The 234367-nt window shown below is 19.7% G+C and overlaps 19 protein-coding genes and 1 long non-coding RNA gene across 38 annotated transcripts; 12 read left to right on the top strand and 8 right to left on the bottom strand.

Annotated features, from left to right (window-relative positions):
• Positions 1–19539: 19539 nt before the first annotated feature.
• Positions 19540–27786, top strand: LOC108001243 (lactosylceramide 4-alpha-galactosyltransferase-like). Its single transcript, XM_017062164.3, has 4 exons — positions 19540–19912; positions 20433–20823; positions 23430–23640; positions 26670–27786. Exons 1-4 carry the CDS (start codon positions 19729–19731, stop codon positions 26937–26939), a joined length of 1056 nt encoding a protein of 351 aa, XP_016917653.1. The 5' UTR covers positions 19540–19728; the 3' UTR covers positions 26940–27786.
• Positions 27787–27922: 136 nt separating this feature from the next.
• Positions 27923–30543, top strand: LOC108001233 (probable splicing factor, arginine/serine-rich 7). The gene is made up of 2 exons (XM_017062153.3): positions 27923–29181; positions 29290–30543. Exons 1-2 carry the CDS (start codon positions 28860–28862, stop codon positions 30426–30428), a joined length of 1461 nt encoding a protein of 486 aa, XP_016917642.1. The 5' UTR covers positions 27923–28859; the 3' UTR covers positions 30429–30543.
• Positions 30544–31140: 597 nt separating this feature from the next.
• On the top strand, positions 31141–33983 carry LOC108001238 (tumor susceptibility gene 101 protein). Its single transcript, XM_017062160.3, has 8 exons — positions 31141–31543; positions 31633–31717; positions 31893–31958; positions 32039–32202; positions 32278–32398; positions 32467–32693; positions 32763–33118; positions 33190–33983. The coding sequence occupies exons 1-8, from the start codon at positions 31490–31492 to the stop codon at positions 33374–33376; spliced, it is 1260 nt and encodes a 419-aa protein (XP_016917649.1). The 5' UTR covers positions 31141–31489; the 3' UTR covers positions 33377–33983.
• On the bottom strand, positions 33710–34902 carry LOC108001245 (transmembrane protein 258). Of its 2 annotated transcripts, XM_017062166.3 has the most exons (3): positions 34745–34902; positions 34090–34329; positions 33710–34010 (listed from the first exon to the last, which is right to left on the bottom strand). In XM_017062166.3, exons 1-2 carry the CDS (start codon positions 34847–34849, stop codon positions 34090–34092), a joined length of 345 nt encoding a protein of 114 aa, XP_016917655.1. In that variant the 5' UTR covers positions 34850–34902; the 3' UTR covers positions 33710–34010. The 2 variants fall into 2 exon arrangements, with proteins under 2 accessions (XP_016917655.1, XP_061937445.1); XM_062081461.1 differs by having other exon boundaries at positions 33710–34329.
• Positions 34903–35353: 451 nt separating this feature from the next.
• LOC108001234 (protein abrupt-like) lies at positions 35354–38499 on the top strand. 3 transcript variants are annotated; one of them, XM_017062155.3, is made up of 4 exons: positions 35354–35510; positions 35689–35857; positions 36003–36585; positions 36701–38499. In XM_017062155.3, the coding sequence occupies exons 2-4, from the start codon at positions 35696–35698 to the stop codon at positions 36967–36969; spliced, it is 1014 nt and encodes a 337-aa protein (XP_016917644.1). In that variant the 5' UTR covers positions 35354–35510; positions 35689–35695; the 3' UTR covers positions 36970–38499. The 3 variants fall into 3 exon arrangements, with proteins under 3 accessions (XP_016917644.1, XP_016917643.1, XP_061937442.1); XM_017062154.3 differs by having other exon boundaries at positions 35689–35890; XM_062081458.1 differs by having other exon boundaries at positions 35426–35510; positions 35676–35890.
• LOC108001235 (transmembrane protein 208) lies at positions 36986–40370 on the bottom strand. 2 transcript variants are annotated; one of them, XM_062081459.1, is made up of 6 exons: positions 40236–40370; positions 39092–39286; positions 38750–38902; positions 38517–38653; positions 38324–38408; positions 36986–38152 (listed from the first exon to the last, which is right to left on the bottom strand). In XM_062081459.1, the coding sequence occupies exons 2-6, from the start codon at positions 39095–39097 to the stop codon at positions 38018–38020; spliced, it is 516 nt and encodes a 171-aa protein (XP_061937443.1). In that variant the 5' UTR covers positions 39098–39286; positions 40236–40370; the 3' UTR covers positions 36986–38017. The 2 variants fall into 2 exon arrangements, with proteins under 2 accessions (XP_061937443.1, XP_061937444.1); XM_062081460.1 differs by lacking the exon at positions 40236–40370 and adding an exon at positions 39926–40037.
• Positions 40371–40508: 138 nt separating this feature from the next.
• On the top strand, positions 40509–45033 carry LOC108001232 (alpha-1,3-mannosyl-glycoprotein 4-beta-N-acetylglucosaminyltransferase B). Of its 3 annotated transcripts, none has more exons than XM_062081453.1 (10): positions 40509–40649; positions 41076–41701; positions 42703–42749; positions 42827–43137; positions 43206–43336; positions 43449–43556; positions 43660–43853; positions 43927–44063; positions 44145–44260; positions 44386–45033. In XM_062081453.1, the coding sequence occupies exons 2-10, from the start codon at positions 41168–41170 to the stop codon at positions 44413–44415; spliced, it is 1608 nt and encodes a 535-aa protein (XP_061937437.1). In that variant the 5' UTR covers positions 40509–40649; positions 41076–41167; the 3' UTR covers positions 44416–45033. The 3 variants fall into 3 exon arrangements, with proteins under 3 accessions (XP_061937437.1, XP_061937438.1, XP_061937439.1); XM_062081454.1 differs by having other exon boundaries at positions 40538–40678; XM_062081455.1 differs by having other exon boundaries at positions 40546–40683.
• A 52-nt stretch (positions 45034–45085) lies between these two features.
• On the bottom strand, positions 45086–57760 carry LOC108001250 (methyl farnesoate epoxidase). The gene is made up of 9 exons (XM_062081452.1): positions 57613–57760; positions 52910–53161; positions 46986–47427; positions 46669–46849; positions 46498–46606; positions 46250–46430; positions 46059–46176; positions 45846–45984; positions 45086–45768 (listed from the first exon to the last, which is right to left on the bottom strand). The coding sequence occupies exons 1-9, from the start codon at positions 57695–57697 to the stop codon at positions 45587–45589; spliced, it is 1689 nt and encodes a 562-aa protein (XP_061937436.1). The 5' UTR covers positions 57698–57760; the 3' UTR covers positions 45086–45586.
• Positions 57761–66946: 9186 nt separating this feature from the next.
• On the bottom strand, positions 66947–72610 carry LOC108001251 (methyltransferase-like protein 17, mitochondrial). The gene is made up of 9 exons (XM_017062180.3): positions 72504–72610; positions 72224–72377; positions 71741–72131; positions 71494–71650; positions 71276–71419; positions 71129–71200; positions 67404–67542; positions 67165–67303; positions 66947–67085 (listed from the first exon to the last, which is right to left on the bottom strand). Exons 1-9 carry the CDS (start codon positions 72546–72548, stop codon positions 67016–67018), a joined length of 1311 nt encoding a protein of 436 aa, XP_016917669.1. The 5' UTR covers positions 72549–72610; the 3' UTR covers positions 66947–67015.
• Positions 72611–72828: 218 nt separating this feature from the next.
• On the top strand, positions 72829–80545 carry LOC108001248 (solute carrier family 53 member 1). 6 transcript variants are annotated; one of them, XM_062081450.1, is made up of 12 exons: positions 72829–72968; positions 73078–73231; positions 73343–73602; positions 73670–73931; positions 74015–74190; positions 74253–74354; positions 74416–74653; positions 74748–74942; positions 75011–75180; positions 75264–75397; positions 77707–77915; positions 80407–80542. In XM_062081450.1, the coding sequence occupies exons 1-12, from the start codon at positions 72900–72902 to the stop codon at positions 80490–80492; spliced, it is 2055 nt and encodes a 684-aa protein (XP_061937434.1). In that variant the 5' UTR covers positions 72829–72899; the 3' UTR covers positions 80493–80542. The 6 variants fall into 6 exon arrangements, with proteins under 6 accessions (XP_061937434.1, XP_061937435.1, XP_016917665.1 ...); XM_062081451.1 differs by lacking the exon at positions 80407–80542 and adding an exon at positions 78372–78409; XM_017062176.3 differs by lacking the exon at positions 77707–77915 and having other exon boundaries at positions 80407–80545.
• On the top strand, positions 80500–91633 carry LOC108002979 (uncharacterized). Of its 2 annotated transcripts, none has more exons than XM_062081457.1 (7): positions 80500–80634; positions 82433–83062; positions 83457–83687; positions 88420–88486; positions 88562–88723; positions 88920–89007; positions 89429–91633. In XM_062081457.1, exons 1-7 carry the CDS (start codon positions 80541–80543, stop codon positions 89516–89518), a joined length of 1362 nt encoding a protein of 453 aa, XP_061937441.1. In that variant the 5' UTR covers positions 80500–80540; the 3' UTR covers positions 89519–91633. The 2 variants fall into 2 exon arrangements, with proteins under 2 accessions (XP_061937441.1, XP_061937440.1); XM_062081456.1 differs by having other exon boundaries at positions 88902–89007.
• Positions 91634–92475: 842 nt separating this feature from the next.
• LOC108001231 (peptide transporter family 1) lies at positions 92476–117904 on the bottom strand. Of its 2 annotated transcripts, XM_062081448.1 has the most exons (10): positions 117777–117904; positions 116640–116674; positions 105611–105689; positions 105204–105432; positions 102275–102549; positions 102103–102185; positions 99393–99806; positions 98982–99228; positions 94860–95443; positions 92476–92732 (listed from the first exon to the last, which is right to left on the bottom strand). In XM_062081448.1, the coding sequence occupies exons 1-10, from the start codon at positions 117811–117813 to the stop codon at positions 92556–92558; spliced, it is 2160 nt and encodes a 719-aa protein (XP_061937432.1). In that variant the 5' UTR covers positions 117814–117904; the 3' UTR covers positions 92476–92555. The 2 variants fall into 2 exon arrangements, with proteins under 2 accessions (XP_061937432.1, XP_061937433.1); XM_062081449.1 differs by lacking the exons at positions 116640–116674; positions 117777–117904 and adding an exon at positions 110609–110797.
• Positions 117905–118803: 899 nt separating this feature from the next.
• On the top strand, positions 118804–122006 carry LOC108001236 (E3 ubiquitin-protein ligase NRDP1). 2 transcript variants are annotated; one of them, XM_017062159.3, is made up of 3 exons: positions 118804–119065; positions 119522–120109; positions 120175–122006. In XM_017062159.3, the coding sequence occupies exons 1-3, from the start codon at positions 118976–118978 to the stop codon at positions 120442–120444; spliced, it is 948 nt and encodes a 315-aa protein (XP_016917648.1). In that variant the 5' UTR covers positions 118804–118975; the 3' UTR covers positions 120445–122006. The 2 variants fall into 2 exon arrangements, with proteins under 2 accessions (XP_016917648.1, XP_016917647.1); XM_017062158.3 differs by having other exon boundaries at positions 119504–120109.
• A 256-nt stretch (positions 122007–122262) lies between these two features.
• Positions 122263–164974, bottom strand: LOC108001230 (laminin subunit alpha). Its single transcript, XM_062081447.1, has 21 exons — positions 164286–164974; positions 158403–158549; positions 151757–152164; positions 146930–147143; positions 145741–145950; positions 145387–145659; positions 144338–144475; positions 143976–144248; positions 143051–143350; positions 142820–142978; positions 139214–142293; positions 137102–137777; positions 132161–135162; positions 126626–127163; positions 125485–125580; positions 125199–125399; positions 124958–125124; positions 124553–124795; positions 124310–124469; positions 123989–124216; positions 122263–123128 (listed from the first exon to the last, which is right to left on the bottom strand). Exons 1-21 carry the CDS (start codon positions 164499–164501, stop codon positions 122860–122862), a joined length of 10998 nt encoding a protein of 3665 aa, XP_061937431.1. The 5' UTR covers positions 164502–164974; the 3' UTR covers positions 122263–122859.
• Positions 164975–165181: 207 nt separating this feature from the next.
• On the bottom strand, positions 165182–167378 carry LOC108001247 (solute carrier family 66 member 3). Its single transcript, XM_017062168.3, has 5 exons — positions 167046–167378; positions 166189–166363; positions 165852–166074; positions 165657–165777; positions 165182–165594 (listed from the first exon to the last, which is right to left on the bottom strand). The coding sequence occupies exons 2-5, from the start codon at positions 166332–166334 to the stop codon at positions 165467–165469; spliced, it is 618 nt and encodes a 205-aa protein (XP_016917657.1). The 5' UTR covers positions 166335–166363; positions 167046–167378; the 3' UTR covers positions 165182–165466.
• A 487-nt stretch (positions 167379–167865) lies between these two features.
• On the top strand, positions 167866–171752 carry LOC108001246 (putative uncharacterized protein DDB_G0277255). The gene is made up of 6 exons (XM_017062167.3): positions 167866–168005; positions 168623–168719; positions 168825–169014; positions 169149–170948; positions 171035–171203; positions 171278–171752. Exons 3-6 carry the CDS (start codon positions 168898–168900, stop codon positions 171670–171672), a joined length of 2481 nt encoding a protein of 826 aa, XP_016917656.1. The 5' UTR covers positions 167866–168005; positions 168623–168719; positions 168825–168897; the 3' UTR covers positions 171673–171752.
• A 4148-nt stretch (positions 171753–175900) lies between these two features.
• LOC108001256 (ubiquitin-conjugating enzyme E2 G2) lies at positions 175901–176946 on the bottom strand. The gene is made up of 4 exons (XM_017062196.3): positions 176804–176946; positions 176602–176683; positions 176332–176450; positions 175901–176249 (listed from the first exon to the last, which is right to left on the bottom strand). Exons 1-4 carry the CDS (start codon positions 176856–176858, stop codon positions 175990–175992), a joined length of 516 nt encoding a protein of 171 aa, XP_016917685.1. The 5' UTR covers positions 176859–176946; the 3' UTR covers positions 175901–175989.
• Positions 176947–177034: 88 nt separating this feature from the next.
• Positions 177035–178308, top strand: LOC114576748 (S-adenosylmethionine sensor upstream of mTORC1). The gene is made up of 2 exons (XM_017062193.3): positions 177035–177184; positions 177276–178308. Exons 1-2 carry the CDS (start codon positions 177035–177037, stop codon positions 178203–178205), a joined length of 1080 nt encoding a protein of 359 aa, XP_016917682.1. The 3' UTR covers positions 178206–178308.
• Positions 178309–178340: 32 nt separating this feature from the next.
• On the top strand, positions 178341–179408 carry LOC108001254 (large ribosomal subunit protein eL28). Its single transcript, XM_017062190.3, has 4 exons — positions 178341–178475; positions 178745–178841; positions 178962–179204; positions 179288–179408. Exons 2-4 carry the CDS (start codon positions 178755–178757, stop codon positions 179372–179374), a joined length of 417 nt encoding a protein of 138 aa, XP_016917679.1. The 5' UTR covers positions 178341–178475; positions 178745–178754; the 3' UTR covers positions 179375–179408.
• A 679-nt stretch (positions 179409–180087) lies between these two features.
• On the top strand, positions 180088–184142 carry LOC133666927 (uncharacterized). 5 transcript variants are annotated; one of them, XR_009831826.1, is made up of 15 exons: positions 180090–180299; positions 180494–180546; positions 180761–180803; positions 180996–181048; positions 181265–181307; positions 181495–181537; positions 181732–181784; positions 182001–182043; positions 182238–182290; positions 182504–182546; positions 182733–182775; positions 182964–183006; positions 183201–183253; positions 183470–183512; positions 183688–184142. It is a non-coding gene; the product is annotated as an uncharacterized LOC133666927 (long non-coding RNA). The 5 variants fall into 5 exon arrangements; XR_009831827.1 differs by lacking the exon at positions 181732–181784 and having other exon boundaries at positions 180088–180299; XR_009831828.1 differs by lacking the exon at positions 180494–180546 and having other exon boundaries at positions 180093–180299.
• The last annotated feature ends 50225 nt before the right edge of the window (positions 184143–234367 follow it).

Below are 234367 nucleotides of genomic sequence, written 5' to 3'. Positions count from 1 at the left end.
ATATATAATAATATATATAAATATAATAAATAATATGATATATGATATAAATAATATTGATTAAAAAAAATATTGTGCTGATATACTTAAACTATTAATATATTCGTGCTTTTGCTTTTTAAAATAAACGCTAGAATTGAAATATAAAAATGTGGATTAAGTCTTATTTATAAGACTGAATGAAATGAAATAACACTCTTAACATCATTGAACAATGAAACATTTGCTTTCCAAAAACGGTTAAAGCTATTTTTTAATTGAAACTATATAATATATTAGTTTTAACTTTATTTTTTAAAACTAGGATATATTTTTATTTATATTTTATTATTATAAAATAATTGATTAAGAATTTAGAATTTAGAATTAAGAATTTATTTTAAAATTAAGAATGAAAATGAAAAATATTTACTAATGTTTATTTCAAAAATATTTTTTAGAATAATTTTAAATTTTAAAATTATATTTTAAATAATACCAAAGAAAAATTTGATACAAAATAAATATATATATATATTAATTTGTTATTTATATATATATTTGTATATTTATATATATATATATATATATATATATATATATATATATATATATATATATATATATATATATATATATATATATATATAATACATTTAATCTCATTACAAATTAAGTTAAAAAAAAATAATAAAATTGTGAATAAAAAAAATTTTAATTTTCAATCAAAAAATTATATTTAAAAATAATATCACGTTATGACCCAAATATTCAATTAATTATAAATATATTTCAGAAGATTATAAATGTATTTTGACCGACGAGACTTAACTAATAATTTTTAAAGTGATTTCAAATAATTTTTTTCTTCACAAAAATTTTCATTATTAACGAAATATATTATCATTTATAGTGCGATAGATTTACACAAGATAAGATTGGCCAATTTTTTTCGTCGAAAATTAATAACTTATTAAAATGAAAATTTTTGCAAAAAAAAAAGTTACTTAAAATCATTTTAAGATCATTTAATCAATTAAGCTTTCTCTTCTAAAAATATTATATTATATTATAAATATTATAAATATTATATTATATAATATTATAAATATTATATTATATTATATTCTAAATATTATATACGATTTTTTTTATTTTTTTATATTTATAAATAATGATCATTTTGTTATATCTTTATATTGTTTTATCTAATTTTAATTTGTAAATTTAATAAATAAACAAACATTTTTATATCTCAAATTTTGTTTGATTTAATCGATTAAATTTTAATATTTGCGAGGATAATCAAGACTCGTAAGATATCAATGGAAATTTACCTATTTAACAGAATTCATCAATGAATATTAGATATCAGATATCAAAACATATTCATTCATAAATTATGATTATTTTTGGTAATGGTAATTAATTTACATGAAAAAACTACTATACTACTAATATTTACTTTTATACTTTTAAAATTAAAACTAATAATATAATGATGCCATTTATATATTCTCTTATATATTTATTAAAAATTATATATATTCAGATAGTAATTTGAATTTTCATACTTAATAATTTTTTTTAAAGGATCATAATTTCTTTTGTTTTATTTTTTTTCAAAGAAACTCGCATGAATATTTAGATCATCTTCTTTGTAACTTCGATTTTCTAGTATTTATGTCTACTACATTTCTAACTACTTTCAATATGAATTTTGATTTTAAAATTTACAATCTTTCTTTATTTATTATTTATTTTTAATGTAATATTACATTCTTCTTTAACAGCGATAAATATAATTATTATATATATAATATATTTCCATTCGTCTATCATTGTAGATACTGCGACAACTATATGTGATCAATATCATAATTGTGATCATTGTAATTTTTAATCCACAGCTTTTTTTGTATTTTATTTTTACATTTCGAAAGTCCAAAGAATAATGATATTAACTTATATGTTATATTTTTACCAATTGGCTATGATATATTTATATAAATATATTTTAATTGATAAACAACAGTTATTTGATGATGCAATAGACATATACATATAGACGAAATTTTATAATAATAACAATTTTTTTTTGCAAATACATCGCGAATTAAAACCAAACAGCAACAATATGCAAAGGAAAAAATTGTTCAGAACTATATTCAACGATATATCAATATATTAAGGAATTGATTTATTGCATATTATCGATAGCGCTTTGATTTTATTCCAAATTAATGATGAAGAAATGATTGTGATTTGTAGGATATTGCTACTGATAGCTGATTACTGATATTGCTTCAATGTTCGATATTGCTTCAACATTCGATATTGCTTCGTTTCTAGTTAATTTTTTTTGTCTTGCGATATTCGTTTGATTTATTTTATGTTTTTAAAATATTTTTAATTGGTCAATTATCATTTTTCAAGAATCAAAAAATGCATTGACAATTATATCCATCTTCTCTATATTTGCAGAACATCTTTATTGATAAAGCTGATACTTAAAGACTTGCGAAGTCTTAAAATATTTTTTTAGACAGAGATTTCGATTAAGATTTAAAGATCACAAATTGATCTTTAATATAAATTATTTTCAAAAAAAGTCAGTTTATAATTATTAAACACAAAATAAATAAATAAATAAATAAATTTTATGAACGTTTATAATAAATCTAACTCTAGTATCTCTAATAATCTAATAACTCTAATAACTCTAATAATCTAATAAATAAAATAATCTCCAAATAACTCTTAACTCAAAAATAAAAAATTTTATTACATTCATGTTATAAATTTATATGAACCTCACGAATTTCATTAAATGTTCTAGAATCATTCTAGAATAATTCTAGAATGATTTTTCTAGAACGAGCCGATATTATTGTTATTGTTTATCAAACACTATTACAAATAATAAATAAATATGACATTATTATATTACATTTTCAATTTAAAAAATATTTTTTATATAAATTAATCCCAAAGATAATTATAACTTATAATTATTTTTCTATAACTTATAAACAAGTAGATTCCTAATTTTGAATATTCAGTTTTTTTGACTTTTTTATTGATAAATTTTCCATTGATTAGTACTATTTAAATATTAAATTTGTTTTTAAAATCGATTCTCTAAAAATAAATCACGATAATATTAAAATTCTATATAATCGTAAACAGATTCCAAATTCCAATATAGATATATTGAAAATAAAGATTAATTTTTATACATTCACAACTTTTATAACTTTTTTATACATTAATTTCAAAAGTTTGTGTATATATGATTTATTTATGAATCTATAAAAGATATATCTTAAATCTATATTATTATTAAACTCAGATTAAATATAATGATTAAAAAATTAAATATAATAATTTATAATTTCAAAAAATAATAATTTAAAAAAAAAACTTTTTTTCACATTATATAATAAACTAATTTTTCTAACGTCTCAAAAAACTTCAAGTTATTTGTTCCAATTTTTTAAAAATTATTTTATTTTAAATAATATCAATTTTGTTCTTCATTGTATGTACGAAATAAGCTTTTAATAGCGAAAATTTATATTTTTAATCAAAAGTATTTTTATATTAAAATATATTTTTATATTTTTACTTTTATTTGTATTTTTATATTACAATATAAAACTATAATATAATATAAGATATAAAATAATTTCTATTATAATTAAGAATTAAAAATTTATTTATATTTTCTATTAAAAAATATATTATACATTTCATTACATAAATTATATATCTATAAACAAATATTTATAAAAATATTTTTAAATTTTAAGTAGTTATTAAAGTTATTTTTTTTATGTTGAATTTACTACATTAGAATTTTACTATATAAATACATTAAAATTCTTATTCCAATATTTCAATATTTCGAAATAAAATTCGAATTATAATTAATATTTATATTAATAATTTGAGTACATTACAAATATCTACAAGACTTTCAACAATTTACCTAATTCTCGATGATACCAACAGACTAAGATGATATTCTTCTCCTATTTATAAATAATAAAATCATGAAATCATGATATCTAAAAAACAAAAAGAAAATTAGACATTTTAAACAATATCTTAAAAATGTATTGATTATGTGCAGAAACATATAAATTCAATTTTATGAACATTTTTTGATTAGTTAACACGTTAACATATTTTGAATGAATTTATATAGCAATAATTTTAAATAAATTGACAAATATGTAATATACTAAAGTATTTTTCTAGAATGATGAATTAAAAATAAAACAATAAAAAATTTTTAGATTTAAGAAATATTATTGCTTCTATTGATTCTTACTGATATTATTATTATTATTAAAATATCACAAGGTATCTCATTTAATTTTGATTCTGTTTAAAAATGTTTTAGAATGTTGAATGATGTTGAGAGAAACATATTATGATATTATTAATTCATTGATGAATACATAAAAATCATACAAGAAAACCAATTTTGTTTTTTAAATGGAATTATACGTTACGTTTTTTAATATATTGATTAATACATTCTTTATAAAAAATTCTATAAAATATTTTGCAAAAATATAATACATATATGTTCAAAATTATTGCGTTAACAAATATTTTAATATGAATTTTGTAAAATTTAATGTATAGAAATCAAAGAACAGCAAAAACAATATGTTGTTTATTTATGTTTGTTTTTATATTCAAACCATTTCTTCTACATATAATAATAGCTTTGCTTTAATTTAATTGAAATTTAAAATTTACGAATTATTCAAATTTTCAATATTATACTATTATATTTTACTTATATCTTTAATTACTATTAGATTTTATTTATACTTATATTTATATCTGTAACAGTATATGTATCAATACACGACTATTTATTAATTATATATAGGATATTCATTCTTATTCTTCTATATTCATTCTTTTAAAGGATTTTAATCGAAACAAACATAAAAATTAATACATAAAAATATTAATTAAAATCTATTTATTAAGTTACGAACAATTTATCATATGAATTATATTTACTAATTTTATTCATAATCAAAGAAATATAAGTTATATTATATCTTTTGATTCTTTTCAATAGCTTTTGTATTATATGTATACATATACGGATATATAGTTTTCATAAAACTTTGTTTTTTAATAGATTCGTTTTCCCTTATTATTACAATCTTATTATTACAATATTACAATCTTGTTTATCTTTATTTGTATTAGTTAAAAACTATTGCATTTTTTTAAAAATCGTAATATATAATGTTTTTAAAAAGATGAAAAGATATTAAACATACATATTATCTATTACATTATCATTAATATTTATAAAAACATTTTAAAATTATCATCAATGAATAAAAAGAAGCAAATAGAAACAAAAACAAAAAAATCTGAAAAATAAAATTCTTATTTCAACTATCTATATATATATATTTTATATTATATTTATCTATATATATTTTATAATTGAAAAAAATAAAAAAAATAGAATTTATGAAATAAACTTTAAAATATTAAAAAATTAAAATATTTTGAATTGAGAAAAAATTTTGAATTGAGAAAAAGAAACACAGACAGCTTAATTTGTAGACTTTGTATAGTTTGTTTGAAAAACAATCAAAAAGCATTTAGTTCAAAAATTGCCAAAAATGAATTCATATTGATATTCCAATGATTATATTATTAAATAATATTATTTATATTATTATTAATTTTTAATACGTATATATATAATATATATATATATATCCATGATCTTTCAATATTAAAATTTTACATATTAAAATTTGATATTAATTTAAGTTATTCTGTAGTATTTAAGTATTCCGATAATGTTTATGATTTTATTTATTTTATTTTATTTATTATAATTTATTTTGATATTTTCACTTTATTTTTAATAATTCAGGAAATAAAAAATAAAATATTATATTTTTCTTTATTTAGAAAAAGCTTGAGTGTCCGGTATTTAATTTTCCAAATATTTGTAAAAAAAGAAATTGTTACTTTTATATAAAATTATCACTATTATAAAAATTTTATCTATGATACAGCTTGTAATCATCATTATCATACTTTATTAATGTAAATACATAATAACAGCAAATAATAAATGTAACACATGATTTAATCAAAAAATTATTTTTTTATGAATTGTGATAGATTTGATATCTTACTCTCATATCGAGCTTACCGAGAAATCATCAAATTGTTATTAATAAATTTTTATAGAGAATTGAAGCTTCCATGGATCCTTCGAGTTCTCAAAATACAAAGATAAAATGTAAAATAATCTTCGAAGTTACAATGATAGCTTACTGTTAATAATGAATATATTTTATAAATAAATGATATTTATTTACTGTTTATTTATTGTTATGATAACTAATGATTGTTTTACATTTACTTTAAAATTGAAAAAGAACAAAACAAACAAGTGAAAAATTAAAATTTCAAATATTGCATTTTTTTCTCTTTCATCGCAAAAACATATTCAATAGAAAAAGTGTATAAGACAATTATATCAGTTATTTGCTTCTATCGTTCTATTTATAAAAATTGGATAAATATATTTTTTTTCTATATACATTAATATAAATATTATATATATATTATTTATATATATATATAATAGTATAAATATTTTAAATTTTGTTTCTTAAATAACTTATTACAACAGTGTATTTTTATATATGTAAATAATTTGAGATGCTTAAAGATTTCAAAATCAAAATCAATATTTGAGTTTAATAAACTGAAATTATAAATTTCTATATTTTTTTGTAATCTAAATTTTATATCTATGTTTTTGTATGTTGTTTTTATAAAATTTAAATTGTTCTTTTGTTGTTAATAAAACAATTTTTATTATATATAATATTTTGTATAAATATAATATTTTTTTATTATTTATTTATTATATATATTTTTAATATTATAATATATTTTGTATAAATATATTATAATCTTTAATAAATTAAAAAATCTTGAATTATTATTGAAATGTGAAAGAGAGATAATTAATATTCAATATATAATAACAAAACTTTCATGATATTAATTATTTTATTGCTTATTTTAGTATCTGATATTTATTATTTATTTTGATATCTGATATTATAAATAAAACAAAGAGAAAATAACATATTTATCTTTATTTAAAAAAAACTTAAATATTAGCAGAACATAATCTTTACAAATAATCATAGTCAAATTTAACTTTTTGAAATATTTGAAAAAAAATTGTTATTGTTACATAAAATTATAAAAAAAATTATTAATATTTATTAATAATTGTTATTATATAAAATTTCGTCTATACGTATAGCATACGTATCATTTATTCTTTATTAATATAAATACATGATAGCAACAGATAATACGTATAATAAATGAATGAATTACTCATGAATTATATCTTAACTCTAATCCAATCTTACCAAGCATTTATCATATTGTTGTTAATAAGTTTTTATAGAGAACTTAAGCATTCCATGGATACTTCAAGCTCGCAAAACACAAAGATAGAAACATCTTTAAACAACCGAAATTAATAATAATTTACTATTAATATAAATGAATCATATTTTATTTATTACGACAAGGATTATTTTATATTTATTTTTTGATTCTACAAATCTGTGAATCTGTGGAATGGTCAAACTCCTTAAATATCAAATCTAATGATATTAACTGATTGGTTAATTGTCATAATATATTTTATAAAAATAATTGATAAATAGCAATCGTATGTTACTTTATATTTTACTATGGACGTATATTATATACATATATAAATAAAATTTCATGTTATAGTAACAACCTTTTATTTAAAAATTTTCAAAAACGAAAATCGATCATTAATTATATATCAAGAAAAAATGTTGTTCAAAATCTCTTTTTCTATAATATATTTAAAAATAATCTAAAAAAGCAAGAAATAAATTTTCTCAATTTTATATCTGCATGCATGTGATATATTATATAAAAAATTTGGAATTTTTAAATATAATGAATAACTTAAATTTGTTTTAAAAAATACAAATATTGTTTCTAAAAGATTTGGTCACAGAATAAAAAAAATAATAAAAGGTATCTTCTAATAAGATTGTGATTGATTATTTGACATTTATCTTAGATCAAAGAATGAAACAGATATAAAATAAGAATTAAAATTTTTATCAAAATTTAAAATTTTAAATATTGGACTTATGTGTACTATATCATAAAAACATATATAATAAAGAGATAAAAAATCAATAAAACTTCTATTATACTAGTTATTTACGTCTGATTCACTGGTTAGCATTTACAAAAATTAGACATACATAAATAAATTCTTTTTTAAAGATTTAATATTTTAAAAATATATATGGATGTTTTTTATATATATTAGTATTATATATATAATATATATATATTATATATGTATATATTATATATATATATTATATATATAAATATTTTAAATTTTATTCATTAAATTTACTTCTATTTATTGATTTATTGTAGTAATTTAAATAATTTAAAGATATTGAAATCACAATGATTTCAATGTTATGTATAATGTTTGATTTATAAGTTTATAAATTTATTGATTTATAAGTTTTTATTATGTTTTCATTGTTTAAATTTTATATCTAAGTTTTTATTATGTCTATAAAAATTTAAATTAAATTATTTTTAAATTATATTTAAATTAAATTATTTGTCAAAAAAATAATTTTTGTATTTTACGTTAACATATAAATATATTATAATTAATCTTTAATAAATTAAAAAATCTTGAATTATTATTGAAATGTGAAAAAAAGATAATTAATATTCGATATGTAATAACTTCATGATATTGTATTATTTTATTATTATTAAGATAAATTACTAATAATATTTTTTGAATTGATTATACTATGATCAATTTATCCCAAACAAATTATAGATGAAGACATACATGTTAAAAAAACATTAAAATAAAATTTCAATTATTATTACATTAGATCATCTTTATTTGTTAAATCAGTTGAATATATATATATATTTTATTAGGTATATAATCTTTACAATTTTATTTTACTTATATAATTTATTAAAAAAAATAAAATATTGAAAAATTGGATTACTAGCTTTAATTTTTTCCTAGTCAAAGAAATTATGTAATATATTTTGAAAAATAATTTAAAAATAATTTTAAAAATATAATAAAAATAATTTTACTATTTAAAATTTTATTATCATTTTTTATCTTATTATTATTTAGCACATTTTGATTATAGTTAATACATTTAATATGATTTTCATTTTAATTTCTTTATTGTTTTTAAATTTCTTGAATAGTGTATCTTTTTAAATATATTGATATATAAAATATATACACAAATAAATATTCAAAAATTATCGACAAAATTGTTATTAGAGATTATTATTGAATTATTAGTAAAAGAATTTGTAATAAAAATTATATTATATTTGATTTTATTTTTTCTTTCTCTTCTGTGTCAAATTAATTTTATTTAAAAGTTCGATTTTAAGATAATGATTACATACTTTTCATACTAATTTAAATACTTCGAAATATTTAAAAAAATAAAAAATAAATATCAATTATAAAAATTATTAAAATTTTTTTTATTATAAAAAATTTTTTTAAAACATGAAATAAATATCTCTATTATAATTATATTATTTTATTAAGACATTTAAGTTTTTTATTAAGTTTTTTGCTTAAAATAATCGTAAAAAAACAATTATAAATAAATAAATTCTTTATATCATTGACAGTAGATGAACCAAATGTAGACAAGAATATTTTCTTTCATGAGACATCTTATTTTAAAAATGGTTTGATACTAAATGCTTGTCAAGCATGCGCCATTGAATTCGCAGCTAAAATGAATCGTATCAAATATGAACGTGTATCTGCTATTCCTTTCTAAAATTTCGAAACAATCAAGAAAAATGTTTGAACAACTACAAACTTATTCGAATATTCGTATCAGACGTGTTAAATTTCAAAATTATGTAAAAAACACACCTCTGGATGTGTGGTACAAAATCGATATACTAAAGAAAAGTAAATGACCAAGAATTCAAATGGCTGATATTCTAAGATTTCTAACACTTTGGAAATACGGAGGAATATATTTGGATCTGAATGTTGTTGTTATCAAGTAAGAATATTTTTACATATTTTGCAATTTATTATTGCAGATATATACAGATATATTCTTGTCCGATTTTCAAATTTGAGACGAATCGAAAAAATTCGAATGGAATCAGGCGAATTTGCAATTATTCTGTTGAAAATTTTAAGATTTCGAAATCATATTTCAAAAAGAATTGAAATAAATAATTTATAAAAAAAATTATGATATATGAATTTTATATAAAAAAATATCTATTTTAATGAAACTATTATGAAAAAAAGCGTTATAATTGTAAATATTTTCAAAAAGTATTCTTTTGAAGTAGATATTTTAGAAATTATATTATTAAAATAGCAATAAATTATTCTAGAAAATTTAAAAATGATTTTATAAAATAAATAAAATTAAATTATTAAAATATTAAATAATTTTATTTAATGATGTATTATTATATAATAGAATATATAACAATATAATATAATATTATATAATATGTTTATGTAGAATAAAATATATGAAAGATATTATTTAATATTGCTGGTAATACTATTCAATGAATTGTATTCAATATTTTTTATAATGATGAAATTTTTTTTTAATATTAATGAACAAAATATCAGTTCTTCCTAATAAGAAAAATTTTTTATTTGCATTCTACTCTTCTAAAATAAAAGTTTTATTTTTATTTTTATTTCTTTTTATCTATTTTCATATGAACTTATAATATAAGAATATTCTTATATAAACAAGAAAGTTTTATATAATATAAAATAAAATAAATATGTATATATTATAATAATATGTATTATAATAAAATATTTAATATATTAATAATGCGTGTTACTGCAATTTTTATTAACAAGTTTAAAAATTTTAAATAATTATTTAGTATAATGAAGACAATATAAGATTTTGATATATGTTCTCTCTTAAGTAATCTTCAATAAATAATTAATAAATTTTATTATTTATATTTTACTATATTTATGAATTTACTACAGGATTAATATTTTTCAATTCTTTAATTGATACAAATTATTTTCTATTTATTTCATATCTTGAGAATTAATATTAAAGACTTTTAATTTTTAATTAAAAATAATTTAATTAATCTATAAAATAGATGGGCTATTACATTAATTGAATATTTTTATTTCAAATCATTTTTTCATTAATTTTAAAATATTAATAAAATTATACTGCTGCATAATATGCATGCTTATATATAATCTGTTTATAAATAAAACCAGAAATTTTGCATATTTCTTTACTATTTTAATCATTTAAATAAGAAAATATATTGATTTAGTTATCTTGATAATAAATGATATTATATTATAATCAAAATTTTATGATCAATATTTTATAATCAAAATTTGTTTATTTTTTATGAATTATTCAATATTACATAAATGTGACATATTACATCAACAAAGAATGGTATTGGTAATTGTAGAAATTTATCTCATGGTAATTTGAAAATAAATATTTGTTCATATATTCGAAACATAATAATAAAATCTGAAAAAGTTAATAAGAAAATAATAAATTATTTTATTCTGTTATTATAATAATTATTTTATTATATTAATAAATTGTTTCATAATTATTTTTACATATAACACAACTTGTATCATATATTTTATACATACACATAAACATGATCCGCGTATAGGGATCCACGAATCAAATTGAAGCAAAAATAATAAAGAAAATATGATGTCATAAGCAAAAGATATTTTAAAATTGATACAAGTGAAATTATATATTTATTATATTATTTATATATTATATTTATTTTATCATTATTATGTTATTAATCGCCTACAAAAATATTATTGCTCTAAATTTAATATTTAATTGAGATATATATATTTTTATTTATATATTATATATATTATTTAATTATATAATATTATATATTATATAATTTTGAATAAAATTTTAATAGGTATTATGAAAAAAATATTTTTTTAATTTTTGTTACCATACAATGAAATAGAAATCTTTTTTTCATTTCACAAATAAATACAAAATTGATACATTACACAAATAACAGTTAGTATTCAATAAATAAAAATAAATAAATTGATTTCGTTATAAATATTATTCTTATTAATTTTTTATAAATAAAGATATAAATTATTAGAATTACTTTCTATGTTCACCATTGATCAAATAAAATATAATTGCTATTAAAATATCGCACAATTTATATATGAATTCAATTAATTATTATATTTGGACTATATACAAAAATAATTTATTCTATACACGAATTACAGAGATCACACATAAAATTAATATGATTATATGATTGAATTCTATTAAATCATAAAAAATGATATATCTATTAATCAAAATTTTACGTATAATAAATGTTTATATAATAAATGTTATATTAAAGATTATTAAGTGATTTAATTAAAATTAAAGAATATATATTAAGAAAGAATGTACTTAATAAAGAAAATAGGAATAAATTATATATATAGATATATATATATATATATAGATTTTATATATTGTATATATTATATATATATAAGTTGTGCCGATCTTTATTTTACTATATTGAGCTCATTATATTGCGGCGGTTCAAAAAAGGAAAAGGAACAAAACAGAATTAAAACAGCAGTCGCAGCAATGACGCTTAATTTAAATACATAAAATTCAAATATAATACATAAGATATGAATCGCATTCTTATAGATATAAATTCAATAATTTAAATACAGAGATATCTATTATCTTCACCAGGGCACTATTTATCTATAAATAATTTTTTAATAATTATTAATAAATATATTATATTAATTTTTCATTATTATAAAAGCAATAATTTATTAATAAATCATAAAATAAGTAATACAACATAAAATGTTCTTATGAAAATTATTTTATTTTTTAATCAATAATTATGAACAAATACTCTTTTTTTAAACTTTTCTTATCTCTATATATTTTTTAAACTTAATATAGTAAATTTTATCTTACTATTTTTTCAAACTTAAATAAGTCATAAAAAAATAATTACAGATTGAAAAATATTATCAATATTTCAATTAAAATTTAATTTTTTTGAAAATTTCCAAGATATATATCAATATTATTTAAAATTATAAGACTAAAATAAAAATTATTAAAAAAATGAAATATATATGAATAAGCAATTATCTGAAAACTATATATATATAAGTATACAACAGTGACAACTATACACACATAATAAAATTCAGAAATATAGATTTTTATATTTTGTTTATGATAAGTTATTTCGATTTATAATTTTATTTAAAATTTCAAAATAAAATTTATTCTAAATTAATTTCAATCACTTCGTTTTGTATACTTAATCAATAACTTGTATAGTTAATCTATAATTTACACTTCTATAATTTTATATGATTATTTATTTATATGATTTAAAAATAATAAAGAAATTGATTTTTAAATTCTTCTAAGAAAAATGTCCTGGTATGTCTAATATATATATTGTTTATAAAGTTAATAAAAATAAGCAGATTTTCTATTTCTCTATTTCTTTTCAAATATATATATATAAATTTATAATATATAATATATAAATATCTGTATTTATAATATATTAGATTATATTTGAAATTTTTCTATAGTAGTTAAAAAATGTGCTAATAAGATGAATTATTTATCAATTATTATAAGAATTATGTTCATATTTTCTATTAGAATATAAAAATATCAATTTTTAAAATTTTACTCAAAAAATGTTTCAATCTTTTATATATTTTTGTTGAATTTATATTATATTTTCAAATTATATCTTAGTTTAAAAGGATTTAAAACTTTTTTAAAATGATTTGAACGAATGATACAAATATTTCATAAAGTACTTTATATGAAATGTAAATAATATAAATAAATCTATTTGTAATTAAAGATTTATTTAATATGTCATTTGATTATTTAATTTATTATTTTCACTTAAATTTGTTTAATTGATCAAATATAATTGATAGAATATAATCTTAATTATATAATCTTAATGAAATATATTATTTATCAAATAATAAATATAGTTATTTTCTATTATTTTTATTTATATTATTTATTATTTTTCCAAATATTTATTTTTTATCTTATTCCTTCAATTAACCAAATAAAGAATAAATTTGAAAAATTGAAATATATTACTTATGAAATAATAAATATTGTTATTAATATTGTTAATAATATTGTTAATTTTTAAATTTTAATAATATTGTTTAAAATAATTATTTTTAAATTATTATTCAAAATATGTTTTTCCAAGTTCTTGTAATAGTTTTAATTGTATAATTTAATCAATTACAATAATTTATTGGAAGAAAAAAAAATAAAATAGAAAAAATGCAATACTAGCATTGGCTGTGTCACTAGCATCGTGCTGCTAACCGAATATGAACAAATTCAAGTCCATATTTTGAAAAAAATATGTTCAATATTATATTTATTTATTTATCATATTTCATAATAATATCATAATTTGATATTATTTTTTATCGATAATAAATTTTTTTTTAAATTTAATTTTTTAATGATATTTGAAGATTTTTAAATGATTTTTATAATATAACTTTGAAATGATCTTGAACTCTAAAATTTGTTTTTAGAATTTATTTATAAAAATTGTTTCGTCGAAACATACTTTCGACGAAATATTAGATTTTAATGATAAGATAGATCATTAATTTAAAATAAATTTGTTTTTGTATTAATTAAATAAATATTAATATGAACATATTTAATAAATAATTTAATAAATATATATATGAACATATTTATTATTGCTTGATTAAATATTCAATAATTATTATATTCGTTATAACATTTCTTAGTATATATAGAAAAACGATTCGTAAAGCATTATTTAATATAGAAGAAAATTGAAATGACATTTATAAAATTCAACAAAAAAACATCTGAAACGATAAATATTGTATATAAAATATTAATATATTTGTAGAATACATTTAAAGAATCAATTTTAGAAATTAAAACAATCGCAAAAGTTGATACAAAATGATAATAAATAAATGATGATAAAAAAATATCGATTAAGACTTATTTAATTTTTTAAATAAATTAATGTTAAATATGAAAAACAAAAAAGTAATAGATAAAATAAAAATTTTATTCTATATTTGTTTTGCTTCCTCTAACACAAACTTTAATTGTTAATAATTTAATAAATAGACGATATTCTTATATATCGATCTTAATATTTGTCTCTAGAATCCACCTTTCAAAAATATTCAATAAATATATTAACATTCTGTATACAATACAAAAATTTTCATACATGAGAATTTTAATAATAAATAATATTATTAAACAAACAATAATTCTGTTTAAATAAAACATTATGAGTAAATTATAATTAATTATATATGAAACAAATTTCTTATTAATGGAATATCACTCAAGAAAATGAAATCAATCTTTGATGTTTGTATAATTTTCGTTTTTTTCTTTTAAATATAACTTTATAGACATTTATAATTTATTATGTATTATTTTCAATTTACATATTATCTTAATAATTATCAATTAAAATAGTTCTTATTTATCATGTTTATATATTTCCTCAAGTCACTGTATTTATACTATATTTCCTAATTTTACTAAAATAAACTTAAAGCTAAAGTCAGATTGTCAAATTTTGATTCGTAATTTTTTAAATGAAATGATATTTCAGACACTACAAATTTGTTGATAATCTGAAAAATATCTATCTATCAATGATATCAAACAATTCAAATTTAATAAAATTGTTTTCAAAAATCCAAAAATAATTATTTCACGATATGCCTTTTAATATCTAAGATATTTTTCAATATCTTATCTTTGAAAAAAATGATTATCAAACAGAAGATACGTATGCATAATATCAACTGACTGATAATCTGATATCTGTGATGATCGATTTTATTTCATCTTTAAATAAATTATTATTCAATAAATTTTTTTGTAATATTGTTATAATTTTAACAATATAAATAGGATTTACTCACTGCAAATATTGTATAAAAATTTCGATATAATCATAAAATTCTACATCATAAAAAAACAAAAGTTTGGTTATTATTCGGTAATCACATAAAAAGATTGAAATTAAATAACATAAAATTTTTTATGAAAGTAATATATGAGATATAAATAAGATATATTACAAATTGAAAAGTTATCGCGAATAATTGAATTGTATTCAAGACCACAAACTTATGATTAAGATTAAATTAGAAAATTCTTCTTCGTCAATCAAAGTATTTGAAAAAAAAATTAATTTTAAATTAACATTGAAGAAGCATTGAGCTCTTACGTATTTCAGATTCACATATACATATATACATATATAAAAAATAAAAGTTTTTATACATTATAAAAAAAAATTCATCTAATTCAAAAATTTTAATAAAAATTTGTATATATATTGTATAGCATAATGAAGTATATTAAAAAATTCTTTTGTTATTTTCTATAAAAAAAAAATTAAGCAAATCATTTAATCATGATATATACACAATGAAACAAAAACGTATTTAATTACAGTATTGATGAAAAAGTAATTTAAATAAATAATTTTAAACAGAAAATATCACTTAATTTTAATCTTTTTGAAAAAAAAATAAAGATTAACTTTAATTACGATATTAGAGATTAAAAACTAAAAAATTATATAATTATATAATTATAAAAATTATATAAATTATTATATAAATATATTAATTAGTTATGATGTTAAATATTTAAATTATTTATGTGTTAATATTAAATATTTTAATGTTTGAATACTTTTAAATTATGATTACATTATTGTGTTTTTGATTTTCAAATATAAAAGTTATTTTCTTTTTCAACACAAAAAATCGATAAAAAAATATGTCGATCATTTTTTCTAAAAACTATTTTATATATTTCATTAAAATCGATAAATGTGCGTTATATATTTCATGTTATAAGATTTATACGTTTCATACATAGAGTAAAATATATTTATAAATGTAATATATTAATATATAATAATATATATAATTAAATTTAAAATAGATTATAAAAATTATAAATATATTCATAGAAATTTAAGATAAATAGTTTATATTATGATCAATAAATATATTTATTAATCATAAATTTTTTTAAACATTATATCATTTAAGATACGATTCATTTTACAACAATAACTTCAAGAAATTATATTTTTTTCAGATACGTTTCAAATGAAAAAAAAAAAAAAAAATAAAGAAGAATAAAATAAGAAATAAAATAAAAATTACAATTAATTGATGTTATTTGTAAAAAATTATCGAATCAAACGAAAATTTTTAGAAAACAAAATGAAATAAATTTATTTACACTTTCCAATTAATCTAAATTACTTAAACATAAGTTTTTCAATTTTTATTTTTTTTCTTTATTTTTTCATATCTGTTCATATATTGAATATTGTGATATTTATGAGTAATTCATTGTTAATAATTTGTACAGAAAATCTGATTAAAAAAATTTACAACACATTTCAAAAGTAGTAAATTTATCAATATCACTTTCAAACTTTTGTTAAGAAAAACAAAGAAATTACATGCACAAAAGGAAGCATAAATAAGAATAAGTTAATGTAATTATCAATTATAAATAATAGAAAATTCTTACATTGTTTAAGCTGTCCAATACTACTTCAACTGTAATAAAATTAAAAATTTTTATATTTTTGGATATCTGTAAATAATTTCGATAAAATTTTATGCATATATTATATAATTTATTTAAATCCTTAAAAGATATGTTTTAAATTTAAATTGTAGCTGAAATGAAAATTAAATATCAATTTTTACTTCTTCATTTACAATTCCAATAATTATTTTAAGGAATTTAAAAAAAAACTATTTTTACATATTATATAATAAATTAAATCTTCTAACATTATTTCAAAAATTCAAATTATTTGGTCTAATTTTTTCAAAAAAATATTTAGTTTTAAATAATATATGAATACTTTTGTCTGTCATTATATATGAAATAAGTTTTAAATAGAATTTATATTTTCAATTAGAATTGTTTTTATATTTTATATTTAAATATAAATATAAAAAGCGTAGATATGAAATGTACCTTCTACTAGATTTTAGGATTTTTTTTAAGGAATTTTTTTTCATATTCTAAATTTAATACAAATACATGTCCTCTCTCTCTCTCTCTCTCTCTCTCTCTCTCTCTCTCTCTCTCTCTCTTCACTTATTTAAATAATAGAATCTTGAAAATGCTCTGAAAAAAATTGAAAATTGAATATTGATGAGAGAAAAGAAAGCACTGATCATAAGTGGCAGCATTTATATTTCTAATTAGAACTGTTTTTATATTTTGTATTAATAATTATTAAATATTTTCAGTATCATGAAACATCTTCAAAATCAATTCATTTTATGAGATCAAATAATAAATATTTAATAAATTTAATTTTTTATAGAATTTTTTTAAAAAGCATCTTTTGTATCATAATAAAAATAATGATTAATAATTGAATTTATATATGTAATATATATTAGATAAAAGTTACAATTAATTTTATAATTCAATTCTATATAAAATTATTCCAAGAATTTAAGTCACAAAAGTTATTTGATTATTTCAATTAAAAATATTATTTATAATTAAAAATAAAAATAAAAAAACAGACAAATTTAAATTGTTGGCTTTTAATTAAAAAGAAATTTTTTTTTATTATTAAATAAAATTCTAAATTATAAAAATAGCATACAAATGTATAAAGTTGAACAAACTTCTCAAAAAAATATATATATTTATTTCATAAATCAATATATATACAATTTTTATAATATATAATATCATATATAATTCTTACATAAAAAAAGAATCAATATTATTTAACAATAAAAAAATCAATCAAAAGAAGGATTTTCATTTTTTATTTCACACATACGTACGCTTATATATATATTTAATATATCTTTTATATCTTTGAAAAATATATAATATGATATGATATGATATATATATATATAATATGAGTGAGATTTCAGATAGATAATAGTTTAGAAACTAGATAGTAATATCACTAACCAATATTGATAAAGTTTGATGTGATAAAGTTTTATAATTCATATTTTTACACAAGAAATCATATTAAACACAAGAAATTTTGTGTTTAAATAATTATCATTTTTAAATTAATAAATTAAATTAAATATAAGTGTTTTAAATATAAGTGCAATTCATTCATCGATAATGTTGTACAAGATTTTTAAAAAAATATAATAATTATTATATATAATAATTTAAATAATTATCATTTTTAAATTAATAAATTAAATTAAATATAAATGTTTTAAATATAAGTGAAATTCATTCATCGATAATGTTGTACAAGATTTTTAAAAAAATTTTCAAAAAATTCAATCATTAAAATACAAACATTAATTAGAATACGAATGAGATTAAAATTTATACAATTGTATATAATGTATATATGTTGATTAAGTTTAAAATATAACTAAATATAAAATAATTTTTAAAGGAATTTAGAGATTATCAGTAATCTTGAAGGAAAATGAAAAAAAAATTATTCCTATATTTTTTCTACATCATCATATTTTTTCTCATAGTGAAGGGTATAATAATATTTATTGATAAAAACTTTATTTCGACGATGAAAATCATAAATTTGAATGATATTTCTTGTTATGATGAAGCAAGTACGCAAAACAGCCTTCCAGACTTTGATTCAAAATTAGGTATTTATTTATTAATATTTATATGATTATTACAAAATTATTAATATTTATATCATTCGATATTCTTTAGTCACAATCATTTTTTAAGTTAATAAAATTTTCTATATTTATTAAACAACTGAATAATAATTCATATTCAGAATTGAATTGAAAAAATGGATACAAAAATTTATACTATAAATTTATTAAATGATTTTACAAAATAAAATTTAGTTTTCTGTTTCTTTTTTTCTTAAATTATTTCAAATTATTAACATTAATCTTTGCATATGCATATATAGTAAAACAAGTTTATTTTTCAATTGCGATTGTATTCATGATAGATCATAAATAAATTTTGAAGGTAAAATAGAAAATGCCTTTTCATTGACGCACATATTATTATAAGAAATAATATTGAATCTACATTTCAAAGCAAATTTTAAATAGAAATTCTTAAATAGTATATAAAAGTATAGAAATATTTAAAACAATTAAAAACAATTATAAATAAATAAATTCTTTATATCATTGACAATAGATGAACCAAATGTGGACAAGAATATTTTCTTTCATGAGACATCTTGTTTTGATAAAAATAATTTGATATTAAATGCTCGTCAAGCATGCGCCATTGAATCTGCAGCTAAAATGAATCCAAATATGAACGTGTATCTGCTATTCCTTTCTCCTTCTAAAATTTCGAAACAATCAAGAAAAATGTTTGAACAACTACAAACTTATTCGAATATTCGTATCAGACGTGTTAAATTTCAAAATTATGTAAAAAACACACCTCTGGATATGTGGTACAAAATCGATATATTAAAGAAAAGTAAATGGCCAAGAATTCAAATGGCTGATATTCTAAGATTTCTAACACTTTGGAAATACGGAGGAATATATTTGGATCTGGATGTTGTTGTTATCAAGTAAGAATATTTTTATATATTTTGCAATTTATTATTGCAGATATATATTTTTGTCCGATTTTCAAATTTGAGACGAATCGAAAAAATTTGAATGGAATCAGGCGAAATATAATATATATATATATTATACATATATATATTATTTATAATATTGTATAATACAATATATTACATAACAATATATAATAATATAATATTATATAATATTGTATAATATATTATTTAATAATAACATATATTGTATAATATATTTACATAAAATAAAATATATAGATTTTATTTGATATTGTTATAATATTATTCGATGAATAATATTCAATGTTTATTACAATGTTCAAGAACTTTTTTAATATTGATGACATATTATCCGTTTTATTCATTTAAACTAAAAATTTTATTTTCAAGAACTTATTTTTATTTATTTCGAACTTATAATATAAAAACTTTTTTAAGGAAATTTTATATTTTATTTTTATATATAATACTTATAAAATAGAATTTATAAGGAAATTTCATTATTTTGAATTCTGATTTTGAAATGCAATTCTATAAAAACGAACATATCGGCATGTAATCGGCTATTAGTTTAAATAATAATATTATTTAAACTATTTAAAATTTAGCTATTAATAAAAGATAAAAGAAAAGTGAAAATAATATTTGAATATGTTAATTTATTTTGTATAATATTAGTATTTTGTATAATTTTCTTGATTGATTTGTATGAAATTATTAACATTTCTAAATATTTCTATTTCTTATGGATTTTATACTTGACTGATTCATATACGGAATAAAATTAAAATTATTGTTATATAGAATTAATTAAGTTAAAAAAAATAACTAAAAATTATATACTATTAACTTCAAGTAATACAAAAATATTAAGATTTCGTATCATGTCCGAATTTTATCAACTCATCTCGAAGCTATAATGTTATATATCTATGGTTAGACTAAAGTATATAAAATGATCAGTTATGTTCAAAAATTTAAGTGATCGATTTTATTAAAATAAAGCTAAAATTGAGATAAAAATAAAAAAAATTTCAATTTTATTATTATTTTTATTTTTTCTTCGTTTATAATTAAAAGTTTGTATACAAATTAAAACATCATAAATGTGTAGAAAAGAATTTCAAATTTCAAATTGATTTTCAGATAATTATAGTATTTTTTTATAGATTTTATTTATAACATAAATTATGAAATTTTTTTAAAAATTCTTATATAAATTATAAATATATAAATTATAAATTATAATTATATATAATTATAAATAAATTAAATATTTCAATAAAAAAAGATAAAAAGAAATTTTAAAAATAATAGTTTTAATTTATAAATAATAAAAAATAAATATAAATATATTTATTTTTAATATAAAATATAAAAATAAAAATTTTTTTGTTTATAAGAATACATAGAAATATAAGAACAGATTTTTTATTCACTAATATTAAAAGAAATTTTTATAATTATAATAAATAATAATATTGAATTATTCAGAAAATGACAATATGATAAACAATATGATGACAATAAAGATATATACTAAAATTATTTTTATTATATAAATTATATTTTTTGTTTTATATAAATATAATAATATATATTTTATTGTCGAATGAAATTAAAAATTTTGCTAATTATATTTATCATATAGAACGTTTCTTATATCTAAATATTAATATAAAAATTGAATTCCAAACAAATTTAATTCCATTTATACAAAATTTATAATATTTATTTCATAAAAATATTTTTTAAAAAATCTTTCTAATAATAATGCAAATATTATATAGTCTTTAAAATTAAAAGTATTAATAGTAATTTCAAAAAAATTGCTATTATTTTAGAAATATTTTAGAAAATATTTATTTCAATCTCTATTTTTTATTTTATATAAAATAGAATAATAAATGTCCTTTATATGTTATTTAATTTTAAAATCTCTAACTATTTGAACCAAGCTATATTTGTTTACATAAAAAAGTTTGTTGAAACTCAGAAATATTTTTTTCAATTTTGTCAATAAAACGAAACCAAAATTACAATATTTTTATTTTTGATTGTTGTCTTAATTTAAAGAATCATTTCTTCAATTCTCAGATATTTTTAGTCTAACAATCAATAGATATTAATTTTAGAACATTATGAATTCATAACAAATTCTAATAACAAAAGTTTATTCATTGATATTTTTATTTTATTCTTACAATATTAATAATAATAATTAGAATAACATGATACAAACAATGTTTTAAATTATTTTTTAAAAGTGACAATATTTTTACTAATTCATTAAAATAATAATAAATTTATTATTTGCAAATATAATATATAATATCAATATTATAAAAAATATTTTTAAGGATATCATGATATATCTTTTTATTATATTATTATTTATTTTATATTATTATATTTTTTATTAAATTGAATGGATCAGAATTTTATATATATAAATTAGAATAAAGAAAATTGTAATTTCTGATAAATTATAAATTTTATATTTACAAAATGATTTTTAAATTATTTGTTATATAAAATATATTTATTTTGATTTATATGATTTATATTTATATTTATATTTATTTTGACAGATCCATTGAACATTTAACAAATTTTGCTAGTGCTGAGGATTGGTATCAAGTGGCTGCTGGTATTTTGGGATTTGATACTTCAAAATTGGGTCGTCACATTGCCAACGAGTCCATTTACGAAATACGAAATAATTTTCGAGGTGATATCTGGGGTTACAATGCTCCCGGTGTAATTACCAGAGTGTTAAAACGAATTTGTTTAACGGAAAATGTAATGTATATAATATATATTTTATATTATAAATTATTTTTGTTTAATGATATTCGATACAAATTTTAATTTATACAGTAATACAATAACAATAAAAAATCTATTTCTTGAAAATGCCGTAATAGAACAAAGATAATTATTTACAAAAGAATACATCTCACCAATTTCAATGGCTTCTAAATATATTGCAAGAATGAACTTCTGTAAAATTTTTTTCTATATAACTACTTAAATCATAATTTTTCAAATATTTGCAAGAAAAAGATTGCTACTACTAAAATTGCTATTATTAAAAAAAATTTCATTTATGTCTATGCATCTATATATAAATACATGTAATTATTTATCAAAAAGCTATTTCTTTATAAGTTATGATAATTGAAACATTTCAATTCATACATTCCATGGAAATTATTATATTTAATATATCTATTTTATAAAGAATATTATAAAGAAACTTGAACACTTTATTTAAAATTATTTTATATTTTTTTTCGAAATCTTTTAGCAAAGCTGGAGAAAAATAGATATTAGAAATAGATAAATACTTATTTTTTTTATTTCAAATGATACAAGATTTGACAAATAAACTTATTTTGAAATAATTATATAAAAAATAGTATTTTAAATATTTATTAATATATTAATACATAAATATATTTTAATATTAACTCATGAAATTAAATATTTTGTTGAAATATTTAATATATGATGAAATAAAGATAAGATAAAATAAAAATAATTTAAATAACAATATTTTCATCAATTTCTATTCTAATAATAGAATTTTAAATAATAATATTTCAAATAATAATTAAATAAAATAAACTTTTTGACATTAACATATATTTTTATTAATAACATGATATTTTATTTTATTTATTAAATGACTAAAAATATTGTAAAATAATTTATATATCTATATTATTGATTTATTTTATTTGTTTTTATCCACAGATATAGAAAATAATATTTTGAAATTATACTGTATATTATTCCATATATTACTATCTAAAAATAAAATATAAAACACTCCAATTGAAATTACGATACAACAATAAATACTAAACAAATATAAGATTATAATTACAGTTATTATAATTTCAATCATATATTATAATTTTAGTTAACCAAATACTATTTTATATGTATATATAAATATAATTATATATATATATATATATGTATACATAAATATAATTATACGTATATATGTATATATAAATATAGTTTATTTTTATTTTATTTTCATATTTCAAAGGATATACAGAATATTAATATATTCAGGAAACATTTTTGAAAATTTAATTTTTGAAATAATAAACATAAAAATTATTATTTACTATTATATACTATATATATATCTATATATATTTATAAATTTATGAATAATTTATATTCATATTAGATAAAAATGGTAATAAATATAGTCATAACAATTTTATTTATATTATTTTTACTATTTTTATTATATATTATATTTTTATTATTTCCTTGCTTTATTTAACGCAAATTTCAATTACTTATAATATAAACATTTGAAAATACAAGAAACAAAAATAATTAAGCATAAAAAATAAGATAGAGAAAATATCTATGAAATTAATTTTTTCTATTTACATAGAATTAGAATTTTTCTCAATGTGCTAGACGTCTTACAATAACGTAATAAATAACTCTTAATTTTTATATACCAATTTTTGTATTTGATCTCTAAAATCAATTCTCGAAAGATGAAATAGATAAAATCAATTCTACCATGAATATATTAACATTTTGTATCATATGGATAAAAGAAAAAATAATGCTTTTTACAATATTTTCAAAATTATTAAAATTGGTTAGAAAAAAAATAATTGGCAAATTCATACAAACAATAAAAATACTAAAAAAAAATCCAAATAATAAAATAATAATAAATTAAGTTAGATAAATTTAACATGAATGATAATAAATGAAATGATAATAAGATAAGGCAAAATATATATTGACATAAAATACTAGCCTTATGAAAAAAATATAAGAAATAAAATTATCAATTTTTCAATCGATTCATTAGATTCAAATAATTACAAATATAATATTGAAGAATATAAAATTAAATAAGATGTATTTTTATTTTATTTATCATCAATATAGAATATAATAGAATAGAAACTTGAAGCAAATTATAATTTCGCTTTAATATTTCTTTTTAAATTAGTTTTAAATAAAGTTTTAAATTAACATTCATACTACATTTCATTCATATTTTATCTTTTTGTATCTCCTTCTATAGATTGCGTAATATACTATTTGTTAAATTATATCTCAAATATTATTTTTTTTTATGTCCTCGTTTTACACCTCGTAACTATAATATTATAAATTATATTATTTTTTCAATTTATTTTTAATAATTTCCTATAAATGTTTTATTAGTTTTAAATCTTGATTATATATCGATATTTTATTACAGGAAATTTTGAATTTTAAAAATAGTTATACAGTAATAGAATTTCGCAAATATAAAAAAATATTTCAATTTATCTTTAATATTCATTTAATTTATAGGTAATAAAAATCATTCATCAAGTCAATTATCATTCAATAAATATATAAATACGATTTAAATTATATTATTATCATAAAAACAAAAAATTAAAATACATTTATTAAATTTATTAAAAAAAATATAAAAAATATTACTAATTAATATTAATAATTGCATTATTATTATTATTTTCCGATATCTTCCTTTTTCTTTCTTTTTCCTTTTTTAAACATAAGAACAAATTCCGAATTTCGATTTATATTTATAGATATCAAATTATATATCATATCAAAATAAATAATCAATGTCTATATTACAATTGTATTTATGATAATAATAAAGCATCAATTTTGAATTTTTTGAAATTAATTATATGAAAAATATTTATTATAGTTTGAATTATTTATCGATTTGATATTAAAATTAAAAAAAATAAAGACAAATATATAAATAAATATATAAAATAAATATATAAAAATATTTGTATTTTATCCAGGTTCAGGACATGTCTAGGAATCGATGCCAAGGCTTTCGTGTTTTTCCTCCTTCAATGTTTTACCCGATTCATTACAATAATTGGTCGTTATATTTCAAGACAACAAACAATACTGAAATGATGAAAATAATCGAACAAGCGATGACAATTCATGTATGGAACAAATTAAGCAATGCTGAAAAAGTGGATGTAAATAATGATGTACTTTATGTGAATATTGCGAAAAAATATTGTCCAAAGATTTTGAACAATTGCGGAAAATTATTTTAATATTACATATTGAAAACTACATATATAAGATATTGGATTAATGGATCATTTCTAAACTGGAAATTTTTAAATTTCAAACAACATTTTTCTTTCGGCTTTATCAACGAGTTATTAACAAAAAAACATTAACCATGGAGCATATACTTCAATCCAGCCACGACAATAATAGAAGCTACGTACCCATGATAAGCACAATATTGAATTTTTTATAATTTTTTTCATAATATAATTCGATATAATTTTTTATCGATAAAATATTCATATATTATATTTCATATTTAACATAAATATCACATAATGAAATGTAACATATCTACATTATACGTATGAATAATAATCTAAATATTATTAAAACTATTAAACTTAATGAATTAAATGACATTTTGCGCACTTAATTAGAATTCAGCATTTCTGTAAATAATAATTTAAATAATGAAACTGACAATTTTACATATAAGCAATATTAATTGATATGATAAATCTCACTGTACCATAATCATTTAATATAAATTCTATTTAAGATTTCATGTGAATGAAATATATAACACTATGTTTATTAAAAGCTTCAATGACATCGCTATTCGTTCAGCCATGTGCTGTATTCTTATTTCTGATTGGTTATTATATTTATATTTATTTAAATTAACGTAAGAGAAAACAAAAAATAGCACATCTTCAATCAACGAAATTTTGCAAACTATTCGATAGTTGCTAATTTTTTAATACAGTACCATGATATTATACAAATAATTTAACAACAAAATAGGTATCATCTACTTCAATCTGCGTATTGTACATGTATAAAATATTAATTTATTTGTAGAATATATTTGAAGAATTCAATTAATTCTAAAGTTTTCTTTTTTCGCATTCCATTCTCATCTCATTTCATTTAACACAAACTTATAATTTAATAAATTGCTTATAATTTAATAAATGAATCCTAATTGACATTTTTTTATACCAATCTTTTGTGTTTTTGACTTTTAAAATCTATTCTTTACAAATATATTAATATTTTATATATTTATTCGAAATGAATTATCAGATATAAATAAAATTACATGACCAAAATATATAAAAAACAAAATTTTTTTCATAATTTTGAAATACATATTAAATACATATTAAATACATATTAAATATATTATGAAGAAATATTATTAGAATTAATACGAGATATATTATGTCTAAATAAAAATGAAGAAAGATGAACTTAAAATTCAAAAAATTTCCAAGATAAAAATTAATAATTATATCTCATTTTCATAAAAATAGCAATTACTATAAAAATAATTGACATCATAAGCGGTAATGCATTTTACGCTACAATAATATGAATGAAACCTAATATCATCAAAATTTGTCAGCAACATTTATTATATAATTTTGTTTGTTTATATATAATATTCATAATGTATATATAATGCTAAATAGATAATATATAGGTAGATAAAGATTCTAAATTATATATAACCTAATATATAAATACTATTTCATTTTAATTAAAATTATTTTCTAAGTAATTACAGTAATTCTCTGAGAATTGTAACTAAATTTTAACAAAAATAATTTAATTAAAGAAAAATATAAGTTTTAAAAATAAATTTATTAGAATATTTACATTTTTACAAAACAATAAAATATTACATTATGAATTAATAATAAATCTTCATAAAAGTGAACTATACTTGCATCATCTAGAGATTTATAGTTCATGCCTTATACGTTGCTACGAAATTGTTGAGAAAACACAAAGAATGTACGAATTATATATAATCATGTTCATCTATCTTTCGCCGTAATGCGTCAACTAAATTAATTCTTTTGTGTAACGTGTACGATTCGTCTGCACACAATTTCTATAACTTAACCTCTTTAAAATACATTGTGAAGATTTTGTACAGAATCGTGAAAAGAATGGCGGTTGGATCAACAAAAGTGGTACAAGTAACAAATATTGCACCTCAAGCAACGAAAGATCAAATGCAAACTTTGTTCGGGTACCTCGGAAAAATAGAAGATATCAGATTGTATCCTACTATACGGGATGTCGCAGTACCTGTTCAATCTCGTATTTGTTACATAAAATTTCATGATCAGGGATGTGTTGCTGTTGCTCAACATATGACAAATACTGTTTTTATCGATCGCGCATTAATTGTAATCCCTTATCAAAATGGTGACATTCCAGATGAACAGAGAGCTCTTGAATTAACAAATAATGGTACAGTTGTTCCAGGTAAATAATAATGATAACTAAATTTTTATTTTATTGTTCTTCTAAATTAAATATTATTTTTAATTTTATGTATGTATATAAAAATAAATTAAATTATTTTTTTTATAGGTCTTTATCCTTCTGAGCCAAAACTACCACCAAATGTTGTAAATACAATAGAAGGAATTCCTCCAAATCATGTTATTACTACTATAGATCCAAAATTAGAGGCAAATGGATTGCCACCTTATCCACATTTACCTGGCCATTTAGATAGCAGAAGAATTGAAGAAATAAGAAGAACGCTTGTTCTTGCTAATTTAGATCCATCTGTCACAACTGATCATTTATTAGATTTCTTCAGTAATAATAATGTTGAAGTAAAATATTTACGCATGTGTACCAGAGATTCAGATACAGAACATTATGCATTAGTAGAACTTTCTGAACAAGCAGCTGTAGTTTCTGCATTATTATTAAATGGAAAGTTGCTTTTGGATAGAGCAATTAAAATTTATCATTCAACACAAGCAATAGCGAAACCTGAAGCAAAAAGTAATGAAGCAGCACAAAAAGAGATAGAAGAAGCTATGTCTCGAGTAAAGGAAGCTCACAATTTAATTTCAGCTGCGATAGATCCAATGATTGGGATGTTATCAAAGGATAAACGAAGTCGTAGTGGTTCTCGTAGTCGAAAATCTCGATCTAGATCGAGAGGACGTAGTAGACGATCTAGATCACGTAAAAGATCACGTTCCCGTCACAGACGTTCACGTTCACGTCATCGACGAAGATCAAGATCTCGATCAAAACGTTCTCGCTCTAAAGATCGTAGACGAAAGTCTCCATCTCGTAGGAGAAGTAGTTCTCGTGGTCGACATCGTTCTCGTTCTCGATCTCGACGTTCTCGATCTCGCAGGTCCAGATCTAAATCCAAAGATCGCAAGAAACGATCTCCTCGTCGAAGAAGTCGATCACGATCTCGAAGTAAACGTTCGAAATCAAAATCTAGACGATCTAGATCTAAATCCAAATCTAGATCTTCAAAATCAAAATATTCTGAAAAATCAAGAGATAAAGATAAAGAAAGGAGAAGTAAAGATAAATCAGATAATTGTAAAAAAAATGATGACAAGGTTGATAAAGAAAAAAGCGAAAAGAAGTCTAATAAAGAAAAGAAATCTGAAAAAGAATCGAAATCTGAAGAAAAAAATAAAAATACTTCCGAAAATAGCGATACAAAGGAGAAAACAGAGTCTGAAACTTAAATCTTTATAACTTATGATCTATAAAAATTTATTTACATCTCTCAGACATTTTGTTATTTTGATGTTACGATATATCGTAATGTATTGATCAATAAAGAAATACAAGAATGACAAATTTTTGAAGATTGTTTTGATTTTTATGTATTTTTATGTATAAAAATTGCATATATTAGATACTAACATAAATGATACATTATTACATTTATTTTAATTTTTTGCTTTTAACAAATTTAAATAAAACAAATAAAAAATAAATAAAAAATAAATATGCATACTTTATAGCTCTAATTTTTTTAATTAAATTAGAATATATTTAAATATTTATTATACAAGATTCAATTATTCTAAATATTTGATATATTTTACATGTTACTTAACTTTCTGATAATATATTAAATATTATAATAAATATATATGAATGATATAATATATAAAATATTATAATATAATACTTGCATAAAAAATTCAAATTATCAAAAATAGTAATTATATTATTAAATTTGTATCAATTTAAGGATATTTTTTATTTAAAAATTTATTTATAATTAATAATTTTTGTCATAGATGTATATAGTAATAAATAATAATTTAATAATTAATTATTTTAATTTTCTTTTTATATTATAATTTTGAAATATGCGCCATTTATTCGAGGGCAGCACTATAAGTAGTAAACGAGGAACCAATGATTATTGTAAGCTCTTTTCAATAACTCTTTGTATATTCCGTGATTAAAAGCGAAAACTAATCATACTATTACAATCTTCAAGATATCTTAAATGATAGATAGTGACAGACGAATTAATCTTTAATGTAGTTTATTGCAAATTAAAAAAAATTTTAGCAATAAAATATTTTGATATTTCATTAAGATATTATATAAGATATTTATAAAATTGATAATAATATAAATTTAAAATTTTTACATATGAAAAATAACACAACGATATAATTCATGAAATGATCAAAAAGTTTTAATAAATTTTTATATATAACATTTATAAAACAATTTCATTTTAAACGTTTTTTTTATATCCAGTAATTCTACAATACGAAGTTAAATGGTGAAGATGACATCTATAGATGAAGGAAAATTAAAACAAAGTTTATCAAAAGTATGTATATTGTCATTTATTAGTATATATACTATAATTAATTAATGTATTTTTTAATAATACTTATAAAGTGCATTTTATTTTTTTAGTACCAAAATTCTGATATTACAAAAAAACATGTCATGAAAGTTCTAAATCTTTATAAGGGTTTAAAATATAATGTAGAACCATTTGGTAAGTATTATAAATATATATTCTTTAAGATTTATTTATTTATTTATTATTAGTTCTTATAACATATAAAAATATATGTTTGTAACAATTATTATTATATGTTTATAACATATAATAATATAAGAAATATATATTTATTTATAGTTTATTTATTTTTATTACATTCTTATTTTAGTATTTAATGACGGATCACGTAAAGAATTGTTTAATTTACAAGGAACAATACCTGTATCTTATAAAGGTAATATATTTTAAAATTTTTTTAAAAATATTTATATAAAGTCAATATTATTAATATGAATATTATTAAAATATTTTTAGGTAATTATTATAACATTCCTATATGTATATGGCTTATGGATACACATCCTAATAATGCACCTATGTGCTATGTCAAGCCTACTGCAGATATGAGCATTAAAGTTAGTATGTTTGTTGATCATAATGGAAAAATTTATTTACCATATCTTCATGATTGGTTACCAGTGAGTAATTTATATATAATTATATCTTATTATCTATTATTTTCTTTATAATAATTCTATTTTTATTATGTTTAGCATTCATCTGATTTACTTAGTTTAATTCAAATAATGATTGTAACATTTGGAGAACAACCACCTGTTTATGCTAAACCACGACAAGGTATACAAACAAGTTCTACACCTTATCCCATACAATGTGAGTATTTATTATTTATAAACATTTTTATAAAAAATTTGGATCTTAAAAATTATAAATTTATGTAGCTTTCATGCCTGTACCTGGAAGTGGAACACATATACCTGGTTCTAGTTTTCCATCATATCCTCAAAATTCACAATATACAGGTGGAAATAATATTTATCCTCCGTACATGTCTACAACATCTTCTGGATTTCCATATCAAGGTTATGGTTCATATGGAGGAACTGCATCAAATTATCCATCACAAAGTTGTACTGGCTCTTTTCAATATCCTCCATCAACACAACCAGTAAGTTATAATTTTTAATAAATAAATGTATATTTTATATAAATATTTATCTTTTTTTATAATTTCAAGTCTCCGACAGTACCTGCTACTGTTGGTGCATCAGGTACAATTACAGAAGAACATATTAGAGCTTCATTATTATCAGCAGTAGAAGACAAATTAAGACGAAGACTTAAAGAACAATTTTCACAATTGTCAGCTGAATTAGAAACATTACGTAGAACACAACAAGAACTTACAAGTGGATCAGCTCATCTAACAGATTTATTTGATAAATTAAAAAAAGAGAAAACTGAACTCGAAAAAAATATTACTATACTTCAAGATAAAGAAGCTGAATTGGAAAAAGAAATTGCAAAACTTTCTGACAATCAGTCAATAGATGTTGATGAAGCTGTTACAACAATCGCACCACTTTACAAACAGTATGTATTTAATTATTAGTTTAATTATATAGTTTAATATCATAATTATTTTTTAAATATTATAATTATAGAATGTTAAATGCATTTGCGGAAGAAGCAGCCACAGAAGATGCTATCTATTATTTAGGCGAAGCTTTACGTTGTGGTATTATAGATTTAGATGCATTCTTAAAACAAGTACGACAACTTTCACGCAGACAATTTATGTTAAGAGCTCTTATGCAACGCTGTCGTCAAAAAGCAGGATTGGCTGGTTAAACATTTTACTCAATTCTTATCAAGTTGTGCTATTCAATATTTTATTTTATTACAAATAATATATGCAATATGAACTAATAAATCCTATAAAGATACGTTATAGAAAGAAATATCTTTGTTATGGAAATATTGATTGCTACATATACAATATAAATTTTGTTTCATGTTATATCATTTTGTTTATAACAAAAGATTCAAACATAAAGTTTTTATATACAAAAATTAACAAAAAATATACACATACACACACATATATATATATATATATATATATATAAAATAAGGTTTGAAGGTTATAAAGGCTTTAAACAATTACATTAAAAAATAAATATCTTTGTTTTACAGAATTATATTTTTAAATGTATTTATATTCTTATTTAAAAAATATGTAAAAAATGCGTACTTTTTAATTAATTTTTTATATTATAAAAAAAATTGTGTATTTAAAAGTGATTTTAAATGTTAAAAAATACAAATGCTTATTACTGTGTGATAAATATATAGCTTAATCATTATAATTGTATGATTTAGTAAAAATACATTATTTTTATTCTTATAATATCTACATAATCATATTAATTAAATGCTATTTCATATAATTTTAAAATTAATTTTTTTCATTTATAAAATGGATCTGAAACAAAAAAATGAGATTTATATATATCAATGTATTGTTTAATTTTATTGATTTAAATTTCTATAAAATAATATACCTATACATAAATTCCAACCCAAAGAAGTAAAAATAATATACCAAAACCGGAAAATAATGCTGCCACTAAAGAAATTAATAATTCTTTGAACATATCCCTTGTAAATTTTGTACTAGTAACTTCATATACAAAAAACCATGCTGTAAAGAATATTCCAATTCCTAGTAATACCACTGCCAATAATGGAAAAATTGCAGGATTAATGGGAGAGACATATCTTGTCATAGATTCGACTTCCACCTGAATTAAAACAAGAAAAATTAATTAAAAAAAAAGAATTAGCACATAAAATATATATACTAATGTGTATTATTTTCGTAAAACATATATAAAAATCAGTTTTTAAATTTCAAGATAAAAATATATAATTATAATCTTCTTAAGTAGAATAAACTTTTTACATAAAAATAGAAGATACATATAACTATTATATCAATTAAAAAACACGTTAATAAAGTTTTGAAAACTTATTCCAGTCAAAAAATGCCAGAATGAAATTTCCAGATTATATTAAAATAAAATTATAATTATACCAAAGTAGAATATTATATTAAATATAATAATTAGTTAAATATAATAATAATATTAGTAAAGAAATAATAATTAGTCATACAATCAATACAAATCTTTAAGATAAAACAAATAATATATTTACCATTGTATCAATAAATATTTTGACGTGGCTTAATGGACACGTAAAACTTACACGATTAGCAACAAATACGCAATCATATGCTGCAAACTTCAATATAATATACATTCATGAAATAAACACGAATAATTACCAACCAGTAAAAAATTGAAGTTACTTAAATTTTTGAATATGAAGAATAAATTACAAATATTTTTATATGAATTATATAATAATAATTATATAAATAAAAAAATATTAATATTAATAATATATCGAATTATAATCTATTAATATAATAAAAAAATAAATTTTATGTAATATTTAATCTTATGATTAAGAAAAATAAAATTTTTTATATGAATATTTTAAATAATTAAAAATTTATAATAATTAACATATTTTTTAATATAATTATATAAGAAATATAAAATGTAGTATAATTATATAAGAAATATAATATGAATTTAAATAATTTTAAAATATTTTTTTAATAAAATATTATTTTATAACAAATATATTTATTGAACTAATATAATAAATTTATTTTCAGCAAATATTATATTTTTTTTAATACATATTTAATATAATAAAATTTTTTTTTCTGACAATGCTTAATCAATATTTAATTAAAAATATTTGATACAAATATTATACGAAATATTTTAATATCAATTTTAACTACGATTGTTTTAAAATCGAAGTATGTTTGTCACCATGATATGATTCAGAAGACATAATATAGTACATTTTCAATCTTTATATTCTTTGATATCTACAATCAATTTTTGTACGTACGATGACAAGTTTTGTATATTTTAAATGTGTAAACAATAATATTTTTTGATATAAGAGAAAATTAAATATTTTTATAATTACATAAATAATTTTTTAATAATAGATAATTATTAATCTATTTTATTTTCCAGTATTAATAAAATGTATTTTTATAAAGTTATTATTTGTAGATAAAACATGGCAAAAAATTCTTTATCGGAACAATTTTCCTTAAAATGGAACAATTTTTCTAATAATTTAACATCCGGTTTTCTAAATCATTTTACTGAAAATGATCTAGTTGATGTTACACTTGCAGTTGAGGGTCAGTTGTTACAAGCCCACAAATTGATTCTTTCAGTATGTAGTCCATATTTTAAAAATATATTTAAGGTACATAAATATTATTTTTCATATTTAAAATGTTATAATACATATATAAAATGTAATACATATCTATAAGTAGTAATTGCTTAGAAAAGAACTTCTTAGAATTACTTTGTAGGAAAATCCTTGTCAACATCCAGTCATTATCCTCAAAGATATGAAATATGCTGAAATTGAATCATTGTTAAAATTTATGTACCAAGGTGAAATCAATATTAATCAAGAAGATTTATCTACATTTTTAAAAGTAGCACAAACATTACAAATAAGAGGATTGACAACAGAAGATACAAGTAGCACATCATTTGATAATTATGACCAATTAGATGCTGATTCTTCTTTTACTCAAAATATTGTTCAATCAAATTTGGCTTCAATAAATGAGATTTCCAAAGATGTAAATATGATAGATAGAAGAAAAAGATCCCATGATATAACAAAAAAAAGTTGCAAAAAGAAAAAACAAGATGCATTATTAACATCAGAGAATATTCACAATGCATCTAATAAAAAAGTAAATAATGATAATCAAGAAGTTTTATTTTTAATGAATAATGAAAACAATGATACAAATGATACCATAGATGAAGAAAATATTTCTACTTTAAAAAGCAATAATGATAAAAATGAAGATACTACTTTAGTATATTATCCTTTTCCTTTGGATATTGAAAATTCACAAGAAAATTCAAGTGAACAAGGTAAAAAGAGTAATTTAAAATTAAAATAATTTGTTTTAATTATTTAATTATAGATAATAAATTAAATAATTAATTAATAATATTATGATATTATGATATTATTGTAACATTTCAGATGTTGAACCCGTAATTTATAGACTTTCTGCACGAGGTCGACCACAATTAGTGCATGAAGGTTATGTTTATAACTTAACATCTCGCTCCGAGGGTTTAAATAGATCTCATTATAGATGTGCTGAACAACATCGTGGATGTAAAGGTAAATGTGCAGTTATTGCTGAAAGATTTATGCCTACAGGTGTACATGATCATAATCACCCACCTGGATATCAATCAGAACATGATTATAGAAAAAAAAAAGGTTTAGATGTAGATACTTCTTAAATCATAAATATTTCAATTTATAAATATAGAAAAAAACATTTTATTATTTTGTTATTATAATTTCAATAAAAATGAAAAATACTATTCAAATAATATTGACACAAAATAATATATAACAATAGTTTTTCATAATAAATATAATATTTTTAAATTAGAAAATATTGTTTTCTAATTTTGCAATAAAAATTAGTTAAAATATTACAATAGTTGATAAAAATATGTGATTTCTATTGCAAAAGTTATAATCATAACTATATATAAAAATAATTTATGTAAATCATTATATTTTAATTAACTGTGATGCACTTTTTTAAGATATATAAAGGAAAATATTTTAAAAAATGTGATGTGAACACATTCCATTTAGTATTATATTTGCATTAAAGTATTTAATTTATACTAAAAGTATATCCTACTAAAAGTATAAATTAAATAAAAGTACCAAATAAAAGTATTTAATTTATACTATATGTTTACATATAGAATATTATTTTTCATGTAATAAATATAATTGTTATATAATAAATATAAATATAATTGTTTTTTATAACATATACATAAATGTAAACATGTATGTATATATGTACATATGAATTGAATGTTTTACTTATTTACATTTAGGTTATATAAAAATAATTTTTATATAACTTATCAAAGAATAATAAATTTTTTAATATATAAAATAGAAATTAAACAAATAACATCATTAATAGTATAAAAAATATTAAAAATTGTAAAAAAATTTATTTTTATACTATTTCATAAATTTTCTTTTTTGAATTGAAAAATAATTATTAGAATTAATGTGATGATTATAAATCATTCAATTTATAAGAAATTGATTTTATAATTTTATCTGTAAAAATTTATAAATATATAAAAAATATAGAAATAATGCATTTTTCATAAGCTTAGAAAAATTGTATGAACAATATTGGTTAAAACAAAAATTAAATAATAAGAAATTTGTTTCACAATTTTGCTCAAATCTATCTCACATCCATGAAATTCATTTATTCGAACTGCATGTTTATTTTTAATTAAAACATTAATGTCGTCTAGCCATCTTCTTTTCCAACTTCCGTTGTTTCTTCTCACTAACCTCAGGTTGTTCTGGAGCTGGAGCAAAAAACCATGGAGCTAATATTTGTTTCCATAGCATCCAACCTCCTCTTAATGGTACCTATTATAATAATTCAATGTAAATATTTTATTATCTATTTAAACATATTATATAAGTAAAAAATTGAGAGAAATATAAGAAATGAACAAATTATTTTAAATTGTTTTATAATTTATAAAAGTATATTATTTTATAATCATATTATTTATTTATTTCATTAAGTATACTTACAAGAAGCCATAGCAACCAAAAATAATTTGATATGAGAGAAAGTACTTGTACTCCAGAAGTTAATATAATTAAATCTTTTATATGTCTAAAATATGAAATGAAAAAAAAAATGTTATTATATTTAACAAATTTGTTAATATATAATAAAGTATTATATTATTTAGAAATTATTAAAATATTTTGTGATATTTACTCTGCTATACCTCCTTCCATATTAAGATCAATTCCAGAATCTAAAAGCTGACCAGATTCTGAATATGTTGCATGTGCTATATATTTCATAAATTGATAACTTCCTATATATATAATTCCAGAAAATATGGTTAATGTCTGTAATTATAATATAATATATTATAATATAGTATAAGATGTTGAAAAACATGCATATTATAAAGATAAAAATAATATTTCAAATATGAAACTTACTGTTGCTAATGTTGTAAAATTAAAAAATAACATTGTAACCATAAAGTATATTCCTATTGCCCCAATAATCATATTCTGATAAAAATTCAATGTTGTTTTATTCTCTTCGACTATTTGTTTTGCTCCTTTAGTTGCTACTTTAGTTTTTTTAGTCTAAAAATATAATAAATGTCATTATTTATTATTTATTTTATTAAAATTAAAAAATTAAATTTAATAGTATTAAATTTATTATTTAATAATATATTATAAATTATTATATGAAAATAATTATAAATTCAGAATGGTTAAGTGATAATAAAAAAAAAGAATAATATTTTGAGTAATAATTAAATAACTTACCGTCATTTTATTTATAAATTATAGTATATAAAATATTTAATATTCTAATAGTTTAATTAAATAATATTTATTATTATTATTAATATTTAGTATATGACACAAATTTAATCTTATTAAATATATATTCAAAAACACTTAAGGTTTGTTGAAGCCACGTGAAAGATGTCATATAATAAAAGTCTCTAGGTTAACATTCTGTAATTCATAATTTAGTATAAATTCTTAAATTTTGATAGTCATCATTTATTGTATTTTTAATTGTTTAAAATTTCAAATTTTAATTCTTTTTATTAAATTTGTATAAATAATGCGTGAAAAAATGCAATAAATTTCTTAAAATTAAAATTATATTGTGTTGATTAAAATTTACAAAATTCATATTGACATAAAAATAAAAAAAATTATCAATTTATAATTTTTATTGAAATATTTCTTAAAATTTTATCAAATTTATGTAAATATAAAATACAAATTTTTAATTATATATTAAAAATTATTAATATTTCTATTTTGATGTTATTTTTTCGAAATGCAATTTTATTTTGATATATTCTAATTAAATAAAGAAATTTTATTTCTGCAAAATAAAAATATTAATATATAAAAAACAGCTATTATATTTAATATTATGTTTATATATTTAATTATTATATTTAATAATTTTCTTATTTATTTTTCATTAATTAAGTAAAAAAAATAAAAAACATTATGTCACGTTATTTTTTATTTTATTATTATATATTTGAAAAATATAAAATTAAATTAAATTTAAATATTATATTATTTAATAAAGTTTTATTGAAAAGAAATATATATTAAATATTAGATATTTACAATATATATATATTGAATTTATTTATTTATTATTATTTCAATTTGAATTTAAGTTTCATTTAAATATATTATATTGTTATATATATATTTATAATTTTCAATTAAGTTTATTTTATTTTTATTAAATACTTAAAAACATGTTATATAAAGATATTTTTTTAATCTATTCATTTTATAGTTTTATTAAAAATTTTTAAATATTATTATTAGTACTATTATCCTTTAATTTATTAGTAAAATAGGTTATACTATAATATAATATGTGGAATTAATATAATAATATATAATAATAATTTATATAATAATTTACACGATCTTAATATAAAAACACGTGATATATCTATGTCAGAAAGAGAATGAAAAAATCGAATGACGCGTTAGTAGTAAAATGTATCAGAACGAATCAAATTGAAACGATCAACTAAAATTTTAATCTCTAATAATTTTGAGCAAAAAAATTTTAGTAAAATTATTGGACATTAATTAAAAAATAAAATAATTATATCTTTAATATATAAAATAAAACAATTGGAAAAAGTTAATCCCATAGATTGAAATGCTATTATCGATCAAAAAAAAATAATTCTAATTTTCATCAAAAGAAATCACCGGTTTAAAATGTACATTTTATAATCAATAATGATATTCTTTGAATTTAGAAAATCTTATAAGTTTTGTTTTATTATTTTCCGAAGGAGAATTCAAGACTATATAATATTTCACGGTAATCTTCAAAGAACAAAACACTAAAAGGCATAGTAAATATATTCCTGTCATGACTTCTTTTCCTTCCTACTATTTTAATACAATATAAAATAATATAGATTTTTTAATTTATATTTCTAAAATAATTTTTTAAAATATTGCTATCATGTTTTTAAATAAAAATTTTTATTTTTTTTATATATAATTTAATTATTTAATTATTTAATTATTTTTTATACATAATTTCTGAAGATAATAAAATTGCAATTATCATATTATTTTTAATTTTTAATTTTTAATTTTTCATATGTATAAATATTTTTACATTGTATGAAACTTCGTATTACTTTAATTTGTAATGTTATTTAATTTTTTATAATCTTATTAATATTTTGTTTTAATTTTTATTTAATTATAATACATTATAGATATCAATGTATTTTAGGTTTCCTATGCTGTGAATTTATAATGTGATCAGAATTTATTTTTATTCCACAAGATTATGACTATAATCATGTAGAATTTAGTATAAAGAAGATGATGCCTCATTTTGTAGCTCTGACACCCATAAGAAGAAGATGTTTAATCATACTTTCAATAGTATTAGTACCATGCGCCATTCTAAATCTTTTATCACCATCAGAGTTGCATGAAGAAACAGTTTTGCAAAATAGTATTGCAGAATTACAAGCTAAATTGGAACATTTACATGCTAAATATGTTACAAGTCAAGAAGAAATAAATTTATTGTCACATCAATTATTGCAACTAATAGAAAACAATCACATTTTGCCAGATCTTCAATTTCTACTTAACAATGTTACATCAAATGTGACCAATATAAAATTACCATCAATATATAATTTTCTTCCTCATTTTTTAAATGATCCTAATAGTCTACGACCAGCATTTGTACAGACTAAAGGCCGTAGTGGAGTTAGTATGGTCCTAGGTGTTCCAACAGTTAAAAGAGAAATACAGACTTATTTAATGGCTACACTTAAGAATTTATTGGATCGTATGAATCCTATGGAAACAGCAGATACTTTAATTATTGTGTTAATTGCTGAAGTAAGTACCTATAGGTTGCTTTGTTTAACACCACATTATAATATACTATAACATTGAGATTGAAGATAAATAAAAAATATTTTTATAAAAGTTATTTGATAAGTTATATTACATATTTTTATAATGCTGCTATATATATTATTCAATTTTTGACTAAATTTTTCTAATATAGAAATAATATTAATATTATAGCAAAGATACATTTATAAATTAAATTTACAATGTTGAAATATTAATTAAAATATTATTATGTTGAATATTATTATTGTCATAATACTAAATAAAATATATAATGATATTATTTTCAAAATATAAAATATATACTTTTATTATAAATTTAAATATTTGTTTTTTGTATCAAGATATTATACAGATTTTTTGATGTTTTAAAAGCACTTGAAACACTTGAATGATTAGAAATAATAGAAATTTGAATTATAAAGAAAGATAAGGGAAAAAAGAATATTTGTTTATTGCTTAATGCCCAAACAATATCATTAGTTAATCAATATCGCTAATTAATGAAGTTATATAGGATTTAATAAATAATAAACTTAACTTTTGGATTCTAATTAATTTATGATTTTTTATTATATTTAATAAATTTATGTGATAAATTTTTAAGTTGATCTCAACATACGTTTTTATATCATAAATTAAAAATTTTATTTAAAAAAATAATTTCATCTTGAAATTTTTTCTATTTTTAAATACAAAATAAATATTTATACAAATATCATATAATATGCTATATAATATCTTTATATTAAAATTGTAGAAATTACAATTATTATAAAAATATCTTTTTATTTTTTATTAAATTGTTTTTATTAAATTTCATACTTGAAATATCTTATTCTTTTCAATTGAATAAAAAAATTTGTATAAATATGAATATTTATATTCATATATTCATATAAGTATGAATATTTGATAATATATATATTAAATATTAACGCAATTTTAATATTTTTATATATTATTTTTATATATTTTTACAGACAGATTTGGAATATGTAACATATATTGCAAAACAAATTGAAGTTCAGTAAGTTATATTTAAAAAATTAATTGTATTCTTCATGTTATTTCTTAATATATTTAATTAATTTATTTTTCATTTAGATTTCCAGTTGAATTTGAGGCTGGTGTAATTGATGTGATATCCCCATCTATATCTTATTATCCAGATTTATCTAAATTACGTGATACTTTAGGTGATGATCATCAAAGAGTAATTTGGAGATCAAAGCAAAATTTAGATTTTGCATTTCTTATGTCATATGCTCAGACAAAAGGAACATTTTATGTACAATTAGAAGATGACATATTAGCCAAAAAAAATTTTATAACAACAATGAAATCTTTTGCATTACAAAAAATTGCAACTAAAGAAAATTGGTTTGTTTTGGATTTTTGTCAATTGGGATTTATTGGTATGTTGTTAATAAATTAATTATTAAAAATATTTCTGAATTTTATATTTATGATTTTTTTTTTTTAGGAAAATTATTTAAATGTGCAGAATTGCCATGGGTGATTCAATTTTTTTTAATGTTTCATAATGATAAACCAGTTGATTGGTTATTAGATCATTTAGTATCAACTAAAGTTTGTAGTCTTGATAAAGATAGTGTAAGTTATTACACTTAATAATGAATAATAAAAATAAAATGTAATAATAAAAATAAATTAAATAGAAATGCATTTTATATATTTATGTCTATAAATGTCATATATATTTCAGAAACATTGTAAAATGGCTAAAGCAGAATTATGGGTTCACTATAAACCTTCTCTTTTTCAACATATAGGAACACATTCTTCATTAAAAGGAAAAGTACAAAAATTAAAGGTACATCAAAAAAAAAAATAATTATTTTTGTATTTTTATATATTTTATATATTTTATAACTATAATATATAAAACTATATTATATAATATATGTTATGTTTAGGATAAACAATTTGGAAAAATAACATTATATTATGCACATGAAAATCCAGAAGCAATAGTAGAAACACAAATCAAACCATACAAACAATATACATTACAAAAGGCCTATAAAGGTGAATCATTTTTTTGGGGTCTTTTGCCACAACCTGGAGATCATTTAAAATTTAAATTTTCTCATCCTATTTTTATAAAAAGGTATTTTAAACATATATGATATTTTAAGTAACAAATAATTATAATGTCATTATATACAATTTTTATAATATAGGTACTTATTTAGAAGTGGCAATCCTGAACATCCATCTGATAGATTTTATAATACTACAGTAGAAATATTTACAAAAATATCTGCATTTATGAATAGAAATAATAATGATATTACAGAGGATGGTTATATTATTATAGGTATATAATTATATTATTATATATACTTATATTATTATAGGTATATAATTATATGATGAATATGAATTATTATGAAATTAGGGAAATTTGATGCACTTGGGATTGCTCAAGGAACAGTAGATCCAAAGTTAGGAAAAATATCAATACTTCGTTTAACTGTACACAGTGAAAGTGAAAATTGGGCCATTTTATCGGAGGTAATGTTTATTAATAAAAAATATTTTTAAAAGATATAATAAATAAAATTTAAATAGATTTTTATATTTATTTATTTATTTATTTACTTATTTTTTTATTTTTTTATTTTTTTTTTGTTTAACAGATTCACATAGTTGAAGATCATCCTAGTTGACCTTCAGAAAAAATATTTCGAAAATTTTTTCGACATTATTCACAGGGATAAAAAAGATAAGTTAATTATTAAATTATTTTTAGTTTTATTTTTATGTCATTGTGTTTTGATAGATTATAAATTAAAAATTATTTTTCACCGTCCATCATAAAATATCACTTAAACATTTTTATCAAATATAATTTTGATCTAATCATAAACTAAATATAAAAAAAATTTTATCTTTAAAAGAATCTCATTATTGTATAATATAATAATATAAATTAGGTTTTTTATTAGTAAAATATAAATATTATTTTTTTTCTAAAATCAGTTTTAGAGCAATTTATGAAATATTTGACCAATTTTACCAATTTCTAATCGAAACCGTACCTGCATAGTCAATATATGTTAATTCATTTATTAAAAGACCACTTATAATTTTATGTATTTTTATAAGTCTAAGAATCTTTTTTATAGTAATCTTTTGCACAAGGTAATTATGAATAAGAATTTCAATTATTTAACATGGCGATAGATATAAGTGCCAGACTTTTTTAAGAAACATCAACAAATAAGTGATTTATCTTTTTGTAAAGGAAAAAAATTGTTGAAAAATATATACATTTGTAATATATACATATGTGTAATTATGTTCAATTTATATATCTTCTGTAATATATTGTTGAAGATATAATTTTAAAATCTATAGATTCAGATATAGAATTTATACTGTTCTCATATATGTATTATTTATTTCATATAGTTTCACACACACACACACACACACACACACACACACACACACACACACACACACACACACACACACACACACACACACACACACACACACACACACACACACACACACACACACACACACACACACACACACACACACACACACACACACACACACACACACACACACACACACACACACACACACACACACACACACACACACACACACACACACACACACACACACACACACGTATATGTATTTTCATAAAAAATAAAATATATTTTTTTGAACATTAAGATATAATTTTAAATAGAACTGTAAGTACTGTACATTATTAAAAAATTATAATTTTTTAATAATAATTATTATATAATATAATAAAATTAAATCAATTAAAAATTAATTATCTTTTTATAAAAATTATTCTATTTCTGGAGATAATTATATTCTTAATGAAACATGAACTCTATATGGCTTAGGACTAATAGTAGTTCCATCAATAAAATGTTCTATTGTTGGTTTTTCCCCGGGTATTTCGGAAAATGTAAATGCTTGCAACAATGTAGTAGCTATAATAAATATGTTGGTTTTTGCTAAATTTTCCCCCATACAGCGATGTTTTCCTATGATAGTAAAACATCAATATTAAAACATTAATCAATTATATAAAATTAATTTTATTTTATATTAGTATATATACCTGCACTAAATGGAAGAAATCTAGATGGTGTAACAATGTTACCACTTCCGTCTATGAATCTTTCTGGTCGAAAGTTTTCGGGATCACCCCATGATTCATCCATTAATATTCCATTGAAATTTGTTATAATTATTGTATTCTAGAATAATGTCAATTATATTATTAGTTTAGTTTAATTATTTTATATCCAATATTTCATTATTAAATATTTACTTTTGGTATTTTGTAACCTGATATTTTAGTATCTTTTTGTACTCTATGGGGTAGATTCAAGGATCGGCCTACAAACATCCTTAAAGATTCTAAGACAATAGCATTCATATATGTCATTCTAAAATAAAATAAATATTATATGCAGAGGATATTAATTAACTATTAATCTGTTTACAAATTTTTTGACTTACTTTGCTTTGTCTTCCGCAGTTGGAAGTTTATTGCGTCCAATTACTCTGTCTATTTCTTCGTGTGCTTTCTTCTGGACATGTGGAAACAGAACTAAATACAAGAAACAAAAGCCAAGAACTTTAGATGTAGTTTCTGAACCTGCCATGAATAAGTCCTCGCAAATGGCTATCAATTGAGGCTCTGAAACATCTCAGTATAGGTACAATTGATATAACTTAAATTTTAAAATACTGTAATGTTTAGATACCTGAAAATGTTTTGCCATAATTTTCAGAATTCAAAATAGTTAGATATATATCTATTAAATTTCCAGGTGAGTCCAAATTAAAAGTATTTTTATGATTATTCACTTCATCCTATAATTACATTACTTAATTTCTTTTATTCAATTGATTTAACATAGATAATAATAGCTTACTTTGAAAAATTTCCAAAGTTCTTCATGAATTTTTACAAATGATTTGTACCCAGATATTTCTGGTGCGATGAATCTTAATAAAGGAAAATGACTAAATGGTGCGCCTAACATGTCAATTTCATTAAGAATTACTGACAGAATCCGTTGAAAATAAATTAACTGCTTGTCATCAATATTGTACCTGAATTTGATATATCGAGTATCAATTTGTTATTTTATCGTTATAGAAAATTATTTGATTCTTTAATGAATTTAGATTGAAATAAATAGTAATATATAAAATATAAAATATATAAAAATAATAGAAAATGAACAACCTTTTACCAGTTAGCATTTTCCACAATGAATTAAGCACCGTAATTCCAAAAATATTATGCATTGAAATTATCGTCCCAGATTGAGATTGAGTCATATTATTTTCTGTATATTCATTAGCATTCATGTATAAATCTGAAGCTTTTAATTCTTTTTCATTGATTATGTAATTGTTTATTAACTTTGTTTCATCTTTTTTGTTCTTTTTAACTAATTTATATATTTGTCCATCATTAAATTCATTATTATTACAATATATTTTAGATTTGTTAATTTGAATATTATGTTCATCATTGATTAATTTTTTTATGTATTCAACGAGTGATTGACTCTCCTCTATTATTATTGACATCATACTTTGTCGACCAAAACCGAAATCACGGAGATGCTTCAATACGAATTTTCTTTGTTCATTCCATAAATTTCCATCAACGAGGAGTAATCCTTAAATCGAAGAAATACAAATATAATTGATTAAATAAAATTAAACATTTGGATGAAATTTAAGAAGAATTACCTCTTTTCTAATTTCAATGATTTCTTGAAATCTCAATATGTTAGGAAATGTTTATAAAATTTTAAACTTTTTTCTATATAAAACTCGGCAATTGATTTTAGTTTTCGAAATATTTATAAAAAAATAATGCTATTATTACATTAAATTTTATCTATAAATATATATTTGTGATTATTTATATATACATGTATGTAAATGTATACATAAGCATAAGATTACTATTTATCTTTTGTTATTTATTCTATCTTATATAAATATATATTACATGAATATTGCAACATTTTATTAGAAACATTAACTCTGTTATTAAAATATATAAAGTATTTTATTAAAAAAATTCTTCAAGGATGGACCCAATTTTTTGATTTTTTTAATATGAAAAATTGCAAAATTTACACTAAGAATTATAATCAGAATTATACTTTCATTAATTGTTATTATTGTTACAACTGATATATTTAAAAAACATCTTACAACAATGTATAATTTATCTTATCAATAATTATTCGGAATAAGGGAATCCTCATTGATTTTGATAATTTTTGATATATTATAGAGAATAAAATTTTGAATTTTTTCCTTTACACATTACTATTGCCTAGTTTTGGATTTTGAAATATTTGCAAAAAAAAAAAATTGTTGCTATTTTATAGAATTTTTCTTATACATACATCTATGTGCATAAATCAATGGTTTCCACTTATCTATTATTTCTATAAATATATTGTAATAAATTGTACTACGTCTTTATAATCTATGGTGGGCTAAAATTAACAATAAAATTAAAATTATAATGATAAGATAACAAAAATGATGCTAATATTTATTGTAACTTCAATCATTTCGGTCGCCTAAGAATTATTTTATATTTTATTTTTATTCTGCAAATCTAAACAAATGTCTAAATTTGGCATTACATTTAAGATATTTTGAACTCATAATCCATGAGTAAGTAAATTAGTTCATTTGTTATATGCCTTAATTTACTATCATCATATGTTTATGTTAATAAAAAATAAGTGACGATCTCATGCTTATGCATACGCAGTCACATATATGTGTACAAAAAATTCTATGCAATAGTAGCAATTTTTTTTGTAAATATTTTGAAAACTAAGGCCGAACGGTAGGAAAATGCAAAGGAAAAAATTATTCAAAATATTGATTTTTGCAACATAAAATTAAAAAATCATTAAAATCAGCAATAATCTTTCTATTCCAACTATTATTATTTTATTCTTTAATAAAATTGATTTTTTCATTAATGGTTTTCGACGGCTTGAGTTTTCAAAAATAATAATCTTGTTAATGATGTTTTTTTTCTACAACTTATTACTAATATTATTTGGAGATTGAATGATCGTAAAATATTTAATAATATTAAAACATGAAAAATCTCCTATTAATTAAAGTATCTTTAGGATCTCGATTAAGTTAGTTTATTTTTTTTTTTTGCTGGAAAGTGATTATAAGATTATACCTATCTAAGCTGAATCAACTTTATACATATTAAATCAAAGAAAATCAATCTTATATATATTATAAGCTCATCAATCTCTTTGCAATTATTGGTAAACTGTATGAAAATTAATTTACCATTTTAAAATGTCTTGTGAATAACAATTTGCTCATTAAATAGCAATTTGATTTTACTATATATCAACTAATAAAAATTAATCATTTGTCAGATAATTGATAATAAGATTTTTTTCGACTTATTTAAAATCTTTGACATCACTTGACAAAAAATTTTGCTTTTTAAAATAAAGAGATTTAATTTTATTTATCTTCATTAATTTTCTATTCAATTCTTTATTAATTGACAATCATAAGTCTATTTCTATTATTTATATTTCTCAAGCAAGTTTTCCAAAGTTGTATCTTGGAAAATCGAGTAAGAAATCTTTTTTTATATTACTTATTTACTGTACATTACAAGAATAAATTTCTAAACTCTGTACAATATTAAATATGATGATATAATGATACTAATATAATTCATTATATATGTTGAATGCCAGTTGATGTACTTATATATTTCTATATGCTATAAGTTAATAAATAGCAATTGTATTTTTATACTATTAACTTAAATGAACGTATACATGCATGCATAAATGAAATTCTATGCAATAGAAACAATTTTTGTTTATAAATATTTCGAAAACTAAAGTTATTGGCTATAAAAAAAATTATATTGTTCAAAATGATTTATATATGTTTCGGCTGTACTTTAGAAAAATATATGATATATATGATATAATGTTATAATTGACATGAAATTTGGAAAAATTTAGAGAAAGAATATATTCTAAATCTGAAATTTTAATTTCGATTATTTATTAATTTCCAACATTAATAAAAAACTTTCGTTACATTGAATTCTATATAGATAAATCTATATAGATAATTAATGCATTATATTACATAGACATTATTAACCAATTGTTTTCACACAGGATATTGTCATGTCATTATAATATAAAGTATATATCAATCAAAGTATATATAATATAAAGTATATGTCAATCAATATAAAGTATTTAATCACAATATATTCTAGAATATATAGCATAAAATCGATTATTTTAACTTTGATTGTACAAAAAATATTTTAATTCAGTATCAATTTAATATAAGAATATTTATTATTCCTTATTAATAATTATTATAATTATATATTTATTAATATATATATTTGTTATAACAAATTAGTAAAAATAATAACTAAATTTAAACTATTAAATAATATCTTCAGAATTATATCTTTTTCTATTGCCGTTGTAGATGAAATATTGACAATGATTAATGATTATTATTTATATCATTATCTTTTTCATTTTAATTTTACTGATCGAAAAATATTGAATTTCAGAATCCTATATTTGCTTCTTATGCATTATGAATATAGAAAAGATTAGGGCTATTAGATAAATTTTTCAATTTTTGATTTTTAATAAATTATGTGAGCAAAATATAATAGTTGTTATATTTAATAAGTTATATATTAGATTATATATATGATTAAATGATTAAAAATGACAATTGAACAATAATATTGATTTTTAATATTTTCCATGTTAATTAGGTTATATGATATACATTTCATAGCTAAAGAAACTAAAATTTTGAAGAGGGAAAAAGTCTAAATATAAAATTTTAGTTTTGAGTCTTTATTATTTATTAAGTATTTTCGAGATATCAATAAAAAATTTGACATAATATTGAATTAATAATTGAATAATATGAATGAATTATCCACAGTGCGATCTATTATTTCTTAATATATATGTGTATATATTCTTTAACATTATTTTTAAACATATCGTATTCAAAATATAACGATAAATGTAACGAATAGATCAATCGAAAATCTTTCTTATGGATTTTGATGAAAATTCCTTATTATAATTAAAATAATAAATTTAAAGGATTCGTAAAACGCGAAAGATATTTTGAGATATTTTAAACGTATCATAATCTATAAGATTTAAATATTAATATTTTTGATCGATCTACTTAATCGTTATACACGTTTTGAACATCAAGAAAACAATAAACAGGAAATATGCTTTATAGAAACAAATAATTGTAATATTGATACATATATTGCCAAAAGTATATAGTTAGTCTAAGTATAATTAGAATTTAATTATATTAAATGATATTAAAATTTTTTATTAATTTTAAAAACTAATAAAGATTCCAAATTTTATATTTAAAATTATATTTAAAAATACTTCCTTCTCTTACTCTTTAAAATTTCAGTTTATTATATCTTATTATATCTGAAGTTAAAATTTTTAATTTGGTCAGAATATATATTACACTTTATCCTAATTTTTGATTAAAAAGAAATAATTGGCTAAGTTACTTTTTTCTATTATGTTTATATTATTATATATATAATATATATTTATATTATATTATATTTCTACATAAATATAATATTATTAACAATTTGTTATTAATAATTAACCTATTCAATTAAATTCAATATTCTTTATTTATATTAAAGAAAAGTATTAATTTTGAACTATATATTTTTCCTGTCATAACAAATGACATATTGCATTAGGACAATCATCACATCGCGGATATTTTATATAAGAAACCATACATATATTAAAACCATTATTGTTATTATATTATCTACTATTTGACACTTGACAATTATGACTAATATTAAAAATAATTGTTTTTAGATAGAATTCAATGTATTTTTAGAAAGTTTTTTATTAATATTTTAGAAATTAATATCTAAAGCTAAAATTTTAGATTTGCAGTTCACTTCTCTCTTTTCTCTCCACTAAATTTTATATCAATCGCAAGCAAAAGAATATTTAAAAATTATTAAAATCGAAAAGGAGATAATTTTTTTATAACTTCATTAACATATAAGTTAAAAATGAAAGAATAAAAAGTAATATATTAATTGTCGTAAGTAGAGACTGAATAGTAGAGAGTGAATAGTGGAGAAGTGAATGATTGAATGAGTAAATAACTTACATAATTCAATGCAAAAAAAATTAGGATAATTATCTAAAAATTGGACTGCTTTACTGATTTTGATAATTTTTGAGTATGTTGTAGATAATAAGATTTTGAACAATTTTTTCTTAGCATCCGATTTCAATTTTTGAGATATTATTTGATAATATCTATTATTATTTGAGATATTATTTAATAATATCTAATATTATATATATATATATATATATATATATATATATGACCAAAAATATATAAATTTATTGTTTCTACAAATAAATTATAGCGATTATTCATTCAAAATATATAACAGATGGATTAATTAGAAAGTTATATATACTTCCTTATAGATTATGATGGATTAAAATATTTTATCTAAATTATATTTAAGTCAATCAAGTTTGGATGACTGAAATTATCGCTTTAAAATGATCAAAATTATAATAAACTCTCAAATAAATAGTAATAATGATATTACTTGGAATTTCAATGATTATAATTTTAATCATTCAAAAATTGTTTTATTTTCATAATTTGCAAATTCGCAAAATATTTGGATTGAGGTATTTTTATGATCTATGAAGAAATTTTTTGATCAATTAATTTAATCAATTCATTATATATTTTGAATGCCAGCTGCATATATAGAAATAGTAGATAAGCATATGTTTATATACATATTATTATATAGACGAAATTTTATATAATAGTAATTTTTTGCAAATATCTCAAAGAATAAAAATGGCCAATAATTATATATATAAGAAAAAATTATTCAAATTTTTGTCCTCTAGAAAATCATTAAAATTAGTGAAAAAATTTTCAAGAATTTTTTAAACAATTATCAAAATTAGTCATTTCTAATTTCTTAAACAAATTTTTTAAAAAGAAAATTTAGAAATTAAAATTGAATATTACCTCTATTAATGCCGCCTGTTCTTTTGTCATATAATATACCAATTGGTCTTCCATCACAATCTTCATTAGAGAGCATCGATTTTATGCTTTCATAATCATTTAATACCACAACATGATTTATTCCAATTTTCATTCCGATTATTGGTCCATATTTCTTGCTCAAAACAGAAAAAGTTTTGAACAAATAATGATTTTTTTTGCGTAAACTAGAGAATTCTAAGGCGCAGCCCAAAATTGGCCACCATTTTGGACCTAAAATTTTTAGAAATAATGTAATTATTTTTTATTTGTTTTATACTTCTTAAAAATTTTTTAATATAAATTTTAATTAATTATTTTTAATTAATTATTTTTAATTAATTATTTTTATTTATTAATTTTTTAATATAAATCTTAATTAATTATTTAATTATTATTATTAATTAAATAGTTAAACTTATCATCTAATTAGTTACAATTAATTTAACATCTAATAAAAATCTTTGCTTTTTCTCAGAATTAATATTGATTTTTGAAAAAAATTAATTTTAAAAAAGTTATAATTAAATTTTTCAATTTTGTTTTGTGTTTTGTGTTTTAGCAATAATAATAGTTCAATTCTTGATACAAAGTGATTCTCCTGGATTTATTTTTCTTTCTTATTTCCAATAAAGATGACATAAATTAATTATTAATTAAATTAATAACTTAAGTTATAGTTATTAGATTATAAATATTTAAATATGTTTAAATAATGATCAAAGTTAAAAAATATCAAAAATTATAAAATCATTTTTATTTTCAATATAAAAGTGAAATAGTTTGACAGTCATGACCAAAAGTAGAACAGTAATCATGCTAATAACAAAAATTTTATATTTAAGATTATTAAGTTATATTTAACATTATATATCAAGTCATAATAATTTTGCTTATCCAAGTTAAAAACGCTGATGACCATTCCAAGTATCGAAATTATAGCTAAGCTATCCTCAGTTATTGAGTATTATGTCGTTTATTAATTTATTTCGTTTCTATATTAAAAAAAAAAAAAAATAAAGAAAAAAAAGAATTTGTATTTAAATGGTTTTCTAAAAAAAGTTTGCTCGATCATGATTAAATTTTTTCTTAAAATTTTAATTTTTGAAATTAATTGAAAAATAATATATTTTTAGTATTCTTTTATTTTTAATCATTATTTAAATTATAAATCTAATCTTTAAAATAAATCTATCTAATCTTTATAACTATTTATGTCATTTTTATTCGGAATAATTCTTTGGATTATTTCGTGTCAAGAAAAAATTGAACTATTATTGTAAAAGCACAAAATACTTCCAAAATTGAATATAATTTTTTTAAAATTGATTTTTAAAAAAAAATAGATTCTTGAGAAAAAATAATTTGCAAAGATTTACATTTATTATATTACAATCTATAAAAAATGTTTATTGAAAGTTATAAAATCAAAAAAAAAAATTTTAAGATTTATAGAATAATATATATTAAATATAGAGTATTAATTTATTTACGGAACATTTTTGAATTTGATTTGATTTTAAAATAAACAAAGAATTCTAAAAATAAAAATATCAAGTGAAATATTGTTAATTTAAGTTTCTAGTTATAATAAATTAATATATAATAATTTTTATGTACAAAATTTTATTTTATTTATTTTACAATAATTTAAGAAATGACGTATATTGTCATAATTTTATATTATTTTAGATTATTTCATATTATTTTGTCAATTTTTTGTTTCCATAAATTTCAAATTTAATAATTAATTTAATTAATAATTTAACTTACCGATTAACTTTTTTTTCATCAATTTGAATATATTGGAATATTTTGACTTTATATATAATTGACCGTCGGCTTTTCGAATTATTTGTAAAATATTTTTGATATACATTGAATTCCGTCCATATAGGATCGTAAATGTATATGCATCAATATAGAATCATAAAAAATTGTTCAAAATGATATTTTTTACATCATATTTTATTATATTTATTATTATATTTCATTAAATATTATATTATATTTTATTAATATATATTAAATTATTAAATACATATTGAATATATATTATATTATTTATTTATTCATATATTCATATTAATCATTAAAATTAATGATCATAATCATTAATATTCATTATTCGTATTTGTTTAATGAAAAATTATTCATATTCAATAATGAAAAATTTAATTGATCATTGAATGTAAAGTTCAATATTTTTAATCAATGTATAAAAAATTGTTTTTTTTTAATTTTTTTAAAATTCAAATTAATAAATTAATATTAAAATTATATATACGAAAGTTATTCTGCAGATTGGAAAATCTTATAATATCTTATTGAATTAAATAAATATTAATTTATTATAATATTATTAAACCAAATTAATCAAATAAACATTTAATAAAAAATTTTACAAAAGTGCATAATTTCCAATTTTATAAAAGTGCAATAAATTCCAAATATTATTTTTAATAACAAATTAAAAAATTTAATAAAAATTTAAAAATATAATTATATAAAAATTTAAACATATTATGATATGGTAACTGTGAAAATTTTACGTACTTACTTTGTTTAGTGAGGATAATGTAATGTCATATATTCTTGTTATATGGAAATTTATTGGATGAAATTGAGTCAATTTTAATAGTAGAGAGAATATTGTTTCTATCCAGCAATCTTCATTTTTCAAAATATGATTAAAATAAAAATTGCATTTCTCTATATTTACAATTTAAAAATAAAATAAAAATTAAATTTATTCAATTAAGAAATTTAAAAGTATAATCAAAAAGTATAATTTATAATTAAATATATATATTAATTATTTAATTTTCATCATTTAATTTTAAGAAACAAAGAAATTCGTTTAAAAATATAACTTAGAAAATATATGCTTTGTACTTAAAATTCATCTTTTTGCAGATTATATTCATTTTTTTTCAATCAAATTTATTCTTTTACTTTTGATTTGAAAAAATAATTGAATATAATTATTTTTTCTTATCAAAGATTTACGATCCGAAATGAACGTAGAGAGGAAAGAGCACAAACGTTTTTACAATTTTAAGAAAAATCAAAATTTTATTAAATTCCGAATCGTTAAAAATTTTTTTGAACCTGCAATTAATCACACAAATTTTTTTATAATTAAAAGAAATTTTTTAATCTTTGAAAATAAAAATAATAAGAACTAATTAAATTAGCTAATAACAACTAATAAAGAACTTTTTTGAATCTTCAGTTAAAAAAATAATTCTCAAATGTAAATAAAATTTAATAGAGACAAAATAGAATTTTAAATTCTATTAAACAAAATCTGTTAATTTCAAACAAATTTTTTTAAACTTAGAATATTTCAAATTTGATTAGGAATCTACTCTTACTAGTAAATGGTCAATAAAATATATTTAAAACTAAATAATAATCATATATATATATATATATATATATATATTCCTATACATATTTTCTTCTACAATTTTAATCTAGATTAGCATTATTTAGTATTATAATTGTTTATTTAATATGAAATATTTAATATTTTATTATATTTATTATATTTATTATAATTTTATATTATATTTTATTATATTATATTTATTAACATCATGAAAAAGTTCAGTTAAATTATATAAAAACAATGATCATCAGTAAGCAACAATATTGTGTTAAAAAAATTTTTAAATATTTCAAAACTAAAATCAAATGATAACAATAACATATATAAAAAAATTATTCAAAATAATGACATATTTTAAAATTATTAAAATTGGATAATTTTTTTTTTGTACAATTATCTTTCCATAAAAGCTTTTCAAATAATAAAAAATTGATATTATTTTTCATTTAAAAAATTCAAAAAGGACTTCTATTAGTCGTTTAAAAAAAAATTCTTGTACATCAGAAGATTAATTCTCTATTTAAAAAGAGAATAAAGTGAATATTTTGTTTTATTAATTTCTGAAGTTTGTGAGCTTTTGTAAATTAGAAATAAAAATAAACTAAGATACGATGAATTTTATGATGAATTTTAACTTGTTAATTTTATTTGATGAATATATTCATATTATCTTTCATTATTTTTTATTATATTAAAATTTTTCAATTGATAAACTAAAAAATTAAACTAAAAAAATTATTATCTCAAAAATTTTAATAAAAGTATTAAAATTTAAAAATATTTTTATTATAATTTTTGAAATAACAAGAAAATAAAACAAAGAATAATCAAATCAAAAACAAATTTTATATGAAGATATTTATTTCAAAAATATCATTTAAGAAAGAATAATATTTCTAATTTATGTTATTTTTTTCTTTTTTAATAAGAAAATTATGAATGTTTAATCTTGTTAAAAATATCATTAAATTTACATATTAAAATGATTGATTTTTTTAAGAAAATAATTAAAATTTTGTTTTAATTTATTTTGCAGCAAATGTTTTTGTTTTTGCATATATATATACAGTACATTAGTACATTAATATTATATATTTCTAAATTAAAATTATACAATTAATAAATTGAAATATATCGTTATTTAAAAAGATGGGGAATCAGTCATATAATATCATATAATTATATATATTAAGAAATATAAATAATATACATAATAAATATAAAATAATAAAAAATATAAATAAATATAATATACATAATAAATATATTATGTTATTAAAAAATATAGTACCTGGAGGATATCCTTTCGGTTTCTGCAAGCCAAGATATAGCAGCAATAATAGTAGTATTATACATAATATCATCATGGAAAACATTCTGCAAATACAAACAATCTATTAATTTTACAATTCCTTAAAAATTATTTCTTTATATATAAGTTTTAATTCAAATATTCAGATATTTAAAACTTAATATTAATATTAATATTTAAAACTTAAATATTTATTAATAAATAATGAATGAATAATGAATATAATGAATATCATATCGTCTACATTTTTTATTGTTTGACATCAAAATTAAAATTAGAAAAATATGAATTTTTTAAAATATATTTGCATAATTATATAAAATTATAATATAATGTTATATAATTAAGAGTAGCATTGAAAATCAAAAAAAACAAAACAAAAACTATGAAATAAAAATTAAATTAAATTAAGAAATGTAGTTCAATTAAATTATATTACAAAAATTAATAGTTTATAAATACTTACAATTTTTGTAATATCTTGAAAACATATTGAAAACATATTGATTTTAATATTTGATATCAACAGTATCAAATCTGCGTAATTATTATTATTAATTTGATTCCATCTTGTTAATAAAAAAACAATTTCATTTGAATCCATGTTTTAATTTATTAATTATATTTTAATATTTAATTATATTTAATTTATTATTACATTAATTTTTATTACATTTTTTCACTATATATTGCTCGCTAATTTTAGAATAATATATTAGAATAGAATATAATATAATACAATAATATAGAATAATTACAATAATAAAATAATATTGTAATTTTAAATTAATTTAATATATATATGGATGTTTATAAACACATTTAAAATTTTGTGTATTTTGAATATCAAAGTCAATTTAAATATTATCATCATCATATTATAAATTGCTGAATAATCATTTATCCATTATCCATTAAAAATATTTATTAAAAAAAAATATATTATATATATTGACAATATATTGACTTTAAAAAACATTAGATCATTTTGATATCACAAAAAAATTAAGATATTAAAAAATTTAAATTGCATTTATCTGCTGTATTTCTTAAAATGTTATATAATCCATTTAAAATATTTTTTGATACAATCAATTAATAAATCGATATTTTATGTTAATTAATAGTTCTTATTGATTTACTTTTTATATTGTATATTTTTATGTATATTTTTAAATAATCTTATAAAATAAAAATAATCCTATTGAAATTAATTAGAATTTTATGACTGAATTTAATGACTTTTTTTTATTTTATAAAATTCGAAAATAATTTTGATCTATTGATTATATCGAATTTATATTTTTTTTATTTTTGCATATGTATTGTATTTTTTATATAATTTTTTTTAAATTAGTTTACATATAAATGATATGTATAAAAATATATTTTATCTGGTATAATCAATTTCAAAAATCGTTGTAAAATTATCTTATAAAGAAATTCGAAAATTTTGTTTTTAAATGAAAGTAAGTACATTTAAAATATAATTAATTATACATGGAACAATTTCTTTTACAACAGAAAATCTTTTTGTCATGAATTTAAAATTTCAGTATTTTTTTATTTTGAATATAATTTCACTTGGAAATATTTTTTATAATAAGATAAAATATATATATATCGATTTTCTATTTTCAATACTTCTCTTTGCCAATTGAAAATATTATTTTGTAAATAGTTCTAATAATTTTAATGCAATTTAAATTCTTATTCACATATTCTGACATTAATTACATTATATGAGCTATATCTCAATATATTAATGAACATCAAAGCGAAAAAATTACGAAGGTATTGCGAAAATATTATGAAAATACTACATTCAAATAATAATAAATTTGTGAAACTGTCTTCTAAACTTCAATTGGTTAATTGGAAAATAAATTGACGTGAATAAATTTTTATCTTATAAATAAAAATTCACAATTAAATATATATATTTTACGATTATTTTATAATTTATCTATTCCTTTAGGATAATAAGATATTTTCTAATTATTGTTAATGGTTATTTATTTGTAGCATGTAGAAAGATTATTAATTCAGAGAAAAAATAAAAAAAACTTTATAATAAATTATAAAGTTTAAAATATTATTTAAAAAAAACAGAACATTTATAAGAAGATTCAAAATACTGGAAAAATTTGAAAATTGATATTCGGGCAGAAAAAAAAATGTTATATTAGAATCGAAATAATGTTATTTAAGAAAAAAAGAAATCATTTATCAATAAATAGATAAAATTAAAAAATTAAAATTATTAATAAAGATCATTCAAATGAAATTACCTTTATATGAAACTAAATTACGTAATAGAATATTTAAAAAGAAAGTGCATATTTAAAAAAAAAATGCTCAAAAATATTAAAATTTTAATAAAAAATAATTATAATAATATGATTTTGAATATCTATAATTTGGAGTGACAAATCCAAATTTGAATTACAATTGAACAAACAGAGATAATATATATGAAAAAAAAGAGATATTTAAATAAAATGTTATCATTCTAACTATAAAACATAGTGGAGATTCTAGTATAATATGAGATTGTTTCAAAATATAAAAGTTCAAAAATTAACAGTTATTGACAATATATTAATGACAACAAAATACATAAAAATATTTTTATAATATTTTTATAATACATAAAAATAAAAAAATTTATTTTTATTTCAATTAAGAAATTCAAATAAGAGAATTATGAGTTGAAAAAAACTTACTGTTGAAAAAAAGAGATTCTTCGTTTTGACTGCCTATCCTCATTTTATTGACACTCTTGACATTATACTTGACATTATATAGTAATAGAAGAATTACAACAATTAATTTGAATATCCGAAATATTATATCATAAATATTATATTCATTTAAATGAAAATTATATTAGGATAATTAACAATCTAAAATTGAAAGTTGAAATATTTTCGAAACTATTATTTATTTTGATATTATATATATTAGTATATTGATTATATATATTAATATATTTATATTTATGTCTAGCTTATTCATATATTTATTATTATTTTAACTACTTTAGTAACGAAATTATATTTATAAATTAAACTATTGTCACAAATCATAATTATCCTACACATATTATGAAAAATAAAAAAAAGTTTTTACATTATATTGATATGTTCATAGAATATTCTGGATTCTGTGCCTATATTAATGTATTGAAATTTAAATTTAAAAACAGATTGTTGTTTTGATAGAAACATTTTTTATTATATCCCTCTCTGTTACGCAATTGAATTAATATATATGCTAATTTTGACAAATATCTTACTAGAAAATAATATATATAAAAATAGACGTTTATATATATATATATATATATAAAAATATATAAAAATAGCGTTTCTTTTTATGTTAACCAAATTATGTTAATCAAATTCGTATTTATTTCGTAAGGTTTATTTGTAGCAATGAATTATTTCAAAATTTATCATATTTCAAAAATCAATAATATAAATAATGATAACAATTCGAAACATTGCAAAAGTCATTAAAAAATTTATCGAGAAAAATAACATATTGCTTATTTCTTCATTATCACAGAGTTTCGAATCTTTTAATCACTTGTAAAATAAAGTGATAGGAAAATATCAAAAAGGAAAATATGCAAAAGTGAAATTGATAAGCTTAAAAAAAAATATGAAATGAATTTTTTAATTCTTTGAACTTAAATATTGACTATAGTACTAAAACTTGAATGTTTTGAAATTTTAATTTAATTTTAATTTATTTCGCATTATTGTAAAGTTAGATATCATTTATCTTTAACAAAATTAAAAGATCATAAATTTTTATCATAAATTTTAATCATTGATTTTTAAAATGCTATGACTTTGCGAAAAGTAATCATACAATAAATTTATCAAAGTCTTTTTAATTTTTTATTTCTGAATTTTCATAATAATTTTCTTATATTTAAAAACAGAGTAATAACAGAGTGATAAGTGATAAGCTGTTATAGAATGAAAAATTAAAAAATCAAAGTTTTTTTTAATTTTTATAAATTTAAATTATTCAAATCATTCTATGAAATTTAAAAAATTTTTCTCAGTATTGGATTGAGATCATTTTTTAGAGAAAATTAACTCTTTAACAACTCTTAAACATATAATCAAATTTATATTTAGCATATTTAGCATATTTAGTATACCTAAAAATGAGTATTATTTCGAATATGAATAAAAATGTGTAATATCTTTAAAAAGATTCTAGACAAAATGATAAAAAAGTTCATATATATATATATATATATATATATAATTCGATTTAATTATTCGATTTAATTATTCGAATTAATTTAATGAATTATAAATATTTTAAATTTGTATTAGATAGAATGATTCGGCAGAGAACGTTCAATTGAGTACGCGGCAGTATCATATTATAATGTTACTTGCATAATGGAGTTTTTTAATGAACTTTTTAAAGTAAATACATTGTTATTCTTTTATTATATTCTTTTATTACACTATTTCTGTGTAATTTCATATATAAATTTTATTGTATGAATTTCAATGTAATATATAATATACATAAATATCATGTAATGTAACTATGCAATAATGGTATATTTAAAAAAAATATCATGTTAGCAATGCTATTTCATAAATATATATATTAATAATTCATAATAATTCAATAATTCATAAATAATATATATATTAATAAATAATAATTCATAAATATATTTCATAATAATACATTGTCTTGTATTGTAGAGTCAAGTTTAAAATCTGATAAAATAATATATATTTGAATACATATTTAAAGTAATGTTATATAAGTAAATAATCTGTATATAAAATTAAGTTATATGATAATAAATAATAATTAATTATTGTGTATATTTTATTATCAAAATAATTTTATTTAAAAAAATTAATGTGAATAATCAATAAATATATCACTAGTAATTAATACTAATGTGAAAAGAAATACAAATATTATATTAAATATTAAATAGTTATAATTCTTTTTATTATACGATATAAAATTTGATATTAATATGATATAATTAAAATATAAATATTGAATTTCAATTTATTATTATTATTATTTTTTTCTATTCACTAATCTCATATCGGAATAAAAAATATTGAATTCAAACAAAATACAGACAAAGATTTTTTGACCAATACATTAATTATCTATAAAATTCAAATTAATTCAAATGACTTATTATTAGTGACTTTCTTGTATATTTCTGCGAGGATAAATAAATTTGTATATAGAAGAACACATTCAATCTTTTTAATCTGACATCTTATGTATTTTAATTTAGTTCTATGGATATCAATAAATAAGCAAATTGTTATGCAACTTTTTCATAAATTTTTCAACTATGGATTTAAATAAAGTAGTATATAATGTCGATATTTTAGAATTTACTGAAACATTTTTAGATAAGTTTTTGTAAACAGTTATATAATGCGTACATTTTATATTACTAAAAATCAGAAATAGTCATCTGTATATAAAAGAATATTTACTTTTATTGAAAGAGTTATGCTATTGCCGCGCATCTAACTCTTCGTTCTTTCGCTGCTTCACTATATCTAATATAAATTTAAAATTCTTAAAGCTTATTATAACTCATTATAACTTATTAATTAAGTTATCATAATTAAATCATATATATATATATATATGAATTTTTTTATTATTTTGATGTTTAGTATCCATATCTTCAAAAATATTCCATGAATATATATATATATATATATATATATATATATATATATATACAAAATGTTGTGATAATATACAAAAATGTTGAAATTTGTAAAGAGATTCCTGAGATAATTGTAAACAACATTTTTCTTTATAAAAATTTTCGTTGACTTATTAATGAATTATTAAAAATATTAGCTAATTGTAGAGCACGTAACCATGAGAATAACATTAACTATGTGTTTACCAAATATGAACAAATTCAAGCAAGATGTCTTAAAGAAAGTATGTTAGTATACGAAAATATTGTATTTATTTTAATAATTTTTCAAAGATCCCTATATCTTGCATATATATATATTAGGAATTTTCGATGGTATTTCTTGTAATTATTTATTATATAATATTATATTATATAATAAAATATTTAAAAAAGAGCAAGTAAATAAAGTAAAATTCAAGTATAAAATTATAAAATAAAAGAATAGATATATATATATTTATAAATATATACATATATATTAATTTATATCTTCAATCTGTTTTTTTTACTTCAATATTCAAATTTATATCTCTTTTTCTTGTTATTCTTTTTTATATTCGATTTCATTCAAATATAGAGAAATGCTATTAAAAAATCAAATCTTCCAAAACTATTAAAGAATAGAGAATATTACTAAAAAATATTTTTAAATTTTATAAAACTTATCAAGAATTTTAAAAATCCTAAATTTCGAATTATATTCGAATTAATTCGAATCTTCATTTTAATGATTTCAAAATTGAAAATTTTTTTTTTAAATTTTTATTTATTTTGAGAATTTCATTTGTTATTAATCGAGATCAAGTGTACAAAAACTTTTAAGACTATGTTTCAAAGAATAACTTTAAAAAATTAATGGCAATTTCTGTAATTGAAAAAATTCATGACTTCAATACTATCTGGTTTTGAATATTTTAAACCAAAATGCACGAGTTTCTGTTGAAATTCTTAAAAAAGAAAGTGAGACAACTTATGAGAGAAAGTCACATACGGAAGGACCGATACATGCTCTCACTTTCATTCTTTCATAACTTCTTGCGTAATCGATTTATGTATATTTTAAAAATTTGTTCTTTTTTTTTTAAACATAACATCTTTTTATATTTTTCAAATTTCGATGCGAGTCATAGATCTAATATTTAAGAAAGAATATTATAGTTATTATAGTTAGAATATTATAATTATTGTTTGTTTATTCTTTTTTTATCATTTGATTAAACGAATAATCCTTGTAAATCTTTTTAAATTAAATCTTTATCTTTATCAATAAATATATTTTTTATAAACAATAAATAATAATGAATAAATAATTAATTTCTAATTAGTAAAAATAATGAAAATAAAAAATTGATTCCTCTTTAGAATAACTTTATCAATAATTAATCTGCTAATTGCATCTGTTTATTAATAAATTTACATTCAGTCACATTCAGTCCAATGATAATGTTTGAAATTCATCGAACTAAGATTTTTATGATATATAATCATATTATATGAATACATAATTCATATTATATCATATTATAATCATATTATGTATTATATGAACCACATTTTTTAGGATAAGTTGTTTTAAAAGATTGAAAAACAAGAAAAAGTTCTTAATAAATTTTTATCAATCAATTGTTTTTTGATAAAATGAATTGAAATTACTTATGTTTTATGAGTATATAGTAATATATATATATATATGCATAAGTAATATATATATGCATAATTCATACATATTTGAAAAATTAAAAAGATATAATAAATAAAGGAAATAATATAATAAAAAAGACAAATAATAAATGAAGATAATAAAAATGGCAAATTATGAAATATAATTTAATACTACCAAATATCAAATGAATGAAATATTTATAAAAAAAAAAACAAAAGTTCATTTTATTTTTTAGCATTAAAAATTTTAAAATCATTTTTTGTCCATTGAAGTAAATAATATATTTTTCTAGCATTTTTAGTATTTTTTTGACAATATTTAGATAGCTTTAAAATAATCAAGATTGGACATTTTTTATTTGGAAAAATAAAAAATAATTCGAATAAAACAAAAAATAAATTTATTTTAAATAAAAATGTTTGTAATTCTAAAATTTTATTTGAAAAATAAATAGTTTTTAAATAAATTATTTAAAAACTTTATTTTTAAAATATTTGATTATTTCAAATAATAATATTTATATAATAGAAGATAACAAATAAAAGTTTTTTTATATGTAAATCATATCAAGTAATGCAAGTCAATACAAATCAAAAAGTACGAAAAAGAAAGTATTGTTCACTACGAGAAAAATTCCACGAAAGGAATGCGATTAGAGTGGGAAATGCCTATTTTTATACATTGTTCTATTATGCATTGTTTCTATTAATATTTTATCAATATATATTTGTTACACATATATTAATTTGATTGTGTAACAGAAAAATAATAGAAATTACTATTAATTAAGCGATAAGATATAATTTTTCACATGACTCCATAATTGAAAATAATATCTTATTAAAATTATCTTATTGATATAAAACCCTCTATTCATTTTGAATTCAAAAAATCAAATCTCATGCAAGATGTAATATCAAAATGGTAAACGCATGGTCTTCAAGAGAACGCATGGTCAAAGATGGGGATAAGCGAAGGATTCTTCTTGTGCTGTCCCGTGAACTTCTTTTCAGCAGTGAACAATACTTAAATCTAGATAAAAAAAAAAGGAAATAGAAATTTTATATAGAAAAACTAGTAACTTTTGGAAATAGTATTAATAACTAAATAATAACTATTTCATTATAAAATAATATCTTTATTATTTTTATAAATTACATAAAAAAATATCTAAATATTAAATAAGAGAAGATAAATTAATTTATATTTTATAATATTATATTTTAAATAATATTATTTAAAATAAGATAATAAATAAAAAAATAATAATTTTGTTTGAATAATTATTATATATTATACAATTATAATGATATCATATATTATATAATTTATTTGAATAAAAATTTATTTCAATAACATTTAGTTCTCAAAAACAATTATGTATTTTTGATTTTATATTAAAAAAATTAATATATATTGTCAAAAAGATATAATGAATGAAATATAAAATGTAGAAAAAAATTTATTTTAAAACTAAATAAAATGTTTAAATTCGAATAATTCTTTCAATATATGACATAAGATGTATAAAATAATTTTATAATTTTTAATTTTACATAGAATTTTTTTTAATAAAAAAATTAGTGGTAGTTTTAAATTAGCCTTTTCATTAAAATGCTTAAATTGATCACTTACTTTGTATTTGACAAATTCACTCTTCCGTTGTGTAAGCAAAACTGACCGTGGACCAGCTTGGAAACGGCTTTTAAATCTCCCCTCTACGCTTTCGTTCATTTTTTATTTTCATGAAAAAGTTGAATAACAGTCTCTTAAGAATTCTATTTTTTATAATACTATAAAATTTAAATATTATTATGTTATCAAATATAATAAATTAATTATTATTAGAAATAAATTTATTTATAATATGTGAAAAAATATCAAATAAGATAAAAATAAAAAGAGTTGAGTAAAAAAACTAAATATTTTTTATTGTGTAATATTTAAATTACAAATATTATTTTTTAACATTTTTCTTTCTAACATTTTTCTTTTTCAAAAGGTAGACGATCACCCCATTCACTACATCTAGCACAACGATATGTATTTCTAAAAATATATAATGTTGCATTAATGCGATTTCAATTCTTTTATATAATATATTCTTTTTTATTTAAAAAATACAAACTTTCCGTTTTTCCATGTTGTGAAAATTTGTTCTTCTAATTCTCCGGAAGCTGTACATATACGGCATATAACATGTTTAGATCGTTTTAATACTGGTCTGACAATTCGTGGCCATTTACAATCATCTTCGGAACGTTTATCTAAAATTATAGATGATTTTTAAATAAATTAGAATTAACAATTTATTTTGCATTATATATTATATTTGTATATATATATTATATTTTACTGAAAATAAACCTTTTTTAAGTATTACATATGAATAACGTTCATGTTTATACTCAGATTTTTCACCAATAGGTAATGTTAAATATGAAACTTCAAAATTGCAAGGAGTATTATCTGTCACATATCTAGGGCATTGAGCATCGTGAGGACACTGAAATAATTGTATAAAAAATTAATATAAATTATAATATAATAAATTATAATTATAATAAATTATAATATAATATAATATAAAAATTGATAAATTATAATATATTGTAAGATAATATTGTTCAACATAAATATTATTTTTAAATCGATTAAAATATAAGAAAATGATAAATAATAAAATAAATAAATAAAATAAATTTAAAGTTCTAAATTTTTTTGATTAAATTCGGAAACAGAATTTATCAGTTTTATTTTTTTTAAAAAATAGTCTTATAAAAAATATTATATTAAATTTTATATTAAATCTACGTAAAAATATGTTAGAACATTTAATTTAATTTTAAAAGACAAAGAATAAAAAAAATAATATGAAATAATATTTTATATAATTTTTCTGATTGTAAAAAATTTTTAAATTTAAAAAATCGATAATAATTTTTAAATTTAAATTAAATTTAAAAATATCGATAAACGATTTTTCAGATATTTTTGTATTTTTACGAAACATTATCTATTTAGTAAGAATTTATTATTTTATAGACATTTCTAAGGAAAAAATTATTAAAATGATTTTAAATTTAATAAATAAAGAGATCAAAAAAAAAATCTAATAAAAGAATATATAGTTAGTTAGAAGTTATAATTTTCATGTTTTAATATTATTATCAGCCTATAGTATTTAAGTATTTACTTTATATATAAATGATTGTAATTAAAATAATGTTATGAAAATAAGTAGCTACATATAAATTTTGATCTCAATAAATTATAATATTAATTTCGTAAAAATATTTTCATATTTTCCATATAATTAAAAAAAAATATGAAATCTATTATTTTAAGATAGTATAAAATAACAGAATAAGTAGTTTTTGTTTTTACTAAAGCTTTGTTGTTGTTTTAATAAACTTGACTTTTATTGTAAATTTTCAAAAATAGGAAAATTTATATTAAATATTTCTGTCTTTTATTAAATTTTATTTATTGGATCAACCAAATGAAAATAGAGAAGAAAAAAAATTATGTAAATTAAAATTTTATAAGATTTTTTATTTTTAACATAGTTGTTAATTTTTTAATTTTTTTTATCAATAATTTTATATAAAAAAAAATATATCAAATAATATATAGATTCAATAAAGCAAAAATAAATAACACATACAAAAACAACACAAATAACATACAACAACATAAATAACATTATGAATTTACTTTTCATGATAATGAGTTTTTTAAAAAAAATATTGTAAATATAGAAACTTGTTACATTATATATATCGTATAATAATATGATTATTATGTATAAAATGAGATGATTATACGAAATTTTTTGCAAAAAAAAAAAATGATTTTTATTGGACTTTCAAAATTATTTGGTTTTATTTATTAATATGTTCTTATACCATGCATAAGCAAATACATCGTAATATCTTAGTGACAAAAATTAATTATAAATGAGAAATTGTAATTTAATTATATTATTTCGCGCATGTAGATTAATATTATAATTATATAATATAAGATCGGAAAATTTCTATATAAATTTCTCAAAAATATGGCAAAACTATATATCAAAGATATCATATATAAAATAATATAAATATAATTGTAAATATTTTTATTACACTGATTAGACTGATTTTATAATATAAACAATGACCAATTTAACAGTCTATTAACAATCTATTATATTAAAACATTTTGCCTATGATAAACATTTATTAATCACTCATTAAATAATTCTTTAGTTAGTTTTGCAGATATGGAGAAATATTACATTACATAAATATGGTTGAAATAAAGATTCTTCTACGCGTAAACAAAAGTCAGCACTTTGTTTAAAATAATAAAAGTAAAAAATAAATTTACAGAAAGTTAATATTATTGGAAGTATAATAAAATTGTGTGTAGTACCGGCTATAGATTATATTATTATCATTTTTTATGCTTTTGATAATATATAATGCATAAAAAATAAAGAAGTTTAACAATTACATTAAAAGTAAAAAGATTTTATAAAATAATTTTTTTTCTCTCTATTTTCATCTGATTGATTTAATATTTAATAAAAGACAGAAATATATAATATAAATTTTCTTATTTCTAAAAATTCAGCAACAAAAGTTAATAATAAAAATGTATTTATTAAAAACAAAAAATATTTATTTTGTTTTTTTATACTATCACATAGTTATTTAAGTTGTTAATTAAAATTTGATGTTTGAAAATTTAAAAAAAATTAATTTTTTTGTTTATAACTTTTTTTAATTGTATAAATTAATTATTATTAATAATAATTAACAAATATTTATAATAATATTAGTTCTTATGAAAAAAAAAACTTTTATCTGAAATTTTTTTTTTATTTCTTATAATTTGCGAATTATAACATAAAATTAAAAAATAATCAAATTTTCAAGAATCGACTTCTTTTGATTATTCGACCAGTAAAAAATATTGCATAATAACATACCTACAAGTATTATATATTCTTAAAATTTCATAATTTTTTGAATTTCTGGATTGGGAATTTTTCCTTATAAAATATATTAATGATAGCTCACATATTACATTGCGCAAATGTCTTGGGACAAATCGTAGAAAGTCACAATAATTTTAACCTCCGCGTTGTGATACAATTTTGAAGGAAACCGCTCTTGTGACTATTGATTCTTTTTAACTTCTTATTAGTTTGCATTTTCGCGGAAAATAATGAAAAAGAATCAAAATTCGCAACAGTTTTTTAAAATCAGTTAAAATTCAGTAGATAGTTAAATTCAGAAATACAATTCATTTATCAATCAATTGCAAACAATTAGAGATAATCATTATTAGTTCATTCAAAGTTTACAATACAAACAATTATATAATCCTATAATTTTTCGAGCGATAACATTCAGTTCAGACATTCCATTTTGCGCAATATTCAAAATCACATTAAGTTGCACTTTAAAAAGTATTATAGTATAATTTCATCTAATATAAAATCATATTGCTTATAAGTTAATTAATAAGTTTCAATCAATATTATTACATATCAATAATCAATTTTTGCATTTGTTTTAATCTGTAAAATCGATGTTTCAAAATTATTCTAGAAATATATATAACATCCTATATATTGAAATGATATTGATATAATCATTGATTCTATTAAATTCTATTAAAAAAAACAAATTACAACAGTTTGACATGTATTCACATTAAATATTTTTTTAATTTAATTTTTAATCGAATTTAAAGCCATTTTAGCACTAATTTTAATATACAGAATTTGATATTATATATAGTATTGTAAATTTTTATTAAATAAACAATTTAATAAAAATATAAAATATTATTATGAATATTATTTTTTAATTTCAATGCTTTTTTGTCTGCTTAAAATTAAATTGAATAATTACTTATATTTTTAGTTTTCATATAATATCTTATTTTTGAATAAAATTATCCATTCTTACAAAATCTTAAGTTTTTCAAAATTAGTAATGAAATATTTAAAGTAGAAAACAATTTACTATCATTTAATCAATATTGCAAAATAAAATTTTTTGTTAAATAATAATAATTATTATATTAATACTTACAGGTGAAAATACATGTACATTACAAGCATTCTTTTTATAATTAAGTATGAAATCTCGAGCTTCATTAACTATCTATTTAAAATAAAATTATTAGTTATAAAATAATGATTAAAATGAATAAATAAATTTTAATAATATATGACTTACTTTAAATCCTACATTTGTTCCTTGTTCTACAATAATTAAATATCGTTCTGTTTTATTCCATAATTTTAAAATTGTTTCAAGACGAGATATTTGGTTTGGTAATTCTAATAAAGAATATGCACTTACTACAATATCATAAGTTGGCTATAATATAATATAAATAACATATTTAAAATCTATTTTAGATATTTCAATGCAATATAAAGTTATATTCTTACAATTGGAGATGCAGGAAAAAATTGTCGATAGAAAACATAATTTCTATTAATTTTTGTAGCATTTTTTATGAGATATTCAGACAATTCATTCATATCTCGAGAAACATCAACACAATAATATTCCTTGATAGATTTATACCAAAATTGTGAGGCTGCCCTAATAAAATTAAATTTATATTTTTTTAATATTTTTATTGTAATATTTTTAAATAAAAATTAATTTTATTTAATTTTATATATATATTACCACATAACTGTGCCAGTTCCTGAACCATAATCAAATAATGTTTTTGGTATAAACTTTTTATCACTATTAACAATTTCATTAAAAATTTTATATAAAACAGAATATTCAGGTACACTTCTACTAATTAAATATGCTAAACTAATGTATTTATTATATGAGATTGGTGACCAGTTATATATAAGACTTTTAAAAAGCTTAAGAGCTTTTGGATTATTAAGTAAATCATGTTTATTTAAATTTTGTGTTTCATGAATATGTGGATATATTCTTGTTTGCACTTCTTGTAATTTTAAATTAATATCTTCTTTTTCTGGGGGAGGATGTCTATTATTCAAATGCATTGCTAATTTTTTACTACTTTCATTAATCATTTTTGATGAAATTGTTACATCTATATAAATAAAAATATTTTTTTTAATATTTATCTATAATAATTATAAATATTATATTCTAATAAAAAATATATTTTTTATAATTTATTACCATGTAAAATATTTTTAATTGTTTTTATAAGCCAACTAGGTTGTTCTACTCTCTTAAGCTTTACTATACCTGGATGTTGTCTATGTTTAAATTCATTGTTTGAAATTAATTCATTTACAGAATTTATAATTTTCATTTTTTGTTTTGTTGAGTACTAATAAAATAAAATAAAATCAATATTTAAATTTAAAATCGTATATTAAAATAGCTATTAATAATTCATAAGAAATAATAAACTATAATTATTATTAAAAAAGTAATAGAAAATATTTTTACTTACCCAACGCATTTGTTTATATCTCAAAAATATTTGTTTTATTGACATTATAAATAACCTTATTCAATATTAATTCTCTCGTGATGAAAAAATTGAATATAAAATAACAGCTATAATAGAACATAAAATTTTGTTGATGTTGATTAAAATTATAATACAAACGTTTAAAATCTGTCGAATTATACTAAATATAATAATGATATTGCAATATGATATAGTATATATACTATAACCTCAAATCAATTCTATACTAAAATATCTATCGTATGTACAATATGTTTTCCCAAAATAACTTACGGTTCTTTTTAATAAAGTATTAAAAACATAATTATTATATATGTTAGTGCAGTTAATAAAATTGAAATATTACAATTATCAAGTTAATTAATTTAAAAAAAAATGAAATTTGCAGAGCACTTAAATGCTCATATTACACCAGAATGGAGAAAACAATATATAAATTATGAGGTAAGATAAAAACTTTCATCTTCAATCTTATATCAATTTTATAAATTGTGTAGCAATAACTATATTAAATTTAATAAAAACTTATATTATAAAAAAAAATATTTTATAGGAAATGAAAGCGTTGCTCTATGCAGCAGTAGAACAAGCACCAGCTGCAGATATAACAGAATCACATATATTAGAACGTTATTTTAATAAATTTGATGAACAATTTTTTCATTATTGTGATAAAGAGTTAGCAAAAATAAATACATTTTATTCAGGTAAATTTTATATTATATAATTATTATAGTATTATTTTTTTAATTTTTTATAATTTATATTAAAAAATGTTTTTTATCTATTTTATTTATTTATTTTTATCTATTTTATAGAAAAATTAGCAGAAGCAACGCGTAGATTTGCAACTCTCAATAATGAATTAAGTGAAATTCTATCTGCTTCTGAAAATGGACAAGGAAATCATAAAATCCGTTATCGTAATAATATTTTGCATAAAAAGCCAGTTTCAGCACGAAAACTTCAAGAATTAAAATTAGCTTTTTCTGAATTTTACCTTTTTCTTATTTTACTTCAAAATTATCAGAATCTTAATTTTACTGGATTTAGAAAAATATTAAAAAAACATGATAAAGTATGTAAAGACAATTAATGTATATAAAAATTGATATTATATTAATTAATAGAAACTGTTATCCTAGCTTTTAAATATAGATCTTGGAGCAAAATGGAGAGCAGAACATGTAGATACAGCATTATTTCATACTCATAAAGATATAGATAGACTCATTGCAGAAACAGAAGCATTGGTTACCAGAGATTTAGAACATGGAGATAGACAACGTGCTATGAAACGTTTAAGAGTTCCTCCTCTTGGAGAACAACTTTCTCCATGGATTACATTTAAAGTGGGACTTTTTTCAGGGGCTTTTATTGTTCTTCTTATAGCAGTAATACTTTCAGGTAAAATTTTTATTATATAAAATTTAGACATATAAAAATAAAAGATCAATATTTTATTTTATTTTATTTTATCTATTTTATAGGTGCACGTTACAGGAATAATAATAATTGGCGAGTTTTATGTAGATTATATCGTGGACCACTTCTTATGATTCAATTTCTTTTTCTTATGGGAATTAATGTATATGGATGGAGATCTTCTGGTGTAAATCATGTTTTAATATTTGAACTTGATCCTCGAAATCATTTATCAGAACAGGTTGTATTCTTTATATTATTTATATATAAATTATTAATATATAATATATAATATATTTTCAGCACATTATTGAAATGGCTAGTGTGTTTGGATTAGTTTGGTCTTTATCAATTTTAGGTTTTTTATATAGTGAAACATTGGGAATACCACCATTTGTTCAACCTGTAAGTTTTTGTAATATATAAAATTGTTAAAAATACATGTATATAAATAATATTTTTTCAGATGTTATTATATATATTACTAGCTTTATTTTTGTTTAATCCAACAAAAACATTACGTTATGAAGCTAGATTTTGGGCACTCCGTGTATTGGGTAGGATATTTTGTGCGCCGTTTTTTTATGTTGGATTTGCTGATTTCTGGCTAGCTGATCAACTTAATTCTCTACATACTGTTTTCTTAGACTTTCAATATTTTGTTTGCTTTTATGTACAAAATTCTTCGTGGACCACTGTCACTGGTTTGTAATTAAATATTATAATTGCAAATTTTATTATTTATTTTAAAACTTAATTTATTTTAGGAAAGTAATTATCTAATGCATTTTTTGATAGATGCTGAAACTTGTATTATGCGCGAACTTTCAATGAGACCATTTGTGGCTTGTTTGCCAGCATGGTTCCGATTTGCACAATGTTTACGGCGATATAGAGATACAAAAGAAGCTTTTCCTCATCTTATGAATGCAGCAAAATATGCTACTAGTTTTTTCGTTGTAATATTTTCTTACTTACATTTAACTAATGCTAGTAAGTATTTTTTATATATAATTAACATAATGTAAGAATTATATAGAAGAATATATATTTCTTTATAGAGTATTATGTATTATCTACTGAAAATCCTTATTTTTATTTGTGGATAACTGCAAGTATTATGAGTTCTTGTTTTACATATACATGGGATATAAAATTAGATTGGGGATTATTTGATAGTAATGCAGGAGAAAACAAATTTCTTAGGGAAGAAATTGTTTATTCTTCTCCAGTAAGTTTGATTGCTTATATATTAATTAAAATTTATAAATAATAATTTTATATTTGTATAATAATATTTGTATTATATTTTAGTATTATTATTATTTTGCAATAATCGAAGATTTTATACTTCGTTTTGGTTGGGCATTTTCATTGTCTCTTACTGAAATGGGATACGTACATGCAGATTTAATGGTTTCTATAATCGCACCATTAGAAGTATTCAGGTAAGTTAAAAATAAATTACTAACAATAAAAATACATTTTTAGAAATCATAATTTTGCTGTACATATACATTTAATGTGTACAAAATACGTTATATTGCACATCATTATAAAGGGTGTTCCAAAATTCACGCAAGATTTGAATTTTGCGCCATTTGTGCGGTAAAGTATTGCCAATGAAAAAAAAAGACAGCATGATAGCTGATAGTTCAGGATTATTAAAAATGGAGCGCTATACGAAAGAACAACGTGTTTTCATTGTTAAGCAATATTTTAAAAATAAGGTTTGCTAGCTACAGTTCGCAATTTTCATACAAAATATCGAAATAATCAGAATAGATTTTTTCATCAACTGTGAAGAGATTATTTAAAAAATTTAGAGAAATTGGATCAATTAGTGATCTTAAACATTCTGGCCATCTTTCAACAAATCATTCAATATAAAACATCGAAGCAGTTTGTGAGAATATTGCTGAGAATTCAGGGACATCAATTCGACATTATGGTCAAGAATTGAATATTTCGAGAAGTTCTCTATAGTTCTCTATATATAATATTCTTACGAAAGATTTACATCTTCATACTTACAAAGTTTAATTGACTCAAGAACTAAAGTCTACTGACCATGCAATAAAACTTATTGACAACGAATAGAGTTCATTGAATAGATTATAGAACAACAAGTGGATGCTGATTTTTTAAACAAAATCATCTTCAGCAATGAAGCTCATCTTTTCATCTTGATGGATTAGTTAATCAACAAAATTGTCTTATTTGGGGTTCAAAAAAACTCACAAGTGATTGTTGAGAAACAAATACATCCATAACATGTTACTATTTGGTGCAGATTTTGGGCTGAAGGCATCATCGGATCATTTTTTTTCGAAAATGCGGCTGGTCAGGTAATAATGATTCTCGTTCACATCGCAACATGATCCAATTTTTTGTGCTTAAATTGTAAGATATGAATGAACGACATATAATTTCAATATGATTTCATAATGCCATATGCTATACAGCCCGAGAAACAATTTAATTATTGTATGAGTTATTTCCTTCATGTAATTTCCCATTTTGGTGATTAAAATTGGCCGTCCAGATCGTGCGATTTAACGCCATTGGATTTTTTTCTTTGGGATTCCTTCAAATCTAAGATTTATGCTGATAAGTTCACGATCATTCACACCTTAAAGAAGGAAATTGAACGCTGTATCAACGAAATTCAGCCACATTTATGCAAAAAGCAAGAGTGCGTATGTGTTGGAGGCCATTTATCCGATATGCTGTTCCATACATAACCCTATATTATATATTTTATAAATCAATAAAAAATTTACAATTTTTAATTATAAATCTGTGTTTTCTATCAAAATTATTTCTTGCGTGAATTTTGAGATATCCTTTATAATATATATTTTTAGTGAAGCTTGATGACATTTTTTGCTTGCATGAAATTTAAAATCATTATACATTTCAGTCAGACAAACAAGATTTATTGAGTGAAACTAATAAATTATAATAAATATAAATAAAATTTTTGTTTTAGATTTTTATCTTTGTTTTATTCATTTTCTTTATCACTTTTTTTTTTTTATTTTAAATTTTAAATAATTTTTATTTTAAATAATTTTAAATTCAATTTATTTTGGCTTACAATAGAGGATATTTTTAATTATTATTAGTTTAATAATAATGTAATAGTAAATATTTTAATTTATTATAAGCAATATTTTGTATCAATTTGCCTTACTAATCAGTTGATAGAAGGTACATGTGGAATTATTTTCGTCTGGAAAACGAACACCTATACAATGTAGGCAAATTTCGAGCAGTTCGAGACATCTCCATAGGGCCTTACAGACGCAATGAAAATGATGAACCGAAGGCGGCTATACGTCTTATGGATTGTACAAACAATGACGGTGATGAATCGACGGCATTTGAAAAATTTGTCAAATGATCATTGAAATTGTCATCTTGTAATTGCATCTTTTATTCGTATATTATACTTTAATTTATAAACATGAATTTTATATTTATAAACAACAATCTCTATTTATAAACATAATCATTTACATATAGATAAAAAAACATAACTTTCATTTATCAATGAATTGAATTTCCTCTTTCTTATTTGTACATTGCATATTATTTTGCATGCCCAGCATGTTGAGTCAACTAATAGTTTAATTTATGCCTTTAAGCTAATTATGCTAGTATTTATATATTATTTTGTTATATTTGGAATTATATATAATAAATGATAATAATCAATTTCGATTTCAAAATAATATTTGCTCCTTCCTAATAGGAGATTCATATGGAATTTTTTTCGCTTGGAAAATGAACATTTGAATAATTGCGGCAAGTTTAGAGCGGTCAGAGATATATCTGTTGCCCCAGTTGATTGCTCTGACCAATCTCAAATTTTAAGAATGATGGATACAGCAGATGGAGTAATCAATCGAAAAAGAAAACAAAAGATAGTGGATAAAAAACCCTCACGCGCATTTTCTAAAGGTGAATCTCTGATTTGTGATCTTGATACATAACTAAAAAAATTAATAGATTCACAAAAATTAAGTGTTAATTTCTTTCTTTCTATAAATGTAAAGAAAATAATGATTTTATTAGTCATACAGTACAAAAATACATATTATCAGAATGATTCTATTATTTAAGTAAATGTGGAAAATATATAAATGTCGTCAGTCATTACAGTACAAATACATATACATATATATATATATATATATATATAATATTATATAATATATAAAATATAATATAATATATATATATATTATATAATATATAAAATATAATATAATATATATATATATTATATAATATATAATATATAATATAAGATATAAGATATAAGATATATATGAATGATTTTATATACATGATTTAAATAATTATAAGAAATATATAAATGTTCTCATGTATTATAAAATTCTACAATATTTACAGCTATGTTTGTATTCTTGTCATAATTCATGTTCAAATATTCCACGCAGTAAATCATTTGCCGAGAATCAATGTTTCGAGAGATGGTTGAGTATATAATGATAAATTTAAATTTAAAAAATTTAAAGGCGATAAAAACATATACAAATAAATGAGTTTCTTTCTACAATACAAAATATTGATTATAAATTTTAAATAAAATAAAATATTTTAATGAATTATCTTTTCTCCATATTAACAAATAAATTTGCAATATTTTATGCGTTTAATATATAATAAAATTAATATATTACTTTTTTTATAATAATCTTTTATAATAAAATTCTTACATTTTTTATCTTTTATTTTATTATTATCTTATTATTTATCTTATTATTATTTTTCATCGCTTTATCTTACAAATAATATCTTTTTTGTAATAAAGCTACTTATACTATCTAACCTAAATTTAATTTAGTGCGCTTTGAATATTTCGCTTTGAATATATACAACTGAAAAAAATAAAGCGCTAATAGCAAGTGTATCGCGTGTAATCTGCGTCAAATATAGTCATACTTTTTATACTCTTTGAACAGTGTTAAAAGTATAATAGTATAATAAAGCATAATAATAAAATAAAAGTATAATAGTAAATAATAGTAATAAGAAAGTATAATAGTAATTATCTTGTATTTTAGAAATTCGTTATTGTCAAATTATTTGTTTATAGTGCAAAAGATTAATTGCATTCATTATGAATTTTATTTGAAGATAATTTCGTAGATTTCATAAATTTAACTCAAAATTTTTAAAAATTATTTATTTCTGATACAAAACTTCTTGTAAGTATTTTTATATTTTTATATTTTTATATTTTATATTTTAAACTTATTTATTTATTTTTATTCAATTTGTTCATTTTCGGTAGATTTTATGAGTCAATACTTTTTTTCAAATTTTTCGCTTATATTCAAATATAAGCGAATAGAATATTAAATAATCTTATTTCTTATCATAAAAGAACGTTTCAAATATTAAAAATAACTTATCTTAAAACTAATTGAAATTTATTTTAAATATAAAACAAATATTAATTTTTTGAAATTAGTCAAATATTACATAATTTCTATATATATATATATACTTTCTTTTCCTAAGATATATTATTTATTACAAAAAAAACCATAAAAAATTTGTAAATTTTAATTAATTTTTTAAAACAATATTTTCTAATATCATAATATATTAATATATCATATCATAATATCATAATATATTAATGTTTTATATCTCAAATATATTGTGAAAATATTATAAATATTATATTATATTATAAATATTTTTATTTAATAATATTTAAAAATTTTTTTTTCAAATAATAAATAGTTATCAAAGTATGTTGTAATTTCAAGTAAATAAAATTAAATTATAATGTATTATGAAAACTTAACTAATTTTCAATCTATCATTGATCCAAGAAGATTGAGAAACACTGTTTCAGAATATTTTGTATTAATGGTTCCCAACTTGTAAGTCATAATTTACAAAGGGGTTGCAAAATATTTTACAGGGGTCGCTATTATTATTTTTAGAAAGTTAATGACTTTTAAAACTTATTTATTTTAATATTTTACAAGAATATCATATTCTTTTGTAATTCAAAAAAAAAAATCACTAATTATTATGTGGTGATAAAATCATATTAATATTTTTTATTTCTTAACCTCATATAAGAGAATAAATTACATTATAATATTAAGAAAAGAGACAATAATTGAAAAAAGTTAGAAAAAACTACTTTTATATTCATTTATAAGGACTCCTCTAAATCCAATATTATTATCATCATTAATAATCTTCATTTACTTGAAGTAACTCAATTTTATGGTAAACATTTCCCAACGCAAATTCAGATAATATATATAAAATGAGAAAAGAAAAAAATAATAAACACAGGACATCGAACACGGAAATATAGAATACGCAGAAGGGCAAGTGTTGTCAAGTTTCATCGACAACGATATCGTAGTGGAAAGGGTAATGATAGTATTGATTGCAGCGGAACTTGACCGCGCAAACTCTCTGTTTGCCCTCAATGAAATGACGTGCTTACATATGGAACCACGACGGACGGAACGACGATAAAAACCTGTGGATACCACACCTGGCCGACACCTGCCAGTTGAAACGGTGATGATGACATCGACCCTCTGTACCTGCACATGGCTACTGCTACCCTGCTGTGTTCTCATCACTCTCTCTACCGGTGAACATGATTTTTATCAAGGTGAGAATACATATCGTCTATTCGCCTGAAAACACTTATCATTTCGAGGATAATGACACTATATAGATGTATCATCATTCTCCATCCAACGTACTATAATCTTTTATTTCTTTTGTTTTTATTATTATTCTTATGTTTTTTGAATAAAATTCGCAAATATATTTTAAAAAATCTCGAAAAATCAAACCACATTGCACGATACCATGAATATCATCGTCACGATGATCAATCATTTCATTCTTCTTTTTTTCTAATTTTATGAAAAATTAGCCTTATTCTTGATTAATTTTTTATTTTTTAGCTGTGATTGAAAGTATTAAATTTCAAATTTTATGAAAAATGTTTAAGATTGATTCGAAGTTTACATATGCTTGCGTGTATACAACGTTACTGAAATTAAAGAAATATTCTCTATTTCTTTTTAATTTATTCGAAATATAATTTGATTGAGTAATTTAGAGATTCATTTTCAAATGTATAATTTATTTAAAAAAAAGGAATTTAATTAAATAGTAAATGCGCATGTATTTATTAGAGCATAAGTATATTATGTCTATTTTAAATTGAAGTTAAATTGAAATTAAATAGAAATGAGATACATATGTGTTTATCAAAGCTAGTAATGCACATGTATACATGTTAAGTAGTTTGTCTGTTAACCACAGGAAATTCCTATTCTGATATCACCATGAAACGAATAATGAGAGGATATTGTACAATTTGCCAATATTGTTTTGTTATTGTAAAATTAATATATTGTATTATTTTAGTGATAAAAAAATAATGTTGATTTCGTGAATATAAAAATATTTAAATCAATTTATTATAATATATTATAATAATAATAATCCCATATAGTTTTTGAATCATTTAATATATATGTAAACATTATAAAACTATTGTATATCTATCAATATTAGTAAATTTTTTGTATATTTTTCTATTTTTTTATTTTATAATTCATTATAAAATATTGTTATGTAAATTATTGTTATGTATATTTATTCATAATATTTATTTCATAAATATATTTTAGAAATAGTAATTATATATATCTTCTTAATAATTGTAATTATATATATCTTCTTTATATTCATATGTGTAATATGAGCGATTGAAAACATAGATCTATTTTCTAATATTTTTTATTATTATTATAAGTATATATTATTATTATAAATATTATTATAAGTATATAAGTATTATAAGCTTGATCTACGTTGATTTTTAAATTTAAACAAGAATAGAATATTTTAAACAAGAATAGAAATGGAAATATTATCTTATAAGATAAATTTATCGTAAACAATAATGTAGAAGCTATTTAAATTTATTTATTTTATCAACCCAAGAAAACCCAAGAAAACTTTCTTATCGATTTAAAACTTTAGTAGTACTTACGACTCAAAACGATCGTATTATGAAAGAATGCAGAAATAAACAGAAAAATAATTAAATGAAAAAATCATAAAAAACAATAATTAGCTAAGTGTAATCTGAGAAATAAAGCATAGAAGATAGACAAATAATAAAAAGTAATAGAAGATAAAAAATTGAAAGAGAAAGTTTAAAAAAGAATTTATGAAAAGATCTAAATATTTAATATAAATATAAAATAGAATCGATACTAGAAATCGAAAATGAAAAAATTAATCGTCAATCGATATTTTAATTTTCTTTAATAAATGCGAGAAATTAAAAATTAGATATCATTTCCAAAAATGCAACAAGTTTTTCAAAGAAAAATTAATTTTTAAACCGTTAAATACACAAGAATAATAATATAAATATTTTTCAGATGATATTCCTGAATCTTCGAACATTCCGCTTAAGCAATTTTTGATTAAATATTTCGAGGGACAAAGAATGCATTATCCTTCATTGTTTGCGAGCCAAGTTTACAAGAAACATCATTTGGATTTGTATCGCCAAAAAAAGGAACTTTTGAAAGCTTTGATCAATAAAAGAAATTTGGCCGAAATTTTAAGAAAAGAGAAACCAAAAGAATGGAATTATCGGCAAATAAAATACAACGAGCCGATCAACGAATTAGCGCAAGAGAGGGAACATTATTTTCCACTTTATGAAATGTTGAATCCATTTCAAAGTTCTTTGAAATATGTGAACTTTAAGATGCCTTATTTTCCCCATGAAACGAATGATGATGAGGATATAAATTTTCAAGATGATGATGAAGATGGATATGATCAAAACTTCGACAGAGGAATGAAGGAAGAACCATTGTTTGGACTCCACAGAAGTTACAGTAGTTCAATTAACGAGGACGGCAAAACTGATGTACAAAAACCGCAAGCGACCATACCGGAATTCACTTTTAAATTCGAGGATTCGATTTTACGTGAAAGATATCCGTTTGCGGTAAAACCCAACGATCCTAGATATTATAACAATGCTCCTTTTTCGTTAGGTATGTCAAACTTCAATATATTTCATTTATTATGCTTTTTTTAATAAAATATCCTACTTTATATTTCGAAATAAATTATGAAAAATGAAAACTCTTATCATTTTTTCTTCTTAGAAAAAATAAATTAGATCTAATTCTAAATCTTTAAAAATATATACGATTTTTTAATTTTATTTAAAAGTTAAAAGACACAGAATTTAAAATAATTTATTATGATATATTATAATAATATATAATTATTATAATATATTTTGAAAAGTAAAAAATAATAATATGTTAGCTAAATAGCATATTTTTAACTAAGAAGGGCAGAATTTATATTGATAATATTTTTATAATTTTATATAAATTTATAATATGATTATATAATATTGTGTTATTATACCTATAATAGATGATAAAAACAATTCGGATTTCGAAAAATCAATAAAAAATAATACAAAGTGGGAACAAGAGAATATAATAACAGTAAATGGACCCATCGTACGTGAGGAAAATCCAAGAAATATTGAATCCAAATTTAAGGATACGGATCCAGTAATACCTGAATTGGAACGACGAAAGGAATACAATCCATTGTTTGTACCTGTAAATCAGGATTTGAATAATGATATATATTTTATTGGTAAGCTAATATATGGTTATCATTATATATTATTAACTATATTAATTATATATTAACTATATATTATTATATATAGTTATATATCTCTTTTTATTGTGGCAAATTATACATAAATTAATATATAATATTCTTTTTGGAAAATCGAGTCTAAATCAACAAAATGAAGCATAATGTATAAAAAATATCGATTTATTTATTAAATTATAATTAATATTTAATTTTCCATTAGATTAGGGATACTGATTGTATCATTTTCTTTCTTTTATTTGATTAGTATAGGAGAAAAATTCTATATCTACTTTTTTTCTTCAGTTGCTGCATGAATCTCATTATAAATAAATTGTATAGACATATATATATAGAAATCTTTTGTTTGTAATAAATATTAATTAGGATTGTAGCTTATTTAATTTTACTGGAAGGATCAATTGATTAAAAAAGAATCATGCAGTTTTTGGAATTAATGTAGGAATAGTGGAACATCAGCTAATAAAAATTAACTGTCGATGAGGGAAAAGCTTGATCTTTGTATTGTATGTATGATAATTAAGATGCAGATAAAGTTCAGTTGGTTGTACTACTATTATAATAAAATTTTCCAAATTGAATTTTTCAAATCGAAAATTTAAGAACATCTTCATTTTAAATGATATAATTGATAATTCCAATTTTATTATTTTATTAATTTTATTATTTAATTGGTAATTATTTAAAATAGGGAAATCTTTGCTAATTTCGATGATTTTTAAATATGTTGTAGAAATTATTGAACAATTGAATAATTTTTTTTTATATGTTATTGCCATTCAGCTTAATTTTCGAGATATTTATAAAAAAGATTATTATTGGTACAGAATTATTATTATTAAAATTTATTATATGTATGCAGCTCGCAGCTGTATAAGTATGTAATCGTTATTCTCAATTAATATAAACATGGCAGTTAAGATGTATAGGATGAATTAGTAAAAAATTTATTTATTTATTATATTCTGAATGATGAATGATATGATGAATTATGAATAATGATAGTAAGCTTAAAATATTTCAAATCTATCAACTTGAGCATTCTATGGATCTTTCGGAAGATTGAGATATTTTAAATTTAATATTTTAAAGTAATTCATAAGAAATTAGCTTTTTGAATAAATTATATATCGTTGCTGCAATATACTTATAAAAATAGCAGATAAATGATAGTTAAATGTTTACATATATATAGCTATGGAAGTTTTTATGTACATATAAAAGAAATTCTATATATAGTAGTGATTTTTTTTTCAAATAATATTTTATATTATTAATATTATATTATAAATATTTTTTTCAAAAAATATGGCCAAACGGTAATAACATGTAAAAAAAAAAGTTGTTCAAAATATCGATTTCAACAACATATTCAAAAATCATAAAAATCGGTGAGAATCTCGTTATTCTGAATAATAAAATCAAAATTTTCAGTAACTATCTTCATTATAATAGTTATCATCACTGATTATTGAATAGATGTAGTGATTGGTTATATTATAGAACTATATAAAATACCATATAAAATTTCAATAATAAACATTATAAATTGTAACAATTATAAAATTGTTATATACATAATACATCAATTTTTCGTAAATCTTTAAGAGTTTCGATTTGTAACTCAAAAATACATTTGATAATCAGATCTATATGAATTTTATTTTTAATCCTATTTCTATTTTAATAATTTTTATTCTGTTGTTATTGCAGTTATGTTTTACATTTTAGTTTCGATAGCTAAAAAATCTAATTATTCATTATCAAAGAATTAAATGTATTTGATTTATCAAATATTATCATTCATTATTCGTAGATTAGAATTGAGTTAGATTATATTATTTTTTGATGATGAAGAAATGACTATCAGAATAATTCTCATGTTAAAATTTTACATAGAAGCCAATATCATTATAGTATCATATATTGATTACTCGATAATCATCAACAATAATTATTACAACAAAGATAGTTGTATTACATTTAGACAGATAACAGAATATATAAGGTTTGTATATGCAATTTGTTAATATATAGTATAAAATTTTTTTTATTGATATCTTAACAACTATATATAGAAATAAATATTCGAAATTAAAATTAATATTATTAATAATATTATTAGTAATAATTAATAACATTCGAAGTTAAAATTTTCAATTGAAAATCCATTTTTTTTCCTTCGCCACTTCATTTTATGTTATTAACAATTGGTGTCTTCTGATATTTATAATATATAATTATAATCTTTTTTTTGTTAGATAATAATTGTACATTTAAAATAATATGAATATAAGTTTTTAAATTTTTATTTATTCTTGCAGCATTGACTTGGCAAAAGATACTGTAATGTGATACTGTAAATAATGCATGGTTTACTTATCTAGCATTTTTAATTAAAATTAAATTAAATTATTTATAATTATTTATAATTATTTATAATTATTTATAATTATTATTATAAATAAATTTTTAATTGATATTTTTTTATAACAGTTCTTATATTTGGTATTTCTCTATCAAAAAATCGAATATATCATCATATATATATATATATATATATATGTATTTAAAGGAAATCTTTAAAAAAAATTCCATTCAAATTTTTAAGAAAATAAATTTTTAAGTTTTAATGTATGGACGTTAGTATGTACAGAGGAAATGAAAGTGGATTCTAAATATCAAATATCATGATGAAAGAAGCTGATATATACAAGGCTTAATTAACAAATTACAAGAATTTTAAGTACATTAGATAAAGTGAAACAACAAAAGAAAATTCTTATTATTTGTGTAATATATTTCTTTAATGAAAAGAAGAGAAATTCATATTTTTTAAATATTTTTTTAAATACATAATTAATTATTTCAACATTTTAGTATAATATAATGCAATCTCCTATATATTGCATAACTTATTTCGAAAGTTACCTCAAGTCAATTTCAGTATATTCATTCTATATTTTATTTAAATCTATAGATGAATTATATTATCCTCAATCGGCCTACTTATTAAAATTTAATAAGTATTAATAGATAGATATATAGATATATACGATATATATAATAGATGAATTGTTATATTATATTCAACTAGTCTTCAATCAAGTGACAATTAATTAACTCTGTTTCATTTGCAATCAATATTTCTTATTTTGATGTAAGATTACTTATTTAGAAAAGAATAATAATCAAAATATCTGTAACTTCATCTTAATATAATAATGTTCATTGAAAATCCGTATAATCATGTATTTTTCATGTTACTAATGTGTATTAATTTCTTCAAATAAAATTATTTTAATGATATCATTTAATGATTGTCATTTACCTTTGTATGAAAGTTATCAAGTTAAAACTTTATTTTAAACATATATTTGAACATATTATTTCATCAAACTCGATTTCGAAAAAATATATTTCCTAATACATTGAAATATATAATGAGTTCATCGATTCTAATGACTCGAATGTGACTCGAAAATGATAAAATGATATTTCAACTTTGTGTAAGGCATTGATTTAAATTCATTATAAGTCGATACATATATTGCAATATATTTCAATTTCAGTAAAATAATGATGTAAAATAAAGAAATATATACCAATATATATATAATATAAATATATATTTTATATATATATATATTATATATATAAATAGATAGATAGATATATAGATATATACGATATAATAGACTAGAAAATATGAGAGGATTTTACAATTTACAATTACAATTTTGTTTTTTTAAAATGAATTTTTTTGATCATAGATGTAGCTTGATATTTCTTATATAAAATAATTATAAATAATTATAAATTCTTAAATCTTAATATTATTCTTAAATCTTTTTTTACATATATTATATAATATTATATAATAAGCTTTTACATATGTTTATAATATATAATATAATATAGAGAAAAGTTTAAAGATATTAAATCAAATGAAAATTCAATACAACTAATTATTTTTCAATGTCTTTGTGGAATGCTAGAATACAAGTTTAATATTTTATATTTACATATTTTCGAAAAAAGATAAGAATATGGTCATTCACTTCTTGAATATATATAATTTGGCATTGTAAATGTATTTATCTAATGCATATATATATAGACAAAATTTTATATCGTAAACATATAGCAATTTTTTTAAATATCTTGAAAATTAAAAATATAAAAAAATGTTGATTTTTATAACATATTTCATCGAAAAGAAATACCTTTTGTACTTTATCATTATTTATATATATTATATATATTTTATAAATAATTATATTTTTTCAACTTTCTCTATGAAGACAATTTTAAACGTCAATTAAGAAACCAAACTTCAAATTATTTAAAATATAGAATAATTTATTATTAAATAAATTATTATTATAAAATAGAATAATTTATTATTAATATATCTAATCATTTTTTAACTAAATATTTTTTCGTAATAAAATAAAAAATTTATTTTTGCATTAATATCATCAATATGTTTTTTTGAATTTCGAAAATCTCTAGTTCTTTCTTTCTTATTCTGTGTTCTTTTCTATGTTTGACAAAAAATTAATATATAAATTTTAAACTCTTATCGAGCTATATTAAAAATAAGAATCAATATTTTTTTTGGATAATTGCAAAGTTTTATTTATCTAATATCCAATATTCATTTATATTTATGAAAAATCACATTTTTCCGTTTGTCTTTCAGCTATTGTTGCGGGTTGTAGCGCAGCGGCAATATTTATCTTCGTTTTAATCGCTTTAACATGGTGCAGGTATTACAACAAATAATATTTTTTTAACTTTAATAAATAAATGATAAATTAATTAATTTCATTAAATTTTTGCAGATTAAAGCGAGGCGCTAAAGCGGCGGCTGACATAGAATATCCAGCTTATGGTGTAACTGGCCCGAATAAAGAAATATCACCTTCGGGAGACCAAAGACTCGCTCAGTCTGCACAAATGTATCATTTCCAACACCAAAAGCAACAAATTATCGCTATGGAAAAGTAAGTCATATAAATAATATTTTGATGTAGTAATTTTTATTTTATTTTTTCGGTTTTTAAAACTTTTTAAAGTAAATAGGAATTCCACAGAGATAATTATTAAATTTCGGAAAGTGTCGAAACGGTTTTAAGAAATTTTATTTTAATTAGAGTATATTTTGGATAATGATTTGTGTAGTCGTGTTTCTGCAACCAGAGATCCAGGTTCAGTATCTGAAGCAGAAAGCGAGGAAGAAAATGAAGAAGGGGACTATACCGTTTACGAATGTCCAGGGCTAGCTTCTGTAAGTTATGTGTTTATATTTCATAAATCTTGATCAATGCAATTAAAAACAGCAAGCGAAAATTTAATAAATCAGGTAGATTTAAAATTTAAATTAATATTACATCTTATATTATATATTATTATAATTTATTAGGTTTTTTATAACTTTGATGCATTAAAACAATTTTAGTTATTAAATCACATGAAAAATAGAATTCTTATGAATTCTTATTTTCTTTCTATTTTTTTCGACTTATTAAATTTTTTTCTTATTTGTATGAAAAAAGAATATATTTCTGAAATTTTTCTCTTTTTATATCATATCATATTTATGAAATTTTTGTCTCATTTTTTTCATTTTTCAATTATAAAGATATATATATGTTTTGTATTTCGAATATATATATATATATATATATATATTTTTTTTTTTTACAAAGACTGGTGAAATGGAAGTTAAGAATCCATTATTCCATGATGATCCAACACCAGCAACACCAGCACAAAATAAAGAAGAGGACCACATATAGTTTGAATAAAATATATTAAATATATTTAATCTGAATATTTTTTCTGGTGCTTAGCTCACTGTTAATGTACCATATCGGAAACATTTATCTATATATCGGATGTAAACAACTTTAATATTTATATGACGCGGGAAGTCAAAATAGAAAATTAACTAAAGGTCTGAATATAAGACCATTTTTGCGTTTCGTGCAAGAGATATACAATATGAAACGATGAATATTCTACATCGTTACAAACTATCGTGTTTGTTTGAAAACACATATTTTTTAACTCCATGATGTACTATAGTTTGTACTTTCATAGCAAGTACGGTTAGCTATATTGATTGACATTATTTTTCTACTCACCGTTACACTTGCAAAATAGAGTACAGATTGGAGATCATATTATACATACTATAATATCTAATATCACTTTATATACCTGATTCTAATTTTTAAATCTAGAGATTAATATTTGTTATGCATGTTTTCAATATTTTTTCTTACTATATATCAATAACTGACATTTACAATGGAAAATAAAATTTGCTGATAATGCTGATAAATATCAAAAATAAATTTACATTTTAAATTAAAATTTCAATTCAAATTTATGAACTTATTATTATATATTATTAATAATTTGTTTGAGATTGAATTATATATAATTTATGCTGGAATATTATGAATCTATGTTATAAAGTTAGATATTATATTAAATTTAATATTTTCTTAAAAAAAAAAAGTATAAAATTTAAATAATAGAATTAATTTGATACAAAGCGAATTGAGAATCATAATGATATAAATCCAATTATTAGAAAATAAAATGTTGCTATAATTTCACATTATTTTAAATCATTTTAATATACAAACAATAGATATAACTTCATAAAATCAATAAAAATAAAAAAATAATATCGGAGAATAATAATACAAGTTTCTTTTTTTAATCTTATTAGGATTAAATTTTTTAGAAGCAAGAAAGATATTTTTTTTTAATTATTAACAACAAAAAAATATCTTCTTTCAATGTTTTTGTAAAGAATATACTAAAATTTGAGATTTATTTTATCGAATATTTTTATTATGTAATTATTCAATAATAATAACTTAATGAAATTCATAATAAATACCATATCGCATATATATATATAAATATAAATTTCTTAAAATATTTGTATATTATTTATATCATTATGATTTGCAATTTGCTATATTATAATAGAAAAATTCATTTTATGTAATCTATTATTGATGTACTTATACAAGTAAAATTTTACGTTAAAAAATCAGCATGCACATATACACAAGCAAAATTAATATATAAAAATGATAAAGGAACTTCCATTTTGCATATGCTGTTGTTTTTAGTATTACTACTGTGATTTGTATTATCTAAATGAAAATTCTGTACATATATTATATATTTGTTACAAAAATACTGTTCCTTTAATATTAGCTAATTATACATGTCATATAATTTATTGGCTTGATGCAAGAATATGTATTTTATTTTTCTATGATATCTATAACTATTAATCTTGAAACATTTTCAAGATAAAAGAGCCTATATCATACCCAATATGAGATATAGAAATGATTATTTATTTTGACAAATTTAAGCACTATATGTAATTAGCGCCGACTGTGTAATTTACTCAGAGTTACTATTTACATTGTCAAATATCTGTGGAAAATATTATATTATATGATATATAACAAGACGAAACAGTAATCTCCTAAAGATTTGTCTATTTAATAATAATCGATCGTAGATCGAGAATTAAAACACAACAGCATGAATTTATTGTTAGCCTTTCAATGCCTTTACAGCACTGCATCGTCGATTATATAAATTCGTCAAATTTTATAGAAAAGGATATTATATGAAAGGACAATCTGTGTACAAATAGACTATTGTATAGTGATTTGTAGCATGATTGTATGTGTTGTGAACTGTAGCATAGATGCAATGGGAACGTTGCAATTCATGTTTGCGATATGTTTCGTATAGATATATATCGTTATCATTATTATTTTCGTTCTTCCATTAATTAAAAAAAATGGTGTAAAATACAAATAAATGATGTATTATTATTTTACTAAATAAATTGTTTATTTTATAAAGAATTTGTATTTTTTAATCTGTACGACAAATTTTATAATAACTTTATAATGTTTTAAAATAAAATACATTGATTTAATTTAAAATGAAAGATTAAAAAATTAAAATATTACATATATGTAATATTAAAAATAATATATATATATATATATATATATGTAATAAAATGATTAAGTCAAAACAATTACTTTAAAATAACATAAAAAATAAAGTAACAGATATTTATTATCGAATAATGATTAAATTTTTACAAAAATATGTATATTTTTTATTCATAGTAATATATCTATTTACAAGTTTCATATATTACATTCATAAAATATGATATGAATATTTATACATTAAACATTATTATATTATTTTAAGATTTAATATTCTATAAATAAATATTATAGAGAATATAAAAACGTGATTATGAAACACTTGATAGATTAAAATATTATTTTATAAATTATATAAATTTTTATCATGTTTTTATATATTATAATTTTCTATTTTTTTTTCTATCTTTACTTATGTAAATTTTTTGAATTAATTTAATAATTGTATTTTAAGCAAAATTTGTATAAAAATATCTTTTATAAATGCTTTTTCTATTTTGAAAGAAGTAATTTAAACTTATATACTTATAAATTACATACTTATAAATTTTTAAATAGAAATTTTTTCTGTTTAAAAATTTCGAAAGAATCAATCAAAAAGAATATTGCTTATAATGATACATTAATATAGTGATATTAATATAATGATACATTAATATAATCCTGCATTATTTTCAATTATTAAATTTCAATCGATGTATATAAAAAAATAAACTAATATTTACAATACTAAATTTGTATTCTAATTTTTCTGTTTTAAAACAGTGTGGACATATTTATATAAAAATAAAGTAATGGATTGGTACAATCATAATAATTGTATTGTTTATTGATCGTTCTTAAAGGCTTTATTAACTATTCCGTCTTTTTCATCCATTTGAATATTTTCAGTTATTTCTTCATTTTCCGGAGTAGTATTTACATATTTATACAATTTCGCCATCACAGAAAAAATTATCACATCGACAAACATTAATCCAGCAAACAGCAAGAATTCATGGGCCTAAACAACAAAAATGAAAAAAAATATATTAGTCTTAATCTTAGAAAGAATTTTATAAAATAAAAAAGTTAAATAATATAATTTTTAAACAAGTTTAATGTTATGGATGGATTAATAATATATGGCCATGATGTAAAAATGATTGAGGTAATCGGTTTTAATTTTGAATTATTACAAAAATATATATGATAATCTGATTTTTAAATTCAAGAAATAAAACAATTTTATATGGCATTAAAATTCCCTTTTTTCCCCCCTTTTTTTTTAAGAGTACTTATTTTGTTAAGAATTAAAAGCTAGCAAATTTTATTGATAATTTTTTAAAACTTAAATTTAAAATTGTTTTAAAGTTTCAAAAAATTTTTGAAATCCAGAATTTTTCTTTTTTTTTTTATTTTATTTTTCTTATTTTTTTTTATTTCTTATTAATATCTAAAATTTTAATAGCTTTGAAAATCTGATTTTTAAATTCGCTTAAATTTAAATTCAAAATTATATGATATCTTGAAATTCTAGAAATCCAAAGAAAAATTTTTTTAATCAATCTATCGATTAATTCTCTTTTTTACTGATCTTATAATGAACTTGAAATATATACTTATTGACAAGAATTAAGAAACAAACTCTAATAATTAATTATATGTTTTTTTTACTCTAAGATGAATTAATTGGAATTAAAAATAAGAGGTAATAATCCATTAATTAATAGGTAATAAGTTTTTTTTGAATACTTTTGCATAAAGATCAAATAAAGATGAAAAATATAAAAAAAATTTCGAACGATTAATTTGTTTAACTTTTATTACTAATATATGTATATTCTTTACATATATAATAGGGAATCGATTTTTCGAATTATTTTGATACTATATTATTGAATTCTCTCTGCATCTATAATAATATATATGACTACCACAATTATACCATATATAAACGAAAACTTATAAAAAAAGATTTTCAATCCGCAAATTCAAAAAATTTTGAAATTTTAGAGATATATATGTATGTATAAATATATAAGTATATATTAAGCAATTTTTTTGCTGTTTAAATTCATTCTAAAAATTGATTCATGAGAATTCGGCTATTTTTTGAATTGTAATTTTGTATTACAATTCGCAAAAAATAAGAGATATTATAAGAAAAAAAATTTTTTTTTAAAAAATTATTTAAAAGAAAACTATCGTTCACATAAATATATTATATCTAATTGGTATTGATATATTTGAAATTGTAAATAACAATATAATTAATAATAATACATAATGATAAATAAGACATTAATTAATGCAAAAGAAATGAAATTATATAAATAAAATGATTATTAAATTGCAAAAGGTCATTTTGTTTTTAATGGAAATTGATGTTACATGGATGTTTTTAATGGAAATGTTTTAATGAAAATTTTAATGGAAAGTTTTTGTTTAAAGTTTATTGTTTAAACTATTTCTTAGAATATAGATAATGCATATCCACTTATACGTGAAGAATTTTTTAAAATAATAGAGAAAAAAGGGAAATATATATATATATCAAAAATAAAAGAGTTGTTTTTTCGATTTTGTTATTTACTTATTAATAATTTATTTAAAAATCAACGGGTAATAGGATCAATTCATTCATTTTGTCTTTTCTGTTTCTCTTTTCTATAATTTATGTAAAATAAAGAATTATATAAAATATTGAGTTTAAGAATTATTGTGCTCTTTATAATATCCCATATTATTTCCATCAATTTTCAATTGTTAATAATTAAAAAACAAAGCCGAATGACTTTATTCTTGATTTTTATCTTATTTTAATCTTTAATTTTTGAATTAATCGAAATGTTAAAAATGTAATCGAATATCTTGTATGTTTTTATTAAAAGTTTGTACATTTATTTATGTAGAGATTGTTATCGGTGTTGGATTCACATTATTATTCATGAATTCATAAATAATATGAATAGCGAGCATCAAATAATAAAATAAAATGTAAACTACGAATACTAAATAAGATATCTTTTGAATAAAATTTTGATAAAATTTGTAAATTGTTTGCAAACTGTTCGCGAACATTAATATAGATTCAATTTTAATTGTTTAAAAATAAAATTAATCCACTTTTTTTTACTTTTATACTTACTTGTCGATTAAAGATGGAAACTTCAGCAACAATGACTACAATGAGATTACCAAAAGCTACTGTTAATAGCCAGCAAGCTTGTAGAAGAGATTTCATACTGCTAGGTGCTTGTGTGAATGCAAATTCTAATCCAGTCACAGAGAACATGACTTCACTCATCGTAATAATAACATACTGAGGAATCAACCATAATATATGTACTGAATTTGGATCAGTTACCGTTACGACTGCAGCATTCGTTTCATTTTCAATAACAGATCCTACTATTGTATAAACTCCGCCAAGTTTGAAAGGAATATTACTTTGTACTTTTTTACCATCTAAATGAATATCATATGTGTTAGGCTTGATGGAATTTAATTCCTCATTTTTGTCAAATGTGTTATTCATCATTAATTTAAGAAAAGATGTTCCATCCTTCATCAATTCTAAGGAAACAGATTTCAATGTGTTTACAAAGATGAGACCACGCACTAAAGGATCACCTGTTCTTGATTTGTCAATCGAATCTTTATAATGATTAGAAAATCCTTCTGGCGTGATAATCCAAGAATTTGCTTCGGCTTCAAATACAAAGATGTTCCCTAAAAATACATAAAATTTTATTAAAACTTATAGATGTGAATGAAATTTGGAGCTCTCATTTAGAACTCTGTTATTAGATATATATAAATAGAAATAAATAATTTTTTTATCAAAATTATATGTTATCAACAGATTTTTAATAAAAGTAATATTAGAATGATTGAAAAAATTAAAAAAAAAATATTAAAAATTTTAAAAAATAATTAGAAATATAATATAGGTAAAATCGGATATTATATTTTTCTTGTTAACAAAAAAGAAATTTGAATCTAACTTAATCTAATTTAAATTTACCAATTTTTATTTCCATTGATCATTCAGAAATACAAACAGATCTAAATGTCAAATTTTAGTTTCATATATTTATTCCAAGATTTTATTAATAAAAAGCTTATCATTTTTTTATTTTGCTTTTGTATATTATATTGCTGTATTATATATATATATTGTATCACGTTCTCTATTTGGCAATTTTTATAGTTTTAGTTTTTTATTCATCCATCTATTTATTCATTAATCAAAAAAGTAACTATTAATTTTCAAAATAAATAAGGATTAGATTAAGTTGATGTAGATGTTTTTTAGAATATAGATGCAGAGAAAGAAATTGACTCCTGCTTCATAAGTTTTTTCATTTGTCAAAAATCGCACATTTTTTATTTATAATACGTACCAAAAGTTCTTTATTAATATTTGAGAAATTAATGAATATCTAATATACAATAAATATAAACTTTATGTTAAATAAAAACTTTATATTTCATATTCATTTTATGCTTCTATTATCCTCTTTGAATTTTGCTTTGATCAGTCATAGAAATCATTCGAAATTTTATTCATAAAAAATCAGATGATAAAAAAAATTTTGAAAAATTTTACGAAATTAAAAAATTAGAAAATATATTTTTTCTTTCTTGAAAAAATTTTAATTCAGAAATAAACATTTTTGATTTTTCGAAAATATTAAAATAGGATATCTATTATAAAAGATATAATCTATTATATCTATTATAAATGTAATATCGATAATTATTTAAAAAAATGGACGTCATCGTAATCGATAATTTTTTAAAATTATAATATAAATAATATACAAATCAATATTTTAAAATAATAAAAAATAATTTTTTCCTGTATTTATGCAAAAAATGATTATTATTATTACAATGAATTTTATATATGCATATATATATATCCATATATATGGATATATATATATATATCCATCAATATGAAAGCATTAATTATCAATTGTTTAAATAAACATATATTTGATAGATATTTTCATTTTGTTATATAAACGCTTTTTGACTTAGTAAAACTTAATTACATAAATGACTTTCAAAAATAGTTAAAAATGAATGATAATGAAATAACTTGAAATCGGATCAAAAATTTGAATTTTTGATAACTATGTGAAATAAGAGGATTCTTACCATTTTTAATAATTTTTGGATATCTTATAGAGGATAAAATTTTGAATTACTTTTCCTTTATATATTATTCCTGTCCGATATATTTGCAAAAAAAGATTGCTATTATTATATAAAATTTCTCTTATACATTCACAATTGTATGTACGTAAATATGTAATCATTATCTATTATTTTTTTAAATATCTATTAATCATCTATTAATCTATTAATCATTATCTATTATTTTTATAAATGCATCGTAAAAAACGACAAAATATATAACGAATAGAAAAACTATTTATGATAAACTTAAAATGTCTTAAATTTAATAAAATAAAATATAAAATCTTTGATTGAAATTACAATGGTCATAATTATTATCATCTTGATTTTTATTATAATTTCGGCTCAAAAGTTGTATTATATTTTATTTTTACATAGATTTCAGATTCATGGAAGCATTGAGATTTTAAAGCATTTTAATCTATAAGGAAGATTTTTTTAGTAGTATCCATTATACAATTAATTGCTTACCATCATTTAAATAACAGAGAATAGTTGTCGTATGCATATGTAGCTGCGGATTTATACGTATAAAAAAAAATTCTATAAAATAAATAAACGATAATAAACAATTTTTTTTAACAAATACTTAAAAAATTATGATCGAATGATAACATGCCAAGAAAAAATTGTTTTTTATGTTGATTTTTACAACATATCTAAATACCATTAAAAATCGGTATTCTCTATTTTGAATAATTACTAAAAAAAAATCGTTTGATCCATTTTTAAAAAAGTTATTCAATTTTAAAAAATATTAAAATTTTCAGAAATTGGTGTAAAAATAGAACAACAGTATCGATTTGCCAGAGAATCAAGTGAGAATTCAATCAGCAGTTAATAGTTATAGCCATGTAACAATCGTGCATGATTTATGTCTATTACCTCGTTTTCTTAGATAGATATAACTATTTATTTATAACTTGAACATTCCGTGGATCTGAAGGAAAATAAATTATAAAACAATCCTTGAACAAGCAAAATTGCAATGATAGCAATATTGCAGCAATTAATATGAATTTTACACTTAATATTAATACTTATTTTTGTAATTTCTGTTATTATAATTTTGATATAATTTAACCTTTCTTTTCGCTCTCCGGTTATTTTATATATTATTTTTCCACAAATCCAATAAAATATTCAGCTTGTTATTGGTTAAAATATTTCAAATCGATCAGAATTCATGAGAAAATTGCTTTTTGAATGATTCAGTCTTTATACATTTTGAATATCGGTCGCTGCGATATGTTTATAGAAACTGTAGATAAGCAATTGCATACTGATGTGAGTACTTACATGTTATTACAAATTATATGTATGTGTGAAATTTAATATAATAGTAGCAACATTTTTTTTGCAAATACTTCAAAAAAATCTTAGACTAAGATTATATAAATAGAAAAGAGTTGAGCAAAATCTTGATTTCTATAACATATTCAAAAACATTTTCGAAATCGAAGATAATCTATTTTTTAAATGTCTAAATAATGTAATTATTTTCTAAATATAATTATTCTTATATTTATTATTAAATTATATTTATTATTATATTTATTAAAAAATATTTTTTAAATTTATTTTATCTTATTTTTATCTTATGTAAATGTAATTTATTTAATAAATAAAAATTAGAAACAAGCATTTTGCTATGATCTCGACATTTACAAATACAAAAATTATAAGTTAAAATTATAAGTGATAAAATGCAAACCGATTATTTGGTTTTATCCTATTTACATTTCAATATTCGATAAAAAACTTGAAAATATGGTAAAATGTTAAAATATTATATAAAGATGGTAAAATATAATTTTAACACTTATTATAATAAATTTTTTAAATTGATAAATTATAAAAATTCGATTAACTTATAACAGTTATATTGTGAAGTTAAATCAAATATAAACACTATATAATAATTACGTATATATATCCGTTTAACAAATACATTCAATTTTAAGAATTTTAGAATTTGTTGTTGAAGATTAAATAAAGATTATTTTAAATAATTTTGGAATTCTTAAATAATTTTTTGTGAAATTATTGACAGACATACTTTTTATTTCACTTGAAGATATGTTCATAATTCCGGCTTCATTGCATGTGAAATTTGCTACATAATTAACATATTTTTGGCCATTTGTTTTAATATATTTATTCTCCCACATATCCATACTTTTGACGATAAAGGACAATTCTTGCGATTCGTTCTCGTTTCGTAATTTCCCCTCTACGGTACAATTTAAAGTATTGAAAATGCGTAATTGTGCAAAATCTTTCGAAGGTAAAACTGGATACGTTGACTGAAAAATAAAAAGAATTTATTTAATATGAAAATATTGAAAATATTTTTTATGAAATTATCTTGATACAATTAAAAAAAATTTCTTTTTGTATTTAATGATTTATATATTGCATATATTTTATTATTATACATATACGTTTTATTTTCAATTTAATCACGTACCTCAAGTTGAAATTCAACAATAGCTGCGACAACGAAAGATAAAGCAGCTAAAAAGCCACCGATTACCATTATTCTTAACGGAGTTCGAAAGCCAAATTTCATCATGATTGGATAAAGACAAGTCTCAAACAAAGGTATGAATGCAAGAACCAAAAAAGGATTGAACACTTGCATTTGATCTGGTTGAAGTAGAAAGTTTCCAATTTCACCGTTCATTCTGGTCGCTTGAAATGTCCATCGAGATCCTTGCTGATCGAAAAGTGCCCAAAAAATGGGTATCGGAATAAATAATATCATCACCTGTAGAGCTGCCTTTATATCATTTATCAATAATTTGTCATACTTGTCATCTGCATAGTCGAGCCAATAATCTCTTTTAACATTTTTTAACGTTACCTTTTTATAAATAGCATGCTAAAATTTCAAATACGATTTATAAATAATTTTTACTATTGTCATACTAAAATCTAATTTAATTTAAAAAAAACTAGATAAATAAAAAAACTAGATACGTTTCTATTGACAAAAATACATTTGTTTAACTATACAAATACATGAAAATAAATGACAGTAACATATTCGAATATTTTTTGATCATTTATAAATATGACAAAATAGTAAGTACAATTATTAATCTTTCCAAATAAATAAATATTATAATAATTTGATTTTTAATTTTTTTTATACGATTTCAATCTTATTAATGTATTACATAATCTTATTTATAAATAATCATTCTAAATTTTTAAATCATTTAAATTTTTTGTTAATATTTTATTTCCAAAGATATTATATATTGTTATAAATATTTGTATTGTTATTTAAATTGTTATAAAAAAAGACTATACATATTATACATTGTATATGGTTATATAATTATATGAATTTTCAATTTTTTACAATTATTATAGTCGAAAAGTCAAAAAATAAATTTTTAACAAAATATAATATGATAATTTATTTTTTATTTAAAATTTTATATTATTTTAAAAAATATAATTTCACCTTGTTATATATGTATATATAACGTGTGTTATACATTATTATGTTTCCTATATAAACAAAACAATATTTACAAGAAGTAAAATGAATACTTAATATGATTTCAAGAAAAAAAAAGTTAAATAAAAAATACTTTTTTAAAAGAAATGAAAAGTAATTAATAAAATGTTATCTGAAGATTTCATTTATATGATGAGTAATAAAAAAAAAGATTGATGTTAAAATTAAGAAATAAATTAAATTACATATTTAAAAAGGATTGAAAATATATTTTCCGATAGAATATACTTAATATTAGTTAATTGAATACAAAACTTCTAAGCCGTTTTATACAACAAATAATATTATATATAATTATAATTATAATTAATGAAACATAATCAGACATAAAATGATTGTTTACATTTTATATGCGAATATGTATTATGATATAATTGCATTAAAAAGAAAAAAAAAGAGCGCAAGAAGACGAACAAATTATATTGTGCAAGCCAACTAACTATATTATTTAATTTAACATTATAAACGGTAACATTATAAATGATAGAACTGATTGATCAATGCTCTAATCAATTTAGAAATAAATCATAATTTTTATATTTCTATAAAAAAACGTCAATTTGCAAAGCTTTTTAGCAAGTATATCATCATGTTATAATATAATATTATAATATTATATATAATATAATTTTTATTATATTTTATTTTTTTAAAAATAATATATTTTATATTTTTATTTTTATATTTTTTCAAAAATATAACAAAAATTTAGAATCATTTATCAATTTATTATGTTAATTTTATTATTTCGTGTCAATTTTACTATGATTTCAAGATTACAATATGTAAATAAAATTTTAATATACATTATTAATTTGTGAATATTAAAGATGAATAATTTGGAATATTTTATAAATTTCTAAAATTTATTATGAAAGAAAATTGCTTGCAATATCAATTAACATTTATTATATTTATTATATTTAAAATTTATTATAATTAATATAGTAAAAATAAAAGAAGAAAAAATGCACCTAATGTGTAAAATGTAATTACAATATAAATGTATAAATTATTGTGAAATTATTGTAAATTTTAACATTTAAATATATTTTTTACTAGTTTAATTTAATTTAACTTAGAATAATTATTTTTATGGTGTGATTTTTATATCTAATTAGATTAAAAGAAAATTTTGCTTTTGTATTTGTTTTTTTAATTTTAATTTAATTTAAAAATAAAATAAATTGAAATATTATTAAGAATTTAAAATATAAAGGCTTATTAGTTTCTCTATAATTATATATTTTTATTATATATTATATATATATTATATATATATATATATCATTATATTATATATTATGAACTTTTATTTTTATTTGCTATTCTTTGTTATAATTTTTTATTCGAAATAATTTTTTTTATTTGAAATAAACTAGATTTGTTTTAAATAATGCATTTTTATATTATTTATTATTTATTATATATAAATATTTTTTATTTGATTATATACTATTTTACAATACTATTTTCAAATAATTATTTCAAAAAATCATTTATCTAAAAGATATTTATCTTCCAATTAGTTTGGATAATCAATATTTCACAGTACTGAAAAATGTTTTATTGATTTATTTTTAAAGATAAATCTCGTTATCTAGTTTTTCTTAATCAATTGTATGATTTTATATATTATTGAACTTACCGATATACATTTGGAAACATTTAACACAACATTGCCTGTAGGTTTTACTATTTTGTACAAAGGTTTACCAAAGATGAATAATACTAAAGAAAAAAAATCACGATAATTAATTATATTATAAATTAGTTCGTTATTTTAGAAAAATTTTTGAACTTTTTTTATAGAAACTTACTAATTGATAAAATCATAAGTACGGCTGGCACAAAAAATGCTAAAGAATAACAAGTTTTATCACCAAAACATGCGATATCATTACGTATTATGGGCATCAAGAAGCTCGATATCAACGATCCAGAATTGATGGAAAAGTAAAACAAGGAGAAAAATGTGGACAAATATCGTTCCTGTTGTGGTAATACGAATTGGTCACCACCAAATGCAGCCACACAAGGTTTTATACCACCTGTGCCAATGGCTATAAGGAGTAGACTAAGTAATGAACATTCTCTGCAAAGTTACACGTTTAATAAATATAATTAAAAATCAGTTCAAATTTGAAAATGATCATCATATATTTTTTATTCTTATTTACACATTATATTCTATAATATAAATTGAATTGAACAATATTAACGTATTAATTAATGAATTTATATACGATGAAATTTTGTTTATGCGAAAGAAGTTTTAATAATACTTGATTAACTGAACAATAGTTAGAGTATAATATATATTTTTTTAATATAATTTTTTTTAATATAATATTTTATATTTTTATTACACAAGAAATATATATATATATATATATATATATATATATATATATATATATATATTGTTACATAAAAATATAATAAACGAATTAATTATTAGATAATTAAATAAAATTTATATTATTAAATGAACGAAAAATTATTATATATATATATATATATATTGATATTATATATCAAAATTTTTGTCTTATATATATATATATATATATATATATAGAAAAAAAAAATATATAAAATCTTTAAATGATTAAAATTTAAATTTAGAAAATAAAAATTTCAATGATCTTCTATAATTTTTATTATTAATGTTTTGTATAATTTAATTACTACTACTTTTACTACTACTACTACTACTTAACTACTTTTTTGTTTCTATTACAACAGAAAATTTCAAAGAAAATTTTTAAAAATTTATTTTATTTTATTTTGTGATTATATGATGTATATGATATTTTAAAATTTATATTTAATACTTAAAGCAATTTTATATTTATTTTTTTCAAAAATTGTATCGTATTATTATATCGTATTATATTATCCGAATTTCTTATTCAACTTCGTTTATAATAAAAAAAAATAAAAAATTTATTAGTTCGTATTTATTTTCAATATTTACATTTATATAGTTCATACACATTTCATATATAATTTTTTAAAATTATTCATTTGATTTTTCATTAATAATTCATTTATAATTATTCTAATGTAGATTAAAAATATCCTTTTCCTTCATAATGAACAATTGATGGAATTTTGTAATGATTTTCAATTGTTTTGTTATGCTGAATAATGATAATTATTTAAATCTTAACTTTAAAATTCAAATTTTTCATGACTATGAAGAATTGAATTATTCTAAATATAATTAGAATTCTTAAAATCTTAATAAGTTTTGAAGTTCAGAATTTGTATCAGAAATCTAAATAGAAGTTTTGATTAAAATCTTTATTTTATAAAAAATTTTAAAAATTCTAAAGTTTCAAATTCTATTTCAAATTCTATTTGAAATTCTATTTGAATTTTTTATTATATGTTAATATATATGTTAATATCCATATTATGTAGATTAATATTCATATTATACTTACTTTTGAAGAATTGATTTTAGAGGCATAAAACAAATACATTTAATATATAAAAATATTGGTTATAAGAAATTGATACTTAAATGAAGTAAAATGAACGTAGTATGGGACATCTTTGTCACTGCTGCAAATAAACTATATAAAAAATTATATAATAAATAAATGTTAATATATTAATAAATTTTGTGTTTTCATCCACTTTCCAAATATTTTCTTATATATTCATTATAAACAAATACATTAACATTTAATATTAAGTGAAGTTTTTCAAATTTCATTATGGATAAAATTCATATCTAAGATTTTTTTATATAAATTAAAAAAAAATAATAAGTAATTGTTGTTATAATAAATATTTTTAAGTATTATTTTCTATAAACTTATTATTATATACTTAATATATACTTAATATTATTTTTTATAAAATAACTATAATTTATAAAAAAATTTCTTAAAATAGATTTTTCAAAAAAATATTGAAAAATATTTTTACATTAAATATTATTTAATACATTATTAAGTATTATAAGTATTATTACTAAGTATTATTTAATATACTAATATAAGTAATATTTAATAATATAATATTATAATATAATATATTAGCTATATTAGCTAATAAAAATAGTTATTTTATTTTTTCTCTTATAACAAAAAAAAAAGAAAATATTTTTCTATTATTTTATAAAATAATTAAAATAGCTAAATAAAAACAATTAAAAATAGCTAAAAAAATATACTTCTTTTGTGAAATCGGTGAAACAAATATAATATAGGAATTTTTTGATATTCTATAGAATCTTAACAATTAATTTGTTTGTTCTAAGATGAAAAAATTTGAATATCTTCTTATATAGCTTTTTACGAATACATTATCCTCTACAATATCCAACATGGATATAAACTATTTATTACATTTAAAATTATAATAATGTTGATAAAATTTTGATGAATAAAAATAATAATCAAAACTTTTTTTGATAATCATTAAACTTTTAGACAAATTAATTAAATCAAATTAATTTTATATACATCAAGGATAAGAATAAATCTAAATAAAATTACTTATTTTTTAAAATATTTTTTTATAACAATAAAAATTAAAAAATATTTCTTTTTCACGATAATTGTTTAAAACTATATATACACATTATATAGATATAAAATTAATAAAACAATGATATTGTTTTTACATTATTTATGAATTAATGAATATTTTAGATACGATTTTGATAAGAAAATTTATTAAATTAAAAATAATAATTAAGAATGAAAATTAAAAATAAAAAATTAATCTTACCTGCTTGGTAATCCCAAGGGAGGTGCCGCACTTAAAGATAATAGAATTTGTCCTATGGCGTAGACAATACTTAAATAGAATATCGTGCGAAATTTTCCCAATAAGGAATCTGCCAGCATCGCACCAAATAGAGGGAAAAAGTACACCATCATCGAGAAGACATGATATATTACGGTAGATGTATTAGAACTGTACATTAGTTGATTCTTTAGATAAAGCGTCAATATGGCTAAATAAACAAATTATTTAATATTAAATGGCATTTGGGAATGAATATTACAAATTGTTATTAAATTAAATATATAAATTAAAGAATGTGAATATCAAGGATTTCATTATTCTGGAATTTTCATAAAAATAAAAAAAAATAATAATGAAAAAAATGAATATTGAGTTCTTTTACGTACTACGCATTCCATAATAAGAGAATCTCTCACAGAATTCATTGCTAACGATGAAAAATATTGATTTGGGATACTTCATTTTCTGAAAAATGATAGAAATAAAATGATAGTAATACTGTATAATCTGTTCTATAAAGTTTCGAGTTTGTTTGTGTGAGTTTGTAAAGTCGAAAAAAATGTTAGTATATTTTACGTAACTCGATTAACTTTGTTGTTATTGATTAAGAAGAATTCGTTTTCTTTTATTGTAAAATAGATTGCACATAATTTTTAATTATTTACACTATTTGAAATACAAATAAAATTAAAATAAATTAAAAAATCATTCTTGTTCGAAATAGCAATTAATTAATTAATCTGTTTTAATAATAAATACAATAAAAAATTAGTTTGTTATTATTAAATATTTGTTTATCATTTTGTTACAAATTATATTACAAAACAAGAATTTTTCATATAATTATAATATATAATTGAATAAAACTGAGGAAAAAAAACTAAAATATAATATTACATTTATAAGGAAATATTTATAATATTTGAAAATATTTAAATTTTATAATTAGAATTAATAAAATATCTCTTTTAATTGAAACGCAAAAAATATCGGAGATAAATATGTTCTATTTTTTATTTTTTATTTCTTAATCAATAAAGTTATTATTTTTTATATATTCTTTATCTAAAAAAAAGAATAAAATCAAAATTTTCATTCTAAAACTATTCAATCCTATTTAACAAATGTTTTAATATTGATAACACAAAATGAGATGATAATATTTGATGATATTATCTGAACTATTCTTTATAAGAAAGAAATGACATACTTAAATAGCACACTTTTATCTAGAATAAAATAACAAGAAAGCTAAATAATTATTGTAGTTTTAATTTCTATCATTAGAAAAATTAATTATTTCACTATAATAATGATGTGAATAATTGATTAATAGTTAAATAATTAATAGTTTTATCTTATATTTATTTACTTTAATCTTTAATTTTTAAAAAGCTACATTTTCTCTCATTCATAAATTGATTATATTGAATGGGATATGAGTATATAAAACAAGTTTATATTATATACAATAAATTAGTATATAAAACAAGATAATGATATTAATTTTTTAATTATTATTTTTTTTAGATATTACAATTATAATATTTTTTGAATATTTTTATTTTTTTTTTAAATTACATAAATATCTTATTTTGCATTAAATCTTATATTTTATATAAAAAATATTAGTAATATTCAATTTCTAGGATTATTCAATAATAATGAAAAAAAGAAAAAGTCTGCTATATCACGTAATCATGTGATCGTCCGATAGATGGAATATTTCATTCATTTTTTTATTTTTCTTTTATAAATGTGACAAATATAACGTTAAAAATTTAAATCGTTCAGTTACTATTTAAAGATATTATACTTAATATTTTATATTACTATTTTGATTAATTAAAAAATAAATAAGATAACAATATTTATAATATTTATAATATAATATATTTATATAAAAGAAACTCTTTTCAAAAAATAAGAAGAATTTTATTTAGATATATAAAAAATAATTAATTATTTGTTATCATTATAGAATAATAATATATTTATGAAATCTTCTTTAAATGATCGAATCTAAAAACTAAAATAAATATTATATAAAAATTGATATATAAAAAATATCGATTAAGATTTATTTATTAAATTATTAAGCAATTGAAGTTTGTTCTATATATTTTATATATAAACATAATGAGATTGAAACCAAAATAATTATCTTTATCATAATTTTTCACTTCATCTAATACAAATAATTTACTTAATAAATTACTTATAAAATAATAAATAAATTTCAATCAATATTTTTAATACGCTGCATATGAATTAATAATAATTTTTAAAAATATAATTGAAGATATAAAAATATATAATAATTCATCAGATTCAAGATGATTACAATATTTCGTTTAATAAAATAAAAATTTATCCCATTCATATTATTTCTAGTACATAATGCAATAACACTGTAATAATGTTAAAAATTGTTTATTTAAAATATATTTCTTTATATTTCTTTGAATACTTATTTATTCATAATATTATTTGTATAAAATGAAATTGGAATATACATTTGAAATATTATTTTTTTATATCATTTTTATTTCTAAAAAAGTCATTCAAAAATCCTAAATCATTCGAAAAATATTTATTTTCTATTTATATATTTCAAAAATCTATTTTTACTCTACATTTAATAATACAGTTTTAGTAATTAATACAATAACTTATAATTATTTATTTATTATTATTTTGTTACATAAAATTTTTCATGTAAAATTGAGAACGCTGTACGGATATATTTTTTTATCTATTTCTTTTTTACTTATTCAAACTTATCTTACTCAAATAATTAGGAATGAGATAAGTTAACAATATTCTTTAAATAAACCATGAATTGAAATTAGCCGTGTAATAATTCATTTATAAGTTTTTAACTTTTTTGCTATTTCTGTAGAAATTATGATGACATAAAAACATGACAAAAATGATAAAAATTAAAATTGAAGAAATCCTTATAAATATCAATAATAATGATTCAGTGAGTTTAATTTTTATTATCTACAAAAATATAAGATAAAAGAAAAATTTTACAGATTTAAATGATTATTTATTAAATAAAATATTGACAAAACTGAAAAATTATTTATTAAATAAAATATTGAAAAAATCTGAAAATATCAATAATATAATAAAATAAAATTACTTAAAAAAAATTTTTTAATATTATCTTTGATATTTCTGTATCAAGATCATGTCATATTATAATCAATGAATTATGATACATTTTGTAAACTTTCAAGAAATATATTATATATATATATATATAAAAGAGAGAGAGAAAGAGAGAGAGAGAGAAAGAATGTTAATAGGATTTTTAAATTAATTAAAATAAATATAAAAAATTAATATATAGAACATTTGATTGAGTTAGTTATTAAATTACAAGCAATTTAAGTTTGCATTATATAAAGCGAAACGGAGACAGTACCAAACGGCGTAACGAAATAGAACTGTCACACTTTATTTTTGTCACGTTTATCTAATATAAATTTTATTTATTACAATTATTAATTATTATAATATATAATTTAATAAATAAGTTTCAACTGCGACTTTTATATCAACTTTTTCCTTATTTTGATTTAAAAATTAACCCATCAAAAATGTTTTCGAAAATCAAGCTTAAATTTTTTTTATTGCATTATATTCTATTCATCATAAAGATAAAAAATTTCAAAGAAATTATGGATCGCAACTCAACTTTTTTTGCTAAAAAAGAATATTAAAATTCTATTTAATTTTCGAATTTATTTTATTTATAATTTATTTATATTCTTTTGTTAGAAAAATATTTTATATTTATTGTGGATATTGTCATCCCAGATCTATCATTATATATCCCATTTCGTTATATCTTTCTTTTTCTTCTTTTTTTTTTTTCATTATTTAAACAACATCGAACTTGCATTTCTAAAACATTGAAATATATTGTAATATATGTATCAATTCAACTGATGAATTTAAGTCAATAGTTGACAAAATTAAAAATGATAGAATAATGTTTTAGCTTTTAGTGATTATTAACTTAAATTTATTGCTTGATTTCATGCTTACATGTGTTTCAATGTATATAAAGATTTTTAGAAATAGAGTTCAATATTGTTTAAATATCGAACAGAAAAAAGAAAAAAAAAATATTGTAAAAAAATTTGTCGAAAATAAAAGATGATCAAGCGCAGAAGTAAAATAGCAAAAATGTTTATGAAATGAATTTATTCCATTCATGGAAATATTCTATTCCACGATTAGTGATCTCAGATCTTTTTTCAAATTTGTCTAATTTTCACTCCATTATTGTGAATGAGAAGAGAGAAAAAAGAGAATATTATTACTATGGTCTACTGGTTCTATCATCATGTAAAACAAATTTTTTCTAATGTTAGTTGACGCTTTACAATATAGGATAAATATTTATAATGATAAATCTGAAATATATTTTTCTATTTTTCTTTTCATTGACTGAAAAATATAAACAAATTATAAATAAAACAAATTTGAACAACTAAAAAAATTATATAATTAAATAAAATAAATTATTATATATATAATATATATTATTATATATAATATATATTATATAATATATATTATTATATATATATAATAAATTATTATAATTAACTAAAAAACTAATGGAAATTTAATATTCTTTTTCAAATCAATTTATGATAATTAAATTGCAATTTATGATTTGACTTAAGATTTTTTATCTTTCTAATGAATAGAATATTATAAAATAAAAAAAAAATTTAACCTTGAATTTTGAGGTCATTTTTATACGCACATATTTACAAATCTTCAGATCCAGAAGTATAGAATTACGCTATAATTTATAATTACTTATAATTTTTTATAATTACTTTTTATATACTTTGTATGTATGTATATTTGATAATTATTTATGATAATAATTAATAAAAAAACAAAAATAGAATATTAATTTAAAATTTATTTGGTAAAATTTAAGTTGAAATAGTTGAAATGAATATTTTCTATGAAAAAGAAAAAGAGAAAATGTATATTGTTTTAATTTTTTAATTTTTTATAAAAAAATGTTGAATATAATATTAATAATAATGAAATATTGTTTTCAATTAAAAAATATACATTTTTTTTTGTTTTTACGAAAAATCAATGTATATTTTTTAGGAATATGATATTAAAAAGAAGAAAAATAAAATAAACATAATTAGAATGAAGATAATAAGAAAAGAAAACTGATTGAATATGATTGATCGAAAATATAAATTTTTTCATTCACAAATTTAGAGAAGAATCGAATTATTATTAATTAATATCAACTTATCATTATTTATTGCATGTTATATCAATATATTATCGAGATAAAATAAGGAGAAATCGAAAAATATTTCTACCTTCATATCTGTCGCACTTTCCATAACCATTGTGATCGTTGATTTGACACAAATATTATCACAATATTAATTATTTTTAAATTTATTATTAAGTATTTAAAAAAGTTTCACATATGAAAAATATATATTATTGAAAAATATATTAGATTAATTGTATTAAAAATAAAAATATTTACATTCCAGGTAAAATATATTTCATAAAAAGAAAAGAGAAATTAGAAACATACATCACAACATTTAAATTATATTTTGTAATATTTAATTTTATATTAATATTTTAATTATATTATAATATATATTATAATATTGTAATATTTTAATATATTAATTAATATTTTATAATTATAATTTAAAATATATTTATATTTTAATTGTAAAATTTAGATCGTACTATTTAAATCTATTCGAAGAAGAATAATGTTCGTCACCGTTGGTAGTTGAAACTGTACTGTTGATTTTGTTGCGTACTTACAATACGTAAGTATCACGATTAAGTCTGACGATGGCATTGACGAACATTGCTAGGTAGTTGTACGACTCGCGTAATAGTTGGTACAATGTGAAAGTCCTCCTCCCCCCCCTTTTAATACTAGCTTACCATTTTAGCTATATGTAAACTGAATTGTATTGTATATCTTATTTATAAAGAAATAATACAAACGAAAAATTTTTATAAAAGAAATAATTTGAAAGAGATATTAAAACATTGAAATAGATAAGTATTATTAAAAAATAATTAAATAATAATTAAAATAATTAAAATATTTGAAATAAGAAATAAAAATATTTGTATTGGAAATATTCTTTTAATTATGTTAGATATTAATCTTTATTTAAGTAAAATTTATTAAATTTATTTCAAATATTAATTAAAACTAAATAAAAACTAAATAAAAATTAAATATTTAATTGATTTTACAAATATATGTATAATAATTATTTCAATTATATATTTTTAATATGAATTTGAAATAATTAAATGAAATAAATGTTTTTTTTTATCTTTTACATGCAATATAATAATGAATAATTATGTAAATATTACATTATATAAATATTAATGTAATTTCATGAAATTCTATTTATTCTACAATTACGATTATATCCTAAAATTCATTGTAGTAACAGATTAATATTTATTTAATATTTATTCATCAAAATTTAAATCAATCAAAAAATATAAAAAGTTTATTTTTCGAATAAATATATATTTTTTTTCATTTTTGATTTAATATTCTTTGTTAAGTAATAGTCACAAAAATAATATTTGAAATTTAATAATTTATTTCAATAATTATAATAATATATAACTATAATAATTATATAAATAACAATATAATAATTATATAAATAACAATATAATAATTATATAAACAATAATAATAATTATATTTCAATATATTTTTATTTAAAATCCAACATTGTTTCTGATGAGATAACATAAAAAAAATTTATTTCCTTAAAATTATGTAAATTTTAATGTTTATTAACAGTACATGGACAAAAATTTAAATAGAGATTCATTCAGTTATCATAATAACTATTGTATTTTAAATATTTTGTGTTTTTTTCCATAATATGTGTTTTTTATAATATAATAATGTAAATTTTTTCATTAAATTAAAATTAAAATTTTTTAGAAATACGTAAGTATTTGTAATCTAAATAGTATTGAATCTATTTAGTATTATTTGTATATATTATTTTATTTTATAACTTATTTTGTAATTTCTTATTAATAATATTTTTACATTTTTTAATAATATCTATTATTTTATATCTTATTACATTTTAAATCACAGACATACAATAGTGCTTCCATAAGTGTTAGGAATTCTGGCTTCTGTCAATTATAGAAACATAATTTTTAATCAATGAAGCGAATGATTTTGCTTGGATTTTGTAGAATTTTTGTATAATTTCGAGAAAATTTAAATATATTCGTTTTCAAGAAAAAATATTCAATCGAACAAGAAAAAGTGATAAAAAAAATAAGAATCACAGAAAAAAAAGAATATAAATATACGGAATATAAATTTACAATATTATAAATTTAAAATCATTTTGAGTATCGTGTTTGGTTTTATTTTCCAGCAAATTATGAATATTATTAATACATTTCTAAAAAAAAAAAATAAAAATAAAAATTATTTTTATTATATTTTATTTTAAGAATTTAATTTTTTTCTAAATTATGTTTAAATTATGTTAACAAAAAAGAATCGAATTATATGATTGATATTCGTTATTAAGTAAAGATAATGAATCGCTAATTATAGGAATCATAATACATAATCCACTTATAGAGGCATTATTGTATTCTATTTATTTTTTATTTTGGTTGTTAAATTAAATATTATCTTTTCATTTGATTGAATTTTATTATATTATATATAATAATATAACTTTAAAATTGTATTGTCTAAAACATTATACTGTTATAATATTAAAATATAAAATCATAAATAGCTTATTTGAAATATTATTATTTGTTTTTTTATATTTCAAATATTTTTATATTTTTTTTTCTGTGATTTATTTATATAGCTGATCTTAAAATATATATTTGAAATATTCTTACTAAATTTCTAATTTTGAAGAAAAGTTTATTTTCAATATTTTTTATAAATTAAAAAAATAAAAATAATTATAATTTTCTATTTCAAAAATCTATTTTCCTCGATGAATTCATTAAATCTTCTTGCATAATTTACAATTAATAATATCAGTAATTCAATAAATTACAAATTATAAATTGCAAAATTCCTTCTTATAATTTAATTGATTTTTTATTGATTATTAGATTAGAATAATTGATTATTATAATTGATTGATTAGAATAATTAGATTACTTATAATTTTTAAAAAAACTTTTGAAATTAAATTTATAAATATAATCAAAATTATCTTGTCGTTTAAGTTAAATAAAATTTCATTAATAATAATTTAATTATGAAAAAAGATCTATTATTAAATCTATTATTATTAAAATAACTTTTTTTATAAAAAATTATTTAATTATACAAATTTAATTGATTTTATTATATTATATTCCTTATTTTTTTTAATATAAACATTTTTATTTTATTATTTAAAATTTATTATTTAAAATTATTTTTCTTTAGAATACTTAAAAAAAATTTCAATATTGTATGTTTTAGGTTTTACTTTCATAAATTTACAATGCATTTACTGTTAAAGTTGATTTTTTAAAAGATTAATATTCATTGATCAACGAAAAATTTCTTTTGACATCTACATTTGTTTCAGAAAGATTCATTGTATTTTTTAAACGAATTAATTGACGTTCTTACTAAATTATTTTTTTAACCAATTGGTTATTTTTAAACATGAAAAAGGGAAGTGCATATTAAAATATTTATTGTGTTTGAACTAAATATTAAATAATTACTTTAATATTTTTACAGTTCAATCATTAAAAAAATTATATAAAGTATACAATAAAATACAAGTTTGAAATGCACTATAATATCGATACAAAAATTTAATATTGAAAAAATTACTGAAAAAAGTATAATATATAATATATATAATATATAATATATATATATAATATATATATAATATCGTAAAATAAGTATGATAGAGAATATTTTTAATGTGTGGATTTTTTGAAATATTTTGCATAAATAAATATTATAAACATCAAATGAATAAAATAGAAACAAAAAAAATTTTTATAATTTAATAATATTTATTTTTATCATAATATTAATTAATCATAATATTAATTAATTTTATCATAGTAAATAATTAATATTTGTAACATTATTCATCTTAGCTGAAAAATAAAAATAAAAGAAATTATTATAAATATTAATCAATTTTTTGAAATTCTCTTTCATAATTTCTATTTTTGAAAAATATATAAAATAAAATAATAATGGATATTAAAATATTTATTATATGCTATATTTTGATAAGATACTATTAATTGATGAATTATATTATTATATTATTTCCTTTATGCTAAAGGCATAAATTGCAATTTGATAACTTAGAGAAGTTTATATCTTATCAAATATAATAAGATATTAATTGAATGCAATATTTTGAAATATATTTTTTGAAATGTTATTTTACTTACTTATTTTAATTTAAACTTTAATTTCATTACGAAATATCGTTATAATCTAGCATTTTATCGTTATAATCTAAGATAATACCTTATGAAATCTTCTTACTTAAAGTAAGAATTTATAAATTCATATTTCCAACATAAATACGATATTGTAATGTCCCATTTTATATATATGACTGGAGATTTCTTATGGAAAAATAAAATGAAAAGAAAAAATAAAATTTTTTTATTTAAGAAAATTTCGTTTTCGAATAAATCAACTTTGAAAAATTTTCAAATATAAGTAAAATTAATTAATTCTTAATTAAATATGAATGAATTATACGTAGAAGATTAAAATTTGTGAAATTTCATATATATATTTCTTAAATGATTGTATTTTATTAAAATTTTGAAAACTATATATTTTTAAAGATTAAAAATTCGAATTAAATATTTATTTTATATATCGAGTATATTCATATTTATATTCATATTATCTAAAATTTTTTTAGAATGTTGATTCTAGATCAAAATAAATAAGAAAATTAGTATACAAAAATTTTACTTGAATTTTATTTAATAAGTTATGAGCAATTTTACGCTAAAAACGCTTGTATATTGATAAACCGTGCTGCGTTAAAAATATGATATTGCAGTGACATTAGTAGCTTTTTGAAGAAAAATTTTCAGATGGCAATATATGTGCTATATTTGAAACATTTCAAATATATATATATATATATGAATTATAGAATACAGTGAATATATTGTAACACGCGAAGGATTGTATACGAAAGAGAAAACTTATGTAATAATTTTTCTTAAAATAATGTTGTAGTCAATATTTGTATTTATAATTGCAAATATATTTGCATAATTCACATTTGTGTAATTACAGTTGTATTTTGACAATTGTGTAAATATCAAATGTTTATTAAGATAAAAAACAGATTAATCTTATTTAATTTGCGTTATTTAATCGTTAAGATTACTTCAAATCCGTTGATATTTTCAATATACAATTATTTTTTTTATTTCAAATGATAACAAATATCATAAATTTTTAAGAAAATAAGATATAATAGATAAACAAAAAACGTTTAAAAGTAAAAAAAAAAAGTAAAATTTGATATCAATTTCCATTTAAAATGACGTGACATTATTTTACTAAACTGTTTAATATTGTAGAGAAGTAATTTATAATATTCAACAAATTTTTTTCTCAATACATTTATTGAAGAATTATAAATATTTCTTCTTGAATAATATATAATCTTCCACTTTAAAAGAATTTTATCATTTTCATATTCCTCTTATGTACAAAGTTCAATTAACTCAGTGAAAGTATTTGTTGTTGGTATACGTATACATAATTTAAGCGAAAATTATTCTTAGTTTCTCTTTTTATTGGCTATGTGATTTTTTTTAGTGGATTGAAAAAAACGAATTACGAAGATATTTTCATATAATTTTCGAAAAACAGATTTATTGCTTAATCAAATTTGTATTTCTATTCCTCAATTTTAGCAAAGATATTGCCTTGTTATGAAAATGAAATGATAGCGACCGATATGAACATATGAATGTGTAATTTAAATGTAACTCATTAAAATATTCAGTTCCTTATTATTAAGTTTAAAATTAAATTAATTTATAAAAAAAAATTATAGTATCGATTCATTACAAAAATTTGATTTTATTACGTGATGGAGAACAAAAAATAATAAAATATTATTTAATTTTAAATTATATATAAATAATTAGTATTCAGCAAATTTATAATTTTACAATTTTCATAATAAATTATTTTAAAATAATGTTAATTATTTTAATGTTAATCACTTATATTATGGTATATTACGCATAGATAGATAGAAAAATTATATTTTTATCATTAATGAATCGTTTTGATATCAATATCGATAATAATATATCCAGTATATTTACCTTTTGATTTTCCTCCGCGTCATTGTCCGGATGATCTGAAAAACATTTAATAGTAGAAACAGTGGTAACGTTCGTATGACACAATAATACATTCATGCTATTATTTTAAATCTTAGTCTTTAACAGCAAATCTTTATTGATGGTATTTTAATTAAATTCATGTAACTTAAATCATGAGAAAGATTAAATTTCACGTGTACAATAATAAGTTTTAAAAATGCATATTTTTTTAATATAATGATATTTATTTTATAATATTCTGATATATATATATTCTAATATACTTATGTTCTGATATATATCAGAGATAATTAAATGAAAAGAAGGATTTTTTTTTAAGAAAATAAATTGTGAAATTAAAATATTGTTTATTATTATCATACTACAAGAAATAATAAAAAGAAAAATAAAATATTATTTTAGTTAGATTATTAATTAATATTTAATAATTAATATTGAGAAATCGTTGTAGTAATTTATTTTTCTTAAATTAGACCACTTAAATTAGATTCAATCAAACATTTAATTAAATTGAAAATAAAATTTGACCCAAATTATCCTGCCAAATATCGCATTAAAACTTATCAAAGAACATAGTTCAATATCAATATCAATGAAATCAATGAAATTCAATTTTAAATAAGATTTTTTAATATAACAACTTTTTATTCAAAATTTAGCGTTCAATTTAAAAAAAAATTTTAACTTTTAATAAATTTTGTTGTTTATCAAAATTTTATCATTATGTCATATATGTTATATAAAATATATGTTAAATATAAATTATATGTTATATAAAATATAATCAAAAATATTCATCATTTTCAATGAGGTATCACATTATTGAAGTTTAAATTCTTATGATATATTTTTTAAATAATATTTGATATTTATTTACAAAAATATTTAAATAATATTTTATTTAATATTATTTTTATAATTAATAATAATAAAATTAAATTACTCAAAATTTGTATTTAAATATAATAAAAATGTTATGTTAGAAATTATTCTATAATAGATTTAAAATACTTTAGGAAATTATAATATTTTTTCTGATTTTGAATTTTTAAAATAATATAATATATAAAAATAGAATATGGAGAATAAAACGATTCTTAAAATATAAATATATACCTTGTATTTCGTTGATAGAAATTTTTCTTTCGCTCATATTCACTTTGTAATTTATTAAAGTTGTTTCTATAATGTTAAGTCTAATACTGATTTACTTTTTCAATTGTATTATCTTTTTACGACTCTCTGGTCTTATCAAAACATAATAACATAACATAAGCTTATCATAACATAAGCTAACAATTAATTCTGAGGATGTTTATCATGTTCGATAGAGTCGAAAATTAGGATAGTAGATTTCATAGATAGGATAGTATTTGATAGATAGATTTGTCTAACTACATAAATTTTTCGTGAATGATCAAACGAAGAGTAAGATATTATTAAAAGATAATGAAAATGAAACAAGTTATAGATGATTCATTTTCTCTATATTGTATTATATATTCAAAATATTTATCAATTATTTATATCAATTAAATCGTTATTAATTTATTTAAATAATTTTAAAAAAACTTATTAAAAATGAGAATTATTATATATTATATATAATATTATAAATGAATAATAAAAAAATATATTTAAAAATAAATAATTGTTAATGTTTTCAATTCTTATTTTAAATATTAATAAATATTATCAAAAATATCTTATCACTAAATATGAATTATTTAGAGATGAACATATATTAAAATGAAAGTGTATTAAATTTACCAGATGCAGTATAATGCAACTAAATAAAATGCAACTAAATTTGAAAGTGAATTACAATTTTTTAATTGTTTTTATTATATTTTTATTATACATTAAAAAAGTATAATAGTAAAAATATAAAATTCATTATAATATAAACAATTATTAAAATATAATTATATATATTTTAAAATTTATTAATATTATATACGATTCTCTAAAATTTAATGTATCGATAATCATACAATATTCTTTTTCTTTCTTCAAAAAATTTAAAAGATGAATTTTAAAAAATTCAAACAAAAAATTTGATTCAACTTTATGATGATTTATAATAATTGTATATAATAAAAATCATCAAATTTCGAACAAATAGAATTGCGATATGCGTTGATACATATGCGTTAAGTGACTATTGTCACGTTGCGTGCTGCTCAAGGAAAGTAACGGTATACTTCTGGAGCTTTCACGTCGTACGCCATCGAATTTGTGATTCTGGATCTACAGTTTTATAGAAGAGGCTCGTCGCTACATACGAAGACGAGTTATTGTACTCAGTTCACATTATGGGGTTCGATGTGAACCGCTTTCAAGGAGAAGTTGATGAAGAATTAGTTTGTCCAATATGCTCTGGAGTCCTTGAGGATCCTGTACAGGTATTATTTCTGTTTCGTCCATTTATGATTAAATACTTTTAATAAACTAGTTTTATACATTTACACAAATCTAACCTAACTTTTTATCGATTTATTTTTATGATTATTATATTTTCCATTGATTATTAAATATTATCAAATGTATACTGATAATTGTTTTTATACATTGTATTCAAGAATTTAATTTATAAAAGATATTGGTTAAAATATTTAGTATTGATTTTAATGTCAATCGCTTAAATTTTTACGACTTCCGTTCTGTCAAAATACCTATAAATATTACTATTTTGATTTTATTTATTATAAATAAGATTGATATAGATTTTTTAATAATTTTACTTTAGTTTTTAACAAATTATGTAGAATAATATTTTATATTTATTATATATTTTAAAATTTAATATCAAATTCTATATAGCTTAGCTTAAAAACTGGTAGGTGAACAATATGTTGCAGGCACCTGTATGTGAACATGCCTTTTGTCGTACATGTATTAATGAATGGATAAATAGACAACCTACCTGTCCACTGGATCGTACACCAATTACATCTGCTCAGCTTAGAGCAGTTCCAAGAATACTTCGAAATCTATTGGCCCGTCTTTGTATTAGTTGTGATAACATTATGTATGGATGTCAAGTCATAGTTAAGCTTGACAGTTTAGTGTCACATTTGGAGCAATGTGAATATAATCCTAAGAGACCAATGCTTTGTGAACAAGGATGTAGTCTTATTATTCCCAAAAATGAGTTAAAAGATCATAATTGTGTGAGAGAACTTAGAAACATTATACATTCCCAACAACAAAAACTTGCTGATATGAAACGTGAATTAGGTGAACAACAACTTCAAATAAATGAACATAAGAGAGAAATACATCTTTTAAAAGATTTTATGAGAGCATTGAGAGTTTCAAACCCTGCAATGCGTGCAATTGCTGATCAGATGGAAAGAGACGAAGTTGTAAGATGGTCTGCTACTCTTCCTAGAGCAAGAGTAACAAGATGGGGAGGAATGATTTCCACTCCTGATGAGTTATTACAGGTACTGTAATTTATAAATTTATATTATTACGTAATTCTATAAACTAATTAAACATAATATTACAGACTATGATAAAAAGAACTTTATCAGAATATAATTGTCCACCTCATGTGATTGATGAATTAATGGAAAATTGTCATGAAAGAAAATGGCCTCCAGGATTAAATTCCCTTGAAACCAGACAGAATTCTAGAAGACAATATGATAATTATGTTTGTAAAAGAGTCCCTGGTAAACAAGCAGTTTTAGTTCTTTATTGTGATAATACACATATGCCAGAAGATATGATGGTTGAACCTGGATTAGTGATGATTTTTGCACATGGCATAGAATAAAATTTTCTACCAATGTACCATGCATGCCAAGATATTTTGTCCATCTTTTTTGTTATTTGTTATATTCATTGTGATTAACCTTGAAAATGCATGGAATATCTTAGTACTTATGCAGATATTGGAATATTTGCATAATTTATCTTGCAATTACTGCAAGATATCTTTCTAAAAGTATTGAAAGAAACAAATGACATGCCTCTTGTGATAAACAATTGTACAGACGCAATTGCCACACACAAAAAACTAATTGTCTGAATCATTATACTGTGATATACTATTTCATTGAGAAATTCCTGAAATTGCGTGATAAATAGTAAACTATTTTTTTTACGTAATTCCATGTACATTTTTATAAATCGAATTTTTTGTTTATCATCTGATAAACTAACTATTTGTCAACTATTTCAGGAAATTTTTTACATAGAAGTCTGTAAGTGTTTTATTATAATGCTTTAGAAAAGTAAGAAAGAAAAAAATATAGAAATTATCAATATGGTAATTGCTACTATTAAGATTTGAATGTGTTCTAAAAAATAAGTATCAAATATCAGAATGGAGAAAAATTTCTTCTTTTCCCAACATTATTTATATGATTTTAATAAAACACCTCAAAGTGCGTATGAAATAAACATCCTATACAACGATTGTTTGAATAAATTAATATACTGAGCGAACATATATATCGTTTACAATTTATACAAGATAAGAATGCTATTTTCACAAAATAATATAAATATTACTTTAAACTAATAGCATATGATAAATGAAATTAATGAATTTTTTTAATATCATTTCCTTTAAAATTGATTGTATAAAAAATATATATCAAGAATTAGTGTAGAACATTCGATCCTTTAGCTATTTTTAAATAAATATATAATAAAGTTCTGCTTTTTTGTCTTTGCACAAATGCATTAAAAATAAGTTAGTTTTTTGAATCTTTACTTGTTTTTACAAAATAAGTTAGTTTTTTTTTAAAATTGCATTATCTTTGAATGTAAGATTTTTGTATAACGCAGCTTCTTATCTTAATATATACTAATACATGAGGCAATATTACATATTTTATTTTGGACATTAATGTTAATTATGAGTTATGTTTGCATATAATTCTTTTTATCTTTATTTATATAACATTTTTCAATAGCTTTGAAAATATAGAATTTTAATACATTGAGTACTAAGTAGTTTCTATATTTTGTAATCGTATACATTTTATAATAAAAATTATAATTTTTTATATTGGATTATACACATATATGTATATACATGCATTATTTCTATATACATAATATATTATATGTTTATATGTATATGTTTAACTATTAAATATTATTGACTTTCTTGATAATATTGAAAAATAAAAATGATAAAAAATGTTTTTAATACAAATAAGAAATTAAAAAATTTTTACAATATATTATTATTAGCACTCAATGCATTAAATATTGAAAATTATTTTTCCTCAAAACTTTTTTAACGCAAAAAATTGTACACAATTTTATATACAAATTGATAGTTGTTATATCTATAATAAATTTGATTTTATGTATTGTAAATCATTTGATATAATAGTTTATTTTACATATATTCGCGTATGCTATAAAATTTTCAGGATCTAGCGTCGGTGTTACTAAGAAGAATGCAATAAAATATAATAAAATGACAAAATAAATGAAAAATATTACATTCCCACCATATATGAATAACGTAAAATTTAAAAATATATATTGTAAATACTTTTATTTAATTTGTGTTTTAATTTTTCTAAATATTTTTATGTTTACAAAAAAGATAGAAAATCTTCTAACAATACTATAAATTTTAAGATTTTTATTATGAAATATAATTATATAAGATAATTTTCTTTGGTTATGTATTACAGTGCATTTTGAATAACTATCGATTCGTATTGTCTTTTCAAAAACTTTTAATTCCCTTAATATGAATTACAACTTAACTTATTCGAGTGTTATATAAATAGCCATTGATGAATGCACAGTAGGGAATACGTTCTATTTTCCACAACAAGAAGTGGAAAAACCGTTCAGTCTTTTGTGCATTGGAATAAAATTCTACTTATTGAAAATTTCATTTTTTTGCATATTTCTCGAAAAATTGTATTAAAAAATATATAGTTTTCTCAAAATTTTAATACAGATGGCTGGACCCTGAGATATGGCACTTAATATCCGATAATTTTAATTTATTTTCAATTATTTTTGAACAACTATCTTAGATACTTAAAATACTAACATAACATTTTCATAAAAATGAGCGAAAATTATATAACATTGTATTTATAATTTTTTTTTTTGATGATACTTAAAAATGAATTGGAAGACTATTATTAAAAAAGAAAATTACAACGTTAATTAATTTTAAGTGCATTTTTATCACTGATATTGCTAAAAATTATATCGTTGAGCATATGCCTGTTATAACATGTCCATGAGCATGCTCAGGATCTAGATTTATAGATTTCATGTTGATTTGAATCTTAGTAATGCATCCAACATATTGTGTTTGCGAAATACTTCCCCGTAATCTCTTTCCAAGCAATGGATGTCCACCGATAAAGATTTGATGGCTCATAAGACTTCCCGCTACATTTTTACCGCCAATTCCTGGCGCGGCTGCTTTATAATCTACTGATAAGAGTACGACATTCTTCTGTTTAACAGCTGTACAAAAAATATATTAACTTTATTTTCATTATCATTTTTTATAAAAAGAAAACAAGTTTATAATAGTAATATTCGGTTAAATTTTAATTTCTTATCTTTATTTTTCATCAATTATTCAATATTTTAATTTTTAATAATTATAATAAATAACAAAAGAAAATAAAAATAATTAAAAATAGCAGGATAAAAGCAATATATTACAGTAGTTATAAAAATAGTTATAAAAATAATATGAAAATAATTATAGAATAAAAATGCAATAAAAAAATTTATTTTTTATACTTTTCATCTCATATTATTAGTTACAAGCAATATTAATAGATTATAAAAATTCTTTTCATTTTATATTCAAATAAATGTAAATCGGATTTATGATAACAATCTAATTTATATATTATATAATTTTACTAATATATATATTATCAATAGTTATCTAATATGATTTACCAAATGATTAATAAAATTTTTAAGATTATTAATAAGGTTCAATTTATATCATATTTGAATTCATTAAATGGATTAATCTCAATCTATTAACATTGATATCTATCCATTGAAATCTTCATAAAGATAAGATGAAAATCATTAAAGATAAAATTTTTTTCCACATAATTATTTTTTTTTATCCTTTTGAAAATTGTATTATTAACTAAACATATTGTTTATTTCATTTGCCCTAATTATATTTTTTCACTTCATAGAATTAATTCTTGGAAGAAAAATTCTATTCTATAGTTATAATTTTTATGTTTATTATTGAATCCTAATTTTATTAAAATTTAATCGTATATTATTAATAATATTATTATAATATAATTGTATATATTATAATATTGTAAACTAAATTTAAATATTACCTCGAATATTGTGCCATTTCCCATCGCACAAAGAATTTGAATATGTTGGTTCAAAAGAAGTTTTTATTAAACCTTTATGTGTTTTAACAAGAAATGTCACAGTTCCATTAATCATTTCCAAGATCAAATAATCTCGTTTCCCACCAATATATAATAAGAGACCGGAAGTTGAACGAGGTTTAATCTCCATTTGAATGTCGACTGTTCTACCGATACCGAAATTATCCACTAAAATAATGTTTTATAATTAAAATTCATCATATCAAATTTTAATAATACTTAATCAATTATTATCAATATATATCATTATGTAATACGCACTTGGTTTATATAGATTACTACCGTTACCCGGGAAGAAGAATAATCCTTCTTCAACTTGTTTTGAACATGGAATTACACCAACTTTATTTGTAGGCTCACCAACTGGTTGTCCATTCACCATAAAGTTTCCTAAACATCCTTTAAATGTATCATTCATACCCTGAGAACAATTTTTAAAAAATTGTTAAAAGTTGTTACAAGTATATATTTTTAAATGTATAATTTATATACTAATTTACTCACAATCATATCAAGAACTTTACTAGACATGTTTTGAAGTATTCCTCCTACATAGAACGGAGGACTAACATTTATAACTTCTATTGTTCCTTGAGAATGTCCTGTAACTGCTTCATCTTCATCAACAATTAATTGTCCATAGTTTCCTTTCCTTTTAAATATCACGATATGCCATTTGTTATCATTTATTTTCGTCTCACTAATTAAGAGAGCTGGTCCACTTCCACAATCAAATTTATAATGCAGCTTAATAAAAATTTAAAATATATAAAAATAACGTATACAGTTTTTTAAATTCTTTATGCATGAATTAATAATTGTGTTAAAAATTTGTAGAGATCAATTTAAATTATATGAAAATTTGATTTTGATGCTCTTTTGAAATTTTATGTCAAATTAATATTTTACCTTTCCATTGTTGATATACAAAGCTATTAAATTGTGGTTAGTATGATCCGCCGTATAGAAAATGATTCCATTATCGGCCATTGTTTTGATATCGATTTGGAAATCGTAATCATTCTTGTATCTGCCATTTAATGATCTGTATTCCAATCTACTGTTTTTTGCAGTGCCTATAAGTCAAGTATTTTTTAAATTAAAATTTATTATTTTCCATTTAATCTAAAATATCATCACGGTATCATACCGAATCGCCAAGCATTTTCCATATCAGGATCTACAGTGGGATAATATGGCAATTGACATTGATCAACGTATAACGGAGTTGTTCTCTGAGTTGTAGTAGTAACTTCAGTAGTTGTAGTTAATTCATCGTGATAATTAGGACGACCTTCAATCGTAGGTTCCTCTTCATCAGTTCCCTTATCTAAATCGACATCGATAATGTCTAACGAAATTTAATAGATTACAGATTAGATTATTTTATCGCATTCATTATTTTATTGCTGTAATATATGCTGTATTATACTTACTAATCTGAGTAGATATTTCGATATTATCGTCTGGATTTTCTGTAGGCAATAGAGGTGGAGGTACATCTGGTTCTAGCTCAGGTATATATGGTGCAGCTATAAGTACATGCGTATATTAAAATGATGAATATAATTTTTTGATTATTATAATTATATATTAATTATATTAATTATTTATACATTATATACTCGAGCACTTTTTACGAAACAATACTCAAGAATAGTCTCTATTAAGGAAATTTTTTTATTTAAACAAATAATATTATATCAAAACAATACAATATATTTCTTGGATTATTTCTTTTTGTTTTTTAATAGCTGCTCAGATCGATACCAATTCTATTAATGATATTTAAATAATTTGATACTTCTTAAAATATTTCTTAAAATTATTCTAAAGGAATATTATAATAAATCAAAAATCGTTCGATATTTTATACGGATAAAATATACTTATTTGATATTTTAAATAAATAAAATAAATAATAAATTAAATAAATAATATTATAAATAAAACATATTTCTTAACAATTTATAATAATGTTTAATTATCTAATTTTACGAATAATGTCTATTAAAAAACATTAAAATTATAATGAATTGCGAATTAAATTTTATAAATTTGATTTATATACATTTATTTATTTTATATACATTTAAATGTATATAACTTTATTTATATGTCTTTATTTTATTATACAAGATTCTGCAAAAAAATTTAATATTGCTTTTAAAAATGAAAATTATTAAATAGATTATTAGACATCGAAATCTTTGTAAAATAGTATTAAAAGCATTTTGCTAGAGCAAATGGATAATAATATTTTTGAAAATATATATTTTTATATATAGATATTAAAAAGATATCAATCTTTTTTTATGTCTTTAGCATATACTGATAATATCAGATCAAAATTCATTCAAACTAATATCAAAAAATATCGAAGAATAGATGCATATTATAATAAAGACATCACTTAGCAACTGCCATGTCTACATTCATCATTGATAACAAAAATAAAATAAAATTAGAATTTTGTGTTTCTATAATAATTATGTATATCCTCGCGATTAATTTCGAGTTTATAATGGACAAATATGTTGTAATTTAATTGTTAAAATGTTAATATTAATTATTTACTTGATGGATCTCCTAATTTGCACTTTCCAAGAAGAGCATGAGGTCTTTCTGTCGTATTCGCGAAATTGACAATAACACCGTTCAATGTTGCATCTCCGATACAACCGACAAATGGGGTCATAGCTCCAGTTTCAGGAATACCGAAGACAGCCGGTAAACCACCGATATACAAACTACCGTAAGGTATTTGCAATACAGGCGGTTCTATGTCAGAACTGAAATTCTTAGTGTCATCGATATCAAGTTTCAAAGAGTCGTGTGAATGCGTAGCCGTGATTACATGCCACTCATTGTCATTGAATTTAATGCTCGCAAAACTCGTTCGCAATTCCTCACCCTGACTGTTGAAGACAAGTACACCATCAATTAGAGATAAATAGCTAACTACACCTTTCTCATGATCAGTTACGTAAAAGATTAAACCATCATTCGCTAAAGTCTTAAATTTCAAATTCACTTGAAGAACATTTGGCACGGAGATATTGTGCCATCTTACGTAGCCGGGTGCATTTTCTTCGAAAGACACCAAACTTGCAAACTAGATTAAACAAAAAATAATAATAAAATTAAATTATTAAAATTTTTATTTACATTATTATATATAATTTTATTTATATTAATTAATATTTTATCTATTGCTTATGATTGATATGTCTCAATCGAAAAAACGGCAATTAAACATCGAAAAGCTTATTGATATAATCTTTATGTAAGATTCTGATAGATAAAATATTAACATTACTTATTTAATATAATTTTCAATTTATATTATTTACAACAGAACTCGATTTATTAAAACGAAATTTTCGTCAATAATCGATTAAGTAAATTCTACCTAAACTCTTCCTAGTGCCAAGCATTGTTTTAATTATATGCATGATTGCTACGAATGAAAATAAATACGTTTTGCACATAATAGACTAACATACTATATAATTCAAAAAATAAGTTAAATCTATGATTGAATCCAGTTATCTAAATTTCACTTATTTAAAAAGTTAAAAATAGTGGAAATAATTAGTAAATTTATTAAATGAACTTATTGCATATAATTAATGAAATTTTATTGTAGTTTTTAAATTAAAAATAAAAAAAATTGAATCTCTTTATATTTAAATAATGATTCTAATTTAATTATGATAATTGACATCATAATTATTGAAACAATGAGTTAGAAAGCATAAGTTGATTGAAAACTTATGTTTCAAAGATTATAATTATTATGATTCGGACCGTAGAACTATACTTTTCGAATATATTAATAAAAATTATGCCTATTACTATTCTATCTACATATATACGTCCATGATAGTATATGCTTCACTATCACCATCGCATATTTTATAAATACATCATAGTAATAGGCATCTAAAATAATGATGAAATCAAATCGAATCATCAAATTTATAATATTTTTCTATACAGATTCCATGGATGTGTCGGATTTATGGAATGTAAAAATAAAATAAAATTTTGAGTGACGAAATTACAGTAACAATATTGCATAATATCGCTAATATCGCTATCATTAGACATTATAATTTGAATTATCCATTGTTTTATATTTTATTTTAGCATTTCGCGCATTTGCAGAATGTTTAAGTTCTCTATGTATATATATTAAGTGTAACATTAAATCATTATTCAATGTAATATTAGTTCATCAATACTTATACTTATTTTAAGTGTCATTATAATATGTTTATAATAGCTGATATTAATAAATTAATAAATGATAGCTTTATATTATAATATTAATTATAAGTTCTTGATTAATTATAATATTAATATAATATTAAGCTATTATTTATTAATTTTAATATCAGCTATTATAAACATATTATATTATATATTATAATATTATATAACTACTATATTATAACTAATATATCTATCTTGAGAATTTAGAAATAATTATATAAAATATAAAACAATTTTAACGGAAATTATAATTATATCAGTTTCATATTTTTATACTTGTTGTTTTTCTATTGTTGTAACTTCAATTACCCGGTTTTATATAGAATAACTGATGATAGAATGAAAAATTCTTCGAAAAAGAAATGATTTTATATAAAAAAATAATATATCGAAAATAAAATCTTTTTGTACGAAGCTTTGCTTTCAAGAGAATCGACTTTAAGTATTCGTCAAATACACGTAATTATTTCTTGATTTAATATATCTCGATGTGGCTTATTCTCCTTAGATTCAGATTTGTATTTACTGTACTGGATAATTAAATATATATAATAAAATAGAATATTAACTATTATGATAAATTTTACATTTAAATGATATAACTTGTTTAAAAGAAATTGAATTGGTCGAATTGGTTATGATTGATGAGCCATCATATTCTCTTGACCTCATATGAATTAACTTTTATTTATGAATCAAATTTAAATAGATTCATATTAAATCAGTTATTTATTACAAATTTTAATTAATTAAAGAAAAGAATCATATTCAATCATTTAAAACAGCAAAATAGCTAGGAAATATCTATAGAAATTTAGTTAAATCACAATTGTATATTCGATGAATGGCCAATATTTTCAACAATTTCTGTAATAATAAAATTTATGTATATTAATATTTTGTTTTATTATGTATTTTTAATTATCTAGTATAACAAATCTGAATCAAGAAAATAAATTATAATCAGATGTATTAGATTATAGTTAAGTACACATGTATTTGACAAATTTAAAGTCAATTTAAAATCGATAAATTTAGATCAAAAACAAAGGATCATATGAAAAAATTTTATTATATATTTTCAACTTTTTTTATATAGAATCACGCTCGTTTTGATTATTTCACCATTTACCGATCATCATTTATATTATTTTTTCATGAAATAGTGATAAGTATGGTATCAATTTACTTATTATACATTTTAAGTGTTATTTATGTGGTATGTTTATAGAAATAATAAATAAATGATGGTCATCTTAAATGTATACTATCATACTATCATAGACACATCTATGTATATAAATAAGATTCAATATAGTATCTCAAAAACCATGAATTTATATACAATTCGAATTATAATTTTTAAGGCATAAGTTCTTGATTAAACTATTCACTCTTTAATTCGTTGTATTAATAATTAAAATAGAATCAATTATTTAGAATAGAGATCGCTTCTCCGATTTCAATCCTCTTGAAATATATTATCAAGCTTATTATTATTTTGAACAACTTTTTCTTATATATTTTAATCACTCACTTTTATGATTTTATTTTGATCACTCAGTTTTAATTTTGATATATAATACGCAAAAATGTTTTCTAACTCACATATCATATATAAATATCTGAATAAAATTTAAAATAATTTAAATTAAATTTAAATTAAATTTTGATTAGATATTATATATATATATATATTATTTCTTTTTATCCATCCATTTCGCGAAAGTCAAATAATAATTAAATGGATTTGATTAATTGGCCAAGAAGTTAATTAAAATTAAATATTAAATAATCCAATATTGTTGTAGATCTATTCCTTAAAAGTTTCGTACTCAAGTGATACGATATATAAAATTAAATTATCTTTCTCTTTTAAATTTGACAATTTTAACTTTAATAACTCAAATTTAATTTAAACTTAATTGAAAATCAAATTTTTTAAAAAATACATAATGTAATGGTTAACATATTAATAAAATAAATGTTTTTTTATTGTAAAATAAAATAAATTTATAAGATGCAGAAAATGTCAAAATTATTTTAAAAAAAAAAAATTTTTAAAATTAAACATATGTAATGCACATTTTTATGCAAATATTTCTTGTCTATAATCTTAGTAGCTAATTACTTGTGTCGTGTTATTAATAATAAGTTTTTCAAAGAATTCTCTTTGCAAAAAATGCAAACTTAGATAGTAAATACACTAGAAATCTTTAAGTTTGGGAAAAATCCATTGTATTGTTAAATATCTCTTAATAAATATTTTCGTATCAATTGTATCCTTAAAAAAAAGTACGCTAAGAGTGCAATTTTAAGGGTATGGAAGATATAAAGTGTGAATTTAAACAAAAATTTTCTAATTTATTAATTATTCTTAGTTACTTATTTAATTAATTTTTATGTAATTAAAAAAATAAATTATAAAAACAAAAGAAAATTATGTTTCAAATTATATATCTGTCTTCTATAATAATAATATATATATTTAATATATTACGATTTGACTACTATTTTTGAATTGATATTTGATTTAAATTTAAAAAAATAAATAATAAATTGCGATTCATATTAAACTTAATATCATTTATGTTTATATTATATCATTATTATGTTTGAAAATATTAAACATAATATTAAAAAATAGAATTATTTAAGTTTTAGACGAGTTATATTTATAAAACTTAAGATAATCTTATAATGCAAAATATTTAAGAAGTAAATCTAAATCGATATTGAATTTTCATTTTAATTAGATTTCAATTTAAATAGATTTAAATTAAAACCAATTAAAAAAAAAATAATTATTCAATTATTAGAATAGATTAAACAAAATAACATATTTTTAATTAAAATCTAATATCACATCTAATATAAACTTATTCCGAAATCTAATAAAATAATTCAAATACAATCCAAATTTAAATTTATCTAATTTAAATCTAAATTCTAAATTTAATCTAAATCTATTCCAAATTTTAGAAATATGACATATAATATTAAAAATGTTTTTGCGTATATCTGAAAATCGAGTAGTTATACAAAATGAATCATTTGAAAGTTGAAATAACTTCGAAACTGTTAATTATATTGAAAAAATTTTTAAACAAATTAAATAGTTTGTAGAAAAATTCAAAATAATTCGTTTTTTTGTAAGTAGACAAGATTAAGTTTACTTTTTTAAATGAAATTATACATCTTTTATATTATTTAATAGATCAATTGTAACTCGTTATTCTTTATTAGTCCTATACATGTCGAAAAATTATTAGTTTAAAAAAAGATATTTAAACTTAAATTTCATAAAATTTTATACAAAATTTCTCTGACAAAGGCAAAAAAAGTATAAATCGAATCGATCCTTGTCTTTCATATACATATACTATATTTTCATATAAAATTTTATAAAATTAAAATTAAAATATTTTTCAAAGAAATTAAAATATCTTTCAAAATGACTTTTCAGTATAAAATATAATCGAATCATTCATTAAAAATAGTGCAATTTCATTTAAAAAATAAACTTTATAATTTTTTACACATCCATTTAAAAAAAACAAATTATATTAATACCTTTGAAATCATTTGATTTTTGTCTAAATTTTTTTTCGATATAATTAATAGTTTCAAAAATATTTTATCTTTCAGTTTTAGTTCTTTGATTCATTCTTTATAAACAAAATTACTTAGGACACTGTTCTTGATAAGATATTTAAAATTTAAAAACAGTAATTTTCATTTCAATAATTACTACTATTATTTTTGTAAGTTTTCAAAAGATTGATAAATCAGTATACAACGAGCATATTTATTTTATAAAAAGTATTATATTACCCGTATTGGACAGCCAGGAATTACGCCAAATGCTTGAATGTTGCGAGTCAAATCAATTATGGTATCGAAAATAAATACTTCATCAATACAGCCTTCGAAACCTTCATTGGTAACAGGTTTGTAAGGGTGTTTAGCATTTGGTGGATATCCTCCGAAATAAATGTTATCCGAGGATATCAAATTTCTTCCATTTCCTTTTGCCTTACTCTTAACTACATTTGCACCATCCACTTTCAAAACACCTGACTTCTCATATCTTAAAGCTTGCAAATTGTGCCAATTTCCATCATTATATTTGTTCATCGACTGCAAACTTGTTTCTCCTTCACCAAGATCGTATTGATAAAGGACGTGACCATCCCTCATTTCCAAGGATAAGAACTGTTTGCCTTTACCCATCAAATAAATCAAACCATCTTCCGTAAACGTTTTAAAGTTCAATCTAATGCTAAATTTCTTAGTGTCCGGCGAGATCTGAAAATCTTTTTTTCTCAAAATGGCGTATCCATGCTTGTCGAATCTGTAACCAGTACTCGGTTGGAAGTTGATTAATTTATCTCTTTCTATCGCTGGTTTATCGTTATTCTCTCCATCGATGAAATTCCAGAAGGATACGGGCGTATCTTCTCCTATCACGAGTTCTTCCATTTCACCCTCGAACGAGGTCGCAGTCACAGCGTTCTGCATATTGAAAGACGATGGATAACCACCTATGAATAGCTTCGAGTATTCTTGATCGACATTAAATATCGAGTATGAACCATGTAACACGTGTGTCTTTTCGTGTAGTTGTTCTTTGCCTTCTCCAATATCCTCGCGAATAATTAACTTTATATTTTTACCGGTTCTCTCGACGATTATCTGACGCCATATATTGTCTGATACGAATTTATTATTAATGATTTTCTCAGGTCCGGATCCTAAATCAATTATAAGTACTGGATAACCACTTTCGATCAACAATGCCATAAAATCATGGGTTTTCGAGCGAGATAGTTTAACATTTTCCTCGTTTCCTAGATAAAGAAGAAAACCGTTTGTCGTATTCGTTCTGAAATACAAAGATATTTTCGTAGAAGTAGCCAATAGAGGTAAATTTTCTGGATTCTTCAATTCTAAAGTGGTATTTCTATAAAAGGTGAGACCAAGTTTATAACGATCCGCAAGCTCTCTCGCATTCGCAATTTTGTTTTTTAATGCCTCGATCTTGCTCTGTAAATCAGTTCCATTAGTCTCTATCATTTTCTGATTATTGTCCAAATTATTTAATAATTTTGCAATATCTGGAAGATACTTGTCAACAATGTCTAGTTGTTTTTTTGCCTGAGATACATCACGAATGGATTCCGAGATGTTTTTCGACAACTGTTTCGTTTTCTTTAAATCTTCTGGAATTTGATCAACGATACTCTTTGTGTCCCCTTCGGAAAGCTTGATATTCTTCTCTACCTCTATGATTTGATTCATAGCGTCTTGAGCCACTGTCGAAGAAGAAGTTTGTATATTACTAAGGATCTTTTCGATGTTGTCCAACATTTCTCTGTTGCGTTTATTTTGTTCCGAGATCAAAGCTGCGTCTATTTTGGCATTATTTAAATCGTTCTCAGGTTTCATCATTGTTTTCGACAAAGTATTATTGGCCGATTTCAGCAGATTTAGAACTGCGTCTCGCGAATCCGACATCATTTGCTCAATACCATTTGATAATTCTGTAGCATTTATTGCTGCGTCATGAGCATCTATTGCAGCTTTACGAGCAGCTTCAATAGCCGTTCCGATATTTCTGTAAGCCGAAACAGCTTTCACGGCATTCGTATTCCTTGTGTCGGTCAGAAGATTATCCAAATCTAAAGATCGATTATAAAGATGTTCAGCATGGTCCTGTGCGTCTCGAACTGGAATTACCAATCCTATTAATAATTGATCGTTTTCTGCAATTGTTTTATTTAATATATCTGTAGAATCATCTATTATGTTATTTTTCAATATATCTACGTTGTAATTCGCTTCATTAAGATATTGGCTCGCATTTCTATTTAATTCTTCTCCAGCCATTAAATCTTCTGCAGCCTCCGCAGTAGAATTTTTCACAACATCAAAATTTCCAGTCTCAGCTGCGATTCTGTTCTCTTGATTCAATCTGTCGACTGTGCTAGCCAATTCTTGAGCTTTCCAAATAATTTCGAGAAGATCATCTAATTTGTCAGTTACGTTCCTGATCTTGTTACTGAGATTATCAGCGATAGATGATAAATTATTGACCGGTATATTGTAATCGAACATTTCTGACAGAAGAATATTAGACTCCTGAGCTTGATCTGTTGCGCGATCTCGAAAACTGACAAACGATACTTCTTTGATTCTTTTCAGAATATCTGTTGCTTCTTTTAAAGCGCTGTCTACCTTAGCACCAGTACCCAATTCAATGTTCAAAGCTAAGGATTCAACTTCAAAAACGGTCGATTTAACTAAATTTATCTCTCTGACTACATCTTCTTCCAGCAAATTCATATTCTCCAAAGTATTTTCTGCGGCGAGTTTCCATCTTATACTGTCTTCTGCAGTATAATCAATCTCGCGTTTCTGATTCGAAACTTCCAACTCTAACCTACTAACCTCTTGTTGCAGAGGCAAAAAGTTTACTCTATTAGGATCTAAAAGTTTCACCTTAGGATATAGATCATTCACCGAATCATTAATAAATTTCAATCTCTGATTAGTGAAATAACTCTCGGCCACATTGTTAAATTCTTTAAAAATAGGATTTAACATATTTGATAGTTCATCCGTGACGTCTAGTAAATTTCCAGTGCAAGAGTCACAAGCAAAACAACCTTGACCTGGAATTAACACATTTCTGTACGGACAGTGATCACATTTTTCTCCAATAACTCCTGGCAAGCAGCTACATTGACCAGTAGTAGTATTACATGATACCCCAACGGAATATCCAATGTTACATTCACAAGAAGTACACCCATCTGGTCCGTAATTCCAATATCCTGAAATTAAAGATCATATTTTTAAATATAATATTAAAGGTACGCGTATATTCGTAAGTCGGTCTATAATAGATCGTAATCATAAATCTGAAATCCTAAGTTGTAAACAAATTCTGCATTTACAATTAATCATAAACAAAATTTTGAAATTTAATAAAAAAGAAGAATCAGTTTTTCAAATTTGGTAAAAGTGTAGTTCTTAGTTCATTTATTTTATATTATTTTTATTAATTTAAAATCATCAAGATCATTCGTGTTCATATTTTGAAATTCTTTTTGAACTTTTGTTTTGAAGTAATTTCAAAACAAGAGTTGATCAATAAAACAATTGCAATCATAGAGGCTCATAACAATTTTTCATAGCTAATGTCCTAACCAAATCTTAAATCTTTAATTTGAAAAGATGATATTTAAACAAATTCTGGTTTGATCTAATCTCTGTTCAATCGAAGATTTAAGATTTAGAATTTAAGATTTCCTTATAAGACCGATTTTTAAGATTATCATAAATAATATATTTATGTTTTAATCTGTGTATATAATTTTTAGTATAAAATAACATAATAAATATCGAAATATATATCGAATATTCGTGAATTTTGAATATATATTTATATTTTATTTCGTATTATATATGTAAAATATTAATGTATTTATGTTAAATCTTTGCAAAATTTCTAAAAATCAAAAAATAAATATAAAAATTTATATGAAAATATCGATTGAAGTTTATCATTAAGTTATATATTTAAATTTGCATTTTTTAGATAAAAGAAAACAAAAAAGATGAATTTATCTCTTTTACTCTGTTGTATCATTCTGTATCTTCATCTCGCTTTATCGAAGTCAAACATAAATTATATAACTTAATAACTAAATTTTAAGTAACTTTTATATTTATTTTGACTTCTAAAGATCTTATGATTATACATTCTTATATACGTTCTGCAAATTTACACAGATATATACATTCTTATATACGTTCTGCAAATTTTAATACGAGAAAAAAATATAATTATATATACAAATATAAATGAATGTTATTCGTTATAATAAAAGCTCATTTAAATTTTATTTTTAATACAAAAATTATTGTTTTTTTAATTAATTAATTTATCTTCTGATAATATTTAACAAGTAAAATTTAAAAATTTTTAATTCTAACAGTCAGAAAATCTTTATGTATATCATATAAAGTTATGGATATATTCAAACGTGCATATTTTATCATTTATTTTAATGTCATACTGACATTTGGCATATATAATATATGTATATATATATATATATATATATATATATATATATATATATATACTCGCTTTTTTTTTCTTTTTTTTTGAATTTAGAAAAATTATCTATTAATAAGCGTTTAGATTTAATCTCATGAACTTTTTAATAAAAAATGATATTATTGTTTATAAATTGTAATGATGACAAGAAATAAATTATCTACGTTTACGTAATAGAATTACATAATTTTTTAGTTTCTATTTGAAATCTCTAGATTTATTACCAATTAAATTTTTATTTTTTCAATTATCTTGGATATGGAATATCTTTCTAGTTTTATCAATTCTATTCCTTGTACAAAAAAGTTATAAGTACAGATCAATATTGGGTTACAGATCTTATAATCTGGCTCAAAATAAGCAACTCGCTATCCCTTCTTTTTTATTTAAAGTTGTTCATAAAGTCAAAGATCCGAAAACGAATGATAAGTCCGTAAAGACAAAAAATCATAAATCAGTTTGGAATCATTTGATTGAATGAATCAAAGATATTATCCTATTCTTTTTTAAAGATATATAATGATTTTCTGATATTAAAATTTTTGGATTTTACTTATGAAATACAATCAAAAGTACACAAAAATAAATATAAAATTTTGCTTTCTCTAGAATGAAATTTAATCTATACGTAAAATAAAGATTTCTACCTGAAATACATTGATCACATCTGCGTCCGGTGACACCAGGTTTGCACAAGCACTGGCCAGTTATGTCATCGCACTGACTACTTTCAGAAGCGATTCCACAGTCACACGCTTTACAACCGTCACATGTATCATAACCATAATAATTGTTCGCGCAATGGTCGCATTGTTCTCCGATCACGTTCTCGCGACAGAAGCATTGGCCTGTGTAACTGTCACAATGTTCCATTCCACACTCTTTGCATAGACAGTTGCGACAATCCTTCCTTTCGATAGCATCACCGAAAAATCCTGGTGCGCAAAGATTACAAGCTTCGCCATAAGTATTGTTCAAGCAATGTAAACATTCTCCTGTTCTGGAATCACAGGAGCCAATTTGATTGGTATCGATATTGCCGGAACATTCGCAAGGTTTACAATATTCGCCATAAGTTTCAGGATTTCCATAATAACCGGAAGCGCAGGATTCGCAGCGAGCACCATAATAGCCAGGAAGACAGTCGCAACTTATTTTGTTTCCTTCTTCATTTACTTGACAGCCAGTGGCAAAATTATTGGATGGAACCGGCAAAGGACAAGCGCAAATGAGGCAATCAGTAGGAGTTCCTCCGGTAGCATTTCCGTAATAACCTTGTTCGCAGAATTCACAATGGTCACCCGTTGTACCGTCTTTGCAATCCTATAATAAAAAAGTTAATATATATTTCTAATGTGAACTTTATCTATTAGAGTGTCTCATAAGTTTCTTTTACATGCTAGGAATAATTTTAACTGATTATTTTTATATGAACATGCAGGTTTATCTATTAACCATTTATAGCGTTGGTTTCAGGGTCATCCCAGAATTCTTTTAAAATATGTTTCATTGATGACACAGTTTTTTTTAAAACTTTTTTCTTCATCGTTCAATATGAATAGTCAAAGGAAGCATTTGCGGCATGTTATGCTTTATTGCTTTAAAAAAAATGATAGTGCAAATGATACTGCAGACAAAATTTGTATTGTTTATAGTATAAGTGGTGCTACAACTATTACATCCGTAATTAAGAATTTTAAATTTAGAGCTAACAATTTTGACTTGAAAGATGAAGGCCGCAGCGGCCATTTAGCAATGATGAATCTTTATCCAAGGCCATGCTCGTTAAAAAATATAATATGCGCGAGATAGTGAATGCCATTAATATTTCCAAGACAACATAATCACCTGATTAGGATGGGATATGTCAATCGATGTAAAATTTTGTTCTACAGCTATTGATGGAGACCGGCCTTATAAACTATGTCTCTATCTGTGCGATTTCTTTCTCCAGTGATATGAAAAAAGTCCTTTTTTAAAAGGGTTTATTATTGGAGACGAGATTTGGATTTTGTATCAAAATGTGTATTGAAAATGCATTTGATTTAATAATAATAAAGCTTCAACTGTTGCGAAACTTAAACTTCACCCGAAGAAAGTTCTTTTGTCTATTTAGTAGGATTGGAAAGATGTAGTCTACTAAGCTCCTTTTTAAAGATAAAACCATCAATTTTGCAAAATATTGCAATTAGCTTAATAAATTGAAAGATGCCATAGCAAAAAAACGATCAAAATTGGCGAACGGATGAGGCTATTGCAAAACCGCATATTGCATTGACTATAAGAGAAAAACTGTTACAATTTGATTGGGACATTCTACAGCATCTTCTATACTTTCCAAATCTTGTTCCGATTATTAGTTCTTCTTGTTAATAAAAAATTCTTTCTATAATAAACGGTTCAAATCCGTAAGCGAAATAAAAACACATCTCAAGGAATATTTTGCAAATAAACCCTAACAATTTTAGAAAAAGAGAATAATGAAGCTTCTTGAAAAATGGAAGAAGGTGATGGAGCAGAATGATTCATATATAATGCAATAAATTAACCTTAAACAACAAATATCATTTCAAAAAAAAAAAAGAAAGAAACTTATAGGACACCCTAATATAATATACACACGCACGCACACGCACACGCACACACACAATACATAAGTACCGAAAGTTTTTTGCAAATAATGGAAAGAAAAAAGTTGTTCATAATGATATTCAAATAATAAGTTGAAATCAAATCATAAGTTCATTGAATTAACTTACCAAACATATGCCAGTATTCACGTCACACGTATCCGCGTGCCCGTTACACTCACAACGAACACAATATCCTCCATGAGGTCCAGATTGTACCCTATAATATCCTGGAGCACATTCCTCACATGAAAGTCCTTGATAATTAGGTGGGCATTGACACTGTTCAACACTACTTGCTGGAAGGTATTGAGGCGAATAAATTTCTGTAGTTACATCTAAAGTCATGTACGACAAAGAGGCTCTTATACTAGGATTCCAATATGTAGCTCGGATAAATATTCCTTGAAGATCTTCGAGAACCACCATCAATTGTTCCCTTGTGGCGCTAAGGCGATTATGGGTCACAAAGTTCACCTCGATTAATTCCAAAGACGCTTGAAAGTTCGTGAATGATGGTGGTTGTTCTTCAGCGTAGTAAAGTAAAATTGTGTCGGCACCTTGAAGAATTATATCAGCAGCACTAATAGCATTACCGAATGGTCCAGTACTATAATAAACAGTATAATTCAAAAACCCTCCATACGAAGTTAACTTCTTCCCTAAATAGATTTCTGGTACTGAGAAGTAAATAATGTTTCCGTAAGTATCATTAGTGGCGAGATCAATTGCGATACTCGTCGAATTGAATTCATGCGGAATCGTTAGCAAATATGTCATATTTCCACCTTTCTCATTAAATAGAGCTAATTCCCAATTAACCATATCAGATATTTGGGTTCTATATAAATTCGCCGACACGCATCTAGTAGTTTTCCCAAAACAGAAACATTTGGTACAACCTTCTTCATTATTTTCTTGAATATTGAACGTACCCTCTTTGCACACATCACAGGCTAATCCCTGAACATTTCCCTTACAATAGCATTCCGCAGTATATTGATCGCATATCTCTTCAGTAGTTCCTCTAATATCACAATCGCATTTTTCGCAATGCGGGAATTGAGAATATCCAGGGTGACATTTGTCACACTGTCTACCAACCACGTTCTCTTTGCATTTGCAGCTACCATTAAAGAAATCACATTGCAGATCACCGTCGATTACTCCCAGAGGAGAACAGTTGCATTCTTCGCAGCCAAGAATTGGATGAAATCCGTAAGTACCAATTTCACATTGATCGCAACGTTTACCGGTGACTCTTGGTGGACAGATGCAAGCACCTGTTTTTGGTTCACATAAAGCTGTGCTAGGACAATTGCATGGTTCACAATTGGGGAAACCATAGAATCCCATTTTACAGATTTCACATCGTCTTCCAATGATGTTTGGTTTGCAAAGACATTGTCCCCCGAATTTTTCACACTCGAAGCTTATAGCTCCATTGATATCACAATTACACGGCAAAGCACGGTTATTGTAATTTGCTGTTAAAGAGAAAATGGAATCACGACAGAAACCTTCTTCAGTGATATTTATATGGAAATGATTGTAGCCGCATTTTTTAATAAATTCTTTTGTCTGGTCGAATTGAATTTTTTTTAATATTTTTTCGTTGTACTGTTCAGCTGGAATAACCAAAATATAATCTAACCATATTCCATTGCCGTCACTTTCCTTGAAGGTTATCATAAAGTTCTCGATCAATTGGAATCTAATATTGTTGTCCATTTGTCTCACTATGCTACGACATCCGCTGTTACTGGGACAATGGGGAACAGACATCTTTGCTTCGTAAAATTTACCATTTTGTACTAATACATCGAGCTCATATTCTGGATAATCTGGTTGATAATATTGCACAATGAATATGTAATCTCCAGGCTGTAAGACTTTTCCATGAATATCTACAGTTGTATTTTTACCATCCAAGTAAATTAATTTGGTGGTGTTATCGTAAATACCAAAAGGCCTTTTTTCAGATTCGGAAATTGTGCTGCTAGTTTCGAATTCGATTTTCTTAGCATCTGCTGCTCCTGGAAATTGGCCTTTTATACATTTTCCATTTTTTCTAACACATATTGATTTTGGTTTAACATAATCCAAAGACCATTTATTGTAAGGAATAGCAATAATAGAATCAATGGCAACATTTGAAGTAGGTTCTCCAGTTAAAATCAAGCTGACATAGTTCGAGGGGAAATTCATTGTAGCTACCCTGCCATATGTGTCAGTCACTACTTGTCTACAGATACTAGTGTACTTACAAGGATACAGAGTCACCTTTCCTTTACCAAGAGTATTTGCCTCTATAAGAAGCGTTGATGTAGTATTCTCATATTTAGGAGTCACATAGGTAACCAGCAAAACATGTGGACCTGGTTTTGAGATTCTTAGATCAAAATGTATTTCTTCCTGTTTTTCATTAATTAATGGAACTTCATCTTTATCAATTTCATACAGAATGTCTCTATCTGTAAAATATTCACTTAAAGGGATTCTGACATTATTTTCGTTCAAGAATCCGCCAGCTCCATGAACAGAATCAAACATCATCAGATTAGGATAGCCATAATGTCTACAGAGTCCTTTATAACCAATCTCGCAAGGAATATTTACATTTTGAGTCAGAATAGTTGCTTCATAGTATTCAGACGGAAGTAATACGAAGTAATCGAGAAAAAGACTCTTCTTAGTAGCGATACTAATGGACCAATATCCTGGATTCATAACCATAGCTGAAGGAAGATTACCTTGAGGTCCCGCAACAGTTACAAAAGATGGCTTTATGGTTGGCTTAAAATTAACTTTAAATTGTTGTTCTACTTCTGATGGATTTTCTGGAGTTATAGTAATTGTACCAAGGATTGGTTCGTTATTTGGATTCACGTATTTTAGGACCATTCTATAGAGAGAAGATTTTTGAATATATACGTTTAGGATAATCTGGTTCTGTAGATCAGAGAATACCGCGTATCCCTTCCAACTAAATCCTGGAAAGAGATCTTCGGTGAAACCATAACGAACGGGGCTATTGCTGGGCATTCTTCCATCTTCTGCTTCATATTGAAACTGGTGAAGTGTAGGAAAATAATGAGCTTTCAAAGGTTCTTTGCAGGTAAGACCCGTAACGCGTGGTTGACATTGGCATTGACCAGTTTGTTTATCACATATTGGATTAACAGAACCACCGATATCACAAGCACAATCTAAGAATAAAAATTTATATGATTTGTATTTATCGAAATAATGGATATTTTTCTGAAAGACATTGGTGGCCGATTAACATGAAATTTAGAATGGACAATTCATGAAATATATAATTTTTTTCGTACTATTTTATTAGAAGATTGTGATTATATTTTATTTTAAGTATAACATAAATAATATTTTATATTTTACATTTATATATTATATATATATTATATATAATTATATATAATTATATATATTATATATATTATATATTATTATTAAGTTAAAATAATTTTGAGGAAACAAAATTTATTTTATTTTTATGCCTTTTGATAGTATTTAACGAATTCAAAAATATAAATTCCAATCAAGTCAAATCACATTGTTATAAATATTTAAACATAATCTAATATTAATTTTTATATATTTTTTTCTCCTTATTATCTTCTCTAAATTTCATATCAATCAATCATTGATGCCATTCAAAATATACATAAAATAATTTTCATCAATATAAAAATACATATAAAAATTACATACCTGTACAACCGAAGAAATTGCTTTCTTGAAGATTGTACGTACCATCCACGCACTGATTACAACTTCTATCAGTTACTCCTGGTTTACAGATACATTGACCGGATTTTGTATCGCACTCACCAATATTTCCAATCACACCAGGTATATTACATTGACATTCTTAAAACGAAATAAAAAAAAAAATAGGATATTTTTTGCATTATTTATTCTGTAAGACTTAATTTTATCTACCTTCACAGCCCTGAGGATTGTAAGGTTGCAAATTCCAATAAAGCGGCTTACACTCGTTACAAATTCTGCCTTCGACGCGATCTTTACATTGACAAAGTTCACCAGCAGGTAAAGAGCCACATCCTTGGAAAGTTTCTACAATACCTGCCGGGTCACAATTGCAACCCTCGCAAGTGGGGAAATTATAAAAGCCTTCTTTACATTGGTTGCATCTGATACCATCGAAATTTTCTCGACATTGGCATTTAGCCTCTGTATCACAAGATGCACCAATCGAACCATGGCTGTCACAATTGCAGGCTAAATAATTAGAATGGAATTATCAGTTTTATAAATTTTTTTATAAAATTATTTAATTATTTGAAATTGTTTAATTAATATTTTTTATCGTAAAAATTAATATTCTATGAAGAATAAAAATATTTAAATACAAGTATTTTAAAGCTAAACTAATCGATGTCATTTAAAATATTTTAAATTAAACAATAGATTCATATTAAAAAAATAATTTCAAACAATTTAACTTAAGAATGACACTTTATATGTATTATTAAAAAAAAAATAATGTGATATGAATCATATTAATTAAAATCAACATCTTTAAACAGTTAAAACTTTTGATTTTATTATTATTGTAAAAGAACAAATTTTCAAATAAAAGATTAATCTATAATTAAATATATGGAATAAATATATGGAGATTAAAATATATGAGAAATTAAAAAAATAATACAACAGTAATTTTGAATAGCAATTAATTTAAAATATAGAAATCCAGTCTTAATTTTAATTATTTTAAATTAAATATTTTTTGTAGATAAGTTGGAATTATTTTCTTAGCACATTGAAATAAATTAATGAAAACATTATAACATTTTAAATTTAAATTAAATACAAATAGATAATAAATATAAATTTTATGTACCTATACATTCAGGATACATGTAATATCCTGGACTGCATTGATCGCATGTTCTTCCAGCGAAATTAGCCAAACAAGAACATTTTCCTATGGCATCACAACTTATAGAAGATGATCCTATTGAACTGCAGTTACACGGTCTACAATTCGGATATCCATAATAGCCACTGATGCATTGGTCACATCTAGGGCCGCCATATCCCTTTTTGCATAAACAGGTTCCATTTGATTTATCACAAATTTCTGCCTCGGTTCCACGTGGATCACAATTACAGACTATTAAATTGTTATAATTAATTCGTTTTAAAATAAAAATATTAAATTTAAAATAAAAACATTAATATAACAATTCATTAAATACTTACATGTACAGAGAGGATAATTATAATAGCCATCTTCACAAATATCGCATGTTCTTCCACCATAGTTATTCTTGCAAGTGCAATTACCGGAAATTACATCACATTCGGCATTATGGGAGCCCAAAGGATTACATTCACAGGCTGCATGTTACAAAAACAAATTATTATAAAATTGTTAAATTATAAAATTGACTAAAGGCTGAAATATTTTTGAAACTGTCGATTACATTGAAAAATGTTTTAGACAAAAATTAAATAATTTCAAAATTTAATTATTTGATATGTTTAAAATTTTTTTAATATATAAGAAAAATCAATATTTAAAGATCAACTTTGTTTTCTTAAATAGAATTATATTTTTGAATATATTATATTTCTAAAAAAATATCTAAATTATGACAAAAAATTATTAATTTGAAAAATATTTTAATTTGAATTTTATAAAATTTATTATATGAAAGAAAAAAACGGAAAACAATTTTCTTTTCATATTTTTCTTATCTTTCATATAGACATGTAGACAGAAATAATAATTTTTTTTTCATGTTTTCTTATCTTTCATATAGACATGTAGACAGAAATAATAATTTTTTTTTCATGTTTTCTTATCTTTCATATAAGTTTTATAATATTAAATTTTATAAAATATCTGTTAAACTAATGATTTTTTAATAATATATGATGTAATAGTTTTTTATAGAAAAAAACAATTTATATTTTTTGATTTTGAATTTTATGATTTTTTAATAATATATGATGTAATAGTTTTTTATAGAAAAAAACAATTTATATTTTTTGATATATTAAAAAATATATAATTTTATTTAAAAAAAACAAACTTGATTTTTAAATTTGATTTTTATCCTTTATGCATATATTTGTAAAAATTTTAAATACATTGAATAAAAATCAAAATTACCAAATTTAATCTAAAATATTATATATAATATTATATTATATAATATTATATATATATATAAAACAGGTCCATATAACATAATAAGTTCCAAAAATACTATAATTTTAACTCAATTTAATTTTTCTTTACTAACGTAAACATTCAGGGAACTTGTAATAGCCTTGCGCGCAGAGATTGCAAAAATGACCGGCATAATTCAATTTACATGGACAAGATCCATCTATTGCTTCACAATGATCTCCATCGGTTCCATTACTAAAACATTGGCATGGAACGCAGTTTGGATAACCATAATGTCCAAAGCTGCAACTATCGCAATTAGGTGAAGTATATTCTTTTCGACACTCGCATTTGCCGGTGATATCCGCGCAATTTCCAGTTAAATTGGGTGCATTACATTGACATGCTATTAAAAATTAATAATATAAAAAATATATGATTTATTAAAATTGTGTAAATCTATTGTCTTAACGAAGCAATGACTTACGTTGACAAACATCAGTTGCATTCAAAGGTTTATCACCCGGTCTATAAAACGTTGATTTGCAACGATTACAATTGATTCCTTCAGTGTTGTCCCGACAATTCTTACATATACCGCCACCCTCATAGTTATCGTGAATATCTAAAGACAAGTGTTTCTCATCCACTTCCGGATCATACTCACATTCATCGGAATGACCAAAACAATTGCAAGCTAAAAAATGAATTTTAGACTATATTAGATTAAAACTCGTCAAAATTTGTAAAGATTTATTTTTCAGATTTATTTAAAAAAAAAAGGAGACTTGAATAAAAAAATAATAAATATTGATATAAATTTTTTATTTTTCTCTTTTCTATTTTTATTAAACTTAATATTAATATGATCTATTTTGGGAATTTTTGTATTCAGTTTCAAAAATAATTATCATATTTTATTTTACTTTATTTATTTTTTTTTAAGATAATTTATAACAAACACATAGTTTGATTTATTTTTTATTGATATTAAAACATTTTTTATCTATATTTTTTATCTATTATTATTTTATCTATTATTTTTTATCTATTATTAATAAAATTATTGAATTAATAATTTGATTTATAAATATACATTTTTAATAATGTTATTGTAAGAATTATTTTTCATTATAAAATATGCATTTTATATTTATTCTTTTATCATATTTTATTAAATTTTATTAAAGAAAGAAATATTCAGTTTTATAAACACAACATCAATAACTATATGATAAATGTCATTTCTAGAACTAGATAGGATCAAAATTCTTTATAAAAGATAAAATTTACTAATTAATCATGTGATATAATTAATCATTTTACAATTATATATGAAATAAAATAATTAAATAACTTAATTCTTCATAAAGAAATCATTTTTTTAAATAATATTTGAAACTTATTTTAAGTATTTTATAAATAAATCAAAATTATTTTAGAAATATAAAATAGAAAATTCCAAGAAAATAAAACTTTGATATTAGGATCCTCCATATATAAAATATATAAAATTTTATAAATGATAAAATATTATTAAAATATGATCTACTATTCTGGAAAAATAAAATTATGAAAGTTTTAGAAAAATATAAAATAAGAGATTTGTACAATAAAAAAACAAAAAAAATTTTAGAACAAATTATATAAAAAAGATTAAAGAAAATTATTCTTACGTTCGCATGTGAATTTTTTAAATGCTGTGGACTGTCGCCATTTCTTTTGTTCAAATCCTTTGCAACAAGTCGCACATTGGGGTCCACAAGTATTATGTTGGCATCTGCAAAACAGTTTCTTCGGCATCTTTGGATCCAATATGTCGCAAGTATCTGCATGGCCATTGCACATACACCGACCACCAATACTGATATCTTTGATGGAATAAAAATACTAAAATACAATAATATAAATTCAATTGTTATCTTTCATTTATAATTTTGATTTGCGTTAAGAAAAAGAGCATATTTCATTTTTTTTACAAAAAGTAGTATATTATTATTTCAATTATTAAAAAAAAAAAGAATATATTTCATCTTTTAAGTTAATTATAGTAATGTTCAGTTATATCGCATTTTTTGTTTATTTAACTATTGCAAATTATTCCCAATAATTCTTGAAATTGGAATTCTAGTTTTTAAGGCATCCGCATATTTTTGAAACTTAAAACACATATCATGAAATAAAACACAAACAACTTCTATATAACAATTGACATATCGAGTTTCGATCTTGATCGTGTGATAGTTAAGCACTATTAAATAGATTTCTATTCTGGTATAAGCAGTTATATTATTTTAATATATTATGATGCATTTTATTGTATAATTAAAAATTCATGAAAAAATAAAATACAAAATTTCATCTTAAATTTTAGTTTATTTTTTATTGAATTGTTGGTTAAATTAGATTAAAATATAAGTGCCTAGAAGAGAAAAGTTTATTCACCTAAGTATTTATCATATAAGTATAGAAATCAAGAACTCCATTTTTTATTTGTTTTTCGTATATATAAAAAAATTTTCGTATAACATAAAAGAATCTGTATATTTTTTATTTTATATTTTATTTATACAACATAAAAAATATATATAGTATGTAAATGAGTAAGATTAAATGCATTCAATGCATTTTTCTTTTTTAAATAACTTTATAATTCCGAGAACAAAATTTTAAATTATAAAATATTTTAATTTTAATATTCTATCTTGTTGAAAAATTTTTTAATGAAATTATATTAAAAATTGAAAAAATATTAAAAATTTTGGAAGTCGAATTAATTTCCTTAAAAAAACTTTCCATAAATAAAAATTTCTCTATATATAATTTATTACTTAACTTTATATATAATTTTTAATCAAATCAGAATTTCTGAATCAAATAATTATCAATAAAACAGTCTCTAAATACTTTTGTGAACCAATAGAAAAATTGTTCGAAATGTTTTCTTGTTTCAAAATCAAATTAGTGAGAACTAAATAATTACGAATACAAAAAATTTCTATTTTATAAAAATAGAATATAAAAAGTAATTGATTTCATCATAGAAGAAATCATACTTGAATGTTCATAATGAAAATTAACACATTATAGTAAACAATTTATAATTGAGAAACTAATCTATAATGTAACTGCAAAAGATTCATCTTTACCGAGAGGGGATCCCATTAACACGTCGTGAAATTTGACACGAGTAACGTAATCTCGATCTGAGATTGAATTTCCGTGAGACAAATTAAAGCAATGGTAAAATTCTTTCATTTTTTTGCTTTCTTTTCAATAAAACTTTTATCGATATATTTGTAAAATTTTTCTGATTAAAATAAGATCAAAAATGATATATTCTTTTATATTTATTTATTTTTATTTATTTAATAAATTAAAACAAGAATTATTATCAATAATACATAAATAAATAAATGACTTAAATTAATCGAAATTTTATTTTTATTCTTATTAATCATTGTTATCTACTTTTTGTAATTATGCGAGCTAATTCATGAGCGAAACTTTAATATATGCTAATATAATATAAATAAACGTAATTTAAAAGATTATTTTTTATTTCATTATTTAAAAGATATATTTTATTCTATTATTTCAAATTTGGACATTCAGGATTTTGTAGTAAAAGAGATATATATCGTTTTTGACAGGTTTTTACACAAAATAATAATAAGAATAAATATTTCTTTATGAAGCAACTACGAGAAAACTTTTTGATATTTCATGTTTCTTAAAAAAGTCGCCGAATGTTTTTCCAGATTTTTTTCTTTTACTAGTAATAAATATCGCTATTTGTTATCAATTTAAAAAGATTAAAGAAAAATAGAAAACAAAAGAAAAAAATTATCCTTCAGTACATATATATTTTTTATGATTGACATCAATGCAATTTTTTTAAAATGTCTGTTAAAGAAATATTAATTATAAAAGAATTTAATATGATGTATGTAACAAATCGCATAATAGATATAACTTCTTAATAGTATTCGTAACGTAAAAGATGAAAGATGATATCGAAGTAATTAATAATCGCAGATCAATTCCTAAAAGAGATAAGACAATATCATCGAGAAAAAAGAATTAACAAACAAATTAATTATAAAATTATGATCTCGAATTATATGAGATGTCGAAGAAATGTTGGAGAATTTTTTATTTTTATTTAAGACAAAAAGAGAATGAAAAATATAATGAATAAAAGAATCTTCTGTATGCGTTTGTTATAATAATATATATATATATTATTAATATATAATATATATAACTTAATAATATTATAACTTAGTAGACAACAAAAAGTTTTTCAATGTTGTCTTAGTAATAATTAGTTTTCTGTAATTATACATAGTTTAATATATATAAAAAAAATTTGTATTGTTTGATATAAGCTTAATATAAGATAAAAAATTATTGCAAATTATGAATCTATTCTTATTATTATTTTATATAAATTTATAATATTAATTGAAATAAAATCATATCAATTCAATAATATAAAAATTTATATTTTTTTTAATTAATTTTCTTTTTAAAAAAATTATATAAGAAGTTTTTTAATTTCTCTAATGTATATGTTATAAAATTGGATTTGGAACTTCTTGTTGAAAAATTTTTAATTCCTAGTATTTAGAAATAATAGAATAAAATTCTTTATAAGTTAATAATATCTTTTTATAAGTCCTTTAATAAATAACCCATTTCAATCTCATGATTAGGATGAAAGATATGTGTTTGGTCTTATTTTAATAAAAAAATTTTTTAAAAATTATATTTATCATCAATATTTTTTCTACTATCTCAACTTTCTATCTTTTTTTCTTTCATTTGCAAAAAATGTTTCAAAACAAGTTTCAATCGAAAAATAAAAAATATTAAAATAATTAAAAATAAGAATGAATATTTCTGTAAAATATATATGTATAAAATATATAGAAAATACATAAAAAATTTAAAACATAACTCTAGAGATTAAAATCAACTTCAGTTGGTATGCAAAAATATCTATTATAGTTTATTAAATTACGAATGATTTAACTAAAATGAAACGAGATAGAGATGTAACGAAAAATCAACACATTTTACTTCTATGTCGATTTATTTCATTTAGTAAAATTATATTACTTATAAATTCAAAAATAGATTTTAATAAATATTTTTACATAATTTTTATATTTGTTAAAATCTAGAATTTCTTTTAAATTTTGTATCTATTTCGTATTATAACATTTATTATCAGATTTCATCATTAAATTGATTTCAATATAATTCTTTGATAATTAAAAAATTTAAAATAGAAAGAGATCGTTATCGATTTCAATAATTTTTAAATATATTCTTGAAATTGATATTTTCAATAACTTTTTTTTTTTGCATTGTTGTTACACGTTATCGTCATTGGCTCTAGTTTTCGAGATATTTGCAAAAAAAAACTATTACTATTCCATTACTATTAATATTCCATAGAATTTTTGTTTACATATATATCTTTTCTTTTCTCTATATATATATCTGCGGCTACATATGTAAATAAATACATATAACGCGGCTATATATGTAAACATCTTTTCTATTAATGTAAAAAACATAATATAAAAAACACGCAATTAAGAATGTAATAAATAAAAATGGGTAAACTAGTCAAAAATCTCTCAAATCTAATACTAGGATGTTTAGAAAATTACAATAAATATCAGAATATAATATTATTTTTTATATCTATCGTTGCAATTTAGGTCATTATAATTTTGATTATTAAAAAGTTGTCTTATATTTTATTTTTGTTTTTGATTTATAGAATAAGCAAGTTCAACAAATTTGAAACAATTTAAGCCTATCATAATAATAAGAAAGTAGTTTTTTGATATATTTTGAACACTGCTTGCTGTGATATTTAAAAACAATGAATAAATAATAATCGCAACATGGAATTATGGATGTATATATATATATATATATAAGAAAATTTCTATGAAATTTTTTTTTACACATATCTATGAAACAAAAGTTAAACAGTGCATGCGAAGGAAAAAAATTGTCAAAAATCTTATCTTCTACAACATATCTAAAAATCATCAGAATCGACGAAGATTTCTCTATTTTAAATAATTACAGATTTTTTTTGTTTTTATAAATAAAATATAATATTAGGATATAAAATATGATAATGGTACATGATAAATTATTCAAATGTATAGGTTTTCATAGCAAATGATCGAAGTATGATTTTTTTCTGCTTATCAATATATATTGTTTTTTATTTCTATAAGTTATTTTTTATTAGAAATTATTGTAAAATATTGGTGGCGAAAGACAAAAAAATAATTCATTTAAATCTACTTTTCTTCATAAAATAATGAAACACGATATTTTAAATTATATCGAAAACAAATGTGTTTTTCCTCTTTTTTAAAACAAAAAAAAAATATTGGTTCAAAATGTAATGTCGATTTAATATAATCGATTTATCATAGTAAAACTCATCAAATTTCAAAGATACTTACTCTTCTGGTTACAGTAGGATCTTCTCGCACTAACGACATTAAATGTCCCAATAAATTTTTCGTCCTCAAGAAACGAAAACGGACGTTCGTAGCCCGCGTCCATTCTTGTAGTAGAGTCGAATTGAAGTAATGTTGCGCGGATGGACGATTATTCAAAATTGAAATCGGTATTTCACCACCTTCCAGTGGCACAATTTGAGAATATTCTGTCGTGCAGATGACGCTATCATCTCTGGTAATGGTTTTATGACTATCTACACCGAAGTAGACTAAACAATCATTAGCTGTGTCGGAAAAATATTGCCAAGCTGACCAGGTTTTTCCATAATCTGTCGATTTTTCAAGAGCCCAGACACCAGGTCTTGGTGAATTTGCCATTTTTATGTAGACATATGCCACATGGAATTCCTATGAAAGAAAATTTTTTTTATTAAAATCTAGATCAACAAAGAATTGATAAATTTCTTAATTGTCCCAAAAGTTCTATTAATTTTTTTTTACTATTTATTACATTTTTCTAACTTTAATGATTTCCAAAATAATTGAGATGAATTATACTATTTCCATTATTTATTTTTTCAAAATAACTTCAAATTATTTAAAATATTTGAATTGAATTTTAATATCATTTAAAGAATATATATTTTTTATTTTATTATTTTACTAATTATTAAATCATTTGATTATTTTATTTTATATATAATTGTAGCTATAGTTACAAATATATATATATATAATTAGTTAAATAGTAATTATCTATATATCTAATCAATTTATAATTTTTTAAATCTATTTTGTAAAAATATTTTGCAAAAATATTATATAACATACGTACTTTTGGAAAGCTAGAAGAAAACGAAATATTCTAATATTAATGAAAAATAAACTATTGTATATTTTTGAAATTATGATTTTTAAAATCAAACGTATTTCAAAAAAAATTTTGAAATAAATTAATATATATAATATTTTATTTTCGAAAAATAATAATACAAGGATAACAACAAATTAAATTAATGTAATGTGTTATATATTGAAAAAATTTAAATTCATTCCATAGAAAACACAGTATTTCTCATTAGAAAGATTCAATGCGAGAACTTTAGACAAGAAACAAAAACTGAGAAACATATGTTTAAAATTCTGTGGAATTTTTAAACGTTACGTGTGAATCTTCTTCCGAAACCTCTGAACACGTGATTGAGAATGCATAAGATCATAGCAGGATGTAAATGAATTCTCTTTCTGAGAAGTTGTTTAGCGAAAAGCTCAATAACCTTAGAACCGTAACAAGAATATTTAAAAGTCAACTGAGAAAAATAAATTTTTAGAAAATAGATAAATAGAAATAATAATAGAAAAATAATACAAATAGATACTATTTTTTAAAGAAAAAACCTATAAAATTTTAATATATAGAATAAATAAACAATAAATTTTTCTTTGAAAAAATAATTAAAAAATAGTTCAAATATTTTAATATCAATTCTCATTAATGCTATTTTGAAATAAGTATTTTAAAATATAAAAAAATAATAAATTCAAATAAAAACATTTTAAATAAGCAATTTTATTATTTTAACATTATATAATATATAATTATATAATATTGATATATTAAAATAATGTGATTATAATAGTAATGTGTCATGTGATATATTAAAATAATGATTGTAATAGTTTTAATCAATAAAATATATAAAAAATTAAATCTATTTTCGGTATTTAAGAAAATAAAAAAATGAATCTTATGTTTTGTGTTTTATTATACAAAAATAAATATTTTATTGAATTTGAAAATAAATAAATAAATAAATATAAATAAATAAATAATTTGCTTATGAAAAAATTGAATGAAAAAATATTTGCTTAAGAAAATATTTCAATTTCCTGATATTTTTTTAAGTATTATTTCTCTAAATTTTTTCTGCTTTTTGTAATGCATTCATAGAAAAATTAAAATTCTTTTCTTAAAATCATTTCTTCATAGTAAACTTCATTAATTTATAACTCGAACATTGACTTTTTAATTATTTTCTTAATTTCAAAAATTAGATGAAAATTACAATGTGTCAAATATGGATTATATAATGAATACAATCAGAGAAAATGATAATGACTTTTCATGTATAATTACATATAGCATTGGCAAAAATATATTGCAATAAAATAGTAATTATAATGAAAAATAATGTAACTTTTAAAAATAAAGAATAAATTTCTTTTCATTGTTTTTTCGTAAAGATATATCTTCTCATTTATTTTTTTATTTAAATGAAAACAAAATATTATCCATTTTTTTAAATTTCATTAATTAGAATCATTGTATAAATATAGATAGAAATATAACATTTTAATTTATAATAGAAAGATTTTTAGTAACAATTGAAATTTAATGAAGATTGCAATAATTTTTCATAATTATTGAAATTTATTATTTTTTTTTTTTGTTTATTTCTGTCATATATTGTAATAAAAAATTTTTGTATATGCATGTTTTAGTGAAATTTATTCTATGATTTTTAATCAAAAAGAAAAATCAGAAAAAAAAAATCATTATATAATACTTGTATTTTTTAGAATATTAGTAAGAATTTAAAATATATATATCATGTTTTTGATTGTATTTTAATGACAAGAAATTAAATGAAATTATAAAATTGATGAAATATTATAAAATTTATTAATAAATTTATTAATAATGTTAAAATATATTTCAATTATTTATAGATATCAAAAAGAACAGCATTGGTAAAATTACAAAAAAAAAAAGCTTAAAAAATTGAAATTTTAGAGATTTTCTTTAATCTTGCTATACTTATTATAAATTTATTATGATTATGTAAAATAAAATTTATATATATAATTTCTGAAAAAATAAAATAAATTATGATTGTATTGTTGTATTTGATATTATTAAAATTTATTTATTAACATATTAATATTATTAAAATTTATTTGTTAATATTTCTCATTATAATTATACTTATTTTTTTTAAAACTGATTATCGTACTGTTATTAGTGATCGAATCGATACCAATAGTATTGATAATATTTAAATGATTCGATATTAACTTACATACATACTCAAAAATAGATATGCATCATCAAAATATTGAATAAATACTTGGTATTATTTTTCGATATTGATATTTCTTAAAACGATACTTAATATTATATTTTTGTGAGATATCAGACAATATTTGATATCATTCGATATTGGAAAATGATACCAAGAATTTCAAATGTTCTAATATTAATTATATGAATTTCTACTTGATCAATTTTATCTTAATTTAGAAAATATACAAGATTTACAAATTTTTAAATTTGTAAAATATTTTAAATTTTTAAGACAACATATTTATATTTATGCAACATATTTCTTATATAATTTTTTAAATTAAACTTTTCTTATTACTTATAGATAAAAAATTCGTACAATATTTTTTCAAAAACACTATGATAATTTTTTTTATTGGAATTTGTTAATAAAAACTAATATTCTCTATTAATAATTCAAATTACTTTTAATTATTACTACTTACAAAATACAAATAATACAAATCATCATATTACTCGTGACTTATATAAAGCGGTAGTTTTAATGGAAATTTATTTCTAGTTAAATAATAAAAAAAAATAAAAAAAGTATACGATTCAAATTTTTATATTTTAAAATACTATCAAAAGAATATAAATTTTAATACTGCCATTAAATTCATTAAAAAATGATTTTAAATTATTTTAGAAATTTATTACAATTTTCGATGCATTTCATTAAATATGTTTGATGAATATTTATGCATTTTATTTGATTTTTAGAAGTTATATTTAGTTACAATATCTTTCTAAATGATAAATAATTTTTTTACAATATTAATAATTTATTTTAATTTTTTATTCTAATATTATTCTAATGTTAATTTTGAATTGAATTTTTAAAAAAATCTCTTAGATTTTATATATTTAATTTAGGATGTATTAAACTTTATAATAACGTTTTTTAAAATAATGAATTTAAGTGCACAAATCGAAAAAATTAGTTAAAATCGTCTAGCATCCAGATTCTAAGTGTAGTCTTTTAAATTCCCATTTATATTCTTGTGAAGTAATAAAATACTTACATATTTAATAAAACATTACTTTAAACATTTTTTTATTTTCAATTTATATTCTACATCCCAAAATTTGTCCATTTCTTCAAAATTAAAAGCATATTTAAATTAATTTTTGTTGAATTTATTTCTTAGAATATTTTGAGAAAAAATTAATAATTTTTAAACTAATTCATTTTCGATCTAAGATTCTTAATATTTTTTTTATATAAATAAAATAAAAAGTTTTATGCTAATTTTTTTTATTGTTCTATATATATATATGTATATATATGTTCTATATATATGTTGTAATTCACAGTTTTTTCAATTATCTCAAGAATATTTCATAATAATATTTATATTTGTGAATTAATGATTCGTTTTTTTTCTCATTACACATATTATCAAAAATTAAAAATTAAGAAATAATATTATGTAAAAAACATATAAAATTATATAATATATAATTACATAATATAATAACAAAAAATATTTTGAAAATACTATACAATATATATATATATATAGAAAATATAGCTGCAATTATTAATATGAATATTGGGAAACAAGAAATATTTCATATTCGAATTTTTTATCCACAAAAGTATATATAATTATTGTAAAAATTAAGAAATAATATTATGTAAAAAACATATAAAATTAAATATTATATATAATTACATAATATAATAACAAAAAATATTTTGAAAATACTATACAATATATATATATATATATATATATATATATATACATATATATATATAGAAAATATAGCTGCAATTATTAATATGAATATTGGGAAACAAGAAATATTTCATATTCGAATTTTTTATCCACAAAAGTATATATAATTATTGTAAAACTCTTATAAATCGAAAAAAATAATATCTCCTAATATTAAATATTCCTTTTTTCTATTGAAATAAAAATATATCTAAGTCGTTGTAACATTTACCCCGCTCCCTAAAATCCATCTTTTCTAATGTCCTCCGGAAATGATGCGAAGATAATTCTTTCCCGCTTTACAGGAAAACGCCTACGAAATGATAAAATAATTTACAGATAAAATATTCATTCCACAAGCCCATTATTTCCTGCTGTCAATCCTTTCACTTATTTTCTATTTACACTTAGTTTTATTTCTCAATATATAACTAGTTGGTCAAATAAAAATAAAAAATAAGATAACCGATAAGATATTATTAAATGAATTTGTGTCTAAATCAAAAATATTTTATTATTTGTTTAACATTATGAGAAAAGAATGTTTTATTATAAATATTTATAACTTAATAATAAACTTAATATTTAAAACTATAGATTTATATATTTTGTTACAGTCCTTATAAAATTTGTAATATTTTAAATTTTCTAAGTTTTTGATAACTTTTTCTATTTTAAAATTTTTTAATTTTTGCATATTTTTATTCTCCTTGTTGTTTAACATATAAAAAGATTTGATATTTGATATTTGATATAATGATAATGAATCGATAATGATTCTTTTATATTTATTTTGTATTTAGAAGATACTTAATGACATACATTTAAATCAAGTATGACACAGAGTTTATAATAGGTTTATCATGGCAATAATTATTACAAATATAATATTTTATTATTGGAATATATCCATTATGTACAGCCATTGTTCCATTTAATTATTTTGTATTGAAAAATTGGATAATAGAAAATTGTGGAAAAGTAAACACATGTTTGAATTTTTTAATATAAATATGAGGAATTTTATAATAAAAGAATATTTAAATTGTATGAACGATAATAAAAGAACAATGAAATAATATTTACATTTCTTTATATTCATAAGTTATATTTTATAATACAGATAATGATTATGATTTTAATATAATATTAATATTAATTATTGATATAAATAAAATCATTTATTTTTTAAGAAGATAATATTTTAATTTTATTATAAATCTACTTAATTAATCATTAAATACTAATAATAATATTAATTGAATAATAACAATAATGTGCAACATTATTGAAAAATATAAGTAAAGTTAAAAATATAAGTAAAAAAAAAAATTATACCAAAGTAAAAAAAATATATTAGATTAATATAGACAAGTGTAATATTAAATTTTAAGAAAAAGCCTTAATTTAAAAAAAAATAATCATAAATAATTTAATTTTTTCAAAATTTATAATTAAATGAAAAAAAAGATTTATAATTAAATGAAGAAAGAAAGAAAAGAATTGTAAAAAAAAATATTAAATATTGATAATTTAAAAAATTTATTATATTAAAAAAACAAATTCACAAATATTAGCATTAATAAATTTTAATAAATTTATGTTTAAAATTATGTTAGTAAATATTTAATATCTAATTGTCAGTATTCAATATTTTTATAAAGAAATATAATTTAATATTATCTATTATCATTAAAATCTATTGTCTCTATTTTCTTTATCATAATTATAATAATTTTATTTATCTTTTCAAAATATTATAAATTTGTATGTATTACATTAATTATATAATATAATTGATAAATTTTATTTAACTTACTTGTCCAAGATTGATTGTCAGATTTACTTCTTTGTATTTCATCCCTCTAGAAAGAGGTGGTGATTGCCACCAAGTTTCCATTCCATCAACTGCATATTCCGGTGGATGTCTTTTTTCTGGATTGTCAGCATCACAATAATCACATACCTATAATCAAAAATATATTATTTCCTTATAATATAATTAAATTAATTTTTAAAATTATTTAAAAATTTATTTTGCAATTAAATGTTTTATTTATCACTTCAGGAAATAAATTATTATTTGTTATTATTTTTTTTATTATTTTAATAAAAATAAATGAATTTTTAATGCAGTGTAACATTTATATTATTGTTTATTATTAACATTATTACATATATGCTATTTATTGTGCTACTTATTATTATATTTATATACTATTTAATATTAATCATTTATAATTTAATATTTTATAGAGAAATAAATTAGAAAAAGAAATAGAGAAAGAAATCTTCATAGAAAAACATAATTAATTAAGAAATAAATGTTAATTCCTCAAATAATCAATTCTTCAATTTATTATTTACTTGATCAAGAATATTAATTGAAATAAATTTATTAAATATTAATTAATGTTTGAAATAAATTTTTGTAGATCTTTGCAAAACATAAATATAATATTGAGACAAAGTATATATAATACATATATATACATATATATAATATTGAGGAAAGTTATAACTTAACTAGTCATCGATGATTGGATGGTTTTAAAATAAAATGGTTTCAAATAAAAAATAACAAATAAAAGTAATTATTTTAAATAAACTAAAATAATTGATAAACTTTGAAAATAAAGGTATTTGTAAATAAATTTTAAAACTTTATTCAAGAAATAAATTATTTTTGAATGATTTATTTATTAAATGTTTGATGATTTTAAATAATAATAAGATCATCCTTAAAAAAACAAATTTCATTTCAGATTAAGGATTTAAATTACATAACTCAAATAAATTAATAAACTTGTATTAAATATAATAAATTAAATAAAAATAATTAATTAATAAATATAATTAAATGTAAACAAAAATTTAAAATATAAAAATTACATTTTGTACAAATATTTTATTTAATAAAAAAAAATAAAAAAAAGTTAATATATTGTGAAAAATGGGAAAAAATGATATTTTTTGAAAATTAAAATATGTTTATAGAAGTAAATAAAAAATTATTTAATTATAATATTATATAATTACAATAAATATATTAAAAAATCATGTAATTATAAATATAACATATACATTAATTAATGAAAATTCAACGTACGATTTAGTAAAAGATATATAAAAATGTTTAATTGTTATTATAGAATTTTTGAAAAGACTATTACAAACACTTTGTAATTTTTAATTAACATATGGAGCTTTCTCATTAATTAAGATTAATAATTGTAACATAAATAGAATAAGATCATTATTTTTTATTTAGATAGATAAAAATTCTACTAACAGTGATTTAATAATTGCAAAATTTAATAATTGAAGAATAAAGTTACTTCAATAAATTATTTCAATAATTTATTGTTCAAAACATAATAATAATCGCAAATAATTGTAATACCAAAGATCAAGATTATATGACAAGTGGATTAACTATAATAGCTACAAGTAAATATTATTTAAATATTTTAATAAGTAATTACTTAAAAACTTTATTCGAAATTTTTAACTATATATATTTTTAACTATATTTTTTGGAATTAATGTCCAAGTCTATTAATGAATGTATTAATGAATATTATTATATTCTGATTTCATTATAACTTTGACATTTTTCAAATTGAAAATTAAAAAATGATATTTTTATTGATTTTTATTTTTTATCTGATCTGATTAATTACCTAATAAAATTAGCTAATATGTTTAATAAAATAGGAAATATGTTTAAAATGAAAATTTTGATTAACTATAAAATATGATGAAAATTCAAATTTTAGATTTTTTTGTGTAAAAATTAAAAAATGATATAAATTGTGATATAAGTTAAAAAGTGATATAAGTTTTTCCAATTGTGATTTACAATTATAAAAATAATTTATAATTCAAAAAATATTTACAAAACAAAAAAAAACTTAAAAAAATTCCTTACATCATTTTCTTGAAAAAAAAATTAAAATATTAATATATTAACATATTAATTCTGATGTAAAGTTTAACTTTAATTTGTATTCGATTGATAAAACTTTTAAAAGATCATATATGCAAATCTTAATATATTTTAAGATAAGATATTAAAGCTAGAATTATTTTCTTATTTATTATTTAATAAATCGAAAATATATATAGTAGAAAAAGCAGATTGTGATTTTTTTTTATTTTGTTTCATTTTTCTAACAATAAAAGATAAAACAATAAAACAAAACAATTAAATAAAACAATAAAAATTAATTACTTATAGACTTCGGTTCCACAATTTTATTTTAAAAATTATATACTACTATTCTATAAAATTCATATATTTAAAAAATAGAATTCTTTATGTACTTATAAAATGAAATCTATCGAAATAAAATAATAAATTATATTTAAAACTAAAAATTAATTTTGAATTGATAGTGATCATATGTAATATTATTTGTATCATTTGTAATATTATTTATTTCAAATATTAGTGATAAAATTAGAAAAAAATTTAATATAAAAAACTGAAAATATGATTTTAAATTTTCAAAAATATATTGAATAAATAAAAAAATGATTATTAATATATAATAGTATTACAATATTAATTTTAAATTAATAATAAAATTTTTAAAAATTTTAATATGAAAAGAAAAAGAATAATTCTAAATTTTGATTGTTATGTATGTATACAAATTTTCATCGAACAATTTCATCAATATTCAAATCCGAATAGTTTTAGAAATATTTCAAATATATTTCAAAAATAAAAAATTTATTTACTGCTTCTTTTTTTCGAATCAAAATAATATTTTTATTTAACTAGAACTTTTTTCTATTTTTATTTTTTCGAGAAAATAAAAATTATCTATTTGTACAGAAATATATATAGAATAATATAAAAATAAATATATATATATATATAGAATAAAAGTTTCTGTACTTATGTTTCATTCTCTAATTGTTTTTTTGAAATAAGAAAAAATAATCGAATTACTATTATTAAAAAAATTACTATTATTAAATGAAAACAATTCAAATCTTAACAACACATAATATCAAATTATAGCTACAGCATATGACTTCTAGCTACAATTTCATCATTGACTTGTGACATAAATTGGATTATTCTATTACAAAAATTATTAACATTATTATGCTTTTATTAAAATTATTATTTCGTTTTTTTTTATTTATTTTGAATGTTTCGGGAACGAATTTTTAATCAAGAAATAAATGTTATTTCTTCAAATAATTCATTCTTAAATTATTTTCCCAAATATTTTATTTTCAATAAAACAAAGACAAAATAAAGAATATAAACTTAATTAAAATACATTATTCATCAAATAATAGATAGCGTTATTTGAAATGATTTTTAATAAATTATCATTTGAAATAAATTTTGTTCAACTTAAAATATTCTGATTTGTAGAAATTTTTATAGCAGAGTGGAGGAGAAACGAAATTATAATCTTATTATAGTTTATAGTTTAAATTATAAATGAAATATATATATAATAATAATCAACATTTCGAGTTACATATTCCATTTATCAATATAAAGTTGAATGACCTAATATCTTTTAATTCTCATATATATATATAACATAAAATTAAATGCAATTTAATTTAAAATTATTTAATTAAACTTTTCTATTATCTAACTAAATGTATAATAGGTTAGATTAGGAAAAAATCAAATAATTTTTAAAAAAAGTTTCTACAAATGGTAAAGATTTTTTTTTAAGAATCATTGTAGGATATTCGTGTCAGTACAATCGTTCGAAATTTGAGAAGACAAGATGATCAAGTGTTATCGAGAGGTCATTCTTATCACAAGCTTTTTATCAGACCTCTCACTTCTAGTCTACATAGCATTTTCTCTCATCCGCATAAATAGATATATACGTAACATTCATAGAATCGAATGGCCATTGACCATTCAGGAAATTCTAAATTTATGAATCGTTCAATAATATCAATTATTTCATAATCAGAATGAGAAATAATCTAATGAAAAAAATATAATATAAAAATAAATGATTATAACTAATAATATTACAGTCAATTGTTTTAAATGTTATGCGAGAAATAAATCGGTCATCTAATTTATTATTTCCTGTTTGATTGAGGGAACCCGCTTCTATGATATGTTGTCAAGAAATGTAAAAGGATTAATAGTAATTAAGATAAAATAATGTTTTAAAATTAAGATAAAAATATATATAATTTTTTTGTATTAATTCTAAATTTACATAAATTTTTAGTATTTAAAAAATAATCCAATTTTTAAATAAATAATAAATATATTATTTATCCTGATATATTTAAATATATATTTTTTCGTGTGTTTTTTAGGTATAATTTTCAAGATTATAATTATTCTTTTGGATTAACAGTAGAATTTATATTAAATTAATTCTAAAAAAATATAAGATTAATAAAAAATAACATTAATCACAAGATTCATTGAAAAAAATTACTATGATACTTCGTAAGATTTACTAAATCAAGAATTAATATTTATAAATTTTGATATTTTAATAATTAATGATGTAATTATATAAGAAATTTTATTAGATTATTAGATTAAGATAATTATACACACATTATATATTATATAATTATTTGAGGAAATCACTTGAAATGATTCTTAATATATACATTATATTAATTGTTACTAGCAATACAAGATTTATGAAAGACACTTTTTAGCGTATAGTTTCATTCACGCTTTGTATAAAAAATGAATACGATCTTCTCTTATCGAGTTTGAAGAACGATAACATGCTTATTACTAATACCACATATGTGTCACAGAGGAAGAACTTTGTTGAATACGAATAAATTATAATATTAAAAACTATAAAATCTATAAAAATAAATTACAAAGTTTTTTTTATTATTTATTATTTTTATAGTTGATTTTGCAATTCAGAAATTTGTAAATTTTTATATATTTAAAAAATAAATTATATTATATTTTCATCATAAAGAAAGATATAAATAAAATCTAATACATATGTAAATCATAAATAGATAATTGTTAATTTATTTTATTTATTCAAAAATTATCTGTTATGTATAAAATTCTAAATCTTGCGATATATCACATATTAATTTATATTCACGATTTGAATTTAGAATTTGCTATAATGTTTTCTTTTATCTAATTTTTATATATTTTTTATATATAAAAACAAAAGAAAAAATAAAAAATAGTTAAGTAAAGTTGATTAAAACTTGATAAACTCTTGGACTTAAAGGATTAAATATAGATAAAAATTTAAACCCCAACTCCATTCTGACTACATGACTAATAATAAGCAATGCACGTTCTAAATAAATATTAAATAACTGTTTCGATAAAAATTGAATAAAAGTAAAAAGAAATTTATGAAATATTTAAATAGTTATAAATTAATCAAAATTAATATAATATTATATAATATTATATAAAGTATTTTTTCAAAATAAATAAAACTTATCCTTAATTTAGTTTGTCTATTTTATTTATATAACTTTGCATTATTCTACAATGATTTTCTGTAATCACTTTGCGTAATCATTTTATGTAATCACTCAATAATTACTCTATATCTAATATCAAATTTATTAACCGAAAAATAAAAAAAAGAACAGAATTTGTTTAGATAAACTATTTATATATGGATATAAATGATCATTCTTCAATTAAAAATGATAAAGCAAAGAACATAAATATATATATACCAACCTGTCCCTGTATCAGATTTATATCTTCATGTTGATCGGCATTTGCACCGACGAGCTTACAATAAAGTTCTGGTCCAGGGGTGTCGACACCACACGTGGCTGACGCGATGATTTCTTTTCCCTCGGCTAAATTAAAATACGGTGGCGTCAGGATTTCGTTTCTTGTTTGGTGGACCAGCACGCTAGCCAACGAAGCGACCAGCAACCACCTCGCCATCCTGACAGTGGACAGATCGAGCCCGCCACCGTCGGCTCCACTGGTATCTCGTCCTTTAGCGCGGCGTGTTCTCTTTCGAAACTATTGTCGAACCCGTCTTTTCCCTATATTCTCTTTCTCTGTCTCTTTCTCGTTCTCTTTTCGGGAGAATACACGAGAGACGCGTAGAGATGCTGATGAAGCCCGAATGGCTTCTCGGTATAGACTGAATATATACGTGAATACTGACAGGCCGGAGGTCATCGAGGACTGACGGTCTATAGTAGGGGAGAGGGGAGGTGAGGGTGGCAACTCTAAGAAGGATGGTCCACACACTTCGAAACCATATGCCATTCCGTACCCTTACACACGTGCAAGCTTCTGGCCCAAGAGACTAGACTATTGTCCAAGTACTTCTTTCGATCCTCGAACTAGTTTAGTTACCAGTTACTCTATATTTTATTTGCAAATGAGATTTTATAATAACAATAGTAATTTTCGGATAAGAAGTATTTTAAACGATTGAATTATATAATTTGGTTTTCTTAATGTTGAATTACTTAGATTTATGTTTAAGCTTCTAAAAATAAGTATAAGCGATTAATAATTCCCCTTTCAGAAAATATTTGTACAATCTTTCTCGGAATAATCGGAAAGACATATGATTGAGAGGAAAGTTGTAAATAGAATCTTAGATTGCATTTAATCTATCGATAAAATTTTTTATTCATTTTGAATATATATTCATAAATATGTACAATATATTAGTATTTTGAAATAACATTTTTAAAATTTATGTAAAATTATGTATTTCATTTAATTAATGAAAAAATTAAATAATATATTTCATTGTATTATTATATATTTAAAATATTATTTTTCGTTGATAAAATTGTTTTTTGTTGATAATTATTAAGAAAAAAAAACTGAATGGAAAATATATTTGATTAGATTAATTTTTTTTAATATTAATTAAGAAAACCTTTTTAATCTTGTTTTATTCGCTTATAATAAATAGTGAAACACATAATACTTGAACTTAAAATCACAGAAATAACAAAATTCCCCAGTAGTAAAATATCTGCTGAATCCATCCATATGGTAAATACTCTTGCTGTAAATCAAGATCAATATGTAATATAAACTTTTATAGAGAAATCAATATTGATAACTTACTTAAATTAGTAAACGCAGAGATAAACCATGTAATTGGCGATACTGTATCTGCATTTTTCGCTCGAATAATTGCCAATAATTGAATAATCTTACTTGAGACAGAAATTGGGGTACATAGTGGCTAATAATTACAAAATAAATTAAAAAATAACTATAAAATTGTAAATTAATTTTGAATTAATTAAATTAACTAACCGCTAAAATCGTAAGTACGAATTTTGGTATGAGTTGCATTGCAAGAGAAATACTTGTAACAATATATAATATTGAGACTAGAATTGAAAATATATTTATTTTATTTAAGTATTTTAGGACTAGAAAGATTAGAATGTATTCCTGGAATAGAATAATAGGATATTCCAAATAAGATAATACTGAATAACCATTTGTAAAATTATAACTAGTCATCACTGTATAGCTGTAAGAAATATAAATTAAGCCAATATTATAAGAAATATTGAAATTCATTTAAACATTTTTTTAATTAAATTGAAATATAAAAATTTATATATTTATAATAGATAAAACTTACCTAGTTAATTCTAATAAAAGACTTACAATTGAAATTTGATTTGCTGATTTAGCAGTCAATAAATTCAAAATTTGGGGAATCTTTAATATGAAACACATACCTATTGTTATAAGGCTCAAAAAATCTGCAAGTTGTTGGAGTAACATATTTTTAATTTTTTATCTAATTTTTATACCTGCAATTATTAAATTTCTTGATCTATTATGTAATAAAATTTTATGTAAAATAAATAAAAACTACTTTTTAATTATATATTGATTATATTATAATTCTATTATGTATCAATTATATATTTACTTACAACAAAAAAAAAAAATTGAAATAAATTTTATGATAGATAAAAAATACATTAATGTATTAACTGAACAATTGATTTTTAATTATATAATTTTTATTTATTTATAATTTTATCTAATTAATTAATTATTTAATTATATACATATAATTATACTTATTATATAATTTTATAATTTGATTAAATAAAGTTCTTTTACATAATATATATATATTTATATATATTTTTTACATATATTTTATATATTAATTCAAAATAAATTTTGTTTAAAATTTATTGAATAAAAATTAAAATTTTACAATTTAAAATTTTGATTTTGTGAAAAAAGACAAAAATTGTCAGATTACTTTTATTATGAGCTTTTCAATTCTACTCAATTTATATTAAATATAAGATTACAAAACATTAATAAAATAAATTTTAATATTTTTAAGAATGATTTTGAGTAATTTAATTATTTCATAATTCTCAATTTATTAAAAAAAAATATATAATACATAAAATGCTATTATATAAAATTATAATTTATTAATGTAAATTTTAAAAATATTAATTGTTTAACCTGTTTTAATAAATTATCTTCATTTATATGTCGTTGTATAAGAAATATTTCTTTCACTAATATTGAAGATTGTATATCTGTCAAGTATACATATATTTTGTAACTATAATTACATTGATAACTGTTTACACACATTTGTAACATTCTTGAAAACGTTTTATACTTGCATAATTATAGTATTGTATAATATAGAATGTATACACCTCAATTATGAATTAAAATGCATAATTAGATCGAAGATATGTGTACTTATTTGATATACGATAGTGTTATCGATAACATGTGTATTTAGTAAATTTTCATCTAGGAACTTTTTAAAATTCATGTATAACAACTTCAAGAAAAGCTAAGTTAATAAAAAGATAGAAATAAAGTAAAATAACTTAAAAATTAAACTGAATATTAATAATAAAAACAATTAACATAATGTTTAAGAAATAGAACATGTTAAATATTTGATACATTTTTATTAGTTTTAAATTGTAACATTTTCAAAATTATTAGTTTAAAAAAATTTTAATATTAAATTTTTATCAATTTGTAAAAAGTTAATAATTTGCTATATTTATTTTTCTTAATTTGTATAAATCAATGTCAATTTACATTTAAAAAATTATAATATTTTATTTGTAAATGTTGGTCATTTGAAAATGAATAACTAACTATGTACATAAAACTATTTTGAATTGTGCAATCACATTGGCTATACTTCCTTCTTTTATGAAATACATCGTCGATCCCGGAAAGTACTCGAATAGAATTCTTCTTCAGCATGACAGACGGAATGTGGGAACGGAACTGACATGGAGTAAACTAACGTGAAGGACTCGCGTTTGTCTTTTAAATATTGATTTGTCTGTAGAACGGACGTTATGTGACAACGATGAACGTTTTTCTGATACTCTATTTCATTGACAAATATTACGTGAATGCGATCGAGTTACAAGTAACCTAACATAAGTACGTAAAATTTACTTTTAACTTTCGAAACGTCAAACGTAGTCAACTACTATCTACGACACAAACATCAACCTTACCGGGATATTAAAGTAGTCATTGTATGGCATGTATCTTGATCGAGATATTTCGAATATTTCGCACAATAGACAATTAAAAGATGAATCATATAGAGGAATATCCTCAATTTTTGTCCATACTATATCTACATGAATTTAAATTTCTTTATAAAGTGATATTAAGACATATTGTTTTTTTATATCATATATTTTTTGACAATATTAATATTTTTCATAAGAATATCTTTCTCAATTCTTTTTATTTTGTATGCAATTCAGTTTTTAAAACAAAAGTTTACATAGTATTATTGAAGGTTAAATATTACAAATTTGTATTAATGTAATATGTACAAATATTACAAAACATATTCTTATCAAAAAAATATTCTTAACAAATTTAAAAAATTTTTTTTTTAAATAATTTAATAATATATGAACATGTAAAATAGATATAATAATTATATTTAAGTCATAGAAAAAAGATTAATGTCAGATATTGTTATATACTTATAAATGTAAATTTAGATTAGTTTTATAAATTTTTGTTAAATATTTTTTTAGTTTTTTATTCATAATGGACCATATGAAAAGTACAAGTATTTATGTAAACATGAAGATCATGAAACATTCGCATATTGTTTATAATTGCTATTTTCAGGTAAGAATTCTTGAAATATAATTGAAAATCAATTTTAATTTTATCAAAAGATTAGTAAAATTAATCAATAATATTTAGCAATTAAATACCATTATAATATTATAGGGGACAATGTGGAACTTCCAAAAATTTTGGTTATTATAAATCTTTTAATAAATAAATAAATTAAAAATTTGAGATGGACTCTCCACCGTCTTGTTCACTAAGTGCTACTGGACCTCTTAGTGATCTTGGTAGCAGTGGAATTGGAGGGTCCATTTCTAGTGATTCAGTTAGAGCTCATCTTGCAATCGAGGTATATTTTATTATTATAATTTATAATTTATAATTTATAATAATTGATATTTCTACAAGTAAATATGTTTAAATATTTAAAAAAAGTAAAGAAATTTTTAAATTGAATGATTAATTAATTAATTTTTATTTTAGATGCAAGAAAGCGATATAGAAAGTAAATCTTTATCGCAAGATTCGTTTGATTATTCAGATGGTATGTGTGGTGAAAATTTTAATACATTGAAAAAAGGACCAGGATGGACTGATGCTGATGGAAAACTGGAAGTTGAAGTGGTTGATGTAGCTATTAAACCTCCACCAGAATTTCAAGATAGCCCTTCTCCTCCTAATTCTGAATCTTCATCTGCACCGATTCTTAGCTATGCACAATTAATGAGACAAAAAGTTCCACAATTAATAAATGATTATGCTGAAAATTTAATACAGTCAATGATTGAAGAAGCACTAATAATATCTTGTAGAATATCATGGCCAGAAGGAAGAATAGCACCTGCAACAAATCATGTACCAGTGGTAACTCGTAGTATATACAATCCAAAACGTCTTTGGGCAACAGATTTGTTGACACCTTCATCATGCCAAGGAGCTACTACGTTAATTACTCCATACAATACTTTAAATCGTCCAAATTCACGATGTTCATTAGCCTCTTCTCGTTTATCCAGTTCTCATAATTCAATAAATACCTCAGGACTGAGTCATAAAGCAGATGACAGCAGTTTTATCACCTCTGCTATGTCACATGATGTTTTAACGACCAGTGAAATTAGTGATATGTACAATGTGCCCTTTGATTCTGACATTTATACTGTACCAATAGATGTAGTTAGACCTTTGCATGATCTTAGAACACCGCAAAGGCCTAAACGTCATAGACATCATCGTAAAAGAAGAAGAAATGTATCTGCTAGTTCACAGAGTGAATTAGAAGCCCATATTCAACAAGCAAGGCATTATTGTGGAAAACCTCGTGCTATTACCCATGTTATTAAATCACAGAGATTTTTATCTGATGTATGCTGTAATGAAACTGGAAATGGGAAGCGTCATAGCGTTCCAGGTACATCTGGTCGACATATGTCTCGAACATCTAATGGTCACATGCATAATATTGGTGAACCAATTCATATGACTTTACATGAAGTGCGTCAATATTTGCAAACACTATATTCAAGCTCCAGTGATTCTAGTGAAAATAAAATTAAACGCGATAATAAAGCTCCAATAAGTCATACACCTGTACACCTTGCAATGCCAAAAGGTATTAGTGTAAATAATAACAATAGATATAGTAATCCACATACAGATTCAGCAATGGATACCCCTATTTCAAACAAAAATAGTAATGGACTGATTCACAATAATAATAATAATAATAACAATAACAATAATAATAATAGTAATGTTAAGAAGCATAAAAAAAATTCATTTGTTAGTATTAAACACAAAAAAGTAAAAGAGGAATCACATAAAGAAAAAGTTGATTCTGAAAGAGAGAAGATTAAAAAGAGTCAGCGAAATTTTTCATTAAATTTGAAACAAACACTTTGCAATATCTTTAGATTCAGGCGTTTGGGTTCTCCGGACCATTTTGTAGAAAAGAGAAATAGCATTGTACAGGGTGAAATTGTAGAAGAAGAAGAAAGCATTGATTCTGACCAACATGCTAATAATAATAATACTACCTCAGAGGTAGATTCCTCTGTACAAAAGCTACCTTTTTTTAAACGTGCATTACCACCATTGCCTAAAAGCAATGGACATGTAGGAAGTGTGGAACAAGCAGAAGATGCACTTACAACAATGGTGTCTAAATGTGAAAGTCCAACTTCTATACCATCACAAATACCTTTACCTGTACCAAAAGTTGAGGATGAACCAGCAGAAGATACCAGTATGGATTTTGCTGCTAGTATTGAGAAAGTAAAAGATGTACGTATTTATATTTTGTTTCTGAAAATAATGAAAATATATAACATTATAAAAATATTGTATTTATTAAGTTTTATTTAAAATAGTATGGATGGTATTGGGGCCCAATATCTGGTGAAGCTGCAGAAAAAATATTGTCCAATGAACCAGATGGGTCATTCATTGTACGAGATAGTAGTGATGATCATTATATTTTTTCCTTATCATTTAGACTTAACAGTTGTGTACGACATGTAAGAATAGAGCACGATCAGGGTAAGTTTTATTTTTTATAAAATTCTTATTTTTTTAAACAATTTAATATATATTTATATATGTCATATATATAGGTAATTTTAGCTTTGGAAGTTGCACAAAATTTAAGTCTCATACAATTGTCGATTTTATTGAAAATGCGGTAGAACATTCGCGTAGTGGACGATATTTGTTTTTTCTTCATCGACGGCCAGTATTAGGTCCAATGCGTGTGCAACTTCTTCATCCAGTGTCAAGATTTAAGCAGGTTCAAAGTTTACAGCATACGTGCAGATTTGTAATTTTGAAGATGGTACGCAGGGATCTTATTCCCACTCTACCTCTGCCTCGGCGGCTCATTGATTATCTGAGCACGCCTCATTACTACAGTGAGCAATTAGCTGAACAAGATGATAGAGCTGAATCTCCTGTTAGTTCTTCAACTGGTGAATTAGAGAAGATTTGTTTCACACCACAAGGCCTATCGTGAGGTACAAATATATAATTTTTGTCCTTCATTTTTGTGAAATACTTGCCAAATATTTATAATATATAATTTAAAATTTAAAATTTTACACAATTTTATTTCATATGATTTTATTATATTAAATATTATAATTAAATAATGAGAATAACTAATTTTTATTATTATATGATTTAAATTTAAAATTTAAAATATTAATATCTATTTGAAAAGAAAAATAATCCGTTCCATGCAGTTTTTATATAGAACAATATAGTTAATTGCATAAAAGTACTAAATAAATTATAAAACAAAAAATAAAATTTGTTCAAAAATAATTTTCAATCAGAATTCTTATTTATGTAATTAAAAATGTACAGATAAATTGATATTGATTTTTCAAATTTATAGTTTTTATCATGAAATGATTTCAAGAGCACTTATATGTCAAAAAATTCTATATTACTAATTATAGTTTTTATTTATAAGTTCCTGTTATTAATTTTAATACATCTTTATGAATTCATATGATGCAATGAATGTATAATATTCACATATAATGATGCAAAACGATGATTAAATAATCCTTCTTGCGTGCCATATATCTTATATTACTTTTTTTATTTAGTCATTGAAATCATAATTTTTTTACTGATTTTTTGGTTTATTAGTTTTCATTTAATAAATTATGTTTTTGCCAGAGATTATTCAATTATTTTATTATTTTTTATAAAATTTTGTTTTAATATAAATGAAAAAAATATAAATATAATCTACATCCTATATTTGACGTTCCACTTTATTAGATGATTAATATAGAGTCAATAAATAATTTTAAATATGATGCACATATGCAGACAATTATGAAAAAATGTTAGGCAATTATGAAAAAAATGCTAATATATTAAAATATAATCTGGCATATATAAAAATCAGTTATTATGTCTGTCATTTGTAGAAAATTTCTATACTAATTAGTTTAATATTATTATATCATGTTTTAAGTTTAGAAGTAGCTGCCACAGACTGATTAACTTAGATAAAATATTCAACGAATTAATGGAATCATAATGTAGTATAAATATTTTCATTCAAGCATCAATCGTATTTTTCTGCAAATTATTATAATCATTTTTAAAAATAATCTTTGGATGGAACATTGTTTCATTGTTTCAAATTGTTTTATAATGTAAATATTTTATGTATATTACTTAATTTTATAGAATAATTAAATTGCCAGGAATTTATTAATATCTGGCAAATTAGATATATATATTTTGTGATTTAAGTAATAATCTATAATGGATAATTAATATATGATGTGCAATTTTTTAAATGTATTATACTTATTTTCATTCTTTATAGCCAATTTTAAACTAAGATCTAATAATATTTACTCTTTGAAAGAGTAAAAGATTCTTTGTTATAACTGATTAGCGACTGGTGCTATATAAAATTATAAATTATAGAATTCTGATTCCTTAAATTATACAGTTGAATGAAGGTAATCAAAGTCACTGTTTATTCTTGTGCTCAGATAAACTTAACAAGATTACATCGTGCAAGGCACTTATTCGAATTTATATTATGTATTTAATTTTTTGTAATTTTATCTATCTATGAAAATATGTTTTTTTTTAATTCGGATAAAATTTCCGAAACTTATATTCTTAAATTATATATATATATATATATTATTTGTATCATTATATAAATTTTAGATTATAACTTAATATTAAGAATTAATATAAATCAAGTGAAAAATTTTCAATTTACAATTTTGACTAACTAAATTGAAAAGTAGAAAGGAGCTTCAGATAATATTTAGTAAATTATAATAATATATATTTTTATTTTTGTCTCTTTCCTGAAGACATGAATCTCATCTTCAGAAACAGAGACATTACTTTGATAAATTTTGTATTCTGTAATGCTATACAGAGCTCACTATGAAGCATTGATATAAAAATAGATTTTTCAAGGATGAAGAAAGTTTTTATACAAAATATGTACTGACTGTTATTAGATAAATTAATTAACAATTTTTTGTTTTATTTTGCATTTAAATTGCTTTTCCTGTGCAGCTTCATAAATCATGGAATAGTAAAGGCCACATGTACATTATATATTGCTCAGAAATTTTTGTTTGCACTTTCATGAACTTTGCAGTACTAAATAAACAAATTTTATACTCAATATTCACATGGTAGATTTTGCAATACAATTACTATTAACAGAGTGTCTAAGAAAAAGACTATGTCTAAGGATAAATCTAAACGTATGTGAAGCATGTGCGTATAATTAATGGTTAAAGGCACCATAATACCTCAGCCACAAAGGGAGGTATATAGAGCAGAATTAGTACCATTTTATAACAAATGTATTTTACATTAATATAAGTTGCACATATGTATTCTTGTGAAGAAATTAGCATTACTGAAAAATATGCTTTATTTAATTATGTTTCATTATTATTAACATCAATATTAAGAAAGAAATACAAAAATTCTATGCCAAGTGTTATTAAATGATAAATATGTTCATGAAATCTTTTTTTATGTGATAAATGTGTGACATTGATTAATAGCTTTATATTTGTATAATGTGTTCTTAATAGTAACATATAAAATATAAAATTTTAATTTTTGCTAATGAAATGTGATATTATCATTACTATTAAAATTTATAATTAACTATACATTTTCAAAGTAATAATATCAAAATATACTCTTAAATAAAATGTTTTTAAATCTTATAAAAATGTATAATTTAATATAATATTTAATTAAAAAATTATTACATATTATAGATAGTTTTATATATATATATATATATATATATATATATATATATATATATATATATATATATATATATATATATATAAATTATACATTTATAGAAAAATAAAAAAATGCACTTGGCATAGAGCAGTAATTTATTTCTTAAATGCCAAAGTTTATAATTATATCAAAGTATAACATTGACTTATCAATTAAAAAATTCTTCAAATTAATTGCATAAATTGAAACTGTTTCAAATATTTTATATATACAAAAATTTTATTATATATTATTTAAAAATTCAATATTTATAAAATTTACTTTTTATATAAATATTTTCAATTTTATAGAAATGTATAAAAATATAAAAAAATAAAAAAACTTCTATATAAATTATTTTTTAAAAATGCAATGTTGTACTTTGATTTTAATATATTAATAATTTTTTATTATTGTTTATTATAAATAATTGACAAATGCTAGTCATAAATATTGCGTTTTAAGTTGGAGTTCAGTATTGTTTATTAATAAATATCAATTTACTTCCAAATATTTGCATTTATTTTTTTATCTTTTTCAAAGATATAATCCAAACATAAATTTATACAAGGAACTTTTAAAAATATGTAAGCTCTTTGTTATTTTAATAAAAGTTACAATTATATTTAAATTACAATTTTATATTTTTTAACTTATTTTTTTTCTAGTCTAATATAATTTATCAAATATATGTGTGCAATAGAAATTCATTAGAAAACATGCTCTGCATGATAATCAGAAATCTATTATAAATTTTTTAATTTTGTAAATATTTAAGATAATATAAAATATGTTTTTCAATATGCATAACAAAAAAATGAACAATTCATTGAAATAAATGTATTATAAAAAATGAAATCTGAATAATAGATATGTTTATTTAATTTTATATTTTTAAATTTAAATTTTAGAAAAATATGCTAATTTTATAAATTGCTATAAATAAGTTTTATAATTTGTAAAATTAATATTATAATATTAATTTTACTACAAGTTTTAAATATACAAATTTTATATTATTATATTCTAAAACTATTATTTATTTAAAATATTATCATTTTTTTGATAATATAATAAAATAATTAAATAGAAAATTATTTTTTACGAAATATTTAATACTATTTTCATAATTGTAATTTAAATAAAATGACTTTGTAACTTAAATAAAATGTCTTTGCAATTTAAATTTTTTATACTTATGAGCACAAGAAAAAAATTTTTTTTTGTTACTTTTATTATAGTTAAGGGTATTCTAAATATAAACAAATATATATGTATTTGATTACCCATGTTTGTACTGTAATGTTGAAAATAAAATACATTTTTTAAGATTAATAAATTGAATTATTAATTTTTTTTAATTAAATACACTTTATCACTGTTACACATGATTGTAAAACATTTTTTTAAGTATATATCACATTTCGATAAAATTTTAATTTAAAGACAATATATTTGCACTGAATCATATGACATTTTAATTACACAATTTTGTTTTCAATTAAACACTAAACATTTTAATTTAAGGTGGAATACCAAGTGTTTTCCTAACTAATTTTTGAGCGATTCTTTCAAATTCTGAGCGATCTTCCCTCCACATTTTAGCAGCATCAACATTTGCACCACTTTCATCATTTGGCTCTGCTAACATACTTACCACACTTAACAATATTTTTTCTACACTTTGAACTGGACTCCATCTTTCTGCACTACTTTCATAGCCCATGGGATCATCACCAGGTGCATGTAATATACTTATACATACTCTGCCATCTGCATAGACTAAAGAAATATAAATTCAAAATTTTTAAAAGTCAATAAAAAATAAACATAAAATTAATATTTTAATAAAAAAAAGTCCTACTATTTGGATGAAACATCTCACAAGTAAATTGCATCTTTGGTGGACTTAATGGGTAATCTGGTGGAAATATTAATTTTGCTGGAAAAACTCCTCCTTCAAAACATGTTCCTTCTGGTCCACTATAAACAGATATTAAATTTTTAATTAAAATTAAGAAAAAATAAAAATATATATCAGATAGATATTTTATTATATATTATATATACAAAAACAAATTATCATAAATTAAAAATTAATAATTAAAATTATATATTTTGTTAAAATACCTACGTGATTAAGGCTTCCCATTCGAAAAAATTTTCTTCATTTATTGGACCAGCAATAATACCTTCAGGTGGATTTAAGGTTAACTCTATAAATTATATAGTATTTATTATTATTTAAAATTAAACAAAAAAAATAATAAAAGAAGCAATTTTACATAATATCTATAATAAAGTGTGAATTGCAATAAATTAAACTTAATTCTCACGTTTATATTCTGCCATTAATCGTCTTAATGCAGAACCCGCCATTGTTTTGATCATGGGGTTAACGACAAGAATTAAATGAAATGTCAAAAATGAACATTAGGTTAAAGTAACAAAACGAATCTTTATCGTATATACACACACACACATATATATATATATATCTATTTATTTTACGAATTTAAAGAAATTATTTATTTTTGCAAAATATTATATTGTATTATGCTCAAATAATGAATGTAAAAATTCAAATGGCAACGGAAGAACAAAAATATTTATCAGATATTATTAAAAATACACATGCCACGTTGCGACAAGAAGCTCAAAATTGCGGTCCTGAGATTGCGTGGGAACGACATATTCGTCGTAAAGATATTTTACAGGTTTTTAAATATTATTTATTAATTAGTAATATAAAATAAAAATAATATTGTAAGTAAAAAGACTGTAAAATTTCATGAATAAATATTTTAGAAATATGCTTCTTCTATGCAAAAATTGGCAACTATATATTGGATAGAAAATAACTTGAATACTAAAAATTCAACATATTCAAGAATAGAATGGATTAAAACTCAATGTGAAGAATATTTTTTAAATGGTGGAAGACAGAAATATGATTTGAGAGAAGAAAATATAAAACAGAAAATAGATAAATATTATATAAAACCTGAAATCGCTATAAATTATAATGTAAGTGATAAAAATAAGAAAATTCAAATGTCTAAATATGTTGATAAAAATAATGAAAAATTAGTCGATAAAATATCATTATTAGATGTAGGCAGTTGTTATAATCCATTTGGAATTTTAGATATGTTTGATGTATTTGCAATAGATTTGAATGATATACCAGAAAAAGTTTTACGTTGTGATTTTTTAAATGTTCAAATTGGACAAGAAACATTAATTTCTAATGATAACTATCAAGTTTTACAATTGCCTGAAAACACTTTTCAAGTAGTTGTATTTTCCTTATTTTTGGAATATTTACCCTGTCCAAAACAAAGATATATATGTTGTAAAAAAGCTTATGATTTATTGCAAACTAGTGGTATTCTTTTTATTATAAGTCCTGATTCAAAACATGTTGGTGCAAATGCTAAGATAATAAAATCATGGAGATATGTCTTAAGTAAGTTAGGATTTATGAGAATAAAATATGAAAAACTGCGACATATACATTGCTTAATATTTAGAAAATGTATGTTTAAAGATGTCGCAACAAGGTGGGCAACTTTGCAAAAGTTACCCCAAAATGATTTTTTGTATTTAAATGACATCTCAATTTATATTCCTCAAGATTTACGAATATTTGATGAAAATAAAGAACAAGAAAAGGAAGAATATGATATGAATGAAATAATGAATATGTTCAATGAATTACCATTTCAACAAATGTAATAAGAATAAAAAATTAATTATATTGTAATTACAATTTTTGTAATACAGAACATAGAATTTTAAAACTACCACAATATAAAATAAATAATTATTTTTAAATGAATCAATTATTTTTTTAATTGTATTCTTTCAAATCATATTTTAAAAGAAATTTTGTCATGTTTTAATCTATACGTTATATAGGGATATTTATAAATTTTCTGAACTATCATTTATTTTACGCCATCTTAAATATGCCTTTCTGATTTCTTTTCATTAGCTATACACGTGGTAAGTCTATATTTCTCGTTTATAATATTGAATATTAGATTTTTTATTTATCGTATAGTTTAATAAGTATATAATTTAATAATTATGAACTATTTCTCTAAAAGTAATTTAAAGATTTAATAATTTAAAATAAATAATTCTTATTTTGTTTAATGATTTTATAGGTTAATATATAGTTATCAATTTTCAAATTTATATATTTATATAATAGAATAATTCTATTTATATAAATAAAATTATTATAAAAATTTTATATGTTATTGTTTCAGATAATTCATCATGTCATCTCATTTAAATTGGATGATTATCCGTAACAATAATGCGTTCCTCTTAAAAAAACGCAATATTAATAAACCATTTTCAACGGTTTGTACAACATGTTTTATTAAAATTATTTAAAATTTTGATTCTTTATATATTTATAGTTTATTTTTTTTGAATCTTTTTTCATAAGTTTATAAATCGATATATAATATAAAATTTTAGGAATCTAACAATTTGACCAATTTGAGTAGCTACCGTTATTCTGGTTTGATTCATAGAAAAAGTGTTGGTATTGTTGATACATCTGATAAGAAAGGATTTACAGTAGTTTATAAAAAAGCTAAAGCTATGAACAAGCCTGCAAAAGCTACAGTTCGATGCACAATGAAAGCTGGAGCTCGTCGTTCCTTATATAAATTAAAAAGATTGCTTACAAAAAATAAATATCGTATAGATCTTACTAAGGTAGATTTATTTGAAATATAAGATGAAATTTGTGATAAAGATTTAAAAAATTTATCAATATGATAAAAATAAATTATTTTTAGGCTGCATTACGTCGAGCTAGTGCTGTGTTGCGCTCCCAAAAGCCTTTACCTGCTAAGAAGACTCGAACAACAAAAAAAGCTGATTAATTTGTATATTAATAAATATACATTTTAATGTAAATTTATAGATGTGATATATATTGCAAAAAAGATTTATTAATTGTTTTATCAATTTTGAAATTTTTTCTTATATATAAATTAATTTATTTAATTGAATTGCTATTTTTAAAAGCTTTAATATTAATTAATATTTCTTCTTTGCAATTATATCTAATATATTTATTTTAAAAGTCCTAAAAAAAAAGATTAGAGTAATTACATATATATAAGTATATATATTTGAAAGGTAAGTTATTTAATTTAATTATTTTAAAGATGCATATAAATAATAATTATATTTTTAATTTCAGCATCCATAAATAGATGTTGGATAAAAATCATTATTTTTTTGTAAGTATATTTGTTAATTTGTTAATATTTGTTAATTTTCTTATAATAAATTATAATTATTTATTACTTTATCGTTTTAATGAATTATTTTGTATATAATTATTATAATTATTTTTATCCATTAAGACTTATGAATGCTATGATTATTTATCATATTTATTATGTAGATTATAACAGTATTTATTAACTGAAATCTAAATAAAAATATTTTTATTCAAATTGAAATATAATTATTAAAAAAAAAATTTCAGGTTCATGTACCAATTATATGAATGTAATGTAAAGAAGAATATTACAATAAAATGTAAATATATTAAGTATTATTTTATTTATTTATTTAAATAAAATAATATATATATTTAGTATATATCTATTAATGATGAAATTATAAATCGCCAAGATCAATGAATGCTATGATTAATATAGTATTTGCTAACTGAATTTGTTAAATGAATATATATATATATTGTTTTATACATATTAGAATATAATTGTTATTAAAAAAAGATAAAATTTCAGGTTCATATGACAATTATTTTTGAGAAGAATCTTACAATAAAGTGTAAGTATTCTATATTAATATTTATTTTATTTATTATTAATATATTAATGATGAAATTATAAACCACCAAGATCTATGAATGCTATGATTAATTAATAGTATTTGCTAACTGAACAATAAAAATAAAAATATCATTTTACTAATTTTATTTCATATTTAATATTGAAATATAATTGTTAATAAAAAAATTTCAGGTTTATGTACCAATTATTTGAATGTAATGTAAAAAAGAATATTACAATAAAATGTAAGTATATTAAGTATTATTATTTTATTTATTTATATAAATAAAGTAATATATATATTTATTATATATCTATTAATGATGAAATTATAAACCACCAAGATCAATGAATGCTATGATTAGTGTAGTATTTGCTAACTGAATTTGTTAAATGAATATATATATTGTTTTATACATATTAGAATATAATTGTTACTAAAAAAAGATAAAATTTCAGGTTCATATGACAATTATTTTTGAGAAGAATCTTACAATAAAGTGTAAGTATTCTATATTAATATTTATTTTATTTATTATTAATATATTAATGATGAAATTATAAACCACCAAGATCTATGAATGCTATGATTAATTAATAGTATTTGCTAACTGAACAATAAAAATAAAAATATCATTTTACTAATTTTATTTCATATTTAATATTGAAATATAATTGTTAATAAAAATTTCAGGTTTATGTACCAATTATTTGAATGTTATGTAAAAAAGAATATTACAATAAAATGTAAGTATATTAAGTATTATTATTTTATTTATTTATATAAATAAAGTAATATATATATTTATTATATATCTATTAATGATGAAATTATACACCACCAAGATCAATGAATGCTATGATTAGTGTAGTATTTGCTAACTGAATTTGTTAAATGAATATATATATATTGTTTTATACATATTAGAATATAATTGTTACTAAAAAAAGATAAAATTTCAGGTTCATATGACAATTATTTTTGAGAAGAATCTTACAATAAAGTGTAAGTATTCTATATTAATATTTATTTTATTTATTATTAATATATTAATGATGAAATTATAAACCACCAAGATCTATGAATGCTATGATTAGTGTAGTATTTGCTAACTGAATTTGTTAAATGAATATATATATATTGTTTTATACATATTAGAATATAATTGTTACTAAAAAAGATAAAATTTCAGGTTCATATGACAATTATTTTTGAGAAGAATCTTACAATAAAGTGTAAGTATTCTATATTAATATTTATTTTATTTATTATTAATATATTAATGATGAAATTATAAACCACTAAGATCTATGAATGCTATGATTAATTAATAGTATTTGCTAACTGAACAATAAAAATAAAAATATTATTTTACTAATTTTATTTCATATTTAATATTGAAATATAATTGTTAATAAAAAAATTTCAGGTTTATATACCAATTATTTGAATGTTATGTAAAAAAGAATATTACAATAAAATGTAAGTATATTAAGTATTATTATTTTATTTATTTATATAAATAAAGTAATATATATATTTATTATATATCTATTAATGATGAAATTATACACCACCAAGATCAATGAATGCTATGATTAGTGTAGTATTTGCTAACTGAATTTGTTAAATGAATATATATATATTGTTTTATACATATTAGAATATAATTGTTACTAAAAAAAGATAAAATTTCAGGTTCATATGACAATTATTTTTGAGAAGAATCTTACAATAAAGTGTAAGTATTCTATATTAATATTTATTTTATTTATTATTAATATATTAATGATGAAATTATAAACCACCAAGATCTATGAATGCTATGATTAATTAATAGTATTTGCTAACTGAACAATAAAAATAAAAATATCATTTTACTAATTTTATTTCATATTTAATATTGAAATATAATTGTTAATGAAAAAATTTCAGGTTTATGTACCAATTATTTGAATGTAATGTAAAAAAGAATATTACAATAAAATGTAAGTATATTAAGTATTATTTTATTTATTTATATAAATAAAGTAATATATATATTTATTATATATCTATTAATGATGAAATTATAAACCACCAAGATCAATGAATGCTATGATTAGTATAGTATTTGCTAACTGAATTTGTTAAATGAATATATATATATTGTTTTATACATATTAGAATATAATTGTTACTAAAAAAAGATAAAATTTCAGGTTCATATGACAATTATTTTTGAGAAGAATCTTACAATAAAGTGTAAGTATTCTATATTAATATTTATTTTATTTATTATTAATATATTAATGGTGAAATTATAAACCACCAAGATCAATGAATGCTATGATTAGTGTAGTATTTGCTAACTGAATTTGTTAAATGAATATATATATATTGTTTTATACATATTAGAATATAATTGTTACTAAAAAGATAAAATTTCAGGTTCATATGACAATTATTTTTGAGAAGAATCTTACAATAAAGTGTAAGTATTCTATATTAATATTTATTTTATTTATTATTAATATATTAATGATGAAATTATAAACCACCAAGATCAATGAATGCTATGATTAGTGTAGTATTTGCTAACTGAATTTGTTAAATGAATATATATATATTGTTTTATACATATTAGAATATAATTGTTACTAAAAAAAGATAAAATTTCAGGTTCATATGACAATTATTTTTGAGAAGAATCTTACAATAAAGTGTAAGTATTCTATATTAATATTTATTTTATTTATTATTAATATATTAATGATGAAATTATAAACCACTAAGATCTATGAATGCTATGATTAATTAATAGTATTTGCTAACTAAACAATAAAAATAAAAATATTATTTTACTAATTTTATTTCATATTTAATATTGAAATATAATTATTAAAAAAAAAATTTCAGGTTTATATACCAATTATTTGAATGTTATGTAAAAAAGAATATTACAATAAAATGTAAGTATATTAAGTATTATTATTTTATTTATTTATATAAATAAAGTAATATACATATTTATTATATATCTATTAATGATGAAATTATACACCACCAAGATCAATGAATGCTATGATTAGTGTAGTATTTGCTAACTGAATTTGTTAAATGAATATATATATATTGTTTTATACATATTAGAATATAATTGTTACTAAAAAAAGATAAAATTTCAGGTTCATATGACAATTATTTTTGAGAAGAATCTTACAATAAAGTGTAAGTATTCTAATATTAATATTTATTTTATTTATTATTAATATATTAATGATGAAATTATAAACCATCAAGATCTGTGAGTGCTATGATTAGTTATAGTGTTTGCTAATTGATTTTTTTTAAATTCGTTGCTAAAAAAATAAAAAATACAATTAATATAATTTGTATTTTGTAGGTACTTAAATCTGAAGAATAAAATTAATATTTTTTAAGAAAGGTAATAAATTTATTAATTTTTTATGAAAAAATTAAATAATTTTTATTTCAATTATTATGATGATTTATTCACCAAGATCTATGAATGCCTATGATTTTGAATTTGCTACTTCTGAGAATAGTGTATATATATATTTAATTGTATGAACGCATTTAAAAATACGGGAACTAATTCATATTTTCTTGTACAGGTAATTACTGGTAATACCGAAATTAATATTTTTGAATTGAAATTGAAGATAAAAAACAATATTATAAATAATAAATATATGTTATAATATAAGTATATTATATTTGTAATAATTTCTACATATATATATTGTATATTTTCTTTGCTAGAATTACTTATATATTTATTAGTATTATATAGTATGTTTTATATTTTATGATTAAATAAAATTATTAAAAAATTTTTATATTTATTAAATTTATTTATTTTCTACATATAATTTTTAAAAAATTCAAAAATTATGCTTGCATATAATATAATAAAGAATTTAAAAAAATTTTTTTTCATAAAAAATAAAATCCAATGTTTAGATATTGATAATATTATCATATTTACTTGGAAAGAAAGGAAGAGACAAGAAACAATTTATCAATCTTAAACGAATTGTTTCTTTTGAAAAGAAGTACAGTCTGTGTTTATATTTTTCTTTTCGTTTTTTTTTTCTAATTTTCTATGATATGGTTGTATCAAATATATTTTTTGTATTCGTTATTTTAAATCATAATATACTTGACGCAAATCTTTAAAGCAATTAGTATTTTAAAATATGAAATAAAAATTCCGATTATATAAATAAGATTTTAAATTTATTCTCTATATTTTGTTTGTGATACATTTTTTGCTGCGCCCATTCAATTTTTCTTATAAAAGTTAATATAGAATTAGAATTTAGATATAGAATTTCAAAATCATTGATACAGAAAAAAGATGAAAATTTTTGACTAAATAAAATCTATCAGCATCAAACTAATAAATAGTATTTGGAAACAATTTTAATAGTAATATAGATTTTCCATATGCTTATTGACATTGCATTATTCATTTTTTTTTTCATGGTCGAAATGACAAAGATCTTTCAGTTCCCGCATGTTGTTATTCTATGATATCATTAACAACTATTTTCACTAGCAAGCTATTTTAATTCTTAATAACTAACAAATATTTGTAATTTATTTTTCTAAAAATTTAGTTCTGTTATTATGATAAATTATGTGATATATGAGAGATTATGATTTTTCTAATGTCGAATAATATTTATAAAAATTTTAATGGATTATTCTTTACAATCTTTTAAAATGTGAATTATCCAAAGTTTTGTATTTAATATTTTATATTTTATAATTTATTAATGTTTTATATTAATTTCCATTTATATTCATATATAAAATTAGTTAATATAACTTTAATATTTTAATAAAATATATTGATAATTATAATATATTGATAATTATTTGGAATAGAATAGTATAAAATTTTGAATAATTTTTTTTCTTTATATATTACTGCCATTCAAACTTAATTTTTGAAATATTTGCGAAAAAAAGTTAGAATTTTTATTCGTATATATTTGTAGTTATATAGATATAAGCCTGTTTTTCACAATCTATTATTTTTATTATTTCTATAAAATATTATAGCGTTTAAAATATATAATAAATAGACCGATTAAAAAATTATTTCTTTATGATGGATTATGATGGACTTAAAATATTTCAAATTCAATGCTAAGCTTAAATATTTTATAGATTCTTTAGATGTATAAAATCTATGGAATGCAAAAATAAAATATAAAACAAATCTTGAAAGATCGAAATTATAACGATAGATATCAAAAATGATATTTGTTATTGTTTATTAATTTTAATCATTGTAATTTTGATCGTTCAAAAATTATTTTATATTTTATTTTTTTATTTTGTGAATCCGGGGAAGGAATACCCAAATTCAGCATTGGATTTTAAGCTCATTATAATTCTTGAATAAGTAAATTTTTGAATTTTAGTTATATTTGTCCCACATTTTAGTTGTTTGTTGTTACCATTACATTGTTTATATTAACAATATACGATATACAATATAATTACATTAACAGAATAAGTGATGATTGAGCCGTAGATATGTATGTATAAGAGAAATTGTATGCAATAATAGCAATCTTTTTTACAAATCTTGAAAAATTAAGACCGAATAGAGAATAGAGGTAACATATAAAGAAAAAAATTGTTCAAAATATTATTTTTATAATAAAATCATCCAAATCATAAAAATCAGGGAAAATTTTTCTATTCCGAATTATTCCGAAATATTATAAATTAATATTTTTGTTTAATCATTCTAAGATTACATAATTAATTGCTATTGCATAAATCTAAACTCTTAATAGATATTATTAATATATGCTCTTAAAATATGTTATAATGGATAATATTAATTATGAAAGTTATATATACATATATATATAGGAAGTTGTTTCTGATCGTTATACAATTGGTATGGAACTTCTTTCTATCATGGTAAAGGACTTTCTTCTTAATAATAATTTATGCTTTTAATTCTATTAATTCTTAATAATAATTTATGTTTTTGTCGAGGTGATTTTTTTGAAAATTAATAAAGATTATCATTGAAACAAATATATTATATTAATGATATAGCATAACCGTTTTGCGCTTAACTACAAGAATAAATAAGTAAAAATCGAAGCATAGAGTGAGATAAAAAAAAAATCAAAAAAGATTAGGAATAATTATGAATAGAAACAAAGTTTAAGAAAAAAAATTGCATATATTATGATGTCCAATCATACATGAATCATAAAAGAATATCGAGTCTTCTTTAGAATTGTTTATTGATAATTAAATTCAAGAACATGATAATCTAAAAAAAAGAATCTGAATATATATTTTTCTAAGAAAACATCAGCGCCATTAAAATTTTGTAATTTAGCTAATAAGACTCCATTTAATTTCATATTCTAGATCTATTTATTTATTTCTGATCTCCATCTCGTATCTAAATAAATTAATGTAATATACAATTAATTTCATTTATCAATTACAATTCGATTGTAATCTATGTTTTTATTAATATATTTTTTTGTACAATTTTATTTTTATTTTTATACAATTATTACAAATAAGATCTCACCTATACAATTAATCTTATCACAAAATTTGTTTGTGATTTTTACATATCTTTTAAAACATTATACGATTTTCGTTATTGATTGTGATATGAGTTTTTATAATATGTTATCAAGATAATTATTTTATGATTTTCAATAATTATCATATATTGATTTGTTTATTATCGACTCTTAAACTTTTTATTGAACAGAAGTATTATAAATGAAAGCAAGAGGGCGCCACAATAAATTATTTTTTCTTTAAGACATATATTTGTTAATTCTATTTGTATTGGCAAACGATACAAAAAATAAATACAAAAATTGTTGATTCTTTAAAATAAAGTTTAACCATTATAATATATTTTTTTTAACGGTTGAAATAAAATACATCGCTTTATAAGAATTATGGAAAGTAATAAATTATCATCATAATCTGTCTGTGATTATAGATAATAGATTACAGACCATAAATAACTTTGATAAATATCACAAAAACAATTCTAATTTTTTTTTAATTATTAGATTAATAATAATTTTTTCTTAAAATATGTTTTTTCTTGAATAATGTATTTTTACTTACATAAAAATTATTTCTTTTATATTTCTATATAAAGTATTTGATTATAATCTTTTTGAAAATATATATAAGATTTCGAAAGTTTCAGGAAGGACACTTTAAGCTTTTCTAAGATTTGTATAATTTTCACAAAAAGCCGGAATATTTCCACAAAGAATTTCAATTTTGTCATCCAACAGTGGCAGCATGTTTAATACTTATTCAATATCGGCTTAATATTACATCGTGATATTAGCATTTTATTAATGTTGGTCAGGAGCAAAAGAAATTCTTTGTTCGAGATCTCTTAAAAGAAAATAATTTCTTAAGTTTGTACGTATTAGCGTTCATGTTTTATTAAAAATCCTTTTTTATATTTTCGCCGGTAATCCAATTCGATTCTTTTAACCATGTTCGAGGAAAGTTTGTCTTTGTTAAGATCTTGACGGAATGTCTTTATGATCGTCGAAGTAAATATTGATATGATAGTATCAAGAGTAATTCTGGATATTCATTCAAAAATCAATAGATATGAAATATAGAAAAGTAAAGAAAGAGAATATATTCAAAATATTAAATCTTAACTTTACGATTCATTCCTTTAAGAAAATATAGATCAATGGTAATACACATATATTAGAATAATATAATTGTTACATTAAATGATATTTAAAAAAAACAACGAATAATTGTAATTTTTAATCATAACTTAATCTAATCTTTAAAAATAAAATTATATTTTTGTAGTAAAACTAAAAAACTATTTTTTTAAGTAAAACTATCTTAATTTAATTTTATAATATTTAATTAGAAATTTTATGAATATTATAATGATAAAATATGAACTCAAATTATCTTAAATCTTAGTTTCATTCACGATTTTTTTTTGAAATTTGTAATTTAACTTATTTTATCTAATCTATTTTATAATATTAATTTTGATACAACCTATTTATCAACTTGATTATTTTCGATAATAAAAGAATATCGAATCTTCTTTAGAATTGTTTATTGATAATTAAATTGTGTCAATGTTAAATCCTTATTAGATTAATAATAATTTATAATTTTATAATTATATAATTTATAAAAACTAACTAATTAGATATATTAATATATAAAAATATATTAATAATATAATAAAAATATAAAATATATAAAAATTATAAATTATAAAATTATAAAAATATATTAATAGATATATTAATATATTATATATATATATATAATTAATATATATATATAATTATAATGTTATTTGTATAATTAATATATAATATATAATATATATTATATAATTAATTAATTTCAGTTGAGATGCATACTAGTTTTGTTATATTTATAAAATATAAACTATAATATAAATATAAATATAAATATAATATATATAAACTTTTATATTGATGCTTTGATTGATTAATATACTCCAGACTTTTTTTTCGCATGATAAATTAATTCTAATAATTAATTTTTATAAAAAAAATAATATCCAATTTCTAAATTTTAATTAGATATTATTTATTTATTTCTATTATAAATTTAAAACTTTTCTTTTTTAATTTTTGAGAATAATGTTTCAAATTTTTGATTCTGAAATTTTGTATGATATTATTTGAAAATTTTATCATAAAATTTAAAAAATTTTCGGCAAATATTTCAGAAATAACAAATAACAATTTGTTATTTGTTATTAATTAAATGAAGAATATAAATTATAAGAAATATTTATTGGAAGTTATAATTAATTTAAAAATAAATTCGATACTTTTATTTCTTCAAACAATTCAATAATTAGAACCAATTTTAAATTTGTTTCTATTATTATATATAAGAAATAAATAAATTTTTTGATACATTTATTATCTATGAAAAACTTTTTGATAAATTATAATCATAATATTTTGTAATGAACAATATAAATTATATTACAACATTTAATATGAATGTATAATAATTAAAGTAATTAATTTTTCGCTTTTTTTAAATAAAACTATCTTAATTAATTATAATTATAATTGTTAATAATATAACTTTTTTTATTTTCATTATTACTTTTAAATGTTTCATTTGTGAAAGAAATTTAAATTAAAGAGAAAAAATAAATTATGTTTATATAATAAACATTATGATATGCATTATATTATAGTTTGAATATATTAGAAAGTAAAAACAAAATAAATAAAAATATTAATTTTAACAAAAACTCTGAATATTATATTAAATTATATCATAATATCCTATAAAAATTTATCTTTTCATTTATGAATTTCCATAATTAAGATTTTATATTTTAAGTCCATTCTTTTTTTTTATTATTTTATATCATTATTATTATCATCCGAAAATAATTTTTATTGGTAACAGAGTATCGATGAGATTGATATAATTTTGTATATCATAGAGATTGATATAATTTTAAGATTAATCAGTGACAGTTGAACTTAATTAATTTCTTTAAAGATATATATAAATATACATATATACAAATTTTCAATTGACATATCTCTTATTTTTCAGATGATTTTTATTATCTTTTAATTCCATAATAGACAGATTCAATTGCGGAATCACGTAGCTCAAAAGTTGAAAGGAAAGCGTACTTTTTTTTTTGCCCCTAAGGAGAGTTTAACGCGATATCACTTTTCATAATTCGAGGAAGAAACTTTATTGTTTTTCTAATGAGAAGAGCGCACAAACATCAATTGATTTTCTTACTGTTTTTTCTCCGTGCCTTGAAGCTGTTCTCGGTCGCAAAAGAACGAAAATAAGAATAGGGGTACAATGACAGAAGGTTTCACGGTGGGGCAAACATAGCTGCTTGCCTGCCACGAGCATTTCTAACCTTCTATCTATAGCAAAGAATATCTAAACTATGAGAAAGATGAAAATGGATAGATTTGAGAGAGAGAGAGAGAGAGAGAGAGAGAGAGAGAGAGAGAGAGAGAGAGAGAGAGAGAGAGAGAGAGAGAGAGAGAGAGAGAGAGAGAGAGAGAGAGAGAGAGAGAGAGAGAGAGAGAGAGAGAGAGAGAGAGAGAGAGAGAGAGAGAGAGAGAGAGAGAGAGAGAGAGAGAGAGAGAGAGAGAGAGAGAGAGAGAGAGAGAGAGAGAGAGAGAGAGAGAGAGAGAGAGAGAGAGAGAGAGAGAGAGAGAGAGAGAGAGAGAGAGAGAGAGAGAGAGAGAGAGAGAGAGAGAGAGAGAGAGAGAGAGAGAGAGAGAGAGAGAGAGAGAGAGAGAGAGAGAGAGAGAGAGAGAGAGAGAGAGAGAGAGAGAGAGAGAGAGAGAGAGAGAGAGAGAGAGAGAGAGAGAGAGAGAGAGAGAGAGAGAGAAGGAGAAACGAACAAAGATGGGTAAGTAGATAAATGGAAAAAATGCAGAGAATTGGGAAAAAATAAGAAACAGAGGGAGCAAAAAAGAATAAAGGAAGAAAAGTTACGTGGTTCTTCTCTCATAGACGAGGAAAAAAGAAAAGATTTCATGAATAATGTAAGAATGAAAGTCGGTTGAAACAATTGCTAGGCATCGCTCTACTCTTGAAATTACATCTTCGGATTTTCTACGAAATTAAAACATTATATATTCCATGCTAAGATCTCTTGTTATGCCCACTCATCTTCTTCCTTTGGATATTATATTTCTGAAGTCTTTTCCTATAGTGAAGAAAAATCATTGATTATATATTTAACTGATGAGACTGCAGTATTATTTTTATGAGTCATTTTAAATGTTCGTTAAAAGAATTTAAAATTTCAAACTATTTATATTTAGGAATGACGATGATAGATGGTATTACTCCAATCTGTTCTGTGGAATGATGATATGTAATAATTGATTTGTTATTGAAATTGATTTATTATAAAATTTTGTTGTTAACAAAACTTTTATTTTAAACGATTAAAAGCAAAGTTTACATATCGATGAAGTTGGTATGATTTATGTTTGTCATTGAATATGTGAATTCACAAAATTCTAAGAGTTCACTTAAATCAAGGTTAGAAAAGTTCAAGAGTTTAAAAAACATTTTAATAATTGAAAAGTTAGAATTGTTTTCTTAATCCGGATTATTTAATTTGAATTATTTAAAAGTTCATAATGTTTTAATAGTTTAATAGTTTAATATTATAATTTTTTCCCAATTTTATAAAGCTTGAGTCCTATATGTTTATTTCAGAGAATTCTTGATAGGACATATAAGCGGGCAATGATCCCTCCATATGACATTTCCAAGAAAAATTTCTAGAATTAAGCTATGTAAGCGTTTTCAGAAAATTGATCCGTGAATATTTTTAATAAATTTTTTCGAGTTTAGAATGATTGCCATTGAGATTGATATGGCTGAAAAATGTTGTCTCAAGTTCTAAAATCACGTTCTAATTTCGTCAAAATATTTGTAAAAAATATATATAATTCTAAGGATTCTTTAAATATTTCTTTCAAAAGCAATCGGGTATACAATATCATCTTATTTTTTACATGTCAAACATGAATGTTTTGAAAACATTGATGTTTTTACTATTGAAAATTAATAAAATTATATCTTTTTTTCTGATAAATTTTTATGTTTTTGATAATCTACAATTTGCGATTATATATATATATTTTTTTCTATTAAAAAATATATGTATATCATTTTTTTTATTTAAATAAATTTGAAATTTGAGAAGAAAATAATTGGGATTTATATAATTGAATTTACATAATCTGATTTAAAAATATCTGTCATCTGTGATCATTTTAGTATAGTCTTATCAGTGTAGTTTTATTAAAAAAGTCATTTTCTCAAGGTATTTTTTGATTGACGATGCTAAATCAATATATGTTTTTAAAGTATATATTTTAAACATAGAAAAATAAAGGAGAATTGAATAAAACTTATATGTAACTATATAAATGAATATAACTATTTCAGAAAATTTCATTAAAATTTTTAGAAAATTTTATTTTTAAAAAAATAGAAAAAAAAAATATCTAATTTTGATTAAGATTGATAGTAATTGATCAATGACAAGTAATATCAATATATTAATTTCCCATTTTTTGGCATCTCTACATAGATTTTAGTATTTATTTTAATATATTTTTAATTATAAGATAATATAATATTTTTATATTAGATAATATATTTTTAATAATGAATTTAATACTTCATCAATATTATTTCATCAAAAAATAAAAAATTTCTTTTTATTAATATATTGCGTCGGCAAGAGTCGGTTGAAAAATAATGAATTTTTATCTGTATCTTCACAAAGAAAGATATAGTTTTGTTGAGAACTTTGTTTATAATTGTATCTTTCTTTTATAAACATGTTAAATATAGATAAATTTGCTATTTGAAATTACATTTATAATTTGAAATTTATATAGTATTATTTCAAATGAAGTTCGAAAATGTGATGTTAATAATAATACTTGATCGCACAATTCTTGATAACCTTACAACTTTGAAATTTGAAAAATTATATTGAAAAATAAATTTTATTTTATTATATTAATAAATGATATTTTATAGTTAAATTATATTTTTATTTGTTTCATTTTAATAGCTTCATTTATTTCATTTTGATAGCTTTGTTTCATTTTTCAGATACAGACGAAAATTCATTATTTTTCCGATTATTTTAGCCGATCCATGTATATTTACCATGTGTTTCTTTTATAACCATTTTTATTAAAGTTTTCATATATTTTTTTAAATTTATAAAATTTTTTGGTAAATATTTATGTTAGGAGAAATTGCTTTGATGATCTTAATCTTGGTATATGTATATTAGACATTCTCTTAAGCAAATTCTATCGCTCGTTATTTCTTGAAAAATTATTAATTATTAAAAATTTGACATTTTTCATATAAATAAAGAGATTGTATATTAAGAAGAGATGAGAATATTTATTATATTTCTAATTTTATCTACCAAGTCATAAATCTAGATATTGATGCTTATAATTAGAAATAATGAAAATTTAAATATATTTACAATGATCATTATTACAATCATATTATATTCACGAATTTCAAATGTAATCCAACGTAATCAATGTAAATCTTATCTCAGTTAACCGATATTAAAATATTCGCTTCGAAAATGTTCTATTTTTAATAATTAATAACTTTGTAAGGAAATAATGAGCGATAGTTAAAACTTTTTGAAAATTAGAGAGATAGAGTTCGTAGTTAAAGTCATCCGAACTATCTTCCTTAATGTAAATAATTACAATTTTTTAAATTAATTAATTACTTTAATTTAATTTATTTAAAGAGAATTTAAATAATTAAATTACCGAATTAAATTAATTATTAATTATCTAATTTTCAATTTAATATCATTAGATACATATCCATGATAATATTTAATAATAAATATCATTTTATAATAATGATATAATTATATAATTATATAATTGCATAATATATAATAAATATATATATATATATATATATATATATATAGTTTATATATATATATATATATATATAAACTAAAAGAGTCAAGTTCATGAAGAAAAATGTTATTTTACGATTTATAATATACATATAGTTAATGATAATATTAAAATTCTTTATACAAAAAATATGTTTACGTTATTTCTTATTAAAAGAAAGTTAATATTATAAACTATTTAATTTTAAATATATTATGTTTATTATTTTATTGCTAATTAGCGTTTTGTATTATTTATGTGCATATATTCAGTCATGCACTAGTATTTATACGTTTTAACATTTAGCATTTATGTTAATATATTTAAATCAAGTAAAATTTTGAACTATAAAAACTTAACATAAAAAAATATGACATGATAAAAAAATATTGAATATAAAAAATATGATTGCAAATAATATTATTGTGAACATTTGCTCATTATTATTTTTACATTTAATCTTAATACCTATATAGTAATAATCCCTAAAGGGTAAGAAAACATTTAATAGATTTAGATTGATTAGATAGAATTATTATTTTATATATCTGTAATTTGATAAAAATATAATCATATTTCTATCAAAGGTAAAATTGTTCATAATTAATAATATTAATATAAATTATAAATAAATTGTTCATAATTGATCAATCTAATCTAATTGTTTTATGATTAGTATTAACGATAAACTATTAAATAAAATAATTTGAATTAAAATAATGAATATTAAAATATATTAAAATATTATAATAATATGTAAAATTATAATTTAATAAAATATTCTATAATATATTCGTGAAGAAATTATTAGAATATATGTATCTATATTTACACACGATTATGAGAAATATATAGAATAATAAAAAAAAAATTTAATTTTTAAAATAGATAATAGTCCTTAAATAAAAAATTTTACTTAATTTGTCGATATGTTACCTTTTTCAAACAGGATTTTTTTAACCATTTTATATAGATAATAAAAAAACTTATTAAAAGATCTTATTATATTTTAAATGTAATATAAAAAAAAATAAAAAAATTAGTTTCATATTGTCTTTTTTAAATTTTTTAAAGTTATTATCTACAATTCGATTATCAATTTTTTTATTTTTTTTTATTATTCAGGATGATTCAAGTCAACTTACTCAAATATTAAATTTGATGATATTAAAAAAATAAATGAAATGGTTTCAAGAAATTACATTATATGATAAATAATGTAATAAATATTTTATTTAATTCGATGCAATATTAAAAGATTAACTTTGTTTTCTAACAATGAAAATATAGATATATTTTTAAATACATTGATTGATTCAACTTGTCATTTTTTTATAAAAATATTTGTGTTAAAATATTATTAGGAAATATATTTAGGAAATATTTTAACTTAAATTTTATAAAACTTATTATTTGAAACATGAGAAAAGTACGAATGAATACATCTCATTATGTTCTTTATGCAATAAATTTTATAAAATTCAAATTAAAATATTTTTCAAATTAATTATTTTCATTATAGTATTATTTTTGTAAAGAATGACGAGTTGTATTATATTGTAATATTGAAAAATGTAATATTGTTTCGAAATAAGTAACAATTATTTGATTCAAAACATTCTATTTTCATTTTTTTGTTTGATGAAAGAGTGAGATGATATATTATCCTATTATTTTTAAAAAAAAATAAGATTATTGTTTTATTGATGGTTTGCGATTCGAATATTTTTATTATATTTATATTTTATATATTATTCTGTTCTTTTTTTAAAAAATAAGATTATTATTTTATTGATAGTTTGCGATTTAAAAATTTTTATTATATTTATATTTTTAAAAAATCTATTTTGAACTTTTTCATCTTATTCCATTCGAGAATAATGCGAGCCAAATGGTGTAGTTAATCTGAATAATTTTGAGCAATATGCTTATTTCGGATATTCTTCAATATTTTATTAAAGGATATTGCATTAAATTCCATTTAAAAAAAGTTGATATGCTCTTTATATATGTTTGACTTATATCATATTATATTATTTCAATTCTTATTTAAAACATTTTAATATTATTAATTTTTAAATATATTTGAATAGATTGATTTAAATGGATCATCTTATACATATAATGCCATAAGAAAATATTAAAAAATTTTATTAATATATTTGTAAAAAGATAATATATTATTATATACATCAAAACTCTTAATAAATGAATAATAAACAAAAAATAAATTAATGTTCAAAATTATGAATAATTTTTTATTTCTTTTAAAGAAACTTAAAATAAAAAATAACTATCATTATACTGAAAGATTATAATATTATTTGTTTATACATTATATTTGAGATTATAACATAACATAACATAACATAACATAACATAACATAACATAACATAACATAACATAACATAAAATAACATAACATAATATAATATGAGATTATAAAGCATTTTAATTCACATTTTCTTTCATTTCTTAAATTTTTATTCAATTCAAATAAATTAGTAGTTTTTTCGAAAAAAGAAATTTTACATATAATTTGTATAAATATTTCATATTTCTTGCAACATTAATAATAAGTTCTATAGATATGTATGACTAATTATTCGATTCAATTTTCTTTTAATGTCTATAATAATTTATCGAAGAAATACCTATAGTTAAAGCGTTCGATACTGCGAAATGGAATACATGAAAATATTGATGGAGATTGATAAAATATTGACTGTATTAGGAAACATGTGCGCGAGAAAAAGAATGCCATTAAAAGGTTTACTAAACATTATATCGACTAACGTTGATACTTTATCCTAGTAAAAAGTTAATTAAATTAAAATTTAACATATACTCATAAACAAAAAGTATATAATAATATAAATCGATTATCTTTTGATTATTTACATTATTATACATTATTTTTCTAAAATTTTTGATATTTTTTTTAATTAGTTATAAAAAAAATAGTTATAAATATTATTCATAATTTTACATTAATATATCATTTTGTATAAGTCAGTATAATCAGTAAAATTTTAAATAAATTATGATTCCATTATCATCTTTACTTCTAATTTAATTTATAAATGTAATTATAAAAAGGCTTTATTTATTCAGTATTTTGTGATGATTTTAATGTTCTTAAAATATTATAAAATTCCAAACAAATTATTAATTATTATTAATAATTGTTACTCAATTTAATCTAATCTAATTTAAACTTATATTAAATCGAAATTTATTTCATATATATTATATATCTTAAAATCAAAAATGGATTTAAAGAAAAAATGGATTTTTTTTTACATGGAATATTATATATGTAATATTTTTAAAAGAACGATTTTAAAAACAAAAATAAAAATAAAATACAAAAATATCGTTTGAGATATATTTATTATAAATAATTTAAGTTTATATTAATTAATAATAAAACGAGACGGAGAGAATAATAGAATAGAAATATTAGTGTAATGAAGACAAAGCTATTATTTTTTCGTTTCAATTTATCTAATATAAAATTCAACTATTAATATCTTAATAAATAAGTTTTATATTATTATAATTAATATTAATAAATATTAAATATTTTTATATATTAATTTTTGTATTCATTTTGGCTTCTAAAATTGATTTTTAAAATCTTTTAAAAGTCTCACAAATATATTAATTATACTCTCCATAAAAAAAAAAAATAAAAAAATAAAAATACAGTGTAAAAAGAAAATAAAAATAGAAATAGATATATAAACTTAAATTTAAGAATAAAATTAATATTTTATAATTCCAATATATATTAATAAACTAAAATTATTATTTTCAAATTAAGATTGAACTATTTACAAATGATTTAAAAATTTATTCAAAATAATTTTATTTGAAATTTTTATCCAAATATTATTTCATTTAATGAATGAAAGAAAATTCTTATCTCAGTATAATAAAAGAAGCTAATTCGAGTATTTAAATAACGCTCGTTCTTTGTACACAGTTACTCAGGCAAACTTTTAATCCCTTCGCAACGAACATATCTCGTCAAAGCATTATAAATGAAGGAATTTAAATTATCCTTGTAATGATAATTTCGTTTTGAATCCTGTTATATTTGCAATATTTTCATAAAAATGAGAAAAATTTAATGAAAGAGAAATTTATTGATTCACATAATCGAAATATTTGATCTAGATCTGTGATTTGTATCTAATCTAATCTATAAGTTGTATTTCCTAAAGAAAATTAAATTATTAAAATAGAATGTCATATTGAAATTCAAAGGATCGATTAAGTGAATATAAGATGAGTATTGAATTAAAATTAAATTAATTTAAATTAATATATTTAAAATGTCTATATTTTGCGAAATGTATTTTGGGATTCAAATAACTGATTATCTGAATATAAAAATAATATGTATTTAATTTCGCGTAAATTGATGGTTCGTGATGTTTTTCAAGCAATATCAATTCTTAGTAATATTAACTTAGTATATAACGGCAATATAATATATAATTCTTAGTATATAACGGCAATATAACATATATTCTTATTATTGAAAAGAATTCATTTATTTAATCGTTAAACGCGAAAAGAATTGATACCGATTTACAATTTATGTCTTTATTGTTTTGAAAATAGTAATATAAAAATAATAAATTCATTTTATTTTTATTTTTACACTTAATATACTATATAAAATAAATAAATTTAATATACAGTCTTGCATTTCAATTCTTTTATATATTATTATATATCACATTCATTCAAATATTCGATATTCATTTAAATAATTTCGATATTTTAGTTAGTTTTTTGTTAGGCTTGATATATTTTAATATTATATTATGTATTAATAATATATATTTATCGATTTCGGATTTCTATTTTTTAAAATGAATCTTTAAATAAGTATTGATTATGAAATTACTTGAAAATCACGAGAAAGTTTATTATCATGTTCATTATTTAAATATTTATATTCTGAATAATCTAAAATTATCTAAAAATAATTCATTTATTTTTAATAATATATGCATTTTAATAATATTTTTTTACATAATAAATATTTTGAAAATTATCTAATTTTTAATTATTTCGAGATATATTATAAAAGCTCTTCCTATCAATTATTTGAAGAATCTAAAAAAATTTATAAATTAATTTAAATAATTATATAGTATTATTTTAACATAATAGATCAATATAAACTAAGAACATATTTATATTGAGAATATTATATTGAAAACATATTTATATGAATTTTTAATATTTAAATTTTATGTTAATAAACAATTATCTTATATAATGATCACTCTATTTAATAAAAAAATAATTAAATAAATACTTATTTATTAAAAAATAATCAAAGCTAAAGTTTTCATTTCAATTTTCCGTATATTAATATTAATTTATATAATATTAATTTTTCTATTAAATTAGATATTTAAAAATGTGATTGTTTATGTAAGAACCTATTTATAAATATACAATAATAGGTTCTATATATATATATATCATAAATTAACAGACATATATTAATATATAACGTATATTAAATTATGTTATATAAATATATGTAATATAAATATACGTTATGTAATACCTAACCTCAACTTAATATTTAATATAATTTTGTAATTTTTTTACCTGAATGAAATTAACACGTAATATAAATAATGCATTCATAGAGAAGATCAATTGATCAGATTTTGAAATATTAATTAAATCAATAAATTTTAATTAATTAAAAGAAACCGAATAAATTGTAAAAAATTAATTATTTATTATATGATTATTTGATATAGGAATTTAAATTTGTGATTAACTTCTTTAGAATTTTTTTTATTGAAGAATTCTAATTCTTTTTTTTTTTTATTATTTTATTTTCTTAGTATTGATAAATTCTGATTCTATACTATATATAGTTATTTTGAAATATTATTATTACTATTTATAAAATTTTAGTGGATGTGACCTATAGTAATGTTTCAATATACACGTTGTTGCAAGAGATAATGAGACTAAAAATAATTATATATAACTGCAAATTTATTTTTTTTTCAAAATAATTTTTGAAGAATTTAAGGCAATGCTATATTTAATTGTTTAAATATTTAAAAAATATTTAAACAATTTTTTAAATATTAAATATTTAAATATTTAATATTACATAATTGTTTAAATATTTAAATATTTAAAATATTTATGTATTTAATTATTTAAATATTTATTAACTTGTTAACCTATTTTTATATTCTTGAAAATACTAAAACTCCATTTTTCTAAATACCATTTTTTTATATATTTTTATTTTTATTTAGTTTGAAAAATAAAATTTGAAAAAATAAAATAAAATTTCGTGATTTGTACGTCAAAACTTTAAACATATTTATACTTTATAAGCTTATTTCATAATTGGGATATTTATATAATAAGAATATGTGTTTTATTTAATTGAAATACATTCAAATATTTCACAAGATATTAAAGTTATCAAAAAAATGTTTGTGTAAAACTTATTTGGTTTATCATACATAAATATGAATAGTGGCAGAAATATCAAGGTCAACTTTATTTTTTAAAATCTGATATATATTTTGAATGCATTAATTGATTTATCTAAGCATTGTTTATAAAAAAATATTCGTATTTATGTCGAGAAATTATTCACATAGATGATATTTTAATTTAAATATTTATATTATTAAAATTGCAGATTGGTAAGATAATAATCTCTTATGAATGGATCTAGTTCAATAAAACAATTTTTGCAGAGATATACATAAAAACAAAATATACGTCTTTTTTTTTATTTTCGTATATTATTTTTTAATGTATTTTATATTTCACTGTATTTTGTTTAATTCGATGATTAATAAAGGAACCGCATGTGTATTGTTTTCATGTATCTGTTTACAAAATTTATCCTATTAAATCCAAGGAGATTGTCATCTTTCTGAATATTTTAATTGAAATATTTGATAAATTAATGAAAATATGTTCGTTAATATTTTTTAAAGAAAATGCTTTGATCAACTAATCTATTCAAAATTATATATTTTTATTTTAAAAATGAAATCCATCAATTATTCAATTTATTAGATTTGTAAAAAAATTATTTGCACAAAATGATATTTTCCTTTGAACTAAATAAACATTTTTTTGTTCAAACATTTTTTTGATAACTTTAATAGCTTGTGAGATATTTGAGAGTTAAACAAAACATATATTAAATATTTATATATATAAGTATATATAAAACCGGAACAAAAGTTTTCTTATAAAAATATTATTTGAAATAATCTCTTTAAAAAAAAAATTAAAGAATATTTTCATATTTTTGGAATATTTTTGGAATATTTTAGAATATATAAAAAATATATTATTAATTATTATTAGATGTTTTACATTACATAAACGGAGCTATTAATTCTTAATTAAAATTATTTATTTAACTAAAAATAATTGGTACAAATTTAATTATTGAAACAATGAATTAGAGAGTGTATGATAACTTAATCGAAAGCTTATGTCTTAAGAATTACAATGATTATAGTCTGCATTGTCATGCAATTTATAATTTTCGAGATTTTTACAAGAAATTGTTGCTACTATTACAATGAATTTTATCTATATATAAGATATCGAAAAAAATATGTTAAATGTAATAAATATTTTTTTATTGATAAAAATTATATTATCGATATAAATTATATTAAATTATATCATAAAAATGGATAAATTATAATATTTAATATTCTTCGATATATGTTTGTTTGGATTTGTTATGCTCAGTCGGTGGCACACAGCCAACATTATTATCGCGACTCGACTAGATTCGATAATTGATCAATGTTTTTTGTTAATGACTTGTTAACAAAACTATAATGAATATTTTTATAAAATAATGAATATTTTTATAAAGAAAAATATTGCTTGAAATTATCTCAAGAATATTTAGTTAACGGATGTTCTCATTTTTGAAATATCTTCTATATGTACTTTCTATGTGTACATATGATAGTGTGTGTGTTGTGATAGTAGATCCTAAATATGTAACTATCATTTATTTACTGTTTATAAACATATCAGTGTTATATAAATTCACTTAAAATATAATATATAATAAGTGATTTAATATTACCTATATTAATATTAATATTTGGTATTTATTTTTTTAACTTTATTACGTAGATTTTTACGTGACATTAAAAACTGTAACATTTGTTATCATTATGTCGTAGCACTTCTTTTTTGAACATTTTTATGTGATTTATTATTAGAATAAGCATTGTTGATTGAATGAATAAATTATTTTTTTTATCTATATCGCAATTTTATATTTCTATTCTATTTTTAAAAGAAAAGAAAAGGTAATCGCTATAATTGAAATTTATTTTTGAACTATTGAATACTTTTAAAAGCATTCGCTTTATATATGAAATTTGAAAAAAAAAATAAGAGATAGTAGATTCTAAATCTAAAATTTTTAATTTAGTTTTAGATATTTATTAATTTAATTTTATTAATTTAATTAATAAAAAATTTTCGATAAAATGCATTGAATTCTATCTATATAGATGTAAGTCAATTGTTTTTGCAATAGCATTCGTTAAGTACTGAACAGCCGATGATGTAAATGATAATGTCAGTATCGATCGAATATTTCATAAAATTAATGACACAATGATTGTAGTTCAAAATAAAATTAATATTTTTTCAATCTCTTTTTATACATACATATATAACAATTTATACATATATAACGATATATAATATAATATATAATATTTATAATCCTGAATATCTGCTTAACAGCAAAAATATTCATCCATAGTGAATTTGAGTACTTCAAGAAAATAAAATATAAAACAATTCCCGAATAATCAAAATTATAATAATCAAAATTAATTTTCGTATTATGAACAATATATATAAAAAAATCATAAAAATTATAATAATCAATTTTTTATAGAACACTTTATACATATTGAAATTGATATTGTATTGATTGTAGTATCAGCAATTTGATATTTAATGATTCGTAAAGATATTATTAAGCTTTTTATGTTTCATGAAGAAAGATCATTTTATGATGATTATTAGATTTGTTTAAATCTGGCTTAATAAACATACAAAAATAATGATCTATTAATTCTCGCTATATATATAAAATATAGAAATATATAGTTCCAAAAGAACAAATATTTTTCGAGATCTCGAAAAGTGTCTCTATCTAGATAAATCTGGTGATCATAAGACGATTCTTTAAAATATAACAAATTTCATATTTTTTAAAATAATTTTAAATTCAAAAGATAATTCTGTAAATAGATTGAAATGATATTCTGTATATTGTTATTCTTTTTCTGTTTTTTCAAAAATATTATTTTTTTCTTTATCCAAATTTTTTTCGAAAATTACGATTTATAAATTAAGAAATACTAATCTATTTAAAAATTTAAAAAAATTTTTCTAATTTTTATTTTAATAGAAATAGTAAAATAAGAAAGAAGAAGTTTAATTTGAAATGAAATTTATATTTTTCACAAATTCGATTTTTCTTCTTTCTTACTCTGTGTCCTTTGAAGGCTATTGTACTAAATCAAGAGTAAACTTATATAAAAGGAAGTCTTCTAGATCTTAAAGTCCTTAACAAAAATTTTTAACTCGTAACTGATAATATTCTTTCTTCGACATTACATCTTGTCCTGCATAAGAATTCTGTTCTGAACGAGATTCTTATAAATTCGTTCGCCGTAAAATCACGAATAAAATTGATACTCGAAATCGAGAGAATCTTAGTGTCGTAGATCTCTGCTTCGGAATTAAGTAAGGATCCTATTTGAAACTTAGAGTAGCTATTTTATACTTCAAGTTTTTAAAATAGAACGATTTTTCTTTTTTTTTTTTATAGGAGAGCTAAGATAACTTTGAGAATCTTAATTTGCTGAAGTATGTAAATGTAGAACGAATTTAAAGACTACAAAAAAAGTTTCATTCGTGATAATATTTTTCACTTAATATTAAGTAATAGTATTTTTCACTCTCTTACATAGTTTTACATAAAGAAATTCTATTTTTGTAATCTTATTCAACACCAACTACTCTTACGTTTGCATCTGTTTTTTGATCATTTATTTTTTATCACATTTATCGATCATTTAATTATTTTGTCTGAATTTTGTTTCTTATATTTAGTCTCGATATACAAATATATATGTATAATAGAATGGAATGAGATAAGATCACGAAATTATAATTTTATAATATAATTGCCTTTGACCTTCCAGATTTTATATAAAGAACAGTTTGTATAAAATTTAAAAAAAACATTTTAATTGTTTAGTTTTTTTATTTTTAAATATATTTTTTGAATTTTTTATCTATATTAATTTTATTTGAATTAAAGAAATACATTAAAAAAATTATTTTGTAAGAATTCTTAATTTATTTATTTATATTGTAAATAATAATTGGTTTTGAAATTATCTAAAAAATGTATAATATTATAAATTTATATTATATTATGTAATATAAAATATAAAAAATATGTAATAAGATTTAACTAAAGATAAAAGTATTATAATTATAATATTTTTATGATATAATTTTTATAATATTATATAATATAATTTTTATTCTTAGCTTTTACTATAAATTTATTAATATTTCAAAAAGAACTGATATTCATAATATAAATTAATAAATTAAAAATTCTTGTAAAATAATTATTTTTTGAATCTATTATAATTTAAGTTTCATCTAAAATTATTATAAACAATTATTTGTTAAAGTAAAAATTAAATGTATTTAATAATTAAATATAATTATAAATTATTGAATGAAAATAACAATTTTTAAATAATTTATTTAAAAAATTTATAGATCATTTAATAATTTTATTAAAAAAACTTGAATAACAAAAAAAAAATTTGTTTCTATATTTTATTTTATTTTAATATGTAAGATGTCTCAAAAATGTAGGAATATCCATTAATTACAATTAACAAAGATTTCTATAGCTAATTTTAAGCAAAAATTTTTGTTGTGACTTTGTTAATTATATATATTAATATAACAAATATAACAAATATTTTTATCTATAAAAATTATATCGAATTATATTACGAAAAATAATACCCAATATATTTTTTTCGATAAATGTTTGTTTGTCTTATTTGTGATACGTATCCAATGTTACGTATTGTCGAGACTCGAATAGGTTACATGCTCCGTGATTAATTAATGTTTTTTGTTAATATTAGCAAAGTAATGTAATGAAAATTTTTGCAAAGGAAAATGTTGCTTGAAATTATTTTAGGAATCTTCAATTAACATATATTTACACATTTTTGGAACACCTTATATATATTTTGTCCAGAATATAATTATCGGTTACATCGATTTTTTGAATCAACAAATGTTTAAAGTGATTGAAAATGCTCAAATCTAAAAAGAAAAATATTATTTTAGCTTAAATGTAATTAATTCAATATTATTTTAATTGTAATTATTAAAATTACAATTAAAATATAATATATTAATTATATATCTGCATAGTTTTATATAAATGCAAAGTATATATAAATGCAAAGTTTTTGAATGTAATCATTATTGTTTTCATCATTAAATATATATCACATATAATATATATCACATATATCATAAAATCATTATTGATTTTATGATATATGTGATATATATTATAAATATATAATTATAATTTTATTTTGTATCAATTAGAATTAATTTATTTATAAATTTTTTTTAATAATGATTATGTAAAAAATAATTCAGTGTCAAAAAATTGTAAATAAATCGAAAAACTTAGATGATTATAGACATACTTTCATTTTTATATTTATTTTCATTTTTGAATTTTTTCATCGATAATATGACATTAACATTTTTGTTTTTTGAGAAATACAATATTAAATTTTTGTAGAAGTAAAAAAAAGAAATTATTTATGAATGAATGAATTATTTATCATAATATTAAAAAAGCAATATTATCAAAATTTATCAAAAAATTTATCAAATTTATTAAAAAATTCATTAATATATTTAGTTTATATTATATATATTTAATTATTATTTATTTTTCAAGAATAATTGTAATAATTTATTTAATTCTTATAAATTTGATAATTAAAATTATAAATAAATATTTCTTTTATTAAAAAAAAATGCGAAATATATTAAAAAGAATGTGATAAAATGAAAAATGAGAAAACTATTCATTATAAAGATATAGGATTGTTTAAATGTGTTTGTAACATCGAAGCAAAACCGAATGATACCAAACTAACTATTTTTCGAAATGATTAAATGGTTTATAACAATTAATAAATCTAATCCAAAAATAAATATTATATTATAACCTAATATATATACTTGATTTTGTAACATTAAGTGAATTAAAAAAATAAAATATTATATTTTTATTTATTTATTTAATATATAATGTATTTTATATAATTGAAATAATAAAAAGTAAATTAATTTTTGAAGATTTTTCAATTGAAATCTTGTTTTAGCATTTATGAAAATGAAATAAAGTTTTAAAAAGAAATCTACAGTAATATTTTTAAAATTGTAAAGTTATTAAACTTAATATTTAAGAAGTTTTTTAAATTTATTTTTAAATTTAATAAATATGATATAATATAATAAATTTATAACATCATTATTTATTTTTTGTGAATATTCAATAATTTTCATATCTATAGTAAAATTTTTTCTATATTTATAAATATTTTTGAGAAAATTAATATTGAATTAAGATATAAATATAATTACAATTACATCTATTTATTTTTATCATGTTATTTTAATTCTAGTCATAAAAAATAAAATATAAAATATTTACACATACATTTGAAATTGGCAGTTCTAATATTAAAAAATAGAAAGAAATAAAATTGTCACAAGTATTTTTTATAATAATATTATATTTAATTATATTTATGACATGAATTGGAACGAAATTCAATGACAACTGAAAATAAATTTTCTATAACATGATTAATTCATTCCGTATTGCATCAAAATTGTATTTAAGTAAAACTAAACTAAATACTTAAAACTAAATACAAATTAGAGAAATATTATAAAAATAGATGAAAACATTCGTGTCATATGAAGATTGTTTAAGTTTATTATTATTATCTTATTTGGAACGATTAAATGACTTATAGAATATATAATTAAGAAATCTAATTTAATCTAACTTAAATATAAATATTTAATAATTAAATTATTAAAAGATTCATAATAACTGATAAATTTAATCCAATCTAAATATAATCTAATTTAAGATTTTTATATAAATCTTTTATATAATAAATTTATATTAATAAATTGAAAAAAAAGAATATTATTTTTATTTATTTATTAAATATTTAAAATAATAAAAAATATTTTAATTTTTTGATCTTTCTCAAGTCTTGAAATTTCAACAATGAAATAAAAATGTTTCTAAGATGTCTATAATGATATTTTCAAAATTAAAAAATCGCTTGATTAAATATTTAATTAAAAAATGTTTTAATTTATAATTATAAATTTGTTATTCATTTTTTTATATAAAATATTTAAACATCTATTAGAAATCGATAATTTTAACTGTTAAATTAGGAAGATTTAATAGTAAAAAATAGAGAGAAATAAAATTATTATAATTATTATAATTATATTCTCTATAAAGAAATATTGAATTGTTTAGATATATATATTTGTTGATTTGTAATATGAATTAGAAGGAAACCGAATGACTTAAGCGAGTTAACTACTTTATGCGAAACGATTAAATAGCCCGTAACAACTGACAACGCATACCGGAACCGTTTCATTGTCCACGATCAGATACGGTGGATACGACATAAGGGAATTGCTCTCTAGTTACATATGCGCGACGCATCCGAAGTTTGGCCGAGCGCTGTCATTATCACTGTGATTATGCATATTCAGATAAGCAATCAACACCATTGAGGCAGTGTATCGGGCAAGGGTCATAGAGTGGAACACAGAGATTCAGTCGAGTGTGTTCGTGCACGTAAATACATGGATATCATGTGTGTACACAAGGAAACACGACCGATCAAATATGAACCATTGAAGAAAATTTTGCTTCCTTTAGTACAACATTAATGTACATAAGTAATCTATAAATCAATCATTTTAAAAATCTTTTCAGACATGTTGATCAAATCGATATGATAAATTGTGATAATCTAAGATAATCCATGATAATCCAAGAAAATTGAATAAAAAATAAAATAGTGTGCAGAATATTAATATATTTGTCGGACAATTTTAAAGTTAATTCAAAAAGTCAAAATAAAAAAGTTAAAAAAGATCAATTGAGAATATGAAAATATCAGTTGAAACTTGGCAAAGATAGAGTAAGAGCTATATTTCTCTTCTTGAGTTATTATTTTTGAATATTCTTTGATATTCTAAAAAATACGACCTACATCAGCATTTTTCGATTTTTTATCGTGTGCTCTAATGTATGTAATACGATAAGAAAGTAATACAATTAATAAAAATACAAAATAATTATATATATATATATTTATTTGATTCCATATTTAAAAGATAAACAATTACAATTTAATGATATTAATTAAAGTACAAGCTATTTAGATGATACAGTAAAAATTAAATATGAATTCTTCGAAGATTATTTTGAAAGGAAAAAATAAAAAATTTACAATTTTATATATAATTATTTTGTATTTTTAATTTTATTATTTTCTTGTTACATTGTGTATTATATTAATTTTAAAATTTTTAAGAATTTAATAGTCTATAATCACATTATCATCATAATATAATACATATAAATGCATATTTGAAAATAATTTCATGAGTAATTTCAGAAATAATTTTTTATCGAGAGATTTTCATTGCGATTTTTTGAGCAGCGACAAAGTTGATTATATATATATTTATTTCCCTCAATATTGAATTGCAGTTCATTGCATGCAACAAGTTAAGAAATTATTAATCTAAAATATTGATTTTTATAATAATAATGTAAATCTATGAACTCTAATATTATTGATAGAGAATTTCGATGAAGATTATATGTAAATTGATGATCACATCTAATGAAACTCAATCAATTGTTTGTTTGATTATACTAATAATAATAATAAGTTTAAATATGTATTCAATATTTTGTAACAAATTAAATTTTTGATTCAAAAAAATAAAATATTATATATTGCCATTAATTTCATATTATATTATTATATTATTAAAACATTAAATAGAAAAATAAAAATATAAACTAAATTTTAAAATAAAAATATTCCTTAATTAAAAATTGTATTTTTCATTACAAGATTTTTATATATAAAAGATATAAAAGAAAAATATATAGGAATTAAATTAAAATCAATTTTCAAATCAAATAAAAAATAATTTTTGAAAAATCAAAAGGCATTTAAATTTAAGACAAATTAAATAAAAAAACTGATGCTATTGCATTTTATTTCTATTCTAACTGAATTGCAAGATTGTCCTTGGTTTTTCCTCCAATTCTTGCTTTTCGTAAAAATGCAGAATTTAGAGAAACCAATCATTGCATTGGAGAGCAGTTTCAAAAGATGAGCGGGATCGCGTCGTAGCGCATGAGGATCAGGATTTTTATGTTCATTTCCATGGTGATTCATTACAAGGTGTGTAAATGTGGCTTGTAAAATGACTATTCTGTGGTATTTTTTGTTTAAATTGAAGATCTGGGAAGAGTTAGGAAACTATAGCCGCTTATAAATTATTGTTAGGCTATTGGAAATACTTGAGCTGTTGAAAATAAAAGCTAAGTTACCCGATTTTTTCACAAGTCCTATCTGTCTTTAACAAACACATTATTGATATTCATGAGATATCATTAGAATTTCATTTTAAATAAATATTAAAAATTAATATACAAAAATGATTGAGACTTATTTATTAAATATAACCAATTTATAATTTGCATTAGATGAAGTGAAATGAAGATAATATAACATGATATGGCATTCTATCTGTTTGTATAATGCAAAATTTAAATTATTTAATTTAATAAATAAATCACAATTAATATTTTTGTATATCAACTTTTATATTTTATACATAATTTCAATATATTTTATATATTTTATATATATAAGTTTCATATTTTAAATATATAGAATTGATCCTTCAAAATTTATATAATATATCCAATTATATAATATATTCAAAATTTATATAATTTTTTTATAAGAAAATCTTTACAATATTCAAATATATATCATAATTGTTTATGCTACAACTTTCAAAATACAAAGAATTAATCATATGTTAAGGTAAAAATAAAATTTATTTAATCTTAAATAATAAATCAGATAAATTTTTTTTACATCCTAAAAAATTTATTTATCATTTATATCACTTTCACAACTTTAACTTAGTATTTAAATTCATCTAAAAACTTGAATTTTTATGCGTTTAAATTACACAAAATTGAACATTTCAAGATCAATTACGTTCATAATTGTATTCGATTGTTCCTCGTAGGAAATCTTCAAACGGAACCAATCATGCAGAAACTTCCGCAACGCCGATTAATAATGATTAGCATAGATTAGTAGAGGACAATTGGCAACGTCAATTACCCGATTTTGCGTTCGTTGATAACGTCTATTGTCTATAAATTATTTACGCATTGATCACGTAAAGGGCAATCGGGTAATTGCAGACGTCAATGAATCATCTGTATAATGGCCTTCCGATCGATTACAAAAAAATCTTATCCGTGAAATGAATTTTTTTTTCATATTTTCAAAAGAATGACCAATCGGATCTCAGCTCGAACAAGCCGGATAGACATTGTAGTGTATGGTTTCAGGCCTTTCATCCTTGTAAGCGAAGTTATAATAAATTCAAAGGAAACGAGGACAGGAACGATGCTTGGGACCATCGTGATTTTGCATGGAATATTCCACGTAGCTACAAATTCAAAAACGGTGCATTCAAGCAGTTTTAATAATATATGTAAGCATGCGTATAAAGCGAAAATGCAAAGACAACGATCGTTAGGTGACAAATGCTGGACATTTTTGAATATTTTGTGTGCATGTCTGATATTTTTCTTCGTTGGTTGTAGGTAACTTTCTTTTTATGTGATATTTTTTTTCATATTGAATACTGCTCAATGGACAAAATTAAAAAATTCAAAATATAAAAAATTTTTTTAATGTAAAATATTGATAAGATTGAGAAAAATAAATTATTGAAATTAGAAAGAAATATTTTCATTTTTTTAATTTTTATTGCATATTACAAACAAACTTTTTTTAAAAATATTAATTGTATAAAAAAATAGTATTTTAAATATACGGAATGTTAATTGTATATATTGTATAATATATATATATAAATATATTGTATATTAATTGTATATAATTGTATATTATATAATATACATTTAAATTAGAACTTAAAAATATCATGAAAAAAATGTTTAAATGATAAATATGAAATAGATATTATTTTATATACAAAATATTAATATATTCGTGAGCTATTTAAAAAAATTGATTTTAGAAATTAAAATGAATACAAAAGTTAAATAAAAACAGAAGTTAATATATAAAAATATCATTTATTAAAATTTTAAGTTTTATTAAATTATAAGCAATTAATGTTTACATTAGCAAACGAAGCAAGATATAGAGGGAGATAGCTTTATTTTCATTATTATTTTGTTTCATCTCATTTTATATAATGCAAACTTAAATTAATATATATAATTGTATATAATTGTATAATAATATAATTGTATATAATAAAAAATAATTAATATTTTTATATACCTACTTTTCTGTTTGTTTTGACCTCTATAATCGATTTTCGAAAGATATAAATTAACGCTTTCCATATAATTTTATGCATGAAATATCTAAAAAATGTAATTTTTTTAAAATAAAATCTAGTAATTTTGACTTTATTATGTCTCTATAAAAAAATTATTTCTATTAAAATATTTATGTCTGAAACTTAATGATTTGAAAATTATTAGAAAAGCTTGATAACAATAAGTTATTTATCTACAAATATTATGAGATATTTATATTTATATTTCATTGCAACACTATTTTTGTTTACTATTGCAACACCATTATACACTATTTTTAAATTCTATTTTTTTCTATTTTTAAATTTTCTTAATGATATTTAATACTTTTTATATGTTTCTTTCTTTAATTTCTTATATAAATCTGGGAAAAGATTTTTGATCAATGATTCAATGATTTTTTTGCAATGATTCAAAATTCATTAAAAATACGTTTTTATAATTTTGTTATGTATATATTTAGTGTATTTTGGAATAAATATGAAATTTATTGGAATTTATTATTTTTATGATGTAAAATATATAAAATTTATTTATTTATTGAAAATTTATTTATTTATTGGAATATTATATATTTATTTTATTTTATATCAAATATTATTTTCCAATTATTCTTTTTATTATTTTTACTGTATTTTTCTTTAATAAACAAAAGTTTATCATTATATTATTTTTTACTTCACGTTATTTATTTCATATTAAAACAATTAACATAATAAAATTGTTATATTGAATTTTTTTTATTTATTTATTATATTTTTTTATATTTTATTTTTTATTATACATTTTATATTTCAAAAACTATTTTTAAAGAATTTGTATTTGATTGAATATTTGATTGAATTTTTTAAATATAAAAATAAATATAATGTAATATAATTTTAACAGAATACATTGTTGGATATCTTAAATTCTAATAAAGAATATATTTTATTTTTTAAATAAATAAAAATTAAATGTTATAAATATCAATCATTTATGGCATTATAATAAGTGACTTTTGAATTAAGTTGTGATTATTGTACTAAATAACTTTAAGATTTAAGCAATTTAATTATTTGTTAAGTATGAGCGAAACCGGTCGAAATTAACACGAATATATATCAAGATAAATTTATGTCAATCTAATAGATAAAAAAAAAATTGGGATGATATTTTATATTATTTCTGGTTTAAAAAAGGAAATAATTTCATATTTTTACTGGTAAATCTAAAAACATTGTTGATGTTATTTAATTCGAAATATATATTTCAAATAAAGAAAAAATTACAAAATATTTATATCTCAGATATGATGTTAGCAATAATTTTATGTTTTATAATAAATAATTAATAATACATAAGAAAATTTAATAATTTTTTAAGGAAAATCTATTTATCTATTTAAATTTGTAAATAATAATTTATTAAATTTGAATTATTATGATTATATAAATATTTTAAAAATATAATAATATTTTATACTTTTTTGAAGAGATTAATACTAATAACAATCGATACTAATATCATGATTATTACAAGATATGATATAGAATATTAACAGTTCTTTTTTCCATGTTATAAATTTCAATTGTTTATAATAATAAATAAATCTTAATAAATAAACCTTAATCGACATTTATATTAACTTTTATGTTTGTTTTTAAAATTGTTTTTAAAATTCTTCAAAAGTGATCCATGGATATATTAATATCTTATTTATTTACTTTTTTTCTTATTAATTATTTATTATTTTTGTTTTTTTATTTTTTAGATATATGAATTAATATATTTTTAAACATAAAAATTTAAATTTTGTTAATTCTTAACGTTATGTTTGAAATTAACTGATAGTTAGAAACATAATGATTAAAAAGAAATAATAGTTGCATATTTTAATTACATCAATGTTTAAAATTATTCAAATTAATATATCTTTTGATTTATTTTAATTTTATCTTATAACATTTTTATTAATTTATTGTTATAAAATATAATATGTCCTAATTATTTATAGAACATTTATTATATTTCAATATTGATTTTATTATTTTAAATAATTGTTTAGTTTAGTAATTTCTCCCAATTTTAACAATACTGTTTTAATTTTTTTTGAAGTTTTATTTCATTATCAAAACATATATTTTATTCGATAGAACTAAAAAAAATATTTTTATTCATTATTATGAAATAAAAAAAATTTAATAAATATTTAATTCTTATGTGATTTTAAATATTTTATATGTTTCCAAATATGTAATTCTTTTAAATGACCAGTATTTTAATAATATAAAAATAGAATTCAGCAATAATTAGATTTGATTTTTTACAAACACAGTCTGAGATATTTTGTTTACTATTATTTATTTTATACTTTTTGAAACATTACTTTTCAAGAAAATAAAATAAAATTTGATAGATATATTATTTATTCATAAGAAGTAATAAATTATTCTTGTATAATTGACAAATTTTATACATTATATATAATTGTATAGATTATGCTTCATAGAAATTTTATCATTACTTTGAATTACTGTTATTTTAATTGTACCAACAGAATAATCAATGTTAAAAAAATATATCAATCCATTAATTTTTTTAATATGTCAACAAATGATTTAAACATTTGTACCATTATGTTAAGTTTCATTAATGATTTCCATTATTGTAATTTCGAAAAAATCTTTTTTATTTATTTATGCATAAATGCATTTATATATGCATTTATTTATTTTATATATTTTATATATTTTAATGTTATATATCTTGATATATAAGAATGTATAATATAATTAAACAAGATTTATAATTAAGTTAATATAAATGTATTTAAATAATCGGAGAATATATATAAAAACTAAATAACTTATGAACTTAAATTTTACGAAAAAAAAATAATTCAAAATAAAAATTTCCTATTTGCAGCATATTTTTTTTACTGTATTTTTCATGTATCATAAATAATATTATCTCATAGCTAATTTTGTTGAATAATGTATACAAAATTAATATATTCAAATATCTTAAAAAGAATATTTTAAGATAGAATATTTTAGAAACCAAAATAAATATAAAAATTGATATATATAAAAATTTCGATTCATTTATTATATTATAAGTATTTAAATTTGGATTAAATAAAGCAAAATATTTTTCTCTATTCTATTTATTTAATCTAAATGTAAATTTGCTCATAAGATTCAATTTTAATATTGATATATAATTTTTTCATATATTAATTTTATGTTTTTATGTTGCTTTTAGAAGTGCCTTTCTCTAAAAGATTCCTTATTATTATATCCTTTATATTATTGAGTATATTGTATATATAATTTCTTTTTTATACTATATTATAATACATTCATCCTTCGAATAAAAAAATAATTTTTTTTAATGTCTTTATCTATTTTTTGATTTATTTTATATCGAATTTTATTAAGATGAATATCAAATATTCTTAAAAATAATGATGGTTTCTAATTTGAAGCATTTTTTAAGAAATCTTATTATTTTTAATTAATGACTTTTAATATTTATTTATTTTAATGTAATTAACTGCTATATTCTATACAAATAACATGATAATTGTTTTATTATTTAATTAAAAGACAATGTTGTATTTTGTGAGAATAAAGTCATTAATAATTTTAATTTTCCTTATTTCATATGGAAGATGAAATGTAGTTGCAAATTATTTGAATATTATAAAAGTGTCGTATTGATCGTGAAATCGTGACGTAAAGAAATTTAAGAAACATTACATTTATTTCTAAAGTACCTTGAACAATTTAATGGTACTTTTAAATGTTTTATTTTTTTTTATTTGATGTAAATTAATACATTCACAAACTTTACTGTAACATGATTACACAGCAATTATTCTAAATAAACGCGAGGTTATTGATCTCAGCTGTGGTGTTAAAGGGAGTAAAATGAATTTGCAACAACTACTTAATTTAATTAGGTCGCTCGAATATTAGAAAATGTACTGCTAATAGCACTCATCACCCTTTGTAATGCAAGCATTATAGTGATCTTCCTGAATTAACTATTTTGAGATCAAACATTTTCTCTGTTAAACCAGGTTCACAAATTACTTATAAATTCTTTGAATGTGAGCAAGTTATTCGTATTTTCTTATGTATAGAGATTAATTTACGATTGAATCATTTTGTATATTTAGTAGAACATTATATCAAATTTCAAATATATATATATTTCAAATTGTTAGTTTGAATAATTTTTGGATAATGAAACAGATAAACTTTTTTTGGATGAATTATTTTATACTTTAATAAAATAATATGTTTATTTATAACGAAATTGACATAATAATATAAGAAATCGTTTTATTATAAAATTAAAATTTTATACTTTTTTGATTATCATATTACTCAAATTTTTTAATAAAAAAATTTTTTTATAAAAAAACATGAATGCAAAAAACTTTCTATTTTTTTTTAATAAAAATTCTAAATAGATTTCTTAATATTATAATTCATCGCTTTCTTATTTCTAAGATATTTCTAATTTCATTTTCATTGATAATTAATATATTGTATGAAATTGTCCATTAATTTCAAATTTTGATTTTCACTACTATAATATGAAAAGATGTACATGATATATATTATTGTGAATAGAAATATATAATTTTGACAAAACGTTCGATTAATAACACATCGTTCGGATATTATGATACAAACAGCGAACAAGTTGCGGTTGCAATATATTTGAGTTATCTAGTCAACTGAAACTAATCAGCAACTTTATACGCTGTTACATTTGTTTTAATTGATTTGTTTTCTCAGTCAGCTATAATCATGATTAATTTGTTATAGTAATTATGATATAAATAACAGATCATAATCATATATTTCATTATATAATTATTTGTCTAATTAAATGTTTAAGAGATATATCAATATGAATAAAAATATTTGAAGAGATTCAATGAAATTTTATTCTGGATATAAACAATTTTCATGGACGATAAAAAATTTTATTTTTGTTAAATATTAGAAATGTTAGAATAAAAGTATCGATTTGTTATGACAGGTTTTTAATATCTTATCTGCACAAATTAAAATGAACATTATATATTGCGTCATTTTTACATGATATGAATACGAAATAAATGTTATATGTTCATTCATTAATAGTTGCAGATATAATTTTTTATTTTTTCGTAAGTGCATTTCATAGAGATATATTAATTGTTGATTAAATTTTTATTTGTTATTAATTTTGATTTACGTTATATATAGAATGGTTGAAAGTCTAGTTTTATTAATTCTTCTTCTTAATAACTAACGAATAATATAATATGTAATGTAATAATATAATATGAATGTAATAACTAACGAATTAGTAATTAAAAATCTTTATTTCAATTTTTATCAAATTTTTCAAAGAAATTGCTTTTGATTTATATCAAAAAATATAAAAATTGCTTGTTAAAAATAAAAGATATAATTCATAGATTTGATTAGTAATCAAAAACGTCATTTTTTATTAAATTTGAGGAAAGCAAATGCAGATATATATTCATTTTATTAAAAGGACAAGTTCAAATTCAAATAATAAATTATTTGCTTTTTATTGATGTGTATATATATATATATTTATAACTTATACAATATAGAATCTTTTTTTAAAGAAAAAATTATGTAATAATTTAAAAATGAAAAATTCTTATTATAATTTTCTTATAATTTTTATCAACATTCTTATAAATGATTAACGAAGATAAAGAAAGATAAGGCAGAACAAGATATTATACAAATAAAAAATATGATATGAGTCTAATATATAGAACATTCACACCTTGAATATTTTTGAATGGAAGAGAAAAAAATGATAGTTTTATTTTATAAAAATTTTTAAATAAAAAAAATTAATAAATAAAAATTTAAAGAAATAGATAGAAAGATATAAAGAAATTTTATAGAAGGATTATTATTTTTCAAAAAAAGTTTTAAAAAAATTGATAAATATTATTATTTGCGTTCAGGCATTTGAAATAATTTTAACAATTAAAAAAAAATCAAATAGTGAATTAAAAAACTACAATATATAATTATTTATTATTTCATTAAGAAATAATGTAAATTGAATAAATAATGTAATTATAATAAATTTAATAATTTTTAACAGGTTTTCTTATTTTTATAAAAGAAACGGAAAAAATAAAAAAAAAGTAATTATTTTGTTGAAAAAAAAAATTGAATAAAAGAAGTATATAATAATGCAATCTAACAATAATAAACTAAACGAAATATTATAATATTTCTATAAAAAGAAAACTTATGTTTCTGTAAATGAATTGACAAACTTTGTGTAAATGAAAATTTGCAAAATATAAAAATAAATAGTTAGGCATTTGGTTGAATTTTCATTTTTTTTATTTTTTAATATATATTAAATTGAAATTATATCATATTTACATATGATTGCATATAAATGTCATGTAGTATTTAGAAATAATTTCGTAATTTAGAAGGTATAAATATTTTTTGTTTGTAATATTTTTTATTAAATTTTATATTTAATATACATAGATGCATAACATTTAAGCAATTTTTGCATAACATTAGAATAATGCATATAAATTAAGTAAAAATTTTTGATAAATTTGTAAAATAAATACAAATATAATTTTTATAAAGATTATATTAATTTTTATATTTTATTTATAGAGTATAAAAGAACAATTAAAATTTATTTATAATAAATAATAAAGATTAAAGTAAAAAAGATTAATAAAGATAAAAAAGATTTAGAAATAAATAAAATAAAGATTTAAATTTCACACATTATTTAAACATTAAGATATTAATATGTAGAATGATCCATTTAACTTTGTTATCTGGAATATCTCTCTTTTTTTGACAATAAAAATGTTTTTACAAAAAAAATTAAGTGGTTTCAAGAAATATTGATTGTATTTAATATAATTGATGTAATGTTGATTGACGAATGTAATTGATTTTTTCATTGATTTAATTGATCAATAGCTAAAAATCATATTTAAGTTATCTTTGATTTTTAAATAGAATTACATAATTTTTAAAATACTACTAAAAACTTTTATTTTTATTAATTACATCTATTATTTTCTATAAGAAATAAGCTATTTATATCGAAAAATTTTTAATTTAAAAAATATTTTAATTTGAATTTTATAAAACTTCATGTAAAAATAATAAGAACATAAATAGATATTTATATAGATATATATATTTCTTGCCTTTCTTCTTATAATTAATTTTAAATTCAAGTTGAAATATCTTTTGATAAATAAAAATGATATATTATTATTTATGAATATAAATACTTAATAATATATAAATATTTAATAATTTATAAAAAATAAGAATCGATATAATATATAAAATTATATATGATTTCATATAAAAAAGAAAACCAAATTCTTTATCAAAAAATGAATAATATTAAAATTTTTTTTTTTTCGAAATCATTCAACATTTATTTGAAATATTATTTTAATATTGATATTTTAATATCAATATTAAAATAATATTTCAAAAATAAACGAGTTGATAAGATTAAATAGATTATTCTGTATTTTTTAAATCCCACAAATAATGTAATTTTAAAAATTTAATTTAAAAAAAAATAACAATAAATTATATTTATTTTTAATTTATATGAAATATATTATTTGAGTAGATTTTTTCAAAAAATTATTTTAATTTTTTAATTAAAAATATTATTTAAAATATTAATTTATGTAATCTACTTCTTTAAAAATTATTATGCTATTTAAAAAGTTATACAATGAAAGAAATAAGTAATAATTTGTCGAATGGAAAAATATGGATAATATATTAATGGCAGTTAAGTTATTTTCTTTTATTATTTTATTATTGATTTTATCGAATATTGTAATAAAAAAAAACTTTTTTGGTATTTGTGTTTATTTATCAAACTTGTATATTTATTATCTTCATTATAAAATTATATGATAATTTTACTCTTTACAATATAAAACTATATAATTATAATCGATATTAATAATTATTTATAGAATCATTTAATATATAATGACTCACAAAAGAAAAAAATATTGCAATATGTTATAAGGAAGTTTATTTAACTAAGCAATTTTAATTTTAATAAAAGATTGTATGTATGCATTAGATCATGTAAAGCATTTTCAATAAGAAATATTTTTTAAAAGAATAATGAAATTAATCTCGAAAATTTCAATATTTTGTCAAATTCTGAATATAATTTTTCCAGGAAATTTTTTTTAGAATATCTAATTTTGAACATTAAATTTTATAATTTAAAATTTTACTATATCTAACATTATTACAAAATTATATTTAAAAACAAAAATGCACAAAATTTTGAGTATTAATTTTAAATAATATTTTAACAAAAAAAATTTATATATGTACAAGTTATTGTGTTCTGTATAATATTAGAGTTTATTCATTAATTATTTATATATATATATATAATTATGTATTTATTCATTAATATCATTCATATATAATTTATTCATTCATTAATCATTAAAATTTTAATAAAAAATATAAAAAAATGTTCGAATATTTTTATAAATCATTATATATAAGCTATTTTATTGAATCTGGAAATAATTGCAATAATATTATATTTTATTTACGATTTTTCTTTTATATTTTATTTACTTTGTTTTATTTTATATTTTTATTATTAATTAACATTTTTCTTTTTATAAAATAATAATATTAATATTATATTAAAAATACTTCTATTTATCTTTGATATGAGTTTCAAATATTAATTATATTATCGGATATGTACTGTTGAAAATCACTTTGTAGTTCCGTATAATTAGTTCGGTTTAGTAATTAGTAAGTTCGAATCTCTTCTACATCGGAAATTAATTTCCTTATAAGAAATCGTAGTGTTTTATTAAATACATGAATATTATTGAAGAGAATACAAGAAATTTCACATAAAACTATGTATTTCTTATTGAAATTTTCATGATAATATTATCGAAATTTTAGATATATATAAGATTTTTCATCATACTATACTATATTTCGTAATAAATTTATGTATTATTCTAGAAACTTTAAATAACTTTCATTGTTAATAAAGTATATTTTGATTTTTTGTTATAATAGTGAACTCCTCTTTGTAATATTCAAATAAGATACTAATAATAATTTCTTTTTATATAATTTTTTAATAATAAATTATAGAATATTAAAAAAATTAACACAGTTTTATAAAGAATGATTGATATAGAGTCTTTAATTTAATTACATATATGATATACAATATATAAAAAACAATATATATAATAAGCGACGAAATTATTAATTAATATGAATATTATTAATTAATATGAATAATATCATACATTCAAAGTTTGAAAATGAAATTGAATTGTATAATAATTTTACAATAATATAGTACAATAATGATAATAATAATAATAATAATAATATTTTAATTTAATATATCCTAAATAAGTCCTATAAACATGCAAAAAAAGTGTATATTAAAATTTAAAAAAATATTTGAAAAAATTGTAATATGTATTATAATGTAAAAATATCACAGATAATGATATAGATATTAAAAAGTTATTAAATATAAAGTGGATTGTATTTTATAGTTGCAATTCTAAGAAGAATTATGAAATTAATATTTAAAATAAAAGGAATATATTATTATCTTTTTAAATATATTATTGAAATTTGTTTTAATTTAATTTTATTTTAAAAACATATAAAGATATAAAAGTAAAATAATTTTCTCTATGGTATATTCATATATAATATATTTTTAGATAAATATTGATGTAGACATTTTTTTTAAAATGTAAAAATTTCAAAATCGTTAAAAAATGTACATATTTTTATTTTCATTTTTTTTGTTTTTATTATAATTTAATCGCTAATTGTAGTTAATATTTAATATTGATATTTAATATTTAATACAAAATTATTCTCAATTAGAATATATAATAATAAATAAAAATATTAGATATTTTAATTCAATAAACAAATATTCTTTGCAAATTTTTAAAATTAAATTATATTTTAATCTTTTGTTATAATTATAGAACCCAAAGTTTAAAATATATTATAATTTATTATGTAGCTCTATAACGAAGACAAAATATAATGAGAAAGAACTATTTTTAACAAAACAAAAATATTGCTGCATATTGATATTTTATAATTTAAAATAATCATACATTTAACATAATATTTATTATTAATATATATTAATTATAAACTATAAAAGAGAGATTTAAATTATTTAGACTATAAAATTATATTTTAAAAAAATTATAGAAAAAATCCATTTTAAAAAATAATATTACAAATAATATTATTGAAAATACTATGTATTAATATTTTTTTTGATGTTATAAAAAATATACAAGATGACTCATATAATATCTATTAAAAATAATTTGTGAATTTACTATGAAAAAATAAAAATTGTATTATGTAAAACATAATTCGATATTATTTTTTTTGATAAGTAGATATATATATTTGATAAGTATATATATATATAGAAAATATATAAAGAATAATTTTTTTCAATGATTCATTAAATTTTTAATATTAATATAGATCATTAAAAATTCCTTTGTCTTTTATATACTAAAGAATTGTTAATTTTAATTACTTTAAATATATTACTTTAAATATAAATTATTAATTATTAAAAATTATTAAATTTATGAAATACTATTAATATTATTAACTTAAATTTTGTAAAAAAAAAAAATAATATAGATTGTATAAGAGACAAATATAAATATTTTAATCAATAATGTTATATTTCGTTCTATTATTAAAATATTATTTCTAAATAGATTAACCATGATACAAATTACGATAAATTTATATAATCGATGATATTATATTTTCTTGTAAATTAATTTTTTTTCTGCAAATATAAAAATTAGAAATAATCATTTCATTCTAAATTTTTGATGAATCAAATAACTTAAAAATTTCTGAAAAAAATCAAATTTTTATAAAAAAATGAAAAAGTTTTAAATTTAATTAACTTAAAAAAAATATAATTTAATATAAATAGAATCAACTGATATTGGAGGAAATAATTCTTCTTTGTAGAATTGTGTAAGATGTATTTTTGTAACTTGACGTATTCATTTCTAAATTAAATTTAATTTTTATACAACTTTTTTCATTTTTTTTATATTATGATTATTGATTTTTTTATTTATATATAAAATATTTGTATATAAATAATTATTATATTTATAATCATAAAAATATTAAAATAAAGGAAAAAAAAATGATATATTTCTTAAATATATGATTTAATTAGTCCCATATTTAAGAATTTTGAAATAAATAAAATATATAGACAAATTATAAAATAATAATTTAAAATATAATAATAATATCAAAATATATATAATAAATAATAATAATATTAATTTAAAATCACAATAAATTTAGATATTATATAAATTATAATAATAAATAATTAATAACAAATGGCACATTTTAAATTTATATTTTATTTTAAATTGCAAATTACATATCTTACATTTATATTAAAATTAGATTTAATAAAATTTGCCTATTGGTTTAATAAATATTGGCATTAAACAACATTAAACAACATTAAAATTTAAAATAATTAATGAATTTAATAAGATTAGATAAAATTAAACAATTGGAACATTTTTATACTGATATAATATGATAGAATATAATATAATATAACATAATATATAATATAATACAATATAGATATATCATTTAACTATTGTTACAAATTTTTGAACATAAGAGTTTGATAAAAATATTAAATAAAAATTAATTAGTTTTTCGACTATAAATTATCATATAAAATAATTCTCAGTTTATATATAATTCTCCATTTTTTCTGTTTAAATTGAAATTTCAAAGTAAAAATCATTTCAAAATCATAATATAGAAGGTTGAACTCATCTTAATATAAACTACAATATGAAATCAAAAATATTGGATTATGTAAACATGATATTGATATCTTATTGAAAAATAACTTTTTAAAAATTGTTTATATGACAATTTGTAATTGGCTAAAAATTGATTAATTTTTATTTTATTTTATTTTTTTTAAATCACAGAATTGTCCAAAAATTCATAACAATTACATCCTGATATACTTTGTAGATTAAATCCTTATTTTTGTTTGATTTGCTTTATGATCTTACCTTATATTTAATTTTTTTTAAATTTATTTTAATTTATTTTAATTTACCTTACTAATTTACCTTCAATAATTATTCAATATAATAATTACAATAAATTCATCTATCTATCTAATCAATGATATCATATTTCATAATATTAATTAAAATAATTAAATAAAAATATTATTATTAAATAAATTATCCATCATATTTATTACAATACATTTATTTATTTCTTATTAATTATGTCAATATTTTTTTTTATGTTACTAAAAAATATTTATTGAAAAAAAAGAATAATACATTTCACATTTAATATAAGAATTTATTATTATGAATATTTTAAATTAAATTATGAATTTATGTAAAACATTTCAAATAGTATTTGATTTTTAATTAATTCTTATTTATTTTTAATTCTTAATTATTAGAAAGCACAATAATCTTCTTTTTGTAGTTTTATCTATTTTATCTATTTTATCTATTCTTTCAATAGTATATAAGGATGTAATATAGATTTTTTTTCATTATTTATATTTCTAATAGCAAGAAAAAATTTTTTTATATTAATTCTAAATTATTTATATTGATTCTAAATTACTTGAATAAACTTTTAAGATAAGACATTTAAAAATATCTTCATTGATTTTATTTTATTTAATATTTTATAATAATTTTCTAATTCTTTTATTTAAATAATTCTTTTTTTTATATAAAATTAATATAAATTAATTTTGAATAAAAAAATTTGAATTTCATTTTGAATAAAAAATGAAAAATATATGTATACATATATTCATTTTGAATATCAATTAATTTGTGATATAAGAATATGGAAAGAAATGATATAAGAATAATACTTATATAATAAAAATATAATAAAAAAGTTGAAAGTATGAAACTATTATGCTTAAAAAATCAAAAAATTAAAACTAATGAATTAAAAATTAATTTTGTAAAAATAATATTTTACACATTAAATATAGAACATTTAAATCAAATTCTTTTTACAATTAGAAAATAATCATATAATTTTAATTTTTCCATTTTAATTTTTCTTAATATTTATCAAAGATATTAAAATTTTAATTTCGTAGCGAAAGGAAAATGGCAACTCAAAAATATACATCTATCGTTATAATGCTTAAGTGTGAACTACATTTATTTTTCATTCATGTCCTTTTTTCTGTCGATCATTTTTTGTCATTTCTTTTTGATGAGGAGAATAATCGCAGGTAAAAATAAACTAATGCGCGAAAAAAGGAAAAAACAGACGCAACGAATTTAGAGATATTAATCGACATTGAAATCAGTGTCAATCACAATTAATTTTTCGTGCTCGATACAGATTGCAAATATATTTTTTCCATATTTTTTCTGTTTTTTTCTTGTTATTTTTTCTTTTTTATTTTTTCAAGTTTTTTCCTTTGTTGCAGTCATTGGCTTTGTATATAACTTTATTTTTTTTCTTTTTATTTTTACAGAAGCTGATTAGGTTTTGCCTGAGTATTTACTTCTAAAAATATTTTAATTTTTAATGTCTTATCTTAAATTATTTCAAATTACAATCTTTCAATTTTTATGACAAAGAAAATAAAATGAAAAGTATATATATATAAAGAATAAAACATATTTATTCAAAAAATAAACTTCTTTTATTTTTTGATTAAAAAATGAAATTTTAGATAAATTAATCAATCGCTTACTTTTATTACTATTGATATGTAAATACGAATTTTAATAGTAAATAGAATTATATTTGTATGGCGAACAGAGTTTATTAAAATATTGAAATATTTCATTGCATATATAATGAAGAGAATATTCAATTCAATTAATCATTATTAAGACTATATGAAAAAATATACAATTGAAATACTTATTATATATTTATAAAACCAAATAAGTAATATTAAAATATATAAAGTAATATTTTATTCAGTAAATATATTTTAATAAATATATTTAATCTATATACTTTATTTAATATAAAAACAAATTATTATTTTAAATTAAAGGAACATTTTTTATTTCACATTTTATTTATACTTTTTATTTCAAATACTAATATCAGAACTCTGAATCCGCATAATTCAACGATATTACCGACTCTTAACGGACAAGATATGCAGATTTTTCGCTATGTCGGTGTATAAATAGGCTTTAAAATGGAAAAATCTAATGGAATATTCGGTAGACGCGCGAGAATGTAATTCGAGTATCTTCGAAGATCGTCAAAAGCGATTAACGCCGTACAAAATTATTTAACACTATATATATATATATATATATATATATATACACAAGAATACACTATAACTACTATAAAGACTGAAATCTTTCGTATCTCATTAAATTGCTATGCCTATGTCTGTTCAAGTTATCACGGCAAAAGAAGATTATCATCCAGTCACTATAAGGTTGATCCCATGAAATATTCCATAGTTACATTCAATTTGAGAAGAATATGATTATTTAAATTTGAAATACGTTTGATACATGAATCTTTTCTCTATTTGTTTAATTCTGCGAAATTTAAATGTCTATGTTTTTTAACATATAAGAAGAATAAACCGTTTCGAGTATTTTTCAAATAATGGAATAGATATGCATACAAAGAATTAATTGGTTTAGAATTTTATCCATTATAATATTTGTTTGTTGTTTCGAAATATAATAGAATTAGTCGATTATTCAAACATCAATTTTTTTTTATATTTTTTGATAGATTATTTGAATATAAAATGTATATACAGAATGTATAAATTTATTTATATTATTAATTAATGTAATTTTTATATTATGAGAAACACATTTATCTTTCAATTAATATAATGGAATATCAATGTTTTGTTATATGAAGAGAAGTTTTGGATAAAATGACAAAATAAGATTGAAAATATCATTTTTTTTGTGCATTAATATGTGTTAATTTTTTTTTATTTTTATAAATCGATAACATAGTTTACCATGATAAAGTACGCATTAAACGATATAATAAAAAATCAATATGAAATTATAAATTTATAAATACGTTATAAAAATTTGACTCAAATTAATGAATAGAACTAACATTTTGGTATACAATTATTATACTATTTGATATATCATTATAATATTTGATATAATTTTGTATTTATTTTTATTTTTCAAAATTGACCACGAATCTATTTATGCTTTGTATAATTTCATTAAAAAAAGAAAAAAAAAAGCAAATTTGACCTTCGTATAGGAAAAAACTATTCACATATAATTAGTTCTTTTTCGAAATCATTTAATTTTTACTTGAAATATTTTTCATTAAAATTTGGATAATGGATATAATTCCAATTATCTGTTTCATTCTATGTATAATATTTTTTGGTCGATCGTGAAATGAAATAATGAGTGCATCATACTTGAAAAAGCGAGCATAAAAGAGTAACTAACAATTGTCATCTTTCTAAATGACTGGTGTTCGTTTTTAATGGAATATTCCGCATTTAAATAAAATTAATTGAGAATACGGCCAATTTTTTTTCAACTGAGAAAGATTTTATTTCATCGCCATTCCACGTTGACTAACGGCAGCCAAGCCTTCTTTCTCAGCTATGCTACTCTCCTATTTACTTTGTGAAGTTTGTTCAAACATTGATATGTTAGTTTCAATTCTCATAGATCGGATTTGAATATTGAAAAAGTGCTAGTTGACATTCGCTTAAGATCATAGATCATCGTTTTGCTAGAATTTTTTAATCTGAGCTAAAAGTCATGCAGTCATTTTCTTTGATCAATTTTTCTAATTCTTTTCGTAGATATAATCTTTGATATCAGAGCTACTATAAACTATATTATTATTTATTCTATTATATGAATATTTTTTGTTATATAGACTTTTTTTATTATATAAATAATATATTTTCTTTTATAACATTTTAAATATTATTTTAAATTTTTTTTAAAAATTATATTATATTTTATAAACATATAAAATATTATTTCCAAATTAAATTACTCTTTTTTATAAAATTATGATTATAATAATAATGATAATCCTTTATAATTTAATTATTATGGTGAATTGTGATTGTAATTCTTTTTTTAATCAAATTACTGAATTTTAATTCGCCAATCATCTTCACTATTATTTAGACTAATATTAGCTTTAGTTTAGCTTTGCATTCCTATTTTCTTATCTCATCGAACTATCTTTATTCTATCGATTTGATTTCTACTCTTATTATTGTAAACTACTGAAACTTTATAATTTCTTTTATATATTTTTTTAATTCCTATGAAAATTATATTTGAACTTAAAATCTATAAATTAGGAATCTATTAATAGGAATATTACATTATATTTTATTAAATGACATATATGATAAAATATAATAATACGATAATAAAATAGCATTTTTATACAATAATATTTATTATTAATTGAAATTATTATTATATTATTATTAGTAGATACATAGAACTATTATATTTAAATGTAAAATAAAGTATTTTTAATATTTCTGATAATCTAAAAAAGATTAAATATTAAATTAAATTGATTTTCATCATTTATTTTGCAAAGATTAATCGATTTTTTTAAGTTTATAAAAAAGTTAGTTAGTCCAATCCATACATATTTGAATATGTCGCATATCGTCACATTTATTTGTTCTGATTACTGTATTTAATTTTAAAATTTTCGTAAATTTAAAAAAAAGAATCGCAAAATACATTTTTCGAATTTGAATTTTTAAAATGTGAAAAAAAAATTTTTAATATTTTATTATATAAAAAAAATACATATAAGAAAAATTAATACATCGAATACAATAAATAAAATAAAAATATTTTTAAAATTAAATATTTTTGAATTGTAAAAATTATTTTACGAATAAAAAAAAATTCATTAATAGAATCTTTTATAAATAAAATGAAAAAAGAAAAAAGTTCATACATTTAATAATTACAGAGATTAAAATTTTCCTATGAAAGCAATTTTCGTGAAAGTCGGAAGTCCGCGAAGTATCCGCGAACTTCAAAATTAAATTTTATAAAAAGTTGTAAAAAGTAGTACTTGATTTTTATAAATACCGAGAGAACTGAAATAGCACTACGAGATAAAAATGAAATTGCAATCAATCTATATAGATCCTCTTAGTTCTATTTTAAAAATTAAAATATATTTGAAAAGATTGAAAAGATCAAAATATTTCACAATTTTGTGAAGATTTATACTTATAAAATGACTAATTATTCCACATAACATATTATTTATTTCATAAATATATGAAATCAATTTCACGAAATAAATATTTCTTATATATATAACTTGGAATAATGTTTTAAATAATGTTATCTATATTATTTATATATGTAATTGTGTGACATTATGACATAATATCATAATTTTTATTTGAGGTTTTACAATTATTTGTCTTGCCAAGGAAAGAAAATAATTCCTTAAAATAATTCTAATTGAGACAGACTATTTTTGTTAAATTCATATTAAGTTTATAAATAATAAATGAATGAAATGCTATTTGCATATAATATAGTACATTTGAATCTCTTTTTGGCATAATTCATAGTTATACAATTTTTTTAAACATATTTTATTTATTTTTATATTTACAAATATTAAAAAATTTTAAGAAAAAATTACTTTTTTTCATTTCAATGTATTAATTTTTCTTATTTATATTTATTGAATAAAATTTAACGAATATATTTTATATTTTAAATTGCTTTTTGTATATTTTGTATATTTTTAATTTTATATTTTTTTACAGATTAATTGTTATATATCAGCAATGTTTTTTTTTATTGTAAAAAGGGATTTAGATAGAAGAATACATTTAAAAATTTATAATAATAATAATAATAAATTTTTTATAAATTTAAATATATATATATGTTTTATCTAAATAGTAAAATATCTTTCAAAAAAAGAATATTGAACTGAAAAAAATGTTTTTAGAATTTTTTTTTTATTTAGTATAAGAAGATTTAGTAGAAGTATAAGATATGAACTTTAAGTTCATACAATAAACAATAATTCTTAAAATAAAGATTGTCAAGATAAATAATTTAATTTTTTTTTGTAGATATATCGAGTTATATTGATTATAATGCTGATTAATGATTATAAAATAAAAATTATATAATTCCGTTTAAAATTGACTTTTATATAACGCGTTAATTCATAGAAAATTCATAGAAAAACTATTAATATTGCATAATATATTTTTTTATATTAAACAACGTTTATAAGAATATTTCTTTTTATAACATTCTTTTTTTAAAAAGTATTTCATTATTTAGATAAAACAAACATATTATATATATTATGTTTGGTTAAAAAACTTTTTAACTTGATTAATCTAAATTTTAACTTTAAATGTTAGTATCTAACTCATATAAAAAATTCCACTTAAGAATGTCCAGTTAATAAAAAAAAAAGAAAATAAAATTACGTAGATTTCACATGTATTCGCCAATTTTTTTAAACAATATGAGCAAAAAAATTAAAAATTTAAAACATTAATTGTGCTTATTGCAAAAATATAGCAGAAATATTTCCAGCAAAGCAAAATTTATATTAATCTTGTTACGATTGAAACGCATAATAAGAAATTATATATATAAATTATATATATATAAATTTAAGATGGTCGAATAGATATGCATGCCGTTATTTCTATTTTATTCTATTCCTCATGATTTTAATTCAATCTAATTAGAGGACTCCATGCTCGTTAATTGTCGAAAATTAACGCGGGCCATTTCACTATATATATATACGATTTTGCTGCTTTGACAGCACAGTGTTCTTGTGTTGGCATTTTAATCAACGATGAGGTTAATTGTGCGACGATTTAAAAATCATCGATTAATCCTGGATTATTCAGCAGTCTCGAATCATGAGTCAGCGATGCAGCGCGAAAAGGATGATATTTGCATTTTCGTCGAATGTAATCGATGTATCACGTTCCGATGGAGATTTTGTCAACCATGGTATAATGTAATTTAATTTAACTAATCAACGTTTAAATTTTTGATAATTTTAATTGAATTATATACGATTAATTTCAAATTTCGATACATGAAGGGAGTAAACATTTTGATATTATATTTGAAAAAGAATGTATTAATTGCTAAAAAAAAATTCAATTAATAAGATAAAATAAGATTCTGATTTACTAATTATCAGTTACAATTAAACCAGTATAGACTTATAGGATATAAATTATTACTAACTTTAACATAGAAATTATTATTAAAATTATTATTAAAATCATAATTATTTTAAAAACATTTTAAAAGTATTTTCTTCTATAAATTTTTAATAGAAGATCATCTCTTTTTTTTAATTAAGAAAACTATTTAACAAATTTTATTTTAATTATTTCAATTAGAAAAGTTGTTTAATTTTTTAGAAAATTTTGCTATTTAAAAAATATTAGTAAAAGAAATATGGTTTTTTTTGATGAATTTAATATATTAATATTAAATTATATTAATATATTAATATAAATAATATTTATATCGTTTAATTTTATCTTAAAAAAATAGCTACATCGACTAATATATTAAACATTATATTATTTTATTAAAAGAAACGAAAGTCATTTTGAAATGTTGAAAGCACATCTATCTAGAAAATATTTATCATTAAAAATTGTTTCCCTTGAATAATAATCTATATAGAAAATATTTATCATTAAAAATTGTTTCCCTTGAATAATAATTCCATGTAAAGTATTTTTTACATTTTTATAATCTTTGCAAATAATTGCAAAGATTCAAATAAGACAATGAATTATATTGATTTATACAACTTTTAAAATATAAAATATCAGACAAATTTAAAATATAAAAAATTATATTTAGATAATCATATATTTAAATAATTCTATAATTATTGAATTATAATATATTATAATATATTTAATTATAAAATATATTATAATTTTATAGTTATTGAATTATAAATTAGTTTTATTATTAATTTAATTTATTTAATTTTAATTTATACAATAAATTATCATTAATAAATTAATTATTATTGATTTATTGATATTTTTTATATTATAATTATAATTTGTAATGTTTATAATGTATAGGGTATTCGTCTACAGATATTTAAAAATTTAAAACCAATTCTTTAAATCAAAGTAAGGCGGAAATCAAAAAAAAATAAATTTTGATTTTATTTCTATTAAAAATTAAAAATCAATGAAAAAAATTTCTAAACATTAGATTCATTTTTTAAAATTTTAACCAAAAATCTAATAATAATTTAATTTTTTTAGAAATATATAAAGATGAAATAATCAACGTATAATGATGGAAATACTACATTGTTCAAAAAATTCAGTAAATATTGAACACTTTCTTGTTCTATAAATCAAACTTAATTTTTTATGAACAAATTTAAAATTTTTGGTTTTTTATATTTTTTTTAAATTAAGAAATTCCATATATTATATATAGTGCAATTTAATTTAAATGTTATTTATCTTCATATATTCATATACAGAATATCCCAAGACTATGGAAATATTCATGTTAATTGGACAATCTTGAACTAATTTTAAACATTTTCTTCTGCAAATACTTTCATTAAAGCTTAACGAAACGAGTTATTAAACAAAAAATAAGTTTGAATCACGAAATGCGTAACTTAATCGAATCGTGCTTATAGATTTTCTAGTTATATTTTTATCAATTCCTTCATTATTTTCTAATTTTTTAAGTATTTCAAATTTCATTTCAATTACTTTTAAATATTTATATTATTGTATTGTTTATACTGAGATATCTAATATTAAATTAAATTTTATTTGTAGTGAGAAAAAGTGTTTACATTATTAAAAAAATAAAAATAATATACTATAATTCAAATAGTAGAATGGTTAATAAAACATTCAATTAATAAAGTTTCTAGTTTTATTAATTATTTTTAAATTTTATTATCTCGAAATTTGAATATTTATTACACAATGAAAATTATTCGAAGGTAATATTTGAATAATAACACGAATATAATTCCTAGATAAAATATACATACAACATTTTTTATTCTTTCTCTGTATATTTTAATTATTTGTGCACTCAACGAATCGAATAGCAATATTTCTAATCTAAACTAATATGTACAATTCATGAGAAATAATAAGACGTAATGGACAAAGATGACTTATTCTTCAGGAGCAACTAGTAGTAGTAGTAGGTACTTGATCAAGTAAAATACTATGATTTCTGTATTTGAAGCGTAGAAGATGAGACGTAGTTGATTGGTGCTTATATTGCGTAGAATTAATCGTGAATTGTCTCTTTGAAATTCTGTCTCTCGTAGATTAAGTATACAGAGGACATGATATCTGCGCGGCTAAGTAGAGGTTGTCTCCTAAGTCTAGATTCCGCTTTGGACTCTAGTCTGCCTTAGATATACGCGTTGAGCCTTTGTTAGGGGCGCGGTGCCCGAAGCGAATTTGCGTTAAGTTGGGATTAAATCTAGATCAGATCTCGGTTAGATCAGAATATTAAATTTCATATTATCAAGATAATCGAAACTAGGTAGAAGCGAGTTTGGTCCATCACTTTTGAGAGCCACTTAACTAGGATCGCGTTACTAATTGCGTCCTATTAACTGTCCACAATCAGATCATGATGTTCTATTTTGTTAGAATCTACTATTTGATCGTTTTGACTTATTCGATGAATTTTGCTCACCTATCGTCGATTCGAATTTCATAGAAATGTGCACATGATGAACGAAATAATGGTAGAGAGTAATTTACTAATAACATCTTTTTCATTATTCAGATTTGTTATTCTGATAATCTATGAAAAATGTTTTTTATAGTGATATTAAAAATTCTATACGTGATATTTAAAATCAAATTTGAATTTGATAATCAATAAATTTCTTAAAGAACCATAAATAATTTTAAAATAATTATTTTCATTGATTTTATGTACTTTATTATATTTTTATTAAGCAAATAATTATTAAATAATTAGTATTATGGAATAAATTAAAGAAAATTATGTTTATTGAATTATATTTTAATTATATTTAATTATGTTTATTATTATTGAGTATTTTTAATTTGTATATTTTTTTTTATATATTGTGAACATTATTATTTAATGTATTTATTTTAAAATCATTAATAATTCATAATATATTATAAGAAAAAAATATTATAATTGAGAATATAATAGAAACAATAAAAAAATATATTGAAAAATTATTAATTTACATAATTTTGAACAAATAATTATTCTTTACTAAAACAAAATAAAAAATTTACATTAATTAATAAAATATTTATATTAATCCAAATAATAAAATTCGCTTAAATTATAGGTTGAAAAGAATTTTTATCATATGCATAAATCGAGAATCATATTTTTTTTTCAATATTCTTTATCTTATAAATTCTGTAAATTATAAATTAATACATTATAAAT

This window comes from Apis cerana, linkage group LG11 (genome assembly GCF_029169275.1).
Source record: "Apis cerana isolate GH-2021 linkage group LG11, AcerK_1.0, whole genome shotgun sequence".
NCBI classification, from domain to species: Eukaryota; Metazoa; Arthropoda; class Insecta; order Hymenoptera; family Apidae; genus Apis; species Apis cerana.
The sequence above is the reverse complement of the archived record's forward strand: the minus strand, read 5'-3'. Positions and strand labels throughout refer to the sequence as shown.

What these genes read in the sequence shown, in the direction of transcription:
- LOC108001250 (XM_062081452.1), bottom strand. Translation starts at nt 57,697, where the DNA reads ATGTTTTCCATGATGATATTATGTATAATACTACTATTATTGCTGCTA. An exon ending in AAAATGCTAACTGGTAAAAG is followed by an intron (nt 46,850 to 46,985) that starts GTTGTTCATTTT and finishes TATCAAATTCAG; the next exon opens with GTACAATATTGATGACAAGC. An exon ending in ATTTCTTCCATTTAGTGCAG is followed by an intron (nt 45,769 to 45,845) that starts GTATATATACTA and finishes TTACTATCATAG; the next exon opens with GAAAACATCGCTGTATGGGG.
- LOC108001234 (XM_017062154.3), top strand. Translation starts at nt 35,696, where the DNA reads ATGGCAAAAAATTCTTTATCGGAACAATTTTCCTTAAAATGGAACAAT. An exon ending in ATTTTAAAAATATATTTAAG is followed by an intron (nt 35,891 to 36,002) that starts GTACATAAATAT and finishes ATTACTTTGTAG; the next exon opens with GAAAATCCTTGTCAACATCC. An exon ending in AGAAAATTCAAGTGAACAAG is followed by an intron (nt 36,586 to 36,700) that starts GTAAAAAGAGTA and finishes GTAACATTTCAG; the next exon opens with ATGTTGAACCCGTAATTTAT.
- LOC108001235 (XM_062081459.1), bottom strand. An exon ending in ATTTTACAACATTAGCAACA is followed by an intron (nt 38,654 to 38,749) that starts GTAAGTTTCATA and finishes TTATAATTACAG; the next exon opens with ACATTAACCATATTTTCTGG. An exon ending in TTTGGTTGCTATGGCTTCTT is followed by an intron (nt 38,153 to 38,323) that starts GTAAGTATACTT and finishes TTATTATAATAG; the next exon opens with GTACCATTAAGAGGAGGTTG.
- LOC108001251 (XM_017062180.3), bottom strand. Translation starts at nt 72,548, where the DNA reads ATGTCAATAAAACAAATATTTTTGAGATATAAACAAATGCGTTGG. An exon ending in GGAACTGGCACAGTTATGTG is followed by an intron (nt 71,651 to 71,740) that starts GTAATATATATA and finishes TAATTTTATTAG; the next exon opens with GGCAGCCTCACAATTTTGGT. An exon ending in ATATGTAATACTTAAAAAAG is followed by an intron (nt 67,304 to 67,403) that starts GTTTATTTTCAG and finishes CTATAATTTTAG; the next exon opens with ATAAACGTTCCGAAGATGAT.
- LOC114576748 (XM_017062193.3), top strand. Translation starts at nt 177,035, where the DNA reads ATGAATGTAAAAATTCAAATGGCAACGGAAGAACAAAAATATTTATCA. An exon ending in GTCGTAAAGATATTTTACAG is followed by an intron (nt 177,185 to 177,275) that starts GTTTTTAAATAT and finishes TAAATATTTTAG; the next exon opens with AAATATGCTTCTTCTATGCA.
- LOC108001231 (XM_062081448.1), bottom strand. Translation starts at nt 117,813, where the DNA reads ATGAGCGAAAGAAAAATTTCTATCAACGAAATACAAG. An exon ending in CTCTTATTATGGAATGCGTA is followed by an intron (nt 105,433 to 105,610) that starts GTACGTAAAAGA and finishes TTGTTTATTTAG; the next exon opens with CCATATTGACGCTTTATCTA. An exon ending in CCCTTGGGATTACCAAGCAG is followed by an intron (nt 102,550 to 105,203) that starts GTAAGATTAATT and finishes GTAACTTTGCAG; the next exon opens with AGAATGTTCATTACTTAGTC.
- LOC108002979 (XM_062081456.1), top strand. Translation starts at nt 80,541, where the DNA reads ATGATGACATCGACCCTCTGTACCTGCACATGGCTACTGCTACCCTGC. An exon ending in CAATGCTCCTTTTTCGTTAG is followed by an intron (nt 83,063 to 83,456) that starts GTATGTCAAACT and finishes TACCTATAATAG; the next exon opens with ATGATAAAAACAATTCGGAT. An exon ending in TAATGATATATATTTTATTG is followed by an intron (nt 83,688 to 88,419) that starts GTAAGCTAATAT and finishes TTTGTCTTTCAG; the next exon opens with CTATTGTTGCGGGTTGTAGC.
- LOC108001238 (XM_017062160.3), top strand. Translation starts at nt 31,490, where the DNA reads ATGGTGAAGATGACATCTATAGATGAAGGAAAATTAAAACAAAGTTTA. An exon ending in TAAAACAAAGTTTATCAAAA is followed by an intron (nt 31,544 to 31,632) that starts GTATGTATATTG and finishes TTATTTTTTTAG; the next exon opens with TACCAAAATTCTGATATTAC. An exon ending in TACACCTTATCCCATACAAT is followed by an intron (nt 32,399 to 32,466) that starts GTGAGTATTTAT and finishes AAATTTATGTAG; the next exon opens with CTTTCATGCCTGTACCTGGA.
- LOC108001243 (XM_017062164.3), top strand. Translation starts at nt 19,729, where the DNA reads ATGAAAAAAAAATTATTCCTATATTTTTTCTACATCATCATATTTTTT. An exon ending in CTGGATGTTGTTGTTATCAA is followed by an intron (nt 20,824 to 23,429) that starts GTAAGAATATTT and finishes TTATTTTGACAG; the next exon opens with ATCCATTGAACATTTAACAA. An exon ending in GAATTTGTTTAACGGAAAAT is followed by an intron (nt 23,641 to 26,669) that starts GTAATGTATATA and finishes TATTTTATCCAG; the next exon opens with GTTCAGGACATGTCTAGGAA.
- LOC108001247 (XM_017062168.3), bottom strand. Translation starts at nt 166,334, where the DNA reads ATGTTACTCCAACAACTTGCAGATTTTTTGAGCCTTATAACAATAGGT. An exon ending in CTTTTATTAGAATTAACTAG is followed by an intron (nt 166,075 to 166,188) that starts GTAAGTTTTATC and finishes TATTTCTTACAG; the next exon opens with CTATACAGTGATGACTAGTT. An exon ending in TCGTACTTACGATTTTAGCG is followed by an intron (nt 165,778 to 165,851) that starts GTTAGTTAATTT and finishes TGTAATTATTAG; the next exon opens with CCACTATGTACCCCAATTTC.
- LOC108001232 (XM_062081453.1), top strand. Translation starts at nt 41,168, where the DNA reads ATGATGCCTCATTTTGTAGCTCTGACACCCATAAGAAGAAGATGTTTA. An exon ending in CATCCTATTTTTATAAAAAG is followed by an intron (nt 43,854 to 43,926) that starts GTATTTTAAACA and finishes TTTATAATATAG; the next exon opens with GTACTTATTTAGAAGTGGCA. An exon ending in GGATGGTTATATTATTATAG is followed by an intron (nt 44,064 to 44,144) that starts GTATATAATTAT and finishes TTATGAAATTAG; the next exon opens with GGAAATTTGATGCACTTGGG.
- LOC108001256 (XM_017062196.3), bottom strand. Translation starts at nt 176,858, where the DNA reads ATGATCAAAACAATGGCGGGTTCTGCATTAAGACGATTAATGGCAGAA. An exon ending in ATTAATGGCAGAATATAAAC is followed by an intron (nt 176,684 to 176,803) that starts GTGAGAATTAAG and finishes TATAATTTATAG; the next exon opens with AGTTAACCTTAAATCCACCT. An exon ending in GAATGGGAAGCCTTAATCAC is followed by an intron (nt 176,451 to 176,601) that starts GTAGGTATTTTA and finishes ATCTGTTTATAG; the next exon opens with TGGACCAGAAGGAACATGTT.
- LOC108001254 (XM_017062190.3), top strand. Translation starts at nt 178,755, where the DNA reads ATGTCATCTCATTTAAATTGGATGATTATCCGTAACAATAATGCGTTC. An exon ending in TTAATAAACCATTTTCAACG is followed by an intron (nt 178,842 to 178,961) that starts GTTTGTACAACA and finishes ATAAAATTTTAG; the next exon opens with GAATCTAACAATTTGACCAA. An exon ending in ATCGTATAGATCTTACTAAG is followed by an intron (nt 179,205 to 179,287) that starts GTAGATTTATTT and finishes AATTATTTTTAG; the next exon opens with GCTGCATTACGTCGAGCTAG.
- LOC108001230 (XM_062081447.1), bottom strand. Translation starts at nt 164,501, where the DNA reads ATGGCGAGGTGGTTGCTGGTCGCTTCGTTGGCTAGCGTGCTGGTCCAC. An exon ending in TAAATCTGATACAGGGACAG is followed by an intron (nt 158,550 to 164,285) that starts GTTGGTATATAT and finishes TTTTGATTATAG; the next exon opens with GTATGTGATTATTGTGATGC. An exon ending in TAATTATCCTCTCTGTACAT is followed by an intron (nt 144,249 to 144,337) that starts GTAAGTATTTAA and finishes ACAATTTAATAG; the next exon opens with TCTGTAATTGTGATCCACGT.
- LOC108001233 (XM_017062153.3), top strand. Translation starts at nt 28,860, where the DNA reads ATGGCGGTTGGATCAACAAAAGTGGTACAAGTAACAAATATTGCACCT. An exon ending in TAATGGTACAGTTGTTCCAG is followed by an intron (nt 29,182 to 29,289) that starts GTAAATAATAAT and finishes TTTTTTTTATAG; the next exon opens with GTCTTTATCCTTCTGAGCCA.
- LOC108001245 (XM_062081461.1), bottom strand. Translation starts at nt 34,849, where the DNA reads ATGTATATTATATTGAAGTTTGCAGCATATGATTGCGTATTTGTTGCT. An exon ending in AAATATTTATTGATACAATG is followed by an intron (nt 34,330 to 34,744) that starts GTAAATATATTA and finishes GTTTTAATTCAG; the next exon opens with GTGGAAGTCGAATCTATGAC.
- LOC108001248 (XM_062081450.1), top strand. Translation starts at nt 72,900, where the DNA reads ATGAAATTTGCAGAGCACTTAAATGCTCATATTACACCAGAATGGAGA. An exon ending in TATAGCAGTAATACTTTCAG is followed by an intron (nt 73,932 to 74,014) that starts GTAAAATTTTTA and finishes TCTATTTTATAG; the next exon opens with GTGCACGTTACAGGAATAAT. An exon ending in GAAATCATTTATCAGAACAG is followed by an intron (nt 74,191 to 74,252) that starts GTTGTATTCTTT and finishes ATATATTTTCAG; the next exon opens with CACATTATTGAAATGGCTAG.
- LOC108001246 (XM_017062167.3), top strand. Translation starts at nt 168,898, where the DNA reads ATGGACTCTCCACCGTCTTGTTCACTAAGTGCTACTGGACCTCTTAGT. An exon ending in GAGCTCATCTTGCAATCGAG is followed by an intron (nt 169,015 to 169,148) that starts GTATATTTTATT and finishes TTTTTATTTTAG; the next exon opens with ATGCAAGAAAGCGATATAGA. An exon ending in GTATTGAGAAAGTAAAAGAT is followed by an intron (nt 170,949 to 171,034) that starts GTACGTATTTAT and finishes TATTTAAAATAG; the next exon opens with TATGGATGGTATTGGGGCCC.
- LOC108001236 (XM_017062158.3), top strand. Translation starts at nt 118,976, where the DNA reads ATGGGGTTCGATGTGAACCGCTTTCAAGGAGAAGTTGATGAAGAATTA. An exon ending in TCCTTGAGGATCCTGTACAG is followed by an intron (nt 119,066 to 119,503) that starts GTATTATTTCTG and finishes AAAAACTGGTAG; the next exon opens with GTGAACAATATGTTGCAGGC. An exon ending in CTCCTGATGAGTTATTACAG is followed by an intron (nt 120,110 to 120,174) that starts GTACTGTAATTT and finishes ATAATATTACAG; the next exon opens with ACTATGATAAAAAGAACTTT.